The sequence below is a fragment of the Lissotriton vulgaris genome, chromosome 11, assembly GCF_964263255.1.
Source record: "Lissotriton vulgaris chromosome 11, aLisVul1.2, whole genome shotgun sequence".
In the NCBI taxonomy this organism is placed as follows: Eukaryota; Metazoa; Chordata; class Amphibia; order Caudata; family Salamandridae; genus Lissotriton; species Lissotriton vulgaris.
Genome location: NC_141699.1, coordinates 403,793,149 through 404,081,506, shown reverse-complemented (window position 1 = coordinate 404,081,506; position 288,358 = coordinate 403,793,149). Strand labels below are relative to the sequence as shown.

The following is a 288,358-nucleotide window of genomic DNA, read 5'->3' as shown; positions in this document are numbered from 1 at the left end:
GCTTGAAGTTGTAACTATTTTAGGATGGCGCCGGCAAGCTGCCAGCGCCATCCTAAAATAGTTACTAAGTTAGCTAAGTTAGCTTCATCAGGAAGCACTAATAGATAAAATAAAGCAGGTGCTCGAGCACCTGCTTTATTTTATCTATTAGTGCTTCCTGATCGGTCTCTGACCTTTTTATACACACAAGAGGCATGAACTCGCATGGAAGCCCCGCACGTTTGGTCCCGCTCACACACTCGCGGTGTGCACCGTCTTCCCGCCATTTACCCACTATGATAGGTCACTCAAGGGACCCCTGCGCCCTTCGGGACGATTGCATAGCAGCACACACATGGTCGCTGGAACTAGTTGAAGCTCAAATTCAGTGACTCATTCATCAGCCCAAAAACAATCGTGAGCGTCGTCGAGGCTGGGCAGGTGTGCCTTCTTCCCAAATCTGCCCTCGAAAATCACCTGTGATGCTGGATAGAGGCCTTTGTATCCTTGACTTTCACGAGCGCAATCACAAGAGGCATGAACTCGCATGGAAGCCCCGCACGTTTGGTCCCGCTCACACACTCGCGGTGTGCACCGTCTTCCCGCCATTTACCCACTATGATAGGTCACTCAAGGGACCCCTGCGCCCTTCGGGACGATTGCATAGTAACACACTCACATGGTCGCTGGAACTAGTTGAAGCTCAAATTCAGTGACTCATTCATCAGCCCAAAAACAATCGTGAGCGTCGTCGAGGCTGGGCAGGTGTGCCTTCTTCCCAAATCTGCCCTCGAAAATCAGCTGTGATGCTGGATAGAGGCCTTTGTATCCTTGACTTTCACGAGCGCAATCCTCCTGCTGTTGCTGTGACCAGGAGCTTCTTTCTCTTCATCTGCTGCTCTGATCGGTCTCTGACCATTTATACACACAAGAGGCACTTGAACTCGCACAGAAGACCCCTCCCCCCATTTAAAAAGGCCGAAAAATCCGCGAATTTTGCGGATTGCGAGTTCACAAATTCGCATAAATTCGCCCATGCTTACCCAGTACCATCTCGTCTCTATCAGACCCGTCCTCTCCATTCTGCAATGGACACTGTTGCAGCCACAAGCACCTTGAAGAACACCTCCCATCCCTGCCACTGTGACTGTGCACCACCGCTACCTCCGACAGTGCCCCTCTCTCCACAGTGGCCTTCTCCCACTAACCCAGTGCCCCTCTCTACACAGTGCCTTTCTCACCTGTATCTCAGTGCCCCTCTGCTTATAATCCCCTTCCCCTCTGTATCACAATGCCCCTCCCTGCAACAACACTCGCTCACTCCTGTTACAGTACACCTTGGCTGCCTCCCTCACTCTCAGAGCACCCCTCCCCACCATCGCTTTGTATTAAAGCATGCACTGGGCCATGAGTATCCATACTTTGAGTTCACACGTGAGACCGCGAAGCCCTTCTCAGTCTTGGCCACTCGAACCAGGAGGCTTTCCCAACTACCCCCTAACCAGAGAGAGGATACACAGGGAATTTCTCAGCTTTGATCTGGAGAAAAATTGCATTGATTCAAAACGTGCTATCAGAGGGGCTAGGCTGTGTTGGGTACTCTGTACCTCCCTCCACCCCGCAAGCCTGCTGAGATCTATCGCCCCACACCTTCTCTTCACCTCCAAAGACCAATGTCCCGTAAACCCCTGCTGCATACTTACAGCCTTATGCCACTGTTGGAGAGAGATCAGCGTTTTGTCTAGTTGAAGGTTTAACTGTAGCACATAGGGGTAATGTAGAACATGTACCATGCAGATGACAGAACTATATTATGTGGATAGCTTGGTGGGTTTCTGTTTTTTGTCACAGACGTCCTTTTGTTACTCGCTGATCATGAATTACAATTCTAATATAGCACAGGCGGCAGACTCCGTTTAATTTTGTGCTTTATTAGTTAAAAAGTATGTGTGGAAGCCTGTCTGAATGGAGTTGAATGTATGACTTCATTTGAAAATAGGTGGCAGTGGGATTTTGCGACTTATAGTCTGATCATGTTTGTACTAGATATATTTGTTTGAAGCATGAGAGTGTGGTTCTCCATCAAGGCATAATCCTAATTGTATAACTGACACTTCATTATGTTTTATCAGGAATACCTATTGTCACATAACAAAACATCTTTTTATGGCATAAAACTTAACACAGTTAAAGAATCGCTATTGTGTGTCTTGGACAACACTGCTGTGCATTGATGAGACAGGCCAAGAATGATACACTCCTGCCACCTGTCAACTTTACATAATTAATGACTGTATATTTAACCAAGCAGAGGTGTACACTTTGCTTGCTCTATCTCAGTATCTGCTTTTCTTCCTCCCCTTCACACCTCACTCCTTCACTTCTCTCCAATCTTACTTAACTTTCTGCCCTACATCTGCATTTTCTCTTAATCATCACCTCCTTTCCATTGTTCACCTTTCCATCTTTCCCTTCCACTCTACTCACACGATCCCCACTGTTCGCTTTTCTTCCATTGCCTTTCTCCTCTTTTCACTTTTCCTTCTCATCACGTTCCACTCCAATCTTGCAATCCTAATCTCTGCTTTCCACATTTCTCTTCACATGGTCTACTGCATCTATCTTTGCCTTTAGACCTCGCCTCCTCCCTCATTCTCCCTTTTAATTTTTTCTTTTTTGCCCATATGTTTATATCTACTCCAGGAATCTGTGTTCTATCTCAGTGTCATAAATTGAAATCTTGATGTGGCCACTTAGTCTTTCATCTTTAGATAAAATGAGTGCAATTGAGCTGGATAACAACATTTTTAATTTGGTGTCAAGGCCCCCTCTAGTGAATATGTGCTTTACAAACATACATGGTTTGTTTCTCCCTCTATCCCTTCATTTCTTCCTTTCACATTCTTTTCTTATTTCCTCCTTCTTTCATCCATAACCTCTTTATTTCCTTACTCCAGTGCTCCTCTTCCTGCCTGCATGTGTTACTGCCTTCTTTAATGTATTCCTTCCTTCATTCTTTTCTTTCTTTTAAACAGCGCAGTGCAAGCACATTTTCTTTTGTTTGCAAATCTGCCTCAAGTCCTCAAATGACCTTTCTCTAATTTGAATTCACTTTTAAGTTTTTGTCATAGACTTCCAATATGTTATATTATGTTATATTGATTTGTATTGCGCACTAATCACCCAGTAGGGTATCCAGGGATTTGGGCAGGTGTGTAGGTGTGAGGTGCCTGAGTTGCTTTTGAGAAGAGCCAGCCCTTCATCTTCTTGCGGAACTCAATAAGGGAGGAGATGACTCCGATGTGTTGAGGCTTGTGGATGTGGGTGGAGCCAATAAAGGGAAGTGGGTGGGGCCACTGGAGGAAGTGGGCGGAGCTCTGGAAGTGGGTGTGGCCTCGTTAAAGACTGTGAGCACCTGCACTTCATATTTTTCAAATTAAGCACTGCCTCCTTCTTTGTTCGGTGGGACGTCATCTCGAGGGGGCTACACTACAGTGGGGCCAAAAGACCCTCTCACAATTAGCAGGTTAAGCCCGGGTCGCTAGTAGGTCAACAGAGGGTGTCTGTTATCCTTCTGTCAGTCAGGAGCAGTGCGTCCTCAGGTCGCTGTTTCCCAGATGGGGTCAGGAGCAAGCAGTGCACAGTCGCTTTTCCCTTTTAATGAGTTGGGTCCCCAACCCCAAACCCAGGCTCATCGCTCAGAAACAAGGGGTGTTTCATTAGTGTTAAGGGTCCTGCTGTGGCTACTGGAGTCCCGGGGCTCAGTTCCTCTATTGACCTCTAGGAGGAATGTTCTTACCGCCCTTATGTGTTGCTGCGGTCTCCTTCACCCACTGCGGGAGGGTTCCCACTGTCTTCCAGTCAGGCCTACCTTTGGACTTGCCCTTGTTGCTGCTTCTCGAGGCCTGTACTCTGCTGGCCTCCTGCATGGATTTGCTGGAGGTTCCAGGCCGCCACCAAGTAGCTTCGGTGTCCCCAGGAGTGTCCTGGGTCAGATCTCGCACCAGGCGTCTGCGTCCCAGCTCTGGGCTCCAGGCACACAACTGCTGCGCCCCAACCTCGGGCCAACTCCAGGCCCGACTTCAAAGATGGCCACTGAATGCCTGCGGCCGCTTGTGAGTGCGTCCCAGGGCACCCGTCCAGACTCAGGTCGTTCCCGGCAGTCTGGACCCCAGTGTCACTCTAAGAGGATGGTCTGGCGCTCCGCCACACTGCCCGGCTTTCCAGTTTATGTTGGCTGACCGTCTCTTTGTGTCAGGACCACTGGGTCAGCTCGGCAGCTCCGCTGCCTGCCTCTGATGGCGCCAGCCCCCGTCTGTGCCGCACGGATCCTCCATCTGTCTAGGAACTGAAAACTCAGCCGATCGCCTTCTTCGGTTTCTTTGAGTCACGGTCCCTACTTCCCCCGGCATGCTGAGTCCTGGAATGGCTGTGTTGTAGCTAATTATTGGCCATGGCGAGCAGAGCTCCAAGGAGTTGTCGTTACTCCTCCGCAGTCTTGGCCAAGCCACCAAAATATACCCATTTAGAGCTCACTTTAAGCAGCTCTTCATTTTGAACACACAAGCACTAGGTAATTATCATTCTCAAGCGTGTTCAATTTTTAGTGTTAATGATTGAAACATTGTTGCCTTTCAGAGTATCATAGAGGCTTTTACAAAGATATTTTCATTCATTGCAGGTGAATAAACTCTACAGCCTCCATGAGAGTCACAATTGGAGTATGTATCTAGAATTAGAGACTCTTTGTTTTTGGTGTTGTTTTTTTTTATCTTATAGGGCATTTCTGGTAAGCCTGTGTTATTATTTTGGTGTCTGTCTGGCCCCACACTGAGTGACTCCAGGGGTCCTTATTGCACCTTTGCTGACAACCATTTAATTTGCACCAGAAGTGAGATATTTTACACTCATAGTTGTAATATACAATTGATTTTAATAGTACTCGCTACATACTCAGTGTTTTTCACCATGTAGGGTGTATCCCATACCTTTGGTTCTGATTAAGATCAGGTTCATAAAATCAATCTTCCACAGATTGAAACATCAACGCTAAAATCATTATAAGTCTGTATTGTGTATTCTAGGAGTGCGCAAAACAATGATTTTACTGTTTGGCACTTATATCCCCAGATTGTATTTGTTGTAGCCAGGCTTTTTTTTGTTTATTTTATTTTTGTACCTCAGCACTATTCTTTCACCTCCACAAGCAGTTCCCTGTTCCACTTCTGTATTTCTCTGTTTGCAACATCTACCTCGCAAATATGCATACCTTATTTGAGACTTGAAACACATACACTGAAATACTTGAAAAAAGCATGTATTTTGCTTTACAGAAATTGACACGTAGTTGACTTTCTCAAGCCTTCCGTGAATCAATAATATGCCTTTCAAAAATGCCCAAAGGAATCCTAGATTTATAAACTGATATTCTTTTGCAGCATAACGTCGTTACAGAGCACCAGTAGGTTTTTACTAGGCAAACACCTAGTGCAGTTACCACTGCTCCAATAAAGAATGTTCAGGGCCGCCACCTGGAGATAATTTCAAACCTAAACTACGCATTACAGCATGGACTCCGATTCCAGCAGAGTGGGTCGGCTTCCATGCAAAAACAGTTTGCCTAATGAAGACTTCTGTGCTTTTGCTTCCAAGTGATTTAGGTTGCTATGCTATTATGGTGTTTATAAATATCCAAGTGAATCCCATAATGGAGGAGAAATCCTGATCAGGGATATACTCTGAGTTCATTAATGGTAAACCCGCTTCCCCATGGCCACGTGTAATGAATCATGCTAGATTGGATTCAATCGAACCGTCAAAAAAAACGCTTGCTTTTTCCCTTCTGTCCTTGATGGGTTTATGCATCTTCCAAAGTTTCTAAAGGTTGCAAGGGCAGTTTTTCACTCGTGTGAAGTCTAGTAATATGAGCACTTTTCTTTCCTGCTTTTTACTTTGCAAACACATTGCTAGTGTGCTGTTCGTATTCAAATGTTTTTAATTATGACTGATTTATTCGTATATGGTAATGCCTGCTGGCTGGCTTAGTTAGTCTAATGTTCACTGCTAAAATAAGTGGTGAGCTTGAGGTCACTCATCTCAATCCCCGCAGAGCCGCCTTCATCCTTTCTACCTCGATCAGTGAATTGATTGTTTTTAAATTGGATAAGATCACTTGTTATTTACAGTGCTCAGAAACTGCAGAAGTGTGATATGAACCACTATGTAACGAATACGTTATTATTTGGCTAATTTATTAGATTCTGCTTTAAATAGTGTTGACTCTAATGGGCATATGTTCTTGTTAAAAATGGTTTCACTTACAAAACATCTGACTGGAAAAAATGCAGCCTGATAGCCCACTGTGTACAAAGATAATCTACGGTTCATGAAGTCATAGGGAATGCCTATGATACAGAACTAGAATTATGACCGAGTGACTTTCCCACATCACCTTTAGACCGCTTGAAAACATATTCCTCTGTGCTTATCCAGCAGTTTAGCCCCTAGTGATTGATACCTTTCATTCTTTTTTAGTCAAAGATCTTTAGTATTCAAGTGTAACTTTTTCTTGGGTGCTTGCTACCTGGGGAGCCTTAATCCTTTCGCTTTCAGCACTGGCTACAACTGGCCTCAGCCTGTATTTTACACTGGCACTTTAATGGCTCACTTAGCAATCATTCACATTTTATTTTTCTGTCCTACTTGCTGCAGTAAAATCTTTAAGGCTGTAGCAATTACAAGGATGTCTGAAGCCCTTCCAATATTCTGGCAGCCCACCTCTTGCCACCATCGATTCACTTTCCCTAGGGAAGGCTCTGAGGCCTTGACTAAAACGCAATCAATCAGGGAATTGTGAAGCACGCTACTCACCCCTGAGGGTCTCAAGGTGCTGGGGGAAGAGGGGGGCAGCTCTGGTCAGTTGAAGAGCCAGGTCTTGAGGGTCTTCCTGAAGATGTGCAGAGTAGGGGCCCGTCTGATGTTGATCAGGAGCTCGTTCCATGTCCTTGCCGTGATGTAGGAGAAGGCTGTTCCACATGTTCTGGCTCTGCGGGTGCATGGGGTTTCGGCAAAGGCGGATTGGAGGTTTCTCTTGGGTGCGTGGAAGAGATTCTTTCATTGAGATACTGGGGTCCGGTGTTGGGAAGGCATTTGTAGGCGTGGGTGTTACTTCTATGTGTTTGGTACCTGGAAGATTTTGTCCTACAAGCAAACCAATAACTGGCCTTCCTGTCTACCTCCTTTCTTTCTACATTTTTACCACAAACATTCTGGCTTTCCTGTGTGAACCACTTTTAGCCAGCCTCCGCAGTCTGTGTGACCTCATGTAGGCTACCTCATATACCCAAGTTGCTCAATGAACTCACTGAATTCTGATTCATCAGGATGTACCTTTGATAAGCACACATTCTCAAACATGATCAAAGGAAAGCATTACTCACATTCCAGCTGTGACATACACTAACCTAATCACACCAAGGTGTAACTTACTGATTACACTAGTTCTCAGACCATTAATGTTCAACATTTACCAAAGTAGCCTGAACATTATTTTGCCCCTTCACCCCCACCACTACTAAAGACCCTGCTACTTTGCCATTGTTTTGTTGCAAACATTGCATCAGGTCACCTGGGGTCCATGTATAACATGGCACAAATGAAAGCAATCTTATTGGACCTTTTTGTCCCCAGATTCTTTTTGCCCCTATTAAACAAGATCAACGCCTCTAGGTCTTAGTTCTTAAGATTCTTGAAGGAGATCTTCAGTCTTTCCCTTATCTCTCTCCTACTAGTAAGACTTAATTTGATACCTATATTTATTAGATATGACCTTTTAAATACAGAATATATAAACTTGTTCCGCTCATACTTGAGAACTTGCCGTCATTGGCATCAGATTCATCCGGATACTGTAGCTTCTACTTTGAAGGAAGCAATTCCGGAATGGAGCCTGTTGTCGACAAAGCAAAATATGAATTCTCGAACTCACTACAAGTAGCTTCCATGACCCCCTAAAAAATCTGTAGAATAATAAAGGGTACCAAAGCAGCTCCTTGGATCTCTCCTGAGCTAAAAGTATCCAAGCTCCTAATTTGTTAATCATAGCATCATTAGCGTAAGGACTACAAGGAAGAAAACAATATCTGATTTAAAGCATACATTACAAAATATAAATTCATACTGCTTAAAAGAAAATGCATCTACTATTCCAGCAAAATCACTGATGCCTAAAAACAAAACCGGAGGTTTTTAGGATGCTGAATGAGCTATCAACCTCTGAGAGAGTAGCCCAAAATCCTGAGCCATTGCAGGGTTTTTGTACCACGCTAAAAACCTATTTAATAAATGAAATAAAGAATTTAAAGGAGAGTAATATAATAAACTCAGTGGACCTGCATGCTCAAGAAGAACAAAATTCCCATCTTCGCTCTTTTAATCCAATTGATGAGAGTCGTCTAATATATTGATTAAAAAGATCAAGTAGTGTTCGCCTTTGGCCCCTTACCTACCAGAAATTGTGGACTATGGTAAGTCACTATTCCTTTACTTTAAATCACTCACGCAAAGCTCTGTACCTAGCACATTTAAAAATGCAATGGTCATTCCATTATTAAAATAGCTTGGAGATGATCCATAGGTACAGAAAAATGACCGCCCCATCATCTCTCTGCTTCTTTATTCCTCTAAAATTATGGAAGCACACGTGGCACAAGTACTATGCACCCTCCTCTGATACTCCGAATTACTTTACCTGCTACAGGCAGGATTGTGTCCTGGCCATAGTACAGAATCTGTATTTTTGCCAACAATTGCTTGAGGGTGATAGCGGGAAGGCTACTGCCTTGGTGCTGCTGGACTAACCTGCAGCCTTTGGTACAGTCAATCGTAAGATCTTGTATGACAGATTGGCAGCACCACGGACTCAGAGGGACTGCCTTTCACTTTACGAATTCCTTTCTAGAAGACCGTGCGCAGGCAGTTCAACTAGGACCATTGACAGCAACTGCAACACATTTGGTGAAAGTGTATGTCTTGCCCCTAAGAGCCAGTATCAAGGGTTTGCAGACTATATAACTATGTGAATGGTTCACAATTACTTCTCTGCCTAGATGGTTCTGGAATTCCAAATTACATTGAGATTTATTTAGACCTGGATGGCCATCTTACACAATGGAGTGAATCTATTAGACTGTCATTACTGGCCATCTGAGATGAGAGATCCACCTAAAGCAAAAAGCCTTGGCATGTACATTGACAGTCAGCTGACAGTGATATCACAGGCAGGGGCAGTGATATCAAAATGTGTTTACCTATTGAAAACATTAAGAAAATCAGCACCTGTTCTTCCGACAGAGGCCTTAAAAACTGTAATCCTTGCCACCATCATATAGTAGTAGTTTATTCAGTCAATTTTGACCTTAAACATTACACACATAAACAAACGTATATATAATCCAAATTGTATCATTAATATTGATAAAAATAGCATAACCATTATATATAATACAAAAAAAGCCCTGCCACATCCAATTTAGAGCAAACACAAGTAGATGGACGGAGCGCTGAAACATTTCAGACACTCACCCCTAGTCTCAGACTTGGGTTGAATCCATCATCGTTCTTTAGCTCACTTCACTACCCCACTTAAAACCCAGCTATATACAAATCAGTCGACCCTTTTACTCATGGGAACAATCCAGCCCGAACTGTCAAGTCAGGTCTACCCTGGACCGGAAACAAGCATCCTGGGACCGTTTTCGGGGTAACCACCCTCATCAGCCACGCTAGCTTGACTCCAGTGGCAAAGTGAGCAAGGGACCCACGTCTGGGTATTTTATTTTTTATTTTATAAAGTTTTATATAGCACAAACAAGATCCTGAGGGATATCAGAGCGCTTTACACAGGGATGAAAGGGGAAATAAGGCTCCAGTAACAATATCAAGTAACAGTCCCAAACAGTTGTAGTCACAATAATAACAAACAAATGGTACACAGCAAGTAATAAAATGAACAGGTAAATAACAGGCTACTACAGGGGCACAACATACAGCCGAAAGGAGCAGAGAGCAGAAACACAAGTTGGAAAAAGATTTTTTTTAAACGTGGTAGAGTCAATGCAACTCATGTTGGTGCACTAGTTGAAGGATCAGTGGTTACGAGAAAATGCACATAGCCCAAATTAAGGTAAGAATTTGTTCATTTGGAATCTTTTGGCTTCAAATTTGAAAGCAGTTATTGATGAGATTATGTGCAATTCTGGAGGAAGAGAGTTCCAGATCATTGGGGAAGGCCCTGAGAAGGCTCGATGACTAGTTCAATTTTGTTCATGATACGTGGTTTCAGGAGGAAATTGTTAGCGGTTCTTGAGGCTCTCTCGCCACCGGATAATTCAAGCTTTTGTGCTAGGTACCTGGGGTGTTCGTGTCCAGGGCTTTGTGCACTAGGACGACAATCTTTAACTGAATTTGAGCTTTGCAGGGCAACCATTTAAGAGATTTTAGGACTGGGGTAATGTGCTCATTACGTTTGGGACCGGTAACTAGTCTGGCTGCAACGTTCAGTGTTGAACTTAGTGGAGACAGGGTGTACTTGGGAAGGCCACAGAGCCTGAGCTTCCATAATCTAGCCTTGGCAAGATCAGTGCTTGGACCGCCTGTTTGAAGTCATTTTGAGGAAGGAAGGGCTTGATATTTCTAAGTGTCCTCAGCAAGTGATTAGCTCCCTAACATACGTTGCTGATATAATTTTTCATATTCAGGTGCTTGTCCAAGGTGATTCCAAGAGATTTGGCCGAGTCTATGATGAGAGGGATGCAATTGAAAGCAGGGAGGTGAGTCAACCAAAGGTCAAGCTTGAGGGGGTGGTTCAGAGGAGAGATGAGGATTTCAATTTTGGAGGTGTTGAGCAGGAGGTGGTTCTCAGTTAACCAATTTTGAGTAGAGGGTAGGGTAGAGTTGAGTGAGATGATGTTATCCAAGGATGAGATTTTCAGGTAAAGTTGTTTTCTCGTCCACGTACATATGCAAGGGGAATGTTCATGTCATTTAGAGAATTAGCAAGAGGCTCCAAAAAAGGTTGAAGAGGAAAGGAGAGAGGGCGTACTCTTGGGGGACACCCATGAGTACTGGAGAGGGCTGGGCGAGGGAGTGGTTTGCCTTAACTCTTTGTGTTCTGTGGCAGAGGAAGGAGGTGAACCATTGTAACACCAGTCCAGGGAATCCCATCCTGTTCTTCAGAGTTGAAAGGAGGTTGTCGTGATTAACCGTGTCGAATGTGGAGGAAAGATCAAGGAGGATCAAGAGGCAGGAGTCATTTTGGCCAAGCATTTTTAAGATGTCGTCCAAAATCTGCTTGAGTGCCGATTCTGTGCTGTGCCCCTTTCGAAAGCCTGATTGATACTGGTTAAGGTGTTGGAAATTCTCCATGTGAGCACAAAGCTGGGATTGTGCGCATTTTTCTGGTAGTTTGGCTAGAGTGGGGATGTTGGCTATGGGGTGAAAAATATTGAGGTCAGATTTATCTGCGGTTGGTTATTTAGGATGGGTGATACCTGTGCTGCTTTTAGACAGTCAGGGATCGTGCCTTGTGATAGAGAAGAGTTTACAATCCTTGTCCAGGTGGGGATAAGAACGTTCTTGGTCACTTTGAAGAAGGTCGGGCAGTGGGTCACTGAAGTGGTTGGAAGGATTGATGTTCTTTTTCACTGAAAGGGGTAAAGGTGCTTATTTATTTATTTATTTTTGGCAATTTTTAAAGCGCTACAAATACCCGTGGGTGTCTCGGCGCTAACAGCTAAAAGACACTAACCAGATAGCTCCGTAAGGCATTGTTCATAATGATCAGGCTTATTAGATTGGGGTTTTCTAAGAGGACAAGAGGTGATGCAGACTCTGAAACTGGCAGTAGAGCCTTCTTGGAGGCAAGTTAACTGGAGATGAGTCTTGATTTCTCAATGAAGAAAGCAGAAAATTAATCGCCAGACGGTGGGCTGACATCGGAGACAGAGAGATTTGAACAAACAATTGATTGTTGTTTGACCAATTCGAAGAGTTTCTTGGGGCGATTTGTGGCTTGATCAAGTTGTTGTCTGAAGTAATCTGCAACAGCGCTCTTGAATTGCTGATTGTAAATACTCCTGGCCTCTCTAAGGAATTTTAGTTGTTCCAGGGAGGGATTTGACCTCCAGGCTCGTTCAGCTGCCCTAAGGTTGCGTCTTTCCGTGTTTAGATTGTCGTTGTACAATGGTTTGGATTTTTTTGTTGAGCTATTTTTTAGTTGAAGTGGTGCAATGTCATCCAAGATGTTAGAGATGGCCGAGTTGTAGGCGTCCGGGAGTAGCTGAACCTCACTTGATTCAGCTTGGGAGGAGTGGGCAGTTTTACAATGGGCAGCTAATTCACCAGGGTTTATTGATCTGAAATACCTTTTCCAGATCTTAGCTTTCGTTGGATGAGCCTTCCTCATCGATACCTCCATGTTAATATAGAAGAGAATGCAGTGGTGGTCTGACCAATCACAAGGGGTAATAGATTCCAGCGTGATGGACTGCCCTTTCGAGATAATGAGGTCTAAAGTTTCACCTTTGTTGGAGTAGGTTGGTCACAGTGCTGTGTCAGTTCATGATCATTCAAAAAGTCGTTCAGGCAAGTTACCGCTTGGTCATTAGGGCTAGACCAGTGGAGATTGAAATCTCCAAGAAAGATTTGGGACAAGGCTGATTCGACATTACTCAAATTGATCTCCATTAGTTGTTCATTGAAGGGTAGGTTGTCTCCCGGAGGGTGATAAAAGGTTTGAAGTTTGCAGACCGACCGGTGGTTACTTGAGATGATGAGACAAAGATATTCACAGGCAGATGGCGAAGAGGACTCCATGTGGGAAATCGAGAGTGTGTTCCTATGAATGCAGGCTAGGCCACCTCCGAGCTTCCTAGCTCTGTCTCGCCGAATGATGCCATGAATAGGAGGAGAAAGGAGGTCTAAAATAGGAGTGGAGGCTGGATTTTGCCAGGATTCAGTAAGGATGATAATGTCTAGATCATTGTGTTGAATTAGGTCAAAGATGTCGGAGGCGTGTTTGTTAGCTGACCTGCAATTGAGTAGTACACATTTCAGTCTAGGTGGATTTGTGGAGGAAGGAGACTGGGTGACCTTCACTCTGGTGAGGTTACCTTTATTGATGACTCTAAGATTATGAGGAGGTTTGCTGTGCAAGTTAGGATGGATGGTTTGTATTTGCTTCGGCTGAGTCAAGTTTGAGTTGGACCTAGTCGAGTAAGAGTTGTGAAGGTCATTAAGATCATTGGGCGCTAAGGTCCCAGATCTTATGGGCCAGGAGGGCACGTTCGCTAAGGGAATGGTTTGAGAAAAGGTAGGGGCTAACAACTGGCCCATGCGTTCACTATCACTAGGGCGGCAGGATCTAGGCAGATTCGCAGAGGTGAGGGTGGAACTGATCACGGGAAAAACATCCTTTGAGAGGACTTTCAGGTCATGTAGTGAGAAGGTGCAGCTGGAGATATACATCATCAAGGCGCGCACCTACGTTTGAAAGAGGTATAGGATGTGTTGGGAGAGCAAGCGGGGGTGGGGTCTCTGTGTAAGCCTGTGTGCGCTAAAGTGGAGGATAGTTGTTCCTGGGGAGGAAGTTGATCATGTGTAACTAGCGGGGTACAATGAACCTTGGGTATCAAAGATGTAGCGTTAGCGAGGGTGGTATGACCATATCTTTGAGGGTCAGGAGCAAATCCGACCGGAGACCGCGGGTATGACAAATCATGTTCGGAGTAGGGCATTTGTCCATTCACCAGCGTGGTGTGTAGCGTAGGAAGAGGGATAGAGGTAGAGTGTTCAATCGTTGAGGGCAAACATACAAGGTCGAATGGGGATCTCTCCGCCTGCGGAGCAGAAGGAGTTGGACTAGCTGGCTGTGCGCCGAGAGGACTCGCGATGTCCCTCACTTTGCTGGGGCAATGAAGATAGGGAACAGGGTGGGCTCTCCATGTGAGGAACAAAGAACCGGACTAGCAGGTTGTGCGCCTAGATGACCAGAGATGTTTATGACCTGCTGGGTTGAGGGACTAGAATGGTCCGGCACCTCCACCCGGGACTAAACCGCTCTGAATCATTCCTCGCAGCTAGATGATCACAGAGGGAGCGAGGGTCTCTGCTGAGAGGTGGGGGGAGGACTGGTGCTGACCAGATTACTGGAAGGATGAGGGTGGGTGTAATTGGGCTTTGCCGAAACCGAGAGCTTGAATGACGGGAAGAAAGTAACAATCTTAATCAGATTGGCATTGAAAGCTTGTATAAGGATGATCTCGTGGTTATAGAAGGTGATGGAGTAATTGGCTTTGAGTGTGGGCGAGGGCGCTGTAGTCAGTTTGCGACCATGAGGTGTTCTTCTGGTATATGATATTCGGCGCAGAGCGTTGAGGACTTTTCGCCAACATGCTCTTTTTCTGGTGTAGGAAATAAGGTCATTAACTCTAGTACCTTTGTTTGCACAATAATAGACGTCTGAGATTGAAGTTTCGGGCCTAGACCTTAGTAAGTGATGCTTGTGATTTTTTGCAACGTTTTTCTAAAAGTTTATGGTGGTAGATGATGATGTAGGCGTTAATTCCTGAGGGGTCAGGACTTAAATCCATTTTGAGAGGGTGGCTATTGACCGATAGTAGTAACTTCTCCATAGGACAAGGATGGAGTTAAGAGGAGAGAGAGCTCCTTGACCAGGAAGATAAGATATCTGTAGGGCATGGATGTAGTTGTGAGAACTTCCCATTCATTAGGGCAAACAAAGCAAACACAAGGACATGATGGACAGAGTGCTGAACCTTTTCAGACATTCACCCCCCAGTCACAGATCTGGGTTGAATTCATCATCGTTCTTTAGTTCACTACGCCACCCCTGTTCAGACCCAGTCATCCTCTCCCTGTGTTTGCTTTGTGCATCCAATTTAGAAGCATTTTTTTTCTGTTTATTGCCAAAGGACAAAATCATTAAGCGAAACACTGAAACTATACATAAATTGAATTCATTAGTGATACAAGACAGAATTACATCATTTTGCAAGTTTCTTCCATATAAATTGTAAAAATACACACAGAAAAGGAACAATAAGACAATTGGACAGTAGATGGTGGATAACTCCTCCTAGCCAATGATATTACTGCAGCAGTTCCAAATATTCAAACCAAGAACCCCTAATCGAGAACGTGTTTTGCAATAGACCATAGTAAAGCTAGAAAGTGGGTAAATCAGTATTATCTCCTTTCCTAATAGTACTGATCAAGCCTATTCCATATGCTTTCAGATTTTTAAATGGAGTGAGTTCCTCTAGTCCTAGCTAGAGCTAGTTCCCATTCAAAAGTTTCATTCATAATTGCCCACTGCTCTTGTGGGAGTTGGAGAAATCCATGCTCTAGATATACACAGTTGAGCAGTGAGGTTCCGTGACAATTGTAAGTGGTGTTTTTGACTCGCACGAATATGGTCGAGTCTGGTATCTATGAACCGCAAATGACGAGTTTAGTGGGTGTACGCGTTTTCGCTGTGCTAGCCTAAACCGTTAGTTTGTTTCGTGGGTTTCTTCATCTGAACCCACGGGTTCCATCTTAGATACGGCATCCATTTTGCTTCTTGCCCTCAAGTAGCCAGCGAACGGACGCTGTCCGCTTCGCGACCCTGGGATTCCCAAACTCTTGCGGAAGACACGTGTTCCTTTGAGGGTGTCTTTATGATGAGGGGGATGACACTGAAAGGCAGATGGCCCCGCTCGAGGCTCATCTTGTCGTGCCGCACTATTGTCTTAGTTGTGCATTACATTAGGCACGTCCTTTGATCCCTGCAACTCGTGTTTCCTGATACCACCCCTTCTTACACCCTTTTCGATCTGTTACTGTCCTCATCTTCCTCTGCACCTGTTTCTGTTTCTTCCCTGATTCGTTTACTGCCGAAAGGAATATCCTAATGGAGGAAAGACGTACTTTTACAGTTGGGAACTACCAAATGCTACTGTAATTATGTTCCGGGCTCTGAATACATGAAAGCGACCCCTTACGATCTTTACGATGGGAACCAAGTTGTAAACCTTTTTGTACCATGTTATCCTATGCACGAAAACTGTATAAAAGGAGCGATCCACAGATACAATTTGAAGCAGACTCCTCGAACCTACATGTGTTGTACTTCCTGTGACTTCTGTGTTTCCCTGCAGTAATAAACCTCGAATCTTTGACGCCGAAGGAAGTGTCCCGTGTCTCTGTCATTTGTACGCCGGAACAGGTTACCCACGAAGGTTTTAGGTGTTACCCCTGGCACCGCTGGGTCTTAGAAAAACCCAGTCCTTCAGGTGGCGCCCAACGTGGGGCTACATCAGTGGTACCGGTCCAAAGCCCGACGATCGTGAGGAACTTCGTGTGAAATCTCCGAGGGAAGGTGCACCCCGCTTCATCGATCCTGTTGTCGAAACAAGTGGCCCGGCGACTTTTCCAGCGAAGATTCCCGCCTCCTGACGGCTGCGACGGACTGCTGCCCTGACTGTAGACCTGTTTTGGCGCCTGGCGTAGACCTTGGTACCGCGAGACGATTGACGGGCCTTCCTGGTGACGCCATTGATCTTTTAGTTAAGTATTTGTGGGTCGCTCCCAGAGTCCTTAGTTGTGGGTGCTTAGTTGTTGCATGGTTCCATTGCATTTGTGGTTCTTAGTACTTTGTTCTTTGTTGTGATATTTGACGTCTGCAGTCGCCAAAAACCGAGGGTTTTTGCTCATTGCTGGGATATAGTGTAATCCCGTAACCCTTGACGTTTGTGAAACTCGGTTAGTGTGCACGATGCCTGGCTGTAGTACTTTGTTCAGTTGCTTTAAGGGTTGTGGTGCGGATTCCCGGCTGGAGGACTCGTGTCCGATACCTCCGGTTGGAACTCCAACTTATGAGCTGTACAGTAGACCTGGTTTGGGTCCAATTACATTCAATGAGTGTTGGGTTCGTTATACTAAAAAAGACGGTGTCCTTAGTTGGCCACCTCATGGTAGTTTTGAGACCCCGATTTTAGATAATCTAGAAGCTAAATTGTTCCAAAGGAAAGCAAGGCCGGCCATGTTTGATTTCTTTCGGTTGTGGCGTAAAGAAGCCAAGCAGAGAGAAATCAAGCAGATTAAACGTAATAAGAGAGAAGGTGTTGTTACAACGGTAAGAAACGCAGAGCAGTTCCAGCGAGATAAGGAGGAAAAGGGAAAGGAAGTTTTTGATAGATTGCAGCGTATGACTATAGATAAGTGTTACCCCGCTTTACCGACAGGTACAAATAAGGAGGAATCAGTAGAGGACCCCTTGTTGTCCTATCTCTTGAAGTCCCCACCTCCGTACGCACAGGGTACCATAGCTCCAGTGGTTCCCCCTGTCCCTGTTCCTCCACCTGCTCCCGTTCCTGTACCACAACCTGTCCCCGTACTTCAACCCGTTCCTGCTCCTCTACCTGCTTCCGTCCCTACTGCTCCTCCGCTTGTACTTCCCCATACTCCTGTTCCCGCTGCTCCTACTGTTCTGGTTACTCCTGCTGTCTCTTCTGTACCTGACGCTTCTCTTGTTACCCCGTTGAGTTACTCTTCTTCTCCATCTGTTCGACGTCGTACCCCCTCTGTTGCCGCTAACTTCTTTAATTCTCTTGGACCTATTCTTGAGTCCGCTGGTTCGGATGGTCCTCAAAGACGAAGTCAGCTTCCCGGTAGTAGGGAACGTGACTCGCTGTATAACATGGCGATGGGTTGGATGAAATACCCCCTTAGAAATCCTCCGCGTGTGGTGCTTGATACGTTTTGTCAATTCAACGTACCGACACAAAGGTTCGTGTTTGAGGAAATGTGCAAGCTTTTACGTGACCTAATATCGGCTGATGCATCTGACGATGTATTGACTGCTTTGACTAATCTTCAGCTTCAGTTTGCGAGCGGAATGTTGGTGGGTACCAATGTTCGGCGTGCTGTCGAGCAGTTGTTGTCTTTTCGTCCTTCTATAATGCCTCAGGCATTGTTTCTAGAAGACATTGAGGAACCGCTAGCAGCGCCTGGTCAGTATCCCATGCGCGAAGTTCCACCAGTGTGGATGCCAGGTGATGCTAATGCCATTCCTATTATCCTGCCACATTTCCAGAGAGTATGGATACACCTTCCATGGAAGCGGTCGGAAGTTTTGCCGGTAAAGCAATCTTTGCCTGACCCTGGCAAAAATCCTGCTCGATATTACAAAGAATTATCACAGTTGGTAGATGCTACGATAATGAATCTTGCTGACATCGATATGTTGTTCGGTAACGTAGTTCTGCAACCGGTTTGGGCAAAAATTCGTCAGGAAAATCATGTAGCAGAATTAGGTGGTGATTGGGCTGCTCTTATAGCGGCGGATACACGACAAATTGGTGGGGCTAAGCCTGAACAGTTAATCACGGCTTTGCCCCAGTGAATTATTACCCTTATGAAAACGCTTATGCCAGCTATGAAGGTGAATTGGGACAAACTGTCCGCTTGCAAACAAAAGAAGGATGATAGTGTCTCTGATTTCTTTACGAGATTTGAGGAGGCATTCATTGATCATAGTGGTCAGGATATGGGTACTGAGGGAGGTCAGCGATTGTTTGTGGACAAGTTTGTCTCAAATTTGTTACCGGACCTGAGCAACAAATTACGAAATTCAGAAAGTCCGTGGGCTGTTTCCACTTCTGCTCAAATATTGGCCACGGCCCAATATTATGAGAATAGAGAGAAAGAGGAAAGTGATTGTACTGATAAAAAAACAAAAGAGCTAAAAACTAAAGTGTTGTTGCAGGAAGCGTATCCTCCACGTTCGAATCAGAACGATTCGCAACAGCGGAATAGATCGCAGTCTCAGTCGAATAGGTCGCAATCGCGAAATGACTCCTCTTCGCAGAGATCTACGTTGGGGTACAATCAGTGTGCCTATTGTAGGGGGGAGGGTCATTTGAAATTTGATTGTCCAGTTTTGCTTGATCGAAATAATGGTAATTCATCTAGAGGAGGTCGTGGTGGTCCCCAACAGGCATCACGTGGTAGAGGTCGTGGTGCTCAAAATGATCGTTCTAACAATTCTTCTGATTCTAATAATTGTTTTGATCAGCGCGGATCGTCGCAAGGAAGATCTGCGCAGTACAATGTGGACGATTATTACGTCGATCAGGATGCTGACTACGGTAATTACTAGGACAGCCATAGACAAGGAGAGGGAGTAGTATCAGTTCCGGTTGATCAGAGAGGGCCTTACGTCGCAGTTGCCACCTCGGGCGTCGTTGAGCCTTTTCTGTTGGACACTGGTGCAGCGAAAAGTTCCATCATGCATTCGAAACTCCCTGGCGCACCTTTGTCTGGCTTAACAAATGTTTCCGTTGGATTCTCAGGCGCCCCCGTTAGCAATCCGGTTTCTCGTCCGTTGCCCCTTACAATTGGGCCTCGCGAGCTGAAAGCTCCTTTGATTTTGACTACTGGTTGTGGTGAAAATCTTTTGGGCCTGGATTTGCTAAAACGTCTGTATGCGACTTTGTATTGTTCTCCTGCGGGAGTAAAGCTTACGTTGGGTGAGAGAGTTGTCTCTCCTATGTACTTATCCATCGATAAGCTTCCACCGGAATTGAGTTCTCTTCCTGCGTCTTTGTGGGCAACAGGTCCCAATGACGTGGGCCTGCTTGACATCTCCCCTTATGTTCATTTAAAATCTAATGTGAAATTGCCACGTATTCCCCAGTATCGTATCTCCCTTGATGGTGAGCGAGCGTTGTTAGCAATCATGTACGATTTGATTGAGAAAGATGTTATTGAGGAGACTCGGGGAAACGTGTGCAATAGCCCTGTGCTGCCCATCTTGAAGCGCACTGATCCATCAAAACCACCTGTTTATCGTTTTGTTATCGATTTATGGGAAGTGAATAAAATTGTGATTCCTCAGTTCCCTGTAGTGCCTGACATCACGGCTCTATTGACTCTGATTCCAGCATCGGCGTCCTGGTTCTCAGTGATCGATCTGAAGAATGCTTTCTTCAGCATTCCGAATGCTGAGGAGAGTATGGACCTTTTCGGTTTCTCTCTTGGAGGCCGCAGTTTTAGGTTCAAACGCGCTCCTCAGGGCTACTGTGAGAGTCCATCGATATACAGTCAAGCCTTGAAAGGCCAACTTGACGCGTTTGTGTTGCCGGTTGGTGCGGCCTTGATCCAATATGTTGACGACTTATTGGTGGCTGCAGATACTCAGGACATTTGCAAAACTGCTACGGTGTCGTTGTTGCAGCATCTCTGTGACTTACATCACAAGGTGTCACCTTCTAAATTGCAATATTGTTGCCAAGAAGTAACCTATCTAGGTCACTTATTGTCAAAGGAGGGAAGAAGGTTGACCCCAGAGAGAATTGCAGCAATTGCTCGAATGACTGTGCCAACAACTCAGAGAGATGTGCGTGCCTTTTTAGGTATCACGTCATACTGCAGGCAATGGATTCCGAATTTTTCATTGCTAGCGAAACCATTGGTGGCTCTTACGTGTAAGGATGTTCCAACTCCTTTACCATGGACAGAAGAATGTCAGAAAAGTTTTTCTGAATTGCGTGATGCGTTGTGTTCGGCCCCTGTGTTAGGTACTCCTGACTACAGTAAGCCGTTTACACTATACGTTCACGAGAGGGAAGGTTGTGCGTTGAGTGTTTTGACGCAACAATTCGGCGGTAAGCAACGTCCATGCGCATATTTTTCTTTGACTTTGGACCCCGTAGCTAGAGCATTGCCGAGTTGTTTGAGAGCAACAGCGGCAGCTGCGGTGCCCATCCGACAATCTGCAGGATTGGTCATGGATAATATGCTTACGGTGATGGTTCCGCATGCAGTTGACACTCTCTTGAATCGTACGAAAACTCAACACCTGACGAGTGCAAGATTGTCTGGTTATGAGTTGACGCTCTTGGCAAGTCACATTCAAATAAAACGTTGTAATGTCCTGAACCCGGCGACTTTGTTGCCAATTAGTATGGAATCAGACGAAGTAGCACCTCATGACTGCTACTTACGAACCGAGGAGGAAACAAAAGGTTGTGTAGACCTGAAAAATACTCCATTGGAAGATCCCGGTGGGACCTTGTATGTGGATGGGTCGTGTTTTAAATTACCGAATGGTGATGTAACGACTGCCTATGCTGTGGTAACTTTGAGTACGGTTGTGGAGACTGCGAGATTGAATCAGAACTCTGCACAGGCGGCAGAGCTGATTGCTTTGACAAGAGCGTGTGTTTTGTCGAAAGGGAGGCAGGTGAATGTGTTTACTGACAGCCAGTATGCTTTTGGTGTTGCGCACAGTTTTGGACGTTCGTGGAGAGAGAGAGGTTTCATGACGTCGCATGGTACGAAGATCCAGCATGGACAGCTTGTAAATGACCTTTTGGATACACTTACATTGCCCGAGCAGGTGGCGATTATTAAATGTAGTGCGCACCGTAAGGTGACGGATGATGTTGGACGTAGCAATGCGTTTGCTGATGAAGTTGCTAAGGAGACTGCCAGGAACCTTAGCACTAGAATGTATGTGACGAGTTCGGTTAGGTGGCCTACAGAGACTGGTATGTGTGAGGACACTATCGAGAGTGTGAAAGCGATTCAGAACGAGGCCACCGAGACTGAAAAGACCAAGTGGAAAGAGAGTACGGGAAAGCTGGATGCGAATGGTTGTTGGATTGATTTGTCGGAGAAAAAGAGGTGGATGTTGCCGGATGCGTATGTGCTAGCTGTTGTGACGATGGCACACGGCTTGGCACATATTAGTGCGAAAGGTATTTGTAACTTGTTGTCCCCTGTATGGAAGAATGATGGTATTACTAAGTGTGCTGAGAGATTGGTTAAGAATTGCATGATATGTATGATGTACAATCCTGGTAAAGGAACTCCTACACCCCCTGGCCATTTTGCTCCCCCTTCATGTCCCTTTGAAGTGATTCAACTCTACTTCATCCATATGGAGCGATGCAATAACCTAAAATACATTTTAGTAGTGGTTTGCGCATTCTCCTGATGGATTGAAGCCTACCCTCTCAAAGACAACACTGCAAAGATCCTACTGAAGGAATACTTTCCTCGGTATGGAATGCCACGGATTGTATGGTCTGATAACGGAAGTGAGTTTGTGGGGAGTGTGATGAAGAGTGTGTGTAAGGGCCTTGGAATTACACAAAAATTCCATAGCGCCAATCATCCCCAGTCAGCAGGTTTGGTTGAAGGTTATAACGGTACCCTTAAATTAAAGTTAGCAAAGATTCAGGCTACGACTGGTCTCTCGTGGCCTGACGCTTTACCCTTAGCTCTATTGTCAACAAGGACGACTGTACACTCCCGAGTAGGGCTTAGTGCCTATGAGATTGTGTTCGGCCGCCCTGCCAATGTTTGGGGGGTCCCTAGACCCAGTGTGTTCTCTGATCTTGAGTACCCAATGTTGATCGATTATCTTCATGATCTGACTATTAAACTGAGGTTAATTCACCAACAGGTCTTTGAAGCACTGCCGACGCAGACGGAGGGTCCAGGCCACCAGCTCCAGCCCGGAGACTGGGTGGTGACGAGGAACTTTGGCAGAAAGCGCAACCTTGAGCCTCGTTTCACCGGACCCTACCAAGTGCTCCTTGCCACGAGGACTGCTGTTTGTTTGGAAGGACGCAAGAACTGGGTGCATGCCACCCATACCAAAAAGGTACCTATACCTTTACCAGCAGACTCGTGGGTGAGGAAGGGCATTGCCTCGTCTGAAAGCGAAACTGTGCCGACCTTCGTTCCTTTTAGCGACGCTCAGCCTGTTGGAGATACCTCAGTGCAGCAGAACGATATTGTTGAACATTTGTCATCACAAAACTCAGGATCTGAACAATTGACTGATCAACAGAACTCTGTTTCATCATCGGACCAACTGTTTGACGACCAGACACGTCCTGGGAGAAGCCGATATTTTCTTCGATCCAGTACTAGGGACTAATAAAATTTTTGCTTACTCCCCTGACATCCACGTTACCCCATTATCACTATCCAGTTTGAACACACTTGCATTATTGTGATTTTGAAATTTTGAGTCTTTTCCTATGTATACGTTTTTGCTTCCACAGCTAAGAGATTTTGTGTATATATATATAGTTGATTAAAAATACCTTGCATCCGGGTGGGCCGTAGGGCCGCACGAGTACTTCCTTCTGGTTAGTAGGTCTTGACACTAGGTCAAAGACCGTCGGTTCCTAGGAACTCCTGGGAATTGACTACTGCTACACAGAACGAAGTGCGTCAAAAACGTTGCGGACGGTTTTAGAGGATGGCTTTCTCAAAGCTGTCGGATTTGGAAAAGGCTCAGGCACAAAGATTTGAATCGCGTAGAATTGCCTATACAAAATGCTTCATGTTTCAGGTGTTCCTTCTATTTTTAACTGTTTCTTTGTTATTGGTGGGTGGGGTGTATTACACGATACAATCATTGTTGCCTACTGCCTCACCTACCCCTTCTTCTGAACCTAAACCTATCTCCACTGTTTCTCCTCATTCCTTCCACATCCTACCACAACACGAGCAGGCTAGACGTGCGGAGTTCATGAATAATTCTTTGTTCAGCTCCTCCATCAGCATCAGTTAGTTGTAAACACTACCAACTGTTGGGTGTGTGGGTTAATGCCACATACCACCGATAAGGGAATTCCGTACTTGGTTCTTCTTTACAGTTCCCAGGGTTCAGCTCGAGCATTCCAATCAATGTTCCGAAGCGCACTAGATTCTTACCCCAATCGAGAGCCACGTTCTCCCCACTTTGGTCCCGGTCCGTACCATAAGTCGTTGGCAATAGCGATAGCTGACTTAGATAGGGATATCTATGATCCATCGCTTATCCCAGATGAAGAGGTGCGAGCCTATAGGGATCTGAGTGAGGTTGAGTATAGTGCGCTTGTGGGCGATAGACAGCTTAGAAGTTCATCTCCAATATGGATCGTACCTCACCTTGGTAATTTCTGTCTGAAAGGTCGTGGCCGAAGCCCGTGAGCTCACCTTGGGGAGAGTGCTTGCTCTGAGACATATGTTTTACCAATGCTCTCTTCCCCTGTTCTCCTGACTGCCAAGGGTACGTACTTTGTCTGTTACGACCGTGCATATACATGGTTGCCCCTGGACTTCGTGGGCACCTGTTATATTGCAAACTTGTTGCCACCAACCTTCACAGTTGCAGCAGATTACCACAAGTCTAGAGTTGTGAGGGGCGTGATTAGCAAAGAGGACACTGCCGGTCAAGAGGCAGGAGACTTTTTTAAGGGTTTCTTTCCGTTTTGGGGACCTATGGTCAATAGTAGGAACCTGAGACAGTTGACTCGAGTGGTGGAATCGACTGCTAATATCACTGCCAGTGCCCTTGGCAACATTACAGCAGAGCTCCAGGCGGATAGGCTTATGACGTTACAAAACCGTATGGTTTTAGACGTTGTCTTAGCAGATCAAGGTGGAGTATGTAAGGTGATCCATTCGAGCTGTTGTATTTTCATTCCAGACAACGCTCCGACTGTCTATCAAGCCATCTCGAAGTTGCATAAGATTTCTGAGTCCATACACGTGGACGTAGGGGATTGGACGCTACTAGGGTGGTTTTGGGGCCTAATGTCGACTTGGGGTTGGAAGATTCTGATGATTATCGGGGTTGTTGTAGCATTCCTGTTCGCGTGCTGTCTTTGTGTGCATTGTGGTCCTGCCTTATGTGGCCTCTGTGCTACAACGTGTATAAGACGGCCGCCTGTTACCAAGGAAGCATTGATGGATAGAATTATGTTGCAGCAGCATCTGGATGGTCTGATGAATATCGAGATTGATTATGATTCCGACTAGTGCTTGCCGAGGGCAAAAGGAGCGTCTGAGGTTCCGTGACAATTGTAAGTGGTGTTTGTGACTCGCACGAATATGGTCGAGTCTGGTATCTATGAACCGCAAATGACGAGTTTAGTGGGTGTACGCGTTTTCGCTGTGCTAGCCTAAACCGTTCGTTTGTTTCGTGGGTTTCTTCATCTGAACCCACGGGTTCCATCTTAGATACGGCATCCATTTTGTTTCTTGCCCTCAAGTAGCCAGCGAACGGACGCTGTCCGCTTCGCGACCCTGGGATTCCCAAACTCTTGCGGAAGACACGTGTTCCTTTGAGGGTGTCTTTATGATGAGGGGGATGACACTGTAAGGCAGATGGCCCCGCTCGAGCCTCATCTTGTCGTGCCGCACTATTGTCTTAGTTGTGCATTACATTAGGCACGTCCTTTGATCCCTGCAACTCGTGTTTCCTGATACCACCCCTTCTTACACCCTTTTCGATCTGTTACTGTCCTCATCTTCCTCTGCACCTGTTTCTGTTTCTTCCCTGATTCGTTTACTGCCGAAAGGAATGTACTAATGGAGGAAAGATGTACTTTTACAGTTGGGAACTACCAAATTCTACTGTAATTATGTTCCGGGCTCTGAATACATGAAAGCGACCCCTTACGATCTTTACGCTGGGAACCAAGTTGTAAACCTTTGTGTACCATGTTATCCTATGCACGAAAACTGTATAAAAGGAGCGATCCACAGATACAATTTGAAGCAGACTCCTCAAACCTACATGTGTTGTACTTCCTGTGACTTCTGTGTTTCCCTGCAGTAATAAACCTCGAATCTTTGACGCCGAAGGAAGTGTCCCGTGTCTCTGTCATTTGTACGCCGGAACAGGTTACCCACGAAGGTTTTAGGTGTTACCCCTGGCACCGCTGGGTCTTAGAAAAGCCCAGTCCTTCAGTAGTAACAATGATAAAGGAAAAAATGTATCTTAGATCTGAGTTTCTTCCGCCCTATAACCCAACGTGATCTTTTTGTCAGTTGAAGATCCAGGCCTCGATAGCTCCTAATTATCTGACTTGACTCTTTCCAGAACATTCCCAATTCTATGCAAGTAGCAAACATATGTAATATATTTGCAGCTACCAATCCACATTTAGGTCATTTACTCTTATCTCCCTCACCTTTTTCCGCATTCCGAGGTCAGCCTGCTATTCTATCAGGAGTGTAATTTAGTATACAAACAGTTCGAAATTGCTGTAATTTTAAGCTAATGGAGTGTTATGGCCCATACAATGTTTCTAATGCAGTATTTACTTCTGTGCGAGTAATTTCACCCATCAGGAGATTACTCCATTGTAGAGTCAGTTTCGAGCTCTCATCTTTCCTATATTGGCAACATTTCTGATCCATAACTCTTATTAGTGACTTCTTAGGTGCACCATGCAGGCATATCAATATGTCCGAACTCTCAAGTGTCCTCATCCCATGCCGCCCCCAAAATAATCCCTGACCTGTAGATATTTAAAGAATAACCAATAGAGTTCAAAAGAGCTCTGTAAGATTTTGAATGTTCGGAATCCGTTTGCATCATATAGATGTCCGAGACGATCTACCCCATAGCTAGCCCATATTCTGACAATTGGGTCATGGAATATTTTTGGGAACATCGGTTTTTCCCACAGAGGGAAATTCATGTGAATTAGAGGTAGGGAACATTTAGATTACATTTCCTGCCATATATAAACAATATCTCTGATGGTCTTAAATCAGACTCTTAAAATATTTGGGGACATTGATTCTGTATAGGAACATTCTGCTATTTACAAAAATCTGGATTCCCCATAAACAGCAGCCTACGGAGGCATCCAGCAAATGATGCCCAGTAATACAGTTTAAAATCCGAGAGCTGTAGCCCACCTTCCTTTTTAAGTGAATTTTGATACATCTTTTTGCATGGAGTGCCTGCTTATACCTCCAAATAAAGATAACAATCGCCCCTTCTAGCTTTTGGAAAAAGGAGTTTGAAACACTTAAAGGTATTGCGCGAAAAAGATATAGACATTTTGGTAACACAATAATTTTAATGATGTTGCACCTTCATGTTATACTAAAGGGTAGTTTATACCAGCTTTTAAAACTTTTAATGACTGACTGTAACAGGGGCTCATAGTTTAATGTCACTACCTGTTCAACCTGCGGGAAATCTGAACCCCCAGATAAGTGGCTGTTGAACAAGCCCTCAGGATCGGCCTAGCAGAGTAAAAATTAAAAAGGACTTGTTTCTTACTGACATTCAGCTTACAACCAGAGAAAGTACCAAAGTTATTAGCTTCGAGTTAGATAAGATCGAGGAGGTGGGGGCTTTACTTCTCTCCCCAGCAGCACTTGCGGCCTTAGACGCTGCCCCGCAGCATCAACACACATTCCGCGCCCGAAGGCGCCTACAAAATTGAACTTGGACTCCCACAGTGCAGGAAGTGCCCGGGCGAAAAATGGGCCTGTCATCGCCTGGAGGAGGCTGGGCCCCCCCCTCGTACAACTGAGAAGTCCGAAGATTAAGTCCCGGGGGCGAGTCCCCTAAAACTTCAATTTATTTTTATGCACTATACCTTTTATACAGCATATTTTGTTCTCTGGGCAGGTTGGTCTCAGTGACCAGTTTTGACTTTCTGGCCACAAGCCTAAGGTGGCCTCTGGTCCAAAATAGTGAAGCGTAAGGTACCGGGCCTACAAGAGCCCACTATTAAATCTACACATAATACCACTTTGGATGAATTTTTGGCTTGAGTTGTAGTGGTCATTACCACTGAATTTGACTTGGCCGAATGTAGATTATCGATGGAGGTGGGGAAGTGCCAGGTTCTACAATGGGGGACGTGGCTTCACAGGATCAGCAGTCTTCCCCCCAAAGTCACTCAGTGGCTCAGAGCAAAGCAAGCCTTTCCTGTGTCTCTTCTGTGGTTCATCCCCTTGACAACTCTGGTTTGGAAACCTTAAACAATAGCATTTGCTCACCTTTGCCCCAAAGGAAGCGGTAAACTAAACAAACAGTAAGAGCGATGAGCTACATTGACAAACTGGCCCAGTTCCAACTGCCTGGACCCAGTGAGTCCTGTAAACATGGACTGAACCGATATGCTTGGCAAATTTAAGGATGCGATCCAGCAAAGTATTGCCCCTTTGATCGATAGATTATCTGCTTTGGAGACAGCTATAACTAAACTGGGTGAAGGGATCAAACCAATAAAAAAATCCATTAACTCAATCTGTCCTACGGGCGTAAGTTTCCCTGGACCGATTCGAAGTATAAATATATGGGTGCAATACTTTGTCTAGAGGCAAAGTAATGGAAGGATCGGTTTCTTGAGTTTCCAACCCATTTCTGATGCTCTCCCAGCCTTTGGCACCTTCGGCATTAGCCGCAGCAAGGAACTTACCAGGAGACGAGGGGACTCTAAATAGCCGGACTGAACAACCTGTGTCAGAAGTGGTGGTGAGTAGGAGGGTCAGCTGGGGCTCCCATGCCTACATTTATCCCCGGACTGTTGTCCCTATGTAGCTATTCTGTCAGGTGTACCAAGAATCAATGTAAATACCACGGAAACCACCGGCCAACTCAAAAACAAAGTATGCCATTGGTTAGAAAATAACGTCCACTTTTATTGTAAAGACTCTGACGATATTTTGTTTGTTAGAAGGGTTGGGTGGGTAGCTCCTATGCCAAAATCCATGGAGGGAAGATTGCGTTATGATCAATTGCAGGTCTCCTGCTTTGGCCAAGCCATTACTTGAAAGTTCTGCTCCACTGTCCATCAAGGAAGCATGTATTAATATCCTCCCACGTGGCTTTTTCCATTGTTGCTTACTGCTCTATCCCCCAACAAAGGGCAGTATGAATTACCACATTTCCAGGCAACCAGTTATCTCCACTGAAGAAATAGCTATCCCTGTTAGAAAAAGATTTGATCCACTGTCTACTTTGGATCAAACTGACTTCAGGATATGTTTTCTCGCCCAGCTAGCCATAGCTTCTCTAGCTCGGCAATTGGTTACCCAAGTATACCACCTATAGAGCTTACATCATTAAGTATTCCGTTATTTTGCTCATGGAAACCTGGGCCCAACAGCCAATTGATTGGGATGGTTATGAAAGCTTCTATGTGGCAGCAACTCCTTACCCTGGTTTTAGGCCATGAGGAGGGTTAACCAACCTGGTCCGATTCTCAAATAACTTGAGGGTATTCCCAATTCCCCTGAAGCACAGCGGAATTCAGTTATTATGGATGATTATTTCTAATGATTTCCACCTTTTCTTAGTGAACTTTTATAATTCTATTAGTGACCCTGGGTGCCAGATTGAGGGTGTCACTCTTAGAGGCCAGATTATATGCTTATTTTAAATCTTTTAAAATAATAGGAGGGGATTTTAATGCAAAGCTTGGACATAAGTCCAATGATGACAACCCTTTTTTTGGTAGAAAATGTTTTGTCTAGTGACTCCGGGACTGACATGAGGGGCCGCAAGCTATTGAAGGCTGGTTTAAGAAATGTTATGCCTATGGTTCTTGCTTGTCAAGGGAAATACCCACCTATGTGGGATGGGGGACCATCATGGACTACATTTTTATTTCCAGATCGCTCAACGGCTTTGTCAGTCCAGGGGTGGTACATGAAACAAACTTTAACGACCATAACCCAATAGAAAATCGGTTCGGAGTAAAAGCTAGTCCGGGCACAAATCCCGACCCAGGCCTGACCGGCTTAACCACGAAAGATCGGGGGTCTTAGGGTAAAGCGGTGCACCCTCCTAATTCCAAAACTGACTAAACTTGTAGTCGGATCTAATGTTGGTATCATCATGGAGCCCGTATTAGCCCTCAAACCATCACCTGTATCAATTGTGGAAGCATTTGACCAGTTAAATAACTCTACCATTGCCATCATAAGGGATATGGCCAGTAAACTGAGGGGGATAAAACCGGGTTGGTTTATCAAAGCATGCAGGTCGGTGGGCAATTACCTGAGTGAGGCCCTTAACACTAAACCCTGCAATCAGGTTATGTTTAAGGGTGCTGTTAAAAGTAAAAGCACAGGAAACTGGTAAAGTTCCAAGTATGCTTTAATGGGCATCCAACTCACCTCAGCAACTGACAGATGTCAAAATTCTAAACCAAGCTCCAGCGGAACATTCTAAGGTAAGGAGAATGGAGGGGGTGTTTGGAGCGTACCAAAAGAAACAGTGAGATTACAACACCTGTCCCTTATTTACCAACAGAAAACACATTACATTTTGCAGTCTTGTCACAGCTCCAATATTGTCTGTTTTCTAGAAGAACCACGGTTTTGAATGTTTTAGCAATGCGACAGGGAGGGTAGAACTTGCTTGGGCTACGTGGCCCCATTACATTCTTCTTCACTTGCACCACATCTCCTACCCTCCATCCTGGAGTTTTGACTCAGTTCTTTTTGTCATACCAAACTTTGTATTTTGCCTGGTGCAGGTTGACCTTTTCGCTAGCTTACACAGAATTGGGATTAGCTACCCTGCCCCCCTCCAACCAATTGGGGTTAAGTTTAGTACAGGGTTCTCTTCTCCTGAGGGACACAAAAAGAGAAATACCTGTTACTAGATTGGGAGAGGTGTGATATGCCCATAAGCAATCACACAAGGACGATTCTATTTCCCACCTATAGGTGGAGGCTAGCTGAATGTGTTCTTTAATGAGCCTGTTGGCCCTCTCTACCAGACCATTGGCCTTGGGGCAGTACAGGGCGGTCTTCTCATGTTTAATGTTCAGCTTAGCTAAAAAGTCAATCATATGCTGCGACGTAAACTGTACCCCATTGTCTATGACAAGGGAGGATGGTATGCCCTCCTTTGCAAAAATGTCTTTGAGAAAGTCGAGAACTGCACTAGTGTTGGTGCGATGCCCAAACTTATATGAGATCCAATGGGAAGTGCAGTCAACTATGACTAACATGAACCTTTTCTGGATACCCAAATTGTCCATAGGTCCGATGATGTCCATGAGACACACAATTGATGGACGGAATGCAGAACAAATCAAAACATTCACCCCCAGTCAAGGGATCTGGGTGAAATCCATCATTCTTTTGCTCACCATGCCACCCCAGTTTAGACCTGGCCATTTGCAAATCAGTCTTGTCCCTATGCCTCATGGGAACAGTCCAGCCCGAACTGCCAAGCCAGGTCCTCCCTGGGCAAAAACAAGCATTCTAGGACTGGTTTCGGGGTATCACCCCTCTTCAGCAGGATAGCTTGATACCAGTGGCATAATGAGCCCTGGACCCACGTCTTAGCATACCCAGCGCACTTAGGGCGAGAAAGCAAAAGACACACAATTGATGGACGGAATGCAGAACAAATCAAAACATTCACCCTCAGTCAAGAGATCTGGGTAAATCCATCATTCTTTTGCTCACCATGCCATCCCAGTTTAGACCTGGCCATAGGCAAATCAGTCTAGACCCTGTGCCTCATGGGAACAGTCCTGCCCGAACTGCCAAGCCATGTCTTCCCTGGACCGGAATCAAGCATTCTAGGACTGGTTTCGAGGTAACACCGGTAATTTCCATGGCCAGCTTGCTCCATGGCTTAAGGGGTACTTCAACTGGGGCTAAAGATGCCTTCCTTACCGACTTGGTTTTGTTGCTCCTGGCACAGCTAACACAATCCTTCACCAATTAGTCTACAATAGCATCCATTCTAGGGAACCAACATTTCTCCCTTACCCTTTGTTTAGTAAAACTGCCCCCTAAATGCCCCTGATGAGCTAGCTCCACTATTCTATTCCTGAGGTTCGCAGGTGGTACACTCCTATTCTGATGGAATACTCTGTTCCCTATGGTGCTTAATTCATATCTGACTTCCCAGAAATCCTTGAGCTTATCCTCTTGTTCACTGCACTTGCTGGGCCATTCTTCTTTCATTACCACTTTAAGTTTGTGTAAGTCTTTATCTTCTTCCATTCCTTTTTCCCATTCTTCCTCCGTCAGCGCTGGCTCATTCACCGCCATAATGGGGCTGTCTAACACTTCTTTGGGTTGTTCATTTTGCAAGGGAGCTCTAGACAGGTAGTCAGCAATTTTGTTTTCCTCCCCAGGGACATATTCAATTCTAAAGTTGAAATTCTCCTGTCCTAAGATTCATTTTCCTATCCGGGAAGTGCAGTTTTCCGTCCCTTTCACCGTAAAGATGAAAGTCAGATGCTTAAGGTCTGTTCGAAAAGTAAAGTTCAAACCACACAGGAAATACTTGAAATGTTTTACTGCCCAGAAACATACCAATGCAAACACAATTATTTTTTTCTCCTTTCCCATCTCTTTCTGACAGGGTGGCACCTAGGCCCTTATTTGACGCATTGAAGGTAAGGATTGTCTTTTTTGTGGGGTCAAAAGTGCCTAATGCAGGTGAATGCAATATCTCTCCCTTCAACGCATCTACAGTGCACTTGTGCTGGTTATGCCATTCAAAGTCCTTGTTTCTTTCAAGCAGTTTACGTAAGGGATCACATTTGGAAGCAAAATCCTTGAAGAACTTGGCCATGTATTCCATAAGACCAAGGAAAGATTTAGGATTGTCCTTATTCTGAGGATAGGGAGCGTCTTTCACAGCTTTCAGCAGGTTGTTCCTAGGTCTAAACGCCTCTTTGGAAATGGAATGCCGTAGGTAGTCAACCGAAGTCACTCTAATTTGACACTTAGACTTCTGCACCGTCAACCCAGCATCCATCAACTTCCTGAATACAAGTCTAAGGGTGTGGTCGTGGTCTTCCACTGAGCGACCATACACCAGAGTATCCTCCTGGAACCACATAGTATGGTCTACATCATTTAGGATCTGATGCATGATCTTCTGGAATACCGCAGCGGCGGATGCCAGGCCAAACGGCATCCTCTTGAACATGAAAGCTCCTTGGGGAGTTAATGAAAGCAGTGAGGGGCCTTGAGTCAGGGTGCAGGTCTACCTGATTGTAAGCCATAGACAAGTCAATGACACTAAAGAACTTAGCCTGACCCATGGTGCTGAGCATTTCGTTTATGTTGGGGAGTGGGTACCTCTCGACCCAGATGTTCTCGTTTAAGCTGCGTATGTCAGTGCCTAAATGGATGCCCTCCCCACTAGCCTTGGCTCCGATTACGACGGGTGCCAACCATTCAGTGCACTCTTTCTCCAACTCTCTTTCCAGAGGCTCTCTCATTTGGTGAGGTACTGGATGCAACTTGTGTACAACTGGTTTGGCAATTACTTTGAGTTTAATTCTGTGTTGATAATCATGAAGAAATCCTAGCCTGTCCTCAAACAGTTTGGGAAACTCTTCACAGATGTTGGTACTGAGCACACTCTGGTCCATGAGCAGGACCTGTTCTTCCATGTTTGGGTGAAGGATGATGCCTAGCTCTTTTTGGTGCTGCCCTCCTAACAAATGTGATCCTGTCTCCATGATGTGCACTTTGCCTACATTGTTTCTCCCTTTGAATTCGATATGCTTTTATTTCATACCTAAGAGGGGTATAGGTTCTTTGTTATAGCCTGTGGGAAAAAACGGCGGGTTTCTGTAAGGCTTTGCTTCCCTGGTTGTCAATGCAATCAAAGTCTCTACAGATCAATAACGTAAAAGGAGAGCATGAATCCGCAAACATGCTAATGATTTTGTTGTCCAACTTAACATCACACTTGGGATCAATTACATTTACAGTACCAGTACTTTATTTAAGAGAACATTTTACTTTTTCTCACTGGGCATGACACATTTTATTTCTTTACTCATGATGCCCTTTACGCTTCCACCCTCTGAGTGATGAGGGTCACCTTCTCTGCATACCCTTGCAAAATGTCCCCTCCTATTGCATTTTTTGCACGTAACACTTCGAGCTGGAATATGGATGTTGTTCGCAAGATGGTTGCTGCTACAACACCTGTAGCATCTGTAATTCCTTTCATTCCCCGCATGCTTGTGTCCGCTATTCTTGTTTTGCACCTTATTCACATCACATATCTCCTCCTCCTCTTGGATATTAGCTACTACCTCTGCTGTGGTCTTCATTTCTTTTATGCATTTCGCAGTGTGTTCCACTGATTTGACAATACTTACAGCTTCCTGAAGGCTGGGATTCTTTGCTAACAGTTTCTCTTGGATGCGTAAGTTGTTAGTGCACCTTACTAATTGGTCTCTGATAAGAGAGTCAGTCAGATTGCCAAATTCGCACCGTTGGGTGAGACCCCTCAAAGCTGTAATAAAGTTGGTCACCGACTCTTGTTTACCATGGGACCTGCTGAAAAATTTGTGCCGCTCCAATACTACATTTATTTTGTCCCCAAAGTGTGTTTCCAACGTTATCATGGTTGTAGCAAAATCATCCATACCTTCAACTACCTCGCCGTTGGAGTTTTCCGGTTCGGGCAACGTTTTTTTTTTTTTAATCTTTATTTTTTCAGTTTTACACATACATGTCAAAAAGCAATACTCGCAGCGGTACATTGATAAGGCGCCTTCACATACAATTGTAACGCAATATCTGTTTACATGTTAGAACCCATGGCAACAGTAAAATAAATTGAACAGGGATGCAGGCCGAGTCACTTTACCAACCATCCTGCAGGTATATCTCACCATCCTTCACATTCCCGCCGCCCCAACCCAGACTTCGCCCCGAACCATAGTGAAATACATATATAGCACAGAAGAATAACCATGTCATATAAATGCAATTTTATGTCTCTCGTAGCCAACCCCTTCGGGAACAATGCCGTTTGCAACTTGCACGTCCGCTCCACTGCGTTCTTTGTTAATATATGCTATGTACGGGCCCCATAGGTCGCGAGGAACTGGGCACGAGGGTCGCATATTCCTCGCAGTTCACATTACAGTACGCCAAACTGCGCAGCCATGCCTGCAAGGTAGGGGCTTTCCTACTGCCCCATAGCAATGCCACCTCTCGCTAGGCCAACAGGAATCCAAGTGCTGCAAACCTTCTGACTTTCTTGGGGAAATTAACCATATAGCCCAACAGTGCAAATTCCGCTATAGAAACCAGTGTCATAGAAAGCATGTCTCCCAGTGTGGTGTGTATTTGTACCCAGTAGTGTTGTAACTTTGGGCAGGTCCAGGAGAAATGAGAAATGTCTGCATGTGGAGCAGAACATTTCTGGCACTGGTGAGGTCTAGAAGGGTCTATCTTGTGGGACCAAGCCGGGGTGTGGTACATCCTGCAGAGAAATTTGAAATGTAGCAACTTATGCCTACTGTTCAGGGGCACCTCTCTTGTGACCCTGCAGCATTGATCATCAGCAATAGGACGGCCCAAATCCTGTTCCCATGCTGTACAAATTCTAACGTCAGAGAAGGGGAGATAGAGTGAAAAGTGAAAAGTGAAAAGAGAGAGTGTCTCGCAGTCAAGTGGAATATCGACAAACTCCGTTATTATCTCGAAGGCCGTCACTTCACACTCTTTACGGACCACGTCCCATTGACTTGGCTACAGCAGAAAAAGGGTTGGAATGACCGCATACTATGTTGGTTCCTATCACTTCAGCCCTATGACTTTGAAGACCGCCATAGGAAGGGGCGGAACAGACAAACGCTGACTTTCTTTCTCGTTATCCCCTTTCCACCGAGCGGGGAAAGCTAGGGGGGGAGATTTGTCACGGGGTCACTCGATCGTATGAAATAGCCCCCGAGAGTGACTGTCCATTTCCTTCATAGGATTGGAGCGGGCCCTTTAAAGAAGACCCGGACGTTACAGAGGTGGAGGTTGCCCTTGTGACGATAGAGCTCGTCGGCCTATCACGACCGACTACGTTACTGAAAAGGGCGGATATGGGAGAACCAGGTGCGGAAGTCAAGACTGAAGACAGAGAGAGTTGGAGAGTAAGCAGACCAGATTGGGGAATCAACAATCGGCCGGAGGGACTTTCGTGCAGCGGAGAAGATCCAGAGGAACCGGCAGGAGGAGAGGTAGGAGGCCAACCCCAAAACGCTTCGCCCAGCCACGCTCACGGAGAAGCGTGGCAAAACCAGGTACGGAGAAAACTCCGGGGCCTTGGTACCCTAAGGGTGGGAATGGGTAACTGCTAGTGGTAGGTCAAAAGTGTTGCGGTATCTTCTGTCTTGTTTCTTTTTTGTTTACGATCACCTCACGGGTTATGGTGTGTGGATACTGCCTCTCACGGGTTTTCCGTTATTTGCACTGGTGGTGACTGATTCACGAAGCGATACCCGCACTCCCTTCCCTGAATCATTGGAGTATTCAGAACGGTTGCCTAAACACTCCGTATTGTATTTTTTTTCTGGGGTACGTTTGGTGTTGTGAGGCGAGGAATCAAGAGATCCGAGGGAGAAGAAGGACGGCAAGAACCATTCAGCCCAGCTCCTCGACAACGTCGGACTCTTTTAATCACGTCATCCCACCTTGTACCTGCAAATAAAACTACATTATATAACGTCCTTATACTTGTTGGCTCCTTACCTCCTTGCTAGCCCAGTCGAGTTACAGTATTATAGTTGTTTATCCAACTCTTTTACTACTGCAACTGCCTGTTTCACTGTAATCTGCCTGTCCAGAGCTTCGCCAAATATATCAAGGATTTAAGAGCTGCAGTATGTGTATCTTTCCTCAACTGTAGGTCAAGTCACATTGGGCTCAGTGGGGCACTTCTGGGCAGAGCCATTATTAATTGAATAAACCTATTTCCTATTTTTTCTAAGCCCTTAGTTTGATCGGATCCCCATAGCACCTAGTCTGTAGTGTTCATGTATGCCCTGAAACCTGCTTGTAGATTAGTCCGGATTTGATTGTCATCCATAAATGTTTGTATTTTCATTAGCAGCTGTTTACTAAAAATATTTTGGGCATTATCTATCAAGCTGATAGGCTTGTAATTGGCGGGGGTCACTCATCCCCCTTTTTGTGGATTGGGATTATTACTGCCCCCTTCCATGTCAATGGTATCTCTGCCCCTTTCTCTATGGCATTAGAGAGTTTGTTGAGTATATACCCTCACACAGTCTGCCCTGATGAGTATAAATCACCCGGAATCCTGTCTAATCCTGGTGCTTTGCCCTTTTTCATTAACTTAATGGCCATTAAGGTTTCTGCCATGGAAAAGGTAGTTGTGGGAACATTGTTCCTTTCCTGTACATCAAGCAAAACATACCTACCAACAGAATCTCTTCTATTTCCTCAATTGTATATAACTCGGTAAAGTGTTGTTCCCAAGTGAGAGGATCGCTATTGAAATCATCCTTGCTAATGACAAAGTGTACCCCTTTGGCACGCAAGTGTCAAAATTACCTACTGTCTTTCGTCTGAGCTACTATAACTAGTTCTCTCCAGTTGGGCTCCTCCCAATTCTTCTTGGCTAATACCTGTTTTCTTATACAACTTCCTCCCTTCTATTATGACAATTCTACATCCACTTTTTACGGCGCTAATCAATTTTTTTTTAGCTTTCTTGCAGTGCTTATAAAACTATTCTGAACCATTTGTCTAATACTTTTCTCTTTAGAGGTCCTGTGAAAGTATTTTGTAATAGTAGGATGTTAAATGTATGCATGATAGCCATGTCTGTCTGCTCTTGTTCGCCAAATAAACTTAGGGCAGTAGCAACCACAGTATGTGTATATATATATATATATATCCACACGTAGCAGGTACACTAATTGAGGGAGACCACACGAGGAAAGGTAGGTTCAGATTTTAATCGACATCTGCCAGCACAGGATTACACAGCAGCTCCTCACAAAGCAAAGTGAAACGCCGGACGCGTTTCGGGAATTCCTTTTCCCTCATCGGCGGCGTAGGGTTGAAAGTCATTGCAAGCGCCAAAACACGTACCTGATTATAATGCCAGCCTTTCGGGCGTAGCAAATTCTGATGCCTTCTGGGTTTCGTGGTGCATTATAAGTTTTCCCCTGTGGGTGCGCCCGCAGTAACCGTGACCAAAATTAAAACCCCAGTGGGTGAATGGGAAGGCTGACTGTCCTCATGTGCCCCGCTTTTGGTATGCCGATTTCTGGTGGGTAGGCGTCGTCCTGCAAACTTAGCCTGCTCACTTCCTCATTCCTGTTGCTCCAAACACACAGTGGCATCAGGACAGGACCTGCTCTTCTGCTGGGGGTCTCACCTCGCGACCGGAGCCGCCGCTAAAAATCCACACGTAGCAGGTACTCTAATTGAGGGAGACCACACGAGGAAAGGTAGGTTCAGATTTTAATCGACATCTGCCAGCACAGGATTACACAGCAGCTCCTCACAAAGCAAAGTGAAACGCCGGACGCGTTTCGGTAATTCCTTTTCCCTCATCAGCGGCGTAGGGTTGAAAGTCATTGCAAGCGCCAAAACACGTACCTGATTATAATGCCAGCCTTTCGGGCGTGGCAAATTCTGATGCCTTCTGGGTTTCGTGGTGCATTATAAGATTTCCCCTGTGGGTGGGCCCGCAGTAACTGTGACCAAAATTAAAACCCCAGTGGGTGAATGAGAAGGCTGACTGTCCTCATGTGCCCCGCTTTTGGTATGCCGATTTCTGGTGGGTAGGCGTCGTCCTGCAAACTTACCCCACTCACTTCCTCATTCTCGTTGCTCCAAACACACAGTGGCATCAGGACAGGACCTGCTCTTCTGCTGGGGGTCTCACCTCGCGACCGGAGCCGGCCGCTAAAAATCCACACGTAGCAGGTACTCTAATTGAGGGAGACCACACGAGGAAAGGTAGGTTCAGATTTTAATCGACATCTGCCAGCACAGGATTACACAGCAGCTCCTCACAAAGCAAAGTGAAACGCCGGTCGCGTTTCAGGAATTCCTTTTCCCTCATCAGCGGCGTAGGGTTGAAAGTCATTGCAAGCGCCAATACACGCACCTGATTATAATGCCTGCCTTTCGGGCGTGGCCAATTCTGATGCCTTCTGGGTTTCGTGGTGCATTATAAGTTTTCCCCTGTGGGTGCGCCCGCAGTAACCGTGACCAAAATTAAAACGCCAGTCGGTGAATGGGAAGGCTGACTGTCCTCATGTGCCCCGCTTTTGGTATGCCGATTTCTGGTGGGTAGGCGTCGTCCTGCAAACTTAGCCTGCTCACTTCCTCATTCCCGTTGCTCCAAACACACAGTGGCATCAGGACAGGACCTGCTCTTCTGCTGGGGGTCTCACCTCGCGACCAGCGCCGCCGCTAAAAATCCACACGTAGCAGGTAGTCTAATTGAGGGAGACTACACGAGGAAAGGTAGGTTCAGATTTTAATCGACATCTGCCAGCACAGGATTACACAGCAGCTCCTCACAAAGCAAAGTGAAACGCCGGACGCGTTTCGGTAATTCCTTTTCCCTCATCAGCGGCGTAGGGTTGAAAGTCATTGCAAGCGCCAAAACACGCACCTGATTATAATGCCTGCCTTTCGGGCGTGGCCAATTCTGATGCCTTCTGGGTTTCGTGGTGCATTATAAGTTTTCCCCTGTGGGTGCACCCGCAGTAACCGTGACCAAAATTAAAACCCCAGTGGGTGAAAGGGAAGGCTGACTGTCCTCATGTGCCCCGCTTTTGGTATGCCGATTTCTGGTGGGTAGGCGTCGTCCTGCAAACTTAGCCTGCTCCCTTCCTCATTCCCGTTGCTCCAAACACACAGCGGCATCAGGACAGGACCTGCTCTCCTGCTGGGGGTCTCACCTCGCGACCGGAGCCGGCCGCTAAAAATCCACACGTAGCAGGTACTCTAATTGAGGGAGACCACACGAGGAAAGGTAGGTTCAGATTTTAATCGACATCTGCCAGCACAGGATTACACAGCAGCTCCTCACAAAGCAAAGTGAAACGCCGGACGCGTTTCGGGAATTCCTTTTCCCTCATCAGCGGCGTAGGGTTGAAAGTCATTGCAAGCGCCAAAACACGCACCTGATTATAATGCCTGCCTTTCGGGCGTGGCCAATTCTGATGCCTTCTGGGTTTCGTGGTGCATTATAAGTTTTCCCCTGTGGGTGCGCCCGCAGTAACAGTGACCAAAATTAAAACCCCAGTGGGTGAATGGGAAGGCTGACTGTCCTCATGTGCCCCGCTTTTGGTATGCCAAACACACAGTGGCAGAAGAGCAGGTCCTGTCCTGATGCCACTGTGTGTTTGGAGCAACGGGAATGAGGAAGTGAGCAGGCTAAGTTTGCAGGACGACGCCTACCCACCAGAAATCGTCATACCAAAAGCGGGGCACATGAGGACACGTATCAACTTAATAAAAGTCGAAAAGACGGCAAGCACTCAGGTATCCGATTTGGTGAATTTTTATTGCAAACCCCCTCACCCTAGACAGACGCGTTTTGCTATACCAGCTTCGTCAGTGTCAGTTTGTGTTAAAAAACCATCTCCATTTTAAACCCCACCCGTCATTACTCTGTTCATTGACATAGAAAATGGTCAATATGATGAAAGCGGTGGCCATCTTTAAATATATATATCCACATATATTACAATTGTTTAATATGGTGAATAATAAAGTGCTCAAGTGCTTGATAATAAAAACATTGTAACAACAAACAAATATTCATTTAAGTACATACTAATACATTTTTCCATGGGGAATCGTGACCGGATCCTACATGGCATTATTAGAAAATCACAAAATTCTGATTTGGGTGCCTATAAAGGGGTGTATCCCCCCTGTCTCGTTTTTATAATTTCTATCCAGGAACCTGGTCACTATCCAATTATTTTTGTTGGTTGTGTCGCCCTGTATGGGCAAGAATCTTATTTTATAATTCAATGAGCTGAGTTGTCACATGTTAGACACATGGGTGCTTGGAGATTACAGTTGTTATTACATATTTATCTCTCCGCTGGTAGTCAGGTTTGACGGGCTTGTATTTCACATGGTTCCATGTGATGATTTATAGGTGAACCCACATTTCCTCATCATTATTCAGACCCCATGGTGTCATGGTTTTGAGGTCGATGATGTAGCTGGACTCTAGAATTCGGAGTGCCTTTTCTCTGTCTCCCCCTCGCTCTAGGCGGTTCACTTGATCTATGCAGTGGAAACTTAGGAAATCCATATTGCTTTGGTGACATTCTGCAAAATGGCGAGCCACCGGATAAGATTTATCCTTATTGGCGATTGCTCGCATGTGCTCGAGGAGTTTGGTGGGGTTGATGGTGCTACCTATACACCGCTTTTTACAGGGGCACTCTAGGCAATAGATGGTATAATCCGAGTTGCAGTTTAGGAGTGTTTTTATTTTTCTGTTGGGTCTACCTTCTCCCGTTCTCCCTGGGTATTCAAAGACTTTTTTGCTGTATTTGCACGCTTTACAGCAAAGACATGGAAAGAACACCTTTGTGTTGGTTAAATTGGGGGACTGAGTTTTTGAGAAGAAATTACTATGGACTAGGTGGTCCGACAGTGACTGGCAGCGACGATAAGTGATCAAGGGCCTATCTGGGAGATGTTTTTTTCAAGACGTTGTCGTTGTTTAGGATGTGCCAGTTTTTCATAAAACTGTGGACCACATCACCTGATTTAGTATTAAAATTGGTGATCATTTTTACTTGATCCTCATCTTTTTGCACATTTTTGACCACCAGGAGATCCCTCCTATTGACTATTGACGCTTTTTCAGCAGCTTGTTTTAGTATATTACTGGAGTATCCCCTACTCTGGAACCTCTTATTGGCATCAGCTTTAGCATGTTGGAAATCTATATCTGCTGAACAATTCTTTTTTAAGCGTAGAAGTTCCCCGTAAGGTACATTCTTGATTAGACTCTTCGGGTGATAACTTGCCGCGTGTAACACGGCATTACCCGCTGTGGGTTTCCTATAGAGTCTCGTTTGGAGAGTATTTTTATGTACAAATACCTCCAAATCCAAATAACATACTCTAGTCGCACTAATTGTACTGGTGAATCTCAAGTTCAAGTCATTATTGTTCAGGATGGTGATGTAATCCTCAGCCGAGGTTCGATCACCATGCCACACAATAAAAAGGTCGTCTATATACCTTGTCCACATTAAAATCTTGTCATTCCATACGTCATTAATTCCTCCCCATGCCTCGTGCTTCTCCCACCAGCCCACGAACAAGTTTGCGTAGCTGGGGGAGAAGCACAAGCCCATAGAAGTACCCCTGATTTGTTTGTACAATTGGCCTGAGAAAAGGAAGATATTATTGTATAAACAGAATTGCATCATGCTTAATAACATACTACTGTGTGCCCGATACCTGTCCGGTTTACTCTCTAGAAACCATTTGGTAGCTGTTAAACCGTTTTCATGGGCTATACAGGTATACAAATTAACCACATCTAGTGTTATTAAAAAATATATTACCTACTGGCGGTCGCCAGTAGGTATATATAGTTAGGATTTTTTTCCTATGGGATTTCTGAAAATTCTATGTCAAATAACTTTGGCGTTTTTGGACGGAATTGGCTGAATTCTTCAGGAAAATGGCACATTTTGTTTCTGAGCAGCCCCTGAAAATTTGGAGGGGTTTCGTCAAGGGGGGGCCGAGAAAAAAGGGGGGTCCCAAAACGCGTTTTTCCCATTCATTTTTCCATAGGGGGGTTGGAATCACTTTTAGCTCGAACGGCTGAATGGATTTACACGAAACTTGGCAAAATTGTAGATATGGTTTGCCCGACGTGCCTTTGCTATGTCTCAATATATGTGTTCCAGTGGATTTTGAGAAATTAACGTTTTAAAAAACAGATATATCTGTGGCAGCGCTCCGGTTAGCGCCCCGGTTCGCGTACCTGACGCGTAACGGAACTTCGCGAAGCGAAGCTGATTGGCTCTCCGGTGTCTGTCAACATTCTAAACAGTCCGGAGCGGCCGCCATCTTGTCTCTCGGTAGGATCGAAAGACAAGAGGTGGTGAAAAAAGGAAGGGGGAAATGAAGGAAAGCGGGCAAGGTAGACCCCTCCTGACCCCCTAGGATTGATGAGGGGGATATTAAAGTGCCCCGCGGGGCAAAAAATAAAAAAAACATTTTTTGCGATTTTTCAGCGTAGAGGCGCGTCCCGGTACGCGAACCGGGCAGCTAAAAGGCAGCGTAACGGGAGTCTGATGAGAAGCTGATTGGCTGTCAACATTGTAAACAGTCCGGAGCGGCTGCCATCTTGTCTCTCGGTAGGATCGAGAGACAAGAGGTGGGGAAAAACGAAGGGAGAAATGAAGGAAATGGGCAAGGTAGACCCCTCCTGACCCCCTAGGATTGATGAGGGGGATATTAAAGTGCCCCGCGGGGCAAAAAATAAATAAAACATTTTTGCGATTTTTCGCCGTAGAGGCGCTTCCCGGTACGCGAACCGGGCAGCTAACCGGCAGCGTAACAGGAGTCCGCCATCTTGTGTTTTTGGTATGTGCACGTGTGGATTTTGTCTAATTAAGGTTAAACAAAATATATATATCTGTAAGCATGCTCCGGCGCGCTTACGTTACGGGTTTTGTTTGCGCTGCAGAGCCGATACGTCACGGTTATGCGACGAGTCATGAGGCGTCTCACGTGGCTACGTGATACGTCACATAATAAAGAATATATTTTACAGCTATAGATATTAGCTTTTAAAAAACCAATGAAATTCACTGAAAAAACCATAGGTTATAGACCATATATAGTTAGGAATTTGCATTTACAAAACCTTGAAAATTCACTGAAAAAACCATAGGTTAGAGACCATATATAGTTAACTGGACATTTTATTGATATAAAACCAATGAAATTCCATATATAGTTAGTAGCACTAACAATATATTTCGCGCATCCGCAATCCAATGCTGATGATGTCACATATTACATCATTCATGACATGGTCAGTGACATCACTGATGACATCTCAAATGACATCACTGATGAAATCACTGATGACATCTCATTTAACATCAATGATCACACCACTGATGATATACTTCATGTGATAATACAATGCACCTCCTTACACTCTAATATAACCTCTGTTACACCTAGTGTAAAATACAGAGTATCATTTTTGAAACCATTGACACACAAATAACATTTACTACATACGCACTCACTGATTCCTACGTCTACACACACATTCACTCATTCACCCATACAATCACTCGTACATACAGTCACTCATCATTACAACACTATCATATGCACTCATACACCTATGCAGACACTCACACACTGTCACTCTTCCATGGAGTTACTCACACACCTAGTCAGTCCTGTAAAGAATCAATCACACTTTGATTTCTTCATCTATACAGTTAAACACAGAACAGCTTACATTTTCACAGATATACTAACACATACTTACTCACTTATACAATCAAATCCTTCATCCATACTCTTATACATCCACTCATTCTTCAATATGTAAAACATGTTTAAACTAAACAAAAACACACAGACACTGGATGATGTCATCAGTGATGTCATCAGTGATGTCATTTGAGATGTCATCAGTGATGTCATCAGTGATATCACTGACCATGTCATGAATGATGTAATCTGTGACATCATCAGCATTGGATTGCGGATGCGCGAAATATATAGTTAGTGCAACTAACTATATATGGAATTTCATTGGTTTTATATCAATAAAATGTCCAGTTAACTATATATGGTCTCTAACCTATGTTTTTTTTCAGTGAATTTTCAAGGTTTTGTAAATGCAAATTCCTAACTATATATAGTCTATAACCTATGGTTTTTTCAGTGAATATATATATATATATATATATATATGTAAGTAATTTCGCCAATCTACTCGAGGCAGCCGCCTCAGCCCAGTCCCAAATGACGAAGGAGCAGACCCGTGATTCAGTGCTTAGTCAAGGTGCTTTATTTCATCCAGCAAGCCAGCCGCTGTCTATATATATATATATATATATATATATATATATATATATATATATATATGCAGGAGTATCCTTACCAACTGTGTAGTAGACCACTCTACTCTCCTTCGATCATTAGAGGATACAATTAATAGATCAGTTGCGCTAGACAAAGGCTATTGGGCAGATATAGGATATTTCTTAGTTCAAGTGCTAAGGCATTATGGACACTATCCGACCTATCAATAACCTTCATATCCCGAACTGTGGGCGATAAATTTAGATTGAAGAATATATAGTCGATCTAACTTCTGGTATTAGCCCTCTTGAAGGTTAATTCAGCCCCCCTTATCTGAATTTGAACGCCCATTACATGCGCTCAAGCCATGTGCATAAGTGATGCTATCTGTAATGCAATCCTGGTACCTCTTTTTAGGGGGTATTTGACAATCTTGTAAAACCCCTTTCTTTATCCTCAGCCTGTATAAGGTTTGAAAAAAATCTGGGGGCTTATATACTGCGTTAAAATCCCCAGCTAAAATGACATGGCTTCCACAATTAAGAGTCTCCAGGATTTCACCCAGGGCAAGTAAAGTTTCTGAGTCCTAGTTAGAGCTAGAAAGGTGGTTATATATGTTCAAAGGTCGTGTAGCAATATGTCCCTTTGTGCTATTTATAACAAGACCAAGGATGTCAGTTTTCTTTAGCTTATTCTATTTATCCTTCACGCTATGGTTGTTTTGACCCATTTAGTCAAGCCTCCTGATGGCTGCCCCAAAGATGAGGGTCTTGCCTCTATGCTGTAATTTATAAACCCTCACCTAAAAATGGGTTGAAGGGACCATGTCTCTTGGAATATGCAGATATGAAAGTTCTTTATTCAAGATCAATCCCCTTAGATTTTAGTCCTGCTACATTCCATGAGACTAACTTACATTGTGTTACTTTTTGCTGTATGGGAGTTACTGTTGGATGTACTCCTTCTATTTGTAATTCTGCACCCATATCTAATTCCATATTTGTATGTGCTATGGGTAAGCGAAAGTGGAAATACCTAGTTGATGTTGAAATCCTCCGCAGGGTGCTTCATATCCCTTCTCAAGACAAAGAATCTCACGAAGACATTCATCATGGTGTCTCCCGATGGGCACAATTAGAGGTCCTCTTATCTGAGTGGCAGGTGACATTTTGCTAAGGTTATATACACTATGGGTAAAATGCTCACTGGTTGGGGGATTCAACTCAAACTGTATGGGTGAGCCCTTTAGCGAGGAGGTTCTCAAATCTAGGTTCACTAATCCATTTACATAATCTTCTTTGATCATCTCAAGTCAGAATTATACAATCGAGATGCTCAACTTGCATAGAGCTGCGCTTCACTTCTATTAAGTCAGATCTCAGGCAGTAGAGCAATACCTGTGCGCTCCTTTTTGAATATCCCTGCAATTTTTGGGCTTGGGCCCAGGAGGTCCTACTTTTAAGATTGTTTCCACCTCCTCAATGAGTTAATCTATTTCTTCCACAGTGCAGTTATCAGCAACATGTCGAACAGCTCTCTTGCTGCTGACAGATCCCTGTGGCCTGCTATGAGCTTTCCCTGTCCTAATTAATAATTTGTTTTTGCAGTAAAAAATCGTAGGCGATTTAAAATAATTTCAACAGAAAGCTATTTCAAGTGAGGCGCCAGCAGCTTACGATAATATGAGCAATAAGCAATGACGTGTCAGTGGTGATTTGAAGCAAGGGAAACTCCTGCCCTTGTACAAACAGAAGTAGAATTGTGCTGAGTCCCCAGGAGTGAAAGTCTGTGGGCCTTAAATATGCCTCATAGCCCCTCCTCCAGATCCAGGTGGACAGGGGTGCGTAGTCCAATCCCTAGGGTAGGAGCAATGATAAAAGGGATTTTACATAACCAACACAGATCTGAAAGCCCTACCGTTTACACCCAACGTCACCCTTTAATTTAGACACGAGTCTTTCTTAAAAAGGAATCTGGGAGAGTTCGAAAGAAATACGGGCATATGCTGGGTTACTGTAAATGTTCTACCACTAAAGCAACAGAATGTTCGGACATAAAGCCAATAGGAGTGGCCCCGCTCCAGCTCCTCCTGGTGCTGACGGGGGTGGTAGGCGCTTATAAAGCTTGCCTTGCGGGCAGGAGAGCAGCAGTGATGGATCCTCCTCTCCAGGGGCAAAGCAGAGCAGACTAAGACAGCGAATCCTGCAGCAAGTGGCTCCCAAAGTATTCCGTGCCGGGGTGGTGGTATGCGCTTATAAAGTGTGCAGGCAGTAGAGCAGCGGTAGTGCCCCCTCCTCTCCTGGGGCTAAGCAGAGCAGACTGAGACAGTGAGTCCCGCATCAAGTTGGCTCTTAAAGTATTCCACGCTGTGGGAGGTCCTTATGAGGCACGCATGGAGGAGCAGCAGTGATGGCCCCTCCTCTCCTGGGGCTAAGCAGAGCAGACTATGAGTCCTGCGGCATGTCGGCTCCCCAAGTATCCTGTGACACGGGAGGTGGTAGGCATTTATAAAGTGTGCTGGCGACAGAGCGGCAGTGATGGCCCTTTGTGACGCAGGCCTGGAGGATGAACCCAGACCAAATAATGGCCACAGGGAGCCCCTAACGGCGGTGGGACCACCACCGGAAGTGTCAAATGGCGAAAGCCGGCAAAAAAGATGCGCAAAGATTGGGCGTGTCTTTTGAAAGTACGAACCGCCCAAAAACAGGAAGAAGGGCGTCGTGACCAAGAGGGTGACCTTTACCACAGTTGAACCTTGCCTTATCGCCTTGGAACTCACCGACCCACACCATGAGATTGCAGGACCCAGAGCAAAGAGTAACCTAGGTAGAAGAGCTGCTCAGACAGTGTCCTTGGGATGCCTCAAGGCAGGAACATGGGGGGCAGGTGACAGCACACAATGACAGCCAGAATAGAAGAGCTGCTCAGACATTGTCCTTGGAATGCCACACGGCATCGGCACTGGGAGCAGGCGAGTGGTCAGCAAAGGTCCAGGAAAGCGGAACGGCACCGGCAGCCCGAGGTGGGTCTGACGACCGCCCACGAGGTCGGTAACAAGGGAAGCCTAGAACCTGCAGAACCTGAGACACTTGCAAAAGGCCCATCGGGCAGGGGCAGTGCTGTCAGATGGAGATAGAAGGAAAACAAGTGCACAATATTCAGAGCGATATGTAATACACAAACAAGGGTCGCGAATGACCAACCAGTAAGTTACAAGATGTATGATCCATGTTTTTGTAATAAACTGCGGCCTTTATGCACCACAAACTGTTGTCCCCTGAATGCTTGACGGGAAGAGGATAAGGCAGGGTATGGCCAAGATCGATGGGGGAACTCGCACGTCTGGATAATCTCCTGGAGCGAAGCAGAGAGGATTGGGACAGGAGGTCCCACAGCAATTAGGCTCCCAAAGTGTCCACCATTATATCAAGACTGGACTATGCAAAGTCCATCTATTTAGATCTCCCAAATAATGCCACACATAGTTTGCAGATGGTCCAAACAAGGGTACTCACCTCATATACAAACTACCTTGGTATTTGCATATAAGACCCTTCCTGAAACAACTGTACTGGTTTTCTATAAAACAGACAATGCAGTTTAAGATCTACTGTACTTACTTTAAAGCCACAAAAGGTTCAGCCCCTCGTTTTCTGACCAGAGAAATAAGAAAATAAATTCCTTCACGCACTCGGAGATGATCAAGGTTTTTTTTAACCCTAGATATTCAAAGAAGTGCGTGGGTGAACTGAGCTTATCTGTCCAGGCACCTATCTCATTGAACTCTGTCTTGGACCACTTGTTTATGGAAACTGAAATTTTAGATTTTTGAAATAACTTAAAAACTTCACTGTTTAAACTGGCTTATTGTGGCTATACAGGAGTTTCTTCTATGGTTGCTTTATATCCTGTCACTTACGTTATCACCAAGTGCGCTAAATGATGTGCCTCTAACATAATAACCTAAGGTTGACACAGATGTTAAATCCCCATTTGAAGAATATTAAAGCTTCTTCAGCCAATTATGAAATTGTGATCTGCTAGGATAAACCAAGAAGACATGAGGCCTTGTAACCCTGCTGCTACATATCTTTGCTATATGGCATCCTCTTCCCAGGAACCCAAATGTAGGACCATTGTGGTCTGTAATGGAGCATTCTTTTTATCTACAATGGAAGCCTATTTAGAGGCTGTAGACTGATGCAAAACTGCAGTTGGACAACTATGAAAGAAACCTTCATTGTTATGGGAAACGCACCTGTACAGTAAGCCATTCTTAGAAAATGTAAGAGTCCAGTCCATCTCCTTTGCTTGAATATGGTTTAGACAAAGAAGCAAGTGCATTGAAGAACCATGCGAAGACATCTTATCTGAATACTTCACATTACTGTTGAATGTTATGAATACAAATTTAACCAGTATAATTCCCATAGCTAAGAATTTGTCTTTTTTAGGAGTCCTCATAACCTCTATACCAAGATGCCTGTCAAACTGTACCTGCAAACCATTAAAAGTAAAACAAGGGAGGATGGGTGGAGAAATCCACCCCTCCCTCATTATAGCATTGTTGTATGCCTATTAATAGAGCAGCGAAGTGGGAGACAGATCTCCTAGGAAGCCCCCACCCCTTCACCTACTGGCCCACCATGCATCAGTCCTAATGAGATGTAATCATAGGACCAAAGGGTGGTTGGATTCCTGCCAGTCTGTCACCTTTTGGCAAAACTGTGTACTCTTTTATCTATGGCATATTTGTTTCCTGCATGCTAATTATACAAACTGCCTAAATCCAGTCTTTCACTTTTGGAGGAAAATTGCCAATCCACTTTTTACATATCATGTGTCTGGCTAACTACATAAAAAAAAATCAATGTAGCATCAATATTTTATTATTCACACACAGCACACAAGATGGTAGTGGGGCTTACCTCAAAATTCTGTTTAAGAACTGCAGAAAAGATATATTTCCATCCCAGAATTTATTCACAGCTGGACAACCAACAAACATCTCAGTTGTGCAAATCGCACTTCTGGCAATGTTGTTCAAGTTCATCGAATCCCCTCCATGTTGCCATCTTTTTTGGGGGCCACCCTGTGTAAAGTGAAAATATGATTCCTTTTCTGGGTAGCAGGACTGACAATTCCATAAAGTATATTAAAAGAGTCTTGTCATAAATTCTTGAGCTCCTAACTCTGCAAGTATTTGTCCCAGGTTAGATGCAGTGCAGGTCTTCTGGAGTCTTCAGCTTCACTTAGATCGCAATATCATTTAGTGGCCTCCTCCTATATATCTCCTTGTGAGTGTAGATCCTCGAGAAGGCCTTCAGCAACACATCCTTAAGACATTAGGGAGGTGCCTGGTGAATTTCAAATTTCGTTCTACACTTATCCCATATTACAGTGGCTTTCTCCGGCATCTTTAATCTTATCTTAAAATATTTGGGAAAGTCAAATGTATGCAAACACACATATATTATCTCTAATCGCTGTATCATGGCCTGAAACAGTCTGCCCCATCCAAGTAATCAGTTGCTCCCAAGAGGGATCAAAATATTTTAAGCTGGAAGGCCCAACAATAAAACTAATCTGAGCAGCTTTAGAGGCCCAAATAAAGCTATTGATGTTACTCTACCAGGCTTTCCCTGAAACCCTCTCCCTTTCAATTTGGGTTGGCTCGCCCCCCCCCCCCTCCCCAGCCCCCCCTACTTGTGCAGGTTTTTGCTGATTTTTGGAGGACTCTTTAGGTTTTTGACCTTCATTTCCCAGGGCTTTCCCTCGGGAAGGGACCTGTCCTCCATTCTTCTGGTCATCCCCCTGATTTTGAATGGAAACCCGGGTTCTCACCCACTCATCAGCTGATTCACCCAACTCTCTGGGGTCTGCCAGCCTAGAGTCCACTAGATACGGTGTAACTTCTCTTCTGCACAAAGAGTCAAAATATGTTCCTTCAAAAACAAAGTATACAAGCCCTCATATGTGTCAACTTTGTTACCAACAATCCAGCCTTTCAGTGCCTTCACTGAAACAGCCACAAAGTCTACCCAAGAGTTTGAACTCAATTTCTGGGTGCCTCTAAACTTCACCCAGTACTGCTCTGGAGTCAGATCAAATCTCTTAACTAAGCATGTTTTCATCTGCAGGTATGATTCCGCATCCTCTCCCTTTAGGGTCAGGAGCCTATCCCTCCCAGCTACTGGAATCAACTCCCACAGGAGTGCACCCCAATACCTAGAGTGGACCCTACTCATTTTAAGGGCCCTCTCAAAAGCTGCTAGCCCCCTGTCAATGTCATCCCCCTCAGTGTACTTGGGTATTATGCCCTTGGGAAGTTTAGGTTCAAATCTACCACCACTGGACATCTCAGCATCTTCTTCACTTTCGCTGCCACCATTCCTTTTCTCCCCTGTCTCCCATCTCTTCTCAGCCAAGTCCAGTTTCCTTTGCTCTAAAGCTATCACAGCTAATCGAGCCTGAAGCTGTCTCTCTGCAAGGGATGGAAGTGGTTCCTGAGTAAGGGACCCTTCCCCACTCCTACCACCACCTTGATTCCCCTGGTTAACACTTGTCACAATGGAATAGGTCTCATTCTCACCCCTCTCTTGGGTGAGGTTGGGGGGAACATCCTCCCACCCCCCTTGGTTCTCATCAGCTGCCCTGGCCAAGGCCTTTAGGGATTCAAGCAACCCTGCCTTCCTAGTCTTCTTGACAGCATACAAGACTACACTGTTCTCTAAGATCAGCCATCTTAAAGTGGGACAGTTTAGCCAGGTCCAACTCCATGGCTCCCTAGTTTTGGGTCACAAAAAACTAGGCACAACAGACTTAGAACAATTTGGAAAAATCAAAAGAATGGATTAAAAACAGTTTAGTCTAAATTCCAAAAATCAAACTCAAAAGTTTTGTTCTAAGGCAATTTAGAGGATTTTTATCATCTTAAATCATTCACTGAAAGGTGTACTTTTTAAACAAAAGTCCTCATCCACACCGCTGAGCACCAAATGTTGGAAAGTGGGTTATTGGTAGGGGCAAATGTAGGTCTGCCACTGGCAATAAGGCCACTAACACATGGTAGCACGCAGCATAGGTCTTAGAAAATTATTCCTATTTCAACCCTGGGTAACGTGGCTGCGAGCAGACAGGCTTAACTTCAAAGACAGATATGTAAAGCATTTAAAAACACCATTTCAGTAAATAATTAAGACACAAAACATAATAAAAATCCTACATCAATTCATAAAAATAGGAAATATTTTTATCTTTAACATGACACCAAAAACGACAAAAATCCAATGTAGGGAACCGGAGATCTGAATTTTCAAAGATTTAATAAAATATAGCACTAAGAAGATTATAGCACCATATTGCGATACCTGTTCGCGATAGACCGGGGCAAAGTCAAAGTTTCAGGCCGGGTGCGATGGAGCCCTGAGTGGCTACAGCCCCTGGCAGGTCCTGGTCACAGTTTCTACCTTCACACTTAGAAACTTTTCTGGAGCTTTTTCTTTCGAGGCCCCTTGAAGCTCCCAACCAGTCCAGATCCGGTGAGGGTTCGCCTGCTTGAATTGTGACGAGGTCCCGGTGACCTTCCCTGGAGCGGACGTAGAAGACATTTTTCAAGTTTGCTTCAGCAGGCCAAACCAGGAATCTAGGCCCACACGCTATGGAAGGCAGGCGGCTTGGCTCTCACGGTTGCTCCCGGTCGACTTTTCTACGAGCGGACTTAGAGCTTTTTCTCGCAGGGTCTCTCGATGCTCCTCATGTAGCTGGATCCGGTGAGGGTTCGCCGGCTTCAGATTTTCTCTAGTCCCGGTCAATCTCTGGAAGTTGAAGCTATGGAGCTTTTAGCGGGATGAACATGGGTAGCTTGGCCGGCTCGCGGTTGAAGGCAGGCGGCCTGGCTGGCCAGGTTGAGTCGGTCCCTCTATGGAGCTTTTTTCAAAGTTTGTCCAAACTTCTCCAAACTTCTTGAACTTCTTCCTGAAGTTCCTCAAGGGGTCCCAAAGTGTCTCAAACTTACTCCAAGGGTCTGGAAGCTCCAAGATGATCCTTGAAAGTGGAGGAATTCAGTTCCCACCATCCACTGGTACAAAACCCTTACAAATCCACTGATGGGTCTCCAAGGTGTAGATTTAGTTGGTGACGTTCCAGTTTAGCTTCTTTTAACCTGTAGCTTTCAGGGAGTCCACTCTTTAGTTCTTTTCCAGCAAGATAATCCACAGGGCTGTAGTTTCAGATGGTGCAGTCTTCAGAGGTCAGGCCTTAGAGTTCCTTGCACAGCGAAATCTTCTAAGCCGGGTTCTTCTTGCTTCACTCAGTTTCAAGCAGCAGATCTGGAGGGTTCTGCCCCTCTCAGATAATTAAGCCCCTCTCAGATAATTATTCAAAATTTATTGGGTCAAGCAACAGGTCACTTCTGACCAATGGGAGCTGGGTAACTCCTCATAGTTATGACCACATCCTGTAGAGTGTGGCATTATTTTGTCCCAGAGTGCATCAACTCGCCCAAATCCATAATGGCTGATTTTCCAGCAAGGGGGTAAGAGCTGACTAAACACACCCCCTAGGATGGCTTATTTCCATAGACTCTCCCTCTACAATCTGTACATACCTTCCTTAAGCCTAGCCCTGACTCTGGGTCAAGAGTGTAAAAGTGTAACTGACACCCAGGTCTCCCCTCTGCCTTGTGGCGTTCTAATCTAGGATCCTGATCGATACTGTGACCTTCTGCCCCTATTCGGCTATAAATCCATTTATTCCCTATATTGGCATAACCGTTCAAGTGCAATATTCAGAAACTCATCTCTGGCCTCACACGAACAGAGCCACATTCCAGAATAGCTTTCTCAGCCACTTCCTTTGCGACCAATTAGTTCAATGACAGAGCAGAAGTTACTATCTGAGATTCCTAGATTAACACTGAGTTCTTCAACAAGATAAAAACTCAGCAAACCTGGAAATCCCCGCTTGCTGTGTTTTGATTAGTAATAGAACTCTAATGAGCACTGATAGACAATCACTTCCTAGTGACATCTTTATTGACGTCTTATGTACAGCAAACTTACGTCAAACAAGGCACCTTTCAGGTATAAATATTACCAACGTTGCCTTAAGCAAACGCTGTCTCGTAACTGTTGGTGCTCCCAGCTGCCTCAATGCCATCGCTGCTATCTTCGCTGAAGCTGAAGAAGCTGTCATGCTGATGATACCATAGCTGCTATCGCTACTGCTATCGCTGCTAACTAGCTAACGATGGTGTGGTGAACTTAGGAGCTGAACAGCCGTCCCCTGAAAGAGCCCAGCAGATGCAAGCTTCCCGCGGACGCTGCCCCTCCTCCTCCTCGACGCGCTGAAGAAGAGACGCTGTCTTTCTCCTGCAGAAAAATCCAGCTCCGGCGTTCCTAGTCTACCCTTGCGGGTGACTGGGATATCGAGTCCTGAGGGAGATACCAGACCTCCATCATTCTATTCCAGAGGTATGGTGTTGACTAAACCCTTGAGAGAGAATTCTTGAAGCAAACCTTGGCAAAACCAACTTAACTTAAAGCTACTTACTTACTCCCCTCCCAAGTACTAGGCTTAGGTCAGATACACTGGGGTAGGCGTAGTTAGAAGCACCAGTTGAGTATTTTAGCCTAATGTATATATGAATGTATATATGTTTTATTCCTTTTAAACCATTGTATGGCTAAGAAACCATATCAATGCTTTTACAGTATTATTTCGCAATACTTATCTTACTGTACATACTTTTTATAATAACAAGTCTTGCAATTGTGGCAATTCATTTCTCTTGTACGAGAAGAAAGACTGTTCAATAAATGTTACCTTTTATTGACAAACGCCCGTCTCTCTATTCTCTACATATTGTGAAAGTAATCTGCACCAACCTGACTGAGTAAAATAACTGTCTATTGTTTCACACAACCCTAGAGATTGACTCTTGATCTGAGGAGCAAAGTTGTCATGTTGCACGGTTGTTGGAAAACTGAATCCCTTCTTGTCTGTGCCAGGGAAGCTGATCACTTCCTATTTCAGTCAAGAAAGTTTCCAGTGACCTCTGAGCTAGTTGGTAACAAACCCAATTAAGTTTAGCATAGTCAGTAGAGGCCTGGAAGATCCGCACTTCTACGTCGATACTACTGTTTATGTTATTCCAATGCGCAGGGCCTATTGGGAAAATAGGAACTACGCTACAGCCTTTGAAGAGCATGGTTTACGAATACCCCCCCCCCCCCCCCCCCCCCCGGCCTGGCATTCCTATGGACCAGCACACTGCCCTCTCAGCAGTGTTGGTAACCCTAGGGGCTCTTTATCCCCTCTCCAAAGCAGCCTGGCTAATCCACTTCACTCTGACCAATCAGGGCAGACCATTGGAAGGCTGAATTTTGATTTACAAACAAGAAAGTCTTATAACTTATTGTATGTACACTTTAGGACAAATTCAGCAATATAATATTGTTGGATTTACTACTGCCATTAAAAGTTGGGGGGTGTTCAGAGGCCTTAGGCACTTTCACTGGGGCTCTGTTTGAGGCACCTTCCCTGCCTTTCCGCCGACCTTTTCATGGTGGGGTACATGCCATGAAAGGTAGTGGTAAGAAAAGGCTGCTAATTGAACATTAAAAAAAATTCATAATTATGTTTGTGTTGAAAAGAAATGTTATAAAATGTTTAAACATGTTATAGATTGTTTTAATATACAAAAGTAAAAACGTTAACTATATTGGAAAAAAAACTGAAACAACTATATTATTTAAACTACACTTCTTTGTAAAAATGGTATAAAATGTTTTGTGAACATTTTCATTCGTAAAAAAGTATTGTGCAAAGCTACTATAAAATTGTACAATATATAAAAATGTAAGACATATGTAAAATGTTCTCTTAAAGTAAAAAATATGAACATGTAAAGATTTTTATTTATAACAATGTTAATAAATTGTAATAAAACATAAAAATAAAAGGAGGGAAAAGTATTAAAAATGTAATAGTGTCTGAAAAGAAAATTACTGCTACTGTAAAAATAAAAGAGACATTAAAAAAACAATGGGCCTGATTATGATGACCGTGGGACCGCCACGGACAGCCTGTCGGTGGCGGTCCCAACGCCATCGTAATCCTGATTACCGCCCACCATATTAGGATGGCTGGCGGTCGGAGAGACCGATAGCTCCGGATCCAACGCCGTCGGAGGGACTTGTATCCCTACAACAGTGGCGTGCCTGCCAGGCACCGCCATAGGGATTACAATGTCCCTTTCCGCCTGCCTTTTCATAGCGGGTAAAGTATGAAAAGGCAGGTGGAAAGGGACATTAGGGGACCCTAGCGCGTCCCCCTTCCTCCCTGGCCCTCTCACATGGCCACTGGGGGGTACATATTGTGCCCCCAACATATCTCTGCACCATTTGGCAGGTCTCGCATGGTGCCTGCCACATAGTGTAGGGATATGCACGAGTTCATATTTTGTACTGCGTCGTGTGCTGAAATCCAATCTAAGATACAGTGGGGAAAGCATTAAAGGAGTGACGTTTACCATTTCAACTCCAATCTAAGTAGCACTTAGGAAAGTATGGGATGTTGAGAGATTTGTGAAGGAAGATACTTTAAATTGCCCTAATGAAGTACCTATAAGGGATGAAACGTGCTGGCTGGGCCTGTAGCAGTAATGTTGGAAAACTGGATGTATAATAAAAAGAGCTTTATATGAAAAGATACTAACGTTTGGCAATTAATTGAAGAAAGAAATGAAAAGATTTTGCATTTTATAACTTGGAATCATAAGAGAGATTACAGCTACAAGCGAAATGAACATCTACAATGTTCAATGGGAACATGGATACATTGTTGCCCTCCTACTAGTCCTCTGCCAATTAAACCTCTTCATTAACTTTCACTCCTGGCAAGATGTGGCTTGGATTCCACCAGGAAGCAATATCTCTCTTCAGATATTCTCTTTTTATTGTTGGTCTGCATAAATGATGAAATTGTAGTTTTATTTTGATTAATTTTTTCGCCTTGAGCGATTCTTTTTGTAACGATTTTTATTAACTTACACAATAAATGTACTTACTTATTTACTCTCTTCAGAATAGAGTCAATCTATCTGTCAATCGTTTGCCATAAAGTGATCAGTTTATGATATGTTTGTTCAGAATATTCACTCCAGTGTTGATGTTGGCTCCTTCTTGGGAACACAAGATGGTATTGATGAAGGTTATGGGTCTGCCCCTTGAAGTATCTCTTGTGAAAGAGAGTACTGTTGGCGTAACTTAAACAAAACTGGTCAGTCAAAAGCCAGCATTCTCAATGAGAAAACCGTACCTCAAGTTTCAGAAATTCAAGAAGTTAACCCCTTATTTATACCCAAAGTATCAATATAATTTCACATAAACCAACCCGTGGTTCTCCCCATCTTTTTTTATTTTTCTGACACCCTCTGAAGAGAGGTACCTGAAATTCATTTTGATTAGGACTAAGTGAAAAGAAGAGGCAGACTCCAGGTAAGTTAGAGCCTCTTTATTATTGACCAGTCCCGGAGTTGACGGGCTTTACATACTTCAATTGAGAGATACAGAGCACTGTATTGCGCATTTATGCCCTACTGCCAAATATTGTTTAAGCTTCCAACTTTGTAACCATCAGCAGTTCAAATAAGGGACAATTCCTCTGTAGTGACAAGAATTAGATAATTATTATGAAAAAAACAACTTATATCAAGCAGCACAAACCGTCAAAGCAGAATGTACAACAACACCTTCTCCCCACACAATAATAAATACCATTCTACACAGCACATATACAACCATTGTTAAAGCTAAAACGCAGAGGCCCAAGATACAAGACATCTTCCATTTTTCCAAGGGAGCAAATAAATCCTAAGTAAAATACACAGCACTAGACACAAGCTAATGCAGACTGCTAATATGGAGAATGGCTTGTCTGAATGGTGTAATAAAATCTTACCTGCAACTTACGCTGTCTAACACTGCCTCGTCTCTGGCTAACACTCCCTGTAATTCCAACATGTCCTGACACTCCTGCAGCACTAGGATGTTTATACTTTACAACCCATTTAACATTCCACCAATCCTTCCCAGCAACACGTGCAGCATTGCTGTGTCTGCCATAACAAATTTCACCATGAGGGTTGCTTCTCAGTAATGTACAAAATGTTAAAAGCTAAAATGAGCATGTTCTCTTTTTTCTCTACCAATTGTGTTAATAGTCCTTTCAAGGCATAAGAATTAACATCCAATGCGACACAACAATATTCTAGATACGTTCAAGCACATAATTTCAATAATCAGACCGCACACATTCAGCTGTTTAAAAAAAACACTTTTTAACATTCTGTTTTAAATGCAAAGTAATTTAGAGTAAAATTTGCAAGGTCCTAGAGATGAAAATAGTCCATGTGGGTAGGAGAAAATACTTTCACTATGATATCCAATAGTCCAGGACATGGTTCAGCACCCTCCAACAAGATAGGATTTCTACCAGAATATCCAGATTTTACTACTGATTTGATAAAATATACACTTGCCCAATATCGTGAATATAAGTGTAGATTTATTTACTATTATTAACTCTGTAGCTTAATGGTATGTATAGCTTCAAAGTTCAAACAGGTGGAGTTAAGAAAAATAAATCTAGACTTACCTAGATATCATTACATTCATGATAGTGATAGTCAACATTTTGGCACGTGATAATTTTTGTCCATGATATTCTAACATATAAACACAAAATCTCAATGTTAAGAGTATTTCACATGCTTTTCCACAGTTTACACTTTTTCTTGTTAATGGTAAATCAATTTTGTTCAGGGATATTGAAAACTTTCATTCAAACAATGATTGAGAGAATCTGAGGCAGACGAATGGGATGGAACTACCAATGTATTATAATGAAGTTGTTCACCTTTTAGAGGGGTGCTAATGCCTTACTGGGAGTATTAATTTCACAACCTTATTGCATATGTTCAACAACGCCCAAAATGACTGGCACGCACAATTAACTATCTTTTTGGTCTCGCCTCCAAAAACTATCTACAACAGACTTTAAGGGTCTCCAACCTTTTCTATAACCAGAGCTACAACTGATCAATGAAAACAGTCCTAAGCTACTAATGCTTTTGCCTATTGTTGCAGTAGTGACCACATCAAATACAATCACTATAGTGACCACACCTTGCAGAATTTCTAGTAGCTACCACCCTCATGCATGTCACAATATCACGTGAAAAAATATTGCGTCATGCCCAAATCTCAAATAACGAATATGACTAATACAATATCATGAGAGTATACATGAATACGTAGGTATAGATTTACTATTTTTAACTCCACATCTACATACCTTGAAGGAACACATATGTTCAAGATAAATAGATGTGTGGTTAAGAATGTAAATGAAATTAGACTCTTCTATAAATACTTAGCTTCATGCTTTTGTGATAGCCGATATTCTGCATGCAATATTTTTTCGGGAGGATATTTAAAACTCGACTTTTAGAAAGAACACCAACCTCCCAACTCATAAGAAACAGTGAAGAGTTACTAACAGCAAAGTCAGGAAACGTTTTAGCAATATAAAATGCTTCCACATGACTAATGAAATAACAGCCGCAGGAGAAAATGTGCAATGGTATAAAGGAAATACAGATATAAACATCTCCAGCTCGGTTTGAACCATTATCAAAGAGCAGCATTAAATATTTTTTGTATTTTTAATCATTTTGTTTTCAAACATTAGCATATTAGTTTTCCACAAACACATTTCTGTGAAATATGCACATTCCATATCGGGTAAATACACACAAAGAGAACTTGCTTTTTTTAACAACAAAAAACTCACTATTTGAGTGAACAAGTATGTGTATTGCTGCCATCATTAAAGCGGCTAGACCCTCTTAATTACTTACCATGCTGGGCTGCACTGCAGGAAGCTACTTCCAGGGTGCTGGTGAGCTACCAGTAGCTCTCAAGCTACCCGTTGTAGACCCTTGCTTCTAATTTATGTATTTGTTTTTTTAAATCGCAAAAATCAGACAAATCTTTGTTACACTAGCAACCTCCCTAGGCCCTTCCTATTATATCCCTAGGACTCTACAACCATGCGCTATGTTTGCTGACATCATCCAAACAGTTTATCCTGATACTAAAATCCACTACCATACTTGTGCCTCATAGAAAGCATTCAGTCATCAAGCTATAAAACCTCTTGCTTTAATCTCAAATGTACTCCCCTGCGTGACCTCCTTTTCAGCCACTCTCTTGTACGGTACCTATCAATTATGCTTTAAAACTACAGTAGTTCTACCATTACTAAGAGAAAAAAATAGCAGCATTGTTGTTCTTCGTCTTGCTTTTATACAAAAAAAATATTAACACCCAGTCTTCAACTACCGAAACCTCGTACCAGTCTGCTCAACCCCGTCCAGTCAGCATGGGAATGTTCTTCACACCAATCAAACAACCCTCAAGTATTTGATTAATTTCATCACCAGCTCACTGCCAGCAGCGCCTCCTCTGCTAAGCTGCTCTTTAGGCAGTGCAAAAAGGAAAAATAAAAAGAGAATAACACAGTTATTATCATTTTTTTTCCGGTTTTGTTTACCTTTCAGGGTGGGGCGGGGCTGGATTGTTGTTACAGCCAACAGGGGGAGGAGTGGTTGGTGAACTTAAGTGCGTATGACGGTTTGCCCGGCCGTCTTGGCTGGCCAAACTAACATGAGCACTTGGAATTTCTCCACCCTGCTGTTTTGCACAGCAAGGTAGAGAATATGCACAGGCTCCCACTCCCTATCTGAGCACTGAACCAGGCCGCTCAGACCATTCACAGCGCTGCTGTCATGCAGATAACAGCAGCATCGTGATTGGCTTAGAGGAGTCTGGGAGCCGGTGTACTTCTGTGCGTCAACAGAAGAGGATGGAGGAGAGGTGGTGGTCGGCAGCCAAGTAGGTGATTTTTTTTTCAACCCACCACACCCCTGGCCCACCCGTACTATCCTTGGCAGCCGCAACTGCTACAGCCTCCTCTCATACTCGTTTATATATATATATATATATATATATATATATATATATATATATAACCAACAACGAGCTCGGCGTGAAGCTCTGATGGCCACTTGCAGCGGCAGGCCCGGACGGGATCGCCAATCCCAACTATTCCACCACACTCGTTCACCTGTGAAAGAACGATGTCCAGGCCAGCAATTGCGTTCAAAACTGGTTTTTAATCACAGTCCTACTCAAGAGTGTGGTGGAATATATATATATATATAGTGTGTGTGTGTGTGTGTGTATGTATAAATAAATAAATAAATATATAGACCTATGTACCTGTATTTACATAACAAAATATTGATTAACATGATAATGACGTGTTTGGAAAACAACTATTTCTTATTCCAAAATCAGATATATCACCAAACTAGAGGCTTAGCTATGGGGGCTAGTTTCTCACCTAGTTATGCTTGCCTCCACATGGGGTTATGGAAGGAACGAGTACTGAAGGCTGAATTGGTGACATTTTGCATAATCATGTTGTAAACTGGTACAGATACATTGATTATCTGTTCTTAATCTGGAGCGGCATGGAGGAGAGTGCTCTGCATTTTATTGAACCGATCAACAAGAACAATCTGAATCTACAGTTCTGTAGTAGGGGTATCTCTGTTATAGTCATAATCTAGTGAATAGTCCTGCTCATGAGCGGGGACCACGGAGCAATCAAAAATAATCTTTTAAACTGTCTTCTTTGCAGTACTGCATAGACACTTAAGAGAGAATTAAAGACAAATAATGCAGCCTATACATACAAGGCTACACTGTCCAGTACTTCAACTAGAAATGCAAGGATATTCCAAAAATATCCCACTTTAGACCTGTCTGCCAGGTTTAACCATGGAAAACACTTCCCCCCTTCACCAAATCCTTGGAATGATAGAGAGGAAGGACAGGACAGACAAGCCCCCTTAGGCTTCCATTATGTGGCTTAAAAAGGGATACTGTGCCTTTAAGGAAACTTTCCAGAACTCTCCTGGTATCCCAGAATGCACAGCAACTCCCTCCACTTTCAGTTCTTTTTTCCGGCTCCTGCTAGTAGGACCCTGGAGCATTGAGCTCTCCCTTTTTTGAGTTTATTTCAAAACTGTGCACTTTTAAAGTGTTAGAGTGTGTTCACTCGGCGTGTTTTTGCCTTGTCTACATCTGACTGGAGTTTCTCTGCTGTTTTGGCTGTTCCTTTTATCAAATATGCCTGCTTTATTTGATAAATGTCCTGAGTGCTCTAGGAAAAAGGCAAAATCGGATCCTCACAGGGTTTGCATCCTGTGCCTGCCTTCTTCTCATGTTCCTGAGGAGTGTGACATCTGTCTGCAGTTTCCTAAAGGAACCCTCAAGGACAGGGAGAAGACCAGGTTCCAAGGCTTGGAGCTGAGAAGGCAGCAAGGACAAGGTAGGTCTGTGCATGAAGGGGCTCCTTCCTCTGCCCCTGCGTCGGCCTCTGGGGGGCTCCCCAGTAAAGAAAAGGCCAGAATACGCCACTGGTCTCCGTCGCCGTCGATAGCCTCGACGTTGGCTCCGGGTCGAAGCGACATCGACGCTCGATGTTGAGGGGACCGACGTCGAGATCTCCGTTGAGGTCACCGTCGAGGACTGGTTCGTCGTCGAGCTATCATCGACGTCGAGAGGGGTCAAGACGCCGGCACTCGCACATAAGTCTGCGACGTCGACACGAAGATCATCTGAGGAGATCACCGTCATCGTGGAGACTATCGACATCGAGACACCGCTCGTCGTCATCGAGGAGACTGCCATCGACGTCGAGACGACGTTCGTTGGCGTCAAAGAGACGTTCGTCGACATCAAGGAGGCGTTCATCGTCATCGAAGGGACGCTCAGCGTCGAGGAGGAAGACTAGACGTTCTAGAAATAGGACGGAGTCCCCAGCTTCAGTAAGCACGCGGTCGCGGTGGCGCCATCGCTCGCCCAGAGAGAGAGTGCCTAAGATCTCCCCCTCTGGTCAGAAGAAGAAGAAAAGAAGAGTGGGACGGTCTCTGGGCTCAGAGTACTCTCAAGTCTACTCGCCCACTAAACCGAGGTCGCCTACGCCACCTCCTTTACCCGTGGGTCCTCCTCCACGGACCCCGACTCCTCCTCCACAACCTCCTACGCCTCCACTACCTCCGGTTCCTCCTCATAGTCCTCCTCCACCGGCTCCGCCGAGATCTACCTCGCTGGCTCATTTGCCGACGCTGCCTACGGGGCTTCCACAGCCTAGGCTTCCAGCTCGGCCTCCACAGCACCCTCCTTTCCGGCCTGCAGAACGCCCAAAACCGCGGAGATCGAGGTCTCGCTCACGGCGGAGAGATAGGTCCAGGAGTAGCCATCGCTCCTCTACGAGGTCCAGACGACGCCATAGGAGGGACAGATCTAGATCCCACCACACGGACTCGTCCAGTGCCAGGGATTACTCGCCAACCCTGTCGGACTCCCCTCGGACGAGGGTGTCCCTGATAGACGATATTGTCTCCTTCCAGGAAGTGTTGCTGCGAGGATTAGCTAAGTTGGGCATCACGCTCACTACGCCCACAACCTTGACTTCCGTCGTTTTCGAGACCCTTCACAAGAAACAATTGTCTCGTCCGTTATTACCGTTAGTACCAGGGCTAGTGGAACCCTCCATGGAGCTCTTCCTCACCCCTGCAGTTACTAAAGCAGCGCCTTCCAGGCTGCAAAAGAAGTATCAGCCCCTGACACGGATCCTGCGTTCCTTCGCTTGGACCCTGCGCCGGATTCTGTGATTGTGACGGCGGAGAGGAAGCAGCACGCAACCACCCCACCATCGACAGTGTCTCCTGACAAGGAGAGCCGCTGGACGGATTCGGCAGGCAGGAAGGTTTGCGGGACGGCAGCCACGTCTATGAAGGCCGCGAGTGCCGCTGCCTTGTTGGGGCGTTATGATCGGTCCCTATTGGAGTCCCTAACACGGTTCGTGGAACGTCTTCCACAGGAGGATAGGGAAGATTTCCAAGAAATCCTTAATGAAGGACTGATGGTCTCCAACCAGGTGATCAGTTCCGCTGCGGATTCCTCCCTCCTGACAGCGCACTGATACTGCCATGGGGTCAACCTGAGGCGCCACGCCTGGCTGCGTCTGACGTCCTTGAAGCCCGAGGCGCAGCAGAGGGTGGCCAATCTACCCTTCTCTGGTGAGCCCCTGTTTGGTAAACACGCAGACGAGGAGATAGCCCGTATGAAGGCGGAGGAGGAGACCTTGACGGCTGTCGGATTGAAGAAGCCAAAGGAACAGAAGAAGATCTTCCGCTCGTTCCAGAGAAGGTACGGGGCACAAGGTAGAGAGCAGGGTCGCCAGGTTGGACAACAACACGTCCTTTTGTCTCAAAGGGGAAAGGGTCTTTACTCACGCTTCTTCCTAGTACAGAAGAACGATAAGAACGAGTTTAGGCCCATTCTGGATTTGCGACAAGCAAACAAGTGGATTCGCAGGGAGAAGTTTTGCATGCTGTCCTTGCACCAGATCTATCCTCAGCTGCAGAGGGGAGACTGGCTGTGCGCGATAGATCTGTGAGATGCGTACTTCCATGTGCCCATTGCACAGAAACATCAGAAGTTCCTGCGCTTCCTAGTCAGCACTAATCATTATCAGTACACCATACTACCGTTTGGACCGAAGTCTGCACCCAGGACTTTTTCAAAATGCATGGCTGTGGTAGCAGCGCACCTGAGAAAGAACAAGGTGTTTGTCTACCCGTACCTGGACGATTGGTTGATCAAAGCCTCCACCTTCCAGGAAGCACAGTTGCACTTCAACAGGACGGCCGTCCTGCTGAACAGTCTGGGGTTGCACATAAATCTGTCCAAGTCTGTCCCGATTCATGTGCAGTGCCTACAGCACTTGGGAGCCTCCATCAATACGTCGTCGGCAAGCGTGTCTCCTTCGGAGGAGAGACGCTTATCCATCCTTCGGAAGGCTCAGGCTCTCATAGCTGCTCCATCTACAACAGTGAGGACGGTGTCTTCTCTACTGGGATCGATGGCCTCTTGTATCTTCCTCACTCCACACGCGCGCCTACACATGAGGCCGCTACAGGAATGCTTGGAGGATCAGTGGGACCAGAGGAAAGGGTGTTGGGACGACCAGATTCAGCTGTCTCTTCACGCCCAACAGTCCCTGAGATGGTGGTGCTCGGCAGAGAATCTACTCAGAGGGGTTCCTTTCCACAAGGATATCCCGACTCGGACTATCGTGACAGATGCGTCTCTCCTGGGCTGGGGAGTGCATTCAGACCATCTACAGATCCAAGGACAGTGGTCTCCGGCGGAGTCCACGTATCACATCAATTTCTTGGAACTCAGGGCTGTTCACTTGGCACTGAAGGCCTTTCTTCCGTCCTTCCAGCCCAGCTCCTTGCTTGTACTGATGGACAATACGACCATGATGTATTACCTCAACAAGCAGGGGGGCTCGAGATTGTGCACACTGTCGCAGGAGGCGCAGGCGATCTGGCACTGGCTGCTAGCCAGAGAATTGACGATAACAGCGACTCATCTGCCCGGTGTACAGAATGTTCAGGCGGACGCCCTCAGCAGGCTCCTGCAAGAAAACCACGAGTGGGTCATAAACGATGAAGTGCTCGAAGACATCTTCACCGTGTGGGGCACTCCAGACGTGGATCTGTTCGCCACCGCCGACAACAGCAAATGCCGCGACTTCGCCTCGAGGTATTCCCAACCGGGGACGCTGGGGAACGCGTTATGGATCAAATGGTCGAAGAAGCTTTCTGTACGCTTTTCCACCCATTCCCCTGATTCCGGCGGTGCTCATCAAGCTGGCCCAGTCTCGGGCGCGGATGATCCGCATTGCTCCGGAATGGCCCAGGCAGTGGTGGTTCACGGACCTGCTTCATCGCTCGATCCTGCCTCATCGGCAGCTGCCATGTCGGACGGACCTTCTCACGAAGTTCGGGGGCAGATGGAGCACCCCAACCTCTCGTCGTTGAGTTTGGCGGCATGGCTCCTGAGATAGTGCAATATGGCCACTTAAATCTTCCTGAGGATTGCATGGACATATTGAAGGAGGCTAGGAGGCCTTCTACTAGGACCTTTTATGCTTATAAATGGAAGAAATTCTGCATCTGGTGCATGTCTAAGAACTATGATCCTACGACCTGCAAGGAGGATGTCATCCTTCCATACCTTCTGCATCTGGCTCAGTCTGGACTTAATTTCCATTCCATTAAGGTTCATCTGGCTGCATTGACTGCTTACAGAAAATGTCCTTCACGTCGTTCTTCCAGATCCCTGTGATTAAGGATTTTTTGGAAGGATTGAAGAAGGTGTTCCCTCCTGTTCGACTTCCTTCACCGGCATGGGAACTGAATGCGGTGCTGTCCAGATTGATGAAGGAGCCTTTTGAGCCTATTCATAAGGCTTCGCTGCAGCACCTGTCTTGGAAGGCGGCGTTCCTCTTTGCCGTTACATTGGCCCGCAGGGTGAGTGAGATTCAGGCATTGTGTTGCCAAGAACCTTATACTGTGTTTCATGCTGCTAAGGTTGTTATGCGTACTCAACCTAAGTTCCTTCCAAAGGTGATTTCTGATTTTCATGTTAATCAGACTATAACTTTACCAACTTTTTTCCAGAATCCTTCTACTCCAGTGGAAAGGTCTCTTCATTCCCTGGATGTTAGAAGGGTGTTGAAAAGACATTCGCAGGTCCGACCAATTGTTTGTCAACTATGGGTCGGTTAGGACTGGTCTGGCTACTTCGAAGCAATCTATCTCTAGGTGGATTGTGTTGTGTATCCAGCTTTGTTATCAGAAAGCGAATAAGACCTTAGGGGGTAAGCCTAAGGCTCATTCCACCAAGAGCAAAGCGGCCACAACTGCTTTGCTTCGTAATGTTCCCATTTCAGAAATCTGCAAGGCTGCAACTTGGAAGTCGGTTCATACCTTTGCTAAACATTACTGTCTGGACTCTGATGCCAGGGCAGATGCTCAGGTCTGACAGGCTTCGCTGCGAAATCTGTTCGCATAATAGTGGTGTTATCTTTTTCTCCACCGCTGGGTTGTGTTTGGATGGGCTTGCCATTCTATTCACTAGATTTTGACTATACACAGAGATCCCCTACTACAGAAGGAGTAGTTTCTTACCTGTAACTCCAGTTCTGTAGTAGGGGTATCTCTGTTATAGTCATAAGCGCCCGCCCTCCTCCCCGGTGGAGAAAGTGATGAAATGATGAATGCTACAGGTCTAGTTGATACACCTCCAAAAAAGAACTTAAAGTGGAGGGAGTTGCTGTGCATTCTGGGATACCAGGAGAGTTCTGGAAAGTTTTCTTAAAGGCACGGTATCCCTTTTTAAGCCACATAATGGCAGCCTATGGGGGCTTGTCTGTCATGTCCTTCCTATCATTCCAAGGATTTGGTGAAGGGGGGAAGTGTTTTCCATGGTTAAACCTGGCAGACAGGTATAAAGTGGGATATTTTTGGGATATCCTTGCATTTCTAGTTGAAGTACAGGACAGTGTAACCTTGCATGTATAGGCTGCATTATTTGTCTTTAATTCTCTCTTAAGTGTCTATGCAGTACTGCAAAGAAGACAGCTTAAGAGATTATTTTTCATTGCTCCGGGGTCCCCGCACATGAGCGGGACTATTCACTAGATTGTGACTATAACAGAGATACCCCTACTACAGAACTGGAGTTACAGGTAAGAAACTACTCCTTCACAGCCCACATTAGTAAGCAGTATATGTGCTTCATGCTACCAGTCACCACCCAAAACATCTCATTCATAGCATTCCCTTTGGGGAGCAGTTGAGAATTAGACAAATTGTGTAGTTTAGACAGTGACTGTGAGCTGGCACAGAAAGAAAGTAAATATAGATTCCTGGTCAGGGGCTATTCGCAAAATACGATTGACAATGCAATCAAAAAACACAAGTAGAACCCATAGAATTGATGCATTTGTAATGCACAAAAACTGGCCTCTGGTATGTAATGATCCTATCATTGGGATAAACTGCCTATTAATCCTAATATTACATTTAGGAAAGCTCGATCAATGAGCGACGCCCTGGTGAGCAGCAGCCCAGAAATAAAAATTACTAAAACCTGGCAAAATTCTAGAAAAGGGTTTGTCAAATGTATGTCTTGTAGAGCCTGTAGATTTGTGACCAGCAAGACCTCATATAGAACCCCATTTAAGGTGGAACCAGTGGCTATCACTATGAAGCTCACCTGCAAAACACAGTATGCAGTATATGTACTGGAGTGTTCTTGTGGCCTGTTATATGTAAGAAGTACAAAATTGCAGGTTCACAAAAGAATGCTCCAGCACATCAAGGCTATCACCAATAGGGCTGCAACGTACCCGGTTGCGAGGCACTTCAAGGACTTCCATAATAATGCGTTGGAACATCTGAAGTATTTTGCTGTGGACTCAGTCCCACCGCTTAGGCGAGGGGGCAACCGGGAAGCTTTGTTGCGCAAACTCGAAACCATGTTTATTTTGGAGCTGGATACAAAGACACCTTGGGGCCTCAACTCTAGTAAGGATTTCTTTACCTGCCTCTCAGTGCGCCTGTGTATTTATACATTGTAACTTTTACTGCTCTCCCTCGGTAACTTTTTAGCTTTCACGTACTGTTTAACACACATGCAATTTATAAACAGAGAAGATTCAATATGGTGACACTTATTAGCACTTGCACTTTTGTTTCATGGACATAAGGAGATGTTCAAGGCCCACTTGGGCGTAATTGTTTACTACTTGCAAAAAATTTAAAAGCAATGACCTACAAACATTTGAAATTAGTGCTTGGGTCCATCATTGGCATAGAGTGCAAATGACTGAAATAAAACATGGTTTTAAATGTGCACTTTGCCCGAATTTTACCTGTTGTTGTTCAGTGGTTTTTAATATTGCTCTTTTATACATTTATTTTACATATGTATTGCCTTTCAACAAGTATTTATGAATGTATAATTATTTAATGAATTATTGCTTTTACTTACCTGAATCGTCATGATGAATAGGTATTCACTATGTATTTACATCGAGGTAGTTGCAATGACTCGTTTATGTCTATGATGACGTTTTTTAGTCACATGTTTTTGCACTTGCACTTTAAAAATATGAAGGCACTCCTCATGCGCGTCATGTGATCAAAGCCTTCGGTAGGCCGAAACGCATCATGGCGGTGGTGCAGGGGCTTCAATAAAATAACTTTGCACCGATTTATGGGTCCGCATTCGTCTGTTCCTTGGAAGTGGAAATTGAATGGCGAAGGTTGCAGTAATATATACATATATGTGTGTATATATGTATATATATAAATATATATATATATATATGTATATATCTGTAGACAACTTTAATCACACTACTTTACTTTGTACCTTATGGGTCCTTACCATTGTAGGCTATCCTCGCTACTGATTTTCCTCCTACCTGGCTGATTGCTCCCTCCCTGCTTTCTCAACCCTTCTACAGCCATTTATACAAGTGTTTACCACCATTCACCAATGCATGGCCATACATTCCTGAAGGTTGAAGTCATCTAAGACTAAGGGCCTCATTTAAGATCTTGGTGGACAGGTTACTCCGTCACAACTGTGACCCATAACCCGTCCGCCCTAAGATCCTATTTTCCATCCTCATCTGCTCCTAGCTCTGTCAACTTCCTTCCAGGCCATCTGACCTTTGTCAAGTGTGCAAGAACCCTGAGCATTTCAACCCCTTTATGTGGTCGCAGCACTTTCTCACCACTGTCACTTCAGCGAGATACCAAATCCTAACGGTGTGGAATTGGCTAAAATCTTTTCTGACCGACCGCCGACAAACGATCTGGGCGCCTCCCTTTTCCGCTGATATGGCTCCGCTAGAGGTGGGAGTCCCACAGGGCTCCATTCTCAGCCCTATGCTGTTTAACATCTTTATGGCCCCTCTGGCGGAAGTCGCGGAATCTTTTGGCGCCCAGATCGTGTCATATGCTGATGATACCCAACTCCTGTTCACATGTGATAGGGGTGGGTTTTTCAATGGCAGACAGATCAGGTATTGCCTTGGTGCGGTGTTTGAGTGGTTTAGATGTCATGGCTTAAAATGCAACTCAGACAAGTCAGAGCTTCTCTTTTTCGGTTGCGCCCCTGAACCCGATTGGAAATCTTGGTGGCCACAAGATATGTTTCCTCCTGACAAGGTCTCTTTTAAGGCCAAGAATTTGGGAGTGATAGTAGATTGTGAACTATCCTTTAGACCTCACATCCTGTCTCTTGTTGGGAAATGCTTCGGCATTTTACGGATGTTGAGGAAATTTCTTCCTCTACTTTCACTTAACCACAGGAAAACAGTTGTTCAGGCATTGATCGGTTCACGACTGGACTACGCAAACGCTCTCTTCTTGGGTCTTCCAAAATATCTTATGACCCGTTTGCAAGTTGTCCAGAATTCGGCAGCCCGTACCATCTTTGGACTCCCGAGGAGAGCTGGTGCCACTGCCTTACTGAACACTCTACATTGGCTACCCATTTCCAAGCGAATTACTTTCAAATGCCTGACTGTGGCCTTTAAGGCCCTTCATGGTATTGGCCCCAAGTATATTGAGAAACGTCTTTCCCGGTATGCACCGAGCAGGACTCTCAGGTCATCTGGTCTGTCTATGATGACTGTTCCTGTAATTCGTCGCGCACGATCGGGAGGTCGGTCTTTCCGCTATTTAACACCTAAAGTTTGGAACAACCTACCACTGTCCTTGAGACAGGCTCCCTGTCTTCTTGCTTTTAGAAAGGACCTGAAAACATGGCTTTTTATGAAATAGACCCTTTACATTCTCTGCTTTTTTTCTGTTGTGTGACTGCCGTTTTTATGCTGTTATTCTTTGCTAAAGCGCCGGGATGCTCCCTGGAGTAGCTGTGCGCTATAAAAGAAACAAAGTAACATAACATAACATAACATAACTAGACCTAAAAGTTGTTCTCATAACCCCTCCTCCATTGATGAAGTAGCAAGTGGGACTGTTGCAATAGTATTTAAATTGGCTGTCCACATCAGCACTTCACACCCTTTGAAAAACTCTTAAACTTCACAACTAGAGAGCTATACAATTTGCTTAGAAACCCTTGCTTCGTGCTATTGCCATCAATCTAGCTGGCTTTCCACTAAGAATAGGGCTATTTACAAACTGCGTGCTAACATTAGTCTTCCAAGCCATTCATGGAGTATCCCCAGATTACACTTCAGACACCTGAACTCCTTATGACCTCTTATGTAACTTGAGATCGACCAATCTGCACTTCTTAACCACACCACCACTCCAACGCGCTCCGTTCAATTCTGGTCCTTCCCCCTCCTTGAACCCACATCCTGGAACGCTCGCCCACTGATTATCAGAGCAAGCACCAAAGCCAGAAGTAAAAACTAGTCTAAAACTCCACTCTTGCACCTAGGAGGCCATGGCTGTTAACTAGACTCACTGAGTGAACAAACATTGTTAATGTGTAATGCTTTGGTATTTACAAATCAGCTAAGAGGCATGTATCCAATATACTGGTCTATTGTGTATGTTTCACTGTGTTTTGTATTCAGTTTGTCATTGCTGTTCTTTCTCACATGTGACTGTTTATTTAACACATACCACCATTTATATAACCAATAAATGTGCTGAAATGACAACTTGTCCTAATGTACAACATTCTGACAGAAATTTAGCTTGAGGCAATCTGCTAAATAAGCAGAAGGATGGCAGAGAAAAGCAGTCTGGTGCGGGGTATAGATTAGTATAGAAGAATTAAGAAAGCTGTCTTCAAATAATATTCTTTAGTTAAAAAGAGGCACAATCTTTCAAAGAAAGCAATAGCAGCAGTGCTTAATTTGAGCCGGTAGTTGACGGGGGCCCACCGACACTCATTTTTGGGTCCAGGCAATTGATTTTCCTCATCAGATATTGATAGAGAGCAAGAGAGGGAAACACATAAACAGGAAAGATGGAAGAAATGAAAGACAAATACCGTCACAACTGAAGAAACCAGCAAGAGTGAGATAAAGGTACAGACAATGCCTGGAAGTGGATTAAAGAGGCCTGCCTACATTGTGTAGCTGTTGTGATCACTTGGTTTACTCTGGGGGTGGACATTGCATCCTCTGCAAATATATCTGGCAGATATCTGCAGTGTGCTCTGTAAGTAGCTATTCTGAGCTCGCCTGCTCCACTACTGGCCTTCAAGGCACAACCATGAAGGTGCTCGCACTGGTGTGCATTGTGAGGAGCGCGCACTGGTGGATGGTGTGAAAAGAAGAAACTGGTGCGAAGTGTGGAGAGGGGACAGCAGTGGCCAACATGACAAGAGGGTACTGGTGGGTGGTTTGAAAAACCCTGTCACTAGCATATGCACATATTATAAGGGTACATGGGGCCTGACAACCATCGATAATTTACGATATGAGACAAAGAGTCAGGCAAGAGCCTTCCCATTGTTTAATCTAGACAGACCTGTCTGTCTGAGATGTCCTCATGTTCCAAATATAAAGCATATGAGCTGTTCATAGCTTTTTATAGCAAAATTTGCTTTGTTTGTATTTCAATATGGGTCAGACCATTAAATGTTTGGAGATGCATACATATGAAAACATAATGCGAATACTATTTATGTGCATGTATAACATGCAAAGATTTTACTTCAGTTCTGCTAGCAACGAGGTGTATGAAAAGGGTTTGAAAACCCTCCCTATGATGAAGTGACGTCATTATCCATGACAGTCAGCCACCGCCTATTTTTAGGACATAATCCCTGTTTTTAAGGTTCAAGAAAGGCCGTCTTCGGTGTTCTGCGCTGATCGGATGTGGCGATATAGAGTAGTTTGTCCATGGTCTTGCAGTAATTTGCTGAACTTCCCCATACATCATTGGCGTGAGCCATGGAATTCCTCCTCCCACACTCAAATTGTCTCAATGGACCTGTTCACCTGTGGTCTGGAACCCACAATAGTTTGGTGAACCTGGTGCACATGCTCACCACTGTCGCAATCATCTTAGAATGAGAATCTGGTACTGATAGGCAGTTTAGAAGCTTTCACTGGTGGGACTTGTGAGAAGAGATTGCACAAACCGGTCACTGATGGGCAGAGGAACAAGCTGAAGGCCTTACCCTTACATGCGCTGCAGAGAGGTTGCATGGGTTGAGCCCTAGTAAAGCAGGGCACTCCCCAAATTCAGAGTCTTCCATCCTGAAACAGTCACTTTCTGGAAATGCGCCAACGATCTGGAATGCTATACTGACATCTGACAGGTCCACTTATAAAAATGAACTTAAACAGCACTTGTTAAAACCTTTTGCAATGTGCACCCACCTATTGTTTCTGATCTCCTCAAACCTGTACTACAAAGATACCAAAACCTCTCTGGAGACATCCTCCTGTTCTAATGTCATTTTTTGGTTGCCCTACTCTGGACCATGTGCTACGTACGGATCATGACGCTCTATATCGTGGATTTAAGTAAATAAACATGAGTAGATGGCGTTACGTGTGGCTTAAGGCCACAGAGCTAAAACATAATATTTTTTTTAATCATCAAAAAATATTACTGTTCATCGGCTGGCTTTAACCCAATTTCTCACGTACTCTGAATTTTATTTATTTATTTATTTATGCAATTTTATATAGCGCGGACTTTACCCGAAGGTGTCAGAGCGCTTCACAATAGGAACAGAAAAGATACAAACTGAGAACATTACACGAGCAACAGATTGCAGAGGCATACATTACGTTACATACGGTAAAGTGATAATTGTGAGCAACCAAGAATACATGAGGTAGTAAAAATTGTGAGAAACCAAAAATACATGAGGTAGACAAGGTAATTGTGACACTTGTGAGCAAACAAAATACATGAGGTAGTAAAAATGTGGGCTACCAAAAATACATGAGGTAGTAAAAAGTGCACAGGAGGAAAAAGTGACAAGTGTGCAGGCTACAAGAGAAAATAGAGTATAATTTGTGGTATAATACTGCAATATATGTTACACACTCAAGCACAAGAACAGAAGAGACCACAAGGCGACTTTAGCCTCCTGTTCACATCAAAAATACATACATGAAGTTGGCTTAAAATCGCCAGTCTGGAAGGTCCCTCCAGTGTGCACTGTAATAGACCATACAATACAATTGGCTCACTAGCTCGTGTTTCAGGATGTATTATCTAGCGTTGTATGCCACGGGTGCTGTATCCATCACACGTTGATCAGTTGCAGGTAGTATTGCTACAGTTCCCCCTCCGGCCAGCAGAGGGCAGTACTCGAGAGCTGCGACTGCGAGTGAGTGTGCAAGGAAGGGGAAGGAGGCACGCCCAAGAGGGGGGCGGAGAGGTACTACACCCGGCAGTGAGGTACCGACGCACCCGCAGACATGGCTGTGAACCTCAGCAAGAATGGTGCGGCCCTGCAGGCGGCTTACGAGGACGTCCTGACCGAGAAGAGCAGGACCGACTGGTGAGTGTGCCTTCCTCCCTGCTGTGCACCCCCATGTGTTTCTACCGACGCTCTGCCCATGCACTTTACTTTAAAACCAGTGCTGTCCACGCCTGCTGCCTCTTTTACCCTCAAACAATTCCAAGTGTCTCCGATTCGTTCACCCCTTCACCCCCTTTCCAGTGGCGCTCTTCCGATCTCACCTATGCCCAAATGCTCCCCCTCGTATTAGCCTCACCCTGCTGACACTGTGATCCCTCCAGCCGAGCTCGAATGGGTGGAGAACCTACCACCCTCTCCCGCCTGTCCCCAATTATACGCTTCAAGCCCCCATCCGAGCCCCTCACTCCGCACCATAATGTTTTCCCACCCATTCCTTCTAATGTTCCTCTGCTCCTCCCACCCCTTCATCGGTTGCCCCTCCTACTGCGCCCCATCCCTTTCGAGCAAACATCAGAGACCCCCCCCACACACAACCTTTGCCAATGCCTCCTCGCTTTACCCCCGCAGGAGCTTGTCTCCCTCGGTCTAGGCCGCACTTCCGGGTATGAGGAGGGGCACTCACTCCTTTAGAGAAAGAGCAAACTAGAGATGTCCCATGCACCACACATGTCCCTTCTGTAACCCCACCACCCCCTTTTGCTGACTACGTAATACCCAGCGGATGTGGCAGTCAGTCGCACCTGATGTCTTGTCGGGTTTAATCTGTCAGGCTAGGTGTATTGAAATACTGGAGGGATTGGGGGAAAAAGTCAGTCACAAGTCAGATTGGTACTTCTGAAATTGAGGCAGATCTGGGGCACTTTCTTTCCAATGTCGGTGGGTGAGGATGAATGTAGTCAGTCAAATTGGCCAGTGCTTAGGAAAGTGCGGTGAGACCAGGGAAAAGTCAGGCAATCACAAATTAATTAGAGATACGATCCAAACAACCGTGCAGTCGCCACGTATAACAGATGTCACGTAGGAACTGCCATACACAACATAGCCCTACTTTTAGTGTCCTTTGCAGTAGAGCTCCCTGAAGAGAAATATCTCCTTGGACAGCGTAACAAAGTAGGTCGCGCAAGGGGTCTAAAAGAGGGCGCGTGGCGCCCTGAAAGCCTGTTCCTTCGTAAAGAAACATAGAGATACACTTTTTTTTTGTTTAAGAAATTTTTATTAGTCATTATGCAAAAAAAAAGGGAAACGATACATAAGTCATATATTATAATGAATTACAAAAGAACATGAAGCATATGACAAATGCAATAAGAGAACATAAATGCAGAAAAGGAGAAAGGAAAAGGAAAGGTATAGAGGGAAGAGAAAAGATAGAACAGGAGAAAGAAGAGAGGAAAGAAAAATAGGGAGATAATAACGTTGAGCACGTGGGAGTGAACGCAAGGCGCTCAACTAGTCGAGTTGGAAAAAAGATAGGTAGTAAAGGGGAGCCAGAGAAGATCAGATTTAATTTTTAGAGAAATAGAAGACTAAGAACCAATAGCAATTCTATGCTCATCACAAACGAAATTCCACCATGTATGAACAGAAAGTTTCGAATTATCCTTCCAACACGATAAAATTACTTTAAAGGCAAGAGCAATAAACCGGTCCAATAATTTAGCTGAAGAAGAAACAATATCAGTATCCGTTGATAAAGAACCTAAGAAAACATTCAATAGTGATAATGAGGTGGAACAGCAAAATATTGGCATACAAATGTTCCAAACAGAATTCGAAAAGGATAAAACAGAGGGACATTTGTACAATTGGTGTTTTAAGCGTGCTTATTTCTTTAGAGGAAGACCAGCAGAAGGGGGAGGAATCCTGTGAGAACGTGTGAATACTAACAGGTGTAATGATAAGTCTATGGTAAATAAAAAACAAAGATTGAGTAATAGGTGCAGCAATAGATACTTTAAACAGTTTGGACCACAAACGATCCCACAACATAACAGGTAGGGAAACAGAGAGGTCAGTTTCCCAAGCAGTCTCTATAATTGATTTAGAATGATCCATAACATTTGATATCAAAATAGTATAAACCAAAGCAGCTTTAGGCTGGTGTGTTGAAAATAAAGGGTAAAGTTGAGTGGTCGGAGTGAAAGACTGTAAGACATCAGGGATTGAGAGAGTAGATAAATGTGATTGAATAGCAGACGTTATAATTGTGTATTCGTGAAGATACGATGAAGGCAAATGGTACAAGTTTTGCAGCACATGAAAAGGAATGATAGAATTATCATCAAAAAATTGATGAACAAACAATATATCCTTTTCTTTCCCATATTTAAAGTAAAATGATTTGCCTTTGTATTTAAGGAATTTGTTATACCACACAACAGATGATAAAAAACATTGAAGAGAAGAAAAGTTGGAAGTGAAAACATTATGAAGTAGTGTTTGGGAGTATTTTACAATAGGGTATTTGGCCAAAAAAGACAGTTTGACATAAAAACAGTATGTTGAAATGAGAAATCTTTAAAGAGGGAGCATTCCAAAACAACCCATCTGGGCACTGGGATATCAAAAAAATCATAGGCTAATGAAAAGGATTGCTTAATCAGAAAGGCAGAGTGATATGTTTTAAAGTTGGGGAAACTAACACCACCCTCATTTTTAGGGTGAGACAGTTTGGTTAAAGCAATGCGAGGGTGCTTATCATTCCACAAGAATTTGGTACAAATAAAATTTATGCGATGAAAGTATGAATTTGGAATTTTAAAAGGTAGCATAGACACAGTTTAGAGAACATGAGGAGTAATCATCATTTTAATCGTATCTAGTCTACCCCACCATGATAAAAATAAGGGAGACCAATTTGGAGGAGGGACTGGATTTTCTTCAAAAGGGAGTCAGAAGTAAATTTGAGTGTATCAACTAGGGAAGCCGAATACCATATACCAAGGTATTTAATTTTGGAATAGCGATACACTTTAACATGATGTGGGGTTTGACAAACCTACCAATTTCATCTCTACTGTTTACTCACGAATTCCGGCTACGTGGGCTTTAGCTTTGTTCTTCTTAGTCAGAACAGCCCCCGTGCTTCACAGTCCACATTTTGTGATCAATTTCCTGTTTTAGTCACACCGAATGCAGCTATTCACATTTTCCTATCCCTTATACAAGTACTTTTACATGTCTGGTATAGGAAGGTCATTCTAAAAGAGAAGCAACTAAAATTATGTTAATGTGGTGCAGAAGAGGAAGAAGTTGGGAGAAGCGGAACCTTCCACCGAGAATTAAACCTTCCTCTTTCTTTCAGTTATGCTTTCTTTTTTGTGCATATTGCTTGACTTAGCGCAGGTTCACAAAAATCTGATATGTATATTTTGATTTGTTTCTGTTCACCCACGTCGATAGTCAGGGGTTTTCTTTTATATTTCGCACTGGTACTCTGAACTGTAGGTAAGGCGATCTGGTCTGGTATGCTCCATTTTGCTGGATCTCTTGAGTCTTTTGTACCTTTGTTCTGTTGGGTACTTGGATGTGAATGAAAGTGCAGTCACTGACTTAATTTCATTGAGTGGTAACACATGAATAAAATAAGAATGACTGATCTTCCTCTTGCCCCATCTCTTCCCCCCCCGCCCCCCTCCCATGCCACTTTCCCCACATACCAGCTCCAGTGGTCGTTTGCTATAAGCAAAATTGATTGACAATGCATTCATGTTGAAACATGCCAGTTAGAATACAGTTTGCCTTGAGTGCAACTGCTCAGTACTTATAATTGTGGGTCAAAAACTTAATGAACATGGCAAGCGTGAGTGAAGGCAGTGAAACCTGTCGATCCTTCACTATTCCAATACACGCATGATCCTGATTTCAATGTTGCACTGTTTTTTTAAATTTTTTATTATTAAATAGGCATTTCTGTTTCCTTTTATTTGTTCTTTAGTGTGTTGATATGCATGTGCTGTACCCGATTTTGCAAGTTACACAACATAAGTTTGTGTATGTGTTACTACATATTTCACCTAATTACTTTTCTATTAGATGTTTCCATTAGCGATGTGATATTACACTCATTAACTTATTTTCACCATATGCAGTAATTACATTAGTGGCAATGGCCAAGCTAAATTGGTTGACCTGGTTCAGAATGAATTTTGAGTCCATCATGTGATTTTCACAGCGATATTCCTTGATGATTGCAAGATCAGTTATTGGTCGTTGGCTCTGTTCGTAGGGGAAATTGCAATTAAGGATTTGCGAGTTATATTGTGTTAGACCTGACTGCGTTAGGTTATTTTTCCCACAACTTTTTGCCTGCCTCCGTCCATTTTTCTGTACCCATTTTTGCTGGCTGTAGGACTCTGTACACTTTAGCACAGAAAATCAGTGCTGTTGCTCGCTCCCCTAAAACATGGTAATATTGGATCATACATACCCAATAGGTCTATTTAATTTGCTTATAAGGTAGCGTGCACTACAGATGCCAGGGCCTATAAATTAAATGCACTGATTGTGTCGGCCATGTAAGTAGCACCCTAACCATTTTTGAGGCCTTACATGGCAGGGCCTCTATGTGCAGTTAGCTGTCACTGTGACTTGGCAGGCAAAACTACTTGCCAAGCCATGAACTCCCCTGCCTCTTTAAATTACATATGCCAGCCCTAAGTACAGCCGTTGGCAACTCAGAGGGCAGAGTGCTATGTAAGCAAAGGGAAAGACGTGCGTGTCTGCTTTACATGTCCTGAGAGTAAAAAACATCCTATTTCGTTTTTCACTACAGTGAGGCTGATTCCTCTCATAGACTAGCATTGGTAATTTCCTTATGTGCTACTAAGTGATAATTCCTGATCTCAGGGGAGTAGCTTTATCATGTTTGGTATGGGTGGATTAGTAGTGATAAATTAACTTTGCTAATAAGGTTGGATTTAGCCGTACTACTGCGGAAATGCCACTTTCAGACATTGTGCTGTTTTCCGCTCGTTGCTTTGCTAAATGTGACCGCCAGCCTGCCTCAAATACACAATTGGACGGAGTAACAGTTCCCCTTCGTGCATTCTTCCCAGACTGCCGTAAACCCAGGAAGGCCAGGGGTGGCTGAACACCCCTCTGCATAAATCTGCATTCCGATGGCTGGCCTGGTCAGATGGGAGGAAAGGGGGGCTCTCACCGGGACATTAAGGTGTAATGACCTGACCCCACCCAACTGGCTGGTGGTCCCCATAGATAACCCGTTAGAAAGGACTGCCTTGAAAGGGGTGCTTGTGCACTTCAAAACCACTCTTTGAAGTTTCTCCCACATCAAAGGCACATTTGAGTATAAGTACCGGGTCTCTGACCCTTCCAAATTAGACACTTCAGGTCCTACACGAATCTCCGTTAGAAGAACTGCGGTGCTGCTCGAAGGACTCGATAGGACCGCTTTCCTGAAAGGACTTCTGTCTGCATGTTTCCTTCTGCTCTCTGACTGCTGAACGAGAGCTGAACTCTGCCTTCCCTCCAAAGTGATCTCCAAGGGCTTGTTAGCTTGCCTCCTGTTTCTGAAGTCTCAGGGACACAAAAGACTTCACGTAGTTTTGTCAGTGCTGCTGGACTTTGCTTCCTTGTGATTCCTACCCTTGCCTGAGGTGCCCCTTGCAAGTTCTGGGCCTCAGAAGTGGGTTCTGCAGCTGAGTCTCTGCCAAATTCGACGCGATGCAGGGCAAAGCCCCGCACTCCCTCGCCGCAGAGCCTCTCGGGAACTGACGCTGGACGACTCAAAGCCTCGCTTTGCAGACTGTGCCCCAGGATCCAAGGTACTGTGTACAGCGGGCTCAAGAGGGTACATGTAGTCAGCCCACTTTCCATCGATGTTGGCCTTCACTTTCGATTTCCACCAGTCCCTCGCTACCTGAAGTAACCTTTTTAGCGCTACCTGCTTCTAAGCTCTTTCTTGCATTTATTTCTTTAAGAATCAATATGTTTACTTCTACTTGATGGATTTTGATCGTTTTAGCCTTGTTTTATTCTGATAAATCTCTATTTTTCTAAACTGTTGGGGAGTCTTTTTGTGGTGTATTTACTGTGGTCTATGAGTTATTGCGCAAATACTTTACACATTGCCTTCTGGGTTAAGCCTACCTCTTCTGTGCCAAGCTATCGGAGGGTGAGCACCGCATAGTTTAGGATTGTGTTGTTACTTATGCTGACTAGGATTGTGGTGTCTACTTGGACAGGGTGTATACCTCTGCCTACTGGAGACCCGATTTCTAACATTGTTATCAATTTAACCAGGTAATGTGGGGTCCATGAGGTGACCAGTATCCCAATTCTTGATATTTTAAATGTTTTTACCAATCCATTTTAAGAAGCTTTCCTTTACAGCAGGAATGTCCATCATTGGTTGGAGTCCTGCCTGATCCTCAGGATATACTTAATAGGAAATTCACACGAGATAGATAGGCATACAATGACACTAAAATGGAATTATTTACCTATTCAGTTATCAACGTAAAATTGCCACTGCAATAGCTTTCGGATATCTAAGCATGATCCTACAGCTTCACAGGCTATGTTTTGAAAGATCCCAGTGGTAAGACCACATCGTCTTTTCTGATTTTGTTTTGTCTGATCCCATTGAAAATCAGCCCTATGGCTTTTCGCGCGAGCTTGCTTCTACTCTGCCAAGTTAAACACCATACCCTCATTCACACAGCTGACTGCACATCCTCTGTCAACTTAAAATGCCTAATTTTGTATCTGTACTATGGCCTCTGCTTTGGTTAGATTCTATTTATATACCTGTATGACTGTTGGGTCTCTGACCTTCTTTTAGCTCGCAGTTACTTATTACATTAGTTTCACACACCCTGGTGACTAGTTGTAAAGCAGAACCTTCTTTCAGTTTTTGTTTTCATGTTGCAAATTTCTGTCTAGGTTTCATTGAATATATGCTATGTTTGCCAAATGGCGTCACTTGGGCATTTCGTAGTATTTTGCAGTATTGAATTCATTTCAAGAGACAAAAGATCTTAACCAATCAGAAAGCATTGAACCAAGATGTGTTCATACAAGAGACTCATATAAGTCCGCTACTGTGTGCCACATGTCATTGAAATGGGACCGAACATAGCACTTGGTCTCAGTTTTATGACCCTTAAAGTTATAATATGAAGTATTCCTGTGGGAGATGAGTAAAGGCAGGTGCATCCATTAAGTCAAAAAGGTAACCTTTGTGCTCGAACAGAGTGAATTTGTCATTATGGCCTCAAGTTCTTCGTCTACCGGAGGTAATCCAATTTTAGGTGTGATTTGCATTGGGCTACCTATTCCTAGACATGAAATCCGAAGTAAATTTGTTTATTACAATGTACATAAGATGTTAATCAAGATTATGCTTGAAGAGCCTTAGAATCCCCAGATATGTGGAGTATGCTTTCATGTAACATGTATCACTCTAGGATTAATTCGCTTTAATAAACAATGTCACAGTAATTCACTGCCCAGTATTTCAGTTATTGAAATGGAGAATGCTATGAGAACAGTAAAAGTATTACTGCGTACTAGTGAAACCGAAATATGACTTTTAGAACAGTAGCAGTACAGCCTCAATCACTGCATTGTTTACCAAACAGGCCAGAAACTAAAAGGATCAATAACAAACCAAGGAATCTGTTGGATAATTGTCGAAAAATAAGTAGAGAACCAAAGTAAGCACATCCCAAAAAAAGTTAAAACCCTTCGAGTAGAAATCGAGATGGAGACATTTTCATGAGCGTTTCTGATTGTTTAAACATTCTACCCCATAGAAAAACCTAATCTAAGATAGTTTCAGGCTTGAATATGTTATTCAAACAAAATGATTGATTATGGAAACAAAACCAAGAATGGCCATGTCCGCGGACCAGATGATTTTCCAAGTTTTATTCAGACTTACATGACATGCTATCTGAAATTCCTAGAACTGTTTACATTCTGTTCTATGATTATTGTCCCCGTATTGCACAGTTGCTGCATGCTTGTAATTCCAATGGCAGAAAAGACCTCGCTTTAAAAAAAAGATTACCATGCTAAGTTGCCCTTTCATGCACACTAAAGAATATTGAATAAAGTAATTGCGTTAAATTAGGATCTCTCTGCCCTGTCCCAATGAATGCTACAGCTATCTAACTTTGTCAGAATGGCGGCCTCAAACATTCTTACACATGCCACACTTCAGTTACGCCTGCTGCTCAATGTTAAAAATTGATTTGGCCATCTCAAGGGATCCTTCTTAATTTATATTTGAGGTGCCACAGAAGACCCAGAATTGTTCTCCTTTGTTGTGTTAGATCTCCAGCAGAAAGAAATGTGTATTCATCAACAATTTTATCTCTTATCTTTAAGCAATAAATCAATATTAGATGGAAAGATGCCCACTGAAATTTTACTTTCTTATCCCTCTTCCTCTTTACCAGTGCTGAAGACTAAGAGTAACTCATACTTTCGGTGTCCGTGTACAAGCTAAATCTACATAGAATTGCAATTTTTCCTAATGTCTGTTGAAGACGTAATGGATACTTGAGCCTGACCTGCTTAAGTGTCTAGAGTTGATAGAATATATTAGAACAGCCTAAATTTAGAACTTAACTGTGAACCTAAGGTAGGCTTACATCAAGAATTCCTCTTCGACAATAATAAAAATGAAATAAATTAAACAGTGTGTCCCTGCCAAATTCCTCTTGTAGGGGTAGACCTGATACCTTTATAGGCTGCCCCACTATTTTTCTACTCTTTACTCCTGATCTCCTTTCTATTTTCCAAAATATACAGGAACATTAACAGACCCCTATCAGGCTTTCACAGGGAAGATAAGCGTCCCCGAAAATCCATCAGTTAGCTACAGAGTACCAAAATCAGTGAAGAGCTTCACAACCCAAACTTCCAGTGATGCCTCTGTCCCTTCAAATTATCTCAGGTGTTTTACTGAATTGGCCGTTCGCAAAATTATGATAGTGTCTTGAGTAAGTTTTGTTAATGTAAACTCTTTAACTTTTTCCTAGATAGCTTTGCCACTCTGGACAATGATAAACTAATCCCAGACCATCTTGTGCCATACTTTCCAGAGCATCTACGAGCAAAGCTCAAAGACCTAGATAGTGTGAGAAAAATGAGTGGCTGAGTCAGGCAGTATCAAATCCTGAACGATTATTGGAACAACGTATTAGCAATTGTACATCATAAAGAGTTTTTGCCACCCATAAATAATAGAACACAGGACAATGAATTTGTTGCTACCCTGCACATGTTCATATTAACCCAGTACTGCTTTTTTAAAATAGACGATGAATAGCCATAAAATTACCGTCCCGAAGTCCAACTAGTAATCCTAAATGACAGATAGCATCTTATAGTTAAACCACCAGACCTTCCTTTCAAAGTTTTCTGCGTATTTAGACTAACTTACAGGTCTGCTTCCCTGAAATTAGGATGGTGTATGAGTTCAGATGGGAAAGTTTGCTTAACCGCATCGCTGCTGCGGTGATTTTTGCGCTGTGCGGCTGTTTTCGATTTACCGCGATACATGACGAGCTCAGCTCGTCATCCGCACACGTCACCCGTGGCTGATGACGAGCTGAGCTCGTCATCAGCATCGAAGGGGTTAATATCCTTATAACGTCGGAGGGATACGTGCGTTTATGGCCCAAAGACTTGGACGTCTCAGTGAATCAGTAGAAGATTTACACATTTTGTTTATTCTCCAAATGACCTTGTAATCCTTCAATAAGCTATTTAGAATGTGGCTGTTTTGACTGGCTCAGTTGTTAGAGATTTAGTACAGAAGTAGGCTCCCTGGAAAACATGGTATATTATTCTGTTATCTGCTAAACAAATAGTGACCTGAGTAAATAATACACTAACTGAGATGTTGAAACAAGAATTTGTTCACTCTATTAATTGTTTCTCATTTCTGTATACCACTGATCAGCCCTTGCACAACTGTAGATCAAACTACTAAACTGTTTAAAGATGTGCGTCCCCCGTAGCATTACAATGCATTGTGTGGTTCCGAAAGTCTTTGCCTGTGAGTACTTTGGAGCCCCCTGCCATTTTTCTTCACCCTACTTGCTCCCAGAGATTTAACAGTGTGGCCAACATCATATGTACCCTATACGTTCATACACCTAGCTGTTTGAATGGAGATTGCCTGGTCGGTGGCATATCCAGGGTTTGTGATACAAAACGTGCTGTTTATATCTAGGGAGGGTGGATGTGTGTCACATGAGGATAAGAATAACCCAAAGTCCACTCTAATGAATTCTCTTTCCAGAGAAAACGGCAAGTTAGACCTGCCCATATAAAGTTTTGTTTCTTCTGTGAAATTTCTGGGCATGTTGCGAAACACAGATACATTTTTACCATGGCATTCTGTCAAGTTTGTTTAGGAAGATCTCAAACCCGATACACTTGAAGCTGAGTGGTTAAAACCATTTTAACTCCCAAGAGTACCACTGTGTGATTGCAGGTGTGTCGCTTTCAGTGATTCAAAGCATCCTGTAAGTATTGTGCCACTTGTCCTAGTACTTTGAAGAGTAATGGAGAGCCAGTTTACTCTGAAGGAGAGAGCATAGTGAGACACAATCTGGTGCTTGCGTCCATTTAGCTCTGATAAGCGGGACAGATCTATTTTGAATACTATCAGGACTATGCTATGGCATTTAAATACTCTTTGAACAAATCCAAAACGAGAGGGTTTCCCAATAAAACCTATGTGCAAAAAATACTTGTGGGAGGTGTTCCATGTAAAATAGCTAAATGCTACACACTCTAAAATTTGCTGCCAGTATCCGGGAGCTGAATCAACTAAAGTAAAACTGATTATTACTATTATGTAAATGTTACTAGTCAACACGTCAGACCATTTTTTAAGTAAAATTAACTTCGTAACATCTGCTTTTCCATGAAATAGGGAAAAAACATATGGTAGCTCATATGAAATTCTGGTTAAGCAACAAGGGCAGAATGAATTTCTCACATTTTTATAATTGTGAGACAAGGTTTTTAATGCAGATGGGGTTTCTAATGGTCGTAAGAAGACTCTCAGGCAAGAGTTTGGTGTCTAACACTTCCAGTGTGGTTAGAAGTGCAAAGTTATAGATGTATTCTGCACTAGATCCGTATGACATTTATAAACCAATCCGATAATCTCTGTACAACCTACAGGAAACTGTACCCATGCAGAATACCATGTCGGACACAATTGGTACTACACAGATAAGAGACCGATCACACAATGCAATAATCTTTTTATGTAAAGTAATGCCAAAATATCTTCAGGTTTTTAAATAAACAATATTTTATTATATAGTTTTTGTTATATAGTTTTGTTATATGGTTTTGTTTAGTTAGAAATAGTATGTGAAGTTGTAAAGACCTGCTATAATATAACATCCCTTTATACAAATTTTTAAAGTGAGATACAAAGTTCCACAAGTTTGGAAGCGTTATCTGAAACTGTTCTTATACGTGGTAATGAAAATAACAATTACATTGAATGACTTGTATGAGCTGGTATGACTGAACAAGAAAGAAATGCACAGAATTACTCTTAATTGGCAAGAGACTGCAGTATTTTTTTGACAATTGGAAGACTTGGATGTTCCATTTATATTCATCCAAATTCCATCTCTGTAGGTTTGTGTAGACCAGAATGCTTTAATTTTCTATGGCTGTAGAATCTTTTTATACTGCCTGGAAATATCTTTCCAGCACAGTCCAAATTGTGTCAAAATCTTTATAGTCTGGGTTTGTATCGCTGCAAATTTAAAATAAATATAGCCCACTATTTAAAAATGCTTCTAGCTGTTATCACTATAGATTTTGCTACTAATTATCTGAATTAGGGATATATTTGTGACTCACTCTTTGAACACAAAGTAACTGAAGATATAGTGAAGGTGATAATCTGTACTTCAGAGCTCTTCCTGGATGGCAGCAAAACTTAACAAGGCGGATTTGTTGTCTGTGCCTTTAAACCAGCACTTGTAGTCAAAGGGTGAGATCTTTGCCGCAGTGATATACATGCAAATTATTCCTTTCATTTTGGGGGGTGAAAATGTGGAGTAGTTAATTGATTTTAATTTCAAATTTGTTTTATTGAGTTTAAGAGCAAGAATAACAGGCACAGTAAGGCGGAAAGCATGCAGTAGGGTTATGTAGCGAGCGAGACAGACAGGCACGTCTTCTCTGAGAGGCCACTCAGAAGCATATAAATCACACCTACACAGTATTGCGATGCTGGCATGTAGTTGAAGGTGCCATGTAGGAATTACAATCCAACAAAACCAAAGGAAGAACTCACCCCCCACCCTTCACCCAACAGCCCCTCCACCCTCCCCCCGCCCCGACCAGTATGCCAATAGTTCGGAGTCTCCCTGAGTGCACTCTCGGGCTGACAGGTAGCAAGGTGTTTAAGTTTGTGGCGGAGTCTGTGGTGGGCCCGTGAGCTGCAGAATGTGAAGGTATTTGGGGCAAGTGATTTCGTGAAATTCCCTGGATAGGAGGGACAGGAGCGGGTGCCAGGTCTTCTGGAAGGAGTCAGTCGATTGTGTGAGTGTGGCCTGGATGCGTTCCATGCCCAGTGTGAACCACAGTTTGTGTAACCAGCCAGTGTGGGTGGGTAATGTGGTGGAACCCCAGAGTGACAGAACGTGTTGCGACGCTGCCTGCATGGCGATGCCCATCTGTTTGCCCCGCAGTGACCTTAAGGGAAATGTGAGCGCATTGGGTAGCCCTAGGATAGTATATGCAGGAAAGCGCGGGACTTCAGTTTCAAAGGTGGAGTCAATATCATCCAGTACCGCTTTCCAGCACCCTTGCAGAGCGTCGCAGTCCCACAGGAGGTGGGTCAGAGTGCCCCTTGCGCCGCAGCCCCTCCACACAGAGCGCTTCGAAGAGGATTGCCCTGATTGAGTCTTGTCGGAGTAAGGTGCCAGTAGATGGCCAGTTTTATCGCCGACTCTCTGGCGGCAGTGTTACGGGTGGTGTGTGCTGCTCTATAGTATACAAACCCCCATTCCGCGGGTGAAAGTGTTCTTCCGAGCTCCGATTCCCAGCGCCTTTGCCCCGCCGTTTTAACTGGGCCGGCCACGGGTGATAACATTTTGTAAAGGTCCGATATAAGGTGCCTATCCGAGTCCTTCGTGATCAGCCATTTCTCAAACGGCGTCATTGGTCGGGCAACTAGGGGAGCGCGGTCTGGGTGCATGAGCCAGTGGCGCAGCTGGAAGTATTGGAACATATGAGGTTTAGTCACTCCGTAGCCTTGCGTGACCTCGGCAAGGGGGAGGAAGCCCTCTAGGTCAAAGAGATGACCGGCTGAGCGGCAGTCTGTGCTCCGCCATTGCAGAAAGGCACGGGGATCGGTGCCCGGCGGAAAGTCCGGGTTATCAAAGAGCGGAGTGAGCGGGGAGGGGAAAGTCGTCAGGCCCCGCCTGACCGCCACCGTGTCCCACGTCCTCATGACAGTGCGAGTAACCGGGGAGCGAAGAAGGTATCGCGGTCTATGCTGGCGGGCAAGAAACGGTACCTTCCACAGCGATGTCTGAGCCATCGCTCTGTCTTGAAAGAGCCATCTCTTTTCCGACTCCGGCCTGTACCATTCCACTAAATAGCGGAGCTGTGAGGCCTGAAAATATTGCTTGAGGTTAGGGATCCCGAGGCCCCCCTCGTCAATGCGTCTGTGCGCCACCTGTTTGTGCAGTTGTGCGCGTTTCTTTTCCCAGATAAACTGGTGGAAGGCATTTTGCAAATCAGCAATCGTACCTGGCGGCGGCGTGACTGGAAGGGTCTGGAAGACGTTTAAGATCTTGGGCAAGGCAGACCTTTTTACCGCTGCTATGCGGCCCAACAAGGAGAGGGGTTGTTTTGACCAGCGCGCGAGGTCGGCTCGAATTTGAGAGGTAAGTGTTTTATAGTTAAGGGTCACCGTTGAGTCCGTGGAAGCAGTGAGAGTGATCCCCAGGTATGGAGGATTGTAAGTCGCAGCCAAAATCAGGTGGTGGGGTAGTAGGAAGGGCGTTCTTGCCCAGGGGTAAGATCAAGGATTTCCCCCGGTTGATTTTGAAGCCCGATACCGCTCCGAAGCTCTCCACTTCCTCCAGGAAAGCAGGTATAGAGCTGGACGGTCGGTCCAGAGCAGCGATGATGTCATCGGCGTACAGCCCCACCACGTGGGGCTCATGGCCAAAGGAGATACCGCTAATGCGAGGATTGTCTCGGATTTTCTGCGCCAGGGAATCCACGTACAGGGCGAACAGAAGGGGCGAGAGGGGGCACCCCTGACGTGTGCCTCGTTGAATCTCGAAGGGGTCCGACTTGAGGCCGCCCAGCCGGACCCGGGCCATAGGATGGTGATAGCAGCTCGCGATCCATGCTTGGAACCGGTCGCCCAGTTGGTATCGCTGCAGGACTTTTTGTAAGTAGGTCCAGTCGACACGATCAAACGCTTTTTCCGCGTCGACGGCCAGAAGCACCGAATCCGAGACCTGAAAGTGAGATTTATCCACGAGGTGCAGTCATCCTTTAGTGTTATCACTGCATTGTCGGTTCGGGACAAAACCCGATTGATCCGGCTCGAGGATACCCGGTAGGCAGGGGCCCAAGCGGGCCGCCAGCACCCCAGTGAATAGCTTTAAATCTAAGTTGAGTAAGGAGATTGGACGGAACGCAGAGCAGTGCGTCGGGGGTTTGCCCGGTTTGGGCAGCACCACTACGTCAGCTGCCAGCATGTCCGGCGGGATGGAGCTCGGGCCTTCGAAAGAATTAAACAACCTCGTGAGTACCGGAGCTAGTGCATGGCCGAAGAGCTTGTAGAAGCCTGAGGAAAAGCCATCAGGGCCTGGTGATTTGAGCGGGCGGAGGCGTGAGATGGCGACCAGGACCTCATCAGGGCGGATGGGAGCATCTAAGGCCTCCACTGACGCTGGGCTTAGTGGTGTGATTGCCGCCGATTGCAAGTATGCGTCAATGTCGGTCGGCGAGACCATATCTTCACTGTACAGAGAAGCGTAAAAGGAGCGGAAGGCGTTAGCCACCTGTGTGTCTTCAGTGAGCGCGGTACCGGAGTCGTCCAAGAGAGTAGTGATTTTTGAGCGGTGAGTTTTGGCTTTTAAGGCACTGGCAAGAAGGCGTCCGGTGCGATTACCTCCTACGTAGTACGTGTGGCGGAGGCGAAGAGCGGCAAATTCCGCTCTGTCTGTATCGATGCCGGCCAGTTGGGCCCTGGCGGCTTTCAGCTGACGCCAGATCCTCGGGGCGCAGGTGCGGCTATGAACTCTTTCAAGTTCAGCCACTTGTGCCGAGAGTTCAGCTCTCTTTTCTTTGCGGACCTTGGCGTCAGCAGCTGCGATGGCGATCAGCTCCCCCCTGACTACTGCCTTCAAGGCGCCCCAGAGAGATGACACTGAGACTGCAGGGGTGTCATTGGTGGCGAGGTAGTCCGAGATGCATTTGTGGATTTGTCGAACAACAGCCGGCCTCTGCAATAGGGGTTCGTTGAGTCGCCAAGAGCCAGGAGTGCGTGGCATCGTGGGTATACGGAGTGTCAGTTCCACCGCATCGTGGTCTGTAAGGGCCGCTGGGACAATGGAAACGTCGGCAATATGAGGGAACAGTTCCGAAGAGCCTAAGAAGTGATCTAGACGCGCGTATGTACGATGTACATGAGAGTAGAAGGTGAAGCGCTCTGTGTTGGGTTGTGCCGCCCTCCAGAGATCAAGAATGCCCCTCTCCTGCAGCCAGGACCCACCCGCCTCCGAGAGAGCGCCAGTATCTCCATAGCGGTGCCCGGATCTGTCTTTGTTCGTGTCCATGACTAGATTGAGGTCCCCCCCAATGAGCAGTTTAGAGGGAGGTGATTGTAGTGTCTCGGAGAGTGCAGTTTTTAGAAATGGTTCTTGACCCGTGTTGTCAGAAGCAGTACCTGAAATATCCAGATCTCCGCGGGAGCGAGCGGCTATCTTCGGCGATGCTAATTTCCGAATTCCCAAACACCCCTGCACCCGGATTGCTCCAAGCCCAGGAATGGAAGGGAAAGGGGAAGTGGATAACAAACAACAAAGAGAGTCTTCCACACTGGTGTCTCGTACTACCTCTGGAAGGAGTGGCTGGGGAACACCTGCAACAGGGAGCAGAACATTACTAACATTCTAATAAATCGTGGACAACACACTCTCTCTCTCTCTCGACTCTCTTCAATCATACCTGGTTATTGTGTGGAGTTAGCTTCTCTCTTAATGAGTCCCAAATAGTGAGGTGGGGGTTGGTACTCTTGTTGCTTGTGTAGAGCAGTTGCAAAGATGATGCGAAGAGTAGAGGTGGTAGACAACAGTATTACCATATGCATATAATATATACTCTCATTTACTTGACGAATTTCGTTAACAAGGAGAAACACTCAGAGTCGCGTCACAACTGGATTTGGATAGTTCTGAACAGTTCAGGAATACAACTCACTGGAAGGCTCTGAGCTGATGACGGGCAAAAGCACTGTGCAACGACAGGACCGGCAAGTCTGAAGAATGAAATGTTCTTACCGCAGTTCTGTGACAATGCGGGAGGTACTTGCCCACTGGGACGAAACCCAGACGAGGAGCGCTTGACTGAAGGAGTCCGCACGGCCAGACACAGGCCGCGGAAAGTCAGGGGCACACAACCCGGATTGCAGAAATCCACAGGAACGAAGCGTGAAAACGCCCCAGGGGGTACCGGAACTGAGTCTCTGTGAAAGCTGACTGGAATTGCGGGAAAACTATGAAAGAACGCGGTGAATAGACCGGAGCCAAACTCAGGGCGTCTAACTGCTGGAAAGGGACAGTTGAAGTGCGCCACATAGAACGTGCGGCGTTAGGAAATGGCGGACGGCTGAAAAAGACTAGAACGCTAACTGCATCGAAATGGCGGCACAACCGGAGGCGCACTACACCTCCGACCAACCGTGATCATGAGCTAATTTTTGCAAGGAACCCCAAAGTGGGAACAGCCTCCAAACAGGAAATCTTCCCCTAGCTGCCGGGACTGACAGAGGTCTTTTGCTGGGGATCGGCATAGACCTGACAGTACCCCCCACCAAAGCCCCCTCCCTGGGTTTTTGGGGGTGAACCTTGTGGAATTCGCTGACCAATCTTGGGGCATGAACATTGCTGCTGGGCTCCCACGACCTTTCCTCGGGACCATAACCCTTCCAGTCCACGAGGTAAAAGATTTTCCCTTTCTTGAGTTTGGAGTCTAGGATTCTCTTAACCTCGAATTCCTCTGAACTCTGAATTTGAACTGGAGCTGGTGGCTGGACACGCCTGAAGTTAGGTGGGTTTCTTTTAATCAATGACACGTGAAACGTAGGATGGATCTTCAATGACTTGGGAAGAGCCACTCTCACACTCACTGGATTTATCATTCGCACCACAGGGTAGGGACCAACAAATCTTGGTTGGAACTTTCGATTTCCTCTCAATCTCATGTGCCTAGTGGAAATCCACACCTTTTCTCCAGATTCATACATGGGACTCTCTTTTCTCTTCTTGTCTGCCTGTACCTTGTAAGCGTCTTTGGCCTTCTGGAGATTGGAAGAGGCTAACTGATAGGATTTCTGTAACTCTTGTATAACCTCTTCTGCTGCTGGGACCTCCACGTCTACCCGACCCACTAGCATGTTAGGATGCCGACCTGAGTTCAGATAAAAAGGGGAAAATCCTGTAGACGAATGGACGGCATTGTTGTACGCGAACTCTGCCGTACTCAACAATGAGGGCCATTCTCCCTCCTGATCCATCAAATACAAGCGGAGATATTGTTCCAAATCCTGATTCACCCGCTCCGTCTGTCCATCCGTTTCTGGGTGGAAACTGGTGGACAAACGAGAGTCCACTCCCAGACCCTTGAGGAAAGCCTTCCAAAATCGAGAGACAAACTGAGGGCCTCAATCGGAAATAACCACCTTGGGAACCCCATGTAATTTCACAATGTGATCCACAAACAGAGTAGCTAACTGAGAGGCTGTGGGGAGGGACCTCAAAGGGACAAAGTGGCTCATCTTGGTAAACATATCCACCACCACCCAAATGACTGAATACCCTTGGCTAGATGGCAGGTCTACTATGAAGTCCATGGAGACTGAATGCCAGGGAGACGGGGCAATGGGCAACGGCATTAAAAGGCCCTGTGGGGACTGCCTCATACTTTTACCTTTAACACAGGGCTCACAAGTGGCGATGTACTGCCTCACCTGAGCATCCATGCCCGGCCAACCTAAGGTTCTCTTGATTAAGTCCAGGGTCTTCTTCGCTCCTCGGTGGCCTGCTAGCGGGTGGTCGTGAAAATGCTGAATGACTTCATTTTGCAATTTCTCACTGGGGACAAACATCTTTTCTTGCCAAATGGGTCTTTGATTCCTCACACTGCGATCTGGACCGCCTGATTCCCAATCTGAATATTCGGCCTTGGAAAACTCTTCCTTGATTCGGGCCTCCAAATCGTCCTCGACAGCTATGGCCACTATCTTTTCCTCCGGAATGATGAATCCTTCCGTTTTGGTTTTGATTTCCTCCCCCATACTCAGACGTGAAAGGGCATCCGCCTTTCCATTGGAGGAGCCAGGCTTGTAAGTGAGGACAAAATCATAATCTGCAAAGAAAAGCGACCAACGCAATTGCCTGGGGGTGAGCGTGCGCGCTGACTTGAGGAACTGTAAATTCCTATGATCAGTGAAGACCGTGACTACATGTTTCGCTCCCAACAAATAGTGTCTCCACACTTTGAATGCTTCTTTGACGGCCAAAAGCTCCTTGTCAGCAATGGAGTAGTTTATCTCCGCCGGGGTAAGCTTGCGGGAATGGTATGCTACTGGATGAAGCTGTCCGGTGTTCTTCTGGCGCTGCGACAGGATTCCTCCTATGGCCAATTTGGATGCATCGGCCTCAATGAAAAAGGGCTCACTCAAACAGGGGTGTTGCAGTACTGGGGCTGTCACGAAAGCTTCTTTTAATTGCTGAAACGCCTCCTCAGATTCTCGTTCCCAGACGAATCGCACATTTTTCTTTAGCAGCCTAGTAATGGGGCTCACCTTCTCTGAGAAGTTCAAGATGAAGCGTCTATAAAAATTGGCGAATCCCAGGAAACTTTGGATCTCCTTTACAGATCTGGGCGCCGGCCATGACTTGATCGCTTGCAACTTAGAGTCGTCCATGGCAACTCCTTCCGGAGACAAGACAAAGCCCAAAAACTCCACTCGGGAAGAGTGAAAGACACACTTCTCCAGTTTGACAAATAGATGGTTCTCCAGCAGGCGTTTCAAGATGGCTCGCACATGATGGACGTGTTCCTCTAAGCTGTTGGAGTAAATGAGGATGTCATCGATGTAGACCACTGCGAAACGGTCCAGACACTCACGAAGCACATCGTTGACAAAATGCTGGAACGCAGCGGGGGCATTACAGAGCCCGAAGGGCATCACTTGATATTCATACAAACCAAACCTGGTTCGAAAGGCAGTTTTCCACTCCTCTCCTTCGGCCATGCGCACCAAATGATAGGCCCCCCGCAAATCCAATTTTGTATACACACTGGCATCCTTGACTTGATCCAAGAGTTCTGAAATCAGGGGCAGAGGATAACGGTTCTTCTTGGTGGCCAAGTTCAATGCCCGATAATCAATGCAAGTCCTCAAAGTCCCATCCTTCTTCGGAATGAAGAAGAGGGGCGAGGACACTGGAGACTGAGAGGGGCGGATGAATCCATTGGCTAGATTTTGTTCAATATAGTCCTTCAAATGGAGATTCTCCGGTTCCGACAATGCATAGATTCTACTGCATGGTAAGGACACCCCTGGTTCCAATTCGATCCGACAATCATATTCTCGGTGAGGTGGCAACTTCTTAGCTTCCTTCTCATTGAACACCTCTTTCTGGTCCTGGTATTCCTCGGGAATCTCTGGGGCCTCCAAAGCACACACCATTTGAACCTGATTAGCCAGGTTTTGTGACAACGTGGAACTTGGGCTCTCCGGAGTCAACTGGAAACAATGCTCAGAACAAAATTCGGAATTCATCTTTACAGAACGCCGTGACCAATCAATCTGCGGGTTATGCTCGGTGAGCCAGGGTAACCCCAGTATGAGTTGGAACTGGGGGGCATCTATGAGACTAAATCGAATGAAGCTTCGGTGCTCTCCGAGTCCCACCACTGTCATCAACTCAGTATCATAAGCAATTGGTCCCGACGACAACTGGGTGCCATCCACTGCTCGCACCGGTTCCGGTCTGGGCTTTTTTTCAAACTGTATTCCCAAGGTCTTGGCAAACTGGATGTCGCAGAAGTTCCCTGTAGCCCCCGAATCTACCATCACCGAAACCTCCTCCTTCTGAGCTTTTCCAAACTCTATCCTACACAGTAAATTCAGATGCGGGGCTGCGGATTGCAGGGTGTTGGCTAAAAGTTGTGGCTTGGGAGTTGGCTCGTCACTCGCTCCCACCAGTGCAACTCCGTCTACTGGTGGAGCCGATCTTTTACCCACGAGCTTGCCTTTGATCTCTTCGGACATTCCTTGACAAAATGGCCCGATTGCCCACAATACATACACAATCGACCTTGGCGTCTCTTTTCTCGTTCCTCCTGCGTAAGAGGGCCTCGAATGGTTCCCACCTGCATCGGCTCTTCCTGGCTTTGGCCTTCTGGGTTTTTCACGACCTCCGGTCGAGACCGATCAAATCGTGGCGGGAGAGTGCGGACATCCTTTCGTCGTTCACTTCGCCTTTCTGCAAGTCTCTGATCAATCTGCAATACAAGATCGATGAGTTCTGACACATCCGTGGGTCGTTTGGGAATCTGCGCCAACCCGTCCTTCAACTCATCCTTGAGGCCTCGGTAGAAAATGGCCGCCCGCTTAGCCTCGGGCCAACTCGTTTCGACGATCAATTTATTGAATTGTGCCAAGTAAGCCACCAAATCACGATTCCCTTGTTTCAATTCCAATAGTTCATTGTCGGTGGTCTGTGAAACATTTCTTCGGTCAAAAATGCGCAAAAACTCAGCTTTGAATTCTTCGAATTTATACAACACTGGATCGTTGCTTGCCACCAAAGGCAAAGACCACGCGGCAGCATCTCCGCTCAGGTAAGACAGCACAAAAGCCACTTTAGACTGATCCTCTTTAAACAGAATGGGCTTACACAAGAAATGCAGGGAACACTGGGTCAGAAAGATTTGGGCCTTGTGGGGATCTCCCTGAAATCTCTCGGGTGGGGCCAACGGAATGGTAGGGGACGTTGCGTGCACCACCTGTGTGGTAAACTCCGTAGAAGAGGATGAGGAGGGAGCGGAACCAAAGGCAGATGATTTTATACTACCGAAGTTGGGGCGCGGGCTCTCTGCTAGTTCATCTAATCTCTGACGTAAATAACTAGCCTCCTGGTTAGATTTCTTAACTTCCTCCCTTGTCTCACTCAACTGTTTCTGAAGTCCCTCTAACACAGAAGCCAAAGCCTTGACATCCAATCCTTCGGCCATCTCGCTCAGACGGAAGATAATTGAGGCACTTCAATCTGTCAGAAGCAGTACCTGAAATATCCAGATCTCCGCGGGAGCGAGCGGCTATCTTCGGCGATGCTAATTTCCGAATTCCCAAACACCCCTGCACCCAGATTGCTCCAAGCCCAGGAATGGAAGGGAAAGGGGAAGTGGATAACAAACAACAAAGAGAGTCTTCCACACTGGTGTCTCGTACTACCTCTGGAAGGAGTGGCTGGGGAACACCTGCAACAGGGAGCAGAACATTACTAACATTCTAATAAATCGTGGACAACACACTCTCTCTCTCTCTCGACTCTCTTCAATCATACCTGGTTATTGTGTGGAGTTAGCTTCTCTCTTAATGAGTCCCAAATAGTGAGGTGGGGGTTGGTACTCTTGTTGCTTGTGTAGAGCAGTTGCAAAGATGATGCGAAGAGTAGAGGTGGTAGACAACAGTATTACCATATGCATATAATATATACTCTCATTTACTTGACGAATTTCGTTAACAAGGAGAAACACTCAGAGTCGCGTCACAACTGGATTTGGATAGTTCTGAACAGTTCAGGAATACAACTCACTGGAAGGCTCTAAGCTGATGACGGGCAAAAGCACTGTGCAACGACAGGACCGGCAAGTCTGAAGAATGAAATGTTCTTACCGCAGTTCTGTGACAATGCGGGAGGTACTTGCCCACTGGGACGAAACCCAGACGAGGAGCGCTTGACTGAAGGAGTCCGCACGGCCAGACACAGGCCGCGGAAAGTCAGGGGCACACAACCCGGATTGCAGAAATCCACAGGAACGAAGCGTGAAAACGCCCCAGGGGGTACCGGAACTGAGTCTCTGTGAAAGCTGACTGGAATTGCTGGAAAACTATGAAAGAACGCGGTGAATAGACAGGAGCCAAACTCAGGGCGTCTAACTGCTGGAAAGGGACAGTTGAAGTGCGCCACATAGAACGTGCGGCGTTAGGAAATGGCGGACGGCTGAAAAAGACTAGAACGCTAACTGCATCGAAATGGCGGCACAACCGGAGGCGCACTACACCTCCGACCAACCGTGATCATGAGCTAATTTTTGCAAGGAACCCCAAAGTGGGAACAGCCTCCAAACAGGAAATCTTCCCCTAGCTGCCGGGACTGACCGAGGTCTTTTGCTGGGGATCGGCATAGACCTGACACGTGTTGGGAGCATAGATGGTGCCTATTGTCAGCGCGCTGTTCCCAATGAGGAAGGAGTAGGCCAGGAGGCGTCCCTTAATCTCCCCCGCCTTGGTCCCCACCCGGCCTCTGAAATGTCGGGACACGAGGATGGCCACCCCAGCTTTCTTGGACGGGAGAGAGGAGAAGTACTGCTGAGGGAAAGCCCGGGAGCGCATTCTGTGCCAATCTTTGATCAGGAGGTGGGTTTCCTGCAGTAAGCAGACATCAGCCTCCGAGTTTTCGAGATATGAGATGACAGCCCTCCGCTTGATTGGATTGTTGAGTCCCTTTACATTGAGGGATAGTACTTTGAGTGTGTCAGTCATATTGTAAGAGTTCAAAGAGACCTGAGCTGAGCATCATGTAGCGCAGCCGTGCACGACATGCCTTAGTCAACATCTGAATCCTGTAGGAGTCCCTTGGCATACTGGTCCCCACCCACACCCCCCCCCCCCCCCCCCCCTTACCCTACCCGCAACTTCGTACCCCCCCACCGCCCCTCTCACCCCCCATCCCAAAAGAGCCTCCCTAACCCCAACAGGATGTGCCCCTCTTGGTACAACAGAGCCCCCCTCCACCCCGCTTTCCGTCCCTCCCCCCTCCCCATAACAAACCCCAAAACTGGAACTAGTCAGAGTCTCGGGCCTAATTGTGTATGACACAGGTCCGTAGAAAGTCAGTAGAAGGGGTACCATGGCGGCGGCCGAATTAGCGGCTCCCCGACCTGCCGCCCCAGGTCATTACAGCGTGAGAGAAAACCCCCAAGAGTACTTAATCTTACAGATCTGTTGCAGTGTTGTCCGCCACTTCTTGCACCGCTGCCTCCCGTTCCTGAGCGACCGTGGCGGGGTCTGGCTTCGGGACGGTTCTCGGGGAGCGCCGTCGTCGCACTGTCTGCCAGCTGTCCCTCGGCCGCCGCGACGGGTCGTCCTGTGATCTATGTGGGGATGCATCCCTGGATTCAGACCCCTCCGGCATTTCAATGTTCAGTAGGGCACAGGTGTCGCGGAGCGACCTGAGTTGATGAAGCGAGCCATTCCACTTAAAGATCAGGCGGAACGGATGGCCCCAGGAGTAGGGTGTTCCATTGTCTCTCAGGAAGTTCGTCGCTATCCGGAAGGACTTGCGCTTCAGCAGAGTGATGGGAGAAAGGTCCTGGAAAAGAGCCACGGGCTTGTCGCGGAATCGAATAGGCTGTGCCCTGCGGGCCTCCCGAAGGATGCGTTCCTTGAGGGGAAAGTCCGGGAGGAAAGCCAGAATATCCGGTGGAGGGGCCGACTCTCGGCGCGCCAGGCCAACTCTGTGCGCCCTGTCGATTCGTATCTCAAAGTCCTGAGGTTCACCCAGAATCTCCCGGAACAGTGCTTGCAAATAGTCAATTAGATCATTTTTTACAGCTTTCAACGGGACTCCACGGACCCGTATGTTCCGCCGAGAGCGGTTCTCAAGGTCCTCAGAGTGCGATTGTAAGTCTACCTGTTGGTCCTGTAGTCTAATGATCTCTTGCTGCAGCCTCTCCACCTCCATGCTGCGTGATTGGTCCGACTCCTCCACCGAAGCCACCCGTTCACCCAGGCCGTCCAGGTTCGGCGCAGTTCCCGCTGTTCCCCCGTCAGCTCTTGTTTCAGGGCTTGAAAATCCTCCCTCAGGGTGTTGAAGAGGGAGGCCAGGAAGGCTTTGGTGATGGGGGCATTGTCCTCTTCCTGGCCCCGGGGGCTCGCCTGGGGCTTCGGGGAGGCCGCTGGTTGTGACTTCTCCACTTTCGGTGCAGGTTTATTCAGGAGGTCCACGATGTTCCGAGTCCCCTTCCGGCTGGAGTGCGCCATGATGTCCAAGTCAGGATCTCGTAGATTCGGACAGAGGGGGTAAGGGGTGCTCTTTTGGCGCGAGAAGCAAGGTCCGCGAGGCCTGGCAGCTGCTCCGGTGGAGTCGCGCAGATGGCTTCAGGAGCGGGAAGCAGCGCCTCGGCAGTTCAGCTCCTAGAGCGTTTCAGTCGAGATGCAGGCTAGGTGCGTTTCCGTGGGAGGCGTCGACACCTCGCAGGCGTGGGCAGGCCCCAAGCCGGGGAGCAGGGCAGCCGGCCGTCCACCAGGCCCCGGTGCCAGGGGCGCAGTCCGTCTCTTCAGAGGCCTCCGGTGTGCACGCATCCAGAGCGCGTGCAGCGTGGCAGCGCAGGGGTGTCTTCAAGCCGGAGCTGGGGGACCTGAGTGGCAGAGTCCCCTTAGTGGTCCCACGTGGCTCCCACGTGGCTCCTATTCCCCAGGGGGCCAAAGGCAGCGGGCCCAGCGGTATGCAGAGCGAGGTCGCTCGCCGGCGTGGCTGAGATAGGCCTCGCGCCGGGGCCTCTAGTATGGCGCTTTCCTCGCAGGCGAGCCAGTGGCAGCGGGCAGTGTTCCAGCTCCGGGGCGGGGCCCTCCCCCGACACAGAGCTCCAGGCGGGGGGCCGGAGCCAGATGCTGGTTGCGGGCAGTCGGCAGGGGAGGTGCGGCCGGTCTGGTCGGACCCGACCCCCAGGGAGGGGTCCTTTCCGGTCGAAGCTTAGGCCCGGAGCCGGGGGCTGGATTTGCGGGTGCCCGCCGGATCTTCGTGCGGGCCCCGAGTGCGGGCCCCGAGTGCAGAGGGTGCCAGGTGCTGGGTGCGCAGCCGCCGCCGGGGTCTGAGTGCCTCTTACCGTTCCCGGCTGGGTAGCGCCGCAGGTCCGCCGATTGCTCCACCTTCTCCGGCCCCGCCGGGCAGCCTCAGCTCCGCGCTGCCATTGCGCCGGTCCCCTCGGCCTCAGCAGCAGCGGACGCGATGGGGTGACGGTGTCTCCGCCGGTCCGGATTTTGGCCAGGGGGGTGCTGCGGCGGGGTGCCCCCCAGCGATGCACGTTAAAGCTGGGTTTTGGGGGGATTTTCGCATTTTACACCGTGCTCTGGGGCATTGGGCCGGGGAGCCTCACATAGCACGTCCGTTCAGGCCGCCATGTTAGCCACGCCCCCGTAGTTAATTGATTTTAAGACTTTATAAACCATAACATAATTAAACAATCAGCTATCCAGGCGCCCAAGTTATTGCAGATCATCTCAACATTAGCAAATCAAAAAATACAACTGCTTGAACTAATGTTCTTTGTGAGCTGTAACACATATTTCCGACTGACCCTTTGTATTTCTGTTTCATTGTATACATTTGTGCTCCGATTTGGACAACTTTTGACATTTAGTCTTTTTATTATCATTCTTAACAGTCCAAATATTGGTCTGTTCACATGACCATAATATCCAACTTTTATGTTTCCTCAAAGGTTGTCGGCACTTTTCTTTCTGAAGCAAAGTCCCTATTCACAGTGTTGCAGGGGTATCAGTCAGTATTTATTTACAAATGTATTTTCCTTATAGTAGCCTTACGTAAAGCGCTCCATTTCTACTTCATCCGCCTTTCACATGCAACATGCGTTAGTCTGTGAAGACCAATTGTTTGACCGACTAAATTTTGTTATAACACTCTTTCGATTATGTGCAATACCCATTAATTGTTCATTCACAAATATACTAGTAATTCATGTGAGAAGTTGATCTGGTATATGCTGTCCTCTAATTAAAGTGGGCACCTTGTACCAGTCCAAACGACCCTTATTGATTAGGTCAAAGATAATCTTTATGAAAGCTATCCTAGTGGTAGCTGTGGAGAGCAGCCTTCAGGCTAAGTCCTGAAGGAATGTAAAGCAGCTTGTTTTACCAGTTTATAACCTCCTGAATAACCAAATGAAAGGAGTACCACACTAGATATATAAAATATATGTATTTATTACTAAACACTCTACTAACCTCTATAAGAGATTGGAGCACAAGGTAGACAAATATTAATCAATAGAACAACAGTAAATCGCACAATACACAGCGGGCTCCAGGGGGAGACCGTCTATATACAAAAAAAAATGGTATAACAACCACGACTTAACTAGACACAGTGCCTAGAGCATATAGAATTGCTGGGACCCCAAGGAACCTCCCAAAGTAGTGACACATGGGACCCGCGGAGGACGGGTGCAGTGTGTGAACACAGACGCGAGTTCCGTACAATCTATGGGAAAGTCGCGGTTGGAAATTTAGAGTTTAAGGACACTTCGGAGAGGACTTCAAGCAAACCCTTTGGAATATAGAAGGTTCTAAGACCAGCACCCTTGTGAGTACCGAGATACCAGTGTTAACTATCCCAGAGGAGCCGGGTGCATAGGGTTCAAGTGGTGTCAGAAAACTTTGTCGTTTTCAGTGGCGTGACTCAAAGAAATGCTGCTGCCGGGAAGATGAAAAGTGTTCGATGGAATCCAAGCCTGGATTTGAGGTGAGAAGAACCTGAAAGCAGAGGGGACAGAGCTTGGGTCACTTCGGGGTGACCAGGAGCTCGGTAGACGAATGCCCACCGATGTCTGGTGCTTCAGGTGAGATGACTGGGTGCTTGACTCTGCAGCCATGGGGACCAGGAGACGTCGACCAAAGTCTGGAGGTGAGCTGTCCCACGAAGGATGTCGAGTGCTGAGGGGGTCAGTGTCTGGATTGAACACCAACAAGCCTTGGCAAATGCACCCCACGTGGGCAGAGGAAAGCAGGCCCGGTGTGGACCAGCAAGGTCCTGGGAACTCTCCAAGCTATGGGGAGTCGGGCCACATCTGGGGCAACCAGGAAAGCCCAACCGAAGTCAAATTTACCTTCACAGGGACCCACAGGCCAACAGACCAAGGATCTCGAGCTGAATCACGAAATACCAGCCCACGGAACACTCGTGGAGTGTATGCCAGAAATCTTTGGTGCAATTACTGCTCAGGGTCTGGACTACATGTAGCTCAAAGCACAGTCTCAGGGATCGCCAAAAAGCATATGCTGCTGCAAAAGTACACAGTGCACAGGCGTTCGGGGTGTACGGTCCCAACGAGGGATACTGGTCTCAGAATTGCTGAGAGGTCAGATCAACCTCAGGGATGCTCGGGAACCCACACCCTTTGTTGCAGGAATCTTCCTGAGTCCTCAGGAGCTTGGGAGAGACAAACCGGTCAGATGCGTTAAAGGTGCCTGCCTTGCAGGGGAGTAACTCCTTTACTCCAAGGGAGATTCTTCAGTCATCCAGCGTAGTGTAGATTGTCGAAGTACTTGGTTTCTGCTTGCAGAGTTTAGTCCTGGTAAAATCTAAAGTCCTGTAGTCAGAGGTCCTACTTCATACCCAAGAAAGGGGTTGGACAAACTGGGGACCCTCCTAGGGGAGGGACAGGACAGGGGGCAGTTACACCCATGTCCTTTGTCCAGTTTCACACCAGAGCAGGAGCAAATGGCTCCTAAAACCGGTTTGAGCTGGACTATGCACTGGGACACCAAATGTGCCCCAGTGCTGACTTTCAAACACTCGGAGTGCACCCACCCAGCCCCAATACACTAAATCCTGTCTGGGAGGTGGTCACAACTCCCTGTGACAGGAAACCTATTGTCAAGTGTTCCCCTGCTCGAGCTTGGCTCAGCAGCTTTCAGAGCCCCACAAGTCTTACCTCTGCTTGTGAAGCGATTCCGCAGAGACGACAGGAGCTACTGCCCCTGTACCCACCTGACCCACACAGAATGTAGTACATGGTAAGGATGAGACGGGAACAGGGAAGGAAGCTAGAAAAGAAACAAAGGGCCTGGCCTCGAGTAGGGTCTTGGCACCAACTGGTAGACAAAGGAGACTATATTAGGGAATGACCTCACCTCCCCCCTTCCATTGCAGACATCTAAGCACATACAGAAAGCCTGTTCATTCGTGGACTCACCAGCGTAGCGCAGTCTGCCGTACCCAGGGTAGGATTGAGGCTCCAAAGTCAGGTAAACCAAAGAATGGCGCTCCTGCGCGTAAGGCAAACACAAAGTACTGCACTCCTGCGCGTAGAATAACCCCAAAGCAATGCGCTCCTGCGCGTGTGAAACACCCAAAGTATAGCATTCCTGCGCGTTAGTACACTACTGGTGTAAGGCACTTGAGATGTGGCATTCCTGAGTAATGCAAAATCATTGATAGCGCTACTGCTCTGTGACAGGGTTGGGGTTAACAAAAGAGAAAGAAAATCAATAGCGCTCCAGCGCGGAAAACCTGCCGCTCTCTCAGTGCGGCCCTCTTGGAAGTAACCAACAGTGTCCCGGTGTTCCAGCGCGGCGTTTAGGTGAGGAGCAGCCTGCGCTTCCAGCTTGGGTATCGAGGAGAGAATCAGCCGTGCTCCTGCGCGGCTGCAAAGCGAAAACAATGTAACCTAGTCTTAGCGCTCCTGCGCTTTGAAGCTGAGGGCACCACTGGCGGGTTCTGGCGTTCTGGGATTCAAACGAATCCAAAGCGCAGACCCGGCGGGGAAACGTGGTGTTATGCGTTTCCCCCCAGAAGTGCTTGCCTAGTGGGTTGCAGGAAAGACTGGACCGGGACTCGACTTCCGCCGAAAGTGAGTATCCCGGTCTCCGTATGTGCCTAGTAGCCCCCAAGGAATCGGCAAACGCCGCAACACGACAGTACCCCCCCTCCAAAACAATCCCCCCAACCATCCGGACTCAGACAGGAGAGGCAGGGCGAGGGCTAAGCGGATGACTCAGATGGAAAGCATGGACCAACACGGGAGCATGGCGTACATGGGACAGGGGTTCCCAAGACCGCTCATCGGGACCGTACCCCTTCCAGTCCACTAGGTAGTAGAGCTTCCCCCTGGTACGACGGTAACCCAGGATTGCCCAGACCTCATACTCAACATGGTCCTCCACCACCACTGGGGAAGGAGGCGATGGGACTGTGCTGCCAGGATGGACTGCATGCAAAAGGGAGACCTGGAAGACCGGATGGACCTTCATGTGCGGAGGAAGCAAGAGCCGCATTGCAATAGGGTTAACCACCTTCTCGATGACAAAAGGGCCCACATAACGGTTCAGCAGTTTCTTGGGACCATGCACATTGAGGTGCCGAATGGAAAGCCACACTCTGTCATCCGTGTGGTATTCGGGTTCCTTCTGCCTGTGTGCATCGGCATGCGTTTTTGTTGGAGTCCTTCGCCTTGGCCAGCTCGAACCGGGCCTGTCCCCAGAGGCTGCACAGGGTACCGTGATACGCCCATACAGTTGGTAACTGGCTGTCCAGAGGTTCCTCCCAGGCAGAGGTGCGGGGGTGACGTCCTTGGAGGCAGAAGAAAGGAGACATGCCGATGGCAGAGTGTTTGCTGTTGTTGTACGCGTATTCCGCCATCCATAGCACCTCAGACCATTCTTTCTCCACCATAAGTAGCAAACAACGGAGGTACTGTTCCATGGTATGGTTCGTTCTCTCAGCTTGTCCGTCCGTCTGGGGGTGGTATGCGGAGGAAAGGCGCACATGATGGACGTGTTCTGCGAATATATCAGGATATCGTCTATATAGACGATACAGAAGACATCGATGTATTCCCTTAACACCTCATCGATGAAATACTGGAACGCTGCGGGGGTGTTGCAGAGTCCGAAAGGCATGACCTGGTATTCAAACAGACCGAACTTCGTCCGGAAGGCGGTCTTCCATTCGTCGCACTTTCGGACTGATCAGCACCCCGTAGGTCCAGTTTGGTGTAGATAGAGGCGTTCTTTACCTGATCCAAGATGCTGGAGATCAACGGGAGTGGGTACCGGTTTTTCACTGTGATGGCATTCATCGATCTGAGGTAGATACAGGTCCTTAGATCGCCTTCCTTCTTCGATACGAAGAAAAGAGGAGAGGACACCGTAGACCTGGAATGGCGGATAAACCCGTTGTCCAAATACTCGTCCAAATAGGAGCATAGATGGATGTTATCTTTCTCTGTAAGGGAATAAATCCTGCTACAAGGTAACGTTGAGCCGGGTATCAGGTCTATTCGGCAGTCAAAGGAGCGATGGGTCTGACCCACGCTGCCAAGTAGAGGAAAGAGACCATCGTGTGTCGTCCTCCCACCCACCGCCGCTTCCACTGTGGAGCTAGCATCAAGTTTGCGGTTCAACTGTTGATTCTTAGCAAAGAATCACTCCTTATCCCTCCTAACAAGGAATAACTGCGGCCCCACGACCCTTGCCCAGGACCCTTCAAGGTATCCCGGGCATGGCAACAGCCCTCACACCAATCTCCGTCTGACCAGGCCACCCACTACGTGGCAGGCGTTCGTATTTTAAACAGGCAGTTCCTTATAACAGTCCTGATGATGATCCCGGTTCATTTGGAGCCTAGGGATCGAAACGTTGACACTTAAAAAACAGTGTTGCATGAAATCCACTTTACATATTCTTGTGTAGACACTGTATGTTGTGACTTGCTCTGATTGAATACTAATTTGCAAGCAACAATTGGCTCCAAAAAACTTTTTCTTGCCTGTTAAATCTTTTCTTTGACTTACTTCCTTTCCTTTATCTAAGGTTTTTTCAATTTCTCGGGATAGGTACAGGATTGTGCCCTATCTGATAAGTTCCTATATGACCCTCCTTAGGTCAACCAAATCGTTGTTACTCCTAAATAAAACATTCCTTGCCCGGCTGGGTTTGGAAACTGTACTATAGTACTTATCGTGGTCTATAGCTTTATTCATTTGTTTATTGTAATTCCTGAGGACCCTTGTTTTCCTTAATAATCTGGGTATTGGATGGGCATCAGTCCTAGTGATTGCATTGAGACCCCTGAAGTCCACACAGAACCTCATCTCTCTCTTTTGGTACCAAGACTACTGGGCTAGCCCAAGAGGAGACAGCAGCTAGGCTGGGGTCCATGACCTAGGTGCTGAGGTTTTCTAGTTGATTAGTGGACTGTTTTCAGGATTTTGAGGCTGCTTCTTTGTCTCTGAAAAGCTTGTACGGTTGGATAAAAGCTCTATCTGTTTCTTCTTCCATCCTTGTTGTTGAGGTTTGTTAGAGTGACTTTGTTAACTTAGCTAGTTAGGGATTCTTATTTCTCGTATTTTGCTGCAGATGAAGGTTCCTTTCTCTCTTGGATCTCCCAATGAATGCTCAATTAATGTCAATGTTTCTACATTATCTTTTTGATTTTGTTTGCTATATATTGTTATAAAACAAAGTCTCCATTCCAATCTTAGTCTGATGCTTATTCCAAATTATGTTTAATTAGGTTCCTATTTCTTTTTAATTGAAGGGAGGTCAGTAGTAGTTTCTCTCTTTCTTAGGGAATCCCCATTCACTGTTTTTGGGTAGCCACTTGTTTATGTGTTTTCCCAATTGTCATTGCTTCTTTTGCAAAGCTTCGCTTGTGTGACAAATTATGTGTTGCCCTAAGTATTTCGAAAATGAAATGCTATATTTTTTGTGTGTTGTCTGTTGCTTGCTTAGAAGTTGACCTTTATAGTTTGCAATTCAGGAGCACATCAAGTGGTTCCATGTGGCGATTGAAGTGACTGGTGATAAGATTGAGCCTTGAGGTGCTGGCACATTGGTGGGTCATGCTCAAATTCATTGCTGTTTGTTTGGACGAACTAGTGCTTGATGGATAAACTGGGGAGACCCAAATCTACAATTGTGCAATTTAGATCCACGGAGATGTTCAGGGTATTGAGGGGTGCTTAATAGTGCATGGTTGATTGTGTTTAAAACAGCAGCGCTGCCTTGGAGAATGACCAACTGAATGGTCACTGATTCTGGACAACAGCCCAGGCATAAACTCTGACTGGTGGTCCCTTAGGAGTAAGTTTGTTGTTGTGGGTCTTGAATTGGTCATGCACCTGGAGTGTGACTGCCTTCTTCATGAGTTTGCCCAGGAATGAGTGGTGGATGATTGGGCAATAATTCTTGAGTTTTGTGGTTTTGACCTAGGTGCTGAGGTTTTCTAGTTGATTAGTGGACTGTTTTCAGGATTTTGAGGCTGCTTCTTAGTCTCTGAAAAGCTTGTACGGTTGGATGAAAGCTAAGGGAACATTTTGTAGTTTCATTTCAGCAGATCCGCTATTTAGACCATCTCACCTTATTAGGTTGCATGAGAGAAAATAAAAGCATACCTCCAATAGCCATTTGTATTTGTGATCTACTGTGACTGGTTCGTACTATGGCATATTGGCTTTGTCGCTTTTGGTTTAATTACCTGTCAATCTTCAAAAATAGCCCCAGTATCATGGGGTCATACTGCTCAGACAGCACTCTCCCCTAAACTGCCTCTTGAGTGCAGATATTTCTTGAATTTGAGCATCAAATTCCACATTCCTCCTGAAAATCCACACCTCTCAGTGCAGTGATTGTCTGAACAGCCTTGTTTTAAGCAGTTTCCTGAAGATAAAATAGTTTGGGTAAGCTCTGTTTAGTAGAAGTTGAGTGTTACGGGTTAGATCCCTTTACTCCCAAGGATCTAGCTTTCGGTTTTATTGATTAATTTAGGGAGGAAGTCTTTTCTTCGACTAGCTGAAAGATAACTTGTGATTGGAAGCTCCTATGTGGGTTGTCTCTGTTAGTGCTTGTTCCAGAACACTTGGAGAAGAAAGTTACATTTTACTCTGGTATTGGCAAGCAGCCCATAACGCTTTTAGGATATGTTTGAAGGTATTCGGTTTCTTCGATCAGCGATCCAAATCTCCTGACTGCTTTTGTATACATTGTAACCTTGCCAGGTACCATGTTTTGTTTTGTGTTCTTGAGTGACATTCTTTATTTAGTTATTTTGTAGAGTGATGTCATTGTGTCCATTTTGCAGCACTGTGGCATTGACCTTGCAGGCAGTACATTTATTTGACATCTTTTGCCCAGCACCTCAAGATTTAATAGGTAGATTTAATAGAGGTGCACAAACAGGTCTCGAATAACAGAGGATTATGAACTGGTGGTAAAGGAGTTGTTTTGTGATGCCAGGTTGGGTAGCAACAAGTTTTCTTCAAAAAGCATAGATAAAACTAATAATTGTTTTTATGGTGCTCAACGATCATGCACACACTGATGTACTTCACACATACATGTGCAGCCACCCAGGCACGCAGACTTGTAGGCATCCATGCGCATATATTATTCGACAGGTACGAATGGAATGTAAGTTCATGTCTCTTCAGATAAAGCAATTATATGTCATCTTTATCAAAAGATTTTACCAATTCTATGTCTGCGGGCAATGTGTTGATGCATAACGGTTGAAATCAGACGGAGGAAAGAGTAAAGAATCGACTCCGCCTCATTGAAACCTTCGAGAAGTCGTTCTATTGGGTGATAGAATACTTCAGACTCTTTTTCCCATCCAGTCATAGTCCTTTCTTGGATTTATCCCCATTGGTAATAATACTGCACAATATGAATCCCCATTCATTCCTTGGCCTCCTTATCATGGTCTTACATGTGTATTCTACTATTCAGTCCATACATTTCACTAAGACTAATATATGTTGCACTTGGGGGTTGTCTGACCTCTCTATTTACAGCAGCCAACATATCTAGTACTTGAGCTACAATTTTTCAAAAAAAGAGTCCATTCTACATTTTTCAGCGTGCACTTTGTTTTTATGAAATCCTCAATATTCGATTATGGGGTCGAAAGCTAGTGGAGATATTAGGCAGCCTAGCTCTTGGATGATGTTGGAATACACTAACTGCACCAAGTTTCAATTTTAACAATAATCAAGCATTTTGTGGTTGACAATTTTACGCCTTTGGAATGTTTCCGGTTGGCATTATTGTAGACTTCCTACTTTGAAGGCATTTATATGGTCCCTGTTTGACATCGCAATCTTTTCATTACTCTTTACATTTCACTGAAATAATTTGGGGTCTCAAGCAAAGAATCAAACCCAGGCCATTAAGTGCCAAAAAACCTCCATGGGGTAGTAGTCCCACTTCATAAGCTTGGGTAGCATAACATTAATAAAGAGTTGTTGAGGTTCTTGCTATGGTCAATCGGTGAGTGCACTCATAAATCCAAGTTCTTAAATCTAATGCCTGGCTGTGAGAAGTCTTTTGGAAAAGGATTTCTTTCTGCCGGTGCACTCAATGTGTATAGCATGTGGTGCAGAGACTAAACTCCGTACCTAGAACATGACACCTTGCATACTTCTGCTGCTACACAAAGTCAGTATTTCCACTTTTGAGACACCCATATTACATTTGGATTTGCCATTGATGATGGAAGAACGATCCATACTGTTAGAAATTATAAATGTTTTCAATGTTTTCCTTGGAGCCGGGTAGGCTATGCAGTTCCCTGAAGTCACCATGCTGGTTGTTACAGAAATGGGATCCTAGCAGACTTTTGCCTTTAAGTTTGTTCCTTCTGGAATGTTGGGTGGCAGAAAGCCCTAGTAGTGGTTGAATCAGAATTTCAAGATTGACATGTAGTGAGATGCAACCTTCTGTAGGTATCTGGGGCTTGTGCCCCATTAAGATTGGGTATACACAGATAATCTTGAACCTAATTCTCTGTTTCACTAGTAGGCAGTGTATTGACTTGAGCTTTTGTGATGTGATCAGAGTTCCATGGTTTAAGCATAGTCTCAGCTTGGTTTTGGATCCTATGAAGTTTGGGCTGAAACTATGTTTGAGATGTTACTATGTCTTTTTTCCTCGCTGATGGTGTCCCTGTAAAGAATTCGCCTGCAGCTTTATAAAAAAATTGCATTGGGGGAAATATTCACATTCCCCATGGCGAGCGTTTTTATTGAATTCCCAAACAACCCCTTAAACTCTTCATTTGTATTACTTTTTTAATGAAAATTGTGGAGGAAGCACCCATCGGTTGTCTCAGACAAAATTATTTGTTTTATTGAGTTTTTAAGTTGTACACTACTGCTAACTCAAAATGTAAATGATTCCGAACTTCGATCCCTTGCCTATGGGTAATCTAAGTTGGTCAACCTGTAGTGTTCAGCAGGCAAGGGATCTGTAGGTATTGGTTTGGAATTTAAGTTGTACATGTGATCTAGGATGAGCAGTAGCAAGTTCCTTGCGAGTTCAAGCCAGTAGCAAAAGTCAGAGGGCCATTCCCAGATCTGAGCTCTATGTTTTGAGTGACCAGGCCATGCTTTTGGGATCTTGGGACTGGTGTTTCTGGAAAACGTGTGGTGTTTCTTATGGACTAAATTAGCCCAGTTTTCAGGAGGACCTTCTAAATGTTTTGGAGATGTTGTTGGCTAAGGAGACTGGTTTGCACTTTGTTTTCCACTGATGGGAGAACATTATGGTAGGTTCCCTATTCTCTGCTTGTGGGATGAAGAGGAGCAACTTGCCCATTGGATCAGGGGGATTTGTGTTGTAATGAGAGGACCATTGGGGGCAGAATTTCCCTGATTGTCCGCCTTTAAAGGCTGTTCTGATGGTGGGACACACTGCAGCTGTGCTTTGGAGAGAGTGCCAGAAATCTGCTCATCCTCTAACCCTCTTTATCTCTGCTTCTTCCAGGGCTCTCTTCACCTATGAGGGTAACAGCAATGATATACGTGTGGCTGGGACTGGAGGTGAGTAATGGTAGATCCACTAGAACCTAAGTGGGATAAAAATACTGGCTGGGGCTGGGGAAGAGGAGTAAAATCTCTGCCCTAGAGTATAATGGTTGGCAGCACCGGTTAGGGGAGAACTGCAAAAGTATTTATAGTCACTTGCCTGAAGTAGAAGTGGGTGTTGTGGAGTCAAAACATCAGGGTTGGGGGGTTACAGAAGCACTGAATGCTAATCATTTTGTATGGTCCACTATTGAAAAGTCCTACCAGTAACTTGCGATAATCCAGATAAAGTATTTAAGTACCTCACAGAAGTAATTATTTAAGATAATTCTGGAGAAAGAACATTGATTTGTTTAAACAGTGCTTGGAGTCACACACATAACATTAATAGATAATGCGGTATCTTCCACCACAACATTGTGAAGACTTTTTCCTATTTGGCATTTCTTCATCATTTTAGGCTGGCACAGTCAACACAATAAAGATCAAAGTTTGTAGCACCTTCCATCATCTGATTATCATGTCTCACTTTCTTTTTTTATTAAGATGGCGGCCTAGAGGAGATGGTGGAGGAGCTTAACAGTGGCAAAGTGATGTATGGCTTCTGCAGGGTAAAGGACCCAAACTCTGGCCTGACCAAAAACGTCCTCATCAACTGGGTATGCACATGTGTCCTTGAAAGGTCTGAAGAATGATGGAATCGGTGTGACTCCAATGAATTGTAGAGTATAGAGACATAAATTGGGCGAAATGGCACTTTAGTTGATGTCAGTGATTGACGAATATCCAAATGTTGAAGAGTCTGTTGCCAGTGATTTGGAAATTAGTGCGAGTCTTTTGTGTATAAAGTTGGTCACATGGGAAATGTAAGACTCCACTAACTTGCATTGCAACCGTGATGGAGATGAGTTATATTACATTGGTGTGTCAGCAGTCAGTGATGTTGCAATGTTTTGAGATGCATTTAATTGTACTATAGAAGTAGAGTTGTAGAATGTTAAAGCACAATAGTCAATGCGGCTGAACAAAACAGATTTTGAGACTGTAGGTTTTCTATGCAATAAGTTTGATATGGGGACACTCCATCCTGTTATTGCACCACTTTGTTTTCGTAACCTGCAGCTTTTTTTCTTTTTTGCACGCGGTCTGCCCACTAAATAAATGTTTCTTTCAGCACCACATCAGTCTGCCGTTTACTTTGGGCAACAGATCCCAGTTGCTTGAGAATGTTGCCATGCTAATAATTCCTACAGTGGCTGCTTTTGCAGCCCCTCGGGGGCACCAACGCAAGACAAGAAGCTAGTACCCAAATGGTTTAGAACAATTACTGTAAAAGACTGTGACATCTGGTAAAGAGCACTAGTGCGCTGAAATATCCGTACTCTTTGCTCTGTGGTATAGGCCTTCAGCTTGATCGTATTGGGGGTTGAACCCAAGAGGTTTTGTTTTTGTTTTTTGCAAGTGAGATTTAGTGACGGTGATTGATTGAAAACCCCAATTTTTGTAACAACTCCTTGTGCCTTGAGTATAATTTATATTCCTATGTGGTGTTCCAACTTATCAGCTAGCCATTTAGGCAAGGATACACATGTTCGCTTTGACGATAATGAGCAGCTACCACAGCTAGACATGTTCCGAACATCCGGCCTCTGCATATGAAAGTCTGCATCTTTCAAATTCCCTTCTGTAATAATGCACCCAACTCTTCCTGAAGAGTAGTCATTTTGAAATGTATCATTTCTACTTGCCAGTTGAATAGCCATAAAGCTCGAATGTGTCTCGGTGGCCTGTTCATTTTTTGGGGGGCTGATGAATTATACAGCGTATACTCTTTTCACATGTTTTAGGTCATCGCCCTCCAGAAAGACTGACACTTCCTTCTTTTAAAGCCAAAGTTTCGGAATAGCTAAATGAGTAAAGAGAACAGCTAGGGAGGACACCTGAAATGACCATGAAGGGTCCATTTTTCCTAAGTCTCTTTTGGAATCTGAAAAGAACTGAACTTCTCTACCACGCATGTACTTGTTCAGTCTGTAGTGCACAACGTCTATTACACACAGGGTATTTCTACTCTTGAAAACAGTCTACCTTCTGGAGGGTACATTATGTAAGCAAATCAAGTAACTTTAGTAGTGCATTTTTGTTGCAGTACCTGACTGTCAAACATACCAAAGATGCTTATTTTAATTTCACTTTTTTGGCAAATCAATTTGAGAACTGAAGTTCTGGTCGTGACCTTTTAACCTCTTGAGCTCATTCAATTGTGATTGTCTCAGAAACGCAAGTTTTAATTGGTAAGTCTTTTTTTCCTTGCTGCACCAAGAACTTAACTACGGTCTTTTTCCCCAAAGTTACGGTGCACAGCTAAATCAGTGTTTCACAGTCTTAATCCAGATTATGTGTAAGAAAGTTCGAATTGTTCAGGGCTACAAGCACACTGCAGAATTTGTTGGTGTTCATTGTCTACAGTGGCCTGATAAGTGTCTTTCCTTAAAGCATGATACACAAAGTATTCAAGAGTTTTATCCAACTACAACTTTCATTAAGTACAGATATGTCCAAGACACTCCTACCACCAGTCCGGGATAGTCTCACTTGATCTGCATATGTCCTGACTCACATTGATGGTCTTCCGAACAACTGGCAGCGCAGCAGATAAGTGCCACGAAGGGAAGACATTCTCCAATGCACTCTCGCTGATGCCTCAGCGTGTATGATGCAGAACGTGTTTCCCTTTATTAACACAAGCTGATCCAAGATGGCCACCACAACTAGCATTTTGGGACGTGTAGTCCTGCGTCTTTCCTTAGTTGTCTTGTTTTTTTTAAAGAAAAACAACACACTGTCTGCACTATTTGCCTGTGAGGAGAGCATTTTCACCACTGTCGCGCTAGCCTGCAACCCACAGTTGTTGCATCTATTTCCTCATAAGTGTCAATGGCCGCAGAAGGTGCGAGTGCATCTGTCACTCTATACCACTGGCACGTAACTACCCATTTGGCCTTGAGCTTTGCGCTGATGTCCAGATCTTGACACCCTGGCTGCTGTAGGTACATCTTCAATTGCACCCTTGTATAATAATGTCGTCTCCTTCAACAATAGTGGTAATTGTTATTGTTTAATTGCCAATTGTTCCTTTCTTTATTTTGCCAAGTGCTTTGGTGGCAAATGATCAAATACTGTGCATTATCCTCGTTGTATTATTGAAAGCACCAATTTGTTTGATAATTTTCCTCCGCTTCAGTGTGAAACATTTCAGTTTCCCCAACCCATTTTTTAGGTGTTTGATGTATGGTGGGTGAGAAACCTACATTGAGTAACTACTTTGATGCGGAGGGCCTCTTTTTAGTTCACCATGACCGTATTCTCCATCGTCCTGAAAGGTTTGAGTCGATTCAGTTGGGTTTGCAGAAATTGCTGCTGTGGTATTTTTAGTTCAACTAGATGTTAGAAATCCAATGGCATGATGAGTAGATATTGTTGAATCTCTGCTATGACCCACGACATTCATAATCAAATACTTCTTCTTTGTAAAATGTTTATGTTCACCTGTCTGCTCCTGGTGTCAATTGTTTTAAAAGCACCCTGAATGTCTCCATTTGAAATACTGTCAGCGACGGTTTAAGCCATCTTTTTGTGGGTTTCTGCACAGCGCTGCAATAATGCCCCCATTTCACCCCACTGTTATACCTTCTTTTTATTTTATTTATTTTATTTTTTATTTATAAAAGTTTTATATAGCGCGAACTTGATCCCGAAGGATATCAGAGCGCTTTACAATTTAAGGCAAAGGTAACAAATCAGAAAATTAGTCTAACATGGGGAACATCTGGTTGGTCAAGATTTTAACAGTGCCCTTTCTGAGAAAGTGTGCGAGTGATGACTGGTGTGCTCAAGTACTATACTAGGTTGCTTACAAATCGAGAGTAATTGTTTTTAATAGCCTAATCAGATAACCATGTCCACACACTACGTTAGGCTTGGACTGTCGACATTAAAGCATACTTCCAGCCTTCAACACCCAAAACAAGCCTAGAGAACTACAACTCTTTGTATGTCAGTAGCCACGTTCCTGCCAGGTGTGATCGGAAGTCTGTCTGACCACATGGTGAAGGGGGTGGAGTGGCAGCACAGGGCAGTGCCAGAAAGCAGAGGCTGCATGGAGCCCGCAACACAGGTAGCACTGAGCTGGCGTTGGAACATTAGTCTCAAACTGCCCCATTCTATGAGCTTCTCAGACATACTGCCCCATTTATATGCGTCTCAGACATACTGCCCCATTCTATGACCTTCTCAGACATACTGACCCATTATATGTGTGTCTCGGACATACTGCCCCATTCTATGACTGTTTTAGACATACTGCCCCATTCTATGACTGTCTCAGACATACTGCCCCATTCTATGACTGTCTCAGACATACTGCCCCATTCTATGACTGTCTCAGACATACTGCCCCATTCTATGACTGTCTCAGACATACTGCCCCATTCTATGACCTTCTCAGACATACTGACCCATTATATGTGTGTCTCAGACATACTGCCCCATTCTTTGTTTAATTGGCTTTATCGACATTTATTATATAATAAAGCACCTACCCATATTAAACTATAAGAATATTGATGTAACATGTTAAACTCCCCAACCTTGCCACAGAAGTCCCCCATATTTATTTGTGATGTACAGCGACTGAGAGTACTGGGTCATTGCATCATCTACTGGACCCATCCTACACAGATTAGCTATTAACAACCTTACACAGGAACCAGTTCTGGGCCTCATATTTTTTTAAATATATGACCTACAAGCATTCACCTGCAGGGGGAGGAAGGATGGGGGGAGGCAAGCACACCAGTGCCCACCTGCCGGTCGCACCGACCCATTGACTCCTCTTGTGAAGGGGTCTCCTCCCCTGCCCCTACTGTAGAACTGTCATACCTACCTACTGCTTTGACTTGAGTATATGCCAGTTCATGGTAGCTCCCACTCTTTGGCGTGCTGCATCAATTTGATCGCTTGTGGTCTGGTTCAGGGGGGCCCGGCTTGGCAGTTCGGGCTGGACTCTTTCCATTGGAGCAGGGTCCATACTGATTTGCATATAGCTGGGTCCAAACTGAGGTGGCATGGTGTGCAAAATAAGGATGCTCTGGGATGTGGCCCGAGTAATTACCAGTGGCTGAGATTAATTCAAGCATTCCATCCATCACCTTTTGTATACGATCTTAATCTTAGGGCTGAGCCTGTTTAGACACTAGCAGTCCTCTTGCATTGAGTCCTGTTCTTAAGAGCAGAGTTGATCATCTTGTTGATGTCTTCATTTGCCTTTGAGTCCATGCTCCTTTCAAAACCAATTCCTCTGAGGTCACTCTTCATGTAATTTCTCACTGTAGGTATGCCTGCTTCATGTTTGTCCTTACTCTTAAAAGGAGTCTCTGTCTTTCACATTGAATCATTAGCTATAATTTCTATGCTGAAGAAACTGCAGCATCAGGAGCCTCAGACTTGATGGAAACTGGTGCGGATCTTCACAAAGGTTGGTTAGCACAGTTTGAAGATGATGCTGAACTGGGAGGCGAATAAATATTCTCCTCCTAATTCAGCATCTTCAAACTCTCCATAAGCTTCTTACAGTTAGTCTGCGACCTATGGTTATGTTCCATTACATTTTAATAGCTTAGTGACTGTCTCTTCATTGCCAAATTATCTTCAATATGAAATGTTGGCATCTGAACGCTTAGATTCTTCATGTTCTTTCCTTGGAAATTGCAGACCCTTGCCTGTCAAACAGCTACCTTTGTATGACACAGAAAGACACAATCCAACTTGTCTATTTTTCATTACCCACCCTTCTTAGTCATTCACGTACAATCTAAATCCTTTGAAGTGTGAGTTAATAATTTGTGGCTTCGACCGCCACACTCTGTTGCAATTGTGTTTCTTCACTCCGTTGAAGCTATGGTATCTGGTTCCCTGATGTTTCCACTCGTCGCACAGCTTCCCAACAGAGAACAAATGACCTGCTCTAAACACAGTTGACAATACATTAACATGTTGGAATTGAAAGCAGTTTATCTAGCAAGCAAAACCTTTCTTATACAAGATGTTAGCTCTTATTGACATCAGTGCAATACATAGAAAAGCAGAGAGGGAAACGCTACTTTCAGTTCCCCATGATTGCATAAAAGATATGGCGTTTGCACATAATGTTGTCAGATCCATCTGATAGCAGAACACTTACCAGGAATTGAAAATAGTTTTGGAAGTCTGCTAAACGGAGATTATCAAGAGACATTTCAATAAGGAAATCGAGATTGAGGTGGTGTTATTTTGCATCTGAAAAAAGGGCATGCCTCAAAAAGATCCGTTTGTCACGAAGGGAAACAACTGTTCAAGTTATACCTACAGGTATCCACTAGCCCAATCTTTTATGCCCTGTGGATAAATTGGTCAAGTATGTTTATGTACCCATTTTCTCCTACTGCTGCTCATTACGTATGTGGTGCAGAAGATGCGAGCATCTGATCTACAAGTCAGCACCTCTTTGTAGCAGTCAGTTTGCTGTCTGTAGTGTTGTAGGTTCACTTTTGGTCCTCGCTTCTGCCTGGAAACTAATATGGCAAGCAGTCTTAAGATGGATTTTGTGCCCCAAGGTATCAGGTGTTGCAAAATCTGTGCGTAACAACCTAGATCAGGCCATTACTCCACATTGCATGATTTTGAAGTAAAATTTTAATGCTAGATGTACAGTTGGGGTAATTTTTTAACACTAGCGGCATTTCAAATAGATTTTTTCACCCTGAGTGGACCTTTCAAGTAATTTCTTCACGTGAAATTATAAATTTGAACATAAACGGCAGTAGTCCGAATGTTAGTGGCAGTTCCTTTAATGTGTGTGGTCAGCAAACATTGCAGGTAAATTTGTTTACCCGAGCGTAACATTCGGGTAATTTTTAAACACAAAACTGGAAATCTGAACACAAGGGGCAGTGTCTTTGAACGCAAACAGCCAGAAATAAACTCAAAATTACATTTTCGAGTTGAATTTTTACCCGAACGGACCATGCAGGTATTTTTTTCCTTATGAGATGCAGTTCTCATAATTATGGGAAATCTTGCAGAATTATGCTACCCAAAATTACACGAGTTACGCCCACTCCTAGTTTTGGGGTATGGGTGTGCTCACAAGCCATGCATGCTCAAAACAGAGCCAAAGACTTTGAAAAAAAGGTTTTTTAAGTGTACTGTACCCAGAGCTTTAAGCTGGCTGGGTCCCAGACCTTGTAGTAATTTAAAGCTAACATTAAAACGGGTCCTTACCGGCCCCTAAATTCATTATCCTTAACTGTACAGACAAAATCACTTACCGATTTTTGAACGATGAAAGTAAACCTGTTAAAGTACTCCAAGTGAGCGCTTTAGTTCTTGTTTAATTTTTCACGTGTTTTATTTAGTCTTCCATCCTTTAAGAGTGCTGGTTCTTTCTTGGATGTTGTGTTTCTGTAGTATTGTTGTGTGAAGCACATTACTCTTGTATGGTACATACTTAGAGCCACTGACAAAAACAGTAGTCCTGGCTTGTTTTAGGTGTATGTCAGTGTTTGTGTTCTATATCTGGATGCAGTAACAGGAAATAGAGAAAAGCAGCAAAATACCAGTCAGGGGGCACACTATGGAAATCACAGATTTTTAGTTTGCGTGCTTATGCCATGCCCTTAACTAATTTGGCCACGCCCCTTTGAAAGCCCTAAGTGTTTTAATCTCCCTGTCTGTGTACCGAATACTGGAAGGTAAGAGAGTACACATCATGACAATCAACAAAACTACAAGCTTCAAACCGGTAACTTTGTTTCTCTTTCTAAACAGCAGGCTTGATTTGAAGAATATTATTTATACTTTTTCAAGACTAGTTTTAACAATTTGTAGTGTTTCCATTAGGTTTAACAAATAACTGCTGTGTTGCTCTGGTGTGTTCTGCATCTTCTCCAACAGTATTCATATAAAAAGAATTGGTAGAGCCTTTGAGAAATTTAATATTTATTGCATGTTTTATTGAGTAAAACTTTTTTCTAAACGTTTTAGAAGTTGTAAAAGAAGCAGGAAGGACAAGGAAATTGCAATGTAAGAAACAAAATCCACACGACAGAACAGACTGAATTGTCTATCCTTTTAAGTACATTTCTGTATATTTAATTAGTATTGTACAGTCAATCAATCAGGGGCTTTTTCAAGGGCGCTACTCACCCGTGAGGGTCTCAAGGCACTGCAGTGACTTAAAACAATAGTTTAGGATAAATTGAATGTTCAAAATTCCATTGCAAGAGGAGTATTCCAAGTCATTTTAAGCTTGCAGGGTCTGTGTGTCTGTCCATCCACTTATTTGTCGGATTTGTATGGCGCATAGCTGCCCCAGCGACGGGGCGTCCCAGTGCGACCACATGCTTGGTAAACATGAATCTAAGAGAACTCAGATGCCGTTTCATTGTGGGTAGCCTGGTAGTCTAGGAGATTCCTGGCATAGAGAGCTGTTCGCCCCCTCATTTTTTCTCTACTCTGCTAGGAGAATGGTTAATGTGCTTGCTCTGTAGGTTGTTTGTTTCTCCTGGCATGGTATTAAGGAACCAGTCCAGGAGCAGTATGTGGAGATAGTAGGGCTTGCATGCCAGATTGCTCTGTGATTACATGCTTGCTGTTGGCATCTAGTATGATCTAAAGGCCATAATTGCGACTCTCTGAGGCAGTGGCTGTCATCTGTGCACATAACGAAATTCACTCTGTAAGAGAGAAGCATGGAACAGAAAGACAAGAGACTCACTAATTGACACACAGCATGAGATTTGAAAAAAATGTTTATTACGAGAGGAGAGAAGAGATTAAATTCAAGAGAATGCTGTGCTTCCAATTCCATCCTCTGAAAAGTATTGGAGGAGAAGATGATGATGTTGCTGGAGGACTTGATACTACCCGTCTCCACTTCCTTTCTTCTGCTGATCATCCAGCGCAGTGTGGAACATCCTTTCTGTACTCATTCCGGGGCAGGACTCTGCCTGGTGGAGAGTAAGGGAATTTTGTTCTTTGCTAGAAGTCACTTACCATGTATAGAATTGAAGTCCAGTGTCTGGCATCCTATGTGGTCGAAGGTCCCATTCGTCTAGACTGGTTGTCATCTGGTTCGTCTTGGGGGCACCTAATTATTGCAGCGGCACAGCGCCTACCATGTACCAGATAACAGAATGTGTGAAAGCTGCGTGGTCCAGCCACCACATGAGCAGGTGAGGCGAAAAAGAGTTGAATTGAAAAACAGCTAACAGAAATAATTTAGGTTTAAAGCATTTTTATTGAAACAAAAGGAACATGGGGAAGGGGAGTAGGAGGTCAAGGGTACATACAATACAGTGAAAAGAAAAAGAAGCGTGTGTCAGCAGTTCTGGTCAAAAGGGAGGTCGGTGGTCCAGGAGGGGAAGACATCAATTGTAAGGCAATAAGGCAGTGCACATAACCCTCTCATGGTCCCTAACCCCCCACCCAAAGCTGAGCGCGAGTAGCTTACAGCGATCCAACAAAACACAACTCAGTCCCTCCACGCCCCCCTTCCCCAGAAAAGAAAAAAAGAGAAAGGAAACAATACCCCAACTCCCCCGTCCAATGGCCCGTAGCAGAATAACCCGCCCCAAACAGCGTACCCCCATCCCCTAATCCCCCATTCTCTATTCGTCCTAATCCGCCGGGGCCGCCGGTGGCGTTAACCTAAGAAGGCGAAGGTACCTCGGGCAGGTGAGTTCCCGGAATTCCGTGGACAGTTGTGCCAGGAAGGGTTGCCATAGCTCCTCGAACTGATCTACATTCCCAGCCACTGTAAGCGACATCTTCTCCATACCCAATACCTGCCAGAGTCTATGTAGCCAACCAGTAATGGAGGGGACGGTGGAGGTGCGCCAGTGGACAAGGATATTCTGGACCGCTGAGCCTAGCGCAATAGCAATCTGTCTACCCCTGCGGGACTTCAGCGGGTACATTAGGTCATTGGGAAGGCCCAACAAAACATACGCTGGGAAGCGCGGCAGCTCAATCTCGAAATGTCTATCTACCTCATCCAAGACCTCCTTCCAATAAGCAGTCAGCACCGGGCAAGCCCAAAGAATGTGCGATAGGGTACCCTCCTGTCCGCAACCCCGCCAACATCCCTTGTCGGTGTGTTTGTGCATTTCATATAGCCTCTCCGGGGTGTAATACCAATAAGTGGACACCTTAGTAAAGGTCTCCGTAAGCCCAGTGTGGTATGCAGAATGCCTTGCCCGATATGCGATCCTGTCCCACTCCTTGTGGCTTAGTGTCCTGCCCAATTCTCTGTGCCAGCGCTCCCTCCCCGGGTTATGATAGTGAAACGTCGTGGGTTGGAGGAATTTATACAGATCGGTAATGAGCTTGGCGTCCGAGGCCCGGGTCACCAGCCACCGCTCATAAGGTGTGATTTGACGGGCTGCGACGTCACGCACTTGGGGTTGGAGAGCCCAGTGTCGGACCTGCATGTAGCGCAATCTGTCCATCTCCGTCAGGCCAAATTCCTGTCGGAGTTGTTGGAAAGGAATCACGCCCTCCGGCCCGTAAATCTGGAAAAGTGCCCTGCAGCCTGCGCTCACCCAGTGGGAAAAAGCTCCCGGCTCTAAGCCCGGGGTAAAGTCCGGGTTACCAACTATGGGCGTGAACGGTGAGGGGAAGGTAGTTAATTCACGGGGCTCGCAGACCGCATCCCACACCCGCAGGGGGACCCGGGTAACAAAAGAGGCGTAAAGGTTGGCCGGGCGATGCGCGCGGCGCAGGAATGGAACCTCTTGAAGGGTACGGCCCGCCACCGCCTGATCCTGAAAGAGCCAGTGTTTGTCAGATTCCCACCTGCTCCACTCAACCAAATATCGGAGTTGCGCCGCCTGAAAGTACTTCCGGAGATCCGGGATACCAAGACCCCCCGCCTCCGGAGCGAGCGTGGAGAGAACCCTCTTCATCCGTGGCCTGCGGCCTTGCCAAACGAAACGGGAGATGTCAGCCTGCGCTTGCTGTATCCAACCCACAGGGGGCTGGAGAGGTAGAGCGCGAAAGAGGTATAGGATCTGGGGCAGCACCGTCATCTTCACCGCTGCGATACGGCCTAGCCACGAAAGCAGGCCCTTGCTCCATCGGCCGAGTTCCTCTTTTATCTTCCTGCTAAGGGAAGAGTAGTTAGCTGTAACCATTTCAGGCAGCGAGGGCGCTAGCAGGATCCCCAGGTATGGCACCGTAGACTAGGACCACTGCATGGGGAAAAGACGCTGAAGGTCTCTCCTGGTGTCCGCGGCTAGCGACACGTCCAGTGCTGCCGACTTGGCCATATTCATTTTAAAGCCGGCCACACGTGCAAAGGCGTCCAGTTCCTGGATGCAAGCAGGGAGTGACCTCCTGGGGTCGTCCAGGGTCAGCAGGACATCGTCCGCGTAAAAGCTGACAGTATGGACATATTGACCCATCTTAACCCCAATAGCGTCAGGATTATCGCGAATCCTCTGGGCAAACGGCTCCATGTAGAGGGCGAACAAAAGCGGCGAGAGGGGGCAGCCTTGTCTCGTACCGCGCTCGATGACAAAACTACCAGAGCTGTACCCATTGACGCGTACCGACGCTGATGGTCTTTTATAACAATTGAAGACCATGGTGCGGAACTTCTCGCCGATTCCCAGTTTCCTGAGAACCAGCTCAAGGTACGGCCAATGAACTCTATCAAAGGCCTTCTCCGCATCAACCGACAGCAACATCCGCTCCCCCGGAACGCGTGAGGCCTTTTCTAGTATGTGCGTCACTCTCTTGGTGTTGTCAACTGTCTGTCTACCGGGTACAAAGCCAGCTTGGTCCGCCTCCACCAGGCCCGGTAGGTGTAGTCCGAGCCTGGACGCTAGAATCCCCGTATAGAGCTTAAGGTCAACATTCAAGAGTGAAATAGGCGTATACGAACCACACAAGGTCCGATCCTTCCCGGGTTTCGGAATGACCGACACAGTCGCGCTAAGAAGGTCCGGCGGGATAGCGCCTGGTTCGGAGAAGGAGTTGTACAGGCGAGTCAGGATTGGTGCCACAGCGGAGCAGAAGGTCTTATAGAACAAGGCCGTGTAACCATCCGGGCCCGGGGCCTTACCGTGCTTCAGTCGCGCTATAGCGGAGATGACTTCCTCCACATGGATGTCCCTCTCTAGGTGGTCCGCCTGGGCGGGCTCTAGCACCGGGAGGGCCACTGACTCCAAATAGTCCTCGGCGTCCCGCGGCGAGGAGGGCTCCGCGGCATATAATGCTTCGTAGAAGCTACGAAAGGAGTCCGCCACCTCCGCGTCACCAGAAACAGTAACCCCGTCTGCACCCACTAGTTCCTTCACCACATTGCGTTGCTGTGCAGCCCTGAGCCGATGGGCCAAGAGCTTACTACACCTGTCCCCCCCCCCGTGTAAAAGGCATGCTTCAGGCGCAAAGCGGCATATTCCGCCCGATCTAGGTCTAGTGCAGACAGGAGTTTCCTCGCCGCTTTCAGCTGCCTCCAAACTCGAGAGCCCCCGTGCGGCGGTGAACCTGCTCAAGTTCCCTGACCTGCGCAGTCAGTTCGTCCCTCTTACGCTGCCGCTCCCTATTCTCGGCCGAGGAGATGGAGATAAATTCCCCCCTGAGGACCGCCTTCAAGGCCGCCCACTGCGTCGCTTGAGACGTGTCGGAGTTGCCATTGTGGACCAAATAATCCTGAATGACCTCCCCCACGCGCTTCACAACAGACTTCTTATGTAGAAGAGTATCACAAAGCCGCCACGACCCTCGAGAGGGGGAGGCCGCTGGCCATGCGAAAACGCCGGAAACCGGCGCATGATCGGACAGGGACAGGACCCCGATGTCTGCCGCCATGGCGGCTGTGCGTAGTGGGCCACTTACCAGGAGGTAGTCCAACCGCGAGTAAGTGCGGTGCGCATGGGAGAAATAGGAATAGTCCCTATCGGTGGGGTGCATAGCGCGCCAAAGGTCGTGCAAATCCATCTCTGCAATCCGGTCTTGCACCCCGCGGGAAAGTTCCCCCGTCTGTGGGGAGCGTTGTGCAGACCTGTCCATAGCCGAGTCGAAGACGACGTTCAGGTCTCCCCCCAGGACAACATGGCGATCGGGCGAGGCAGTGACGTCTACCAACACTGAATCCAGGAAGCGATCCTGGTGATCGTTCGGGCTATAAACGGAGCCAACCGTGAAAGCAATTCCCCCAAGTCGCATGCGGTATGCTAGAAGCCTCCCCTTTTGTTCGGCATATTTATACAGCACCTCGCCCCTGAAGGAGCTAGCTAAAAGAATGGCTACGCCTGCAGTCTTGGTCGCTGCTGAGGAGAAAAATTGGATGGGGAACTTGGCAGAGCGCAGCCTATGGCAATCCTTGGGTAGCAGGTGAGTCTCCTGCAGAAGGCATATGTCCGCTTGCGTCCCCTCCAACAGGGATAGGATCGCTCTGCGTTTCACAGGGTTATTCAGACCCTTCACGTTAAGGGTCACTATCTTTAAGGATGGCATCCCACCCGGGGAACAGAAGCGCTATGTAGCAAGCAAGGGATCAGCGGAGGGGGCGCATGGGGCAAGCGCGCGGGAAAGGCCAAGACAGGCCGAGCGTGTGCATGGGCAACATCGGACGGGACCCCCCCAACAACAAAACCACTCTTACACCCTCCCAAAACAAACCCTTGGCAACTAGCCAAAACCAAAAACAAATAGGAACACCCCATTGTCTCAGTCAAGCCCGGACGGGCAAGGCCGCAGAAACCAACCAAGTGGACGTTCAGCCACTCACCTCCAACCGCTCCCTCCCAACTCCCGGCCCCAACCCAGCATCGTAGAGGCTAAGAATCTCTCCCCCCGGAGTGAAGTTAGGCCGTCAAGGCCACGCCATTGGAGTCAGGCAAGGTCCTGGCCGCCGTTCTCAGAGCTTCCGCCATATCCGCCCTGATGGTGGGGGAATCAGGGCGACTCGCACTCGCCGGTGATTGTCGCCTCGTCGATCTCCGTCGACTCCGTCTCTCTGGGCGCCTCCATGTCGGCGTTGCTCCGTCCTCCTCCGTGGCCGTGAGTCCCAATACTCCGCAAATGTCTTGCAGGGAGCGCAGCTGGTGTAGCGCTCCGTTCCATCTAAAGATCAAACGGAAGGGGTGTCCCCAGGAGTAGGGCGTCTCGTGTTCACGCAGAAAGTCAGTAGCAATCCTGAAGGACCTGCGCTTCTGCAGCGTAATGGCGGACAGATCCTGGTAGAGTGCCACAGGCCGCTCCCTGAAAGTTAAAGGCTGCTTCCTTCGGGCCTCTGCCATGATGCGCTCCTTCAAAGGAAAGTCGGGCAAGAACGCCAAAATGTCCGGGGGGGGGCGCCGATGACTGGCGCTGTCGGCCCACTCTATGCGCTCTGTCGATGCGGATCGGGAAATCTGTATCTTCCCCCAAGATCTCACGGAACAAGTCCTGTAGATAGGCCACCAAATCGGTCCCCTCGTCTGCGGACGGGACACCCCGCACCCGGATGTTGTTCCGTCTAGACCGGTTCTCGAGGTCCTCGGAGTGGGCCTGGAGCTCGACACATTGCTCCCGGAGGCGGAGAACGTCTTGCTGAAGATGGACTATCTCTTCATCTCGGCGCTGGCCCGCTGTTTCCACTGTGTCAACTCGCTCGCCAAGGCCCTCTACCTCCCTGCGCACTTCGCGGACCTCGCTGGCCACTTCCTTCTTTAATGTCTGGAAGTCTTCCTTGAGGGAGCTAAATAATTCCTCCATAAAGGACCTCGTTACCGGCGGTTCGCCTCCAGTTGCGTCTGCCGAGGCCCGGGAGGGTCCCGGCGACGGTTGCGTTCTGTCCCGCAGCTGCTGGGCCCTGCCGAGCATGTCCGGCAGGGTGCGGTCCCCCTTCCTCGAGCCTCCTCTTCCAGTCATCGTGGCCGCTGCAGTGGGCAAGGCTTAAGTCCGGCCGCCGCAGAGGCGCCCAGTCGTCCGTGGGCACCAGATGCGGAGACCGCACCGAAAGCAGGGGAGCTGCGTCACAAGCGACAAAATGGCGGTCCGGGCCGAGCCAGTCGCGGCACCCGACCAGGGTGGCGACCGGGGGCCAAAGTTAGGGTCTCTCCGCAGTGCACCCCTCGGGAAGTTAGTTCGGAAGCCGAGGCGAAAGTAAGCACCCGCCCGCCAGAGGCACGGGTGGAGGTCGCCAACGCCAGCTCATCAGGGGCAAGATGGCGGCAGGGCGGGGCCAGGGAGAGCGGCCTGGGCTGGCAAGACCACCGGCGGCACCCGGGGCACAGCAATCAAAGAAAGTCCGCAGCCAATGTCCCACAAGTTCACCGGAGGGCCCGTACAGGCCGGCCGTCGTGTGGATGCCTCCGGCCTTCACCCCCAGATCCGGGGTCCGCACCACACCGTGCACCATCGTCATTAGCGAAGGGCCACAGCGCCAACTCAGGTCCAAAGTCCGCTGTGCCTCGGCGACACCGGCCACCTAGACACCGGATGGAAGGCTCTGTTATTCCTCGGAGCGCGGCGGGTCCGATCCCTCGGGATCGCCAGCTTTCAGCACCAGGCCCAGCCGAGGCGCCTGGACAGCACTGCAGTTCGCTCCGCCCCCTAGGCTCTCCTCCGTGCTTCGATCTTTGAACAAACTTTCGAAGTGCTTCCTCCGGGGCGATGAGAGTCAAAGTGGTATCAATGTGTGCACCAGGAACTCCGGCACATTCCTCTCACCCGCTGGGCAGCTGCGGGGGGAGAGAAGCGCAGAAAACGGGGCTCGAGCTGAGCCGGGCCGGAGGAGCTACGGGAGGAAGCGTCCGCTCACCCCGCCATCTTGGCCACGCCCCCTAACAGAAATAATTTAAAATAAAAATAACAGGGGACCAGGAAACCTGATATTTACGTACAAGTGACTAAATGATGGATTTGTTAAAAATGAACCTTGGATTTATATGAGCAACTGGAGGAAATTGAATGGGAAACAACTAATACATTTGTAAAAGCAAGAAAATCAACTGTAAACCTATTTACAGGATATCAGCAGGCAGTGAAGCACCAAACCACCCCTTTCTTGGGTATGTCTGCACAGTGGCTTTCAAATGGCACTGCATAGATTGAGAACACAACCCCTAGGATGCACTTCATTGTTTTAATAATCGCCACTAATATGTATTGTCCGGGTCAAAGACTTCCAACTGTATGAGCCGGTCCTATGCCAAACCAAACTAGCTCTTAAGATGGAGTGACCCCTCCTACCCCATAACCCAAGTCCTGCCAACAAATATCATCATAGCTGAAACAAGGACCTGGGTATGTTGAGGATCAATAAAAAAAGAGCTTTGTAATCTAAAAACCTGAGCTTGGCAATCTTAAAACCTTTTAATTTTGATTTAATTGAATATTATCCAATACAGACATTACATGTTTAAGCAAGCAAGAGCAAGAAGATGGGAGCCAAAAGAGCACATACAAGGAAATTCTTTAAAATTACACCTTTTATGGTGTTCACCCTTGTGGGCAATAAACTAGATGTTTTAACACATATTATCTATCCGCCAATAGAATGACTCCTCTTTCAAACAGATGTCAAACATGTATTAACAAAAAATTTATGATTGAAACCGCATAATTAGTTCATTCCCTGCAGCTGTTCTATAAAAAGTGATCACAATTCCAGCAGCATGTTACCCAGGGGCTCCTCACTTTTATTCAGTCTTTAAAGAATGTTTTCTCTCCAGTGCTAAGATATCCGATATTAGCCTTAAAAGCTGCCATGTCCAGACATTTTGGAGAACAGCCCTAGTAGAATGGGCAGAGAAGACTGCTGTACATTATGAATGATTCCTGTATTATAAGAATGAGTTTAGAATCTGACGCATCGGAAGCTGTAGGTGTGGACGTGAATGAAACGCCACGAAGAGTATGCGAGTTGTAACATGTGATTAGAGTCCACTGAAGTGTTTGAAGTCAATGGCATATTTGTCTAATGTGAAGATTTTGGTTTTTCAGACGGGAGAAGGGGTGAAAGATGCCCGGAAAGGAATCTGTGCCAATCATGTCAGCACTATTGCAAACTTCTTGAAGGTAAGACCGATGTTCTCCATTTTTTTTTTTTTTTTTTTACACCGAACCAGTCGAAAGTAGGCCTTGCTATAATTCTGAGGATGTGGCTTTTGTTATATATCTTTGCCATTGTCAGGAACTGGCGGCCTGTATGGATAAAGGGAGAAGATATTTCTGTAAAGAACTATTTCCTTGTCCACTCTTATTTATCCCTTTGTATAATGTCTGGATGGTAGTGTTTGATGATGGAACATCCCAGTGTAGCAGATGGCCAGAAGTATGTGAGAAGTTACAGGACATAAAGCATCCATCACCATCTCTTCCATTTCTTCTTAGTATTCCTGTTTGTTTGATTAAAACTGTCTCTGGACTGTTAAATAATTTTTGTCATGATTGGGACTTATAGAAGCTACTAGAATTGTTTGAGTACTTGTACCTGAAATTATCAACACGGGTGCCAGTGTTTCACTTTGCCAGCTCCTTCCCCTAACTCCACTTTCTCTCTTTGCCCACTGTTGCCCTCCGCTCACTAGCGCCAGTTTCTTGCACCACGGTCCGTTATCGGGGGTTGGAGGATTGAAAGGGGAAGATTATCTAAGGGACAAGGAGGGATTGGGGGTGTCGTACATCATTCCTCTTCAGTCCTTGGGGTTCGTGCTAGCACGGCCATAGAGTGGCATAATGTTCATGAGGTGGTTGTGAGGAATTTTCCCAATTACCATTGGGTTAACCAAATACTGGGATCATTGTTTTTGATGAAGGTCCTAGGTAGTCAGGTGTCAGACATGGCCTACACTTATACATACCTTTTCTATAATTCACCTCCACCCATGCAAATTGTGCTGCAAAAAGACAGTCACCCCCAGTGCCAGTCTCCTGATTCCTTCCCACCTTTGCTTTCACCCCATCATAGGGAGCACATGTGACCATCAATGCCCGAGCAGATGAGGATGTCGAACCCGAAACCATCATGGACAAGGTCGGCAAAGCTTCTGGTGCCAACTACAACTTTCACAAGGAGTCACACAAATTCAGTGATGCGGGTCCCCAAGGGCCAGTGGTAAGTACTCAAGCACTTGGTTCATCAGTCTGGATCAGGTTACAGACCGCTTTTCTCTGACACAGGGGTCCTATTCTTGACCCTCCTTCGTGATCAGTTAGGAGCTAGCTATACAATAATATTTTAATCGCTGCTGCCAACATGTTTTCATTAGGTTATGATATTTTATATCGGATTGAAAAATTGGTATGATATATACTACTGGAGTAATTATTTCTAGTTTACGCAGGTAGTTTGTTATGGATACAGTTTTAAAAGCTCACATACTATGTCACTTTCTTTGTTCTTGGTAAAGTTGACCACGATGTTTAAAATGGTTTTACACCATCATACTAGAGCACAACCTTTCCTTAATTAGATTTAAAAATGGGTATTAAAAAGGGGAGAGGATGTGGCACCGACTTGGGAGATGAGGATCTGGGTTCAAGTCTGCATCGGCTCAACATCCTGTGATTCTAGGCAAATCCCTTAATCTCCCGTGCCCATGGACAGCACTTGGATACCCTCATAGGGGATGAGCGTACTATATAACTTTACAAATATATATTAAAAATAGGTGTGTAATATGAAGCGATTTTATATATAGAGGAACATAATTTATGTATATGGTGGTTATGTCTTCCTGGGATGTTGCACAATACAAGTTATGTATTACTGAGAGAGGAGCTGTAATAGTGTGATATAAATGCACAAATGGTAGAGGAGTTGGGTGGGAAGTGGTGGTGCTATCATACAGAGAAAAGGGGGCAAGTATTAAGCTGTACAATCAGGAGAGAAGCTAAATCTAAAGTTCTGTAACAAGCCTGTATAGAGTAGTAAAGTTAGCTGAAAGTAGTTTAATGTTGATCGAGGCAAGTTATAGAGAGGTATAGCATTGGGATGGAAGGATTCCAGACAACTTAGGGTTGAAATGGTATAACATGGAAAGAACGTTCAGGTATGGAGTAGAGAAGGCATGGATGTGAATTTCTACAAAGTTGTGATTAAACTGAGATATGGAGTGGTATGTACTGCTCTGAAGTTGTATTAGGTGTTTTCTATGAAGTGTTGTACAATTAAGAAAGGAGCATGTTAATGATATGATTTCGTAATAGTCCTGTGCACACCACAAACAGTAAATCCTCAAATAGATAAATAATTTGTTAGAGCAAAAATAGGACAATCCAACGATGGAGTCTTTGTTCTTAATCTTGTCTTTTAATCGTGCATCCGATACAGTTTACAAAACAGCCAGCCGACACGTGTTTCATTGTAGAAAAGAGTGCTCTACAACTCTTCAGGGCTCAATGGCTGATTCACAAAATTTTGGAAAGCCCACATCCGGTGATAATTCCAACCCGGCAGGGTAACACGAATCTTGGATCGAAGTGTACGCAGCTGAAAAATAGCAGCCTATAATAGGATTGTCAATGTAGAGACGCCGGACATAGTCCAGTTTCAACCAAAGTAGCAGAACCAATTAAACGTGCAATCATAAGCGAAGTAAGTAAAGGACCAGTTCAGTCCCGGTGAGGCATGAGTGTGTGTCCTCTCAATCTCTCTCACAAAGGCGCAACTATAGAATGAGATTTGTAGTGGTCAGTGATGGGAGATAGACATTTAGGATGTTTCTGGAGGTTGAGACTTAATGTTGTAGTATTAGATGCTAGCAAAGGTCAGACTTACGAAGTGCTTTTTCGGTGGTAAAGACTGCAGTTCGCAAATTTGCAGACTTTACAATGGCAAAATCACAAGTCGTGATGTACTAAAAGTACTTTGCCAGTTGGAAAAGACTTTCTGTCTTACAATGTGCCTTATTTGAGGTGCATGATAGGGGTGTCCCACTTCTCATTATGAGTCTCAGGGATTTGCGATATCGCTTTAACACAATTGACATTGAAAAACATTGACAGGTTATTGACACCTGACCAGCCTGGAGTGATCCATTTGCAAAGAGTTTGCTGACACCATTGCACTACATGCAACTTGTGAATGGCAGTGGGATGTCTTTGGAAGTGCAGATTATGCATTCAACTCTGTATAAGGCTTCCATCCTTACATTCTCGGGGCCAAAAACTGCCTCATCCCTCACCCACATTAATGAAACAGGAGATTTTCATGAGGGGAAGCAAGTTGCAAAGTCGAATTATTGGTAGGTAGTGCCTCTTTTTGCAGGGTTAGCCCCCACGTTTTTCCTGAATTTGTTGTGGTTTCAATGGTAGTGCACAGGGTCCCTGCCAACCAGGTCCCCTTTGCCAAAGCTGCCCCTCTAAAACATATCCACCATTCGTATGTCTACCCCTGTAAGTCCCTAGTAAATGGTACCCTGGCTCCCTAAGGCCTGGGAGCTGAAGAGGATTCCCTGGGACCACCCTCACTGGGTGCCATGCCACCAGACCAGCACTACCTTAAGGTAAAGGTAAGTCACCCTTCTAGCAAGCCTTACAGCTCTAAAGTGTAGTGCACTGTACTACAAGTGAGGGCATGTCTGCATGAGTAGATATGCCCCTACAACATGAGGTTCCATTCCTTAATATTGTAAGTGCCAGGGAAGCCATGGACTGAAAACTCGAAAACTTTGGTTCCACTGCACCATGATGGCTTCACTGAACACAGGAGTGTTCGGTACCAAACTACCAGTGGTTAATTTGTAAAAAAAAAAAGCAGTGCCGGGGCTCTAGTCGGGAGGCAGCTTCGACCAGCTCATTTCTCCTGTTGGTGCTTCCTAACGTGCTGCCTAACAGGCTGCCTAACGCAGAACCTACAAACCGTACCAGTGGGGAGGGGGTGTGGCCCAATGACCACAGCTGCCGACTTCAGACTGGGGAACCAGGTTCGAGCCTATGCGTCAGCTCAACATCCTGTGATTCTGGACGAATCACCTAATCTCCCTGTGCCCACCAAATATTAATGTGTCCTTAACTGGTGCTCAAACGAAGGTGTTGATGATTAAGTGCTGATGCTGAGCACCGGAAACCATTGACTCAAACTAAGCACTAGGTTGAATGCTGAATTATGGTCTATAAAAGACCGGTATAGGATGCATTTATTAATATATTAACTAATGGAGGACTTCCATGGCAGACCAGTATAGCCATACTAATACAGGGGCTATTAATTATGTGATCCGTTTGCCTATAATTTTAGAAGACAAGTATATCTCTGAGGAGATCAACTGAGCCCATTTTGTAATTCTCTACAAACATGGCTGCATGAAAGGCACTGCATTTTCACATGCATAAATGAAAGATTGGCTCTTTTGTATGTATAACAGTGTTACCGAAATGATTGAATGTGGTTTCCTTGCACTCTGCAAATCACAGCAAAAGCGTTGCCTCAGTACTGTGAAGATGAAAAAGGTTGCATGGTCTTGACTGGCCAGATGGGTTCACTTACATATAAGCATTGGCAAAACCAATAGGGCCAACCGTGTGCTAATGCATGCAGACAACAAGCACTGCTAACAAGCAATGCTGGATGGCAAGTGTGAACATAGGCATATATGTGGAGTGTTACTGCATTCCCTTCTGCCTTTCAGTCATCCAGAGAAATACTCAGATGGGACTGTAATTGCAAGAGGGACAGCTTCCATTAGCATTGGCTTTCTCCATGGATATTGGGACCACTGACTAGAATCCTGGTAGAGGCGGTGATCCAGCTAAGCAGCCATGTCCCCTTGCTAAGTGGAGTGTTACTGCATTCCCTTCTGCCTTTCAGTCATCCAGAGAAATACTCAGATGGGACTGTAATTGCAAGAGGGACAGCTTCCATTAGCATTGGCTTTCTCCATGGATATTGGGACCACTGACTAGAATCCTGGTAGAGGCGGTGATCCAGCTAAGCAGCCATGTCCCCTTGCTAAGTGGAGTTTAGGTTTCTTGAGCTATGACAAGAAAAGGAGTATTTTCTTCTCTTTCAGTGCACATATAAATTATGGAGAAATAAAATGTCTGCATAAATGTTTCAATATTTTTGTGGTGGTGTTGGCTTTAGATGTTGGCAATGTAGGTTTCAAACTGTCTTGCCGCTTCTTTCTGAAAATTATATTCTTTTTTGTTTTCATCTCCCATGTCCCTGACAACTTGGTGACAGAAGCCGCTTTTCTGCCTGCCTCTGTTGCAACTATTCATTCCTTTAATACTCTACCAGTGATAGCTTTTGTATTTGTCATCATCCCGTCTCTGCTTATGCATCAGGCAAAATTAGAGGCTTGGAAGGGTCACGGGGACATTGACTCACTAAAATGCCAGCGTTAAAGAAGTTCAAGCACATACTCAGGAGGCCACTGCACCTTGTGCCACACATTGCCCCTGCCAGTCCTGCCAATGACAGTACCAACACAAGTACCAACTTTCACACTCCTACAAGAGGGATAATTCGGAATATTTAAGGCCCCTAAAGCTGTAAGAATGCCTTGGGTGGCAGGTAATAGTCATTATAAATGTATATTGAGGTAATAATTAACTGTTGCTGTCGTCATCTCAAAATTAGCAAGACAGCGCCGCCTTGTGGCAGACTGTCACAGGCCCCGGTACTGACAATTAAGTGCAGGTGCCGAGCACTGAAAAGCACTGGCTCAAATTAAGCACTGCAAACTACGCCTTGCAACAAATCCACACTGATGCCAGTGTGGGACTTCTTGTTCCTTCCTTCTTGTTCCTCCTTCTTGTTCCATGTACTCAGAAGGCACTTCAGAGGTGCCCCCTGAAAACCTACCAGCCCTGGTGTGGTCTCTGATCGGCTGTAGGTAGCCAACCAACACCAGACTTGTTTCTGTACCCCTGGGTAGAGCGCCCCTGCTCTCTGGGGCCAGAAATAATGCACATCCTGGGCAGAGGGGTCGCACCTCCTCCCCCAGGATGTGCCAGTGCTCGGAGAGGGAAACTTCAAAGGCCTGCTGCCATTGTAATGTGACCCACAGCCTCTGCTGCTAGCAGCAGATGGCAGCCCCTGGATTATACCCCCACTTTTGGTGGGAAAACCTAGAAGAATAGGAGGTGTGCCCACCTCAGACAACTCCACCCCTAAGGTGGGGGACATAATTGCCTAGCTTAGAGGAAGTGGCCACTTGGGATACGGGGCAGTCATACAATCATTTGCTCTTCCGAGAACACTGTAGTATAATTGTAAAATATTTGTGTTAGTTTGTGTGTGTATATATATATATATATATATATATATATATATATATATGATCAAGGGCAGTTTCTGCCCGAAACGCGTCGTGCCAAAGAAAACCTGTACAAGGATAATAAACTTACCTGTGACACTCGTAATGCTGCGTGGTGGTCCGTATATTTTGTTTTATTACAATATACTGGAAGACCGCTAGACTTCTGAAGATATTCTAGCAAGAATTATTCCTATGGAAATATTTGACCGCCCAAGTTTGTCAGGGAGGGTAACAAACACCCTTCCCTACAAAGGTAATCTGTGAGATTTCATATAACAAAATGCTTATCTATAAGCTTTAATACAAGGTAATAACAAACCACCCTTAAATGCCTATTGACTAACGTATGCTTTTCAATATCAATATGTCCGGTCTACTACCTTTATAGTAACTTTTTATTGTTAGTAATCAGGCCTATATCCTGGTCATTAGCTTCTCACCATAACCAGCTCGGACATAGTGTGTTGGTCATAAGCGTTCCCACAAAGCATACAGTAATAAAATTACACATATGCAGAAAATTACTGTTGTCAAAACAGTATAAAAACCGTAATAATAGAGTCTAATAAGGTTTAACCCAATTGTGTTTGGGTAGGTCACCAAAACCCTTGCCTACTACGGTAATCTGTTGGAATCCATGTAACAAAATACTAGACCCAAGTGAAATTAAAATTGCGGAGGCGGAATTTTCTTCGTTTTTGCACTTTTGATTTACACGTGGTACTCTATATTCTTAAAAATATGCCCTGTTGCGTAATTATGCTGCTGTGCGGTGCAGAATTATAATGTATTAGTAACCCAAACAACCAAAATGCTACCAGCTGCTGTTTGTGCCCGCTATGTGTGTGTGCTTGGTTTTTTTCTGCACAAAAGCCATCCTCTTGTCAATAATTGACATGAAAGCATATTTCGTGGTACAATCTTTTACTAAATGAAGGATTTGCATCTTGCGTTATTTTCCTAAAATTGCGTATGATTACTCGAAAGCAGTTTACGCAAATTTACCACACCCTTACAAAATACTTTCCTATGAGCTTTAACACAGTGCAATAACAAATACCTTAAAAAGCCTATTGCCTTTAACACACTCATACTGTCTTCACTAGAACCAGATGAGCCCTATAGCCTTTACTATTGGCTTTACACTATAACGAACACAGGGCCTAATGAAGAATGCATACACTGGCAACCATCATGCACACAGTAAAAACATTATAAATATGTATAGAATTGTATTTGACAAAACAATTTACAGCCCCTCTCAGTAGGGTGTAACTAACATCATCACAGTGAAAATCTTCTACTCCCAGGGTTTGTCAGAGCAGACGATCAAAACCAAAACACCTGCCTATTATGGTCAGCTTTGAGATTGCATGTAACCATATACTTGTCTATAGACCCTACTAGGAGCCTATTATCTTTGACAAATGGTGGTCACAATAAACAGGCATGACCTACTGCCTTTCTCATAATGTTTCATAATAAACAGACCTATGTCACCTGGCATGACCTTTCCCTGCACACCACCCAGGCCTATAATAATTGGCTTGTTACCGTGACCACCTTGGGCCTACAGTACTCAGTCTAAGCATTCCCACAAAACAACCATCAAGCATGCAGTCATAACATTAAAATGTTTAGTAAATTGCAGGTAGCAAAGCAAAATGCTATCTCTCCAAAGAAGGGTTACCAAGGATTCTCACAGTGCAAATCTTCTATTTTATGGTTGTTTGGAGTGGTAACCAACACCAAATGCCTACAATGGTAGTCCGTGGATGTTTGAAACTCCATGTAACCACATATCTGTCTGTGGGCTTTAATGCAAAGTAATAACAATCCACCCTTTTAATGGCTATTGATTTTAGCATTTACTTTTCACAATAAATGCATCAGGCCTACACCTGTTCCACAACATAATTGATTTGCCACCTTATTCAACCTACTCCTTCTCTTTTGAGTCTTAGCTTTGCCTCAAGCCAAAAAAGTGCAAAACAAGCACTCTGTTTAGTGGAAGCACACAACCTCAGTGCAATCAAGTCCCCTACTAGGTAAACCAATGTGTGGGTGGACCTAACCCTCTCTCTCAGTAGTATTCTGAAAGCTCTTTGTTGTCACATAAGATCCTACAACATCTGTGCTGTCAAGGCAGACTTGAAAATGGTTTGGGGTTACTGTAGCCCAGGCATCCCATACTGCTCTCAAACACACAAATGCACTCTGATATTCAAAATGAATGAGAGAAACAGAAGTCGACCTGTGCTGCTACTAGACAGACACCATAAATGTCATACCTTTTTAAAGACCCTTTTAACTGTTCCATGTGCGTGCTCTTGAGAGTTCAAGCTTCTTCCCATTGTAAGCCTGATGCTTAATGCATGTCAATGAGTCTTCAAGCAGACATGCTGCTGCTGGCACATGCAGCTAGATAAACGATTTAATCACAGCTTGGTGGAGGGGAATCATTTTTTCTGCGCAAGCACAGCATGTCTGCCAAATCAAAGCACGTAATACTGTCTACCAATATGTGGGCAGAGCTAAAGTCCCTTCGTAGTATTCCTGAAAGCTCTTTTTCATGTTTCATGTTACATCTATGCTGTCAAGCCTGACCTAAAAATGGGATCTTGAAAATATGAAAACTAAGTGAAAGAAAAACCATTGAGATGTGAGGCGGTATACAAATCAGAAGACGTCTATTCGTATATGTAGACATTAGGTGGTTTGATATCTCAGAATTAATGAGGATTAAGTCAATGAGAATGCAGACTTTTTAAAAATGTGGCTGTGGTGTGGGGTAAGACCATGTTACTGTGGGGTTATGCTTAGTCTGGCTTCATCAGAATGCTCCTCGTCTGCTGTCTTAGACCTGTGTAGACTTCAACTGAAAGTTGTATCTTCCCCTGCAGGGATCGGTGTACCAGAAGACCAACGCAATGTCTGAAATTAAGCAAATCGGCAAAGATGGATTTTGGGCCAAAGCTCAGGTAAAATGACCCTGTCAGTGGACAATTCTACATGCTGCTTCAGTATATCTATACCCTAACACTTCCTACAGTGAACTATGTTCTGACTCTATGGGCCATAGGTCGGTGTAAGATTCTGTATCATTCTTCCAAACGCAAGACCAAGAGGTAAGATTCTGTTCCCCCGTGGCAAACACCTGAGACCGTGAGAACAAACTGCTTTCTGTCTCTGAGCTAATTTCTCCAGTCATCTCGTGGTATGTGTGATATGCTGTGTATCCTTGTATCATCCCCAGAGCTAATGCAATCCTAGAGGTGCTCCCTGCCAGTGCCCAGGACCATACAGCGATAGAGGTTCCTGTGCGAGATACATGAATTATCAAGCTGTAGTGGTGCCAGGCACTGTTTCCTTTATTAATCTTCAGGGAAAAACATGTGCTGGCTTGCCGTTCAGATTGGTATCCTGTGCCTCTCTTGCTAGCTTAGCCAGTTGTTAACATGACCGTATCTGGATCAGAGGTTCCCAACCTTTCCTGTAATAAGAGTTACTTAAATTCAATGAAAATCCTCCCAATCAACTTTCGTTTTCAGTGTTGTAATAGTGACCACATCAGACCGGATTGCATTAGTGGGTACCCTATGTAAGATTACCAGCAGCGATCACTTCAGTTCATCAAGAACAGATGCCAGCCCTAATTTAATGCCTCTATGTGGGTAATAAATAACAGGCCTAGCTGCAATATCCGTGGGACCAACATAATGATATTAGCAATTAGTCTTCCCAATGCCGCATGATTTATCACTGCAATATCTGCTTTATATATATATTTTGAAAATCCAAGCATTTGTCTCCAAACATCAGCCTATGAGTTCTAAAAATGCACAAATGTTCGTCTTGAATACACGCTTTTCAGTTTTTGTATACATGTATTAATTCAACCAAGCAAAAACATCTAATTTAGTAGGCTGAGCTGCACACCTGAGAGCTACTTGCAGGTAGCTGGCAAGCTATTAGTAGATCCTGAGCTACTTGTTGGAGAAGCCTTGTCTAGATCCTATGCCATTGCCACTAATCTACCAGGCCCTAGAAGTCACAAGCTATGTATCCAGTGACAATTTTCCGAGCCCATCTACAGCTAGATGTGAATAACTGTGTTAACCCACCCTGGTAGACCTTGAGGTTCAAGGATTTCTAGATGCTCCCCAACCATTGTCTGGTCCGCGATTCCTGGCACGCACTCTACCCTTCATGGTACACCTTCTCCGTCATTAGCACTCTCCACATCTTACATAGACCTCCAATATTTCCATCATGGCACACTCCCATTTTATTTCAGTCTCACAGAACTCATCTCCCCATACTGGCCTAACCATGCTCTAACTGTCTCGTAGGTCGTTGTTTTACAGCATTCTTAACCCCGATCGCAGCACCATACCACTATCTTCCTATCATGACCTCTCTCTCCTGTTCTGGTTTTACTCTCTGAGAACTCTATGCTCAGCTGTTCTTTCTCATCTGGCACTTACTTTCCTCTGGCGACAATGTTTCCCTTGCAGTATTCTTCTTTCGTTCACGTCTCTCCTCTATTCTTCTCACCCATTGCAATATTACACTTCCACTAAGTGTTCCCTTCATGGTACTGCCTGTTGGACTCTATATCAGTCCCTCCTCGCCTTTACTGCTGTCTCCTCTGCTGACCTTCCTGTCATTGTACTACCTTTCCATTGAGTCTTTGATTCTTCCTCCATTGGCTGTCATTTCACGGCAGGGATTATACTCGGTCTTTATTCTCATGGCCGAATATTTCCTCTGTGGTCTTTATCCTCAGTACAATCTCTTTGAGCATGAGTCCCTCGTGGTAAGGTCTCCCTTAGAGTCATTCTTTGATGGCCTTGTTTCCCTCTGCAGGGTTTCCCTCCTCCCGGTATCTTACCCTCTTAGTGTCCCCCCGCAGTAATGATTTTCATCCCTCCATTTATTCTCCTCTTTCCATGGTCTTCCACTCTGTATTCTTCTAATCGTCCTATTCTCTTCTTCTTTGGCATGCCCTCACCACACTTTCAATTTTCATTGATAGAAAGAGGAGGAAAACAGGCAGCTGGAGGAAAAACGTAGGTTGGAGGAGCAGCAGCGGAAATTGGAGCAGGAGCGAAAGGAGCGGGAGCAGCGAGAGGCTGAAGCACGTGAGCAACGGTTTAAGGCACATGCAACGCAGATCGATGCACAGACGTAAGACCCATGCTTGACTTGGAGATGGGCGGGTGGGAGGCTAAGAATCTCAGATTACAATACTTTGGCTGAGCCACTCAGTGTTTGGTGAGCATATTGGACTTGGCCCTGTATTCTGCTGGGACACAGTGGAGTAACATTGCTAAACGTTTTCATCCACCAACCAGATTTGTGTCTTTTGACATTTTTCAACTTGTTTCTTGTGTAGTAAAGTGTGTCCCCCCCCCCACCCCCCCTCCCATTTGCCAATAGTCCCTGACCATTAACATTTTTTACAATTGTTCAGATTCCAAATTAATGGTTTATTACGAGCGGGAATCTTGATACCCCCAGCTTTTGCTTCTGTTGACAGAGTTCACTGGAGATGGAATAGCTCGAACAGAGTTTAGACTGTAGTTTCAAACTCAAAATGTTGCTGCAAACGTGGTCTATGTTCTGTTTTAGATACAGAATTCAGACATCTTCTAAAGATGATCTTTCATCAACTTGGAGGTTAGCGGATACAGAGAGTCTGTGCTACAGTGTTTGGATTTTACTGTTTAAATTGCAGTAGTTTAAAGTAACTATGCGAAAAAGTTTCTGAATGATTATACTATATTATTGTTGTCGAACCTCAACTTCCCCGGTGATTAGGAGTCCAGTAGTTCAAATTAATTAGTGGGGGTCCTCTTCCTAAGGTAATAGCTCACTCCAACAGTCCTTACCCGTGGGATGAAACACATTTTCTAATGAAATAGAACACCAAGGGGGGGATTGCATTGCAAAAGCAGAATGGCCGGGCAACCTGTGGTGTATTTCTTGTCACCTCTTGTATCACCTCTAGTATCTTTTGTAGTATAGGAAGCTTTCCTCCACCCAGTGGTATATGCAGTTGAGAGAGTATCTAATGTTTACCTATTTACAGTCGTACCCGAGTCGGTCCTCCAACTCGGGGTGAACCATGATATTCACACAGTTGATCAGAAAGTATGTGGTTCCGTTAAATGCTCTTGCTCACATCAAGTGCAAAAGCATGTAAATATTAAAGGTACTATAGCCGATTCATGCAGTAGGACAGTGGTTACCCTTTTTCTAGATTTACGAGGTGAATCTAGCTTTATTCTTTCAGCGAGATTGCCAAGAAAGGATGAGGTCCCGCATAGTTCCGTTCCTGGCACACAAATAAAGCCTAGAGTCAGTTAAGCTGGCTCTGAATTAGAAAGTGTAAGGCATCAAACTTTGTTTCATCTGTATGTAAGGTGAGCCTCTAAAATGTTGCCAACTGCATTCACCATTGCTCATTGAGGCCTGAATCCTGACTGCCAGTCTGTACGGATGTTTTCCAAAACTCTTGCAGTATTTAGAGAATTGATAGATGCCTTATATAGTAGTGGGCAAGTGGTTCGGCGACTGCGCACCACCCAAATGATTATGAAAATTAGTGCTGGGAATTTTTTTTGAATGAAATCTTAGGCAAGCTGCTGAGAACCATTCTGTTATTAGGTTAGAATCTTGATAATTTAGGGTGCTTGGAAGTGTTGAGGTTGTGGGCAGAAGTGTGTTTGTAATCTCTTGTTTAAAACATTGGATAATACATAATCAATACAGGATGATTAACAATATTCAGGAGGATAAACACTTATTGTATGACAGTCTCTGGTAGTCCTATTGTTGAATAACATTTCGAACACTGCCCCATCCCTCCCCATGCTTCAACATTCGTATCCAGCCCTATAGAGAGGGAAACCCTTCCTAAAGTCATTCATTCATTTACATTTTCTTAAACTGAATACTAATAAAAACCGAAGTGGTGGAATTTGGAAAATGTTCATTCATTTGGAATCCATCATGGTGGCCAGCGAATGCTGGGCGATGCCCTGAAGTCACCGGGAAGACGAGAAGCCTAGGTAGCCTGTTTGATCAGTTGAATTTTGCTGGCCAGTGTAATTCTCCAACCTCCTGATGTTTTTTCCTCCTAAAGTTTTTGCGGAAGGTCTTACCGTTTATTCCTCAATACCTTTGCAAAAGGGTGTTAGTAGCACTGATTCTTTCTAGGATAGACTATTTGAATGTGCAATTTTTAGGCAGTGACAAAGGTTAAATGCTAAGACTCTAAGCCTTGCAAAATGCTGCTGCACGGGTGCTACTAAACATCCCGAAATACCATCCCATCTCGAACAGTCTCAGGGAGCTTCACTTGCTCCCAGTTCAGAAGTGCGTCAAATTCAAAGTGCTATGCTTTGTGCACAAGGCACTGTACGGAGGGGGTTCTTTGGACCTTCAGCAACTCTTTTACTGGCATATCCCACATCGAGAACTTAGGTCAGCCAACAAAGGACTACTTCAGGTCCCACAAAATCTGTAGAGCTAGATAGGGGGGGAATAACACTTTTCTACGAGGCAGCCAAACTTTGGAACGCACGGCTGGTCGCAATTAGGCTACAACCTAACAGAGCTCTGTTTAGGAGAATGCTTTAAAACTTGGATGTTTCCAACGAAATCAACCTAATCATGCTCACTCAATCCAGTTACCACTCATTACAGCTCCGCGCCAGGACACCTCAGCAGTAGTTGCGCTTTATAAATGTCTCACTCACTCATTGTATTTCATGTATTACAGTTTGCTGCATCTGCACCAACAAGGTCCAGTATACATCCTGCTCCTACATCACTTAGACCTTTATAAGAAGCCCACATGGAGTCAATATATGTATAGAACACTTGTTAATTATCAATCAGACTGTTTCATTTACGTATTGTTTTGGGGACCTAGTCTAGGTTCTACCTTCCTGCTTATGAACCTTTCCGGATTTCTTCTAATTTCTCATATCGGTCAGTCTGATTATCAAGATGCGGTCCACCTCTGGCACTTACCTCTGCTTGCTGTACATTATTTTGAGTATGCAGCATTTATCCTCGTATATCCGATCCTTCACATCCAGACCTAGCTTTGGCTCTGCTGCAGTAGTGCAGCGTTGTAACCCTCCTCCCTTGCTGGGAAGCCATTTGCTCAAATTTGCAAGTGTTTAGCTATCATGAGGGCCGTTGCTTTTGTTTTTCTCCAAGTCAATCTATTTTTGTTCCTAAATGTGAAATAAAATATGTAGCTTACAAAGTAGCAAAAATATTGTTGAACCTCTCGAACATACACTACCACATGTCGCAGACGATACCCAACTGTACATGAAAATTTCGACACCTGCGGACATCAAAACTCTTAACTCAGCAAAATCAATGCTTTACGTCCTGAAAGGTCCAGAGCCCTCCCTCGCGCCAGACTGCCCTCTAGTGCACGCCGCAGGCTCCTTTTAAATACCCAGGTATATGTCACCGACAATCCGGCGGATTTCTTTGAAAAAAACCTGAAACCACCCCTGGAGCGTCTACGCAGCGACGTGAAACATTGGGCGTCGCTGCCCGAAAACGCTCCTTGGAAGAGCGGCGCTTTACAAAATTATGGCGCTCCCGCGATTTTTATATGCTCTGGAGAATACTCCCTACCCGGTATCGCAAAGGTACTTTCAACAAGTAACGGCGTTGGTATCTAATCTATAGTGGAACAACTGCCCAGCATGCATTGCGCACGTCAAGCTCAACAAAAGCTGGTACGAGGGTGGGATTGCACTGCCCAATCTGCAGATGTATTACTGGGCGACGCATCTTAAAACTATTAACCAATGGCTTCACGCGCCCCAAGACGACCCAGCCTATAAGGCCGACAGGGCACAATTAGGCACAAATAACATGCTCACAGCACTCTGACAGAAGCAGGGCGGCAAACTTGATTGGACCCACGAAACACACAGCCACCCTATGGCATATCGCCCAGGCGAAACTTGGTTGGAAAGGTACGATTACTAAGCTCACCCCGCTCTGGGACACCAAGGCGTTGGGACGATTGAGGCGAAGCAAGGGGTTTGCACAATGGGACAGCATCGGAATATCCACGGTAATGGATCTGTGGGACAAATGAACGGTGATACCGTTCTCTCTGCTCCAGCAACAGTACAACTTAGGGCCGAAAGAAACTTACCGATATGTGCAGATCAGACAACCATTACTACAGGCCATACCGCCAGGCACTGAACCCCCGGAATCCTCTCCATTAGAAGACAGACTACTTACTGACTACATGCAACTTAGTGCAACTTCCCTCACCTACTGTAAGTTAATTAATAACCTACCAAACCCTACTCTAAAATTACAAGAGAAATGGGTGGAAGAGGTGGGCGACATGGACGATACGGAGTGGAATGAGGCGCTGGCGTCCCCAAAGGAAGTGGAAATTTCCGCAAAGTTCAGACTGGTTCAACTCAAGATCCTACATAGGATATACTACACTCGAACCATGCTGCACAGGCTGCATAGAGCACCACATCCCTATTGTCTTCGGGGATGCAGGGAGGAGGGGACACTAATACATACCCTCTAGGAGTGCACATTAGTAATTGAATACTGGAGACAAGTGATGCGCACTATTTCACAAACGCTTGAAGTCTTGCTAGTATCGGAGCCATGTAAATGCATTCTGAACGTATGGGAACCAAATGACTTATCCAAATATGGTCAACTGTGGGGCACATTAGGCATCATGGTAGCAAAGCGAGATATAGCACAGAGGTGGGGCGCATCAGACCTGCCCACCCTGACTATGTGGAGCAGACACATGGACATGCTTATGATTACGGAACGTGCAGTATATGTAACCAGGGCCAGCCCGCGTAAATGGAATAAAGTGTGGACTCCTTGGAATACATATAGGGGAAATATATGTGAGCCACTGCCGGAGGATGTCTCTAGCTCCGAGGGAGAAGATGAGGACGAGGGGGGGGGAGTAGGACAAGTTGAGAGGTAGCTGACCTAAGAAACTTGTCTAATGAAACAATGCACATGATGCTGTAATAAGATTTTTCGAGTATACATGTCTGTCCATTTGTACTTTAGCAATGCTACTGTCGTAATGAAGGTCACCGTGTATGTATGTATGTTACTTTGATAAATAACAAAAATTGTTTTCAAGTTAAAAAACAAAAAATGATGGACCTATAGGCCATCCGGACCTTGAACTGATTGATCTGTGTACAGCTTATTTTACCGCGCCGCCGGACCCCAGGGTTGTCGGCTAACGGGCTGTGTTAATTCGAAAGTGTTGTAAGGAAATTGTGAACAACGCGGTCGGCCCTTGGGGTTGTAAGCTTTATGCTCATTGCAGAATTGTACAATGAAGGTCTTTAAAAGGAAAAAAAACCTCTTAACTCAGCCCTTGTGAAAACACCACACATTCATCCTACACCGTTCCCGGACTGGCTCAAACAACTAACGGCCTTCAGTTGCATCCCACATGTTGTGGACTCCACTACGTAATTAGACATAACTCTTGGCAAACACCTAAATAGGCAAGACCACATGAGTGCAACAACTAGAGGTGCTAATCATCAACTCAATACGTTAAGAAAAAATCAAAGGCTTCATACCTCCTGATGATATGAATGAAGCTGGCTATCCAATCCCTACTTGTCTCCAGTTTAGACTTTGGAATTGCGACCCTAGCTGGACTGTCCAAATCTAGACTGGCCCCTTTAAAGGCTACTTTAAATTGTGCTGCCAGACTCCTTGCAGGCTCAAGAAGACGTGAGCACATCACTTCAGACCTAATTCAACACATTGGCTCCCTTTCGAAGCAAGGATTTGTCTCGAAATAGCCTGCCTAACACACAAAGCACTTCATTAAAACACACCAGTTTACCTGCCAAAAAGACTTTGACTATTCAGCCTGAATCAAACCCTCCGAAGTTCTAACAACCTACTGCTAAAACCACAAAAAATTCAACCAGGAAAGAACTTATAACCGAGCCTTCTCTGGTCTTGCTCCAAAAATTTGAAACACTCTCAAAGGGTCACAGGGTTGCTCTTGAACAGTTACCTGCGGAAATAGTCCTGAAGTCAATGAGCTACAGTTGTTTTAGTTTTTTAACGCTCAGTGGTACTCTTGTAATTTTCTTGTTAACCTACCGTTCCTGATTTGCTCTTTCTCATGTTACTGTTCCCCTGACTACCTACAGATACTATTGTACTACCTTTACTTGTTCATCTTGCATACTATTTGTAAAGTTCTCTGATACACTTTGGGGTCATGTGCGCGCTTTATAAAACCTTTCAAATAAAAACAATAGTTTTTTAAGTCCCCCCTACAATAACCAAAGCACTGAATATCAAAATTACTCAGTTCATCAGTCAGATTAGCACTTATTGCTGGATAAGAGCAGGAAAACAGGGAGATGGTGATGACAATTGTCCTTACAGGAGTTTGATCTCTGTATATTGTTAGTCCTGTTCCTTCAGAGGAGAGCCGCCCATGTTAGTCTGTCCCCAGATACCAGCGGACATCATTTCCTCGATGTCCACACTAACTCATTTTCATGAAGGACTAGGCGGGCTCAACTTGTAAGAAGATCTAGTTCTTTCCCTGATGTTTCACGTTGAGTTTCACAGGAAAGCCCACCGAGGCTGCAGTTACACACAGAGTCTGGTATTGCACAGTTTTACTTCCTTCTTGCAGTGCCACTTCTGTCTGTTTCTCAGATCTATAAGGCGCTGTCTTTCCTTGAGCTCCTTTTGGAAAGCCTATTGGAGTTCTATATCTGTTGTCATCTTGACACATTCTGATTTGACATTAACCCCTTTAGCGCAGCGCAAATTCCACCGCGGGGCGTTCCATTGAGTGGGCCGGGCCGCGTCGGCCAATGGACATGCGCAGCACTACCGAGGTAGTTCTCGCGACGGCTGTTGGCCGACGGGCGCACTTAACGGGTTAAGTCAGTCAACATCTTTTCTATCTTACTGGTAAGTGTTTTTCTTGAAATAATTTACTGGATAGCTAACTCTTTGAGAAGGGAACCCTTCTTATGTTATCCACAAGAAACATAATGCAAAGTAATGTGGCTAACCTGAAATATTATCAAAGGGGCGTCCTTAAAATTTCAGTTAGGCTGGTTTGCTCACAAATATAATAAAAAGGTCTTGGGCTAAGCATGCAACTCCTGTTATCTGCCAGCCTCCAACAAAGGGATAGCTTTTATGCCCCTGGTGGTGTCCGGTTTCTCAGAGTCTTAATAGCAAAGTCTGCAGCGTCCTCCTCTCGCTATGTTCTGCTGTAATAAATCCCTGTGAACTGGGTCTACAGCAGGTTTTTGATTAACACATTCGATACAAATGCTTTTTATCGAGTTCTCCTTATTTAAATGACTTATGTATTTAGAAGCTTTTTACCATTCCTATTGTATCTATTAATTCAACAAGAGCAAAATAATGCTTCTATTACGCCTCAAGTTTAAACAATAACTTTCCCAAAGTTTGCTATTAAGCAAAGTCATAATCATACGTTTTCCATAGGCTTTTCATTACCCGTTGAATTCTTTCTGCAAGATTCCATGTCTTGACAAAAATATTATAAGCCAAAACCACATTTATCATCTTTAGCAAAATGAGCCTGCCCAACTGTTTTGTTTTTAAACAAACTGACTAATAAGTGATGTGAACCAAATGCCTGCTTTGATCTCTGATTCTCCACGGGTAAACTACTCTAGATCAGTTGTTTAAGGTTGCTGTACGTTTGGATGTGTGTATAGTGTAAATACAATATTTGTGCCCAAAGCAGCACTCCTTATTTATACGTAAATTTTCTCTATATTGTTGATTAATACTTGAGGTAGTTATGTAGGTGTGAAAGCATTATGCCATGCGCTGCAACACCACAAAATGTCACTGGAGAAAGATCTGTGGTACTATACCCAGATAGAGCTACAGACTGCCTTGCTTATGACTAATAGTTTAATGCACATATTGAAATTGCTTTTTCAGTCTGTTTGTGACCATTTACTTCAACTGCTAGCGTCAAAACGTTCTTTATTGCTTAGTCTTCACCAGAAGCTAGTGTGTCCGCTCATACCACGACTTCATGAAATCCCGTGTAGTTTGCGGGATTCTCCAGGAGTAGATGTGCTCACTTTGATTCCTATAACAAAAGAAACATTTTGTTGCCTTATATAATCGTATTAGCCACAATAAAATAGTCCGTCGTGGTGGGTTAACATTCATAGCATCAAATATATTTGTTTGCATACGTAAAAAATGTTCCTCTAAATAATGTATTTGCCCTCGGAAGTTATCTGTCGTATTACTACAACTGTTATATAGCTAAAGCATGAACGTGACTGAAATACAATGGAACACTGTACATGTGAATTCTGATTTATGGAGATGAGTAGCAGTTTATGAGGAAGAGGTACTCTTATCTATTATCCACCTGTTTAGTTCTATGTAGTTTTATTTCTTGCTGCAAATTTTCCTTTGATCCGGTTCCTTCAAAATATGGGATACCTCCTATTTTGCCAAAATGTTTCACCATCAGCTGTGCAATTCTATGGATTTTATCAAAGGGAAGCAGTCTCTCAAATTTCATACTTTTATTTTTCAAAAATGTTGTCTTTTTTGTCCCTTTGCTTGTCAATCTTTTCATAAGCCCTGTGCTTTGCATTTATTTAATTTGTCTTGCTATTGCTTTTTTATAGCACTTCATAACTGTGTTTTCCTCCGGTCACATTTCTGTCATGTTTTTGAGTTAACACCTTATTCTTTGTAAATATGTTTTCAGATCTTTGAACTCCTGATCAAACATGTAGATATACATCCTTTCTTGATGTGGGTTGCCATTGTTTAAAATAGTCATCAGTTTTTCAATTTGATAAAATAGTCTTGGTATCATCATTGGTTCTATGTGATCTGGACTTCATAGAGGCTCTTCGATTGGTGCATAATAATGTTACATTTTATTTTCACTTTTTCATAAACCAGTATTGATGGGTAAAAAAAAAATCACAAACCAAGGTGGAATTCTCCCCAGCACTGGTTGGCAGTTTGGTGCATAGGTGCATAATTAGCCTATGGGTAGCAGGGTTTACTGTGAGGCCTTCTGGTGTTTATAAAGAGGAAGAATTGGTCAGTACCAGAAATACATGATGGAGTATGCTTGGTGACTGGGATACAGTCAAGGATCTGTTCTGTGGCAAGAACAAAAAGGTTGGTAGGGTAGGTCATTTAGATGAATAAATTGGGAGTGGGATAGGGATGATAGCATAGAAGCACCAGAGGTATGATCACCTGAAGGCCCATGTCTGTGTCAGGGATGTATTTACAGGGGTCTTGCATTAAAATAATTAGAGGGGCTCTTGTCAGTGTTGGCCTAGGATGGCAGCATATTTTTGTGATGGCACAGAAGTAACCGAAGATCCATTGACGGGGCCTCATAGCAAATAAACAGCACAGTCTGGCTAGTGTCTCGTAAAGATATGGGCAGGATGGGCTATACATTGGTTGCACTAATGCAAGGACATATGTCCTTGCATTAGTGCAGATTTACAGCATTCATGAATTCACAAGAATTTAAAGAAGTAGGTCAGGCAATCGTATTCCTAGAAAATATTTGTGAAGTGCATTTTAGCATGAGCAAATGTGCAGGTTTAGATTTGCTCATGTAAAAATCTGTTGAGCGGTAACAAGTTCACACTCCCACCAACCACTTTTCCCAACTCTGGAACAAGTTTAACTTCTGCCCTTGCAGGAGTGAATTTCCACCCTTTCTCTGTATAGGAAAATATTAGCGATGAGCTGATGGAAACCCATAAAACCTTCAAGTTAGTAGTTTTGCATTGACTCAAAAGGGCATGCCAACCATGGGTAATTATTGCTTACCTCTACCTTCAGCTCCAGTATGTAGATCTGTGGAAAGGTGGCAAAGTAAGGGAATTGCTAGTATTCAAGCCGTACTATGGTATGAGCTCTGCATTATCAGAGAGGCTATTATCAGAGCTCTTGCGTAATGAGATTGCTGCCATAATTTATCATCGCAGTTTGTCACCAAAGGTACAAGTAGGTTTTGTTACAGGGCAAGTAGATTTATGAATTAACATGTCCCATGGACAAGTAAATAATTTATTAAATTCCACACCCCTAGGCATCTGGGTTTTGCAAAAGAACCCCATTAACGACAGGGAAAACAGGGGTGCACTCTCTGTGACAAGGCTGTGGGAGGGGAGAAAGTTTTGTTGGAATGCAGGGATTTAGAGGTTACTGACAGGTGCTAGTTGCTGAGGGAGAATCAGTTTTAGGAAAGGCCATTTTCGCTGTTAGAGACATCAGGGATGGGAGGTGTTGCAGGGGCAGGAAATGTGATAGGTAGCACTGATGGTTTGTGTGGGTTCTATGTGTCTGTGCCTGCACTACATGTCCACAAGCGATGTTCAGTTTTCTAAATTCCTTTTTCTCCTTGGAATCGCAGGAAGCTCAAGCAGCAGCAGGAAGTGGTGAGCCGTGACAAGGAGAAACAGCAGTGGGTAAGGCCAGGCCCTGGTGCCACCTGTTTTAAAACTGTAGCTACCATGCTGCCTTCACATTCTAGGTATTGGGAAGTCTCTTGAAAACATTAGGCTTCTGGATTGTTCAATTTCATTGTGTGCTTTTTGCTTAGTCTCAATAGATCTGTTACTTGCCTTCCAATACCCAACATAAATGCCCATTTAGCCCTAGTAGGCATAGGGGGAAGCATGGGAACAAGCATCCTTTTGTCTGATCTAATCCTTTAAGCAGCTAGTGCTGGCTTACAGTACTTGTGAAAAGAGTTGGATTAAATATTCCTAGTGTCCGGTGTCCATGCACCTCATAAAGTTACTTGTAATGGGGAAATTTACACTACAGCACATGGTGCAACACAGAGAAATTGGTTTAGGGTCAACACAGAGAAGTGATTTCTGGGCAATATAGAGATGTGGTTTAAGGGCAACACAGTTAAGTGTTTTAATGCCTCATTGCTAACTCTCAGTTCTCCCCTAAGGTGTGACTGATCCTGACCCATAGCTCACAAATTGGTGTAATGCAGTTGCTCTTTTCGGATATTTCCACAATATCACGACTGATGTACATGATGCCACTCATCGCTTGATTGTGCGATCACCTAGCCACTCCCCCTCACTTTCACTGCCCATAGCTTTGTGGTGTTTGAATCCACATCCCTGTGTGTGTTACAGAAGGAGCAGGAGACTGAGCACCAGGCAAAGATGCAGAAGGGACTGAAGAGGAGTGACTCTGTGGAGAAAGCCCAGGTATTGGTCTCTAATGGGAGGATATGTATTGGCAGATGTTTGTGGGTCCTACTACTCGACTAGCAGGTCAGCATTGCAGTTCAGCTGGAGACCTGTGTGGGCATCCTAGTACTAAAGTACCTGGGTGTCTTCTGAAAGGATTGGAGGAGCAGTGTGTGGGTCATAGCCTTGGCTAGCAAATCAAAATTGCAATGCCACATTGGCAGAGCAGTGTATGGGTTTCAGTACTGTATTGGAGTGGTGCAGAATTGGATGTGATGCATTAGTAGAAGTGGGCCAGTTGAAGAATGTGTCCATCTTGGCACGGGGTTGCAACTTTGCTCCACTTTTTTTTCGAGTCTTACTCTGCCTCTCTTGGCTTACTTTTATTTCAAGGTTTTCCTTCTCTTCTACACAATATCTGGAGCTCATCCGTCTACTGTTTAGTCATATTTTCTGCATCTCTTTATCACCCTCCAAACTCTTGTGCTTGATCACTCAGGAGGAGCTCCATGCTTTATGTACTGCATATGTTCATTGTGGTATGTCTGTGTGCTTTAGTTCCTCAACTGTGTCTGTCAAGCTTTGCTTTTGTTACATGCAAACTTTTCTATAGAACATTTCACTGTCCGGGCCAGTGTGAGTGTTTATGCAAGGCCTGCCCTCCTTAGGTATATTATGCTAATGGCCGTTCTTTGAAGAATGCAGGACATCTCTCTTACTAAAAATATTTTACTGCGAGACCCCTTTAAATAAAGATTCACCCTTCAAGAAAAAAGTGTGTGCACGTGACTGTGTGGCAGGAACTCTAAAGTGTTCTGCACAACCTGGTTTGGTGAGAGATTTATTTCAATTAATTGGCAATTGGAGTCATGGAACCACTCCAGCCCTTTGTGGTGTACGTAAAGAAAGAGTTCTATAAACCTGGAACTTATTAACTGCAAGGCCATAGAATGCCTGTACATTCTCGAGCACAGCTCTTAGCAATGAACGGTTTTGATTTTTAAGTTTGAAAGTAGCCTGGGAATGATATATACCTGTTACTGCTAATGAGTTTTTGGGACTTGTGCTTTTGCCTGCTATGTCGACCTGATCCACAAACCACTAGAAAAATATGGATAATATAGCTATAACTGTGTTTTCACGATCTGTTTTTAACCCTCCTTAAAACCTTTCGATGTTCTGTTTACTTCAGGAGGCAGCATCACTCATATCGCAAAGATCGGCCAATCCGCGTGCCATCTTCCAGCATAAGGAGCGCTCCATATCTTCTGAGACTGGCCCAGCCAGCTCCCAGCCAGGTAGGGCACCCCCTCTTAGCAGCTGCTATCAAGTTTGCTACACAAGGAAGCCTGCTGTGCTATAAACTTTCTGCACGCTGAGATGTTTGCTTATTGCATGGCAGAAAATCACAAGAGTGAAGTGCTTCTTTCATTGATTTGAAAATGCTGGGAGAGTGGTTGTATGTCTTCCCTACAGCCAAGTGCAAAACTGTAAAATAATGTAACAGTATTCCCAATCTGTGGTATTGGAGGTGAAATCTTAAATGACACCAAACACTGTTAAATTTCTTGGGCCACTATTGTATCAAATAACGATCCTAAAAGGGGTTCAAATTATGTGGAGTTGGAGGGTTGTATTACCACTTAATATGTTCTGTGAGGTTTCACCTGGAGTAGTGTTCAACTCCAAACCCCATACCTGAAGGTGTTTTTTCCTCTGAAAGCTATTTATTGAGATGTTTGTCCAGGGCCACACAACCACCAACAATAGCATGGAGCCAATCACAAAAAGAAGAGGGAGCACACTGCCTGACATACCCGCACACAGTTAGCCCAAATGTTTTGCTGCAAATGCAGTATTCACCAGTGGTGGTGCAGCCAGTGCTGTGTATCTCTAGACATGTATTTCAGGATTGTTGTGATTGGCTCGTTGTTTATTTTTTGAACTGATGAGCTCTGGGATGAACCTGCGTTCTGGGAGTGGTACAGAAACCCGAGAATACTGTGAGCAGCATTGCCAGCACCCCCAATTTTCACTTACCCAACTACTGAAGGAGGACAACAATCCTGAAACACATATCTGGAGATGCACAGCACTGGTTGCACTCACAATAGAGAATACTAAAGACTTTCAACTAAAGTGGGTGTTGTTATGCCCTGCATTTACCACAATGCATCTGGGATAATTGTGTGCTGGTATGCCAGACAGTGTGCACCCTACGCCTTTTGTGATTGGCTGCTTGGTGAGGTTATGCCTGGAACTGCATGACGTTGACTGAAAGAGGTCACTCTGACTTTGCAAGCATTGAAATCATCCTTGACCAATGGGGTACTGTAGATATCACCAGTTGAGGTGGTGATTAAGAAGTTTCTTTATAATGAGCCCTAATGCTCATTAAGGGTGCCCCAGCCAGCAGAAAATCTCCATCACAACTAGTATACACTAAAATAAGGGTTTCCTAACCCCTTGACCATATTAAGATTGTGCTCACCTTCCTTGGTCACTGGTGACTTGAGTCCAGATTAACTACCCTTAGGGTCCCACCGGAAACACCAAGTAGAGTCACTTCTTACTTTTTAAGAATGGGCTTGCTCTTCACTTTGTGTGGTTGGTCCCTTGTTTACCATTGTACATGTTTGAATATTGTGCATTAATTCCTGGGAAGATTTCACAATCTCGTACAGATAACAGTAACAGGACTGTTGGGTTCCGGATTTGAAGTAAGCCCTAAAAAGACTTTGACATCTAAATACTTCCAAAAACGTGCAGCTATACTTTATCCCATAGGTTGATACTGGCCATAGGGCTCATTGTTAAAGTAAAGTACAGCACCTACCTCTATGAATCTACAAAACTGTTTGGTTCTCTGTCAGAAATGGTGAAATACATTTCTGCCTTTTGATGTGTGTCCTCTATGTGTAGCAGGTTGTACTTACCTGTGATGAAGTACTTTTCCTTTCCAAATTTAAGAACTGCCTTAGCATGCCATCTGTTATTTGCCTGTGTATTCTGTTTGAGTATCTACTGCTACATCACAACCTGGGATAAGCCGTGAATGCTTTTCCCCGCTACCCTGAGACAGTCAAGTACTGAAATTCGAGTTTGTGATCAGCCAGTTGGAGCGCATTAGTATTGTGTTCCCAGACGCCATTGGTAAATAGCACGTGCTACGAACTAAAAATGCTACTTACTGTTAAAGCATCTGTATGTAGCTTGTAGAGCTGTAGCTTCACATACGCCCGCCTTCCTCCTTGGAATCTTGTGTGCTTCCCAGACCTCTTCCTTTCATCTTTTTCACCTAACTTTGTGCTTCACCCATCTAACTTAAATTTACACTCCATTTATACATCTGCTGCGCGAAAAACAATAGTCTGTGCCTATATGCTAAGTACACTAAGAAGATGAGTTGCAACACATCTCTAGACTCCAATAACCAATGCTAAATCACAGGGGTATACATTTGGGTCATTGAACCATCTTTCAAGTGATGTTGCACATATGAGGACATAAGCTACCCTTAGTGTAGGCCATGTCAAAACTTCCAGATAATTCTAATTTGCCATGGAGTGGTAATGTGTCACCACCCATTATGGACAAACATCCTCTGCATAGCTTGGAACAGCTGTGCCACCGTCCATATGTTTTTCTTGCTTGCACTTTGTTTGCTTTACTGAATTTAACATTCTCTGTCCACTGGAGGTGTTCCACATTTGAAATTAGTGGGTTCATCAGCAAATTTTAACTCTCCATCCAAAGTGAACCTATTGCTTCCTCATTCGAAGCTATGAGGTGAAGGTCAGTGGTGGCAACAGGTTTATATTTCAGTGGCATATACTACTGTACCTGTACCCGTCCGTGTGTGAAAACACACTACTGGGATTTCCTGTAAATTTTCTGTTCAGTTCTCTATAACCTTTGCTGCTTGCTTTTGCTCATGTGTGGGACATATGTGGGCAGCCTCTGTGTGGTTTCTTTGTGTATGAGTATTTTAGTTCAAGTAAGTGAATGAAGGTGGTTTGATCAGACACAGCATGTAAGGGTGCATAAGGTAGTGATCTCCCTGCTTCCCTTTTGTTCATTGTGACTATTACAATCTGCACGTAAGTGTTCACAGAACCGGTTTACTTGTTGGCTAAGATTGAGGCTTTCTGCCCCCTTCCTTTGTGCAATTCGGGTCTCCCTCCCCCAGACTCAATCCTAGCCATCCCCATATACCAACTTCTGTAGTAGGGGATCTCTGTGTATAGGCGCCAGGACGCCCCTTCGCTAGGGCAGCTGTGCGCCGAATAAAAGTTATTAACATAACATAACATATAGTCCTAATCTGTGAATAGTCCCGCCCATGTGCCGGGACCCCGGAGCAATCAAAATAGTCTCTTAAGTTGTCTTCTTCTGCAGTCCTGCATAGACACTTAAGAGAAAATGAAAGACAAATAATGCAGCCTGACATTAACAAGCCTACATTGGCCAGCACTTCATCCTGAAGGAAAGAGGATAGCCAAATAATATAGAAATTTACACATTTTACAGAGTTTCACAAATAGAGAAACTCCACTTCATAAAAATCCTTTGTCATGATAGAGAGGAAGGGTTGGACAGACAAGCCCCATAGGTTGCCATTATGTGTCTGGAAAAGGGCTACTGTGCCTTTAAGGAACCCTCCAAAGATCCTTGGTATCCCATGATGCGCAGCCAAAGGCAAGTTACTTTCAGTTCATTTTTCTGGCTCCTGCTAGCAGGACCCTGGAGCATTGAGCTCTACCTTTATTGGTATCATTTCAATTTTTGGAGCTTTTTGAAAAGTTTTAGTGTTTCACTCAACGTCTGTAGCCTTTCTCTTCCTTTTGCTGTCTTTTTTTAAACGGCTAAGCCACCTTTTTCTTGTCAAAATGCCAGCTTTATTTGACAAGTGCCCTGAGTGTGGCAGGAAGAAGGCCAAGTCAGACTCAAGAGTGTGTATACTCTTGTCTTCCATCTACTCATGTTCCTGACTCCTGTGTCATCTGCAAGTCATCCTCCAGGAGGACCCTGCCTGAAAGGGAGAAGATTTGTCTTCAATGCCTGGAGCAGAGAAGACATCAGGATGTAGGTGGGACCTCGGGGCGTTAAGGTACTCTATCTGCTTCCACTGCCCGTAATTCAGCCTCGGGGGGGCTCCCCAATCATAAGAAGGCCCAGAAACGTCATCGGTCCCGGTCGTCATCGATAGCTACAACGTCGAAAGGTATGACGATATGTTCCCCGTCGACCCAGGGCTCTGGGGCTAAACAACCTCGACGCTCTGCATCGAGGGGAAGAACGTCGAGATCTCGGTCGAGGACTTCGCAGACGATGTCGACGCATCATCGTTGTCAATATGAGTCCCGAAGGCATCGGCGATCGCCGTCAAGGCGACACCACCGTTCGCTGTCAACGTCGACGCGCAGGTCGGCGTCAAGGAGGAGATCTTCGCCGTCGACGCCAAGAGGTCAGTCGACATCGTACAGGAGATCGACGTTGAGGAGAAAGTAGACATCCCGGAAGAGGACTCCTTCCAGGAGCAAATCACGCTCGGTGGTCAGCATTACTACAACTGGCAGCTCCAGGTCGGAGCGGCGCAGGCGGTCTCCATCAGGGGACACGGCCTCCAGAGCCCCTTCTTCAAGGCCGGCCTGTAAAAGGAGGAGAGTGACCTGTTCACCAGACTCGGAATACTCCAGGACCTATTCACCAAATAGGTCTCCGGGGATGGACCAGCCTGTGGTTCTGCGTCTTTCGCCTCTACGGCCTTGGATTCTGACTCCTCCACCTCCTCCGGCTCAGCCCAGACCACCCCCACCTCAACCACCGGTGCCCAGAAGGCCGAGATCTCGCTCCAGACCGCGACATCGTTCTTGTGGCCGGCACAGGTCCTCCACAAGGTCTCAACATCGTCGCCACAGAGAGAGATCACACTCCAGATACACTAGGGACATGGATTCCTCTAGTGGTGGGAGATATTCACTGACCTTATCTGACTCACCTCCCACAAGGGTGTCTCTAGTTGATGACCATTCTACCTTTCACGATGTGTTGCTAAGGGAAGCGGCTAAGCTGGGGATTGCGCTGACTGCGCCTACCCCTTCCACTTCTGTGATCTTCGAGACGCTGCAACGGAAGCAACTCTCACGTCCCCTGCTTCCTCTAGTGCCTGGTTTGGAGAAACAGACTATGGATCTTTTTCTGACGTCTGCCTCTGCAAAGTCAGCTCCTTCTCGACTTCAGAAGAAATGCAGGCCCCCGGACTCAGACCCCGCATTCCTGCAGACGGATCCTCCTCCGGACTCTGTGATAGTGGTGGCAGCTAAGAAACCGCACTCTACGGCTCCATCGTCTACGGTGCCACCGGACAAAGAGAACCGAAGACTGACTCAGCGGGGAGGATAATCTGCAGTACAGCATCCACTTCCATGAAGGTAGCAAGTTCGACTGCCCTTTTGGGTCGCTGTGACCGCTCCTTGTGGTTATTGAACTCCTCCGAGAGACAATTGTGAGGACTTTCAGAGGTTGTTAATGAAGACATGATGTTGTCAAACCAAATCATCAGTGCGGCTGCAGACACATCTCTCCTAGCAGCCCATGGATACTGTCTCGGGGTGACTTTGAGGCGGCATGCCTGGCTACGGCATACCTCCCTGAAGCGGAAGCGCAGCAGCGGATTGCCAACCTGCCCTTTTCGCGTTCCACACTCTATGGGACCCACGCGGACGAGGAAATGGCTCGCATGAAGGCGGATGTCGAGACACTCAAGGCTGTGGGCTTCGAGAAGCCCAAGGAACAGCGGAAGACTTTCCGACCATACCAACGGCGCTATTCCTCCCAGCGGTTCCAACGAGGGCAGGGTCGCCAGGCTGAGAAGCAGCAGCAGCAACAATATCATAGGCAGCCCTTCCAAAGGCGTCAGAGGGGCAGAAGCAACAAACAGTCCATATCAGGGAATAAGGGCCCAGCTGGGTCTAAGCCCTGAGGGATTACTTCCCCCTTTTCTGATACCCACTCCGGTGGGGGGAAGCATTCAGAACTACCTGGTAGAGTGGAGAAAAATTACTCCGGACAAGTGGGTGCTGAATATTGTTTGCAATGGATACAGTCTACATTTTCTGAGCCCTCCAGCTATTCCACCGGTTTGCTCACAATACCTGCTGCGCGAACTCCGAGCAGACCAATACCCTGTTAAGAAAAAGGGCGGTAGAAGACGTCCCTCCATCTCAAAGAGGAAGGGTCTATACTCAAGGTTCTTTCTTGTGCGCAAAAAGGACAAAAACGAGTTCAGGCCCATTCTGGATTTCTGACAAGCAAACAAATGGATTCACAGGGAAAAATGTTGCATGCTGTCCTTGCACCAGATTTATCCTCCGCTGCATTGAGGAGACTGGCTTTGCGCAATAGATGGCAGGACGCGTACTTCCACGTTCCCATTGCACAGAAACATCGGAAGTTCCTGCGCTTCCTAGTTGGCACCAACCACTATCAGTGCACCGTACTACCCTTTGGTCTGAAGTCTTCACACAGGACGTTTTCAAAGTGCATGGCAGTGGTGGCAGCGCACCTGAGGAAGAACAAGGTGTTTGTCTACCCATACCTGGACGACTGGTTGATCTAAGCATCCAGCTTCCAGTAAGCGCAACTGCATTCCAACAGGACGGCTGTTCTGTTGAACCAACTGGGTCTGCACATCAGCATGTCCAAGTCTGTCCCGACTCCTGTTCAGTGTCTGCAGTACTTGGGAGCCTCCATCGATACTCTCAGAGCAAGCGTGTGTCCTTCGGAGGACCGATGCTTATCGATCCTTCAGAAGGCTCAGACTCATGTCCGTTCCATCAACAACCGTGAGGACGGTGTCTTCTCTCCTGGGGTCGATGGCTTCTTGCATCTTTCTCACACCACAGGCACGCCTCCACATGAGGCTGCTGCAGGAATGTCTGGAGGATCAATGGGACAAGAAACCAGGCAGCTGGGAGTACATGATCAGACTGTCTCAACACGCTCAACAGTCCCTGAAGTAGTGGTGTTCAGCAGGGAATCTCCTCAAAGCAGTTCCATTCCACAAGGACATTACTGTTAGAAATGGGATTTCTGGTTGGCTGAGGCTTGCGCGAAAGTCATGCAAAAACCACCACTCTAGTTAGGGCAAGGAAGTTACACTCCAAAGATCACCCCTGCTCACCCCCTTGGCAAAGTGACACGAGCAGTTAGGTGATCCCCGGTGCAATGTAAGTTAAGTATTTGCGCACGCAGCCACCAGCAACAACATCCCCGGCCCCCCACAAAAGTAACTCCACACAAGGTATATGTAAAAATAGCCTTTGTATTACAAAACATATTAGGTAGTCAACACACATTTTACAAGGTGCCAGAGGCACGGGCAGAATTTACAGGGGATTATATACATGGGACAGTGCCACATGGGCCACTGTCGGGAATAAGCACTTTTAGAACTAGAATACTTGTTAGAAATAGCACTTTGTAGAACATAGAATAATAGAATCACTGTAGCACCAAATAGCAAATGTAGCACACAACCAGTAATCACTGGTAACAGGTAAGTACCACCTACGCAACCCTAACCACCATAGGAGAATATCACGCAGGGAACCAGGACTTCACTAGCAACACCTGTACTAGGAGGAACAACCACCTAGGCATCACAATACATTTAGGGGTATAGGTATAAAAGCACAACACATGATGCACAGAAAAACATTCAGAGGTGCAGAAAACACATAGCTCACAACCTGTGTCCAAAATGTTAGGTGGGGGGGGCCTAAACGGAGCAGCTGCCCACTAAGTGCTGGGCAGCTGTGGAGACAATGGGACCAACACGGTGGAGCCTAGAGGGCTCTGAACACAACCTGCCCCCTTGGATGCGGGAGCCTCGCAGGCTCTGGCCACCAAAACACTTGTGGCCCCGTGAGCCTCGCTGAGCTCAAGAACAACTGTGGGGCAAGGTGGGAGCGGCTCGCTGCCTTCCGGGGCCGCTCTATCAATCCAAAATGCCCCCAAAGACGTTGGAGTCCCTCTCGGGGGACTCGAAGTAAAATTATGCCACGGAGCCTCTCAGGGCTCTTTACAATGTGCCCCCTTGAGCCTCTCGTGGGCTCTCCAGAATGTCCCCGACGTTGGAGTCCCCCTCTGGGGACTCTGAGATCAAGAAAATGCCCAGGCCCCCACGGGGCCTTTCAAGAACAATGGTGCCCCCAACACAGGATGATCTACGACAGGCTCTAAATCACAAATGCCCCGGGATGCTCCATCGTGGGAGTCCCTCTTGGGGGGCTCCAAGGGGACAAATGCCTCAGTGCCCGCTGAGCCTCTCGTGGGCTCTTCAGGAGAAGTGCTACCAGGGACGCCCGCACTCACCGGCTGTCGGGCTAGGGGGGCAGTGGGGGGAGTAGGTGGCGGCTCCTCTCGGCGGCGTCTCCTCTGAGGCGGGCAGGGTGGCTGCCCTTCTTCGGTTGTCGGCGGCAGGGCTCTCCCTCTAGGAGAAACGTGCCGGGGGGGGCGGCTGAACTTCTCCTCCTCACAGGGCAGGAGCGCGGGGTGGCCTCCCGTCCGCTTCCTGCCTGGCTTCCAGTACTTCCAGGTCGCGGCTGCAGCAGCCAATGGCAGCGCAGCCCGGAGGTGTGGAGGCGGGCACCACGCCTCACCAAGGATCCCCGGGCCGGCAGCGGTGATTTCTTCTCCTCAATACGGGGTGGGCTCCTGTCAAGTAAATAAATAAATAAATAAAACAGGGTGGGCACCTGTTCTTAAAGAAAGCAAAAGGGTGGCAAATAAACTGGGTGGCTCCCATGCCGAGATTCGGCCAATTTGCAGGGCCACACGCAGGGAGGGCACCTGCTTCGCTCTAGAGGCACAAAGGGGGATCCCCACGCCGGGGAATCCCTCGAGGGCGGGATCACCATGCCATTGGCGCAACACGCTCTCTTGGAAGGGGAGACCAGCACTCCCCAGGCGCTGCAGGTCAAAGGAGTTCCCAAAAAGCCCAGGGACAAAGCACAGCAAAAAGTCCTTCAGGATGTGGGCAGGGGGGGCAAAGGCTGGGCCCAGGATCCAGCTCACAGGGCCCCCCAGGCAGGGAGATAGTCCCTAGTGGCAGTATCCTCCTGGTGCCCAGCAGCAGCAGGCCCCCCTTTTCAGGTCAGGTACAAGAGAACAACATTTCTGTGGACACAGCCCCATTTTATACAGGTAAATCCTTTGTCTGTGTGCAGGGTGGGGGAAAACCAGTTTCAGCTGGTTTTGGAGCACTTTGTTGCGCTCAGCCACCCTTTCCATTCACTGGCCAGGCTAGGGACATCAGTCGCACCACAGGGGACGGAGCCAGCATTGTGTGGGGAAAGCCCAGCCCTATTCAGGTCCCAGGTGCACTCTTCCCCGGCCATCAACATGCAGACCTCCCACTCACCACTGGGGCAGACCCATCCTGACTCCTGGAGCATGGCACACCAGCCAGCTCCAGCCAATCATAAGCCAGACAGCCAATTCACATAAATCACACAGACAGGCCAACTTCTAGAAGTGGCACTTCCACACTAGACACAATCATGCCGCACACATCATCGCGCAGCATTTAATCACACGAGTCCGCACATACTGTACTCGAGTCTGCACACCCCACGCATCATGAACTACCAGGGACACATACATTCCCCATGTATTCCTATGGGAGGACAGGCCGATCTCACCACACGCACTTTACACTGGGACACAGTGAAAGTGGGCAGAAGCCAAAAAATAACTAACACCAAGTCGCATAGTAAAAGCAAAAACTTCAGGGGTGAACCTGCCAGAAGGGCCAAGTCCAACAATTACTATACAGACCATTGTGACGGATGCTTCTCTGCAGGGCTGGGGAGCGCATTCGGACCATCTTCAGATTCAAGGCATGTGGTCTCAGGCGGAAACCACATATCACATCAATTTTCTGGAACTCAGAGCTGTTCATTTGGCGCTGAAAGCCTTTCATCATTCCTTCCGGACCAGCTCCCTGCTTGTACAGACAGACCACACAACAATGTATTACCTCAACAAGCAGGGGGCCTCGATCGCGCACACTGTCTCAGGAAGCGCAAGCGATCTGGCACTGGCTGTTAGCTAGGGGACTGACGATAACCGCTACCCATCTACCAGGTGTGCAAAATGCTCAGGCAGACGCACTCAGCAGGCTCGTTCAGGAAAATCACGAATGGGTCCTAAACGACGAGGTGTTAAAAAACATTTTCGCAAGATGGGGCACTCCAGAAATAGATCTGTTAGCCACCACCGACAACAGCAAATGCTGAGACTTCGCCTCCAGGTTTTACCAACCAGCGGCTCAGGGGAATGCGCTATGGATTAGCTGGTTGAACAGCTTTCTGTACGCATTTCCGCCCATTCCCCTGATTCCAGCAGTGCTGATCAAGCTGTCCCATTCCAGGGCGCGGATGATCCTCATTGGTCTGGAGTGGCCTCGACAGTGGCGGTTCAACGACCTGCTCTACCGGTCTTTCCAGCCCCATCTGCGGCTTCCATGCGGCCGGCCCTGCTCACGAAGTTTGGGGGATAGATGGTGCACCCCAACCTCTCATTTTTGGGTTTGGCAGCATGGCTCCTGAGCTAGTGCAGTGTGGAAACTTACACCTGCCTGACAACTTCATGTAGATACTCAAGAAGGCAAAGAGGCCATCTACAAAGACTTCCTACGCCTACAAGTGGAAGAGATTCTGCATTTGGTGCACATCCAAGAATGCTGATCCTACGTCCTGCAAGGAAGATGTCATCCTTCCATACTTGCTGCATTTAGCTCAATCTGGCCTTAATTTCCATTCTATTAAGGTTCACCTCGCAGCATTAACTGCGGATAGGAAATGCCCTTCACAAACTTCCTTTTTCCAAATCACTTCATCAAAGATTTTTTGGAAGGTTTGAAGAAGGTATTTCCTCCCATTAGGCGTCCCTCGCATCCGTGGGAGCTGAATGTGTTGCTGTCTAGATTGATGAAGGAGCCTTTTGATCCTATTCATAAGGCTTTGTTATAGCACTTATCCTGGAAGGCGGCTTTCATTGTGGCTATAAAGTCTGCTCGCAGGGTGAGTGAGATTCATGCTCTGTGTTGTCAGGAGCCCTAGACTGTATTTCATGCTTCCAAGGATGTCATGAGGACTCGCCCTAAGTTTCTCCCTAAAGTGATATCTGACTTCCATGTCAATCAGTCAATCACTTTACCAACGTTTTTTCAACATCCTTCCTCTCCGGCGGAGATATCCTTTCATTCACTTGATGTGAGACGGGTGGTCAGAATGCAGGTAGCAGGTTCTTTATTAGCATCAGGAACTTTGACTGTATTTCCCCCGAGCTCAACTTGCATCGTTGACTTCCAGTGAAATTAGGTATTGTTTCTAAATTGCCATGAGTGGTACAGTGAGCCATAGATGGTGCTGGCTAACTCTTGCGTCAAAAATACTTTGTGTAAAAAAGAGATCAGAAATAAACTGTTCCTTCAGTCCAAGGAAGAAAGATTGGTACACTTGACGTTGAGTTCCAGTTGCCCCGACATGGAATGTTCTCTGTACGAACCTCTGATAGTAGAAAAACCATTATAGCTTTCAGACTATGTTCAACAAACAAACATAGCTTTATTTTCTGGACTAACGATAACTTGTTTATATTGACCTCTGCAGATTGCCATTACAGATAAATATTGCACTTCACAAATTCCAAATAATATACCACTGTTCCGCTATGGTGCTCTCTCACATGTCTCTGGTGACATTACTTTGGTACATCATAACTATTCATCAGCCATGTCTCTCTCTTTTGTCATGTTGACCAATGTTGGGTTAAAAAAAATGTTTTTGTCCTAATTGCCCAAGTATACCGGAGATTCACCTTTAGGACATTTTGGCACCGCTCCATTTCCCAATGTGGATAATTTGCATGGCGTTCAATAGACCCTGTGGAGACAAAAGAGGTGGTTCCGCCTTAAATTTGCGGGTCGTACTGTGGAATATGTGTTACAAGATACTTGCCATAAGTCTTCAATGTGCTCCCCTGGCAAGCTCTTCTCCCACAGCTCTTTTGGCAAGTTGAAATCACCGTCTCCCAATTCCATTAACAACCAATATCCTTGTGCCACCTCTTTTTTCTGATTTACTCCGGCTACCAAACATGATTCCAGTTTATTTGGCTGTCTGCTCTAAAGCCTTCAGTGAGCCTCCAACTCAACATTTGAAGATATTTAAATCTTGATAGTCGCCCGTTAGATAAAACTTGGCCCTCTTCCCATGATATTAAAACTCAATTTTTCATCAATTGGCTCCAGGTAAGTATTCCAGCTTCTTTTAGTGGCTGCGCCAAACAATCCTTAGCCCATTCCGGGGACCCTGGTGAATTAAAAATTGGCGCCAAACCACTATAATAGTTGATTTTTAATTCCTACTAACTTTGTACCAAGTCATAGCTAATCCCTGCAAGGTTTTCAGTTGAATCTTTTTAAAGTAACGAGGGTCCCCATATTTATGAATAAAGTCAGAATCTCCTCCTTTTACAACATTTAACATTGCTTTATACATTTTCCCGGTTTCCGAATCCTCTGGTGCCTTAAACAAACCCTTCCATCATTTTAGCAGGAACACCCAAGCATAATAAGATAAATCTGGCAGCTTCAATCCTCCTTTCCCATATTGTCGTCTAAGTTTTTTCCAGGAAATGCGCACTCCTTTAGAGGCCCATATGAAGCTGGTAATTTTAGACTGGGTCTTTTTAAGCCACTCTTCCTTGAATGTCATGGGAATGTGTTGAAATAGAAATATAATTTTTGGAAAGACAGTCATTTTAATAATATTGACTCTTTCATAAATAGATAATGGCAAGTGAGACCATCCCAGCAAGAGTTTCCCAATTTCCTTATTAATCTTATGAAAATTGGTTTCAGGAATTTGTTCTATATTTTGCACTATTTTAATGCCCAAATACCTCATTTCCTTTTTTACACAGTTTACCTGTGTGTTGATGTTTCAAACCATTATAACAGTTTTGCTCTGATTTATTTCATACCCTGAAATCTTTCCAAAACGGGCAGCTAACTCATACACCACTGGTAATGCCAAGTTAAGATTTGATGTATACACCACCAAATCATCTGCATATAATCCCACTTTCTTTCCCCAGCCTCTTGCTTGAAAGGGAATTATCTTATCGTGTTTCCTGATCTTCTCCGCTAGGGGCTCAATATATTTATTTATTTATTTTGAAAGTTTTATATAGCGCGAACAAGATCTTCGCAGATATCAGAGCGCTTTACAGAGGAGGGGAGCATGTATACGCAGATCCATCAATCATGTTAACAGTACATTGAAGTGATATCATAAAACAATCAAGTAAGTCAATTTCAAAGTCAAAATAAAAATACAAGGGTTCGAACAAGTAGTACAGATGAGTATCGAGTCTTTGTAGTATTCCCCCAATAGTGGTTCAAGTGTATTTAGCCATGAGGATTGCTTTTACTTCTCTCTTGAAAAGTATGGTAGAGGTGATGAGCCTTGTTTCAGGGGGGAGCGAGTTCCAAATCCTGGGAGCCATTCCTGAGAAAGAGCGTTTATAGGTTTTTTCCTTGCGGAATCTTTTAGGCTTTAGCAAAAGATTGCTTGTGCCTCTAGTGTTTCTGGAGCCTCCAGAAATCGTCAGCTTCTGAGCGAGGTATCTAGGTGAGCTCAGGTGGACAGCCTTGTGGGTCAAACAAGCGATTTTCAGGTGTATTCTGGCTTCAAACGGCAGCCAGTTCAGTGATTTGAAGTCCGGGGAAATGTGTGAGTGTTTTTTTGATCCAGTGATAAGTCTCGCTGCGGCGTTTAGAGAGGCTCTTATGGGTGCCGTAGTAGCTAGGGGGAGACCGCAGAGGGCGGTGCTGCCGTATTCTATTCGAGGTATGACTAGTGACTGTGCCGCAGTTTGGAAGTCTTTGGCTGGAAGGAAAGGTTTAAGTTTCCTAAGGGTGTTGATTTGGTAGTTTGCTCCCTTAGTTGCTTTGTTGATGTGTTCCTGCATGCTGAGATTGGTGTCAAGTGTTATGCCCAAAGATTTCGCTGAGTCCACGATGGTGGGTTGAACATTGAGTGCCGTTAGGTCTTTAAGCCACATTTGTGCGGTAGTGATCTTCGCGGGAGGTGAGATCAGGAGGAACTCTGTTTTAAGGGCATTGAGTTTGAGATGATTAGCGGCCAACCAAGATTGGGTGCTTCTGATCGTTGAGTTCAAGAGCGTGATGTCTTTGGGTGATTGTAGTTTGAGATAGAGTTGGGTGTCATCAGCATACATGTGGAAGTGTACATTGGATTCTTGCAGCAAGGTGGTGAGAGGTTCCATAACTAGGTTGAACAAAGTTGGGGATAGGGAGGATCCTTGTGGTACGCCTAGCGATATAGGTCTTGGTGCGGACATCAAGTTGTTGCTGTTGAATTTCTGCGACCTGTTATGCAGAAAGGAAGTGAACCATTTGAGCACAGTTCCAGATAGGCCCATTCTTGTGTTTAATAGCTCGAGTAAGTTCTCATGTTTGACGGTGTCAAATGCGGAGGAGAGATCAAGGAGGATGAGGAGGCAGGTATCGTTATGATCTAGGATTTGGAGGGCGTTGTCGATTATGTGAATCATGGCAGTTTCCGTACTGTGATTGGCTCGGAAGCCTGATTGATGAGAGTTGAGGAGATCAAATTGAGTAATATGTTTAGTCAATTGTATTTGTGCGCATTTTTCCAGCAATTTGGCAAGAGTCGGAATGTTGGTAATGGGGCGGTAGTTGTTTAGGTCAGAGGGGTCGGCTGTAGGTTTCTTTAGCAATGGTGTTACTTGTCCAACTTTGAGGGAGTCGGGAATGATCCCTTGTTGAAGTGAGCTGTTAATAATTTTGGTCCAGAGTGGAAGGAGCGACGGGGTAAGGACTTTTACAGCGTTAGCAGGAAGGGGGTCCGTGAGGTGATTGGATGGTTTCAGAGTGCTGAGCAGTTTGCCAATTTCTTCTTCCGTGTAGGTGACAAAGGTTGACCAGGTTGCATTGTTTTTTGGTTTAGTGGGTGTTATGCGGTGGGGTTTGGGATAGAGGCTTGCGTCCATGAGGAGATCATTCTTTATGTTGTCAGTTTTTTGGTTAAAGAAAGAGGCAAAGTCTTAGCAGGAGGGAGCTTTGCACATAGTGTTGAGAGGTTGGGGTTGTTCTTTGGTTTGTGTTCGGATAAGCTCAAACAGCTTTCTCGGACGATTTTTGGCTTGGTCGAGCTGACGGCTGAAGAAGTCTGATTTTGATCGTTTTATTTTCCTGAAGTAGGCATTTCTCTTTTTCTTCAGGTTTTTTAGGTTCAGTGCAGAGGGAGCTGATCTCCAGGAACGCTCTGCCAATCTCATGGCGCGTCTATCGTCATTGAAACTCCCGTCATACCAGGGATTGGAGATTTTTGTGGTGGCTTTTTTTAGCTGCAAGGGTGCGACTTCATTAATTATTGCGGTCATATTGTTAAGATAGTGATCAGTCAAGGATTGGACGTCCTTAACGCCAGCCGGAGGAAGTAGTAAGTTGTAGCTGTTGGGGGGCAGAGAGTTTGAGTTTAGTTTTTTCATGTCTCTTTTCCAGACTTTGGGCCTGGCGGATTGAATAGGGTTAAATTTAACTTTTTCATTGATGAAGAACGTGATAATATGATGGTCCGACCAGTCACAGGGTTGGATAGATTCGAGTTGGATAGAGGCCTCTTTGGAGATGAAAAGGTCGAGGATAGAGCCTTTCTCGTGTGTTGGACTGTTGCAAATTTGTGTAAGGTCAAGGGCGTTGAGGAAATTCTTCAGACCTTTTACGACCGCATCATTATGATCGTTCCAGTGGAGGTTGAAGTCCCCAAGGTATATTTGTGTGAGTTGCCGCCCGGAGTTGGTTGAGATCATGTCCATGATTTGTTGGGAGAAGGTGAGGTTGTCACCGGGTGGGTGGTAAACGCCGTGAAGAGTGCAGATCGGTTTGCCCTCACTGATAATATCTAGGCTGATGTATTCACAGGACGATGGGGAGGGTAGGGAAGGGGAAGATACTTTCAAGACAGAGAGGTTGCTCCTGTATATACATGCGATTCCGCCACCTTTTTTATTGCCAGACCTGTCAAGTCTAGTGATGAGGTAGTTGGGGTGAACCAGAATGTCCATTATAGGTGTAGAAGATTCTGTTAGCCATGTTTCAGTCATGATGATTAAGTCAAGATCCAATTTTAGGATGAGATCGGCGATAGCGGAGGAGTGTCTAGCGGCTGATCTGCAGTTTAGGAGAGTGCATTTGAGACGGGGTGTGTCGAGGGTGGAAGGGTGTTCTAGGGCGAGGGGAACTTTACTCAGTTTACTATGGATAGCGACTCTGTTGTTCAGTGTGGGGGGTCTAAGGGGATTGAAGTGAATCGTAGGTATGGCAGTGAGAGTGTCGGGTGTGTTGCTAAGGGGAGCTGAGTCATAGGAGCGGAGGAGGGTGATTGTGTCTAGGTCCGAGAGAGGGTTGCAGGAGCGATGGGGCGGTTTTCACGATTGTGAACAGGGATTGAGGTCCAGTGCGGTGGGAGTCGAGTGCGAGAGTTCGCCGTACGGGTGGAGGACCAGTTGGGAGGGGAGGTGATGGTGGAGACGCGTGAGTGGTGTCTGGGGTGTGTGCTGAGTAGTTGTTTGATGATGTGAATGTCTTGTTTGATCTGGTGGAGGGTGTTGGGTGGGGGGTGACTGGAGTGTGATAGACAGAGTAGTTGTTGTTTGATGATGTACATGTCTTCTTTGAGTTGGAGGAGGGAGGCCGTAATGTGGTCCACTTTGGGACATGTGTTGGAGGTGGGGATGGGAGGGTCAGGCGTGGATGACATAGGGGAGAGTTTGGTGGTGTGGATGAGAGTATTGGTGGTGGGCTTAGAGTGCAGGGTGGAGGATGGGCGTTTATTAGTGGTGAAGGGGGTGGAGGTTGGGTAGTGGGGGGTAAGACTGGGGGGGGTAGTGGGATTGTAGATGGTACTATTTTGAGAGGGTCGAGTTGAGATGATGGAGGTGGCGTGTTCTGTGTGATTAGTTAGTGGGAGGAAGTGGGGGCTGAGAATGGGTGGGGATAAAGGGTGGGGTTTGCCTTTGTGTGTGTCGGTCTGATGTTGATCTAGGATAGGCGGGATGCGGGTGGGAGCTGTGGTATCAGGGGTGAGAGGAACGGGGATGAGGGCTGGTGTGTAGGTGGAAGGGGTGGGGTGGTTGGTGTAAGAGGGAGAGAGATCTATGTCTGTGCTTGAGGGATGTGGGGTAGCTACGGTAGGTGGGAGAATGACTAAGGTGCCGGGAGTAGAGGGGTGGTGCATGTCTTTTTGGGTGGGAGCTGTGGTATCAGGGGTGGGAAAGGGGATGAGGGCTGGTGTGTGGGGGGAAGGGGTGAGGTGGTTGGTGTAAGAGGGTAAGTAATCTATGTCGGTGCTCAACGGGAGTAAGGTAGATACGGTAGGTGGGTGAGTGACTGGGGTGTCGGGAGTAAAGGGGAGGTGCATGTTGTTTTGGGGTTGGGCTGGGTTAGAATGAATGTGGTTTGAGGCTGTGGTGTCAGGGGTGACGGGAATGGGTGTGGTATGGGAGGGTGACAAGGTGAGGTTGTAGGGGGGGAGGGGGTACCGCTGGAATGTGTGGGTGAGGGATCTTTGTCTGTAAATGTGGAGTGCGAGGTAGCTACATTAGGTGGGTGAATGTCTAAGGTGCCGGGGGTGGAGGGAAGGTGCGTGTCGTTTTGTGGTTGAGCTAGGTTAGAAGGGTTGTGGTTGGGGGCTGTGAATTCAGGGGTGATAGGCCTGCGGGTGCTATGAGTGGGGGTCCGATGACTGGTGAGGTGCTGTTTGAACGTGGGGAACAGGTTGTCTAGTAGTTCCAGGTTCTTGTCTGTGGATTGAATTAGGATAATCCCGTTATTGTATATAGTGATGGTTGTTCTGCCCGGGAAGAGTTGTGATGGAGTGATGGAAAGTTTTAGGCCATGCGCGAAATTCCTGGAGGTGGAGACGGTGAGTAAGGTGCGGAACGTGTTTCTCCATTGGGCTCTGCGTGTGGTGTGGAAGATAATATCAATGTTCAGTGAACCATTGACTGGTGAGAAGTAGGTGTCTGCACACGGAGTTTCAGGGTGGGACCTCAGGAAGTTGTGTTTAAAGCGTTTAGCGGCTTTTTTAGTGAGTGAGGGTGGGTAGTTGATTTTATATGTGTGTTTGCCGACGGGTTCCATGATGGGAGGACAGTCTAGGTAGGTGTAGGAGGGAGAGTGTAGGAGGGAGGGTGCACTGTCCTAAACAGTTGCGTGGGCCTAAAGTGATACTAGTGCGTTCACAGTAATGCTATGCGCAGAGTACAGCCGCAGACAAAAATAGTGAGATAATTGGGAGTGACACTAGTGAGCTGCCAAGGTATTTGAGGTAGTAGTTGGTGCGTACAAGATTAACTGACACTAGTGAGTTGCCAAGGTAATTGAGGTAGTACTCGGTGCATACAAGATTAACACTTGAGATGGGTGCGAGTTGCACAAGTATAGGTACATACATATAAGTACATTTTAGGAATAGGGGTGAATTCGATGTAGGTTATAAACAAGTGCAGAACAAGTAGCAATATAATACTGACAAATACTGGAATAAAACACTGAGCAAACCGTAATAATATCTATCGAAGGTGACAATAGTGAATAGTCAAAGATATGTAGGGTACAGGAGTCTGTGACAGAGTACCATTGCACACACAACTTATATGAATCAACAAGTGACATTAGTGAGCAGCAACGAAAAATATATGAGGTATAAAATATGAAATATAGCACTGAGAAAAATACTTGAATAAGATAAAATAAAATAACTGTGCAGACCATAAAGAATATCTAAATCGAAGGTGCCAATAGTGAGTAGTCAAAAATATGTAAGGTACAGTGACAGAATACAATTGCACACATAGATTAAATGACACAGATTAAATGGCACAACAAGTGGCATTAGCGAGCAGCAAAAGAAAAATATATGAGGTAGCAAACGGTGCATTACCGGTGACGATAAAGTGGGACGTGCAAGATACAGTTAGGAATATATAGAATATAATGCTACTGTACGAGGCATTAATATATGGGTAGCAATTGCAATTGGTGCAGAAAAAGTGAAGTGTGCTGGATACAATCAGGAATAAAATAATACATATCACTGTGAAAAAGCAGACTATCTAAATCCGACGTGAAAAACGTACAGCTGTGAAAATTGTGCACCCGATAAAAAGTAGTCTGAGAGTCTAAGAGGCCTTAGGTCTTTAAGGTCGATGGTAGAAATGACTAGACCATGATGGTCTCCCCAAGATAGACAAGCTAAGATGGCCGAACCGATGGGGGAGAAAGAAATATTGGTCCTTTGTCTGTTGTTGTTACTTTGGGCTCAGAGCAGGACCATTTCACTTTCTATTCAGGCAGGCATTGCTCATAGCTTGCTGGTGTGTAAAAGTGGGGGAGTTAGAGCTGTGGAGCCTCGTGGACATCAAAGGTACTAGCGAGGATTTATTTCTACAGATTTATGGCCCCATGTTGCTCAAGGAGGTAGCTTACGAATGTGAGCAGTTTAATGGCCCCAGCCATTTTGTACAAAGGAGGTAGTCTCAAAAATGTGCACAGGTGGGTGGGGTGGGATAAATACCTTATGCCTCCAATCGATGTTCCAAACCTGTATTTCCCTGGGAGGTGGGGGGCTCAATGACACATATCCACTCCCGGGTGGGGGCGGCTCATGTCGGTCCTCCAGCTCTTGTTTGGTCCCAGAGCCCAGTTCAGCAGATCCCAAGCGCCTCTGTACCTTCCCATCCGTTTCGTTTCCCGGTGCTTCCGGGAGCCGGCTCCACTCAACCGGCGTCCTTCCTGGTTCCGCATCCAACCTCCTATGCTGTGGTGCGGGCGGGAGGGGGTGTCCGCCGACGTCCTCCGGCCAGTCCAGGCACCGCAAACAGCAGCCTGCGCCTTGGAGCGGGTGGGAGGGGGGCCACTCACCGGTGCAGCCGATCGTACACGGCGGTAGTAGAACTCCGGTGCAGCCGATCATACACGGCGGTAGTCAGAACTCCTCGCGGGGTCATTCGAGATGGTGGTTTCCTGGCTTCAGAGTCAGAGTTATGCGTTCCACTGCGGCGGCCATTTTTGGAATTGCACGATTCGGTGGAACGCACGCCGGGTTTGATGCTATTCTTCTTTATTTGCCAAGTAGCCGGCGCTGGTCACCAACTACAAAGTCCAGGGCTTCTGGGCGGCGATCCTCCAGAGGCTCGAGGCTCGACCAGCGCTGGAGCCCATCTGTAGATCTACTGCTCCGATGCAGGGGTGGGGGAGGGGGTCAGCTTCAGGTCGCTCCACAACCCACCTTGGGCACGGGACTCGACGATGGCAAGAGCCCTTTGCGTGATCACAATCGTGCTGGGGGAGCCTCAAAGCGACGCATCAGAGTGCCGATTCTCCGCAGGCTCGGGCATCGAGGCTCGGGGCATCCGGTTCCCGTGTTCAGCAGACGTCCGTTGGGAGAGGTGATGTCTCCAGCTGACCCAGGCTGCGACGGGTGGCTCCAGCCTTCCACCGGACAGGTATGAGGAAATAAAAAATTACTGGTTACTCCTGTTACTCTTACGAATTCGGTTCCGCGGAGCAGAGGGCGCTGACAGGGATAAAACCCTCTAGAGGGATCCCAAACACCAGGAGCTCTTAGCAGGCTCCTGCTCCGGTGGCCATCTTGGCCTGATTAAAAAGTAGTGGGGATAATGGGCACCCCTGTCTAGTTCCTCTAGAGATGTTACATTTCTTAGATAGCCTCCCATTTATTAATATTTTGGCTGAGGGGGCTTTATATAGCTGTGTTATGGCCCTACAACATTTTTCCCCCAGGTTGGATAATCTCAAATTTCCTGCAAATAACACCAGTTAACCCGATCAAAAGCCTTAGTTGCATCCACTGTGATAACTGCTAATGGATCATTATCTACCGAGGCTAAGTCAATAGCGCCTATTAGACTGTGTTAGATCTCTAATACTCCTACCTCCCACAAGCCCTTTTTGATCTTCATGAAGGAGTGCTCCCACCACCCCATTTAATTTATCGGCTAATATTTTCGAATAGATCTTATAGTCCGAATTTAAAAGTGAAATGGGCCTGTAAGAGTCACAACAGTCTGGTGGTTTATCTGGTTTTAGTATCAGTGTGACAGTGGCTTCATTCCATGAGGGGGGGGATCTCTTCACCCTTTTCAAATATTGCAAAAAACTATTTCCTTAAAGCCGGAGCTAGATATTTCTCTACTTTTTTCGTAAATTTCCATAGGGAAACCATGTAGGCCTGCTGCCTTACTTGATTTCCCTAATTTAATGGCCTTCTTTATTTCTTCCTCCGTTAACTCCCCATTAATATCCTCCTTTTGAGACTCAGTTATTTTATGTGGAAGCTCGTGATCTAGCCATTCGGATATCTCGGCCCCTGTTTTACTTAGATCTTCTGTGTATACTCCCTCAAAATATTTTAATATAGTGTTCTCTATTCTATCCCCTCTTTTATTGGGCCACCAGCTATCTCCTAATTTAGCAGTTTTATAAAGATTCTCGCCTGATCACTTTTTGTCTTCCATGCAAGCAATTTCCCACACCCCTCCCCATAGTTGAAGTGTGCCAGTTTGCCAGCATGCCATCTTTCTTGTAGCCGCCCTTCTACAGGAGCTAACAGATTCGTTTTATGAGTCTGAATACATGATTGTCCCTCCTCACATCCTATTTCATTGTATTGTCCCTCCTCACATCCTATTTCATTGTATTGTATCTTTTGCTCCAAGCTTTGTTTCTTTTTTCTAAATCTAGAATTTCCGCCTTCCTCTGTCTATTTTTATACAATTGCAATGATGTAATTTTGCCTCTTAGAAAGGCCTTATATGTATCCCAGACTATTCCAATAGGGGCACTTCCCAAGTTATTATCAAAGAATTCCTGGAATCCAGACCTAGTTTATCCATTATGACCTCATCCAATAATATGGTGCGATCCATAGTCCATCTCCGTTGTACTCCCATACTTAGCGGGAGCAAGATCAAAGTTATGGCAGATGGTCGGACATATTCGCACCAACATGATTTACGTCACCAACCTGATACTTTATACTTTGATTCCCTAGAAATAGATCTATTCTGGACTGATGACCATATTTTTGTTATTAAAAGTAAAACTCTTTAGAGATCCCTTCTTTTCTCTCCAAATATCACACCATCCTAAGCTCTTAATTGACTGTATTATTAGTGATCTTGACGTATTATGTGTTATGCTTCTACTTTTAGTGGATCGATCTAGACTTCCATCTAAAACCACATTAAAATCCCCTGCCATTATGACCGGATCAGGAAAGTCTAGCAGTTCTGAGAGTAGTTGACCAAATGGCTTAGGGGCGTCAATGTTAGGCCCATAATACCCAACCACTGTATATAACTGATTATAACATTTTATCTTTACGATCACCCACCTACCTGTCTTATCCACTCTGCTTTCCATAACCTCAATCTGAGAATTGACTTTTATCAATACCGCCACCCCTCTTATAGTGAGTTGCTGCTCAGTGCATATCAGATTTTGCACCCATTTCCTTTTCTCAAACTACTCTCTAGTCTCATTACAGGTTAGGTGCGTCTCTTGGAGCAAAATAATGTGAGCTGGAGCATCTTTTAAATACTGCAAGATCGTCTCCCGCCTGTGAGACCCTCCACATGATAGAAATTCTATATGTGGCTTCTGGTTGCCTGTCATTTCCTTTTTATTCCGACTGACTCCATTGCAACCTGGGTTACGATGTATATAGAGGACAAACCTTTTCGTTGGGTTAATTTTATACTCCATCTTTGTATTCTCTCTACCTTCCTTAATTGATTCCCCATTCTCCTGTGTATGTTGTGATAATGTATACCATTACCACACTTGTACAGTTTGTTTTTCTACCTTAAGACGAGAACTCTGTGTTGGGTTGTTCTCTAGAATGTGTTATCAGAAGAGAGGCTGGTAAATCTTTAGCGTGAAGGCAGTCGGCAGAAGCTTGCCAGGGTTGTATGAATAAACCTTGGTGGAAACTACCCCTTGTAGGAGTCTTCATTACTCCTCCCTTCATCTCACCTATCCCTTCTATATCTTCTAGTGCTCTAAGACATTTTCTCCCACCTCTTTCCCCATCAGGCAATACGATAGGCTTAGTGGTATGCCTGATGGGAAAGGGGTGCTTCGCTCCTTCCACTCTTTTCATATTCCCTTACTCTATCACATTGAATCCATTTTCTGCTTCTCTAGTTGCTTTGGCCAGTAACAGCACTTCTTCCACACTTTGCTTCACACTCAGAACTCCAATCATCTCCTTGCTGTAATTTACTGAATGGCTCCATGATTGTCCATGTTCAGTTCATACAAAACAGAAATACCTACCACTTCACATGGCTGAAACTCTCTACCACTCTTCCCATCCCGACCTCTGCACTGTGCTCATATTGCTCTCTCTTCTTTGAACCACTGGCAGGCAATATCTGTATCTCTCTTTCCATGTTTGTGCCCTCTTTCAAAGAAATGCCCTACCATTTAAACTCAATGTGATATCCACGCTAACAACTTTAAAAATCACTCTAAAATCTCACCTCCAGTATGCCTCACCCATTCTGACGTCACATACCTAATCCTAAATTCTCTTCCTCACCCCATTGAATGGCCCATAATTCCTGTTATTGTTTATAATCTTCCTCTTGTTCTACCCTATCACTCCTGAATGTATTGTGTTTCAAATTTGTATTATAATTATGGACCTACTTCTGTGTTTGTGGTTTCCTTTTTTGTTTTACTGTAACTTTTCCTTGTTCGTTCAATAACTGTTTTAGGTAACCATTCAAGCCCGTTGTATCTGTGTCCAGATGGCTTACTATGTACAAATTTTCTTGCATTAGTAATACTATTTGCAAATACACCCAAGCCAAACGCAATCCTGCCTCGCAACATGTCATTTTTGGGAATCATCCAAAGCATAGGGCTGTAGTTATTGGAGTATAAATAGCATGTTTGTTTTATTCATAGTGCAACCGTGTAACCTCTGATCCTTTAGTCACTTCATTCATGCGACCCACTGTCCATCCCCACATTCGGCTTCTATATTGAACTGCGCTTAAAATTTCAAGAGCATTTTGGGTGTAGTGTGGGGAAGTTTAAGACTGAGGGGGCATTTCACTGCCCTGCTTCTGCTCAGTTTGGTTAAGTGCAATTGCATTTGCTCTCATACTCTCCTGGTTTTACTGACTGCTCCATGTATATGATTGAAGTGGCACTGAAGGAACAGGAGTACCATAGATACTAAGGTGAATATTGTGTATTTTTTCGAGAACCAGACCTTGGGCTGTTATTATACACTTGTCAAGTCTATGCACATTTGAATCCCCCAACAAGGCAGGGATATCGAACAATGGAATGTGTGCATGTGCTAAATTCTTTGTTGCATGTGCTCCTAATCCTAATCCTGCTTTGAAGGGCTGCTATTCACATTAGTTTATATGTGCATGCCACCTCATGTTCTAATGTGTGCCTCCTTGTAGACCAGGAAAGCATGTCTCTGGCCTGGATGTGTGCCTCATCACTGTATTTCATGCATGCCCAAGTCTGTATTTTGTGCTCTTTTTGTGTGAAATGTCTATAATTCATTACGTATGCCTTGTGTGTCCATCCTGCCATGTTTGTCGCTGCTTTTTTGTCCTCCAGGGAAATTGCGAAGTCCCTTCTTGCAGAAGCAGAGCAGCTATCCTGAGCCCACCGCCTCGCCTGTGAGTCCAGCTGTCCGGCAGGTGCCACCTGTCACAAAAGGTGCAGCTCCCTGTTTCATACAGTGGTCCCAGGACTAAACACATGGTGTTACACCATGATCATCCGCCTCATGTCACTGACCTTGTACAATTAGTGTCTGTTATTCCTTGTACACATGGATGGTTTGATTCATTCCCCCATGTCACTGACATCTTGCAGTTCATGCCACCTCTTCCACGCATAACTGATCTTTTACACTCTCAGTTCCGTACATTGTATAACTTTCTTGCCTACAGTAGGGGAAGATTGAATCTTCATCCCAAAGGAACTTAGCTCCCACTGCTTATAAAGTAGAGCGGTAAGAAGCTCTGCCCATGGTAATATCTCTCCAATGACTAGTGGAGCAAAAATAGTTATTTTGACGTTAATGGGGAGAAATTCTACCTTCAGCTAAAGGTAATGTAAATATAACTGAATTGTCTCCGCTTCAATGGATGTGTCCCCTCATGGCGAAGGCAAATTGGGGATCATTGAAAGAGTAAGTGTGGTCCCTGATTCCCACAAGGAACAATCACACTGGGGTTCATTGGAATAGATGAAGTCGTTAAGATTACTAATGTGTTGCTGAAAAGCTCAATTGATTTCCACTCCACCCTCCCAGATGAATATGAGGTGCAGCCCATGAAGCCCCCAGGCCGGATCCCACAGCAACAGGAGGAGGAGGACCTGTATGAGGAACCCCCGGAGCCAACACAAAAAGGTCACTAAATACAAAGCCTTATCTCCAGTCCTATTAAATAACCATGTTTTTCAGCTCCTTCATGCAAATTATTGGTGCCTCTTGGTTTTGCACTGAGGCAAGAGACCCATGGGACATGTACTTCTGACATAGGGCACCCAGGTACTTAGTTTGAAATTCTTATCTCTAATCTTTCAAGATGTCGTGAGAGAGCCCCACATTTCAGGAGGTGATATGGATGTCCACTAGATTTAACCAGGTGTATCCTTAACTACCCTTGCCTAGACCTTTAATATTCTTTACACTGCTCGTATTACCCCTTGTCTCTAGAGGTAGGCAGGAAAAGCAATTACCCATGCTCTATGAGCCATGCTTACTTCATATCCACTTAGCCTGTTCCTTAACTCCTCAGCAGCTAATTGCAAGCTGTAGTGGAGCATAGGTACAGAATGTAACTCCCTGATCTCATTTCCAATTCCCCTGAAATCAACGTCCTTTAGGCTTGAGAAATGAACCACGTTGCTAATCTAGTGGCAGGCCCGCCGGAGATGAACCTTGGGGTGTAGCTTTGACTGATCATTCCTCATAAAAGTATCCCACAAAGGTTGTCCTTATCGATTTTAAAGAGTTTCTTAGTCATCAGGAAAGGTGTGGTCAAAACGAAATGATAAAACAATGTAAAGTAACCATATTTAACTAAAATAGTAAAAATCATTTAACAAGTGGTGTCCCATGCTGTTCTAGCTGGCACACAGTAAATGGTCCCTTACGCAATGTATCGCAAGAATTAATTTTTGTACAGGACAATCAAGTAGATGGATATCTTTAAAGAAAGACATGGGTCTGGTTACAATCTATACAGCTGTTTATGCCACTGAACTAAGCAATAAAACAATAGAAAAAGACAAAAAGCATCATTTAGGGGTTGGTAGAACAGGATAATGCTGCAAATGAGCCAGTCCCCTTTCCACCAGACCTGTGGTACCCTCTCCTCATTTAGAGTGGGTGGTAACAATTAAACTTTCAAAGTTTGCTCTGCCATCAGAACTTAGTTAAACACTACAAACTAAGGGGTCTATTAGGATGGCAGGCGGACTCCCGCCGCCCTAGCTGTGCTGGGACCGGCTGCCAGTGGTGCGGGGGTCCTGGACCGCCAATTAGGATGCCACCGCCGCAGTGGCATTCCGTATATATTACATTGTGGCGAGCGGTGCTGTAAGCAGCACCCGCCACAATGCAATATATGCATGTTGTGCATTGGCGTGCACAACGTGACAGGCACCCTGCGGTGCCTGCCACCTTGTGCATGCCAATGTTGGGGGGTACCATGGGTACACCCCCAAGTGCTGCCCCCCACCCCCCCTGGGGTCCCCAAAGAAAACTCTGCATGCCTTTCTATGGTGGAGTCTCTGCCATGGAAAGGCATTGAAAATGCCTCATCATGATATGGATGGCAGTACCTGCAAGGGACCGCCTCCATGTTATGGGCCTTTTCCGCCCGGTAGGCAATCGTCTCGATTGCCTATCTGCAGAAAAGCGGCGAACGGTCTTTCCGTCCGCCGCGGTACCCCCCGCCGTGCTAATGTGGTGGGGGTTAAAAGGCCGTCTGGCGGAGTGATTTGGCGGGCGAATCGCCACTGCCGGTAGGGCGGTGGCGATCCACCTGCTATCCTAATAGACCCCTAAATGCTGAAAAATAAAGTAACACAAACCCAATCACAAATATAGTAAACTGAACTTAGTAGTACCACCAGATTCTCTCACAAATTCCCGGTGCTGTCACAAATGAAATACCTCTGGCAGCCAGAGAGCTTCAAGAACTGCTTCATCACATGCAGGCTTGAGGCAAACATAAAAACTGTCATCCTAAGTAGCTAAAAGAAACTTCTTCAAGGCTGACCCAATGCCTAACATAGACATTTGACTGAATCTAGTCTACAAAAAAAAACGAGCCGAAGAGGAAATGCACTAGCTAAGCAAACTAATTGCACAACCCATCTTGGATGTATTAAGGCAAATTTGGCAAGTTGCCCATCTAGTATAGAGCATGAATTTATAGTTTGTACAAACCCACTCCATTTCATAGGAAATCGCACATTAATAAAGTGCAAACAGGCAAATCAATCAATCCATACAGGAAGAAGGTAGCAAACATGTTTCAGGTAGACTTAGCCAGCTAATCTTTTTAATTTTTGAACTGTTATTTGCTCTGTTGACTCTGCAAGAGGGTTCCTGCTTATGTAATTAAAATGCTCTGTTCATGCCCCTAAAGGAACACCTTTCAAAAACCCTAAGAGCAAGATTTCTTCGTTCACGAACGTGTCCGTGCAGTCTTCATTCTGATTAGCGCCTTCATATCCTTCAAAGGAGCCTGATTCCGTCTGAGCAGCCAGATGCAGCTCAAAAGTAACATAATTTTACTGCTTACAGTAGAAAAGGAAAGAATTTGTAATTCTTACTATGTGGAGAAGTCAAACCTATGACTCCTTCAAAGTAGAGATGTTGGAGCTGCTGCTCAGATAAAAGCGTTGTATTGAAGTCAGATCAGCAGCATGAGACGATAAACTTCTTACTACTTACACAGAAGAGAGGAACAACTATATATAAAGGGAGCAGGTATTATTCTATGTAAAGTGATTTAGCCATATTAGCAGTTCAAGATAACAGAGCTCCTGCTGCTTATAAAGCAAAAATGTCAGAATGGCAGCTTTGGATGTAGAAGCGAGTCTTCGATGAGAGGGGCCAGAATGGCAGCAGAAGGTATCCAAGGTCTCCTTACTCAGAGGTGAGAGGTCAGAACTCCAACCTTTGATCACAAACTGCTTTAAGTGAACTACTACTAAGAGAAGATGAATGCCATAGTGGCACCACTGGGTAACTGAGAATCGGCCAGCTGCTCTCTTTTCTGACTTCTGTGAGTTAAATAGTCACTGCTTTGCGGTAATAGAGTGGTAAGTAATGAAAAATCAATTATCAAGCCAGTCTGTAGAATAAAGACAGAACTGTTGTGTAGGGATGACTAAATAAAATGAACTGACATGCCCCTTAAACTCATACTGATTTCCACCCCCCACCTTCCCCAGATGAATATGTGGTGAATCCTGTGAAGCCTGCAGCCCGGATCCCACAGCCACAGCATCAACAAGAAGATGAAGATGACCTGTATGAGGAGCCACCGGACCTACCCAGAAAAGGTTGCACTAGTTTCAAAGCCACACTGCAGTCTCTCAAATATCCATGTTTCTTCCTTCTTTTTAAAATGTAAATGGTTTGCTGCAAGATCCAAGGTTGTGCAAGGAGAGAAAAGTTCCACCCAACGCGCTGTCAGTGAAAGTATTCTTTCCTTTTAACTTACCCTTTCTCCACTGTCACTGTCCTAAAATGATGATCTTCCTGTAAGAACTCCAGCCACAAGGGGATCAGAAGACCTGCTTCTCTCTGCTAATCTAAAAACAAAATTCTGATAAAAGTTGTGCAGTGAAAATGTGAATTTTCTCCCATCCCTAAGATAAAACCTTTTTGCATTGAGACTTGTTACTGAAACGATGTTTAGAAGGCTCACTGATGGTAGGACCAACAGGCTTGACACGCTAACTAGATTGGCACCATGCAACTGTGCACCTAGTAAAGGTATACCACAAATCAAACTCTTCTGTTATCAAACTACCTAATGGACTGTGAATGTAATGCTGTTCTTACCTACACTCCTAACATTCTGCTTGAAGGCCTAAACCCCTTCAGGAACTGCAGAGATCTTTCTTTCTATGTTCCACATGGCTGGTCTAGAGCTGTTGCACCAACCCAGTCATGGAGCATGTCATCTCCTTGATACTTTTGTTTATACAGGCAGGTTCCATCCACTTAATTTCATATTACTCCAGTGTTTCGATCCAATCATTTTTGTGTATCGATTGAAATGATCAATCCTCCTTACCCTCTAACCAATAAAATAATTGTGTTGCACACCAAGGCTTCCATAAATAAGCAAAACCTTGACACAGCTCATTTTCATGTTTATTTGCAGATGTATTTTTTGAGCTGGCATTCTTTTGATTCTGTATCTTTAATCTCCAATTTTAACCAAAAAATATTTCAAACTCTATAGATTTTTTTTATCCCACTTCAGTTCCTTATCACCAACCTCCCCACTTTACATTCATGTGGTCTTTGGTTTTCCACAGATTTGCTAAACCCCAAAATTCAAATTAGACGCACTGAATGAGCGTGACCGATAAATGACTCCCAGGAATTACAGGACCATTAGTGGTCTAAACAATCTGAATATTTCTGTAGTAAAGTACACCAGAAATAAGGAATCCAGACTTCGTAAGTGGTAGAAAATTAAGAAAGTTTTATTCCAGAGAAAGGACTTCAACCTCCAACTACAGTCTTTTCCTCCTCCGCTTCATCTGTCAGTTGCCAGTGGAATACAGAACATAGAACCTAGAGCATGAGCCATAGCCAGATACCACAATTTCCTTGCCTTAAAAGAAGCATAAAGAGCCTTCTATAACAACCATATTACCCAAGCTTTAAAACTCCTCTAAAGCCCTCTTTTGCTGCACAGATTACCAATCCACACTGCCGCCATTCTCTTTTTAACCCCTCACAAAAACTATATGACCAGCATCTCTGTTTTTTTGGCATAAGATTGAAATAATTCGCTCCCCATCTGATTCAGAGCAAACATTGCTTTCCCTGGATCCTCTAGAATAGGGGACCAATGATTCAATCCGAACCATTGGCTGCTGTAGCAGATCAGGCCTAATAGATATTCTATTGGCATAAACCATCTGGGTCTCCCTTTGACCCATGCCCTACACCTGTGATACATAACGCCAAAACTGCTCTGGCTCCTTCCTTGACTAAGTCTCTTTTTAACTCCGCTCACTGTCTACAAGGACTCCCTACTGGTTAGGAAAATAGCATTCATTGCTCTTGCTAAAAGACAGGCCTAATCTGGATCCATTAGTAATATCAAACTTGAAACCTATTTCCCTGCTCCTGCTCCCTTTCCTCGTCAAATGTCTAGAAAAAGTGGTGGCATCCCATCTTCAGTGCTTCTTGAAGTCTCACAACTAGCTGAAAACTTCTCAAGCAGGATTCTGTTGAGGTGATAGTATTGAACTGGTACTACTATCCACGCTAAATGTTCTAGGAATGGAAGTAGACGGGGGTAGCTTTGGGGTACCCATTCTCATCAGTTTGTGATCTGAATTCAGCGCTAACAAGTATACCCTCTTAAACACACTTTTCTTCCTTCTTTACCAGGGAACAGATATTAACTGGTTCATCATCCTTTATTTCTGAAAGAACAGTCTTTGTGTTAATTGTTCTCATCCTCATTCCCCCTGAGTTGCTGTGTCCATCGGGGCCATTCTTTCACCCATGTTTTTTAACATACACGTTACCGTTGGCCAATCAACTTCAGTAAATGTGTGTAAAATTTTATGTGTACGCAAATGATACTCAACCTGTCTTCAGCTTGTAACGACTGACATTCTGATCAGTGGGCAGATGTAATTGTTTTGTCACATGTTGGTACATTGCAGTAGGTTACATCACAGTAATCACATTCTGATTATCTTCTTTACATTGAAGCTTAGATGGCAAGTATTATTTCAAACCCTTTTTATATAAACATTGTGTATGTTATTGTGTGTATTAGCACTGGAAAAACAAAGATTAAAGTGAAGTTATAAATATAAAATTTTGGCTTGGATACCCTAGAAATTCACTGAAAGCAGATTTATTAGGTAGGTGTTGAAATGACATACAACCTAATATTTAAAAACACAACAGATCACTAACATGCACATAAATATAATTTATTGCATTAACTATGACTTATCACCTCATTTATCAAATCACTCATGACTTGTTAAATATCTTCAATGATATTACTGATGACATCTCAAATGACATCATCCGTCATACATTGCTCCAAAAACCCTTGCATCATTTTAATAAAGAAATTTGTTTATAAAGGATCTGTAGTCTTAGACACTATCACATAGAATTGCTGTGTATACACCTGTAGGTACATAGAATGAAAATCGACTAACTCCTTGAGGCAAGTGTAGTTGTACATGTTGTAGGTTATATGGTGCACAGATTACAAACCAGTAAAGGTTGAGGTGCAACTATTACTCCATGTTAAACAAAGTAAAGGCTGAACACACCTGACGTGAGTTGCTGAAGCATGTTTTAAGGTGGGTTATTGCTTAAAGCCATAGCCTGATCCCAAAAAAGTGTGCGAGGCCAAAGCTTCTGTTGACACTAGATTGGGATATCTGGGCACATGCCAATTTTTAATAGTTGTAATACAGTGCTAGGAACAAATTCTTTGTTGCAATGATGTTTATAAGGTGCAGATGTTTATTCCCAGAAAATAGCTTAAGAATTTGTGGCATTGTAGATTCTTTCATAATGTGGAATAGCAGAGGTTTGCTTAGTTGTTTTATCTCTCACTGGCATTCTAGGCATGGCACTAAGGTTGTATGTCCTTCTCAGAAATGTGTGTTATGTATTTTACCAAGCTATAAAGGGTTGTCATAGGGCATGGCACCAGTATTCTTCCAGTGGCAAATGCATAACTGGCAACCTCTCTTCCTAGAATTGGGGTCATGTGAAATAAATCCATTAGGGTGAACAGAACCACAGTACCTCATGGGAGTGCCACATTGGGACCCATGGTAGTACTGATCTACCTGTGGCACAATTTGTCAAAATAATTTATAGTCCCTCTGGGCCCTCCAACCCCAAAAGGTGCCAGGTGGCCTCTACCTTGCAACCTTATACTTTTTTTAAAGTATCATTTTTAGGGCACCCATAACATTTTTCTCTGGGTTGCAGGCAGCCAGTCAGATTGCTCAGTACTGTGGGAGTGGTACTGGGCCCACAGTACCAAAATGGCCTACAGGATAAAAAGCTACCTCTACCGATTTAGAGGTCCCGAATGTTTTATTTTTATTTTGGGAATAACTGGACCAGTCGTCCAGATATACCTAACTTTTTGATCCATTCGTGACCACACCGAGCATTTCTTTAAAAGTGAATTTCGCACACAGCTGATCGGATTTACACCAAATAGCACTTTCTGAATAAAGTTCTAATGGTCTGCCAAATTTGTTGCAATTTCGTTCAGCTGTTTTTTTAATATCATAGGGTAAAATTTCCTGTGGGACTTCAAATGAGAAATCAATGTTTAGGTGCCTCTGTTTTTCTTGGCCCCGCCTGACTTTTTGGCACAAAACTTTCCATGTATATGGGTTTTAAATGCTACTTACAATCTAAGCTTTGTGGTAAAGCTATTCAAATCTTTTTGAAAATGGAGGGGTAAACTCCCATACCTCCCTGTTTTTAATGTGTGCGTAATATATATAATTTAGGGGGTAAACTCTTATTATTAATGTGTGTGTGAACCTTCAAACCCTCTTTAATAAATTTAATTAGGGTAAATCCTATATATATCTGTATATATACTATTCCCTCCTACGAGAATCCAGACCCCATGTTGTTAGAAGAATGGGCAGCATACACCACGGAGTCCTCCATTGGAATGCTTAAAATACTAATAAAATTAGCTTGAGTGATCAGCAAAAATGTCTTAAAGAAATAGAAGAATTAGAAACAGAGATTATGACAGAAAAAGACATTAAAACCAGAGAGGAGTTGCGTGAGGAGATGAAGAAACATCTGTTGGCATACGAAGACAGAATCAAACAGACAAAACACAGCAAATTCAATCGTTGCGCACAAGATTACGAGCAAGGACGTGTGCTGACGTTTGCTTGCAAATAGGATGCCCCAAGAAGAGCCTTAAGATCGAATTGGCACGCAAAGTAGTCGAACAACGGGAGACCTCAGAGTCAGATATCACAACTGATTCAGAATCCTCCCCTCAAACATGGCAAAGGGGAGGATGAGGCAAACCACCTCAACGGAGACAACAAAGAGAAAAACAAGACTATGGGGCTACAACAAGTACAGGCATAGCCTCATAAACAAGACGCAAAAGGGGCGCCAGGAAGTAAGGTATACTGATGAACTGACAATTATAAATTTGACATCAAGGAAACTGTCAAAAGTTGAGGAATCAACGTTGGAAAAAAGTACTTATTTTTTGCCCAACACATGGGTATGAATATACTCAATCACGATTGACCTTTTTATGTTCACATGAAAATTGAAATTGTTCCAACTTTTCAAATTAAGAGGCTCATCTAGCCTAACACAAACACAAACCCCAGAATGCATGGCATCAAAGACTGATGAATTAACCGGTGAAGACTTAAATTTACTGCGGATACTGGCTATCAGAAACACAAGAGGTAGCCAACATAGAAAGTTTTGGGATTAATCAAAAAAGGATGAAATCCTGGCTGAAACCAAAATCTAAATTCACCCTCAACACTGCATTTGATACAATTGATGCTTTTGAAGCAGCAGTGACTCTGGAACTACAACAATTGAGGATAAAAAAATCAAAGAGTACAAGAGTGAACTGCTTAAAATCACATTTTTCAGAGGAACAAAGCAAGGCGATTAAGAGAATCCAGGAACACACCAACATTATATATAAACCATCAGACAAGGGGCGGCAACATTGTCCTATTGACTAGAGAATGCTATATTATGGAAGCACTACGGCAATTATCAGACACCAACAACTATGCTATAATTACGAAGGAAAGGTACAAAAGAGTGTCAACAACTATCATGCACTGATATTGAAGTGGTCCACTCGAGGAATTCTTGACAATGAGGAAATATGCTTTTAGAATTGTGAACATCCCATCTTACCAACATTTTACCACCTGCCAAAAATTCATAAGCACGCAAGCAAGTCGCCTGGGTGCCCAATAATACCATCCATTGGGAGCCTAACGGAGCATTTGTCTCAATTTGTGGACGTTTTTCTTGCTCCTCTTGTAAAGACACTGCCATCACATGTCCAAGACTCCACTGATTTTATCAGAATTATATCCAATATCAAATGGGAACCGAACATGTTGATGATAGTTCTGGACATAACTAGTCTATTTAGAAGTATAGGCCATACTCTGGGCATTAAGGTAGTCGAATATTTTGTAAAGGCAGATCTCTACATCAGCCTTAAAAAGGGTTGAGAAGACCCTAGGAAATTACTACTAAAGAACCAGAGACAAAAGTCTGAGAATCCGAACAAATTCCGATGAATTATGACCTTTACAGATGAGACCCAAGACATTTCCAGAATCATTAAACTAATTGGCATTTCTTGAAAAGGACCAAGTAATAGGAAAGGAATTATCTACCTATCCTAAAATTACTTATAGGAGGTGCAGATCACAAATAGATAATCTAGTCCAAAGCTGTTTGGATAGTAATAAAAAGTATCCCCGCTTAAGTGATCTAACTGGCTTCTATCCCTGCACAAGGTGTAAGGCGTGCAAAAACAGCAGTAAGATATTGACTTTTAAGCTTCCAGGCTTAAACAAAGAGAGAAAAATTAATAAGTTCCTCACTTGCAATACCCCATACTGTGTATACTGTCTTTCCTGCCCATGCAACCTGTTGTATATAGGAAGCACCATACATCCCACAAAAAAAAATATTCTTGAACATGCCTGAGCTATCAAGAAAAAGGATCCTGCATATCCCATTGCTAGACATTTTGCCGAATCACACTCCAGCAATAGAAATCTTACGATTCTTCTGTATTGACCATATGCCTCACGATTAAAGAGGGGGGAACAGGGAACTCTGTTTACGGAGGCTAGAGTCAAGATATATTATTGACGTGCTGAATACGGAAGAGGAGTTGGCTATTCATGTGGGTTGAGATTTCTCTCAAGCCACAACATTAATAGAGTCCCTAAAACGGAGCATTTAGCTTGTCTGTAATGTATTTACATAATGCCTCTGCTAGAGATCTAGGTGCTTTTCTCATTTTAAAATATTTGTCAGTATAGAGTGTCATAATACTCATCCAGAGCTTAATCAGTCATACAGAAGCTGTGATATGAATACTGTTAGCTCATTCAGAGCGTAATCAAGTCACAGTACTGAAATCATGTTAAAACTCTATCTGTGCAGTATAACGTGATTGGATAGATATGAATTGCCTACTCATTAAGATTATATATATATATATATATATATATATATATATATATATATTAAACAGACTCCTGGCAGTACTATCGCTCATAAATCAGCTTGACACCAGAGCCGGGGCCCAAATGTTCGTTCAAGGTGCAAATATTTTATTGGCACACGGAAAACCGGGTTTTCCGTGTGCCAATAAAATATTTGCACCTTGAACGAACATTTGGGCCCCGGCTCTGGTGTCAAGCTGATTTATGAGCGATAGTACTGCCAGGAGTCTGTTTAATACTTTGGGAGGTGGTGATCCCGCCGGGAGCCTGCTGAGGAAAGAGGCGAGAGTCAACGCTGAACGAGTGTGTGTTTATTTTATATATATATATATATATATATATATATATATATATATATATATATATATATATATATATATATATATATATATATATATATATATATATATATATATATATATATATATATATATATATATATATATATATATATATATATATATATATATATATATATATATATATTGATACTTTTTTCATGAGATACGCCCTGATCATTTGTGTTTAATTTGGTGATAGTTATCAATTTAAAAGACTGGCCTCGCGCACTTGTTTATTTAAAACAGGTTGACTGGAAAGTAAATTAAATTCCGTAATCGCTGAAATCAAATTGAATGATGATATTATTGAATCTTGCGTTTGATTATTGATGTGAAGCCAACTCACTTTATAATGGCGTATTTTGCCAGTCGTAAAGATCGACTTTTGCAAGCTGCTTTTAATTTCTATGTTAAATGTATTTGCACATGTGCGAGAACAAGTTAAAATGGCTTGTAACGCTGGTATACAATCTATGGCCGAGGAAAGCGTCAGCCGAACCGCGTACCGTCCTTTGTGATTGATTGAAAGAATGTAAACCTACACCCGTCAGCGCGGTGTCTTCTTTTCCGTATGGAGGGGAAGTTCGGGCTGAATCTAATCCGTGGTTCACCCGCCACGCTACAAACCGCACCCGTTCCGGAGTACTGATCGCACATTCTGGTGGATCCGATATATATATCCCGGTCTTCACCCTACCTGAAAAATCCCTTTAAACCCCTCAATTCTACCCATCCCGCACCCTAAAAAACATCATACAACCCCTTAATGCTACCAGTCCCTGAACCCCTTTCTACTGCTTAACCCTGCCCATCACTAAAACTTTAAAACTCCTTACTACTGCAGTTCTTTACATAACGTCAAATATATAAATTTATATACCTAATGTTATGTGAACCATTGAAAAAAAAATTACTTGCCTGCGATATTCAGTACCCACTAAAAACATCTTGAGGTACTTGTCTGCGATGTAAAAACTCTGCTGTACTTCAGTGTGATGTACTGACTTCAATGTGACGGTAGCAAACCAGTGATCCTAACATTCTTGCGTGCTACCTGTGCCACTGTTCAAACACTGTATAACAGTGAGCTTCCTTAAATTCATCCTTTTACTGTAGTTTTACTTACAGCCAAGAACTTGTCAGCATGGCACAACACTGATTCGCATCTGTGAATGGTTGCTCGCCCTACTCCCTCTAATCTGATTCAAAACCTAGGAATTATCTTGGATGAACAGCTCACTTTCGAACTAAAAGTGACTGCTATCTCTTCGGCATGTTTCTAAAAGCTAACATTACTTAAATGTATACATACCTTCGAGAAGCCTATACCCTACATTCCAGTGGTCATGGTCATGGTCTAATCAAAACTGGACTAAGGTAGCAGTATATACCTGGTTGCCTATGCAGAGACTGTAGCTAATGCAGAATGCTGCAGCCAGACTTCTTACAGGCCAAAGGAAATAGGATCACTTACTGCAGACTATCCTGGCTCCTGTGGAATGGGTGGGCGGGGGGGGGGGGGGGCAATGCAGTGGCGTTTGGCATGTAATTTCTAGCAAGGATGGGCCTCTGATGAACTACATAGATACATTATTGGTGTATATGTGAGATACTCTGATTAATCCATGCTGTCTAGTACTTCTTTGGAAATTGATAATGGAAAAAGGCAAGAACTTATTTTAAGCAACTTTCAAATAATTATGTACAGAGCCGCTTTCCCTTTGTAATGGTATGTAGCGCGCCAAATGCCCTACGAGTCTGCTAACTGTTCACAGGCTATTTGCAAAAAACAGCATCAGTAAAAAAAAATGGATATTGGCAAGGAGGATGTTCAACCAAGAGTACAGTGGGTACAACCTATTGTGGTCCAATGATGAGCGTGGGGATTCAGTATACCAGGATCCCTGATTTGACTAATTCAGCGTGTGTCCCCAATTGGTTTTACTGACATTTTAGGCCCTAAAATGTGACCACAATGGGACCCTGTAGATCAAAAACAATGCTTCCTTGTCGGTACCACCAATGGTGGTGAACTTGTACCTTGTACTTTTGCATCACTGCGGCAGCTGCTATTGACTATTGCGACAGACTAGCACTATCTAGGAACTCTCGCAACTACCAGGGTTGGCTTTACTACAACGGGAGGATAAAGACTATTCATATTGAAGGCAAATATTACTGTTGCCCTAAGTACTCTTCTGTTGCTGTTGAATAATGTTTGTCTAAATGAAGGCCATAGTAACTGATCTTATCCAGAATGGGCCACGATATGTTCACTTGTATATCCTAGGTGCCCTGTTAGTGTGAAGACTGCTGCACATTGACATTTTAAATCCTTTTTGTGCTGCTGTTTGTTTCTTTTCACTGCATGTTATGATACCAAAGTAAGACACCAGTGAACAGGTAAATTAAACTTTAAAATTGCTTTAGAAACCTATCCATGTCGAGACTTAAGTTTGCTAAAATATTTTCCAAAGAGAATTTGGCCCATTTCAATATACCCCACCCATTATTGAAAATGGAAGAGAGAATCACCACATTGGTCTTGCCAACTGTTAGTTGTACACACTTGTTAAGGGGATATTATCTTCTTCCTGGAAGATCATTGAGCCTACAATATTTGATTGTGGGGTGCAAACCTTTTATTTTGAGAAAAACAATGACAATACAAGAGAGGACAGAAAAATAAATCTTATATAGGCCATTTACTACCTCCTTGAATCAAAGTCGACCAGGAAGTTGCCAGGCCTTTGAGGTGGTACGCTGGGAGTCAGATGTTTTCTTGTGAGAGATTTTAAGTTCTCCCACAAGGAAAAGTAACCTGTGGCAATGGATGGAGCAGTGCACTGATTGTGCCACCCAAGTAATGTAGACTTTATTCTACTCACAACCACCTTTCAAGAAAACTTTTGGAAATAGCTACTTAATTTGCCCACACCACCAGAATAAGCCGGTCCTGATGAAGGAATCCCAGAAATGAAGGAACCACATAACCCACTCGTTCATCAAGCAGCCTTCATACAAGAGTGTAGGTTGATGTTCCTAGCTCTATGTAGTTTTGCACTGCACTCGGCATGCCTCATTGATCCAGGGCTGATTGGGCAAAGATTGATGTACTGTAAACGTATTTTCGGGTGAAGATAATAGTTTAAAGGAACCGCAAACCCCTTAAGTTTAAGGGTTTTCTCTGACTCCAATTGTGACACCTTCCTCTCCCCACCAGATGCATATGGGGCGCAGCCAATAATCCCAGCAGCGCGAAACACGAAGTTGCAGCATGTGCAAGATGAGGTGGATGACTTGTATGAGGAACCCCCGGAACCTGCTGATATCTATGAAGAGCCGCCACAGGTTGGTGTTGCATGGGTCTTGGCTGAGAGAAGTGAATTGAAAAAAAGAAGAAAACAAAAATATTTATATCTATGTATATATATTGAGTTTTTTTTCTCGCTTTTCTCCCAATTGCCTTACAATATTTTTTTTATATGACCTGTCCAGGTGCAGCCTGCAGCAGACACCATGTATGAAAGTGCTTCAGAATACCTACAGGGAAAGGGGCTGTGTGCCAGGGCTCTCTATGACTATCAGGCTGGTAAGGACTGTGTGTGTCATTTTACGCTGTGTAATCTCCTTTAGTGCTCCCTAAACGCTTCTCTCACTATTCATACAACTTGGCTCTCATGTTTAAAATGCCCATCCATGCACCTTTTTTCTGCTCTTTTCTCTAACTATGCAACTGTATCTCATTTTGCACACTGTTTTGCCCTTCGTCTCTATATCGTCTTTTCTTATGTGCCTTGTCTGTATTTCATTTAATTCCACCATTTATTCCTTCAAAAACTCTAGATTTTTTAAAATATAACGTGCTGGTTTGGCGCATGATAGATAACCATTAGGGGTAACTTTACTGTCACTCTTATTGTATCTTATTTGGAGCAGTTTGTATAATGTAGCCCTGGTGCAATAGAAGCAGAACACTTCATACAAGACCGGAATTGTGTGATGCTGCTTGCGGAATACAGGGCCATGGACGGAACTTTACATAAGCTGGGCAAAGAAATATGATCATACACATAAATGCATTTGCATTTACAAATGGTGCCAACGTTGGAAAGAGTCGGGTGAAGGGATTAGGAGCGGTGTTATGAATGCATGGTTGTTAAGGACCAGTATTGACTGAAAAGTGTGGTCATTCTACATGTTTGAAGTTTATAAGGAAATTATCCGGTCTCAGTTATTTTCTTTCCTTCTCTTAGCGAGCTCCGTTTTCATCTGGTATTGTGTTTATTGGCTAGTTAGCCAGTTTACTGATGTATAGGGCATTGGTGGATGATACAGAATGACTAGAACGTGTTGTCTGTTGCATTGCAGCGCGGGCCCGACGAGGAGCAGGATCATATGATGAAGCATGACATCCTTCGGGGTGTGTGAGGGCACTTCAAAGACCTGAACACTCCCACTTACACTTAGGAAATGCACAACAATCGATTAGTCCTAGTAAGAAAGAATGAGCCAGAAAATATCCAGAAGGTGTACATTATAAGTTTGTACTATCAGGTTAGTTATGCAGTGTGTGGCAATGTAGAAGATGGCCTTCAGTAAAGGTGAACTGGGGAAGGCCTGTAATCTTGGGCACCGCCATTGAAGTGCGAGCACATAAGTACTTGATTCGGGGAATGGAAGAAGCTGTTGGTTTGGGGGATGGGTTTGATCTGACATCGGACAATTGGTAGCTAGTTTTCTGAGAGTTCTTCACATGCATCTTTGAATTTGAAGTAGAGATCATAGAGAAGCTGTGGTGTGCAATGGTACTCCAGTTAACATGTACAGGATGAACAGGGGCATGAGTAGTACCCAATAACTCTCATGTCTAAAGATCCTGGACGGGCAGTGAGGAGGAGGAGTCCATTTAACCCTTGTTAAAAGGCCTTGTTCTATATTCTTTCAATCTTGCCTTGGAGTTTCTGGGCTGTTGTTCTTTCTAGAAACGTATTCAAGAGCGGGTGGTGGGTGCTGAATTCTTAACTAGTAAGGTCATCTAGGTTAAAGGTGAGATTCGTGGCTAGTAATGTGGTTTTACATTTTTCTTTTTTTTTTGGTATGCTTGGAAAAAGTCAGCAAGGAGCGAATTATTAATAACCAGATTTGCATCTGGAGTGAGGCTGTTTACATGGGAAGAAGGACTAGGATCATCCTCCAGTTGTTAACTAGGTCATCAATAAAGAGGCTGCAATGAGTTCCATGGTGGATGCGGCATAACAGTGAAGTTGTTTATATTGGTGCATTTTGTGACCATGTGTGGGATGACAAGCAGGAGAACTGGGTTCGCGCAGTGCTTAGCTGTATAGAACAATTTTCAGATTGTTGACATCTTGGTACAGTAGTATTTGCCTTTGTGAATGGAATATATGGGAGTGCTCTATGCTCTTGGAAACCTGCGACCTCGTCAAAAGAGTGACTGGATAATCTTCTCAAGATTTCTTATTAGGGTATTTATATCTTGTATACACCAGGGTGCTTTGGGATATGGGAGTGCTTGTCAGCGAGAGAGTGGAATTCAGATCAAGTAGGGTGTCAGCACTGGTTGTTGGGCTGAGAGAAAGCATAACCATGGCTGTGGAAGAGCAACATATTTTTGAGGGATCTAGAGCTGGCTGTTAAGAGTTTGGGTAATTTCTTGTGGAGGCGAAGTGGATGTGTTGCGAAAAAGGCAAGCAAGATAGTCTGTGCAGCCTAAGGAGATGGATTACAGACTTGTGAGTGGGATTTTTTAATAGGATGAGATCTACATTGGCAGGAGACCATGTGCTGTGTTTACATGGGAGAGGTTGAATGCTGAGAGCTCTAATAGAGGGTCCCTCATAGAATTGATGTGAAACAAGTTGTGGAGACTCCAGTGGCGGCTCGTGGGGGACTGTGGTGATGGTTGGGGGGGGGGGGTTTAAGGATTTTTTAAAAAAAAATACTTAGCTGCAAACGCCAATGCTGCTGCCGCCTCTACACAGTCTTCTTCTCTGGAACAGAAGCACCCAGGCTCCCAGTCTCTCTCAGCCAATCATGATGCTGCCTTACAGCAGCATTGTGATTGGTCTGAGCACCGTGGCTTTGCGCTCTGAGAGGGACTGGGAGGCTGGGCATGTTTTCCAACAGTCTGTACAATACAGCCTGTAGAAAACATGCACAGTGTGCATGTGCACTTATGGTGCAGTCACCACTCCTCCCTCTGCTGGCGTCACCCAGCCCCTCCCTAACATGGACCTTAAAGGCAGACTAAAAATATGGTGGGGATGTCCTCGCCTGGTTTAGGGACATTTGAAACCATATTAAACCTCCACTGCAGATAGCTCAAATGCCTTCTAAAAGCTAACAATGTATGACTTTGATGAAGATTCCCCACCAAACAGGGTGGCCAAGGGCACTGAACAGTCATATATATATATTTTTTGTAACTTTATGTTCGAGGTATATGAGCTGCTGATCACACACTATGCATAGATCGCCATCTGGTGTTGGGCCTGGATGTTTGCAGTTTATCGTCTTGGAACAAGTCTTTGGAAGTCACAAGATGGGTGACTCCTCTTTTGGGCAATAGTGCGTATGGGTATCAACTCCATCTTAAGATTGTTTTTTGCGTTCCAGTTCGGTATCGTTACCGATGTAACTTTAGACACACAATCCTTACCCTTCTTCAGTATTGTTTTTGATCTTGTTTTCCCTTTCGACGTGCATCTCTACAAACTTCTACTTCGGTTCCGGTCATCGAAGATGACCTTCGGGCCTAGCTGCGCCATCAGGCCTTCTTGGCTCATGAAAAGGACTCCCTTCAAAAAGTGTTCTCAATGTGGATCCAAGTTTCCACACGCCGATCTTCATGAGGTGTGTAACCTCTGCCTTTCACCTGAGCACGAGTCCAAAGACTGTCCGGCTTGTGCCTATTTTCTCTCCAAGAAAACCATCAGAGATCGTCAACATCGAAGAAGCATGGCTCGATCATCGACACCAGACAGCATATGCCAGGAAGGCATCGATGTGCAGGAGCGGATGGAAGAAGGCTCCTTCAGAGCCTCCGAAGCGAGGAATCCGACGTCGAAGACATCAACCCGGGGCAACGGGTCGTAAGTACCGACGTCGACCTCTCCCCCACCCACCTATTCAAAGGCTTCAGTAACACCTTCGGGCCTAGGTGCACACCAGGATAAAACTTCCCATTCCCCGCCTTCGGACCCGGCAAAGAATTCTACACATAAGCCTTCAGGCCACTCAGGATCGAGCCAGACTGGCGTCGGTGCCAAAACCCCATCCTCTGCACCGACAAAAGAGAACCCGAAAGAAAAACCATTGTCTTCGTCCGCGCCGAAGCCTGGTTCCACATCTGTGCATTCGGCACCGAAACCAAAAGAGACAACCTTCGGATCCTGAAAAATCCTCGGAACCAAGGAAGCCACCAGTTCAGAAAAGCACTAATCAACCTTCGAATCCCAAATAAACGTCGGATCCTAGAAAACAACCGGTTCCAAAAACATCTGGCACACACACCGCTGATCCAAAAAAATAATCGGAGCCGACCAAGCAATCGATTCCAAAGACTCCACCTCTAGTTCCTTCTAAGAAAAAATACATCGCTACTTCCCCTTTAAGGGTTCCTTCTACACCTCTTCCTCTACAATACATTTCTCCTGTTCCATCTCCAGTACCAACAGAATCTCCTCCACCTCCAGATGATAATACCACTGGTAACGAAGGGGATAATGAACCTCCTGGGGAACCTAGTCACCATTACATCCCAAATGACCCATGGGAAAATTATGGCACACCAGATGTTCCTAATGTACCACAAGAGTATATCTACCCATCTAGACCATCCCCTCCAGAGGACACTATAGGTTTCACTCCGCTAACACACAGGGCTGCAGAATACCACGTGGTAAATTTACATACAGACCCCATAGAAGAAGACTTCCTCATGGACACTTTTGCATCATCTCAAAGGTCCCCCTCCATTCTACCAATGTTAAAAGGGGTAATTAAACATGCTCTTGAAGTCTTTAAAGACCCTGTTAAGGCTAGTTATTAACCCTAGAATAGAAAATAAGTACAAGGCTGCTCCAACTGACCCTGCCCTGCATACATTAAGGGACAGCTTCCCTTAGATTCATTGGTTGTTTCAAACGTCAGGGGAAAGGCCAACTCTCAAACCTCAGGCGATGCTCCATCACCTGATAAAGAGTCAAAACTCTGGGACGCATCTGCCAAAAGAACAGCGTCACAAGCAGCCAACATATGGAGGATTGCCAACACACGGGCTTTACTAGCTAGGTACGATAGGGCGCACTATGCCGAGCTAGAGACCCTACTACAACACCTTCCAGATCAATATAGGACAAAAGCCCATGATCTCATACAAGAAGGTAAACTAGTAACCAATACTTCCATTCGGTGTGCTCTAGATGCAGCAGATACAGCCATCCAAGCTATATATACCAGTGTCCTTTTACGCAGACATGCCTGGCTAAGGATATCAGGGTTTAAACCCAAGGTTCAGACTACCATACTGAACCAACTCTTTGACGAAGAACACTTATTTAGAACTACAATGGATTCATCTTTAGAGAAGATGAAAAAAACACTGATACCGCCAAATCAATGGGAGCCTTGCAATCGCAAGCTCCCAGAAGTTCCTTTTGTCGATCCTCATATAGAGGCACCTCTAGAGGCTTTAACACCGATAACGCCTCCACTTCATATTAAAGTCCCACACCAACCTCCTCTACCAGAGGTTATTACAGAGGAGGCTACAGAGGCAATAACACCAAGGTAGAGGCAAGACTACCAATACTCGTACTGCCACCACCTCCAAACAATGACTTTCTGCTGCTCCCCCCCAGACTATCATACTCTAGTCAGGGGAAGGTTAACCCAAATCCTACCTGTCTGGAACAATATCACCACGGACAGGTGGGTGAGACAAATCATCCAATCCGGTTATTGACTGGACCTCACTGCCACTCCCCCCAACATACCACCCAAACAGCGTCCAATGCCACAGAACATTTAACGCTTCTATAACAAGAGGTGCTTACCCTACTGCACAAACATGCAATAGAACCAGCCCCCCTTCACCATTAAAACACAGGAGTTGACTCCCTGTACTTTCTCATGCCACAGAAGGATGGAACCCTGAGGCCTATCTTAGACCTAAGACCATTAAAGCTATGCATACAATCAGACCATTTTCACATGGTCACTCTTCAACAGGTCCTTCCCCTACTGAAACAAGGAGATTTCCTTGCCACTTTAGATCTCAAGGATGCCTACTTACACATTCCCATTCACCCTGCTTACAGGAAATATCTTCGGTTTGTAGTGGACGGTCAGCATTATCAAATCAAGGATCTCCCATTCGGAGTTACCACAGCATCCAGAGTATTCACAAAATGTCTAGCAGTGGTAGCAGCCCACTCAAGACAACTGATTCAGGTCTTCCCATACTTGTACGACTGGCTCATAAAAGCCAAGTCACATACCCAATGTGTAAATCACACACCCCACATTTCAACTACTTCACGACTTACCCTAAGTCTCACCTCCAACCATCCTGCATTCAACAATATCTAGGTGCCACAATGGACCCTTCAAAAAACCTTGCATATCCAATCCAGCCAGGATCTCAAGTATGCAAGCCCTTATAACAAAATTCCAACCGCAACACTCGCTGCCAGCTCAAGTGTTTATGCAACTAATAGGGATGATGGCCTCTTGATGCAAGACTCAAGATGCAGCCCTTACAGGAATGCTTAGCAAGTCAATGGAACCAAGCTCCCGGTCAGTTAAAAGATCTGGTGTTGGTAGATGGCCGCACACATCACTCTCTGCAGTGGTGGAACATCCAAAACCTTTCCAAAGGGCAAACCTTCCTACAGCCAGTTCCACAAATCGTGCTAACAGATGCATCGCTCACCGACTGGAGAGCTCATCTACTACATCACACCATACAGGGCAGGTGGACACCACAGCAAAAGCTACTCCACATCAATCATTTGGAGTTACAAGCAACATTTCTCGTATTAAAAGCATTTCAGAAATACGTATCAAACAAAGCTGTTTTAGTCCGGACGGTCAATATAACAGCGATGTATTATCTACAAAAACAAGGGGGGCACTCTCTGCAGCTCTTTCAACTAGCAGAGAGCATATGGAGATGGGTAATTCCTCAAAACATATTCCTTTTGGCCCAGCATCTTCCAGAAATACAGAATCAGATGGCAGATCTGTTAAGTCGTCAAACACACAGATTCACGAGTGGGAACTCCATCCACAAGTCCTCCAACCGTTTTTCCAAATGTGGGGACATCCAGAGATAAATCTCTTCGCCACACATTTAAACACAAAATTCCCAAGCTTCCCCGCCAGATATCCACACCCATTGTCCAAAGGCAATGCAATATGGATGAATTGGTAAGGCCGATTTGCCTACGCTTTTTCGCCTCTCCCACTCATTCCACTAGTGGTACGCAAGGTGCAACAACCGTCACTAACACTGATCCTAGTTGCTCCAACATGGGCCAGACAACCCTGGTACACAACCTTGCTGGAACTATCAGTAGTCCCCCACCAAAAACTACATCTCTCCCCACAACTCTTAACACAGAACCATGGAGGGATCAAACACCCAGATCCAGCACAGCTCAACCTAGCAATCTGGCTCCTGAAGTCCTGGAATTTGGTTATCTGAATCCTCCACCTGATTGTATGAATGTCATCAAAGAAGCTAGATGTCCCACCACTAGAGGCTGCTACGCAGCCAAGTGGAAAAGATTTGTAATATACTGTACCAATAACACAATCAATCCTCTAGATGCGTCTATTCAAAACATTATATGTTAACTACTACATCTTCAAAGATGTAATCTAGCGTACACATCAATCAGATTGCATCTTGCTGCCATAGCAGCCTATCTGCAAAATAGACCACATCTATCATTATTCAGGGTACCTGCCATTAAAGCATTTATGAAAGGCCTCAAAAAAATCATTCCTCCCAGAGTACCACCCTCTCCAGTGTGGAATCTAAACATCATCCTCACTAGGTTAATGAGTCCTCCATTTGAACCTATGCATAAATGTGAGCTACAATTTCTTACATGGAAAGTTGCTTTCCTTGTCACTATCACCTTTCAGGAGAGTCGGTGAGCCACAGGCACTAACTATTCAAGAACCATTTTTACAACTTAATCATAACAAAGTGGTTCTCAGAACAAATCCCAAATTAATTCCAAAGTTATTACTCCCTTCCATCTCAACCAGTCTGTAGAGTTGCCAGTATTCTTCTCGCAACCATAAACAGTTGCAGAAAGAGCTCTTCATACACTAGCATTGATAGAACAAAACCGTTTCGCAAAACAACTTTTTGTTTCCTTCTCACCACCACATAAAGGCAATCCCATATCAAAATCTGGAATTGCAAGGTGGATTGCCAAATGTGTACAGATTTGCTATCACAAGGCAAAACGTACACTTTGTATTCCCCCTAAAGCTCATTCCCCTCGCATTGATCGAACAAAACCGTTTCGCAAAACAAAACAACTTTTTGTTTCCTTCTCACCACCACATAAAGGCAATACCATATCAAAATCTGGAATTGCAAGGTGGATTGCCAAATGTATACAGATTTGCTATCACAAGGCAAAACTTACACTTTCTATTCCCCCTAAAGCTCATTCCACTCACAAAATAGGGCCTTCCATGGCTTTTCTAGGAAACATTCCCTTAGATGTTATCTGCAAAGCAGCTACATGATCTACACCGCACACATTCACAAAACACTATTCTGTAGCTGTGCAAGCAAAACAAAAAGCTAGTGTGGGCAAGGCTGTAATCAAAACACTACTTCAGACTACTGCAACAGATACTGGTGGTCTCCGCTAAAGGGACAGTACTGCTATGCAGTCTATGCATAGTGTGTGATCTGCAGCTCATATGCCTCGAACGGAAAATGCTACTTACCAGTATGCATCTGTTCTTGGCATGTATAGCTGCAGATTCACTCACGCCCACCCACCTCCCCGGCTACCTTTATCTGTTCCAGTATTATCTTAATTAGATAAAATATACATGGACATCTTTCTGTTCTCACAAACTCCATCATCTCCCTTCTTGGCGAAAAAACAATCTGAAGATGGAGTCGATGCCCATGCGCACTATTGTCCAAAGGAGGAGTCGCCTATCTCGTTACTTCCAAAGACTTTTTCCAAGACCATAACAAACTGCAAACATCTGGGCCCAACACCCGATGGCGAACTATGCATAGTGTGTGAATCTGCAGCTCTACATGCCAAGAACAGATGCATATGGTAAGTAGCATTTTCCTTATTGAATATAATATGGCTAGATACATCATGACCTCCACATAACTTAGTCATACTTGTGCAATATAAATTCAGTACAAAAACATGGTTCGAGACATCTAGACGGTAAAACCCTCTCGGTACTTGGACAGGCATAGTTTATGGACTACTCACAGTCCAACGCGGGTCGGACACTCCTGCACTGTATTCTAATTAAGCCATTAAGTGTGGAACACTTCATATCAGTCAAGGCATAAACCCATTTACTATTATTGCACAACAGCATAGTTATATATGCTCTTGTCTCTCCCCTCCCCCCCCCCCCCCCTCCTCCGGTTCTTCCGTGCCTCTGCTCACTAAATATACTTGAAATGGGGGTCGGTAGAGGTTGCAGGAATTTACTAAATACATTGGATTGCACATTACAGTATACCATATCCAAACGCCATTTCTCAAGTGTCAGGATGGGGCCCCTTGTCCATTGGATTGCCGATTAGATAGCAGCATACCAATGACAACTAGTTTTCAGACCGCCTTATCTAATTCCTTATCATAACTCTGTACAGTTAGCATCAGATCCATCTCTATGGGACATCCAACTATAGTTCTCAACTCTAGAAAACCCTTTTCCCAGAATGTATGCACCCTCGGGCAACACCAAGCAGTATGTACAAACCCAGCCTCACCCTCATGGCACCGTTGGCACCCTGCAGTATCATGTAATCTGTATCAGAGTAACCTCTCTGGGGTGTAATAAACCCGATTTATGTATTTAAAAATTATTAATCCGTGCTGCCCATTCAGCAATATCTCTTTTTTCCTGAAGCAACAATATCGCCATACGTTAACGTCTATGGCTCTACCCAGGTCTCTCTTCCACTTCAGTCGCGCTTTTGTCATGCCTTGCCTTTGTGCTTCTTGCACAAGAGCATATAGTGTTGTTACCAATGTGACGGGGGTGCTTTTCTTAATCCGAGACGTAAGCGTTGGCATATCCAGGGTCTCCTACAGCGCGTTCCCCAGTAAGTCACGCAGTGCATATCTGGCCCTATAACAATGATGGCGAGTAAGAGCTGAAGGTGGATGTTCTGTTTCTTGAGTAGTCTCCCATTCCCCCTCAACCCTGTTCTGAAAAAGATCCCCCATCTTTATTATCCCCATTGTACGCAGGGCAGACTAACTCTTTTTTGTTGTCCCACCAGGGACACCATTTTATTGAGGCCCGTGGAGAGTACAGCAGTGAACCTGATTTTGTCTAACAGACCTTGCCAGAAAACTACTGTATCCTGCATTGCACCCTCATTGCTATCTTACAGGCATGAGTAACCAGACAATCAATGTAGTCTTTTTCATAAAACATCAGAAAAAGAACAAGTTTCCTGTTAGCCCCTCCAACGCCTTACAAACTCAAACTCGTACAGCCATATAGCACACCACTCCTTCCCACCCTCCCGATTCCCCCACAAATAATACAAAAAAGTACAATCTAAATGTGGTGTAGCACATATGGGGGTGTATGTTGCCCGCTCTGGCTCCTTCCCGGTCCCGCCCGTCTTCTCATAACGCTGTCTCACTTACGCCTGACTCCAGTTAGATAAGCATTTATATTCCCCTTTCAAAGGCCAGCCCTCTCCTGTCTCGGATAACTGGCAGGAGCAGCGTGAGCCAGGCTATTAATCTCCACGGGTGCAGAACCCTACGCCCCACCCCGGAAAACAGTCTGTGTACCGAGGTCCTGCTGTATGCAGCTTCAAACAGTCTTGCCAAAATCTTAGGTCCAAGCGAGAGGGGGGTACCCGCCGCCTACCATTTTGGTTGTGTCCCTGAGGCATCAACGTAATGGTAGAAAGGGCAGTATTTAGTGAGAAGTACCTACATCCTATGTCATGCCCTGACTCTCTCAGCTACATCATCAGGCATCCTAGGAATCAGCTAGCTTGTTATTGTCCCTCTGTATCCGGTGTGTCCTCTTAATCGTTGAAGGTTTTTCTGATGGAGCTCCCTTTGCCCCTCACTCCCCCCTTCCGTTTGCAGGAATTGGAGTACAAATTTGGGATCTGTGAAGAAATGGGCCTTCACTTCGAGATGACTCTTAGCTTAGTGGGATACATCATGCTTTACTCTATATTTAACTCTCGCAATATTCTCTTCACTTGGACAAACTGACAGCAAGCTTCCTGGACTTATGTGAAGTCAGGGTAGATGGACAGCTCAGCGCCCTCATAGCGTGACACTTTCAGTTCTCTTGCCTTACGCAGAGTCTCATCCCAATCCCTGTAGTTCAATAACTTAGCTATTATTGGGCGACGGTTAGCACCTGGGGCTGGTTTCGGTGCTAGGTAACAGTGGGCACGTTCCACAACGAAGATGTCAGAGAAAGTGTCCCTGCCCAACATGTCCACGAGAAGACGTTCAACAAACTGCTCCATGTTGCCTATATTGGTGGATCCTGCCACTCCCACTATAAGTATATTATTCCGTGTGGAACGTGCTTCCTGGTTTCATCCTAGAATCCTCACTCTCGATGACCAAACAAGTCAACGCCGTCTCATCCTCCTGCTTTAACGTACTTCCTATGCTCAAACAAATCTTCCATTGGATCCCCGCCGAAACAAGAAAGACTGTCACCAACGCACTGGTTACGAGTCGACTAGACTACGGAAACACCCTCTATGCCAGAATTACAGTCAAATTACAGAAAAAACTCCAACGCATCCAAAACGCATCAGCGAGACTCATTTTGGACATCCCTCGCCAAGATCACATTACCGGCCACCTGAAAGACCTCCACTGGCTTCCCGTCAACAAGAGAATAACATTCCGTCTCCTCACCCATGCACACAAGGCCCTCTACAAACTAGGGCCCGAATGCCTCAACACTCGACTATCCTTCTACACACCCACCCGCCAACTAAGATCCTCCAATCAAGGCCTCGCCGCAGTCCGGCGTATCCAAAGATCCACAATGGGAGGTAGATCCTTCTCCTACTTGGCGGCCAAGACCTGGAACTCACTCCCCACTCACCTCCGCCTTACACAGAACCACATCTCCTTCAGAAAATAACTTAAAACCTGGCTATTCGATAAATAATAATCCCCCCCCCCCCCCCCCCCCCCCCAGCGCCTTGAGACCCTCTGGGTGAGTAGTGCGCTATATAAATTCCTGAACTTGAACTGGTCTGCTTCTGCTTGTAATGTGTGCAGCAATTTGTCCATTTTCTTTTGCAGTTCTGAATCCGCATTAATTGTGTCCTCTGCATCAGATACTCTTCTCTCTACATTGTTCAGACTCTCCTTGTGCTTATCCTGCGCCTCTGCCATTCTATCCATGGAGAACGAGAGGGCCTCTATCTTCCCATCTATTTTCGTCAGTCTACATTGCATAGCTGCTTAGATTTGCTTTAATTCTCCATCTGCAGAAGTGTCAGTGGACTCCGGACCAGAGTCTGTAGTGTTTGTCTCTGGATTTAGAAACCTTACACGGTTCAAATTGAATCTTGGCCTGGGATCTGTCTATTCCCCCATATTGGCCACTCACCACAGCACTTCAATAATCTCTAAGCATGTGGATCAGAATGGGCCTCGTACAGGGCTTTGCTTTATACGCTCACACCGGCTTCAGGTTCCACTGCATTGAGTGAGCCCAGCATGCGGTGCGGTAGACCCCCAGCGCGAGCAGGCCACATGCTCGGGTATTCTGTACTAAGTCAGCACACCCCAATGCAGCAAAGTCCCATCTGAACATCAGAGGCACCTGACCACTTGCAGCCAACTTGCACCAGCCAGGCCAATCCAGAGTCTTCTAGTCAGCAGAAGTCTCTGTACCAGACATCAATGATTAGAGCGGCAGACCCTGATGCAGAGGTCTAGCCCGGGACCAGGGTTCAATTCCCCGCCTCGGTGGGTCTTGGGCTCAAAAATTCCACGGACCTGATAATTCTCGCCTCGGTGCCTATTCCAATCATGGAGTCCCACTCTGCAACTCTGGGCAATAGCTTGCTTAATCTCCACAACGGCCCCCACAACGCTAAGGATGCCTGGCCTCCACCTTGGGGGTGCCAGGAGTGGACGCCTCACAGGGAAAGCCAGGATTTGTTCTACAGCGGTATTCGTACAAGCGCCTTGAGACCCTTGTGGGTGAGTAGTGCGCTATACAAGTATCAATTTACAATTTTTATAGGCCCGCAGTAGTTTCTGCATACCTCTGGTATTGGCTGCTCCCATATGTGCTCAACAATAGGGTGATACGCATGAGGGATGCCTGGCAGTGCATGCAGGTTCCCAACGATGTGCCCGGCAGTCCCGTCTCCTCTCTCCAGTTCCGCCTCAACGTGATGCAGCCCGGATCATCGCCGCAGTCCTGCTCCCACCCAGGCCCTTTGATTCCGGTCACTTGCCGCTGTATATCGCTCCCCCGATAAGAATGGATTCCGGGCCGGCAGCTGGGGAGAGGCAGCCGCTACAGGTGTCACCAACCACCGACAGCAAGTCTCAGCAACATACCTTCTCTGCCGTTAGGGAAAGGACACAGCCGCAGGTATGTCAGAAGCCAGCTCCCGCTGCACAGAGGCCCGGATCATGCTGTGCGGCTCTCCCGGTGTCCGGACTAGAATTTTGATCGTTGTTCCACCAGCAGGGGCCCCTTCTTGGCGAGTCAGTCCGGTGAATGTTGGGTCTGATTCAATGTGCAGCATCTGTAGGATTATGTAGGATTGTGAGTCCAGGCCGTCAGAGCTCTGTTACTCTGCGGCCATCTTGGAGTCAGGCAAGCTCCACCCCCCACTACACTGAAAATTCTTCTCAGAGAAGTGCAGGGACAAGTTCCAATTCTGGCTAGGTAGGTGCAGTCTTCCATACTTTAGAGGTTGGTAAATTGAATACTATTAAATTAGAAAAAGAATATGTTCTTTACAGTCTTTACAAAAGGCAGAATTGCAGTAAGAAGCACTATATGAAAACAGCGTATTTTTTTTTAATCATTAATCCATGTTCGCCTGGTTGCTTTGTGAGAGTACTTTGATTTTTCAGTTCAGGAAACTGTTACAAACTGTAAGTCCTTGGAACAATACTGAAAATTGGACACTGAATATCATGATATGTAAAGAAAAACCAAAGGAAATGATGGACGGAGCGTTGACAGTGCAAGCACTCACCCCCAGTCAACTGTTCTGGGTTTAATCCATCACCGTTCTTTAGACCACTCTGCCACCCCAGTTCAGACATGGCCATATGCAAATCAGTCTGACCCTGTGCCTCATGGGAACAGTCCAGTCCGAACTGCTAAGCCATGCCTTCCCTGGACCGGAAACAAGCTACAGAGGACCGGTTTCTGGCATTCCAGCAGTCTTCAGCCCGGCTTGCTTGAATCCAGTGGCAAAGTGAGCAAGGGACTCACGTCTGAGCATACCCTGCTAACTTATGGCAAACCAAGAAAAACCAAAGGAAACGATGGACAGAGCGTTGACAATACAAGCACTCACCCCCAGTCAACCGATCTGCGTTTAATCCATCACCGTTCTTTAGCCCACTCTGCCACCCCAGTTCAGACATGGCCATATGCAAATCAGTCTGACCCTTTGCCTCATGGGAACAGTCCAGCCCGAACTGCCAAGCCATGCCTTCCCTGGACCTGAAACAAGCTACCGAGGACCGGTTCCTGGCATTCCAGCCGTCTTCAGCCCGGTTTGCTTGAATCCAGTGGCAAAGTGAGCAAGGGACTCACGTCTGAGCATACCCTGCCAACTTATGGCGAACAAAGGAAATGATGGACGGAGCGTTGACAATAACCACTAGTGTGTTACTGAGGAGGCACGCCAGTAGAAATGCAGGCGAACTTCAGAACAGCCTGCCTCACACACAAAGCCCTACACACTGGCGAACCCGAATACCTGGCTTCCAAACTCAAAAAAGCCGGTCAGAACAGGAACCTCAGAAGCTTGAACACCCTACTACTCCTCCTGCTGAAAGCTCGTAAACAAAAAACCACGGCCAGGTCCTTCGCCAGAAATGTGCCCAAAATCTGGAACTCTATTCCCCCTCACATCAGAACTAATCCCTCCTTTGCTAAATTCAAAAGTCTGCACAAAATCCTGTTCCTCGATCCCTAGTGAACCGTTAGGAGCAGATGGAGCGCTGAAGTAGACTCCTCACTCTGTTCAGACGCTAAGCCAGCTAGACCACGAACCTGAACTCTTTGTCATTGTCACCTATTAGTATTTTTAGTACAGGATTTTCCGCATCATTGTATTATGCTTTGTCCTGCTCTGTAACTGATGTAAAGCGCTCCGATACCCTCCGGTCAGGTCAGCACTATATAAAACTTCTCAAATAAAAATAAAGGTAGGAGCAAAGGTTCCTCACCAGGTAATTCCCCCTCCCCTAACAAACAGTGACTTGCATACACTTCCCCCGATCATTTTACACCTGTCGGGGGACATCTTCTACAATTCCTCCCCATTTGACAATCCATAACCACCAACAAATGGGTGTTAAGAATTATCCAATATGGTTATTGCCTGGAGCTTACCAACAATCCTCCAAACATTCCACCTCGCTCTCACAAAATGTCACCAGAACATTTATACCTGCTCAAACAGGAAGTCCAGTCTCTCTTGCTAAAAGCAGCCATAGAGCCTGTACCGTTACAATATCAAGGGTCAGGCGTGTACTCCCTGTATTTTCTAATTCCCAAAAAGGACGGCTCCTTGAGACTTATTCTGGACCTCAGAGAACTAAATCACTACATACTGTTGGAGCATTTCCATATGGTGACACTTCTACAAGAGGGCGACTTTGTGTACTCTAGACTTAAAGGACGCATATTTCCACATTCCAGTTCACCCCGCTCATCGCGCACATCTCCGATTCATGGTAGGGGGTCATCCTTACCAATTCAAAGTACTACTCTTTAGAGTCACCACTGCTCCCAGGATATTTACCAAATGCCTGGCAGTAGTTGCAGCTCATCCCAGAAGACAGCACATCCATGTCTTCCCATACCTGGACGACTGACTCATCAGAGCCAGCACTGAACAAAAGTGTCTCCAACACACTCAAGCCACAATTCACTTATTACATTAACTAGGGTTTACAGTGAACACTTTGAAGTCTCCTCTACAGCCTTCCAACACACAAACCTATCTGAGAGCCATCATAGACACTGAAAGAGCTCTAACCTCTCCCAATGCAGCCAGAATCCTCAGTATTCAGTTCCTTCTCACTCCGTTTCAGCCCAACCAATAATTACCAGCAAGATTATTTATGCATCTGTTAGGAATGATGGCGTCTTGCATCGTAATTGTTCCCTACGCAAGACTTCACATGCATCCCCTTAAAAAATGCTAAGCAAGTCTGTGGAACCAGTCGCAGGGTCAGTTGACCGAGCTAGTGTTGGTAGATGCCTGCATTCATCACTCTCTGCAATGGTGGAATCCGCAAAATGTATCCAAAGGGCGGCCTTTCATCGACCCTGTTCCACAGACAGTGCTAACACAGACACCTCGCCCTCAGGTTGGGGTGCTCACTTACACAATCCCAGGGTTGTGGAGTCTAAAGTACAAAAGTCTCCATATAAATCACCTAGAGCTACTAGCAGTGTTTCTAGCACTCAGAGCTTTTCAAATTCACCTCATAGGCAAAGCTGTCCTAGTCCACACAGACATAACAGCTATGTATTATATACAGAAACAAGGGGGGACACACACTATCCAACTGTCACGCCTAGCACTAGCCATTTGGAAATGGGATCTAAACCACAAGATTTATCTCCTGGCAGAACATCTTCCCAGAGTAAACAATCAGATTGCAGACCTTCACAGCAAATCCACGAGTGGGAACTTCATCCCCAAATTCCATTACCCTACTTTCAGAAATGGGGATTTCCTCACAAAGACCTGTTCGTCACAGCCCAACCCCCAAAATCCCAAGCTTCGCCTCCAAGTTCCCACACCTGCTCTCCAAAGGCAAAGCCCTATGGATGAACTGGTCAGGGATATTTGCCTACGATTTTCCGTCTCTCCAAATCATTCCATAGGTAGTTCGGAAGATCAGACTAATATCCCTCAAACTAATTCTCATAGCACCCACATGGGCACGTCAACCTTGGTTCACCACACTGCTAGAGCTCTCAGTAGTTCCACACCAAAAGCTGCATCTCAACTCCAGTCTCTTCACTCAGAGGCATGGAGAAATTAAACATCCAAATCTCAAAGAACTCAACTTGGCCATTTGGCTCCTGAAGTCATAGTTTGGTTAGTTACAATTACCACCAGACTGTATGAATATCCTAAAAAAGGGTGGAAAACCTACTACTAGGGCATGTTATGCAGCAAAAGGGAAACGTTTGTTATTTATTGCAACAATAACAAGTGATCCTCTTGATGCCTCTGTGCAAAACATCATCTGTTATCTCTTACATTTACAGCAATCTGGACCAGCCTATACATCTGTTCGCTTACATCTAGCAGCAGTAGCTGCATACTTACAAAACAGACAACACTTCTCTCTATTCAGAGTACCAGTGATTAAAGCCTTTATGGGAAGATTAAAAAGGGTGATACCACCAAGAGTCCCACCTGCACCAGTATGGAACTTTAACCCCTTCGATGCTCATGACAAGCTCAGCTCGTCATGAGGCACGGTTGAGCTGTGCTTATGACGAGCTGAGCTTGTCATGAACAACGGTAAAGCCTGGAAAGCAGCACAGGAGGGGAAAACCATCAGCAGCGATGGTGTTAACAGTCCTTACAAGGCTAATGGGTCCACCTTTTGAACCAATGCACAGGTGTCCATTACAATTCCTCTCATGGAAGGCTGCTTTTTTCATTGCAATCACTTCACTAATGAGAGTTGGTGAACTTCAGGAACTAGCTATACAAGAGCCTTACTTTCAGCTTCACAAAGACAGAGTGGTTCTTCGAACCAATCCCAAATTTCTTCCTGAAGTATTTTCTGCTTTTCAGATCAATCAGTTGAGTTACCTGTGTTCTTTTTCCGCCCTGATTTTGTAGCAGAGCGAGCTCTTCACACTCTAGATGTTAGAAGAGCTCTATGTGGAAAAATAAAAAGATTTTCGCAAAACAAACAAGCTTTTTGTTGCTTTTTCGCCACCACACAAAGCCAATCCCATATCTAAATCTGGCATTACAAGAAGGATCGTGAAATGTATCCAGACATGTTCTGTGAAAGCAAAAAGAACTTTGATAATACCCCCTAGAGTGCTAATATTAAATCTTGTAATATAAAAAGAAATAAAACAAGTAACATTTAAGATGGTCTTATGTTGCCATCTCGGGGTTCAGGCATTTGGCCTAGTGGTTTGCAAATATCGCCCAAAGCCTGCAATGCAAGCTCATATTACACAGTTAAGTTACTTATTCTCTCTGTATACATGAGAGAGAGAGCGCAAGAGAATATATATATATATATATATATATATATATATATATATATATATATATATATATATATATATATATATATATATATATATAATATATCCTACTGGCGGTCGCCAGTAGGTAGTTATAGTTAGGATTTTTTTCAATGTTAAATCTCAAAATTCTATTTGGAATAACTTTGGCGCCGGTTGACGAATCTGCCTGACAATTTTCTCAAAATGGCCTCATCGAGCTCCGGTCCTTCCCTGAAAGTTTGGGGTGGATGCGTCAAGCGGGGGCCGAGATAAAAGGGGGGTCCCAAAACGCGTTTTCCCCATGTTAATTTCCATAGAGCGGTCGACCTCACTTTTAGCCCGAACGGCTGAATGGATTTCCACCAAACTTGGCAAAATTGTAGGGACTGGTAGCCGATGTGCCTTTGCTATGTCTCAAGATATGTGTTCCAGTGGATTTTGAGTAATTTAGGTTCAAAAAAATATATATATCTATGGCAGCGCCCCGGTACGCGCACCGGGGAGCGCTCCGGGCACGCCACGCGACTTGCGCACGGAAAGCTGATTGGCTCTTGGGTGTCGGTAAACATTCCAAACGGTCCGGAGTGGCCGCCATCTTGTGTCTCGGTAGGATCGAGACACAAGAGGTGGCCAAAACAAAGGGGGAAAAGACCATTAGGGGGCAGAGTAGGCCCCCCTGACCTCCTAGGTTTCATGTGGGGGCTATAAAAGGGCCCCGCGGGGCAAAAAAAAAATGGTTTTTTTCGATTTGCGCGGGGGGAGCGCCCGGTACGCGCACCGGGGAGCGCACCGGGGAGAAAAGAGAATGGCAGAGTTTAAAAATTTAAGTCATTTTATATAAATGGGAGGTAGTTCTGAAAAGAACTGTTTTTTTTTTCTTTTTGTTGTTTTATATTTTTTTAATTGTTTTTTTGAACATTTTTTACTTTTTATGGCTTTTCTGAACAGTTTTGTATTTTCTTGGGGGAGAAACAAAAAACAGGGTATTGTAAATGGCTCAACTGGAGCAAAAAAAATTCTGCAAAAAATTAGGGTTTTTTTGGGCATTTATGGTTATCCCCAACACAGATAAGTTTAACACTTTGCTCACCATAGCAAATTAACTTACCACAATATTTGCACATGATTTTAAAATCGTCAAATTTGGGTTGTATGATAGGCATTGTCTCTGTTGCCTCTGAACCCGATGGAGTTGGTTCTTTTGATGTTGAGGGTCTAGATGATGATGGGGGTAGCTTACAGCAGAGGTGCCTTACCTCTGCAGCAGAATAATGGTTGGGTGCCAACGGATCATGTGCCGAATCATGGTATGATTCCCGAAGGAATATTTTTTGTTAGGGTTCCCCCTGGACAGCTCAGCATCTCAAATCACAAAAGTCAACTTCGCAGCGTTGACTTTTTTTGAAACCCCTTGGGATTTTGTAGAACTGCCATACGAAGTGCTCTTTTGGTTTGTAGGGTTGATGAACTTCTTGCAGGAACTGCCTTGAGCTTCCCTCCTCTTCCTCCTCCTCCTCCTCTTCTTCTTGACCACCAATGTGATCTTCTGGTGGTCTTTTTGATGGTGGTGGTGGTGGGACAGATGCTCCAGCTGCTGCTGCTACTGTAGCCATTTTTAATTAGAATATATTAGAGACAGATCTCCAAACAGGTCTTCCTCAGTCAAAGGACAAAGTCAGAATAAAGAAAAAAGGAGGGGGCTTTCATCATTTGGAAAAAAAAAACAGTTCTGGACCAATGAGAAGTGTTCTTTTCAAGTCACATGAGCAGGGCTTTCATCATTTTGAAACCAAAAGTGTTGTGAACCAATGAAAAGTGTTATTTTCAAGTCACATGAGCAGGGCTTTCATCATTTTGAAACCAAAAGTGTTGTGAACCAATGAAAAGTGTTATTTTCAGGTCACATGACCCGACGCGCTTACGCTACGCGCCCCGGGGCGCGCCCCGGGTCGCGTAGCGTAAGTGCGTCAGAACGTTTTGCGATCGTATGCGCATGCGTGCTTCCGGGTGCGCTTACGCTGTGCGTCATATGACGCATCACGCGTCTACGCGATACGTCACAATGTTTTCGTTCGCGGCAATAGCACTAACAGGACGCTCACCGGTACGCGCCCCGGGTAGCGCCATAGCACTGCGCTTACCGGTGAGCGCATCGGTACGCGCCCCGGGAGCGCACCAGGGCAAACAAATAAAAAAAATATATATTACATTTCATACCTATAGAGATTTGAAATTTGAAATTCACTGAAAAATAGGTTTGAGGCCCTATATATAGTTAGGAATTAGCATTTAAAAAACCTATCAAATTCACTGAAAAAACCATAGGTTTCACACCAGTTATAGTTACCTGGAAATTTTACTGACATAAAACCACTGAAATTCCCACGTTCTAGTTAGTTGGACTCACTATAACTTGCACGTGTAATGCACTGCTGATGACATCACATATTACATCACTCATGACATGGTCAGTGGCATCACTGATGACACCATCTTTGTGACAGGGAGACTGACCTCTTTTCACTGTAAAGTAACCCTTGAAACACATATTGAAAAATAAAAACTAACATTTTTAAAAAAGTGGACATACCTATACCAGTTACAACAACCAATTCAGTAATTCCACCATTTATATACACATCCACTCATTCACCAACACTTCTATATAGTCACTCATACATATACTCACTCATCATATGTAGTGAGACACCTATACATCCGTTAACACACCAACAGTCTTCCAAAAGTTGCTCACACACATACTCACACATGCAAATAAACTATTGAACATCCATTTATTTGCATATACAGCTATACATACACTACCACCTTACTTCTAAAGAAACTTACACATACTTACTCTCTTAAACAATCACTTATAGAAACACATACTTATTAAAACAAGAACTCTTTCAATCTCTCACTCTCACATAAACTCACTTATATACACCAATACTCACATATACTAGATTAAAACGTATGTAGTTACTGATAAAGACAGTAGTGAGACAGTCATTCACTTACTAACACATACATATATACACTCACTCACCCATACAGTCTGGCACATATGCTGTCTTCAAAACACATACAAACAGTGAGTCAGTCATTGATGCATCAGTGTGCTAAGTAACACCCCCACCAAATCATAGACATTTATACTGATACTAAAAAAAAATCTAATAAGCCATAGAAAGACACATGTAGCTACTCACCAACCCATGCACCCACTTATAAACAAAGTGAAACACTGATACACACATTTAAATATTGAAACAATACTCGCTAATATATGTATTCACTATGATACACTTAATAAGCCAGTTAACCATTCATTTTTTTTTTAAAACATCCATTAAGACACTTATTTAAACATTCATTCTTCCATCGACCTTTACATATACATATATAAAACATATTTATTTTTCAGAAAGGCAAACATTCACTGGATGGTGTCATCAGTGATGTCATGAGTGATGTAATATGTGATGTCATCAGCAGTGCATTACACGGGCAAGTTATAGTGAGTCCAACTAACTATAACGTGGGAATTTCAATGGTTTTATGTCAGTAAAATTTCCAGGTAACTATAACTGGTGTGAAACCTATGTTTTTTTCAGTGAATATATATATATATATATATATATATATGTGTGTGTGTGTGTGTGTGTGTGTGTGTGTGTGTGTATATATATATATATATATATATATATATATATATATATATATATATATATATATATATATATATATATATATATACATATATACATACCTAGGGCTCATTAGAAGAATGTCCAATACACCCCAAGTCACTTCACATAACAGATTGCAATTATATATATATATATATATATATACATATATATATATCCATATATCCAACACAAGAGTCGTCCCTTGCTTAGCAGAGCCCACAAGCAGATAGGTTCAAATTTTGGTTTTAATAGGCAGATATTCATTGCAGGGAATAGAAAACAAAGTCCAGTTATTCATGGTGCAGCCTGACTCGTTTCCTGCTCGACAGAGCACTTCCTCAGAGGCTGTTGTTTAACACTGTCTGGAGCAAAAGTCTTTTAAAGTGTTCTCACCTGCCCTTGTGGGCGTTGGCTCCCCCAGAGCATTATGGTGCTTGAAGTACTAATTAAACGCGAGTGCGTTGCTCCCAGCGTTATAATAAAACTTTCTTGTGATTAAAGCCCCAGTGGGTCCGGAGATCTGAATTTCACTCCTCAGCAATGTCAGTGACATCTGCACACCGACCTGTTCTGCCAAAATCACGCTGCACGCTCAGTGGCAATAGCGTGAACCACCAGATCTTGCAGAGGTCGCCGCACCCTCCCGTAGGGGGGGGGGGGGGGGGGGGGGGGGGGGAAGGCTTGAAGGCCGGCGCCATTATCCTCGTGGTGCCACCAGTGGGGTAAAACTGGTTCTGGGCTCCTCGATGCGCCCAGGAACCAGCGGAAGCGGGGTGCGCACCAGCCACCCGACCGGAAGTGACCCTTTGACCTGGGTGCCCCCAAAGGACGCCTAATGGTCAACCTGGCGTTATTTGAACCCCCCAATCAGGGGGGCTCACCTGAGGCCCTCATGGAGGGCTCAAGAGGATTTAAGCGCCGCCGCCCTCCCAGCAGAAGCACAACGCCTTTGAGGAGCTGGGAGAACGGCGCGACAGCAACAACGACTGAAGGGAAGGAGTCGACGCGGCGGAGGACGAAGCTGAAGAAGGTGAAGCCCTGTCGGAGATCCAGGTCATCGTCGACAAGGACACCACGCGGAGTACAGCGCGCCGTGCCAGCTCCCCCAAAGCAAGATAGCGCGAAGGTTTCGAAGGCGCCAGATCGCATCAGGCGAAGCGACCAACAGAAGGAGTGCAGCGAGCTCAGAGCCCGGGGTGAGCACACGCTTTTGGCTGTGCCTCAGCGGACGGCCTGACGCAGACGCGAGAAACCAAGAAGCCACACAAAGGTGCGCAGAGGCTCACGACATGTCGGAAGGCCAGCCAGACGAGATGGCAGAGGTACTGAAGAAGATCCGCGAATTATCGGCCATCCACGGTGACGACTGGCTCCACACTCACTTGGGTAAAGGGAAGGAGAACAGACCAGAGGACCAGGCAGATGAAGAACCAGGGCCTTCCGCACCCAAGAAACACAAAAGCACGCCGATGAAGAGGACATCCAAGAGGAACCCTCCGAAGAAAGTACGTCAGAAACCTCTTCCGTCGAAACCGAATGTCGGCGACCAGGGTGAGACGACCAGCAAAGGAAAAAAGGGTGAGCATATTAGCAACATCGTAAAAGAGTGCTTGAAATCGCTGGCGCCAGGGTTACTTAATGGAACAGGGCAAGTAATAGCAGGGCCTAGGGAGCAGCGCGCAGAGGAAGCGGCAGGTCTGACATGGCATATGGTCGACCCAGGGTGGGCCCGGCAGACAAGAGTGCAAGAGCAGGTAGGCTTGTCCGCCCAAGGTGAACAAATCTCCCCGCTACCCGGGTGGGGTTACGGCCCCACGTCAGTGAGCCCACCTCCGGGCGGGCTAGTCAACGATCCTTACATCAGGCCATACCCTGGTCCGGCGTCCCTGACTACGAAAGCCACCGGCTTAGCATGTCTCATCCCCCTTGCGGTTAAAGAAAGGATATGGCGCAAGGAATTCATAGACATATTTTCACTACTTGAAATACAGCTAGAGGGGCTCGATCTAACCACGTGTGACAGGAAGGATGAGGACAGGAGAGAAAGGCGCGGCCAGAAAGGAGCGCACCTTCGACAATTGGTTGGATGCATTCAGAATCATGGCATGCATTATAGTGGAGAGGTTCCCCCATTGCGCTGCTGATTTGTGGCTGTACGAGGCCAACATCCACCTAGCACAGAGGCAGTTCCCTGGGGATGCCTGGTTGGAGTACGATAAAGGGTTTAGATTAAAAATGCAGAGGCACCCTGAAATGGAGTGGAATGAGGAGGATGTCTCGGGGTTCATCCACAAGATGCTTACAGCCAAAGAGGTTAGGGCCTGGGCGGGCAAAAGCGACCAGCACTTTCGGAGCTCGTACCAAAAGGGGAAGAATGGTACATATCAGAGGCGGTCTACCGGGAGATCTTACTCCCCAACCGCAACTAAGGCGATCTGTTGGAGATACGAGGCAGGGGATTGCTCATGGGGCTCTTCTTGTAAGTTCCAACACGCATGCGCTAGCTGCGGGGGCAGGCACGCTACTGTGGCGTGCAAAGGTTCCAAGCGCGAGTCAAAAGGGGAAAAGAAAGAGAAGAGCAAGAAGCGTTAGCCCCAACGCAGGGAGAGGAGGGGATCTGGTGGACATTCATAAGTGCCAGCTGACCAGATCCCCCATTATTACACAGCAGCTGCGCAGATTGGCGAGCAAATATCCGAACAGAGCAGATGCCAGGTTACTGGTGGATGGTTTTGAGGAAGGCTTTGTTATCCCATTCCAGGGCCCACTGCCACTAGCGGGGGCGAACAACTTGAAGTCAGCAATGCAACACCCCGAGGTTGTTAGCGCTAAAATAGAGAAAGAATTGAGCCTGGGTAGAGTCGAGGGCCCCCTCCCAAAGGAGCTGCACGAAGGCATAGTTGTCTCCCCGCTGGGCGTGGTCCCCAAGAAGGAGAAATGGCAATTCAGGCTAATACACCACCTATCATTTCCGGAGGGTTCCTCCGTGAACGACGGTATTGATCCCGAAGCTTGCTCAGTGGGCTACGCGTCAGTCGACGACGCAATTGATCTGGTTAAGGCGGCAGGTATAGGATCCCTCATGGCGAAAGCGGATATTGAATCTGCGTTCCGCCTATTACCGGTCCACCCCTCCAGTTTCCACCTACTGGGTTTCCAATGGGGGGAGGATGTGCTTATTGATAAAGCCATGCCCATGGGCTGCGCGATATCATGTGCCTATTTTGAACAGTTCGCCACTTTCTTGGAATGGGCGCTTCACGACGGGCACCAGGAAGGTGGAAAACTGCACTACCTAGACGATTTCCTGTTCACAGGCCCGGCAGGATCCTCGGTGTGCGCTAGTACACTGGCAGCCTTTGAAGAATTAGCCAGGTCTCTCGGGGTCCCCCTGGCAAAGGAGAAAACGACAGGCCCGACCACGAGACTCACGTTCCTGGGCATAGAATTGGATTCCATAGCAGGAACTGCCAGGTTGCCCCCAGACAAAGTAAAGGAATTTCGCGAAGAAGTGTCGAAGCTACGGGGTCGGAAGAAGGCCACCCTGAGGGATATCCAAGGAGTGATAGGTAGACTTAACTTCGCGGCTCGCGTAATCCCTCCCGCCAGGGTATTTTCTAGGCGCCTAACAGGGCTAACGGCCGGCGTCACCCACAAGCACCACCACATCCGGCTGAGTGCAGGCGTAAAACAGGACCTGCAGGTGTGGGACGAGTTCCTACAGGATTTTAACGGGGTGCGGATTTGGAGAGAGGGGTGGGTGACGGCCAAACAGATAGCTCTTTACACGGACGCAGCCGGAAGCCTGGGGTTCGGCGCGGTCCTGGGAAACAGTTGGTGCGCCAGCCAGTGGCCAGACAGGTGGCATGCGCAGGGGCTCTTTAGGAACATCACGTTTCTCGAGCTGTTCCCAATAATTGTGGCACTGACCATTTGGAAAGAGGAGATAAAAAACCTGAAACTCACTCTTTGGTCAGATAACATGGGAGTAGTGCAGGCCATTAACAGAGGCGCAGCGAGATGCCCTGACATGTTGAGGCTAATGCGGCGGTTAATTAAATTACAGCTGGAGGGGAATCTGGAGCTGAAGGCACGCCACGTGCCAGAGAATACGGCAGCAGATGCACTATCCCGCTCCCAAATGAAGCGGTTCAGAGAACTGGTACCCGGGGCGGACAGGGAGATGACCCCCTTTCCACTGTGCCTTTGGGACCTGGGGGAGTAGACTTGTCCTGTCTAATAGGGCACTCACTTACCGCGGAGGCAAACAGAAGATACAGGACCTACGCGAGCACAGTAATGAGAGTTGGGGGCATAAAATCACTGGAAGACAAGGCAGAAACTCGCACAGCAGTTGAGAAATTCGTACACTGGGCATTCAACTCCAAGAAAACGAGATTGTGGGCCCAGGCGCACTTGTCCGCCATCGCCCACTTTGCCAGGCTTTACACAGGCGAGGACCCCACTACCTCGGCCTATCTAAAGACAGCCTTAAAAGGTTAGAGGAGGGTGGAAGGTAAAAGGAAGGACAACAGGCGTCCCATCGACTTCGCCAAGCTGGGGCAGCTCCTAAGAGCCCTCACAGGCATAATATCAGACAAATACGAGCTGCTATTATTTAGGGCGGCATTCACCACGGCCTTCTTCGGAGCATTCCGAATCAGCGAATTAGTAGCCCCTAACAAATCGGGCCCAGCGCAGCAATGCCTGCAGGCGAGGGACATCAAACCAATGGTGAAGGCCGTGGAATTAACACTGAGACAGTCCAAGACAGACAGGGCAAGGAGGGGGACGACGGTACGTCTCCATTGCATCCCAGAAGCGGGGCTCTGCGCGGTATGCTGGTTATTTAAGTACATGGGGGCTCGCCCGGCTGGCGAGGGCCCCCTCTTTATACATCAGGATGGAAGGAACCTGAGTACGTTCCAGTTTACGGCCCTAATGCGCCAAGGCCTTGGTAAAGCCGGGTATTGCGCGGCATTGTTTGCCTCTCACTCATTCAGGATCGGTGCAGCGACCTCGGCAGCGCAGCACGGCATGCCAGAGGACAGGATCCAGGCGGTGGGCAGATGGCGCTCCAGGGCGTACAAGTCATACATACGCCCTCACCTCGTTAAAAAAAAAAAAAAACCCAAGGGGGGAGAAGGGGAGGTAGTCACTTTGGGATGCCGCACGGCAGGGTGTTAGCTCCTCAACCACACCCGGTGCGCAGCAGGCCACCTTAACAGAATGCTTTCTCTCGACAGGGGGACGCCCGCGGCTGGTCTGGGTGGTGGGACATTCATTCGTGTCCCGAATGGAGTCTTGGTGGCGGCAATCGGGCCACAGCACAAGCAGGCCCAAATCGACGTACATCCGCTGGATAGGGCAGCCAGGTATGAGATGGGAGCAGCTACTGCCGACGCTGGACGGCCTCAAGGCAGATTCGGCCTGGCTGCCCGACGTCCTGATCATCCACCTTGGGGGCAACGACCTGACCCGGCTAGGGCGAAAAGCAGTCGGGCAGGCCATCCAAAAGGATCTCACCAAAGCAGCTGCATGGCTGGGCCCCACAACGGTAGTCTGGTCCGAAATGATCAGCAGGAAACATTGGAGAGGTGCTGATTCCAACAAGGCCGTCGATAACGCAAGGAGGAAATTAAATATCGAAATGCACAAATTTTGTTACGCCAATGGCCTGGAATCAATCCGGCACGGCCTCATCCACCCGGGCCGCCCGGAACTTTATGGTCAAGACGGGGTGCACCTCTCCGAAAAGGGGATGAAGGTTTTCTGGGATAACTTGTGGGGTGCAATGACACTCGCAGGTTGCATTTAAAAAAAAAAAAAAAAAAAAAGAGGAAAAAGGGGGGAGCCACGAACCAGGTGCAGGGGGGGAGCGGTGTGTAAGAGGATGGCCACTCACTTTTGAATGCCGCACGGCAGGGTGACGTGGCGGCATAAAGGAGGGGAGTAACAGGAGGAGACGGCACTCGCGGCCCAGACCCGGCCAGACGGCAGGGCGCAAATGGTAGCGAGCTGGGGACCTAACTCCCGACAGGTAAGCTCCCCTCCGCAACACGCAGAAGGCGTGGGCAACCAACCACTGGAGCACCAATAGACTGTCAACAAACTGGTTTGTGTACAAGTCCCATTTTCGAACTAAGGAGGGCACAAAAAGACTGACACCTGTTAGCACAAGATGGTGTCATAATTTGTAATAGGACATGTATGATTGATGATTACAGTTCGCAAAATGGAAGATTGCTTAAAACCAGTTTGTGTTATTAATATGTCTTTGGTTATTAATAAACTGCGGCCAACAACGACCACCACTAATACCAGTTATTGTTGGCTGACATTATTTCCCATCATTGGCAGCAGCAGGATGCGGGGGCCGGTAAGTGATGTATGCTTGGGTCTCCACGGAATAGGCACATGCGAGGGTTATTGCAGAGGCCGCCGCACTCTCCCGTAGGGGGGGGGGGGAGGCTTGAAGGCCGGCGCCATAATCCTCGTGGTGCCACCAGTGGGGTAAAACTGGTTCTGGGCGCCTCGATGCGCCCAAGTACCAGCGGAAGCGGGGTGCGCACCAGCCACCCGACCGGAAGTGACCCTTTGACCTAGGCGCCCCCAAAGGGCGCCCAAAGGTCAACCTGGCGTTATTTGAACCCCCCAATCGGGGGCTCACCTGAGGCCCTCGTGGAGGGCTCAAGAGGATTTAAGCGCCGCCGCCCTCCCAGCAGAAGCACAACGCCTTCGAGGAGCTAGGAGAACGGCGCGACAGCAATAACGACTGAAGGGAAGGACGAAGCTGAAGAAGGCGAAGCCCTGTCGGAGATCCAGGTCATCGTCGACAAGGACACCACGCGGCCTCTGAGGAAGTGCTCTGTCGAGCAGGAAACTCGTCCGGCTGCACCATGAATAACTGGACTTGTTTTCTATTCCCTGCAATGAATATCTGCCTATTAAAACCGAAATTTGAACCTATCTGCTTGTGGGCTCTGCTAAGCAAGGGACGACTCTTGTGTTATATATATATATATATATATATATATCTTTGTGCCTTCGAGCAACGGCCGAACGAGAAGGAGTCTGTTCGGATATATATATTTTGATTTATGGATGCCATACTTTGCAATAAAGGCACTGCAAAATACTCCACGTTGTGGTCTGTACCTGTTTAGGGTACTGAGCAAGTGGCAGTTCAAGGATTGTGATTATCTTATATATATTTGCAATCTGTTATGTGAAGCGACTTGGGGTATATTGGACATTCTTTTAATGAGCCCTTGCTCCTGAAATTCTTTTGGAAGAAGTAGTCTGTTGAGCAGCAAAGGTCTTTTACAGACGCTTCTCTTTCCGAGTCCTCTGCTGCTCAAGAATTTTCTTGTTTACCATTAGACCAGTAACTTTATTATGCATAGCATTAACTTATCCGTTTGCCCTCACAAATTTTGTTTTTACATCTTTTTCGTAGCGGATGACACAGAGATCTCCTTCGACCCAGATAACATCATCACTGATATTGAGATGATTGACGACGGCTGGTGGCGTGGTTATGGTCCAGATGGCCACTTTGGCATGTTCCCTGCAAACTACGTGGAACTTATTGAGTGATCGTTGCAACAAACAGAGAAGAGGTCAATTGCAGAAGATGATGGATGCCAAAAACCTACTTAAAATAGAAACCAAAAGCAAACTGCTGGTTTATCACATCTGCTGTTTTAAGAAGTTACTTTCCAGCGTAAAGCTTTCAGAACTGCCATGTATCATGGACATGCGCAGGGTCCCATCTCAACCTTTGCTCTGGCTGTGGCCGTGTTATGATGACTTTTGAAGCAGTGGTTGTGTGCTTCCATTCTCACCTTCAAGGTAGAAAACATGGTGCTGAAGTAAATGGAATATACAAAATTTGGCTTGTATTGCGCTGATTCTGAAAAACTCCCCTCCTATCGTGTCTTTTGGCTTGGGTTTTTTTTCCATAAACCAATGCGGCTATATTTATGGGATCCATCATTACTTGTCCAATGTCATGCACTTTGATTGTTATGTTGACAACACAGTTTGCCTTGTATCATCAACGACACTCAAGAATGTCTGTAATTTGGTGGCTTTGGTGTGGGATTGGGTGCACACGTTTGGGTACAGAGAGGGAGCTTGCAGATGGGAAATTTTTTCATTTTATTTTGTCAAATTTTAAGCAGTATTGTTGATGCTATGAGTAGTCTCCATTTCTTGGAGAGGCTTAACAAAATGACTGATCTTTAGTATGCAATTAAGGCCAGCCATGCTCGGTGAGACAAACACAGGAAAATTGACAATGTATGTTCAAGTGGTCCGGAGTCACTCTGCGAAAAGTAAGGGTTAACTCATCTCTTTTTGTAAATACTGCCCATATCACTTTCATTTTATTGACCATGGTTTAGATGAGATCACATAGTATTCACATACCGTCTGTATCCATATTCTCCAACACACTTGGCTGTAAAATGAACTGATTCTTAAGTGTCTATTGTAGTCATTCACATTAAGAAGGACGTTGTTAAAAGGAGGGACTGTATGCCTCACTGCCAACCCACATCATCCCTGGCATGTTTTTGCACACCACTGATGTTTGAAACTTAAAGAAAAGATGTTTAGAGGTAACTTTTTTGAGATAGTTCTTCTTTTCACCTAGAATGTGACCAAAACCTTACACAAAGTCCTGATCTGATAGTATAGTAAGTGTGGCCACTAGCACCACAGTCCCTATACCGTCTTGACCCAGCGATAACTGTTGGACACCTCATCTTTGATTAATCAAACTTGTCTTCCTTTTCAAACCAACATCAAAACGTTTGTGCGCATCTTCATACGCTGCTGAGTTTTTAAGAACTTACGTATAGCAATGGATGATAACTTTAGAGACCTACATGAATAGCCCTGTTCAAAATCATGTAAAGAATGTATTTAAATTTGAAAACCAAGTGGGGGAGGCACAATTTTAATTTAATAAGTTGGAGCCATTTGGGCATTTTGGGGGATTGAATAAAGAAAGAGAAGCAAACAATGGGACCACGGTAAGATTATACAGGTATAAATTGAATTGTAAATACTAGACATTGAAGGGCTACATTTTTTACATATAAAATGTTTCTCTTCACAATATTGAACCAACAAAAGTAAATGGCATTGTGGAGGGAAATCAACTGTGGATTGGTTTTGAAGCGGAGATCTTAAAAGCTAGGGAAGGGAGTACTAGCAGTTTTTAATCTTCTTAGTAATAGTTATTTTGTCTTATTTGGCCAAAGTTTGCCGAAGTAATTACTGTGGTTTAATCCAAGTGGTATTAATAAACTTCCTACATTCCTGCATAAATCCTTCTTCCAGTTGGATGTTTTAATAACTACAGCTGAGTGTACCCCTATCACGTGCACACCAGACCTAAAGATGGATTTATTATTTTAATAATTTAATATTGTAATGATTGGGTCAGTATTGGGTACATTTTAGGCTGTATGATCCCAGTCGATTGCAGCCCACCCACTGTTTTAAAATAAATTCCTGACAAATGTGTACTTCCCCCTAATTGGAGACCTTATTCCCTACAATATTTCATTTATTGATCTTTCTTCCTTATTAGCTTGGATCTTTGTTGCACCTTTGCTACCAATGATGTCTGTCCTTTTGGGGCTGGTAGAGTACTTACGGCACTTGGAGTAACATAGATTCGCTTCTAGATGGATAAATGATGGCTAGCTCTAGACGTCCTACTTTCAAACTGGGCATGCAGACAGCAATGTAGGTGTGACATTTTCACATACAACTCCTTTCATGTTTCACATATTTTTTTGGGGAAAAATTTCATCTATGAAATTAATTATGAAACTTCATGTTCTTTGGTAAAATTTGGGAGTTGCTTTGGTGGTGTTTGGTAATTTCTTTTGCTGTGCCGTAAAATTTTCTATATTGAAAATTCTGCTGGTGACTGGACTATCGAGCATAAAAAGTTAATTCTCTTGTAACTGCTGTATTTCTTTTTAGTTCATTTCCAAATTCATAAGCTCCAAATCCTATGTCAGTGGCCTATTAAAGTATGAGAGGAGCTACACTTTATTCCTAGTTTACTGTTGTTGACCTTTCGTATTAAAATGCACTTGTACAGGTGGTACACTTGTGAGGTTTTATATGTAAGGCAACGTGTAGAGAAAGCGTGGTCTTACGTTGCTAAATCACACAAGGAATGGGGTCACTTTATATGAAATATACATTTTTGTTTTTATAGTTTAGTCCATGCATGAGAAGAACCACTACTGTTAAAAGATGGTGAACCTTGATGCTCCACGTACATGCTGCCCTGATGTCAGAAACTAGTTTATGGCTCTTTTGGTGCAAGTGTATCAGTACGGCCTCTCTGTGTTCTCTCTATATTCTACACCTGTGGTGTCCTTGTACCATAACAGATCATTCGGGTTATGCAGTGATTTACTGCTGCTATGAATTTTCAATCTCTCAACAAGCCAAAATTCCCATGTTTCTAAAAAGTCTTCTGCTGCAGGTGACCGAGGTAAGCCTTTAAAACAAGGAGGGTACTGATAATTCTTTTGCATATTTCCTATAAAATTCTATATTCCTCTGCTGATGTCTTGCTGTAGAATTCTTGCACTCTATATTCTATTTAGTCTTTAAAGCTCCCAGCCTCCGTAAACAGTTTATTTATTCTAGATTTCCAACTGTGAATACTTACCCAAATTCTGTAGAACTTCCAGGACACTCTTCAGAAACTGTAGAAAGTCTCCCAGAGTGTGCAGCCATTTAAATGGAGTGAGGTGGACAACGTAAAGCTTCAAACAATTTCGTATATGGACTAATACCACTTTACTTATTTTAACAGACCAACTGTCACCTCATTGTAATGAACTTTTATGCCACTGTTGTTTGAGAATCTGTTATGTTAAGGCTCATGTAGTTGGCACTCCAAGTGGAAACAATTTCCAGTGAAAATAACATTCTTAAAGGAGTCCTTTTTTAGGTTACTTTTCATAATAAATATAAGATGTTAAAGTAATATCCCAACTGGGAGAAACCCAGACACCATGTCAGATATGAGATGCCCTTTTTACGCTGTGGCTCGTCCATGATTAGAGATGAGAAAGAGGAAGTGAGGGCCTCTTTAAACACAGGGGTGGTAAGTTGGCAGCCTGTATTTTACAGATACCCAGGCTGGATTCTGAACCTTAAGATATTATGGGATAGTCTATGCTGTCTTTAAAGCCTGTACTTAGAGATTGCATCATTATTCTCCGAGTAAAGTGTTGTGGAATCAGTTCACTTTTTCCTGGAAGACTTCCTACCTGATTCAAGATTTTATGAATTTGAAACCAAAAACAGCTAGTTGTTACCCACTTACTACATTTCCAGTATTTTTAGCAGAAATGTTTAAAATAGTTGATTTTTTTACTTGGTTTGTCCGGTGGTAACAGTGGTACTTGATGAATTGGTAAAAACTGCTTTTTGCAAAAAAGAAAGGGGGGTTAGTTGCTTGCCTCTGGTTTGTAGCACCTTAATGGATGTTCTGATGCCTAAATGGTGGACGTGTGTGAAGCCACTGCTGCTCCATTCCAAAGTCTTAAAGAAGAGCCTGATGTATAGGGAATGGTGCAGCTTTACCTAGAATACTGTGTCTGGTCTAGAAGTTAGATCAGTACTAAACTATTATTTCCCATTATAGGTTCTCCACATTTCTTTTAGTAAACATTCAAGTATATCAAAAAATTACTGTTCATAATTTGAAAAGTTGGTTGTTAAAGAATTCAGACTGTGAAAGTCCATATGACCCTAATGTTGCTCCTTTAAACATCCATATGTCTATGGAAATTCCCACTCTGAATCTGATTCCTTGACCAGAATTCTCTCCCATTTGCAATGTGTTTCAATGGCGATTGCATCACCATCGACTTGTGCTACAGCTGCGCAGTTTTCATTGAGTTCGGAATCATGATTTGGGATCTAGCCTTAGCATAGGAAATAAAAAGATGGAAGATGAATGTTACTGTCATTCACCCAACCTTCCAGAAAGGTATTTGCACCTTTCACTACAATGTTAGGGTTTCCATTTCACTGCTCCTGTATTCCATTTAATCCAAAGTTTTCATGTTTACCTCTTATTCCGGTGGGAAATGCCCTTTGCAATTCCAAATACAACAGAATGAGAACCTAGGGCTCCTGGGTAATACTGTAATTATGAGAAACTGTGAATTGCTTGCGATACAAAAATGGCAGCCAAGGAGGTGCCCAAAAAACGGGATTTCCCTGAATGCCTTGTGAAGATATTGACATAAAAATAAGGACTGACCAACCACTGTCTTGTATTTTTGAGTAAGAGGGAATGCTTATAAAAGGTGTGGTGGGATGTGGGAGATGTAGTAGAGGTAGAAAGAGAGTCAAGTGGCGATGAATGCCATACCTCTTGTCGGAAGCAAGATCATTTTGGCAAAATCATGTGCGACCTGGGCCTTTGGCTGTGTATTTTTGATTTTTTTTTTAAATTGTATTAGGTATGTAATAAAGTTAATCTTTGTGATAAAAAAAACCTTGTTTTTTGTTCTTTTGGTGTGTTCTACTGTGGATTCCTATATGTATATGTATTTCTATAACATGAACCTAGCCATAAGACTGCGAAGCACACTACATAGATGAGCTTTAAGTCAACGAGTGGTAGAGATAGGTTTTGGATGATTACTTCATTGTGATATAGTGTTCTTTAAAGAGATGTCGTCAACTGGTTCCTAAATTGGAGCAGCTTTGGGATGGTCCTGGTTGACACAGGAGTTTGTCCCATATCCTAGCTGCTTGTTGTATGTTTTTTTCCTTTTTTACAATTCTTAGTCTGCAATTTGATGGTGTCCTGGTTGCAGGTGTGCTAAGAACCACCAGAGATGGTGAGCTTGTCTGCAAGACAAACGGGTGCTGATCGTGATTTTTTTTATTTATTTAAAAAACGAGTGTTTTTGGTTAGTTTCTTGCAAAATTGAACAAACTCCTCATTTAAAATGGCCAGCTGAACTAGAATTGGATACAAATGTTTATCATTTATATTTGGAGCATTATTGACTGCCAGGTTATGCGCAATTCAGTTAGAGCAATGTGGAAAGTTGAAAAGTACATTGGACAGTTGTAGTGGTGACCTGCACCTTTCATAATTCCAAACTGAGTCCTAAATACGATAGTTGCCCACCTCCAGGAGCCTGGTGCCCACAGTACAAACTAAATATGGAGGTGCAACATCGAATTTCGTCAATTGAATATAATCTTCTGTTCTGGCCTCGCCAATATTTAGCATTTAATGGTCATATTTGAGGAAATGTCCAAATGATCGAGAGTTGATTGTCTTGTTTCATGATACAAAAGAATCTTTACTTATTTAACATGTTACACAGAACAGCCACCGTGTTTCGTTCCTACATTGACAGAACTTCATCAGAGTAATAGTAGCTTAATTTATGATCTAAACGTTCTTCTTCATCAATGCTATTACACTAATATTAAACGGCCTATGTTGTATTGGCAGTTGTAAAGGGTACATGTCCAATCATATTTCTCAGAATCCAACATGATCCATACAAAGTCAGTGTTGTTGTTTATACTTAAATTCTAACAGTAGTGACTCACATGGTTTCTTCGCCAGAACAAGATTGCACCAATTTCCTATCACCTGTCTGGATTTGTGGGTCATCTTTAGGCATAATACTTTAGATCTCTACTTTTTTTTTTCAGCCCTTTTTTCCATAATGGCATGTCTTGCTTAGCTTTTGCAGTTATGTTATGCTACAGGTTTTGAATACCACGCAGCTGCCCCAGTAAAGGGGGATCCCAGCACTAACAGAGGTTGTGAGGCTACTACCAGAAGACCAGGCCTAAAACGAAGTGAAAAGGTGTGTTTTAATGACCTTGTGGAATGCCGGGAAGAGAATCCCACAGCTTTGCAGCCAGGGTGCGGAGGGAGAGTCCTCCTGCACGCACCTTCCTCGCCCGAGGGACAACCGCTAGATGCCGGCCCATAGATCGCAGTAGGCGAGTAGGTGTATAGGGTAAAAGCAGGTTCCCCAGGATATCTGGGGAGGAGAAGTTCATGATTTTGAAGGCAATGTACAGGTACTTGAACGTGATGCGTCTCGTCACCGGCAGCCAATGTAGTCGGCGGATGGCTTTGGTTGTAGGGCAAGTTCTAGGGGGGCCAAGAAGAGTTCTAGCAGCCGCATTTTGAACCCTCTGCAGACGAAGGATTTCAGCCTTATTCACCCCCAGGTAGAGAGAACTGGCATAATCCAGCCTAGACATGATGGATGCCTGTATGATGACGTGACGGACTGTGGCATCAAAAAAGCCCAACAGCGGTTTGAGCCCTTGCAGGACTCCAAAGCAGGTCCCAGCAACTTTTTTAGTTTGGACCTGGAAGCTGAGGGCCGAGTCGACCCATACACCAAGGTTTTTAATCACCTTTTTGGGGGCGGGTGCTAGCGTTAAGCTGGAGGCAGTTGGCAGTCATCCACTCTGTGACGGCAGCAAGATCGCTCCTGAACTTGAGCATCCCGTGTGAAGTCATCAGAGAGTGCTACCACCAACTGAGTATCATCAGCATATGATACCACTGTTAGGCCTCTACTCCCAGCCACTGCTGCTAAAGGTTGGACATACAAGTTAAATAACGTAGGGCTCATGGCTAAGCTCTGTGGAACCCCTTGTTTAATAGCGTGTATCCGGGAGGTGAAAGGGGGATCTGCCACCTGGAAGGTTCTCTCGAAGAGAAAGAGGCGAACCATCCCAGGGCCAGGCCCTCAATGACAGCCTCCTCCAACTGTTGCAACAGGATCTGATGTGATACTGTGTCGAATGCGGTGCTGAGATCTAATAGTATCAGCGCTGAGGTACGTCCAGCATCCAAGGCCTCCCTCAGGTTTTCGATCACAGCTAGGAGAGCAGTCTCCATGCTGTGACCTGGGTGAAAACCATTCTGAGAGGAGTCAAATGAGCTGTTGTTTTCCAAGTGTCCTGTCAGAATGGAATTCACGTAAGCCTGTTGCAGTGGGGCAGCTTCCCAAATTGCTGACAAGACAGTGAAGAGACCGGTCTGAAGAAGGGTGTTGCAGTAATAAAGTGTATGTACAATCTTGTAAAAACAGGTTAGACCTAAACTGCTATGTAGGCTGGCACATGTATATCTCCGAAGAGATTATTAACTATTATTTTTTGCGGCTACCTTTTGATATAGGTATGAGTAATCAGCCATTTCTTACTAGTTTTAGGATTGCTAGTAAACACTTGAGGCTTGCTTTTGGAGCTTTTTATTGAAAGCATGGAATAAAGGTTCTCCCATTAACGCTATGAGCAAGGGATTGCTTTTTGGATCTTATTTTAAGCAATTTAAAAAGCAGGAAAGCAATTGGTGGGCGTACAACGTAAGATGATTCAGAAGTCCTCTCTCCAGAGTTTGAAAAGCTAACCAAGTGTTTTTAATTATGGAGCTACTTACTCCTTTTGTTGCTGATACAGGTACACTTGGTTATTGCTTGCACTCGGTACTAGTACATGTTAAAAATCAGGGTCTGAAAATGTTCAGAAATAGTTTAGGTTCAGCTAAAGCACTGATAATAAACGAAGATGTGCTACAAGTTCTGTTTTAAATAAGCTTACCATAAAGAGACAAACTTGTATTATTCGTTTTAGGCGGGTTTTTACGGACATGCAAAGAATTTGGACTTAATTTGGTTTAATGATAAGTAGCTAACATTGGATGCTGAGACCTCTCATAATAGAAAACAATTTCTTTAGATGATTTATTTGGAACGTGAAGCTAGGAAGTTTGACATTGAAGTGGGTGGTATGTGTGTGGAAAGCAGAAAAAAGCCTGTGAACAATGGTTTTCTTGAATCTTTTAGCCATGTTTTGTTTTTGTGTACTAAGGTATGTGAATAGAGATAGGCTAAACCCCATTTAGTAAAAAAATGCTTTTCAAGTATTGGCTTTAATATTAAACATTTTTTTATTTTGTAATAAATTACCTGTTTTTGCCTTATGATTTCAGCCCATTCATGTTGTCCAATAAAGTTGTGTATGCTTTGAACTTGAAAGCTTTGACTGAGTTTTTGATGCATCTCATCAGCAGAGCCTAAAAATGTAGGAACTGCTTATGCAAGTTAGTTTATTTTTATGGTTTTGGAGGGGGAGCTTGGTGGAAGCTTGTGGTGCTTCGGTTTAATACAGCTGATCAGTAACACTATTCAAAATGTTCTGTATTGGCTCCCTGCGGGACAAAGTAATGTATGTCAAGTGGCAAGGTCCTCTTCCACCACACTGCACCATATACCTACCTTTTGTTCAATGGGGTTCCCAACTTTATTTTCTCCATGTTGGACACGCCCAAAAGCACCTCTTCCTGTAGGCTAATTCTTGCGTCTTGGGAATTTCTTCATGAGCACTGCTCTGGTCACCCCATCCCACTAGAAGCCTCCTTTCACAATTGTTCTACTCCAGTTGTTTCCATTCTCTTTTCTCAATCCTGGGATACTGGTCTTAGCCTTCAACAGCCTACACCATTTGGCATTCTACTGGTGTACTGCTACACCAGCTTCGCTGGTGACCTATACACACACACCCTCTGCCTAACCTCCTCCATGAACCCAGATGGAATAGCACGAAGGTGCCACAAGTCCTTCCCACCCCATGAAGCACGTTGTAGAACTGCACCTAATCACTTCACACTGCTCCACCTGCCACAGGGGCAGCCAGCCAATTGCCTTTGACCTGTCATAAGTGTAGCCATTCACATGTTTTCCATTCCAGTTTGGGTAGATCAGGCTTCTCCAACAAGTAGCTTGTGAACTACCGGTAGCCCTCCAGCTGCCTGTGAGTAGCTCTCCTGTGTGCAGCAAGGCATATTCTATTAGAAGCTTTTGCATGGTTGAATTAATATATGTATACCATAGTTGAAAATTGGGTATTAGAGATGACAATGTGTGTATTTTCAGAACTCACATGCTGTTTGTAGAAAAATGCTTGACTTTGTAAATTTGTATTTTTAATGCTGTTTTTTGAGTTATAAATCATGCAGCATTTGGAAGACTTATTACTCATAGTTTTACCTTGGTACGAGGGGCATTACAGCAATGACTGCTGTCTATAACCCATCCCAAATTGACAAAGCCTTTTTACATTACCAATGGCAAACTTGTCTGAGGCAGTGAGGTGATCACAGCCTGTAATCTTGCATAGTGTGGCCACTAGTGTAATCTTGTCTGATATGCTCACTATTACAGCCGTAGTGGTAAGAGCAGCACCGAGACTGCCCTCATCGCGCCACGGACGACATCTGGACCCTGCTTGACAACAGAGAAACCGCAGCCCTCATCCTCCTGGACCTGTCAGCCACCTTCGACAAGGTCTGCTACCACACACTACACACACGCCTACACGACGCCGGAATACAAGAGAAGGCCCTGGACAGGACAACATCCTTCCTCTCCGGCATAACTCAGTGTTCGCCTCCCCCCCCCCCCCCCCCTCCACTCCACGGCCACCAAAATCATCTGTGGCGTACCCCAGGGCTCTTCCCTCAGCCCGACGCTGTTAAACATCTACATATCCCATAATCCCTAAACCACATGACATGAGCATAAGTAAGGTAGTCATGTGACCAATACAACCTAGTAAACCGTCGAACACGGAACAAGGCAGGAAAATTACGGAACTATGAAAGATTTCTAAAGGTAAGAGACTACACATAGGGAATACACAATCTTTTTCGGTAAAATATCCTCTTAACACTGACCGTCTCGTCCTTGCAGCAAACGCGACTATTCATTAGTTGCAACAACACAGACGCCGTCAGAATCAAGAAAGCAGCGGCCAGCCTGCGGGCTGTAACCCAAAGTAAGTAAACATTACGAAGGGTAAAACTTGAGTGCCGTAAAAGGTGTAAGCGCCCGAATCCAGTTTTGTTCAAAACCTTATTTTTTCACATAGACCCTGCCGCCGCCGTCCGTGCAAAATTTGATCAAAGAATGTAAAGACTCGAAATTCGGCCACCACATCCAAGAAATTAGGTAAATGCGAGTCCTGACTATTATTCGTAAAGAGTTTGACAATGACAGCATACATGTTGCATATAAACAGGTACTAGATAAAAAGGTTGCCCTTTACCTCTGCAGAGCGAGTTGTCAGTAAGAAGTTGCAAACCAGACAGACTCTGATTCCGTTCACCGCAAAGGTAACAATGAATGCAACCGACTAAAGGCATTTATCCCAACAAAAGAGAGAGGTACCTTGTCTCAAACATGTCCCGTATTGTTTTCACATAGGTACCCACTAAAAAAAGCCCTGAAGAAGAGCCTGATGACCAACACACAGGCTTGGATACGCGTCGGCTTACCTTTGGCTTTCCCTTTTTCACTCCTGTTGACGAGTTGCTTTAGCGCAAAGGGTGTAAAATAAGAAGCTACTTTTTCAGTCAAAAACCTTTTTTCCCCTTGCGATACCAGACCGCAAACATACTATAGACACTTGATAACAGGTCTGGTGATAAAACCCGTTAGGAGGGTACAATTTGCACTTTGTTTAATGTAATGTCATTTTGTGAAATGTAATGTTGTTGTATTGAGTATCACAAAGGATCATTTTTTTAGTGTTAAATGTATAAAAGTTGTATATAATGAATATCATGCTGTGTATGACAAAGCAAGTCCTCGGACTATGATAAATACATTATCAAGTGGAGTAATTGTAAACTTTGAATAAAAAATCAAAACACCCATTGATTAAATACAATAGGGTGAAAAGTCTGCCTTAAATAAAATTATTGCAAAAATAACAAGTGATGGACCGAATGTGGATCAATGTCACACATTCCCCCAGTCAAAAGATCTGGGCCCAAATCCATCGTTTTTTTGCACTCCACACCACCCTGGGTTAGACAATGGCGTTTGCAAATACCGCCATTAGTGCGCTGGGGATGCTCAGACGTGGGTCCCAGGCACTCCACACCACTGGAGTCAAGCTAGCCGGGCTGATGAGAGGTGTTACCTCGAAACCGGTCCGGTCCTCGGATGCTTGATTCCGTTCTGGGAAGGACATGGCTTTTGTAGTTCGGACTGGACTGTTCCCATGGGGCACAGGGTCAGAGCTGATTTGCATATCGCCATTGTCTAACCCAGGGTGGTGTGGAGTGCAAAAAAACGATGGATTTGGGCCCAGATCTTTGGACTGGGTTGAATGTGTGACATTGATCCACATTCGGTCCATCACCTGTTTTGTTTGCAAATACCGCCATAAGTGCGCTGGGGATGCTCAGACGTGGGTCCCAGGCACTCCACACCATTGGAGTCAAGCTAGCCGGGCTGATGAGAGGTGTTACCTCGAAACCGGTCCGGTCCTCGGATGCTTGATTCCGTTCTGGGAAGGACATGGCTTTTGTAGTCCGGACTGGACTGTTCCCATGGGGCACAGGGTCAGAGCTGATTTGCATATCGCCATTGTCTAACCCAGGGTGGTGTGGAGTGCAAAACAACGATGGATTTGGGCCCAGATCTTTGGACTGGGTTGAATGTGTGACATTGATCCACATTCGGTCCATCACCTGTTTTGCTTTTAAATAAAATTATTGGCAGAACCAAAAAGCGTCTGGGTCCCCATTTTCTCCCTATACATCGACGTGTCCTACCCAACGCTTAATCTGGACACAACCCCTTGTTTACCTCACGTTATACATCTACATGGCACCCCTCGCCCACATCGCCCGACAGCATGACCTCAACATCATCTCCTACGCTGACGACACCCTGCTGATCATATCCCTCACCAAAGACCCTCACACCGCCAAGACCAACCTCCACGAAGGAATGAAGGCCGTCGCCGAATGGATGAGGAACAGCAGACTGAAGCTAAACTCGGACAAGACTAATGTCCTCATCCTCGGCTCCACCCCCTCAGCCTGGGACGACTCCTGGTGGCCTGCAACCCTAGGAACAGCCTGACACCCACCGACCAGGCACGCAACTTGGGGGTCATCCTCGACTCTACCCTCTCCATGACAAAACAGGTCAACGCGGTCTCCTCATCCTGCTTAAACACCCTCCGAATGCTCCGCAGGATCTTCAAGTGGATCCCCACTGAGACGAGAAGAACAGTCACCTAGGCCCTCGTCACCAGCAGGCTGGACTACGGAAACGCCCTCTACGCCGGAACGTCAGCCAAGCTCCTGAGGCGATTGCAACGCATCCAGAACGCGTCAGCGCGTCTGATGCTCGACATCCCCCGCCGCAGCCACATCACAGCACACCTGAGAGACCTGCACTGGCTCCCCGTCAACAAGAGGATAACCTTCAAGCTCCTCACTCACGCACACAAAGCTCTCCACGAGACCGGCCCAGCATTGCTCAACACTCAACTCAACTTCTACACACCTGCCAGCTCCGCTCCGCCAGCCTCGCCCTTGCCACAGTCCCCCGCAACCGAAGAGCGACCACCGGCGGCAGATCCTTTTCCCTCCTCGCCGCCAAGACCTGGAACACCCTCCCCACCAACCTATGTCAGATCCAGGGCCTACTGGCCTTCAGTTAACTCCTCAAGACCTGGCTCTTTGTTCACTAGCAGGACCCCCCCACCACGCCTCCAGCGCCTTGAGACCATCACGGGTGTGTAGTGCGCTCTACAAGTTTTATGATTGATTGATGATATTAATCGTACATAAATAACTCTTGTTACAGAAAAGGTTGGAGAACCCTGGGGTAGATGCTTCCTCATGAGGAGTATTTCTTTAGATAGTCAGAGAAAGAAGCACAGTGCAGTATACACATACCAATGGCCCTTTTCTGTCAACTCGTTCTTGGCCTCATGACTGTCCTCTAGATAGCTCAGTTCTCTTGGCAAATACATTTATAATGGCTTCATCGCATTTAATCTTTAAAAAATTCCTTTGCATGCTGTTCCCCAGCCTCATTTGGGATGGAGGTGACCTTGCTGTTTTCTTCAGGGTTTATGATTGTTAATTTAGATCCCAGAAGGAAAAATGACCTATAATTTATCTTCTCTAACAACACAAACTCCTCCCCAAAAGACCCAATGAAATAGAAGTAGAGTTTCAGTTTCAGTTTGTAACGTCTTTATTTCGAAGTTTTTCTTCATAAAAGACCAGCATAATAAAATACATACACAACGCACACAATAAATATATACAATTTTATACAAACAGCTAATATTATCATAGATCTAATTTAAAAGATCAATTAAATAGCATAGAAAGACGTTAATATCAGAATTATACAGGTATAAAAAGACATTGCAGGATTACCACCCCTAGAAAAAAAAATAAAATAGGTTAAGTCCAGCATATTTAACATTCAGCTATTGGCTCTTCGTATACACCTTGCTCTGATTAACCAGGCCCATCCAAGAAATTTTGCCACTCCTATAGACAGCCATTCGGCTGTATTATATCTCAGTATTGACATTGCTTCACTGCTCACCCTGGTATTTAGTCTTTTACATATAGGTTTTACCCATTTATGGCGCGGTTCACAGTAAGCTGGGCATACAAACAGGAAGTGCCCTAGGGATGCCTTTTGCTCATGACACCAAGGGCAGAACAAGGACTGTTGATTATGCCATTTATTAGTGAATTCTCTTAGTGGCAAAGTTCCTACACGGAACTGATGATATAGTTTCCTATTGGAACTTTTAAGAATGGTGTCCCAATAGGTCTCTGTATGTGGGACTACTTTATGGATCAAAAACATGCTAGTCAGGTTTGATTTCTCAGAGAGCGTAACATGTTCTTCTTTAACTGAGGACCAGAAAAGAAGTTTGAAGTCTTTTTTTTGACGGGAAGATGTTATTACCCGGCTCACTCCAAAGCGAATGGAGACCCATTCTAAATAGGGTATTCTTAATAGATTTAAACCAGGGTATATCCCCCGCCCCTTGTTGCGCTCTTACATCCTGTATTTCATTGGCAAACATGATTAATTCTGGGGTAGACCAGATACGTCTCCATAACGCAACCATCCTATATTGGGCATGATGTTTAATAGTATGAAAGCCCATATCTAACATAAGTGGTAGAGATGGTGTCGATGGTGGGAGACTCACTAGACTGAGAAAAAATTTGTTCTGGATTTTATCCAAGGCAGCCAGATCCACATTCCCCCAGGGATCAGCCCCATAAAGTATGGCGGTACTAATTTTGGGGCTATAGATTTTAAGCGCCGGTAGAACCCTTTTAGTCAAAGAGCAACGTTGTTCTTTCACAAGGCACCCCGATAATCGTGCAAATTTTAGACTAAGGGCCTCAATTTGTTCTTTCCAGCGTAACCTATAGTCAATAACAACTCCTAAATATGTCATAACCTCTACTTGTTCTAAGCTAGTCCCATTCATCGTTACATGGCCCCTCGGGGGTTTATTCTTTGTCAGGACCATAAACTTAGTCTTAGAAACATTAATTTCGAGGTAGTTTTGGCTGCAAAAGTCCGCAAACTTATTTATAGCTAACTGAAGACCCATCTGTGTTTTTGCTAAAATTAGGGTGTCCTCAGCAAAAATTAAAAGGGGGAATTTGGTCCCACCCAGTGTTGGTGCATCTGTCGGAGTTCTAAGAGGAACTGAACCACCTGGTTAATAAAAAGTATGAATAGGGTGGGGGCCAGGACACAGCCCTGCCTCACTCCACGGGTCACAGGAAAAGAATTGGTCACCTGTCCCTGGCGACCCCACCTTACTCTGGCGAAATTTTCCTCATGCAACCTGATTGGGTGTATTATCTGCCCTTCTTGAGTTCACATTCTCCTTAAGGCTGCCCACAACTTTACTCTGGGGACCAAATCAAACGCAGATTTGAGATCCACAAATGCTGCGTATATTGTTCCTCCTCTTAGAAACACAGTCTTCCAGTAAATCATAGCAAATCTGAGTACTTGGTCAACTGTGCTTATATTAGCCCTGAAGCCAGCCTGCAGTGGGGACAGGATGTTTTCTTCTGTCATCCAAAACTGGATTCTACCCAACAGCTTTCTGGCAATTACCTTCTGCAGGGCATCGATAAGACTGATGGGGCGATAATTTCCCACATCAGTCTTATCCCCTTTTTTATACACGGGTAGGATCTCCGCCCCTCTCCAAGAATCAGGAATTCTGACACCTCCAGCTATAGCATTTGCTAAGTTCGTTATGTATGGGACCCAATTATCTTGATCAAACTTAAAAAGGTCCGCTGGAACACATTCCATTCCAGGAGCTTTCCCATTCTGAACTAGTTTTAAAGCTTTTACAGCCTCCAGTTCCGTGAAGACTATCTGGTCATTTGGGGGGGACTGCAGTCAGAGCACCGATAGTCTCTCCTAGATTGCGGGCAATCAGATCTGTATTACTGAACTGCGTCGAGAAATGCTTAACCCATGTCTCGGCTGGGACGTAATTAGCTGGAATTTGCTGGTCCCCTGTCCCTCCCCATTTCACTACTTCCCAGAATTTTTGCTGGTTGGTGGAAATACTGGCCTTATACAGATCTAGCCAACATTGCTCGTCCCAGTTTATCTTCGCCTGCTTAAGCACCTTTTTATAGTTTGCCCTTTCTAGCTTAATGTCTATAGCTGACCTAGTTTTAATAGCAGCTATCAAGGAGCTATGGGCAAGACGACAAGTCTTATCATACCATTTGGCTCCTAATTGGACCGAGCCGGTTTTCCTTCTTTTAGCTGGTTTAATAAAAAAAGTTTTAATTTGGTTAAAAAGGGACTCATGAATCACCGCAATTTGATCCAGTGTACTATCATCATCTAATATGGGCACCATCAATTTGGTTGCTTCTAATACCACTTGTGAAACCTTATCTATAATGGTTGGATCTTCCAGAAACCTGGCCCAACGCACCCTTCTACAGTCGTTCGTAAGAACAGCCTCAGCAGTAATTAAGTTTGTTGCACTAGTTCTCTGTAAGTCACCGTATATTGATAAGTTTATTACTAGGGGATTATGATCACTTTCTGACCTAGTAACTATTTCCATATCCTCAAGTAAACTCCAGTACTCCATCCTAATTAAGAAGTAATCTATACGGCTCGAGTTATGGGCGTTATCGAAAGTAGCATTACCCATCAGGTCAGATTTTGTCCTCCCATTCGCTGCTCGTAGATTCCATTCAAGACATAGACCTAGCCATTGCATAACAGCCTCTGTTACTTTTTTGACAGGTGGAATGGTTAGGTGGGGAATGTTCCAGATCTGATCGACTTCACCATAACACCCGTTATCCAGATTGTGGACAGGTTCAAAAGAACAATTAAGGTCCCCAGCCACCAATACACATTCGTCCCTATCAATGGTATTCAGTAGGGAATCTAAATCCTCAGCCGTTTTTGAAAACTTCCCACCTGGTCGCCCCCTGACATATATATTAATCAGGAAGAGATCTTGGCTAGTTTTACTACTCAATTTTAAAGCTAGAATATCATTGCTCAAAATCGGTAGGTCAGAGATTTTAAAACCTAAAGATTGTTTGATCCAGATAACAAGACCCCCAGAGGGACGACCTTTTAAACCTTTACTGGCTGGTTTAAAATAATTCAAATAACCAACCCGATATATAGCATCAATAGACCAACTTTCTTGTAGTATGATTATATCATGAAGTTCCACAAAAGACCCCCAGTCAGCTTCTGCCAGTTTCCCCTTTAACCCAGCAATATTCCAGGATAATATCTTAAGGGTAAGTACAGTTGACTTATGCGGTATATCAACAGAAGTAACATTCCCCCCACTGGTCTCAAGTGTGAGAGTATGGCTTGATGTTTCCCCCTTCCTATCCTTCTCAGGGGGAATTTTCCAAACTCTGTCTCGGACATATCCACTATAATTGCAGTATTAGTTAATGAACAATTTCCTGTATCACCGAGCAACCTTGGGACCAAGGGACCATTGTTGAGTCAGTCCACCCCATCCAATCCCGATAGTGGGGCAAACCGGTTCAAGAGATGGGGCTGAAACATTGGATATATTGGTGTTTCATGGTTATATCTATCTCTAGGTCTATACCTTCGGATGTGGGGGTGCGGTGTTTGGGCTCTGTGAGGATTTAGTGTGGGGTAGAAATAATACAGGGATAGAGTTTGAACATCCCACAATCTACCATATCTAGGCTCCTTGCTGATGTAATCAGCTACCCAGGGCTCCCTGAAGCTGATTACTACACATTTTGCTGTATCCTACCCAGTCCACCCTCCTGACATTAAGGATCTCTATGTTTGAGTTAGGAGGTAGTGGGCGGTTTTTATTTAGCCAAAATATTACCTTATTATATAGATCTTTGTGTGTTTCTCTCTTACCCTCCCCTAAGGGGGCCACTCCTGTTAAGATGATGGTATAAGGAAGTGACTCAGGGGGGAGGTTCACACATTGTTTCCTGGGTACAGGTTTGATCCTGGGCCGTATACTTTGGTCGAAATGGCTGGTAGGATTAGATTGTTTTCTAGATGGGGGCTGTGGATTTAAAACAGTAACAACCTTGTGCTGGGATATACTCTCGGTTGTCTGTTTTTTCTTTATAACAGGAGCGGGTTTATGCTGAGGATCTTTTGTGGTGAGTGGTCCCGCTTTTGCTCTAATACCCCCATCCCTGGAAATCACTGGGTTGTTCTTGGGGAGTGTCGAATCTGTACCTTTAGAAGCTAGAGATGTGTGGATTCTATTTGTTGCTGCTATGCTCTCTTTAACTAGTGTATCCAAAGAATCCATCTTGGTGTTTAATAGTCTAGTCCGTTCAAATAACGGTAAGAGTAAGGATTTAATCAATAGCTCTATCTTGGCTAGGAGTATACTTTCTACAATGTTTACTGTGACATTATGTTCCTCAGGAGGAACCACTGCTGTGGAGGTGGTTTTCTGTGTGGGGGATATGTAGGTAATTCTCTGACCCTTGTTGTGTCCCCCTGTGTCGGTCGAATCTACCCTTTTCCGTTTACCAGGATTTTGCGTGGGCGAGCACTGAGAAGTAGTAGATAAATTTACCCGCTCCGTGCTTTGGGTGAGATTAGGGGAATCTGAAAGACCGGTGTCATCACGGGATAGGTCATGGTAGATAGTGCTACTATCCACTATAGTGTCGTGGGCAGTAACAAGTACACTATCTGTACCAATCCCCTCTAGATCCAAAGTTTGGTTAGCAGATGCAGTGGCTACCGCTAAGTCCACATTAATATTATTAGTAACATTATTCAATTGGGAAAGTGGGACAGGGGGAAACAGCCTCATTGAAGAACGCTTGCCCGTGATTATATCTAATGAAAGGCGTTTTTCAACAAGAGCTATTTCCTTCTCTAAAATACAGGTTTTACGTTTGAAAAACTGATCAATGGTACCTGTGAAGGTACCATTGGAGGTGGAAACCTGGACTTGCCTTTCCCTACCTGACCGAAGGGGCATTTTAAAACCAGGCACCTAGTAACCTTCCAAGTCCCACAAAGTACAACAATCAATGCGATGACCCAAACAAAAAGACAATGTTTTACCAGCAGTATAGCAACATCAGTGTCCTGGTAATACACTAATTCAACACAATCATAAGGGTATCAGATTATGGGGCAATAACAGTGTCAGGGGGGTGGCCCAACCCGACCCTTGCCGGCCCCGGACGGCCACAGACGTAGAAGTAGAGTTTCAGTATAGCAGTCTCCTACCATTAGTCAACAATCAATGTTAAATAGAGGCATGCTAGAGTTGTGATGATCCTCGGTTTCTTTTCATTTGCTTCCTTATAATAGGCGAAAATAAAGAGTCTGGGCATCAATGCTGGTCTTGATAACTTTAAAATCGGGACTGGTCTTATACAGATATCCCTATTAAAGTTTTGAGGATGTAAATAATAATGTTTTAGGAGAGCATGTTTGGTCTATTTTAAATTGTTCTGGGATCTTTCGTATGGATGGCGACATTTAGTGTTTACAGTTTAAATGAAGATACCCATGATAAAGAATTGTGCAAAAGGTGTGTAACTTTTTATTCTCTAATATCATTTAGAAACTAACATTATATAAAATCCTTAAACTTCATTTGAGAAGACCCCGTGGTTACAATTTAAAACCTAAAACACTGCATTTCAATCATTATCAGGCACTCCGCAACCAGAATTGCTTTAATGCATGGCTCATGACCACGCAAATGTCTCAGAGGACCTTTCATTACCAGTTATCGGTACCACAAGTCGATTAAAATCTGGGCCAAGTGTTATTTCCAGAATGTCATTAGCAGTGGCACATCACTGCAGAGAAGCTGTTCATGGGTACATGTGCCTAGGCGATGAGCAGCAGCACCAGAGAATTCAAATATGAACGTGAAAACAGTGGGCTCATGTTCAAATTGGATTCACTGTGAATCCAAAGAAGTCTAAGACCACTGCCTCAAAACCGAAGTAGTTTCTGGAAGCTGAGACAGACATTATTTGGGCACTAGTCTTTCCTGTGATGATGAGGTTCTGACATTGCATCAGAACTTTCTCGCTGATGACTTCCACTTTGTGCTTTTAGTTTATTGCATCTTGACTGCAGGAAACTTGAATTGATAACTGCAGACTTTTCGAGGTTCGTGCCCAATCCCCTTTGGGGTTCCATATTATTATACATACACATCCGATTGGCTAGATAGTTGCTAAGCCTGCTCTTCTACTGGTTAACTGCTTACTCAGCAACCAGTAGTTGCCATCACTTACTGGGTCTCGGTGGTGGGTGAACCGCCCAAGTCTTCCATACCCTCCTTATTTAGTAAAAGGAGACACAGGAGCCTTTGACTGCAGGAGGAACCAAGTTTTGTTAGATTAGCCCGGGTTATGGAACAGAGTCCCAAGTTCGTTAGAAACAAGACTGAGGAGGCTGCTGCTTCACTCTGCAGCTTACAGGCCTTATATACGCATTTCCCACATTAAGAAACCAGTTTAGGTGGAGGGTTTGGCAAATTGCAGTTACACGATTCTTTGTTCAGGCAGGACTGGGGCTGCAACAGATGGTACAAAGATTACGGACAGGTCTTGCAAAAACAGGATATGTACGTGAGGGAACGGGGAGATCTTGAACAACAGGATATGTGAAAGAAACAAGTTCTGGGACGGTGGCGTGACCAAGTCTTGCGAAACAGGATTGATGTGTGCAGGAGTTCAGTCTGAGGGTGGTGAGGCAAATTCTTGGTTCCCCTTTTTCGAAATGGGCTCAAACCACAAGGAACAGGAAGGACAGGGTGGTCGTGACAGCTGGAATTTCAACAGACATCAGCAGAAATTACCAGGAGGGTCGTACAGAGGTGTTTGACATGAAATGGCAATGCAAAAACAACGGAGTCATGATACAAACTGGATGCCGACAAGAAGGATACTTTTCCTCAAGCGCTTACTGCCCCCTACCAGGCACTGAAGCACTTTCTGAATGAAAAATACAATACCAATGGGTACTCTTGCCAGCTATAGAAAGATAGGGTTTTAAAGTTATGTCAATTTAAAAGCATGCATTTAAAATTGTGTGCTCGCTCCCATTTGTGCAGTTAGTGATACTGATATATGGAGGCTGGTTTAGTCTGCAGACACGTTTATCCCAGTTTTGGGAACATTGTCATGGATACCCTTTCTAGACGAGTAGCATGCTACTGATAGTTCCCAGTAATAGCAATTAGTTACATAAACATATGGGGATTATCTAGGTCATTCCAGTTAAGGGGTATGGGATTTAAGCATGTTTCTTTGCATGTTTGAGAATTGTTATTTATTTACGGAGGTGGGTTACGCGTGAAAGCAGGTAGATCCTACAGTTAGGAATATTGATTGATATGGGTGTTATTAGTCAAAGCTTTTATTATTAATGAGGTTGTCATGCCATCCAATGCTCCGTTCTTATCACATTATTTGGTTAGATTACTCTGTGAACCATGGTGGTGGGCTTTCATCAAGAGGTAAGATTTGACCATTTAAATACTATGTAAACTGTAATATTCTAGTATGTTTTAATTTGTATATGACATGCAATTGCCATGCTGGTGTGTATCCTGTATTAACAAGCCAATAATAGCTTATTTATAGATTTGTGATGCATACAATAGCATCGCCTAGTTCATCATGTATACCATTGACAGACCTTATCATACTGGACTGTTTGAGAGACTGATTAGTCTTCTCTGGTATATTTAGTTAGGAAAAAGCCAAGACTTGACCATCCTCCTGAAGTGTAAGCACTTCTTAATGGCTTGTGTATTTGCCATGTGAATTCCTTAATTTGGCTGCTTTGACTGAGAATGACGAACCTCTGATGTACATTTTCAGGGGTGTGGAATGTAATCAAATACCTACTTGTCCATGATACAGGTTGTTCATAAATGTTCTTTGTAAAAAAATAAAATCAACTTGACCCTTTGCTGCTGATACTAGCCTCTCTGATTATGCTAGAGCTCATCATTATGAAGAGTTTGGATACTAGCAGTTAACTTACTTGGCTACCTTTCTTCAGATCTACATACTGGGGCTGGATGTAGCGCTAAGCAATAGTTTCAGGCTTGGAATGCCCTTTTGAGTCTGTACAAACCTCCTAACCTGCATGTTTTAGGGTTTTCACCAGCTCTGGTCTAATCTTTTCCCATACCAAGAAAGGTTGATAGTTTACTCCTGACAAAGGTAGAAGTAAATCTTCTTCCAGGGTGGGTGAAAAAGGGTTTGGAGAGAAAGTGAACTTGTAAATGCTCAGCAGATATTCGCATGAGCAAATCTACACATGCATATTTGCTCGTGCTAAAATGCAGTTCACAAACATTTTCTAGGAGAACGATTTCCTGGCCTACTTTTGTAAATTCATCAAAGCTGTAAATCTGAACTAACGCAAGGGCAAGCACCCTGTGTGCACTTTTGTGACTTTCTTTAAGAATTGGGCTTCTAATTAGGTATGGAATTAACCAAGAACTTTTCTTAATTAAAAATATATATCTATCTGCTTGCTTCACTGTGAGTGACTGCATTCTCCTCTTCCACAAGGAGCATATCAGCACGCAAACTAGTTTTGTTCAGTGCCTGGCACTACTATGGCATTGTTCTTTTTGAGACCAAAACAATTTAGGTTTTTGCCAATGTTTGTTATAATGATGAGGGCCCAGCAGCTCCCACAAGAATAAAGTTTGAAAAAAACATTTTAAGACGAGCATTGACGAAAACAAAAGGCTGACCACTAATGTCAGAGCTATTGGATTTGCCAATGTTGGTATATTTTCTTGTCCCATAATCTTGTTAACTGGTTACACTGATTTTCCATTATGAATATTTTTGGGAATGCTATCATGTATCAACAAATGTGACTAAATACTGATTAAAAGAAATGGTACCTAAAACTTAACGGTAGTTTAGCAAAACATTTGTTTTGCTAATTGCATTTATTTTGTGAACATTTTATATTTGAAAGCAAAGAATCATCAACCTTGCTTTAAAGCTTCTGCAAATATTTGCAATTACTCAGCATTCTAGGAGCACTATACGTAGTCTCAGATTGTTAAACTTTTGCAAACGCTTGTATACATTTTTATACTCAAACCACTGTCTGTAGTGCAGTAGAGCTAACATTTCATAGGAGTGCTCACCCTATTTATAAAAGCTTTGCATTAATGAATCATTATTACAAGTTAGAACATGTTCAAACAACATTAGCATATGAATACAAACATTATCATACATTCCATAATGAGGTACCCTAAACTGGCAACCAAACGGTTTGTGCTGTAAGGGGACCAAGGACAAAACAAACATGACCACTTGCGCTTGACCCCAAACAATAGGTCCTGGGTGTCAGGCCATAGGAATTCCACATCCCTGCCTTTTTCTTGTACCGTAGTATGGTAAATTGCAGTGCTAATCTAGACTCTGTGTTCAAGGGTCACCATCGCTGTGGTCAATGTAGTGTTTTCCATCTAATTAGAAGTTAGAACATTACCTTTGATAATGACACCAAATGGGAACAACGTAGATTCACCATGTGTAATAGCAAAAATGTGATCTACAGGATTACCTGCCCTTGCAGCCAATAGTATATTGGGATGACCACACGCCGCCATACGTGAAAGGCATTGGTATAATGCATTCTCACGAACAGCTAAGGGCTCCATACATGATCCATTCATTACCACTGGTTCCTTACACTGTCCTTCCTATCTCCACTTAAGTGTGGCAATTTTGTAATTCAGCACATTAAATCATAAACCAATTAGGAAGCTCTGCCACTTCGGGGTGCTTTATTGAGCAAATCAGCCCACTTTCTCTGTATATTTTAGTATTAGAAGTCTCATCAAGTACATGACTAGTTACGCCCTTAAATGATCTCCATCGGCACTTGTTTCAGAAATGTGGTTAATGACAAAGTGCTCAAATTTGGCTTGATTTTCGTACTTTAAATATATTTTTTCAAAATCCCAACTTTGTTAGTTATCCCCACTGGTATACCTGCATCCTCGAGCTCCTATCCGTTAAAAAAGCAACCAAAAAGTGTTGCCAATATGAGGCGGCCATTTTGTGAACTTTAGCATTCTAACCTCATTGCTCGCAAGCCAGGAAGTTGGTCACCTTGAAGGTAGGCGGACATTTTTAGAGTTATCAGTTCAGTGTATGGTGTCCTTAAGCCTGCTAATTGCAGAATCAACCGGATACAAAAAACGGCGTTTGGCAAACATTCTCCATTCATCGGAGCCACGGGCAGGCAGTGTTTCTTTGGGTGAGCGAGCAGCTTTGACAAAGTGAGTACGGCATGGCCGATACCATGGGCAGTAGATCTTGACACTTTACGAGTTTGGATGTACATATATATTCTTTTACCTTGACTGAATCCTTACTCTACCCACAGTGATTGACTACAAGCGCTCCTCCCCTCCCGTGCTACAGCTCATGGGGCCCTAATTAGGTGACCTAAATGTATGTTACCTGTTAATCTCCTATAATTTGTTGAGAAATTATTACATCATGTTTTTCTTCCTTATAAAGATAATTATTTGTACATAGATTGGATAACAGCACTGATCTTTGGCATATGAATACTCTGCGTGTGTGTTTTTTGTTACATGTATTGTATTGTCATGTACGTCGCAACAAGCACAATATAAAGGGCAGAACGACAGACGTGAGATTAACAATGTACTGTCTTGCATGAAATGAAAAAGAAAACTATATCACTACAAGACCTTTCACGAGGGTTGTTTCTAGTATATTAAAGTATATACTATGTTTGATAACAAGGTTCCTCTATCCTTCCACTTCGTTTTTTTGGAGTATACCAAGTAGGTGTTTTGATGACTGCATGTTGAATTTTATGCATATTAGCCATTGAGATTGATCAGGCTGATCTCACTAATAGTTAGAGTGGCACATTATAGTTGGTCTTGAAGAGAAGCTGAGGAGTAGGCTTTAACCCTTTCGATGCTGATGACGAGCTCAGCTCGTCATCACCCACGGGTGGCGTGTGCTGATGACGAGCTGAGCTCGTCATGTAGCGCGGCTTTTAAAAAAAAAGCCGCACAGCGTGAAAATCGCCGCAGCATCGATGCGGTTAAAAGATGTAGACCCGTGAGGAAACTGCCATTAAAGCACCCTTTTCTCCTATTTTTCCCCTCTTTTATTATTAACAGCTACAGGAAGTATCAAAGTTTAGTTTTCCACACAGCCAGGTATTTTTTAACCCATTTATTTACTGACCCTTCCACTCTCACATCAAACAAATATAGTTCACTTCACTTGTAATTGCTCCCATGTCTCCGTAGTTCGTAGCACGCCACATCCCGCAGTGTGGCGGGAAGAACCCGATGATGAAGCATGTCCTCAAGGGACCTTTTGGTGTGATCCTGCGAAAGGCCTGTGAAAGGCCAGGATGAACATTTCACAATCAACACGTTTTTCAAAAATGGGCCCACATACATTCAAGTTTCCTTGCTGTTTCGCAGGGGATCAAGTTTTATTTTCACTTTGATCTTGATTAGTCAAATGCCTAACTAATCTTCCCAGATCAACACTCTATGGTGGTAAATGGACCATTAGTCGAATAGTTGATGGTTATAATAACAAATGAACCTACTATTTTTACAAATCTTAATGAAATAACCACAGACGCATGAGTAAGATTTAGTGGAGTTTATCTAAGACTCAGTTAGAAGTGAATGCTTATTTGTTCGAATGCACAGTGCAAACTCAATCAACTTTCATGGGAGAGAAAATTAATTTATCAAAATACATTCAATTCACAAACTCATTCAACAATTGAATGCATTGAGAGTGATAGATTAAGAGACAAAAGAAATAATAAATCATACATTTGCAAATGATATGCAAATTTAAAATGGAAATAATATTTACCCAATGGTGAAACGGGTAACCCAACCCCCTTGCCAAAGGACTAGTGGAGGTCTCCTGACTTAAGAGTCAGGTGACAAAGACTATAGGACAGGATCAGGATAGGATAATACTTACTAAACTTATCTAGAACCCCGACGCACCGGAACGCATCCCTCTCTTACACTCTCCCTCCTCGATATTCTTCAGGAAATCTTCTATCTAATCAGGCTGTCTTTCAAGGGTGAGTCTTCCCAGTCTCTTTCGTTTCTCTCCCTCTCGTCTCTCGCATCAACTCTAAAAACCTCCAGAAGCACGCCAGTAGCACTAACTTTTAATCTTTCGGACACCTCATTTTATAGTCTTCATTTCTGCATGTCCCACCCTCAAAAGTTGCAAAATATCAGTGGATCATGGACTGTGATGAGGCAGGGGAGTTTTCATCACCCCATGCTGTCATGCTCAATTTCCTAATGAACTCTTTTGTTGAACAAACCCTTCCCATTTAACTCATTTATTTTTCTGTGCCGTTTCCTTTCACACGCATCTAAAGTAACAGAATAGGTGCAAATTCATATGTAGTTCCACAGTTGCAAAGAGTTCTTATGGCTTCTGTCCTTGGCTCTTGGCAGCCTGTCAACGGTCCGGTCAGCGAGTCATATCATAACTGTTAGTGCGCAGACCCAGCTTGTTTACGTTTCCACCGCCATTTTTTCACTTGGCTTATCACATTAGGCCCAAACGTACACTATCAATAAAAGAATCACAAACAGAGGTTTATGTCTCAAAAATGTGATTATGACTGGTCACCACCCGCTTCTACTCTATCCCATGTTATAGTTTCTTTCTTTAAGAAAAAACATTAGCAGCAACATCTTTTAAAGTTCAAGCAAGCATATGCCAGGCACGCGGTGCCTCAAGACCTACAGTTAGTAACTCTTGCGCATGTGTGAGAGTTTTCCCTCTCAAACGGGTTAGTCACATGGTTATTTATGCGTTTTGGGTTGCACATGCAAAAGCGTTTTTCGATTTCAAGCGGGATTCAGTTACGTGGCAAATTATTCTTTGTTATTCAAGCATGCGTGAAGCTCTTTTCCCCATATGTGAATGTCGTGTGCATGTTAATTTTCTCTTATTTACTATTTCTAGTTATTAGTACCAGTTAATGAGAGATTGATCCAAGAAAGTTGCTTTCCCTTGAATCCTTGCTTCATCAATTTCCTCCTCTGATGGCATTTTAGAGCCATCAAAAAATACCCATGCCAACTTTATCATTTAATCTTGGTAGCTACGTTGTTCTCCACACATTTTTTTATTCCTCTCCTTTATGTTCATTTCTTTCATCTTACCATACATATTGTCCCTCATTTCCTCTAAATCTATTTCCTCCCTTTTTCTCTTTCTTCCCATCGTTCTACTCTTGATTTCAATCATTGACCCAGTTCTCATTTTTCCCTTGCAACATTAATATCACTAATGCTATTGAAATTCCGGGGATTCATATTTTCCTTATTAAACTACATCCAAAAGTGGAAAACCAGTTACCTATTTTGGAAAGACTTTTACTAAGTTTTTTAACTAACACCGTCATCCTCCAGTTGGGTCAAATCCTTATGCATCTTCGTAATATTATTAATATATCCCTCAATACCTTTACTTTTATCTGGGATATATGTACAGCAGTGTTGCACTTTTAACATGCCACAGACTCCAACCTCCTTTGCCAATAGAATATCAAGGGCAAGTTTATTTTGCAAAACCATCGATCTGATCGCAACCATTTCAGTATTGATCATTAAGAACCCTCCAGCAGTATCTGTTGATAAACAATCAACTACTGTGGACAATTGACGTATCTTTTGTGAATTTAATGCCACTCCAACTGACGGTATCAGTGCACCGAATATATCCCCAACTATTTCTGTAACACTTGCGCTTTTATTTCTTGGTAATCCTTTACTTGCTTCATTCATTTAATTGTTCTTAGTGATGTGGTATACCTTCGGAAATACAATGGCATTATAAAATCTGCCATACCATTGTGCAGGTAACCTATAATAGGCATTCTTACCGCACACATAATAAATTCCTGGTAATACAGTATCAGTTCCCCCTTTTAGTCCCCATCCTCCCATTATTAGGAAGGTATGTTCACAATCGCTAGTACCAATGAAAACACTATTATACTCCGGTTTTAATCTATGTAGACAGAATTTCTCCAATTTTGACCAGTCCAGGGACATTGCAGCATCGCCTTTCTTATAATTCCCTTCTAAAGCAGCCCGTGGAGGTACATGAGACTTTTGCTCAAAAGCTTTCTTTTGGGAATCCTGCCTTCTTTTTTTCTACTAAGTTTAAGAAATCTTTTTCTTTATCTCTCATAAGACAGGTCAGATTATTTCAATGAGCATGTGTTCTGTCTATTGATTTTTTTGTTAGGAAATATTCACCCATAAATTCTGCATTCTTACCGCTAAGTACGGGATTTACATTTTTACAAATAGGGATTTCTGAAAAGACTAAATCCATGTTACTATAATAGTATTGCAGTAACATAAAACAAACTGGACATAACACTACACATCACACCATAAGATAATGGAAGATGGTGATAGATTACACCTTCTGAGACAGAAGTAGGTAGTTTCATGCAAACGTAACAATCACTCACGTTCATTGTATCTACGTAATAATAAAGGAGTTTAGTGAATACATTTAATGACGAATCACTACTTGATTTGTCTTGATAATACATGCTTTTATCCTTTTGTTCTAAATCTGTATTAGTAGTTCTCTTAGTAACCACACTCACTCTTTCGCTAGTATTTGTGTTATTCTGATTATTAGTTATCACAGGTATCACAACTGTTAATAATAACCACATCAATATTAGTATTGTATTACTACATAAGCAACATTTAACACATCGTTTTAAGTTAAATTTCAGATGTTCAGTCACTTTTACTTTCGCCATTTTAGTATCTAAAACTTATTTCTAATATTATTTTTTTAAACAAATGTGTAAAATTGTAGAAGTAAAATCTTTGTGTGATCCCATACTTCAAAATCTTTCAGCTTTTAATTAGTCCCTCTTTTTTTGACTTTTTTTCTTCTTTTGATAATTTCTCAATGAATCCACCCTTTGTACAACAGTCTTTTCTTTAAGGTGGTCTCAATTCCCATTCATCAGATCCTTCAACAATGTTATTTTCTGTTTCTCCATTTAGATCAAGATTTTCAAAATCTACCAGTATAACATAGGTCCACTCTGGAGCCTTATATTTTCTACTTGGTACTCTCCTTCTGTTTGATAATCTCAATGATCTTCTTGTTTGTTCTTGTTCTACCTGACTTGACACCTCATTTACCTGTTCTAATTATTTTCCTGTGGTTCTTTTCAAAATGTATCTCAGTCTTTTCACTCCACTTATATAGGATGAGATGCCCAGTAGAGCTGTGTCAAGCCAAAACGAAAACATTATAGGCCAAGTGGGAGACACTCATTGTATTTTTGTGGTCCTTCCCCCTTCTCCCAGACCTCATAAGTAGCATTAGGGGGTACCTTTCTTTAATAGAATTTTCACTCCACTCGGCCAGTGATCACCCTTTCTGACCCTCTTCACCTATTTCAAGTGTCCTTTTATTTAGATTTTCTTTAGGTTGTTTGGTTCTTAATTCCCTACTTTTTCTCCTTCTATTGTATGTTTTTGTTCTTGGTTTTCTACTCTTCTCCTTTCTTCTTCAGACGGTCTTTGATCTACATTTTCTGCAATTGATTCTTTACCTTTTCTTAAATGAGATGGATCTGAATTTTCTGCAATGGATTCCCTTTCATTTTCTTCTTGTAATTTAATTTGATTGAAGTTTTCTGCAATGAGTTCTTCTATTTCTGACTGAGCTGGATCTAGGTTTTCTTCAATGAGTTCTTTTTCTTTTTGCTTACTTCGTTCTGGTCTTTCAAGTTCAAGATCTCCTTTAGTCTTCACAGCAGCTTCTTCATTCCCACTAACTGGTGCCCACTCTACTCTACTCTACTTGACTTGTACTTGCTTGTTCATCATCAGTTCGCTCTACAGAGTCTATTTCTCTGATTTCCCCGACTTCACAACCTTCTGCTTCTGGCTCTTTCTTTGTTCTGCCAGTTGCTGCTTTTGTTGTTCAGGTACACTTGGGACTCTTTGGGTATGACTGGCATGGATCCAGTTTGTCAAACCAGCACACTACACTGCTGTTTGACCAAAATGATTTGATGTGGTTCTTTCCACCTGGGCTCTAAACACGATTTCCTCATGTGTTTCTTCACCACGACCCAATCTCCAGGACACAAATCATGAGTTATATTCATCAATTTGTTTCCACGTACAAATGCTAGTCTCATTGCTTTTCCCATGAGGATTTTGTGAGGACTTAATCCTGTTCTTCTATCAGGAATGCTTCTAAGGCTCATGAATACAATGGGCAAAGCATCAGGGCATTTCAGTGAAGTGGATGCGCACACTTTCCCATACCTGTATTTTATTGTGCCATTTAGCTGCTCAACTACTTCAGAAGCTTCTGGTCGATAGGCATAATGGAATTTCTGCTCAATTTTGAAAGCTTCCCAAATCAATTTGATTATCTAATTGTTAAAATTTGGTCCTCTATCTGATTCTAAAGTGACTGGAAATCCTAAACATGGAATGAGCTCTCTCGACAGTAGTTTGGCAACTGTGAGACTGTCATTTCTCCTTGTGGGATAAGCTTCTACCCATCGAGAAAACAGGCACACAATGACAAGGTTATGCTCCAAACCATTGCACAGGTGCAACTCAATGAAGTCAAATTGCAATCTGGTAAATGGACCCTCTGCCTTTCCAATTTTTCTCCAGCTAACCATTGTCTTTCTCCACGGGTTTTGTAGTTTACAGGTTAAACTTCTTTGGCAGGGGGGCGTGGCCAAGATGGCGACCTGAAAGAACGCAGGATCGCATGGCTCCCCGTCCCTGAACCCCACCTAAGCCCCTAAAAGGTACACATACCCCCTAAAATCAGCACCTCTAGTCCCGCCGCGGCGGGGAAGCTGGCCCTGGACCTCCGGGGGTGATAAGGTGATGGCGCCGCTTATTGAGGCGGCTTTCCCCTGAGGGGCACAGACCCGTCCGGGGCCGAGACAACATGGCGGCTGGGATCTGATGAGACGGGACGGGTCTGGAGGCAGCGGAGGTCCCCTCAGGGACGGGTGACGGACCGGAGAGCGGTGGTAGCAGGGTCCAAGTGCCGGCACCAGAACCCTGCGGCCCTCAGCGGGGAAGCCCGAGATCGCAAGGATTGCTGGGACGGTCCAGGTGAGCGCCCTCTGGGTGAGGTGCCAAAATTGAAGCCCTGGCTTTGGGCCTAAGCTGGGCCGGGGGCGGAACCCTGTTGGGACCCTGGAGTGGTGAGGCGCATCGGCTGGCAGTAAACCACACCCCGGAGCAGCGGTGGGAGGCAGCGGGGCCGCCGGCACAGCAGCAGGCCCCCAACGCAGGAGAGGTGGTGAGGTGTGGCGCTCCAAGCAGCAAGGCACAAGGCGAGCACGAAAATCGAGGCCCCTGCTCTGGGGCCTATGTAGATCATATCACCACCGCGCCACAACTGGCAGGAGCAGAGCGACCGACCCAGGGCTTTGTGGTGGCACAGCAGGCCCGCACCCTAGCGACAGCCTGGCTACATCAAGGGGCCCCCTGGCAGGTGAGGAGTGGCACGGAAGGAGCGGCAGTGCATGACAACGGGCCACAGTGCTGGCTACCCGCAGGGCGGAGAGAGCGTGACCACCTGGGGATCGGAACCTGACCTAGCTAAGTGGACTCTGTTACTGTGGGACGCAGCCCTTGCTCCCCGCTTATCCCGAGGGGCCTGCTGGGAAGAGCAGTGACGGGGGTCCGGGAGGACTCCGGAACTCGGCGCTGGGGTGCCGGCGCGGCCTAGCACTGAGGGCCCGCACTGAAGAGCAGAGGTTGGAGGGGTCGCTGCCCGAGAGACCGGCCCAGAAAGCTTAACGGAGCAAAAGAGAAGCCTGGTGGGGCTCCGTAGCGACCTGGAGCTACAGTGCTGACGGCATATCTAGACGGGGGCCCTGGCTGGTTATAGGGCCACACAGACTGTTCCCTATTCCCCCACAGAGGCCACTGAGGGGGCCACTAGTCCTGACTGGGATCTGCGCGGGGCGCCTGCCCTGAGAGCGGTCGCTCTCTCCGAAACATTTGGAGCTACACGTGGGTCTGCTTCTCCTGGGGGCTCACTGTCTGCAAGACCCACACAGCGTGGCGCTTGAGGACTGTGTGGAGGGAGACTCTTTGCGGCCATGAATCGCAGGGGAGGCCGCACCATCACCGACATGTTGACCAAAAGCACCCCAAAAGTGGAGAAAAGCCCTGCGTCGACTGTGCCGGCGGGGAACGCTAATGCGCAGGAGGGCGATGAAGCCCCCATCACCAAAGCTTTTCTGGAGTCGCTGTTCAACTCCCTGAGAGAGGATTTTCAAACCCTCAAGCAAGATATGGCAGGGGAGTACAGAGATCTGCGTTGCGATGTCGATGGTCTTGGAGAGCCTGTAGTGGCAATGGAGGACGCAGATTGCACCAGGAGCGAGGAAGTTGAATTCCTGCAACAAGAAATCGTCCGTCTCCACGAGTAGCAGACCGATCTGCAGGCGCACGCTGAGGATCTTGAGAATCGCTCCCGACGCAATAACATATGGGTCCGAGGCGTGGCATCCAAATCCGAGGGCGACAACATCACTGTCCACTTGCAGCGGTTGTTCCGGGAAATCCTGGGAAAGCCCGTGGACTTCGAGATTCGCATAGACAGCACGGAGAGTAGGCCTGGCGCGCTGGGCACCAGCCCCACCTCCAGACATTCTGGCTTTCCTACCTGACTACCCCTTAAAGGAACGCATTCTAAGGGCGGCGCGCCAGAAGCAGAACCTCACATTGCAGGGAGACTCTGTGGGGTTGTTCCAGGATCTATCGACAATTACCTTACAAAAAAGGAAGGCCTTTAAGGTAGTCACAGAGTTCCTACGGAGCAATGGGATCCCATATTCCTGGGGCCATCCCTTTAGACTTATCTTCAAATGTAAGGGAGCCCTCCAGCAACTTTGGTACCTGTGGGAAACGTGTAACCTGCTGGGCATCGACCACGAAAAAGAGGCAGGGGAGGAGGGGACCCCACGCACTCATCTCAACCGAAACCACCCCGGTCTTCCCGGGATGGTTGGCAACAGGTGAGACGCCAACGCTCGTCCAGAGGAAGCCATAAGCCGGATCCCACGACCATGGCACAGGAGCAAGCAGCAGCGATACAGGAAGTCTCCAAAGACAAAATAGAGGGTCCTTGAAGCAGCAAGTGCGAGGGGACATGTTTTGCATTGCCAAGGCATGGGGCGGGACGGGGGGCCAACTAGGTCACCACTGCCACATACTCCCTCATACGGTAACTTTACCACAGGCCTGAACTGAATTTGTATAGGCCTGGGACTATGACTGCTAGTTGGGGGTTCACAGTTGGGGTTCAGGAGGGGGGTTTTGGGAGTTTTTTGGGGGGGAGGGGGGAAGGGGAAAGAGAGGGGGGACATCCAGTGCTCTGTAATTGATTGTGATGCCCAGCCTTGCCGTTTAAGCCCGCAGGCACGACCAGCCTACCGTTGCCCACCCACACACACATCTTGCGTCCCACCGGGCTTGGTGACCAGCGTGTCTGATTTCTATGTAAAACATGCCGCCTCCAACCTTTAAGATCCTGTCCCCTTAACGTACGGGGTCTAAACAATCCTGTTAAGGGGCGTGCGATTTTGTCCCACTTAGAACATACACAGGCAGACATCTGCTTACTGCAGGAGACCCAATTGCTGGCCCGCGACTGCCATAGGCTCCGCTCACGCAAATTCCCAACTCAATTCTTCTCCTCCGACTCCACTAAGACTGCAGTTGTGGCGATCCTGGTGGCACGACATTTTAAAGGTGAAGTCCTCCATAAGAGTGCAGAACAGAAGGGGAGATTGCTAGTGTACCGCTTTGCTCTGGGGGGGCCTCACGTTTACAATTGGGTCCCTCTATGGCCCTAACGAGGGCCAGGAACAATTTCTCCACTCAGTCCTTACAGACATCACAGACACACCGAATAGGCATATTATACTGGGGGGGGGGGGATTTCAACATGGTCTTTGACACGGTCCTGGATAGGTCTGCCCAACGCACTCACCAAGCTGGAGCGCTTTCTTCCAGTTGCACTGACCGGATGACAGAGCTGGACCTCCATGATCTTTGGCGCAGTACTCATCCACACGATAGGGAATACTCGTATTATTCCAAAGAACACAAAACGTACGCCAGTCTAGACCATCTCATAGTCTCTAGCCCAGTTTGCGCTTTATCCACTTTGACAGAGATAGGGCTAATCTCACTCTCGGACCATGCACCAGTCACTACCACACTCACTTTACCACTGGCGTCATAGCCTCCCAGGGTGTGATGTCTTAGAGATACGTTACTGCATAGGAAAGATGTGGTGAAACGCATTCAGGACACTATCCAAGACTACCTGTCCCACAACACTAACTCTGACACAATGGGCGGCCATGAAGGCGCTCATCCGGGGGAATTTTTGGCTCTTTCCTCCGCTGAGAATAGGGAATGGCAACACAAGCGTGACGAGCTCACACAGCGTGTTCATGAACTTGAGCAAATGCACCAACGAACTGGGGCACCCAGAATTTGGAAGCAACGGCAACTCCTAGCAGCTCTGGATATGGACCGTGTTAAGTTTGCAGCCCTGAGGCTGCGACATGCCTACTACACCGGAGGGGACAGATGTGGCCGCCTACTGGCGAATAGACTCCGAGTTGCGTGCCAACAACAGACGGTCAAAGAGCTCTCCTGCTCCGATGGGTCCACAGTCACAGAGGACGCCCAGATCGCGGAAACTTTCCGCAACTTTTACGCTATCCTTTATACAAGCAGCCCGTTGGCCGACTCGGCGTCGTCCGAATACCTGGACTCAGTCGCACTCCCCTCTCTAGCACCTTCCCAATCGGAATATCTTGAAAGGGAGATCCGCATTGAAGAAGTGATTTCCGCCATTGCTAAACTCAAGCCGGGGAAAGCTCCGGGTCTGGATGGCTTTACAGCCATCTTTTACAAAACGTTTTGCACTACACTAGCACCGATTCTCACCCGCCTTTTCAACACCTTTTCTGAACCCGGCACCATCCCGCCTGACCTCCTGCGTGCATCCCTTACAGTCATCCCCAAGTCAGGGAAGGATAGGGCTAAATGCGGCTCCTATAGGCTGATATCGTTACTAAACGTGGACCTTAAATTATACACGGGAATTCTGACGGCCTGGTTGGCTCCCCACCTGCCAGGCCTTATAGATCTGGACCAAGCGGGCTTCATCCCCGAACGTCAGACGGTGGATAACACCAAAAGGGTTGTCCACCTCATAGAAAAAGCCTCCCGAATACCTGGGGAGAGAATGATGCTGCAGTAGACGCCAAAAAGGCGTTCGACCAGGTTCACTGGCCTTACCTGGAACAGGTCATGGTGAAGGTCGGAATTGGGGAGAAGTTCCGTACTCTCATTTTTAATTGTTACAAATTCCCCATGGCAGTGGTGCGAGTGAATGGTTATAGCTCGGAGAGCTTTGATATCGAGAGGGGCACGAGGCAGGGATGCCCGCTATCACCCCTATTATTCTCCCTATATATGGAGCCATTCGCTCAGAGGATCCGCCAAAACCGTGCAGCAACAGGGATGGTGTTCGGTGGCTTCACGCACACCATCAGTCTTTATGCGGACGATGTCCTGCTCTCGCTCGAAAATCCACGACGGCCCTACCGGCTTGCATAGCTGAGTTGGATACCTTTTCTGGTGTGGCCGGGCTCAAAATGAAGGCGGACAGTCAATAGAATCTTCTATCTGCCTTCCCCCGCTTTATAAACTTGTCAATTTGTCACTATCCTCGGGCTCTGTACCCTGTGCCTGGAAACAGGCGCAGATAATTCCTATCTTGAAAAAACCTGCTTTAGACCCTAAAAAAGCTGAAAACTATCGTCCCATTTCTCTACTCCCGTGGGCTGCTAAACTGACTGAGGCTCATGTTAATACCATTCTAGCAAAACATCTCCATTCTGCGAATATTTTAGATCCCTCGCAGAATGGTTTTAGGCCCGGTCACAGCACCGAGACTGCGCTCCTGTACATGGCTGAGCATCTTCGCATGTTGGAGGATTCCGGTCACACGGCGGCACTTGTGCTCCTTGATCTAAGTGCCGCTTTCGACACTGTCTCCCATGACATTTTACTCCGTCTGGTTGAGGCAGGGGTGGATACGCTGGCTCTTGAATGGTTTAGATCTTTTCTATCTGATCGCTCCTTCAGGGTCATCACTCCCCCCTTCGAATCCAAACCACATGCGATTGCCCAGGGAGTTCCTCAGGGATCGGCTTTAAGCCCCACCCTATTTAATCTTTATGTTCAGCCGCTAGCTGCTGTCGCCATGCGTGAGAACCTCTCCATCGTGTCCTACGCAGACGACACGCAGCTGGCGGTTGCGATTAGTGGGGCCTCCGATCTCGAGGCAGCTAAGTTCTGTGAGGGACTTATATCTGTGGCCCACTGGATGAATGATAATTTCCTGCAATTGAACGCTAAGAAAACCGAGGTGCTCATTGTGGGGAAACAAACTCATCTGTGGAGCGATAGCTGGTGGCCACATGAGCTCGGTCCTACCCCTACCCCCGTCACTGAAGTTAAGAACCTTGGGGTATGGTTTGACTCCCAACTGAGCTTTTCCACTCATACTAAAAAGACTGCAGCATCATGCTTTGGGATTCTGCGTCAGCTTCGGTCCACCTTCAAATACTTTGACGCTCCCACCCGTCAACTCATCGTGCAAGCCATGATCTTGTCTAAATTAGACTATGCTAGCTCTCTTTTTCTTGGAGTCAATCAGGCTGAGCTCTCCCGTCTCCAACGCGTCCAGAACGCTGCCGCCAGGGCTCTGGTTGGTTTGCCTAAATTCTGCTCAGCTAGGAGAACCATCTTCAATCTCCATTGGCTTCCGGTGGCACAGAGAATAAAGTTTAAATCTTTGATTTTGACATTCAAAATCCTTAAGCTTTCTTCCCCTCAGATTCTGCAGCAACTCATTTCCCCTTACGTTCCTGCTCGTTCTCTGAGGTCCTCTGCTCTCCACCTTGCCATAGTTCCTCGTTTCAAGAGATCCAGGATTGGCGGTCGCTCCTTTCGAGTCCTTGCCGCCAAACTATGGAATTCCTTGCCTGTCCACATTCGTGCCATTGATGAGCTCCTTGCTTTTAGGAAGGCTGTCAAAACCTTTCTCTTCCCCGTAGCTCCTTAGTTCTGCTGTTGTTGTGTTGTGTCTTCCACCTTCTGTCCGGTTTTCTGTTCTGCTCTAGCGCCAGGACGCCCCTTCGCTGGGGCATCTGTGCGCTCAATAAATCCGGATAACATAACATAACATAACAATAGCTCTCGACTTGTCCCTGTCCCCCTCCACAAAAGCCTACTTACAGAATCTCTTCCCCCTCCAATGGTCATCCGGCACAGTGCCGTATCTGGGGATCCAGCTGGCCCCCAAACTCACAACCATGACGGCGGCCAACTATGCTGCACTCTAAGGGAAGATACGTGAGGAGTTGGGACGCTGGAAACACTTCCCCCATTTCTTGGTTGGGCAGGATCGCAGCGGTCAAAATGACTGTCTTGCCCCAAATCCTCTACCTTCAGGGCATTACCGCTGCAGCCGCCTGCAGGATGGATCCAGCAAACATAGGCGGACCTCGCCCACTTTATTTGGCAAGGCTGAAGCCAAGAATGAAGAAGGCACTGACCATGTTGGCCCCGAAAGCAGGGGGCTTGGGGATACCGGATTTGCGCAAATACCGTCAGGTGGCGCAATTGCGCTACTTAGTGGAATAGAGTAAGTGGGAGTTGGAGAAGCACTGGCTCTTTCAGGACCAGGCAGTTGCAGGGCGCCCACTCCAGGAAATCCCCTTTCTTCGTAAGGCCCACCGGCCCGCTAACCTTTATGCCTCGTTTGTCACACGGGTCCCCCTGACAGTGTGGGACGCCACTAACACCTTTCACGAACTTACCACTTTCCCCTCCCCACTAACGCCATTGGTCGACAATCCAGACTTCACTCCAGGCCTAGCCAAGGGAGCCTTCACACACTGGCGGCCCGCGGGGTGCTGTTTCCTATACCATATCTACGGCCCAGATGGAGTACTTCCCTTCCCACTCTTTAAACAGGAATACAAATCCCCTGAGACGGAACGATGCGCTACATGCAAGTCCGAAACTGGGCACTCCAGCCACAAGTGAGGGAGACGGCGAATAGGAAACTCCAGCCGTATGAAAAGTGGCTTATATCCCGCACCTCTGACAGCAAATTAATATCCGACCTTTAAAAATGTTTACAACGACCAACAACACATCTCTACAACCCAGGCAGGGAACGATGGGAACGTGAACTAGGCAGGACCCTGAGCTATAAAGAATGGGACCAGATCTCTTATAGAGCGCGCCACTCTGCATACCACACCGGGCTTACAGAGACACTAACTAAGATATCCACATATTGGTATTACACCCCAGAACGGATACATGAGATGGACCGCAGTAAAGACAAAAATTGCTGGCGGGTGTTGTGGACACACAGGCACCCTGTTACACTTCTTGTGGGACTGTCCTCTTCTCCATTCATATTGGACGCAGGTAATAGATGACATTGACATCCATTTCCAAACAGAACTACCCCGATTCCCTGCCTACCCCTTGCTGGGGCTCCCTAATCTATTGACATACGCCTTGCGCTCGCGCAGGGGGCGCCAGATGGCTATTGCCCTAGGTTCCGCAGTACAGAACATCCTTACACACTGGCTCACTACTACGGTTCCCTCCACTACAGGCTGGTTACATAGGATGTGGTGTGTATTAGGGATGGAAATCTGTCACTTACCTTAGCCGGCGATGTAGATCAATATGATGACCTCTAGCAACCATTTAGCTCATTGCTGATCACTGAATTTAGGGAACTCACCTGCCCAAGATACCTCCGGCTGTTGCGGCTCACAGGGCCCAAAGAGGCGGACTCCTAAGGAGGTTGCGAATGGAGACTCCCTCACGAGCTAGAGGGGGGGCAATGGGGGTGGATTTGAGCACTGGATCGGGGGAGAGGGGGGAGGAAGGGACGGGGAGTTCAGGGGGCGGGGTTTCCTTTTTGGGGGGGTTTCACAGCACTTCCTGTATATTTATGCCTTTATTGGTCGGGTTGGTTCCTGAATGCTAAGCCTGCCCCTTTTGGGGCTTTACTTGCCTTTTGAACGTTCCATGCCAATGTCAGACCACATAGCGTATGCAATGTATATTTTGTTTCATATGTGCGGCTTCCAATAAAAAGATTTAAACCTATACTTCTTTGACAAAGGCTCCCTGCAACAACCCTAAACTTGGGATTAAACCAGGTCCATCTGAAATGTCCAATCATGGCATCCCTCCCTATGTGTGTGGGTCCATGATATACCCTAGCCATTTGTGATAACAAGCTATCTGGCATAATTGGTCTACCATCTGGACACACCCATACTTCGTCAGCCCTTCTTCTGCAACCTAATTTGATCCAGTGTTCATTTTCCTTTGTCTGCTAGTCCTGTAATTGTCTAACTTCATCCCAGCTTTCAAAAGCAGAGAAAAACATTAGTTGGCAATTTCTTAACTTCTTTTTCCATCCCTCTGTTCAGACATTGTATTTCTAGCACAAAATTGTGCTACTTGGTCTGCATACCGATTTCCCAGTGACACATGATCATTTCCTGACTTATGTGTGGCACATTTGACCAATGCAATTTCTTTTGGCAACTGTAATGCTTCCAATAGTTCTTTAACATCTTTGCCATTCCTTATGGGAAATCCCAAAGAAGTCAGAAATCCCCTCTGTCGCCACCATTGGCCAAAGTCATGCACAACCCCAAAACCAGATTGACTGTCCATAAATATGATTACTTTCAATTTCTTCCCAATTTTACAGGCCTTTGTCAAAGCGTATAATTTGGCTATTTGTGCAGACTTGACTCCTCTTAGAGAGGAAGTTTCTATGATACTTGACACTGTGCATACAGCATAACCAGGCATTAATTCTCCATTCTCTCTTCTCAAACATGACCCATTACCAAACAGTACGAAATCTGATTCTTCCAGTGGAACGTCAAGGCGATCAGGTCTTGGCTTTGTACACATTTCTGTCATATCCAAACAATCGTGATCAACTTTCTCTTTCACTTCTTCACAATAAAAATTTAGTCCGCTGACTAGGGGTCAAATGTAGAGTACGAGTCCTTGTTAAAAGGATCTCAACTGTAAGTGGTACATTTACCTTTATGGGATGTCCCATCACAATCAATTCACTCTGTTCCATGCTCACACAAGTAGCAGCTACTGCTTTTAAGCAGCCAGGTAATGCTGTGGCTACTGGATCAAGCGTAGCAGAAAAGTAGGCTACTGGCCATCGAGACAATCCATGTCTCTGGGTTAACACTGAAAGTGAATAACCTTCCCTTTCACAACAGAACAAAGCAAACTCTTTTGTATAGTCTGGCATTCCTAATGCTGGTGCTTGACACAAACCTTTCTGAGTCCTTTCTCTAGCTTATGTCCAAGATATTGAACTTCCTGTTTGAAAAATTTTAACTTTTCTGGGGACACCTTGTGTCCTCCTTCCGCCAACTGGTTCAGTAAAGCTATTGTGTCAGTGACACAAGCTTCTCATGTCTTTGATGCCACTAATAGGTCATCAATGTACTGAACCAGAACCAAATTTCCTGGCATAACCAAAGTTTCTAAAAAAAAAACATTAAAAATCTGATTGAAAATCGAAAGACTCTCTGTTTACCCTTGAGGAACTTGGCAGCATGCCAAAACACGGTCTCCGAACCGGAAAGCAAAAAGATATTGGCTATCCGGATGCAATGGAATTGAAAAGAATGCTTGGCACAAATCAGTCACAGTATACCAGTGGGCATCCCATGGTATCTGATAAAGAATCCCTGCAGGGTTTGGTACTACAGGACAACAGGGTACTACTATTTTATTAATTTTCCTCAAATCCTGCACTATTCTATAGTTTCCACTACGCTTTTTCAGTCCCATGATTGCCAGATTACAAGGACTGCTTAATATTTCTTTTAAAATACCCGGTTCAATCATTTGGTCAAATACTGGGGCAACTCCTGCTTTTACTTCAGGGCTCATTCTGTATTGTGGTGTGTTTAGATATATTGCACCTTCTTTTACCACAATTTTGACTGGGTCTACCTTTGCCATTAGACCAATATCTTTTCCTGTGAAATCCCACACATCTGACCTCACTGCATTTCTCAATTCATTCGGTAAATCCCTTTCAGTAAGAAGTGGAAACATCTCATCCACTTCTGTTCCCTGTTTAGCTAGCATCATTTTGAAAGCCACATCTTCATCTGGTGTTTGGAAATCCACACCATCCGGCGTACAAAAGATGGTGCAATTCATTTTGCACAATAAGTCACTACCTAATAGGTTTACTGGACTTGAGTCGCATGCCACAAATCAATGCATGTCTCTAAAATTTCCAATATTCACTTCTATTGGTTTTATGACTGAGGTCCTAATCTGCTTATTTGAGACTCCCATAACTTGGATAGTTTCTCCCGATAGGGGAAGGTTTGTGATTTCTGCCGTTTGCACAGTAGAACGGCTAGCACCAGTATCCACTAGGAAAGTGATGTTGTTTCCTTAAAATTTTCCATCAACAAAGGGACCTGACTGATCTACCGCCAAGGATGCGCCAAGCACGCACTACTCCTCCCCCCTCAGGCACAGTCATTGTGACATTTCCAATTCACTCGCATCACTTTGCATCCAATATTGTTGAACCCTCTGTGCATTCTTACTACTTTCTCCGCTGAATACGGTGTTCACACTGTATCTCTGCACCTGAGCGTCCACATTGTTGGGTAAAGGGGCTTATGGCACCTGTAACTGAGGAGTAACTATCTGTTGCTGTTAATTCACAACCACCCTATTCTGCATCTGTGTATTTAAAATTTGATTCACCCCATAACTGTTGAATATTTCTACGCTCATTCTTCCAATGTCCAATCTTTCTGCATCCATGACCAGGATATTTCTTTTTCGCTGCATCTCTACTCATTTGTCCTCTTCCCTTATTTCCATTCGCCACCTGACTATTCTGATTCTGCACATCCATCTGGCTGTCTTTCAAAGGTGAATCTTCTCAGTCTGTTCTCTCGTTTTTCTCCCTCTCATCTCTTGCATCAACTCTAAAACTATCCAGCAGCACGAACTTTAAATATTTTGGACACCTCAATTATAGTCTTCATTTCTGCATGTGCCACCCTCAAAATTTGCAAATATTAGTGGCTCATGGACTGTGATTGGGCAGAAGCAGGGGAGTTGTCATCATCTCATGCTGTCATGCTCCTTTTCCTAATTAAGCCTTTTGTTTAACAAACCCTTCCCATTTAACTAATTTATTTTTCTGTTCCATTTCCTTTCACACACATCTAAAGGAACAGATTAGGTACAAATCCATATGTAGTTCCACAGTTGAAAAGATTCTCATGGCTTCTGTCCTTGGCTCTTGGCAGCCTGTCAACGGTCTGGTCAACGGGTCAGATCATAAGTTAGTGCGCAGACTCATCTTTTCACTTGGCTTATCACATTAGGCCCAAACGTACACCATTAATAAAGGAATTACAAACAGATGTTCATTTCTCAAATATGTGATTATCACTGTTCACCATCCGCTTCTACTCTATCCTATGTTATATTTTCTTTCTTTAAGCAAAAATATTAGCAGCAACATCTTCTTTTAAAGTTTTATCAAGCATATGCCAGGCACGCAGTGCCTCAAGACCTACAGTTAGTAATTCTTGCGCATGCGTGAGAGTTTTCCCCCTCAAACGGATTAGTCACATGGTTATTTACGCGGTTCTGGGTTGCACATGCGCAAAAGTGTTTTTCGGTTTCAAGTGGGATTCAGTTGTGTGGCAAATTATTCTTTGTTCAAGCATGCGTAAAGCTTTTCCCCATATGTGAATGTCGTGTGCATGTTAATTTTCTCTTATTTACTATTTCTAGTTATTAGTACTAGTTAATGAGAGATTGATCCAAGTAAATTTCTTTCCCTTGAATCCTTGCTCCATCAGGTGGGTGAGGGTTATTTTAAAAAACGCATGTTGTTTTCCCATGCAAGAAGCTGTGTATTTCTCTTTGGTTTAGTCTTTTTCTAGTAAGGGTAGCATTGTTCTTTTGTTTTGGGAGTGGACTCTAGTTGTTTTTTCATTATTTGAGGAGGAGGATGAGTCCATGAGTTATTGTACCTCTTGACTCCCCTCTTTGTTTTTTGGCATTATCTAGACAGCGTACAGCTGTGGGAGTTTGTTTGAAATTTCCCCAAGGGGTAGCCCTCCCTAATAAGCACTTTTCTATAGACGCTACTTTTGTAAAGAAGGATGACTCAGTTGATGCGTTTTAATACATTTATTTGTCAGATATTGGCCCCTGGAAGCTCTCTGAGATCAACTGAAGCTGGACTGACCGTTCTAGATCACCAACAGAACACAGTTGCATCATCACTCAGTAACAATCTCCAAGGACACCATTATGGTTCTATACCAGGATGCAACCTGGTGATTACAATACAAAACATAACACAGTTTCTTCCTTATAAAAAACAACATTTTGAATTACCAAACATTACATGCATGAACAATAGTGAAATGGTATTCTTAAACATAGTCCCTATGCCACACAGGTTTCTGTCTTAATCTCTCACTCATTCTAGCCTTGCTTTCACCATCGTTATCTGTGTCAAGGCACACATTCCTTCTCAAGCATTCAGGTTCCTCCATCCTGGAACACACCACAACTCTCCACTTACATTCCATCACTTACCATCCGACAATAACACAGAATTACCTTGTGTTTCCATAACTTTCATAGGATCAGAAAATTTAGAGAATCCTTTCTTGATCACCTTTCCAACGAACACCTTCACAATATCCCTTTTTAAAATCTCCTGTTAGATCTCAATTTCTTATTATTGTGTCTGTTTGTACTGTGATAGGTAACCTTCCACCCTTTCACGTATTTCATTTTCTTTTACTTTTCCCCTCCCATGCCTCTCCATCCATGCAGGAACAGTAACAGTGCAAGGTACTCTTCCCTTCAATAAACAGAAAGGTGTCTCACCTGTTGCAGTATGTGGAGTTGGGCTATAGTTCCACAACATTCCTTCACCTGCTTTCTTCAACAAATGCTGCTGGACATGGCCAATTGAATACTCTCACCCAACACACGGTTAAAGCGCTCGATTAGCCCATTAACCCTGGGGTAATATACAGGAGTTCTGGTTTGTTTGATGCCCCACTTTTTGAGAAAAACATTACATTCTTCACATACAAACTAAAGGTCATTATCAGTCACAATTTCAGCAGGACAAACTTGTTTACGGAATATATCTCTGCAAAATGTAATAACATTTGAGGTTGTCACCTCACGCATAAAAGCAACTTCTGGCCATTTTGAGTAATGATCCATTAACTCAATTGCAAATCTTTCATTCAATCCCAAACACTCAAAAGGACCACATATATCCATAGACCATTTTTCCCAAGCTCTTTTGGGCCATTCCACTGGATTAATTGTAGTTTCATGCAAAATATGTGATTTGTTACTACAAGTGCACTCAACACAATCTCTGACCAATCTCTCTATTTGCTAATCCATTCCTGGCCACCAGAAATCCATCCTAATTTTTCTTTTCATGGCAGACATTCCACCAAGACTATCGTGCATCATCACCATCAATTTACTACGTAAAGACTCCGGTACAACCAACTTATCACCTCTTCTTACTATACAATCCATGACTGATAACTGTTCCCATACATGTTTATAAGGAGCAAGATCCTAGTCATGCATCCTTCCATCAATTTTGGTTAACTTATCTATTACTTTTTCTAACATGGAATCAGTTACTAACGCTTCTTTCCATTCTTTTTCGTCTATGGCATGACACACGTCTGAGATTTCCGCAACCTTTCACTCATCCTTCTCACACAGTCCATTTTCAAGTGGTAATCTGGAAATGCAATCTGCATTTATGTTTCTAATTCCTGGTACATACTGAACATAACAATTATATTCTTGTAAACAATGTAACTACCTTGCTATATGAGGTGTGGCTTTTCCTGCATAGAATGCAGACAATAAATCCACCAAAGGTTTATGATCTGTTCGTAATTGGTACTGGGTGCCCATACAAAAATTCTGAAATGTTGTACTCCCCACCAACATGCCAAGGCCTCTTTTTCTATGACAGAGTAAGATTTCTCTGTACCTTTTAAAGTTCTTGATGCAAATGCCACTACTCTTTCACTTCCATGGTCCCTTTGCATTAATACTGCTCCTAAACAATATCCACTACCATCAGTGACAACAATAGTTTTGTGATCTGGATTAAACGGTTTAAGAGTTACAGCTTTGGCAATTTCTTTCTTTATAGAATCAAAAGCATTTTGACATTCTTCAGTCCAAGTATATGTGGCACCTTTCTTCATTATATGTCGTAAGACATGCACCTTTTCTGCAAAATTATGTACAAATTTAGCGTAAAACTCAGCCAGCCCGTGGAACGATCTAAGCTGATCTTTATCACGAGGGCAGGAGCCATTTCAATTGCGTTAGGATTTCAAGGCTCGGGCGTTGTAGATGACCTTGACATGTGTTTTTATCCTCAGGTTTCCCCTTGTGTCCTTTTTCACACGATCCCTACTACAGGACTTCCATTGCATGCAGATACTTTTAAGATGCTCCCTTGTACACGTAAAGAGGCGTGTCGGAACGTGGCCATTGCTTGGCTTACTGTTCCGGTACCACGCCCCCTTCCTACTTCCTGGTTACGAGAGGCTCCTTTCCACTGCAGTCGCTGTTTTGTTCCTGTCTCCTCTCGGTTTCTGGATATTCTAAACTTCAGTTGGTGTTCTGCCATCCTTCACGATAGCGGGTAGTTCCCCGCACCTTCCGAGTTACCTCCAGTCCGTTGAGTGACATTCTGTGCCCGTTGGAAACCTATTGCCCCGCCCTTTTAGCTCGAAGCCATTTGGAGGGCGTTTCTCCCCTGCCGGGGATTCAAGCTCTTTTTCCCATTACTGAGTGCTTGGAGTCCGCTGAACCGGGCGGTCATTCCTGAAACTTCCTTGTACATTTAAGGAGCCCTGCTCTCAGTCGGACAGTCTGTGCTCATTCTTTCTTTTACCCTGATGAGAGAGAGCGTTCTGCTCGGAATAGTTTCCCGGGCCGGGTGTCTCTCCTCTTGAGAGTGTAGCTGCTCCGCTTTTTGTCCTCCGAGAGAGCCGGCCAGTGCACCTCAAGTCTTTCCCCTTTTTTTTTTTATTCTTGTGAGTTTGGGGAGTGTGTGTGTCATTTCATGAGTCCTGCTCTATTAGACCTGGCATCGTATTTCTCAGGCCATACTCTGCAGCAAGGACTCATCTCAAGACAGCCCGTGGACTTCACTGGGGTAAGTGACCTTTATGGTATAAAAGCGCATGTCAATGTATTGGAAGGTCGCCCTTTGGCTAGTGTATTATTGCATGTCCTGTTTTCTTACAGCCCTGACTACACCAACCAGATCTGCACCTGCCCTGTTACTTAACCCTACGTATGGGGAGAGTGGTGGACACTCCTTGGGTTTTTCCCATAATTTTAGGGAACAGTTGCCAGGAGTGTGTTCACTGTTGCATTCTTGGCTCTGTTTTCTGGAGGTGTTGGGGATTCCTCTTCGTTCCCGTGGAAACTGGCTTGTATCCTTTGAACCCTGACAAATAGCCTTCACCAAATTATGTTTTGGCTTAACTCCACTGAATGTCAAGGTATCTCCCAAGTATTCTACCTCTTCTTGAGAAAATTTACTCCATTGTCACCCCCGCATTTTCTAATTTTGTTAAAACTCTGTTTAGCACTTCGTTATGTTGAGACATATCTTTGCCCCAAACTAAAACATCGTCCTGAAATACTAAGACATTTCTCATGTTACCCGGTGTGGTTTGCATCACCCTTTGGAATACCGCTGATTCTGATGCCAGCCCCAATGGCATGCGTTTAAACTGGAATGTCCCTTCAGGTGTGATAAATGAGGTTAAGTGCTTAAATTCTGCGTGCAATTTCATTGGTAAGAATTGGATAAGTCTAATGTGGTGAAATACCTACCCCCAGATACACCCGCCAACATTTCATTAATCTGAGGTAATGGATGGCAATCTATCCGTATACATTTGTTTAAATCCCTCAAATCCACACACATGCAGATCTTGCCATTTGGTTTCATGGCGATCACAACCGGACTAAGCCATTCTGAAGCCTCAATAGGTTCAATTACATCATTGTCACACAATATTTTTAATTCACACAAGCAAGTGCTTCTCTCATACTTAGTGGAACATTTCTTATTGTGAACTATTGGTTTGGCATTTTGTTTGAGAATAATTTTGTGTTCACATTTTTTTAGACAACCCAAATTTGCATTAAATAATTTGGGAAATGTATTCATCCAATCGTTGACATCTTGAGTTAACAATACCTGTTATTGATGATTAGGATCTAATATCATCCCTAACATGCACTGCTCTTTCCAACCTAACAGTGACTTTCCTTTCTCAACTATGTAGACTTTAGCCACTGCATCCCTGTCTTGATGAAACATTAATTCAGTTATAACATAACCCATGCTGGGTAAATTGTCCCCATTATAACCTTCTGGTTCAACATCTTTGGGATTCAATTTGAGTTTTCTGAGCCTTTCCCATGTATAGTTATCAATCCACACCATCCAGGGATCCACACAGACACACACACACACTCTACCATGGCCGAGATCACGGGCCTTACTTTCTCTGAAGAGGAGGTAGAAAGGATTTTATCCACCATTACCCCTTTTGAGGGACTAAATAACTCCAAACCAAGCCCAGTCAATAACGATTGGGATGAATTGACGACACTTGGACTGACACAGATAAAAACCACGCCACAAGGTCTCCTGATGACCGAATATCTAAGGGCTAACAGTGTCCCGCCATGTCTGATAGTAAAAATCGAACCCTTTATCTTTCAAAATGACAAGGTTTTCAAGAAAGACTGGTCCCTCATATCCTGGAACTGCACACAGGATTGGGTTATACCAATAATAAAAACTACCACCCTGATAGCTCAGGAATTAAAAACAGAAATCCAAGCCATTGAGGTATGTCTTAAGAACTACACACCGATTAGTGTCCTAAAGAAATGTCTGGAGGAACTCAAACAATTAATGAGTTTGAAGTCACCCTGAAACAAAGTAAATACACCAAATTGAAGGACACAGGACAATTTAGTCACAAGAAGTTGTACCCCTATGTACGGGACAACCCTGTCCCATCATCAAATCACCAGCATAGCAACACCGATGGAGACACTTCAGACTCAGGCTCCAATAGCTTGGGTTCCAGTAGACACAGCGGATCCAATTACCAGGGAAGAAGGAACCAGGGAAAAAGAGCAAACTATAGAGAACCACGCAGATGAGGTAACTATTAAGATCCCCCCCATACCCTCCTAATTCCTACGGTCCACAGATACTGCAAGGTCCCATGACACCATTTAGCCACTGGAATACCCCCAGGACTACTGGGTACTACCCACCAAATCTGCCTTTTTTAGGATTGCGCCCAGGCCCCAGGAGGGGACAGAACCGGAAGAGGAGCCAAGTCGACTGGGCCGCAGAAGAGGAAGCATCCGGGGTATCGACTAGGAGTATGACCGGGCCCTGAGCCCACCAACCAGGAACCAGAAGATAGACCATCTAGTGATGAATCTTAGCGACCAACCCTCACCCAAGCACAAAAAGAAATCCTGGAGAAAGGATTGGGTTTCGTACCAACAGAGAAACTAGATAAATTCAAACTTCTCATTCATACAGAAGTTGAAATTGAAGATCTACTTCAAAGACAAGGAACCAAAAACCAACGGAGATGATGACACAGGGTTAAGGGTAAAATCCACATTCATCCTCAACAGTCTGTTTCCAGTGGAGTTTCTGGCATTTGAGAAGGCAGTCATGAAGGAGATTGATTAAATGGATCCAGACGAACATCGTATTTTTCACAATACCACCAAAGAACAAAAACAAGCCATCAGAAAATTAACCAATAACAATGACAGACCTAGTCATTAAGCCGTCCGATAAAGGAGGAGCAATAGTGATCCAATCCTCAGAAGCATATGACCAGGTATGTCAACACCTCCTACAGGACCACAGGAACTACGAGATCCTCACGGAGTCAATTCGGATCCAAATTGCAAGCATGGTGGAGGAAGCCATCTTCCACAATTGGGTATCAACTAAAGAAGGAGAATTCCTCATTGCAAAGTCACCAACTATTCCCTACTTTTATACAATACCCAAAATCCACAAGAACCTATCCCAACCTCCAGGACGACCCATTGTATCAGGCATTGGGTCCATTTTAGAACCATTGTCTAAGACGTCTTAAGGCTTCTACATGACATGAGCTTTGACCCAACAAAGGAATTGCTAATGGGCCTGGATGTAGAGAGCCTTTACACTAGCCTACCACATGATGAAACTTTACGCATCATAGAGGATGTCCTCTTTGAGATTGATTGGGAGTACCAGAACTCGCGCAACATAGTCATGGATTGCAGTAAAATGCCCTTTACCGAAAACTTTTTTCAACATTGAAACACACACTATCTCCAGAAACACGGGACCAGCATGGGAAGTACATTCGCCCTCAGTATAGCCTGTCTATATGTCCATCACCTTGAGTCACACATAATTCTCACTCCTGATAATTCCTTCCAACAACACATCAGGGTATGGAAATGTTACATAGATGACGTCCTCGTCATCTGGAATGCAGATGAAGAAACGGCCAACACGTTCATGACCTGGTTAATTCATCAGAATCCGTTCCTTAAATTCACCAACACCAACACGAGCAAGGAAATTGTATTTCTGGATCTCACATTTTCCCAAAACATGGGGGCTTAACCGCTTTAGCGCGGCGCGAATTTTCGCGCTGTGCTTAAGATTCCAAAACGGACGTGGTCGTGACGGAACGGTTCCGTCACCAGCACAGCCCAACCGACGCTCGTGACGGAACCGTTCCGTCACAAGCGTCGAAGGGGTTAATAACCACTACACATTTCAAAGCAACAGGCAAAAGCTGCTTTCTCCTTTATGACAGCTTTTATCCCCGACACTTACTGGATAATCTTCCTTAAGGTCAGTTCTTAAGACTGAGGAGGAACTGTTCTGACATTAAGGATTTCAAAACCCAAGATGCAGAACTGCAGAAAAAATTGGTGAAAAGGAACTATCCTACCAAAGTGGTGGAGATCGCACTGAAACGTGCTAAGAACAACACTAGGGACACCCTGCTTGAACCTACACCACAAAAAGTTAGGGAAGACAGACCTATCTGCATCACAACTTTAAAGACTTGTTCCAATCAAGTAACCAAAATAATAAACAAACACTGGCGAACACTCAACTGTGGACATCTGACCTTTCCAAAACCTATGTACTTGCACAGAAATGGGAAAAGTGTAAGTGACTTAGTTGTATATACAATACTGTGAAGATTGACAGGTAGTGAAGTACCTAACACCCTGCTTCCACCACTCAAGGGTCACCATCCCTGCCGTCAATGTAGTGTTTGCCATCTAACTATAATGAGTAAGAACATTACCTTTGATAATGGCACCAAACGGGAACAACGTAGATTCACCACGTGCAATAGCAAAGATGTGATTTACATGATCACCTGCCCTTGTGGCCTACAGTATATCAGGAGGACCACACGCCCTGTGAAAGTCTGCATCTGCGAACACAGGAGTAATGTAAAATGCAAAAAATCTACAACAAAAATGTCAACCTACTACCTAGAAACCAACCATACCACTCTTGACCTGCAGTGGACAGTTTTCGAACAACTAGACTCAAACTACTCTTTTCGAAAAGTAACAACGCTGGGTCTTCCGCCTGGGCACACACTCCAGGGGCCTCAATGATGAGATTCCATGGGGACAAATAAAATAAAATAGTCTACTTCCATTTAGCCATTATACATGAAAGGCATTGGTATAATGGATTCTCACAAACAGCTAAGGGCTCCATACATGATCCCTTCATTACCATTGGTTCCTGACACTGTCCTTTCTATCTCTACTTATGTTTGGTAATGATGTAATTCAGCATATTAAATCATAAACCAATTCGGAAGCTCTGCCACTTTGGGGCGCTTTATTGATTAAATAAGCACTCTAGTGGCACAGCCCACTTTCTCTGTATATTTTAATATTAGAAGTCTCATCAAGTACATGACTAGTTATACCCTTAAACAATCTCCATCAGCACTCGTTTCATAAATGTGGTTAATGATAAAGTGCTTAAATTTGGCTTGATTTGTATACTTTAAATATATTTTTTCAAAATCCCAACTTAGTTAGTTATCTCCGATTGGCATAACTGCATCCGCGAACTCCTATCCGTTAAGAAAGCAACCTGGAAGTGTTGCCATTATGAGACAGCCATTTTGTGAACTTTAGCATTCTAGCCTCATTGCTCGCAAACCAGGAAGTTAGTCACCTTAAAGGTAGGCGGCCATTTTTAGAGCTAGCAGTCCAGCGTATGCTGTCCACACGCCCGCTGATTGCAGAATCAACCGGATACAAAAACCGGCGTTTGGCAAACATTCTCCGTTCATCGGAGCCGCAGGCAGTGTTTCTGTGGGTGAGCGACCAGCTTTGACGAAGTGAGTATGGCATAGCTGATACCCCGGGCAGTAGATCCTGACACTTTACGAGTTTGGATGTACATATATATTCTTTTACCTTGACTAAATCCTTATTCTATCCATAGTGTTTGACTACAAGCGCTCCTCCCCTCCCGTGTTGAAGCTCATGGGGCTCTAATCAGGTGACCTAAATGTATGTTACCTGTTAATCTTCTATAAATAGTTAAGAAATTATTACATCATGTTTTTTCTCCCTTATAAAGAGAATTATTGGTACATAGCACCTATAGATTGGATAACAGCACCGATCTTTGGCATATGAATACTTACTTTTAGTGTGTGTGTTTTTTGTTACATGTATTGTATTGTACGTCGCAACCAGCACAATATAAAGGGCAGCACGACACACATGTGAGATGGACAATGCACTATCATGCATGAAATGAAAAAGAAAAATATATCACTAATAGTCCTTTCAAGAGTGTGGTGAAGGGTTGTTTCTAATATATTAAAATATATACTATGTTCAATAACAATGTTCCTCTATCCTTCCAGATCGTTTTTAGGAGTATACCAAGTAGGTATTTTGATGAATGCATGTTGAATTATATGCATATTAGCCATTGAGATTGATCAATCTCACTAGGGAATAGTTAAAGTGGCACAAGGGATCATTATAGTTGGTCCTGAAGAGAAGCTTAGGAGTAGGCTTTGAAACATGTAGACCCATGAGGAAACTGTCCATTAAAGCACTTTTTCTTCCTTTTCACCCCACTTTTATTAATACCAGCTATAGGGAGTATTACAGTTTAGTTTTACACACAGCCAGGTATTTTAACTCAAGTATTTACTGACCCTTCCACTCTCACATCAAACACATATAGTTCACTTCACTTGTAAGTGCTCCCACGTCTTCGTAGGTCGTAGCACGCCCTGTCCCGGAGCGGGAAGAACCCAATGATGAAGCATGCCACCAAAGGACCTTTTGGTGGGCGAGGGTTAGTTTAAAAACACATTGTTTACCCATGCAAGAAACCGAGTATTTCTCTTTGCTTTAGTCTTTTTCTAGTGAGGGGAGCACAGTTCTTTTGTTTTAAGAGTGGACTCTAGTTGTTTTTGCATTATCTGTGTGCTCAGTCAAGATGCAAAAAGATCCATTAAACATGGACCCCAAAAATGGTCAAATATTTTAAAAACCTGAGAGCCAACCATCACTGTATTTCAGAAATCTCGAGTTCCGATGCACAACCACATTGTTTTGGCTGGGAATGTACTCTGCCATGATAGATATATTGTGTCTCCGACAGAAATACCAAATATCTTTGGCAATCTCTGCCAACAAATGGTATTCTGCCCCACCAAGCCCATTGATCTGTTAAACCAGAGACATTGTTCATCCACAAGAGGGAACAACTTTTTGCCTTGTGGAAGGAAAATGCTCTGATGACAAAGAAACCTGGTAGGAGCTCCAGACAATTGATATGCAGATGCAGTTCTGACTCAGACCACCAGCTGTTGGTGGAAACTTGACTTTATCTCCCTTCCCACTCTCACTTGCTGGCATCTGACTCTCACTACCTCTGGCAGACACCCAATGATGGCCCTGACATTCAAAGCCTTCTTGTGGTCTACCCAACAGGACTACTCTGTTCAGGCTTCCGTTGACAGGGAAATATGTTCTGTATAGGGAATGCCATTCTGAAGATTACGAATTTCCATCTTTGAATGGCCCTGTAAAGTAATGGGTCATAATACATTGCCTGAATGGAGGGCACCAACTATCCTGGCAATGGACCTCAAGGACACAGTCTGGCTGGGCAATACTAAATGCAATTCCTTCTTGATTGACTTCACTTTCTTCATGGGTAACAGGAGTCTTGAGTTGAAAGAGTCCACCTGAAAATGTAGAAAATCTATTAGTTGCATCTGTGTCAATACTGACTTTGCAGTATTTCAAAGATACCTAGATCCTGCAGAAGCTGAGCTGTCTAGTCCAGATGCGCCATCACTTTGGATTGTTCTTGGGCCATAATCAGCAGGTCATCCAGATAAATGATCAGCCTCACACCCCTCGCTCTCAGGGATTCTACAACCAGCTTTATCTGACTGGTGAAACACCATGGAGCCAAGGGTAGACTGAAGAACGAGGAAATTGAAACCATTTCTCTCATCACTGAAACTGAAGAAAACAAGGATCAACACCTCTCCGTCAATAAAGCACTGTTAGGATTGCCCAACTGGCATACTACTCTCTAGGCCCAACCTACCAGAATGTCTGGATCGATGGGAGTCCCTGACTCCCTGACTCCTTGGCGTAATAAGCCAGATTGAGGATCTTAGTAAGAGGGACAGAAATATCTAAGAGCTTGTCTTGACAATTACACCAAGCACAGTCAATCCCTTTTTTGAGGTTCTTCATGACCTTTTTTTTGTAGAAATGTGGCCATGTTAGGGTCATAATATTCACCATAATCCCTTTAATGAAAAGGCTGATATTCTGCAATACTTGCCTCAAATTGCCAACTGATGTACAACTTAAAGGGCATAAGTGGGAGTAACCTTACTATTCAGGCCAATAAACGTACCAACAAGCTATTAAAGTGTGGGGGGAGAAGGCCTGAGATAAAACCTCCATGAACAACTTTTATGATCTGAAGCTTCCACCTAAGCGGCGGCATCAACTAGAGCAAAGAGATATAGGAAACAGAATTGCTATACAAATGTGGGCAAAAGTGAAGTGTGCTGCCAGAATTCTATTACCGCAGCAGAGCTCAAAGAATTTAAGGAATGCAGGTGCGGAGGTGCATCTGGCCAAACAAAAAGACTGCGCTGAGTGATTGCAGTCCGAGTGTGATAAATTGATCAGGGTAGGCATAGTTTTGAAATCTGTTACAGACACTCCTGTCATGGAGAGAGGGAGAAAATCAGTCTGGGTGGAATCTTGTGTAAATATCCAGCCATTTTCTCTCACAAAGTGAATATGATGGAAGAATTTGAACATGAGAATGTAAAACCTTAATTAAAGAGAAACAGACAATCGTCAAGTTAAGCAGCTTTATACTTGATTCACGGGAATATGAGGAAAGCAGCATGTTCAAGTTGCAGAACTTCATCTGGGTATTTTATTCATGAAAACAACAAAAGGCGTGTTGATACAGATCCAATCATGATACAGAAAAGGTGATTTCAGCATACATTAGTTGCTGACAAGAGGAGGAAAAAGTTAAACAAGCATGAAGAGTACAACCAATAACAGTGGAATGCCATCTCGTGATACAGGATTGTGGCAGGTGTGATATCCGACTGTTGGGACTATCGGGTGCATCAACAAAGAAGGCTTTCCACAATGCCTGCCCAATCAATTGAAGACACTTGGCCTTACCTATATGGTCACCGATATGGGTAGCTATTGCGGTGCGAGCAAGGTAATGCGTGACATGTGAGGTGTCTTTGGGGAAGCCTTGCGTTAAAACCCCTTCAGTGGGGGACTTAAGTTTATTTAAGGTCATCAGACCTTTGCGTGCACTTTTGCTGGCCCTGTCATCATTGAGTGTCATCATGGAGTATCATAGGACAGGGCAAAAACAAAATAGATTCTGGAAGATGATATTGAAGCAAAGTGCTATTCCTGTTGCACACGTTTGTGATGTGCCATTATGTGTGAGAGATGAGTTAAAGAACCATTAGCTGCACCTACATCCCATGGCTGGTGGGGAACAATAGAGAAAGAGTTATGTAAGATAGAATGACAGGAAAGAAGCAAAAAACAAAAGTATAATGGAAGAAAGATGAGAGTTCTGGTGCCTGGGGAGAGTTTCTGCTTTCACATGGCTAACAGGTGGCCATAAGTTGGATTATTCTTCTATTTGGAAGTGGTCTCCTGAGTGGGAGGTCGTGTTGGAGAGTCGGAGCACTCTGAGGTATCTTGGGCAGGAAAGTTCCATGAATGTGGAGGAGAGTAATTCGATGGTGGTACCCCATGTTTTGTTGAATCTGGGTAGAGTGCGGTACAAACCGTCTGTGATCTTTTCCATGCCCAATATCTCCCATACCTTGTATAACAAGTCTATCTTAGTTGGTACCTCTTCAGTTCCCCAACGGACCAGCAGCGCTTGCTTGGTGGCACCTAGTGTTAGAGTGATGGCCCGTCCCCGACTTGACTCAAGAGAGTATGTAAGGGGGTTGTCAGTCCTAAGTGAGAAATCTGGGTATATTGGTGTGGTGAATGGAGTCTATCTCCTGCAGAACTGTGTTCCAATAGGCCTGTATTTTTGGGCAGTGCCAGAGAATATGGGTAAGGGTGTCCGTTTGCCCACGGTTGCGCCAACACAAATCGTATTCCCTGGCTCTCCATTTTGCAGTTCTAACCGGCGTATAGTACCAATAAAGTGCGATCTTTAATAACATTTATTTCTCTGCTGTACTACCTGTGAATTATATCCTGCCACTATTTAGGTGAAAATTCCCCTTCCATCTCCGATTCCCAGCTACGTTGCGCTGGGGTCTCAACAATGTGTTTGGGCGTATTCAAAAAGGAGTTAAAACCTGACAGCTAGCGCTTGTCTGAAGTGTGTGTGAGTGATGTACCATATCTCAAATTTTTTGAGGAGCCGGCCAGCATGTGGTTGCACCAGAGGTTGTGTTACCCAGTGTTGGATCGCCAGATATTTCCAAGAGGTGTCTTGGGGAATTCCAAAACCTGATACCAACCCGGGGAAGTCAATAATCCCCTTCTCGTCTAATAAATCACCTATCCTCTTACAGTTGGCTTCTTGCCATTTCAGGTACCCAGACCCTTCCCTCGCTGGGGGGAAATCTGGGTTTCCTATGAAAGGCGTTAGTGGAGAAATGGGTGTTGAAAGGCCAAAGGGTTCCTGTAGTTTATCTCACACCCCAATGGTCGCCCTCAGTACTGGGGAGATGTAAGGGCCAGCCGGTCTATGCCATTTAGGGAGCCAGGGAACTTTCCATATGTGCATCCCTACAATTGCACGATCGATAAAACACCAATGCTTTTCAGACTCTAATTTGTACCACTCAATCATATATCTTAGTTGCGCTGCTTGAAAGTATTTCTTCCAAGTGTGGGACGCCAAGACCCCGTCTGCCTTCTTCAGGAATGTTTGAGGTTGTGCCATGTGGTCTCTTTTCACTTCCCATATAAAATTCCTGATAAGGTGTTGTAGTTACGCCAGTATTCGAGGGGGTGGGGGTGAGGCATAGTGGCAACGTATATATCACATATAGGATGCAATGCAGAGGTCATTTTGACGGCCGCCAATATGCCTAGTGATGACATGGTGTTTTTCCTCCAGTTAAGGAGTTCATGCCGGGTCTCATCCAGTAAGGCTGAGTAGTTCGCCTTAACCGTCCTTTCCATCTTGGGGTATATCCGCAGCCCTAAGTAGGAGATGCCCCATTGTGCCCACACGAACGAGAATTCCTGACCCAGTTGATCCTGCTCAGCTCTGGGCAGGGTTAGGCCAAGTGCCAATGACTTTTGTATGTTGATTTTGAATCTTGATACCGCACTGAATGTCTTGATTTCTTCTAATAGGGGGGCAAGGAGAGCGCGCGGTGTGGGAGAAATAGCACCACATCATCCACGTACAGTGATATTTTGTGCTCTCTTTTACCCATTAGAATTCCAGTAACCGTTTGAAGTTGTCTGAATCTTTCGGTAAATGGTCTCATACAGAGCGCAAAAAGCAAGGGGGACAGCAGGCACCCTTGTCGAGTTCCCCTTCAGATCACAATCTGGCGGGAAGCTAAACTGTTCACTCTGATGCGTGCTTCTGGCATTCTGTATATGCAATTGACCCATCTACAATAGCGGTCCCCAAGTCCACATCTACACATGGCGTGTCTCAAGTATGGCCAATGCACACGGTCAAACGCCTTCTCAGCGTCGACTGACAGAAGTAGTGCAGGCTGTTGGGTACGCTGAGTTTTGTCTAATGAGTGGCAAAGGCGTCTCGTCCCATCCCTACAGTTATGTTCGGGCATGAACTGCAGTGATCTGGATCCACCATACTTTGCATATGCGGTGCCTGGTGAGCTGCCAATACGCTAGTGAAGATCTTTAATAAAGAAAACAGGCGAATACAAAGCGTACTCTAGTGGGTCCTTCCCTGGTTTAGGTATCACCACCACCTCCACCATAGACATTGTGGGGTTTAAAATTCCAGTTTCACTGAATTCATTAAAAAGATGAACAAGGAGAGGTATTAGTTCATGGGCAAATACTTTGTAAAAGTCTACTGGAAAACCGTCCCGTCCTGGTGCTTTCCCAACCGTTAACTTCTGTATGGCCTGCAGAACCTCCTCGGGGTGGATATCCGCGTCCATAGCTTCTGTACCAATCAGGGGGATGGTCGCCATCAGCGGTCAACAGACTTGATCCACGGCGGCTGCCTCGACCAGTTGCTCTGCTGAGTGTAGTGTGGTATAGAAGGTTTCAAACGGAGCTGCAATGTCTGCGTCACTCTGGAGGATCTCTCCTCGGGGAGCTATTATTCCCGCAATGCGGCGTGAATTCGTCTGGGACCTCAGCAGGCGTGCTAGGAGTTTCCTAGCTTCGTTACCCCCTTCATAATAGTGCTGCTTAGTATGTAGGAGCGTATAGTCCGTGCGGTCGCAGTTCAAGGCCCTCAACTGCTTCCGCAGGTTTGTAAGTTGTTTCCTTGTCTGCATTGTACCCATGCGGCGGTGAACCCCCTTCTAGCTCCTTGACCTGTGACTCAAGTTGCGCCCGCTTGTCCATTCTATCTTTGTTCAGTCCGCAGCAATGGATATAAACCGGCCACATATGACAGCCTTCAGGGCATCCCACAGCTGGGGGAGCGGAACCGATCCATTATCATAGATTTTCAAATAATCATGGATCGCGGCCTGTATGATGGCCATATTGGAATCGTATGTGAGTAGTTTATGATTGAGCCTCCTCGATTTCTGACAAGGAGGCCTCCCAGGCAAGCGAAGAATCCATGAAACAGGGGAATGATCAGACAGCACCGCCATCCCTATCATTATATCTTTGATATAGACTGTGACCAGGGGAGAGATCAAGAATAAATCGATTTGCGCATGTTTGGTGAGACGCTGAAAAAAAGGTGTATTCAGGAGCAGTAGGGTTGCGGTACCTCCAGGCGTCCATCAGCTCTGCCTCCCCAAGCCTCTGGAGCATGGATTCTGAAAGGGATCCTGAGTTACCCACAGGCGCTACTGACCTATTGAGCTGTGAGTCCGGTACTATGTTAAAATCTCCCCCCATCACTAAGACCTGATCTTGCGAGTCTATAATGACATTCAGTAAATCCCGAAGAAAGGCCTCCTTGTGTTCATTAGGGCTGTATATAGAGGCTATAGTATATGTGTGGGATTCTACTTGGACTCGCACTGCCAACACCCTGCCTGATATTTCTACATGTAATCCTATTACAGTTCCCGGGAAGTGTGAAGCTATTAGAATAACCACTCCGGCCTTCTTCCCTGCGGTTGAGGAAAAGTATTGTTGATCGTAGGTTTGGAAGATTTTCCACGTCTGTTCCCTCGTCGTCCTCCAGATTTTTGCAATTTGCTGATGGCAGAGTCATCCGCCGACGAGCCTGAGGCATACCCCTCCCTCAGTTTAAGACTGAGCACCTCATGCCCCCCCTTAAGCGACTGTACTGAGTGTGTTTCTTTTTTCCAAACAAATGAGTCTGAAGGGGTGACCCCAGCGATAGTGTATTCCTTTATCGCAGTGGTAAGTTGTTGCTGGCTTCAGGCTTTTGTGTCTTTGAAGAGTGAGCAGGAAAAATCCTGGTATATTCCAACCTGGAGACCCTCGAAGGCAATCATTGCTTTATCTCTAGAGGCAACCATAATGATCTCCTTCTGCTGGAACGAGTGGAGGCATGTAAGAATATCTTGATGTTGCCTTGGGTCCCTGGCCAGTCGCCCTGTACAGTGTGTGCAATCTAGCAAATTGCGGCAACCAAAGAGTCATTCACAAATAATGGAACTATGTTTGTGATCGTAAATACTTTTGTTTGACCCCCACTGATTATTGTTTTTTCGCCGCCCCACGTTGTTGCCTTATCACATGTGTCACTGCGCTGTTCACCAACCACGTCACTCCCAGTGCACATCTATTTGTTATAGTTACTGCAATTTAGTTGTATTCTGTGCTTCTATATGCAAACCTCGCCTTGGTCTCCCTTGTTCCTTTCCTGTGCTACTGTGATTAATACTTGTATTCAACTGTCCCCTTACATGATTTACCAGTTGAGACATTGTCCTTTTGTTGCATCACTTAACTGGTCTCAGCTGGGTTAACGGGTTTACACCTGTTCCTGATTTCTTGAGATCTTTATCAAGCTCACTTCAGACCAACCGCTCAGCGTCCGGGCCTCACTTTTTCCAGCTGCGGGTTCTATCAAGGCCCAGTGTCAGCTTCTCATCTCTGTGCAAAAAAGGAGGGGTTGCCGGTGGGGAAGGGGATGGGGGGGGTCTTCACCGCCAGCTCTTCTCTCCCAGGTCGCTGCAGCTATTTCCTGTTTGGGGATGGACCTATTTATTTTATTTATTTATTTATTTTAAGTTTTTATAGAGCGCAAACTTAACCTGTTAGGGTATCAGAATGCTTTACACAGTTAAACAGTAAACAAAGCAAAATAGTCTCAAGTACAGAAATATACAAAGTTTGGGGAGGGGTAGGGTAGCTGAGGAGCATAGATAAAAAGGGGGCACAAGTGAATGGATACGGTTATAATGGGATCAGTAAAAACAGAACAGAAGCCCCACAATTACTTATCAGGGTGAGTTGGTAAACTGGGGAAGAAGCAATAGTTGTGGATTCGACAGACGCACTGTGGTAGATGCGAGCATGCCGTTAGCCTAGGAATTTACCCATGAGGAAAGTTTTGGTCTCCTTCTTGAAGTGTGACAGAGAAGAGATTTTTCAGATGTGAGGCGGAAGAGAGTTCCAAATTCTTGTTGCTGCTTCGGAGAATGCCTGAAAGCGGTCAGGTTGGAGCAGGAGGTTTCTAGCAGATAGGGAGTTCCTAGTTTCTCCAGACCTCACCAGTTTCTGCGCCAGATAGGCAGGGGAGTTTGTGTAGAGGGCCTTGTGTGAGTAATGCATGCAATATTCAGCTGTATTCTAGCCTCCATAGGGAGCCAGTTTAGTGCTTTCAGGTGTGGAGAGATGTGGTCAAATTTCCTAGTGCCTTTGAGTAATCTCGCGGCCGCATTGAGGCAGGCTTTTAGAGGAGCCCGAGAAATTTTGGGTAAACCAGTGAGGGTGGAACACCCATATTCCAGTCTCAATATGACTTGTGCTTGGACTGCCATTTGTAAGTCTGGAGCATCGATGAAGGGTTTTAGCTTCCACAAGTAGCTCAAGTGGAATCTGGCTGATTTAGCCATTGAGTTAATGTGGTCACGCATGTTCAAGTTATTGTCGAGGAGTATGCCGAAGGATTTGGCAGAGTTCACATGGTCGGCGGGCAGTTTAAGGCTGTGATGGCTTTGATCCAGGTCTCGATCTCCGGGTTGGTTTTAGAGGGGGAGATTAGGAGGAATTCGGTTTTCTTTGCATTGAGTTTCAGTTAGTTAGCGGCTAGCTATTGGACAGTTAGTTTTAGGGTCTCGTTCAGGGTAATGATCTCCTCAAGTGATGTAATATTGATGTATATTTGGGTGTTGTCCGCGTACATGTGGTAGGAGATGTTGGCGGTACGAAGAACTTCAGTGAGTGGCTCTAAGTAAAGGTAAAGAGGGTGGGTGATGAGGTGGAACCTTGAGGTACACCAACTGTGACTGGGGTCGGAGCTGATAGTTTGCCGTTAATGAGGAATCTCTGGGATCTGTAAGGAAGGACCTAAACCTTTCTAGGACAACGCCATCGAGCCCCATCCTGAGATTTAAAACGTTTGAGTAGTTTATCATGGTTGACCGTATCGAAGGCGGAGGATAGATCTAGGAGGAGTAGAAGGCAGGTTTTGCCTTGGTCAAGGGCTTGGAGGGCATCATCCACGATGTGGAGCATAGTAGTTTCCGTGCTGTGCCCCGGTCTGAAACCAGATTGAAAGTTAACCAGTAGGTGGAAGTTATTTATGTGCTGAATTAGTTGTTGTTGGACACACTTCTCTAACACTTTAGGTAACAGAGGGATATTGGAGATAGGTCTGAAATTGTCAGGGAAAGAGGGGTCCAGCGATGGCTTTTTCAAGATAGGAAGGACTTGGCCAGCTTTCAAGGGGTCCGGGATTGAGCCCTGCTGAAGTGAGGCGTTGATTATTGTAGTCCAGCAGGGAATAATGGCTTGGGTGACAGCAGCAAGGCAGTTAGATGGTAGAGGGTCATTGAAGTGGTTTTTGGGGTTCAAAGTAGAGAGGATTTTGGAGATGGAGTCTTCGTCATAGTATCTGAAGTCAGTCCAGTGAGCTTGGTTTTTAGGTGGGGCCAGTATGGGTAGTGCAGAAAGGGGGGGGGGGGGGTCAGGAAGGGGTTGAGAGTAATCGGCGGTATTGAGTTCAATATCTAGTGCCATGGTTTTATCAGTAAAGAAAGAGGAGAATTCCTCTGAGGATATTAGAGATTTAGGGGATTCTTTCTGAGATTTAGCCAGTTTAGTAGATTGATGTTTGACCAGTTCAAAGAGCTTGCGGGGTCTGTTCCTGGCATTCCCCAATTCCGATCTGAAGTATTCTTTTTTGAGTTTAGGATGTGTTTATTGTAAGAGTTTCTTGACTGGCAGAGAAGTTTAAGGTTCTCAGCGGAGGGGTGCTGTCTCCAGATTCTTTCAGCTTGTCTTAGAGATCTCCTCTCCAGGTTGAGGGAATCAGAGAACCAGGGGTTTCTGTCTTTGATTTGTGACCTTTTTAGTTTTAGAGGGGCCTGATTGTCGAGGATGTTCGATATGGACACTGAGTAATGATCATTGAGATCAGATCACTGACCGCAGTTATATGCGAGGGAGGGAGATCAGAATTTCAGCGTGCTTCCAGTTTGATAAGGTCAAGGTTTTTAGTGTCTCTGATCCAGCATTTGGGAATCACCGATTGCGGTGTCTTTGACTTGCGGGTCCCTGGTAAAACGAAGGAGATGGTGTGATGGTCGGACCAGTCACATGAGTCTATGGAGACAAGTTTGACTGCAGATTCTTTAGAGATGATCCAGTCCAGGGTGGCCCCTTTTGAGTGAGTAGGCAGAGAGCAGGCTTTGGACAGGGCTTGATCAGTTAGGTCATAGGGGTCTCCAAACTGTTCCTGGAGGGCCGGATCCGTGCCAGATTTTTTGGATATCCCAATTGAGATACATGTAGTCGCTGTCTCAGGCCTCTTTCAGCAGCAGCATCTTGCTCACGGCTCTAACCTTTGCCACGCCCCTCTCAAGCTAGGTGGCCCTACGTTACATCGTTCCCTTGTTGAGGGATCAGATGGCGTTACTCGGGCCCGCTTTCTTCTCACTGGTCGTGCTGCAGCGCGGCTCCTTTCCTAGGCCGCAGTTCGCGTAGCCCTTCCCAGACCAGCCTCTGGTCAATAGGTCGCTTCCTGCTCCACCCAGCCCAGGTGACTTTGAGTACTCGCAGCTTCACAAAAAGCCCTCCCAGTCTCCATAGGGGTCTCCTCTCCGTGACCGCAGCAGTGAACGCACCAGTCTATTAGCGGGGCCCACGGGTTGGCCTCACCCTGCTCCACGTCTCACCTGCCAGAACAAAGGCCCAGTGTTTCTCTGATGCAGAGCCGACTCGGCAGCTGCCCATCGGTCTCATTATTTAGATGCTGCCTTTTCCTCTGAAAGCAGGGCACTCTCAGCTATGTGGGTTGCCGGGATCGCAGTTAGATACTGATTTACCGGCCACAGCGAGCAGAGCTCCAAAGGAACGCTGCTACTCTGCCGCCATCTTAGCCACGTCCCCGATCTTAGTTTTTTAAATAAAAGCTTTGTAGTAGATTGCCATCCTTTGCCTAAGATACAAGAGCTATTGTCAATATTGGGTGGTGATAAGTTTTCTTCGTAATATAAGTTCTGAAGCAGTGTATCACCAAGTACCTTTAGAGGTAATGTCACAGTTACTTATGACTTTTAATGATCCTTTTGGGGCCTACAAATATTCATGGTTGCTCTTTGGTCTAGCTTCAGCAGTCGGTTTATTTCAAAAGCTTATGTACGATATGTTGAAGGACATCCCTGGGGTACAAGCTTTCCAGGATGACATCTTTATATTCGCAAGGACAGTTCAGGGGCATAATGCATCGTTGTTAGAATACTAAATGTTCTTAAGAAACATGGGTGCAAAACAGGTGGGACTACTATGGCAAGCAGATTTGGTTTTTCAGTACCCTCCAACATTTGGGATACAGTTTGGGAGAAACTCTATATAACTTCCAGAACAGCTAATACAACATAAATGTTGTTCTTTATCTAGACCAGGTTTTTAATCTGGCTACCTTCTCCCTTGAAAATGCCAGTAAATGCTGGTCCTGTGATTCTCCTACTAGTGGTTTAATGCAGATGCTGTTTTGGTGCCCTTCCATTTTTTTCCTTTTGGGCCAGGGTTTGGCATCAAATTAATGCAGTTTTTCAATCTCAATATCCCTTTAAAGTTTTATATATTTTTCTTGGTAGCTTGATTGACGCTGATGATGCTCCAATTTTATCCAAAAACAAAATGTTCGATTTATTAATTACTGTAGCTTTTGAAGAGATGACTTTCAATTTGAAATGTTCTTCTGCTATTTCATTCCAAAAGTAATGGTATTGTATTTGTTGTCATCACAGATTGGATAGGGCTTTTACATCCTTTACCAGTTATAAGAATAACAATGCATTATTAGGGATACCTATTACTACATTTTCAAATCATAGTAGTACAAATTATTTAATAAAGAATGGTATTTTTTCTTAGAATTTAAAACCACCCTGAACATGCGGGAGTTACTCCATGCTATTGTTCCCCCTTGACATTCACTTTCCTATTGAAATTGCTTTGAATGATTCTATTTTATTTTTTGATGATCTATTTATATGCTTCTATGACACTGAATGTTTGGGTTTCCCCCTCTGTTTTTCTTCTCTCCCTCGCCTCCCCGTTTCCTTTCCAATACTTAATATTTAAAATATGTCTTTATATATAGCATCAGTTAGTAGTAGCTCTTATTTATTGTATAATTTGTTTTCCGCTGTATTTATCAAGTTTTTATTGTCATATAATCTCTAATACTACTAGTTTGATGAAATGTTTGTCATACTACTCTGTTCCTAGTTTTAATAAAGTATTTTTAAAACTTAAAATAAAAGTGACGAAAGAGTGCATAATTCTATGTCAAGACCGGAGGCTACGGATTATGGTTTCTTTCTTTGCTGTTATCACTTTTTCACAGAATCCAATTAAATTTTACTATTTCAAAAAACTACATTTCCCAATAAACCACTCATGGCGTCATCCTCAGGCACTCAATCAGGTCATGCCTTTGCCGATATAAAGTCAGGACCTCATATCTATTCCTCTTTCTTTGCTGCTACGCATCAACAAAAAGTAACATAAAATGTATTCTGTCCTTTATTCTTGCTAACGTTTTGCCCACATCGTTTATTTCATTATTATTGACGTTGCGGGCGCTTAGATGCAAATCATGCACCTGACGAGGGTGCTTAGTAGGCGGGAAGCAGAGCGTTTATTGCTCAGACATCTTGTCCCATTTCTAGCTCTCTGATCGCGCTGCGAGAAGCCCTGGTATACTGGGCAGAGTGAGCTACACTGACTCGCATGTAGAGCGCTTGCATTACCATAGGAAGTGATCACCGCAATGCACAGCAAACGCTTCCCTATGCCCAGGGATTTAAGTGGGATAATTCAAAATTTGCTAACATTCGTGACAAGAATTTTCAATTCTATTAAGGACTAGGAGGCGAGGATTATGCCTTTCTGCAGACGCTACCAGATTTCTCAGCAACGCCTGGGCCCCAAACACTCACAAGCGTTACAGAAGCTCCTGGAAGCATTGGAGTGATTGGTGTGCTCAACGGCAAGTTGATCCCACATCGGCTGATATCTCTTTGATAGTTAATTTTTTGGCTTCTCTGTCCTCTTCTTCGGGTTTGGCCTACTGCACAGTCAACAATTTCCGTTCCGCCATTTCGGCGGGTCATCTTCCTGTGGATGGGAAACCTGTTGGTGAACATCCACTTGTGGCTAAGATTCTAAAAGGTATTCGTATGGCTACTCCTCCTCGTCCTAAATATGTTTCCTTATGGGACGTTTCGGTTGTCTTACGTTTTCTGGAAGCTTGGCCGGTTAATTCTTTATTGACTCGTAAACAACTTTCGGCCAAGCTTACTATGTTGTTGTGTTTGCTTTCCTGCAAACGGATATCAGACGTCCGCGCTTTGGATCTTGCGGGTCGTAGCTTCACGCCTGAGGGTGTTTCCTTTCGCCTTTCCAGGCGCACTAAAACTAACACTGAGGTCATCTCTTACCCTTCTTTTCCAGCTCGACCTAACCTTTGTGTGGTCCAATGTCTTAAAGATTATGAGGTAAGTACTTCTCTTCATCGATCTGATATGCAAGGTCAATTGTTGATTGCCTTACAGAAGCCCTTTCGCCCCGTTACTCCGGCCACATTGGCTCGTTGGGTACGGTGGCTCATGGGGGAAGCGGGCATTGATGTTTCTGTGTTTGGTGCTCACTCGGCTCGAGGAGCCATGGCCTCTAAGGCTTTTTCTTTGGGTGTCACTTTATGTGACATTATGAAAGCTGCTGACTGGTCCTCAGATTCTGTGTTTAAGACCTTTTACTTCAAGCCTATTCCTACTGTTGCTTCTGTTGTGGTGGAGGAGCTTTGAACAAGCATAATCGGAGCCTCCTGTCCTGAAATAGAATTCAAAATTTGCTAACATTCGTGACAAGAATTTTCAATTCTATTAAGGACTAGGAGGCGAGGATTATCCCACCCATTGTATATGCATGTACTATATCATATATTGTTACTGTGCAATGATTCATGGATCTTATTCCTACTGTAATGTGATGATTACCTTGTTTTTTCTCTACCCACCCTTTATTTGCTCATGATTACACGGAATGTGTATTACGGCTTTGTGTCTCTTTTCAGGCTCTGATCCCAAGTGATGCTCCTCCGGCTCTGTCCTTGTGGAAGGTGTGCTGCGAGTTTCTTCTCCTCGTTGGCCTGCTTTTGTTCCTGTGGCTTTGGGAAGTTCCTCCGCCTCCTCGTTCGGATTTTGGTTCTTCTGGATGATGTTCTTCTGGATTTATGATGTTTCAGTTGTTCTTCCTAATGGATTTTGGACAAAGAAAGAGGAAGTGGTTACCTCTAAGACTGTTTATATACCATTGGTGTACTCTATGGTTACCCTGGGTTCATGGGTAACGTAGTTTTTGTTTTTTCTTTACTGTTCTGTGATTGGCTGCTGTATGTCAGTAAAGAAATTGAGTATAAGCATAATCGGAGCCTCCTGTCCTGAAATAGAAATAAACTGTGGGGTCTCTCAAAGGGGCGTGGCCAGTGTAATTAGGGGCGTGGCTTTAAACACAACGCTAAAAATCTGTGTTTAGCATAGTGTGCCGCCCGACTTGTATTTTTCTTTTTCTATCATTGCATCAAGATATGTGATACAACAAGTAACATCATACCTACAACAAGTAAAGACTATTGGCTTTGTCAATGGTTATTAGTTGCATAAGATAAATAAGCTGTAACTATGGCTTGTTACATATAATATTTAAAAAGCTTCCAATTAAAGCCCTCGTGACACTACCACAAAATTGCTGCTCTTGTGTTTCAGAAAGAGAAGGGAAATCCAGAAAGAAAATGAATCTTTAAAGGATTTTCCTTCCCCCCACACAACACTCACCTGGCATGACGTCATGCCGTAACTTCTCTGCTAGTGAGAAGTGAGCAGCGCACATTGATGTGCTTGCTGTCTCGAAACGGGCCTCTCGCAGGTTGTTTTGCGCCCTGGCACTTTTTACCGGACTGCAGTGACAGCAAACTGCTGTCACTGCAGTCTGAAAAAGAACCAGACCGCCTGTGCCAGAGCTCAAAACAGAGCCCGATAGAGACCCGTTTCGAGGGCCTCTTTAAAAAACTGCCGGTGCTCAGACCCCTTGGGACCCGGCCCACTTAAAGCCCTGCCTATGCCCATGTGGGCAAGGGTAACCAAATATACAGGCTTCGCCTGAAGGGCCAGTGTCATTCAAATTTGCCTCCTAGTGGCCTTATTCCCAGTGCCAGAGTCTGGGCTGCCCCCCCCCCCCCCCCCCCCCCAAGTTGCTTTTGTTAACCTTCTGGCCTTTCTTTGCCTGTGTAACACAACACCACAATTAACTGTCTTACGGCAGTCCACCTGTTTTTTTTTAAAGATGATTAGCAACCTGATATGCAGGAAGATTTACCCCTCTATGAAGAGAACTTGGTAGAGACTATTGATGCCTCAGTGACACATTCTATGAACCAGGCCCATACAGCCGCCCTCCAGCCTTTTACTAGTCATCTACATAATATGCCCTTAATTCTGTACCTCTCACGGCTAGGCCCACGCAAATAATGACCCGCCATTCAACGACTGGCTCCACATCGCTATTCTGACCCACATACCCACATATCCAGCTCCTTTACCTTGAATCATGCACACTCTGCACTCGACAGGTCACCAGAGGAGGTAATCGATGTGCTTTCCACCTCATATGACCCGAAAGCTTACCCTCCCTCCTCCTCTCCTGTAGACACTGACTATTCTACTCCCCCACTGCAGAAATGTCTGAGGGCCCAACACAACTAT

At 45.0% G+C, this 288,358-nt stretch overlaps 1 protein-coding gene across 3 annotated transcripts; it reads left to right on the top strand.

The window, feature by feature from the left end:
• The first annotated feature begins 73,990 nt into the window (after window positions 1-73,990).
• DBNL (drebrin like) lies at window positions 73,991-224,895 on the top strand. 3 transcript variants are annotated; one of them, XM_086943447.1, is made up of 16 exons: window positions 73,991-74,195; window positions 110,182-110,237; window positions 110,769-110,881; window positions 127,257-127,331; window positions 128,224-128,370; window positions 136,426-136,503; window positions 138,561-138,712; window positions 149,028-149,082; window positions 149,773-149,847; window positions 151,022-151,127; window positions 175,625-175,726; window positions 176,328-176,426; window positions 179,489-179,599; window positions 190,112-190,239; window positions 190,387-190,480; window positions 219,802-224,895. In XM_086943447.1, exons 1-16 carry the CDS (start codon window positions 74,113-74,115, stop codon window positions 219,939-219,941), a joined length of 1,614 nt encoding a protein of 537 aa, XP_086799573.1. In that variant the 5' UTR covers window positions 73,991-74,112; the 3' UTR covers window positions 219,942-224,895. The 3 variants fall into 3 exon arrangements, with proteins under 3 accessions (XP_086799573.1, XP_086799574.1, XP_086799575.1); XM_086943448.1 differs by lacking the exon at window positions 175,625-175,726; XM_086943449.1 differs by lacking the exons at window positions 175,625-175,726; window positions 176,328-176,426.
• The last annotated feature ends 63,463 nt before the right edge of the window (window positions 224,896-288,358 follow it).

Bases quoted from the DNA above. Each gene is read 5' to 3' on its own strand.
- DBNL (XM_086943447.1), top strand. From the start codon at position 74,113: ATGGCTGTGAACCTCAGCAAGAATGGTGCGGCCCTGCAGGCGGCTTAC. The intron at 190,240-190,386 runs GTTGGTGTTGCA...TGACCTGTCCAG, and splicing joins TCTATGAAGAGCCGCCACAG to GTGCAGCCTGCAGCAGACAC. The intron at 190,481-219,801 runs GTAAGGACTGTG...TCTTTTTCGTAG, and splicing joins TCTCTATGACTATCAGGCTG to CGGATGACACAGAGATCTCC.